We start from the raw sequence: 274,178 nt of genomic DNA on the forward strand, positions 1-274,178 counted from the left end.
AAAATAACTTTAGGCTACTTAGAGAAAGTAGAGGAAGTGGGCACTTCCTACACTGGACATTGGATATTCCTGAGACAGGTTGCAAAAAGGCCAGGGGAGGAGGCCATCATCATCCTCTTCTCTGCTAGTGACAAAGACCAAAGGGAAGAGTTAGGTGTACTCCATTCTTCTCCACACCACCCCAGCCTAGGGGAATTCAATATGATCACAACAACAGTGCAACTGCATTTTTTTTTTATCCTGTCCCCATCCTCTATTAAAGGAATTTCAACCTCCTCCAAAGGTCCCTATCTGCCTCCTGCAGAACTATTTCCAAGTGTTCTAGGAGATAACTTGAACTCAGATTTCTTCCTTCTGTATAACACCTTATAGAGAAATGCTAATGAGGTCTCTGACCCTAAAGAAGCCAGGACACCTCAACTACACACTGTATCTTGCAGAGCCTTTGCTACCCACCTTGCTGCTTTTGAACTGCCCACACTGGCATTTGCTGGGGCTACTATTCTGTAGTTCTCAGAACTGGAGAGAAACAGTACCCACTTGGTCTCTATGCTATAGAACTAAACCACATGGCTTCTCAGTAAATATTGACCTACATCAAGCTGACGGTCTTGATTCTTGCTGCTCTAAGTGTGAGTTCTTTCCATAAAGGCTGCTTGTTCTTCCTAACACACAGGAAACTAGGGATCATCTCTTTGGTTCTTCATGAAAGCCCAACTATATACTCAAGTTAGGTGAACACAAACCGAGTCAAGCTGACTTCCATTCTACCAAGGGAATCCAGAACGAAAGCTTTGGGGTAGAGAATCTAAACTGATATGACAGAGAGAGTTTTTTAGAAAACAAGTTTAAGCGGTGCCTGGGTGGCTCAGTTGGTTAAGTGTCTGCCTTCAGCTCAGGTCATGATCTCAGAATCCAAAGACAGAGCCCTGCATCAGGCTCCTTGCTCCACAAGAAGTCTGCTTCTCTCTCTCCCTCTGCCCCTCCTCCACCACTTGTATGCTTGTTCTCTCTCTCTCTCTCTATCTCTATCTCAAATAAATAAAATCTTTAAAGAAAAGAAAACATGTTCAAAATAAAGACAAAGAGAGCACTTCCAAAATGTCAAAGTAGGGACATCCAAAAATTTACTACTTCATAAAAGCAACAAGAACACTAGCAAAATTGGTCAAAATCAACTTTTTCAGGACTCTGGAAATTAACCAAAGACTTACAACAATCCAAGGAGCATTTATTACACACACACACACACACACACACACACACACACCCCTGACTCTCCTATCAACAGCAAGCTTTGTGGCATTCTAACTTTCTCTATTTCTACCACACTCTTCCAAGTGTATGGTAACTGAAAATCAGCAGCTCCACAACCATGGAAGTTATGAAGACAATCAGCATAGCAGCCACTAGTGAAAGAAATGAATTCCCAAAGAACTGTCACTATCTGACCTGTCTGGAAGTCCACTGGAAAAGTAGCATAAAGTTTTTCTTTATTTGTTCTGACTTGAGGCTCACTCAGCAAAAGTTTTATCTTTAACACCTTAAGAATAGAACAGGCAATTATTTAAAATTGCGGCCGCTTAAGTCAGTGGCACCAGTTGACATAAACAAGAGATTAGCTAAACAATTTGAAAGGAAAATCTAGGGTATGAGACATCCATAGAGGGCTTTATAACATTCAGGTATATTCCTGAAGATCAAGAAAGCCACATACAGGGATGCCTGGGTGGCTCAGCTGTTGAGTGTCTGCCTTTAGCTCAGGGCATGATCCCAGGGTCCAGGGATCAAGTCCCACATCAGGCTCCCTGCAAGGAGCCTGCTTCTCCCACTGCCTATGTCTCTACCTCTGTCTGTTTTTCATGACTAAAATAAACAAAAATCTTTATAAAAAGAAAAAAAAAGGCACATGCATAGGTAGGTCTGTGTGCCCACCAGAAAGACCTGAAAAGCCCTAATCTCTTGCAGGCTGCCTGACAGTTTTGCACAAGCAGGAAGTGAAGACTAAGGCAGAGCTGGAAACTAGTAAGGATTGAAAGCATTCTGTAATTAGTTTCCTACTGCTGCTATAACAAATTACCACAAGCCTCATGGCTTAAAACAAGATAAATATATTATCTAGTATTTCTGGATGTTAGAAGTTTCACATGGGTGTCACTGGGCTTAAATGAAATGTTGGCATGGCTTTGTTCTTTCTGGAAGTTCTGGGGGGAGAATCCATTGCCTTTCCTTTTCTATCTCCTAGAGGCTGCCCATATTCCTTGGCTCATGACCCCCTCATGATTCTGACTTGTCTCTGTGGTCACATTTTCTGTGATTCTCCTGCCTTCTTTTTCCCTTTTAAGAACCTTATGAGGTAACTATGAAAAGCTGCCTACCAATGAATTAGATAACCTGGATGAAACGAATATATTCATAGAAAACAGAAAATACCAAAACTGACTTCAGAAGAAAAGAATATGAATAAAACTCTAACAAGTTAAAGAGTCTGAGTTAGTAATTTAAAACTTTACATAAAGAATAAATCCCAGAACCAGGATGTTTCACTGGTGAATTCTACCAAACATTTAAAGAATGCCAAGCCTTCCCAAATCCTTCCCAAAAAATAATAATAATAAAAGAAAAGAAGGGAAATTTACCCATTTCATTCTATTACACTGATACTAAAATGAGACAAAGATATCACAAGAAAAGAAAACTACAGACCAATATTCTTTATGAATACAGATGCAAAAGCTTCAACTAAATACTTGTAAACCAGATCCAGAAACATAAAAAGCAATATACACTACGACCATGTCCAAGGATTCATTCTAAGAATGCAAGGTTGGTTTGACATGTGAAAATCAATCAACAGAATATACTATATATATAAAATAAAGGACAAAAATCACATAATAATTTCAACAAATGCAGAAAAGTTATTTGACAAAATCCAACACTCTATTTTATGATTTTAAAAAAAACATTCAATGAACTAAAATAGAAAAGAACTTCTTTAACTGGATCAGAGATTCTATTTTTTAAAAATCCACAGTTAAGATAGTATTTGAGGTGAGAACCTGAATACCTTCCCCCTAAAACCTGGAAAAGACAAAGATGCCCACTCTCACTCTCTTTAATAATTTCATTCAACATTTTTACCAAAGTTTCTGTCAAGGCAACTAGTCAAGGGAGGGGAGAGGCTTCCAGATTGTAAAGGACAAAGTGAAACTATCTCTATACACAAATGAATGATCTTAAAGATAGAAAATCCTAAGGAGTCTGCAAAATATTATTAGAGCTAGTAAACAATTCCAGTGACATTGTAGGATACAAGATCAATACACAAAAATCAATGACAGCAGCATCCCAAATAATAAAATGCTTAGGAATAAATTCAGCAAAAGAAGTACAAGACTTGTACACTGAAAACAGCAAAAATGGGTAACTGCTAATAGAAAAGGAGTTTCCTTTTGGGATTCTGAAAATGTTCTGGGAGGCACCTGGCTGGTTCAGTTCGTAGAGCATGTGACTCTTGATCTCAGGATTGTGAGTTCAAGTCCCACACTGGGTATAGAGATTACTTAAAAAAATAAAATCTTAAAAAAAAAATCTGGACTTAGCAGTAATGTTTGCACAACTTTTCTAATGTAAAAAGCACTGAATTGTACTTTTTAAAAGGAGAACTTATGGGCGGCCCAGGTGGCTCAGTGGTTTAGCGCTGCTTTCAGCCCAAGGCCTGATCCTGGATACCCGGGATCGAGTCCCACGTCGTCGGGCTCCCTGCGTGGAGCCTGCGTGGAGCCTGCTTCCTCCTCTGCCTGTGTCTCTGCTGCACTCTCTCTCTCTCTCTGTGTCTCTCTCATTAATAAATAAATAAAATCTTTAAAAATAAATAAATAAATAAATAAAAAGAGAACTTATGGTATGTGAATTATATCTCAGTAAACTTGTTTAAAAAATAAACCACTAAAAAAAATAAATAAATAAACCACTCTTTTTTTAAATAGGGGCAAAGAAAGCAGTACTCACTGTACTCACTCTATGTACATTAAGGAGCACGAAGTAGGTGACAAAGGACTTTTACATAAGAATAGCCTGGGTGTTTAATAAAATGCAGATTCCAAAGACAAGAGGTACAAAGAGAGACCATAATCTACATTTCAATAGATCATCAAGCATTTTTTTTATGCATACTGCTATTGCAGAGCAATTTATGTGTAGAGAATATAAATGCTAAAGACATAGTCTCTGCCCTCAGGAAAGTTATAAAACAATATTGGATAATGTGTCTCTAGTCCTGGGATGCCATGTCATTAGTTTTGGCCTCTAGAGTCACCAGGGGTAATTTAAGCAAAGATCAAGCCAGGAATTTCGACAATTTAATTATCCTCAAGATGCTCCACAAGAGAAGGCAGCCTAGCTCATAGGGTACATTACTGACCCAAACTTACTTAGGTCACAAGAAACCCTATCTCCCAGGACAATATTTTACACTCCTCTCTGAATTTTTGGACCCTCTACATCACTATAATTGTTGGGGGGAAAGGCTATTATCAAAAGAGCAGGATAATTCAAATACACCTAAAATTCAGAAATGACTATCTTCTGCAGTCCCGCTCTACCTTTTCTCTGTGTTTGGAATCTAGTGACCCTTAGCATGCACCCAAAACACTGAACATCTCATGAGGCTCCAAACACATGACATAGGTCCCCTCTTTAATACAGATTCAACGAGGGACGCCCGGGTGGCTCAGCAGTTTGGCACCGCCTTCAGCCCAGGGTGTGATCCTGGAGACCCGGGGTTGAGTCCCACGTCGGGCTCCCTGCGAGGAGCCTGCTTCTCCCTCTGCCTGTGTCTCTGCTCCTCTCTCTGTGTCTCTGATGAACAAATAAAATTTTAAAAAAATACAGATTCAATGAGGTAAACAATCTGTGAAGGGAAATTTGCAAGTCTCTAGCATCTATGTATCTGCTAGGATAAGGAATGTCTATATCCTACGTGTAATTGAGGTAAAAGTATGTATTCTAAGAAAGTGAGGCATACAGGCCATCTCCGAATGGCAGAGTTTAACAGATAAAGAGACATGGAGAATTATGGGGTTCCTTAATGCAAAATGACAAGAGGCTCATCAGATGACTAATTTTTAAAGACAAAGAACGAGAACTTCTTCCCAGAGGTTAAGGCCTCTTTAAGTGGTAAGCCCATCATATTGCCCCATTTACAAGAGATGTTTCCTTTGTTTCAATCTTCACAACAGATAAAACACAAGTATAATTACCAATTCATGGTACCAAATAAAAATGCTCCAAAAGTGCAAGATCTCTTCCAATCTGCAGGGCCAAGTCCACAATGGAGAAGGTGGCCTTGTAGTTAATAGGAGAGATGAATCATGTATCACAGGGAACAGTGCAATGACCACTAGATTTGGATTCTGAAGTCCTGAATTCTAACTCTATTTGCTGGCTTTACTGGGTATTTAACAGCTACATAAATTGCAAAATTCCCCCTAACAGTTCTGGGCCTCCTTTCCTCCTCCACAAAATAAGGATACTCTTTTAAGTTTAATCCAAGAATAACACGGTAGATGCTGTGGTGCACTGCCCTGATCTGCCCCCCTTCCCCATAAGATGGAAGTACTCCTTAGTTCCTTCAGCTGCTGAGACAGTTAGGCACTGACAGCTCACACTGAGTTTCCACTCCAGAGACTGTCCTAGGCTGAAGAGAGTTGCCCTTGCCCAAAGACACAGCTCTTAAATGGAAGATGGGGAGGGAACAACTTGCAGCTGATACGGAGAAACTGTATTCAAGTCCAAGTTCCTGCCCCGACTCCTTGCAACCTTCCAGAACCATCCCAGCTGCAGAGCTCCTTTCTCTACTCAGGCTTCCTTTCTTTCCTTCCCCAGTTAACTTCCTGCCTGCAAATCTCAGAGCTGATCCCTAGGAATCTGGCAAGTAAGGAGATATAAGTTTCCCCCATTATCCGGATCTGAAACCTTCCATTAAGCTGAAAAGGCTTGAAGCGAAGCAATTACGATTAATTTATATGAAAAGTTTCTGAGCATTCCCAACAAAATCATTAACCTCTCTTAGGCTTTTCTGATACCTTAGGACCCATCTTGCTAGCAGATGCACAACATAAATCAAGATAGAGCACAGCTGCTCCGAGACACAGCTCAGAGCTCTGGTGACTCAATGCTGAGATTCTAGGTGTGGTTCCCTGGGGAAGGAGCCTGGTGGTGCTGCTCTCGATCTTCCTCAGGGTGCATGCTGCCTCTGAAAGATCTCCTGCAGAACAAATGCTGAATACTATTCTTGCTTTTTGCCTTTTTTCATAAAAATGAAAATCTTCGGATTTCTTTTAGTAAGCAAAAAAACAGTGGTCTTTCATAAAACAGAAATGGCAGAAGGCAAACTTTCAAAAAACAGAGGTTACCTATAATGTTAACCAATTACACTTTGCAAACTGTGAAGTAGTTTTACATGGTAACTCAAATGTTTTACATGGTAACACCAGCCCATGGGTGCACTGGGGAGGAAGTCAGTAAGAAAACAGGTACAGTCCAGTCCACTCCCCCAAACGAAGGGGACCAACTCCCCATCTCTTTACCATCTCACACCAACACTTTCCTCTCTCTAACCACTGAGCTGAGCACACAAACTTCTCAGATGCATGCATCTGCTGCTCCAAGAGCAGTCCAGGCTACTGTAAGCACCTCTTCCTCCAGCTGCTGCCCAACTCCTGCTGTCCTTTGATTTACCAACACCTTATACTCCCTGCTCAGCCTCTGAAGCACTGTTCCTGCCAGCATCTCAGCAAGAAAAGACTCACAAGGCACCTACAGTGTATAGTCAACTCCACCCCCTCCCATGGCCCACAAAGTTCTTTTTTTAAGATTTTATTTATTTATTTATTCATGAGAGACAGAGAGAGAGAGAGACAGACAGAGAGACAGAGAGAGAGGCAGAGACACAGGCAGAGGGAGAAGCAGGGAGCCTGATGTGGGACTCGATCCTGGGACTCCAGGATCACGCCCTGGGCCAAAGGCAGGCGCTAAACTGCTAAGCCATCTAGGGATCCCCAGTTCTTTTAAGCTCCTTTCCTTCTCCCCAGTCCTTGGCAGAGAACTCTCCCAGAAAGCCAAGCTGCCTGGGTCTTGGGTGTAAACCTGTGGATTGTATGCATGGGGCTTTTCTTTTTTTTTCACTTTCCCAGGCCAAGCAGCAGACTTTGTCCTCTTCTCCCTCAGCCTTGAAAACAGTGGGGGCTTTCAAGGTTATCAATGATAACAACCTCTCCCCATTCCATAAATCTGCCTTCCCCATTCCCCTTTCATTAGCCACATTCCTCAAAGGATTCCAAGGACAAGTTCAACTCTGTTTTTCTGTTCCCTTTGGGTCTATGTGGTTCCCTTTAATGATGAGTGAGCTCTCAAGAAGTAGAAGCAGAGTGAATATTGTAGGAAAAAGAAACAGTACAGACAAAAATGAAGAAAGAAGGTGTGTGATTGGTCCTGCAGCCTGAAGGAGACTCATGCAAGGAAGTATTGGAAGGCAAGGCTGGAAAAGGACATGGTGGTCAGATTACTAAGAGAATTACAAGCCAATCCAAGGCATTGAGAAGACACATCACAGAACACCAATTTGCAAACTGATATCCCCCAAATTAATCTCAGGACACCCACTGTGGGAGTGGCAACAAGAGTATTTTATGGCCAGATAAGTATGGGAAATGGAAACCCCACAACCGACATCTGTTATTAAAGGCTCAAAGAAGCATATTAAAGGCTCAAAGAAGTTCCACGGTGAAAATTACCACCCTCACAGCTAATTTACTTACCCCAGTGCTTTCAAATCTATGAAGCCTTTATTGTGGCAATTACCACATTCTACAAGAACATGCTCTGGGAAACGTTGCTATAAGTTAGGGGTTAGTACCTGAAGATATTTGGAAAAGGAAATGACACAACTAAACCAATGCAGTTGGACAATCAAGTTGAAGTTCAGAATATATTGGAGAAAAGAAGGCAAAGAGAGATAAAGAGGTTTTGGCAAGAGTTGAGATAAAGATGTATATAGATCCAGACCATGGGACTGTGGTAAGAATGGAAGAGAAGAGTGAAAATTAATAGAAATTGTTGGCTGGAATTAGCAGAATTTAACTTTCAACCAAAGTTAGGAAAATTCTAAGGAAAGAAAGGAAATAAGTCTTGGACCCTGGTTTCCGGTCAAAAGAATAATTTCAAGACTGAGAGAAATAGGGACAGCAGAGGGAAAAGGTAATGGGTTTGATTTCAGATACATTTCATGTCCATGATATCCAGGACTTTGTTTCTCTTGTTCTATTATGAATTCCCACAGCCTGACACATGGTATTTTTTTTAAAGCTTTTATTTATTTATTCATGACAGCAGAGAGAGAGAGAAAGGCAGAGACACAGGCAGAGAGAGAAGCAGGCAGGCTCCATGCAGGGAGCCTGATGTGGGACTGGATCCCGGGTCTCCAGGATCACACCCCAGGCCGAAGGCGGCGCCAAACCATTGGGCCACCCGGGCTGCCTGACACATGGTAAATTCTCAATTAATGTGACTGAATAAGTGAAAAGGACCCCAATAAAAAATAATCATAAACTATGTAAGAAAAAACATGGGACTTCTGTAAAAGGGGCTGTAGATAAATCAAAACTGAGTCTTTGGTCTTAGCATATAATCTCATTCCAAATCCACACATAGAAGAAGTAAGTAGGGGTCCTAATATCTAGAAAAAGAAATTATGGAGAATGGAGTATCACTTTCGAAACACTGAGTTATATTTTAAAGAAGAGAAATGGGGAAATAGAATCGTCAAAGGACACAAAAATAGTAATCAGTAGGGCGTAGAAAAAGCTAAGATAGTGACTGAAATGATGTCAAAGAAAAAAGAAAAGAAACGACTACAGCAAAAACCCTACATGTAGGTGGGATTATAAAATATATTTTATATTCTTGTATTCTTAAAGGTTGTTATTTTTTAGGTGAAAAAGGCCCTCTACCTCAAGAAAGAAGAGGAGAAAAAGAGAGTTTAAAAATTGCATGCTTTAGGCTCACAGAAATCTATTGTCTGCCAGCATCAGACATGGTATTTACTTCAAACCATATTCAGTCATGTACAGTATTTCAAAACTGCCACCCAATAATTTAAAATGACAAGAAAAATAATATAATGCATGCATGCCTGATTTCTCCTTCTCCCATCCCACAATAAGGGTGAGAGGTCTAAAGGCTCTTGATTATTCTCCCACCAGAAGTAGCAAAGGCTTTGAAAATAGCAAAGTTGGATTTGATTTCTACTTGAATGTGTTTCCCTGGATGACCTGAAGCTCATTGTTTCATTCTCTGGGAAGGGAAGGAGAACATTATGGAACATTAGCATGGGGCAGGTGGATGGCCTGGTGGTGTTTCTGTTTTCCCCTCCATGGAGTCTCTTCTCTTTCAGGGACTTATGTGCAGGCACTAGCAGAGTACTATAACTAAATCTCAACTTGTCACTGATTAAGAACTTTCAGAAATGTCTTATAACAGGACCTTTCACAGTATGGACACAATCCACATTCTACCCAAGATTATTCCCTTTTCTTTCAAACTGTACTCCGCCAAGCACATGGACCTAGTCACAATTTTCTGATGGACTACACCTGTTCATGTCCTCTTGCCTGTGCACCTTCTGAATTCCCTCTGCTTGGAATTGCCTATACCTCCTCTGTAAGAGATTTTTAACATTCTTGGGGAAATCTTCTCTCCACCCATGGCCATGAAACGTATCAAAGAAGAGGTGAAGAAGAAGTCTAGGAGAAAGTGAGGCTGTTATCTATTTAAAATGCAGGGCTTATCCTTTATTTAAAAAATTAAAAATCAACCTAAAATAGTGATAATGTATGGCTGATAACATCACAAAAACAGAGACATCCAGATACTTAAGAATCTTCATGGAAATACACACCACCACCTATGAAGTATTCTTGTCCCTAAAAAAGAAAAAGAAAAATCAAACCTGCATCTAATCAAGACTTTAAAGCTAATACCTATTTATGGGAAGCATGGGCAACCACATCACAAAGATGTAATCAACAAAATCCAGGTTATGGGAAACTGTACACAGTGAATGATCATATTTTGTCAACAATGCAATTATGAGCAAAATCAAAAGAGATGTTGAGGAAGAGTTTTAGATTAAAGGAGACTTGAAAGAAATCTTAACCAATTGCCATGTATGTGCCTTATTTGGATTTTAATTCAAACTGTTTAAAAATACATGAAATATCAGAAATCTGTGAATATTTGTTGATATTATGCAACTGTTATTAATTTCTAAGGGGTAAATACTGGTGTTTGAAACACGTTTGGAAAAAAAAAGATCTCTTAGGGCCTCATCTGACTCAACCTCACCCTTATCTCAAAAGTGAGACCCCCACAATTTAGAGATATCAGTGTAGAACCTGAGAAGAAAGCAAAATGTTCTTGACCCCTAAAAACAAACATCACCATCTCAGTATAAGACAAATATTTGAAAAGGAATATAAATAGGTAGCCAAAAGATAGCGTTGGTGTTTTTTTTTCTGTTTCAGGGACTCCTTACTTGTGCCCCAGGACTTGAAGCCCAATAACAGGGCCCATTAAATAAAGACATCTCTATTTCACAGTCCTCTTCAAGGATTCTTTAAATCATGATTTATGAATATGGCAAAAAACTAGTTTAAAAAGATGAAACTCTTTCTTGTAATGAATTATTTATGAAGCATTTATTGATCACAATAAACTGATGAATTGGGTTTGCACTTAAGCTCATTTTCAATATCAGTTCTTAGATTTTAAAACATTACCTTTAATTATCAGAACAATGAAGACTCTCAAGAGAAGACAACCAGTACAAGCGCGGTTATCCTTTTTTTATCGCTTTATTTTATTCTATCTTGTTTTATTTAATTAGTTTATTTATTGAGAAAGAGAGAGATTGCACATGAGTGGGGTAGGGAGAGAGGGGGTGGAAAGAGAGAGAATCCTAAGCAGGCTCCACACCCAGCGCAGGGCCCAAGGTGGAGCTTGATTCCATGGAGATAATGACCTGAGCTGAAATTAAGAATTAGATGCTTAACCAAGCACCCCCAGGCACTCCTTTTTTTTTTTTTTTTTAATCATAAGTGTATTCTTTAATCCCCATCCACTATTACCTTCATCCTCCCCACCCATCTCCCCTCTGGTAACCATCAGTTTGTTCACTATAATTAAAGAGTCCATTCATTTATCAATCGACAATTGAACTGCTTCCATAGTTTGGCTATTGTAAACAATGCTAAAATAGAGTGCTTGTATCATTTTAAATTAGTGTTCTTGTATCTTTTTGGTAAATACCATGTAGAGTAATTCCTGGATTGTAGGGTAGTTCTATTTTTAATTTTTTGAGGAACTTCCATAATGTTTTCCATAATGGCTGAACCAACCAACAGTGTAAGGGAGTTCTTTTTTCTCCACATCCTTGCCAATACCTGTTGTTCCAAAGGATAATTTTCAAATATTAGAAACATGACTTTCAAGCCAATATAAAGTTAATGTATCAAAATTTGTATTCAATTTAGGGTGCTTGGATGGCTCAGTCAGTTAAATGTCAGCCTTCTGCTTGGGTCATAATCCCAAGGTCCTAGATCAAGCCCCACTTTGGGCTACCTGATCACCGAGGAGTCTGCTTCTCCCTCTCCCTTTTCCCCTCCCCCTGGCTCATGCACGCTCTCTCTCTCCCTCTCAAATAAATAAATAAAACCTTTTAAAAATTGTATTCAACTCATTTTTTTAAGGTTTCTTTAATCTATTTATAAGAGAGAGCATAAGCAGGGGGAGCAGTAGGCAGAGGGAGATAGAGAGGCAGGCTACCCACTGAGCAAGGAGCCCCATGTGGGGCTTGAATCCCAGGACCCCAAGATCATGATCTGAGAAGAAGGCAGATACTTAACCAACTGAGCCACTCAGGTGCCCCCAACTCATTTATTAAAGAAGAAACTAGTAGGGATTTGAAGAACAGATGTGTGTGTATGTTTATATTTACAGGCATTTAGGAATGCTGAAATAAATTTGCTAATAGATGCAAAACTGCTTATTATTACCTTGTAGTAAAATAAAATATAATATCTGGGGTCATGTTTTTTATAAAAGCAAACCAACAGTATCTCTAGTCATCAAAATTCATTTGTATCGCTATGGACAAGAATTACTTGCATTAATAATAGCGTTTTAACAAGTTAACTTCCTCCCTACAGTGATGTAAAATAGTCTAGTCAATAGAAAGGCAATCAAAGAAGCACACACCTATAAACCATATAGTCCTCCTAGGATCCACTAGACCATCATTTCTCAACCTTGGCACCATTGATAGTTGGGGCTAGATAATTATTTGTTGTGAGAGCCTGTTCTGTGCATTGTAGAATGTTTAACAGAATCTTGAGCCTCTACCCACTAGGTGCCAGTGGCACATGCCTCACACATTTCTGACACATCATCTGACATCTGACATCTGACACACATCAAAAATGTCTCCAGGTAGATCCTAAGAGTTCTAATCACAAGGAAACTTTTTTTCTGTATGTATGTGAGATGATCATCATTTCACAATATACGAAAGTGAAGTCATTGTGTTATATACCTTAAATTTGTACAGTGCTGATGTCAACTATATCTCAATAAAACTAAAATAAAAATGTCTCTAAGACACTGTCAAAATGAGAACCACTCCTCTAGACCATGCCCCAAACACCACAGAAAGGACATCTCCTGGTCCCCTTTGCACACTTTCACATCTTAAATAATGTTTCCTGACAAGCCAGAACCAATATTTCCCCCCACATCTTCTGCACCCATCCTGTACAATAGAAAAAACCCTCCGAACTGGGTAGAAGTAGAGTTTTTAGAGAAAGCCAGAAATATTCTGAACCTTGGCTCTTTTGAGTGAAGTTCCAGGGCTACACTGGGGGGAAGTACAGTGGAAACTCTTTTAAATAAATAAAAGGATTCAAGAGGAGACAGAACATGAGTGACGGCTCTCAGCTATAGTTCAGGAAAATAGCAAGCCACAGAGAAGTTCCCCGCCTATATAGTGAAGAGTAGAATAGCAGAGGGCTTACCTAAGCAAGGGAGAGTTAGAGACAATGCTTTGAATTTTATAAGACCTAGGAATTCAAAACCTAAGCAGGACCTAGTTTTTCATGAGAGAGATTGAGCCAGAAGGGCTGAACTAAAGCTAAAACAAGAGGAACCTCCCTCAGAAGGGTGCAGCACAGTTAGTCCTACAGGGGATTAGCTAGAACAAGCTCATGCCAGAAGACTGCTGGCTGAAGGGAGCTGAGGAGAGCTCAGCCAGGATCTATCTCAGCTCAGTACGCATTCAAAGGAATACCCCACATTGCCGGTGCTGAAGGCCCAGAGGAACAGGTCATAAGCTGGCATAAGACAGAGGGAGCACAAAGAAGCAACCCTTCTCTCTCCATCACTGTGCTCTGTATTCCATCATAGAGTGTAGCCTGAAGTCCACGGGGAAAGGTGAATAAAACCTAAAATGTCCTAACTGTGACTAGACCCAGTCTGAGGTGACTGAGAAATCACTGAATATGACAGAGGTTCCCGGAGGTTACTATATTGAATTTTATGCTATGCTCAGATTGGGAGTTTAGGGCCCCAAAATAAAATTTTATAGATTAATAAAGTTATATTTTTGCACACTCAAGTTGATGACTATAAAATATGTGCCAGTGCTGGGATTGGAAAGACCCTGGACTGTCCAGAAGCCTGAGCTTTTCCTACAGGTACACATGGAGCTTGCTGTGGAAAAATAAGAATGAACTAAAGAGAATGAACAACCACCAAAAGAAAAAATTCTCCAGGAGCTAGGAATTCAATCATCTGCAAAACTGCAGGAGACAATGGCCTATCCCCACTGCATGGTTGTGCACTTACTACAAAATGTCTGCAGCATAAATCTAAGTAACAGATGATTATTTTCATAGGATATTTTTGTTCTCATGCATTTTTGCCACCATATCACAAACAAATGAGTTACAGAAAACAGATATTCAATATTTCAATATATTGATTGAGTTGCAATCAGAAGAGTAAATCATTTATAAATTCAGTAACTGTTCATTGAGTGTCTTATGTGCTTGATACTGATCTAGGCATTGGGGACAGAAGAGTGACAAATGAACGAATAACCTGCTCTCCTGATGTTTATGCCCTAGAGAGAAAGACAGGCATAACTCTCCAAAAACCAAACAAATATGCGATGGGTACTACAAGAAAAATAAAGGAGGGTAGGGAGGCACAGGGAGTAACATGTGTTAGGTGAATATTCAGAGAAAGCTTCCCTGATAAACAAAGTCATGAATAAAATGAAGGAACAAATTACTGGCTAGCAGGAAAAGAATGTCCTAGACAGGGAATAATAGGTTTGCAAAACCAGAGGTGTGTGCTGGGACTGTTTGAAGAACAGCAAGGAAGCCACTGGGGAAGGAGCAAATGAGCAAGAGAAGAAGATGATAGGTAAGGACAGAAGGGAGGTGGGAACAAGGTTATGTTGGTTAAGGACTTTTGGCCCTGATTTTGATGATAAGAGAATCCACTGGAAAATTGTTGAAGAGAAGCATAAAATAATCTGTAGTACTACTGCATTGAAAATAGACTCTAAAAGTAACAAAATGGAAACAAGGAGACTACCTAGGAGGTTTTGCAAGAGATCAAGTGAAATTAGTAGGGTAACAATGAATTCCTAAGAAATTGTCACATTTAGGATACATTAGTAAGGTAGAGTCAGGGGGTCCCTGGGTGGCTCAGAGGTTTGGCATCTGCCTTCAGCCCAGGGCGTGATCCTGGAGACCCAAGATTGAGTCCCACGTTGGGCTCCCTGCATGGAGCCTGCTTCTCCCTCTGCCTGTGTCTCTGCCTCTCTCTCTCTCTCTCTCTCTGTGTGTCTCGTGAATAAATAAATTAAAAAAAAAGAAAGAAAGAAAGAAAGAAAGAAAGAAAGAAAGAAAGAAAGAAAGAAAGAAAGGTAGAGACAAACAGGAATTGCTGCTAGATTGAATATAAGACATGAAGGAAAGGGACAAGTTAAAAATAACTTCCAAAAAAAAAAAAAAACCTTCCAATTTCTTTTGGCCTAGAGTTACCATGCATTGAAGACTAGGGAATAAGCAGTTTGGTGGGAGAATTAATAATTTGGAAATGTTAAGTAGATGTTGGATATTCAAGTCTAGAATTCAGGAAAGAGGTTAGGGCTGAACATAATGTTTTTAGAAGTCATCAGCATATGGATGATATTTAAAGCCATATTTCTTTATGAGTTCCCCAAGAGTACTTTTGTCTTGAAGAACTTCCAAATTTATAAAAGAAAAAAAAATGTTGTCAATTTACAGCCTAAAATCCAAACTCCTAGAAAAGATTTTCTTTTTCATCTTTTACATCTCTCGAATAAGGGTCTCAGCTGCATAGGACAAAATTATTTCTATCATGATAAATGGTATTCCATCTAGGTTAGGTCAAAAACCTTAAAGTTTTAAAGCAAGAGACTGACATTTCCCTTCTTATTGCTTTGTTCTTTTGCATAATACATGTTGAAAATATGTATGCTCAGTTTTCTGTAGTGGACTTTACAAAAAGTGTCACAGATACAGTTATTAAAATCATTCAGTAAATATGTGCAACTGATTAATCATTGCCAGTTAATTGAATTATTAAAATAAATAGTAGGCAATAGATTAAAAATTCTTGTGTTCTTAACCAAGGCTGGTTGTTCAAGTCATGGAACCATTTTACAAAAATTTATTGTACTCTGAACTCCTATTCAGGATTTCTTGAAACAGAATATTTGCCAAATAATAAATAAAGGCAAAAGGGGCAATGTGATCTATGATTTTTATAGATAGCACACTGAAAATGAATTAAATGTGAAGCAGCAAGGAAATAGATTTTTGTGACTTTAGCTAGACAAGTGCAAAAAATTATATTAATATTGACATTTTTCATAATATCTATAAGTAATAATGATTTCACATATTTTCTCATGAGAATCAATGTGCAAAACATGTTAATTATAATTAATAGCATTATATAATTGCCTATGAGAACTATAAGAAAAACGTGAAGAACACTTTGCTGATATTGATAAACTTAGAATTGCTTTTCAACTTATGCCATACCTCTTTGAATTCAATGTTAACAATACTGAATTGACACCAGAGTTAGTGAATTTACTTAAGCAGAAAAAAAAATAAATAAATTAAAAAAATAAAATAAATAAATAAAAATTTACTTAAGCTGGATAGATGTAATTTTCAAATTCATATTTGGCTTCAAAGTCAAATTGGTGTTTTTAAAAAAGATGAACCCTGGGGTGCCTGGATGGCTCAGTAAGTTAAGTGTCTGCCTTCAGTTCAGGTCATGATCTCAGAGTCCTGGGATTGAGCCCGGCATTGGGCTCTCTGCTCAGTGAGAATCTGTTTCTCTCTCTACCTCTGCCGCCCACCTCCAATTCCTGTTCTCTCTCTCTTTCTCTCTCTCTCTCTCTCTAATAAATACATAAAAATCTTTAAAAAAAAAAAAAAAGATGAACCCATTTTAACAATGTGCATATAAGAGAACACTTTTCCAGTTTCAATTTAATTATTGGAAAACTTTTAAGTATTTTGGAAAAGCTTGGATATGTGAATCTGCTTTTCAGCTATGTATTTTATCAAATCTGAATGCAGATCAAGTATTCCCAATGAAAAGTCTGTAGTTAACATCCAAATTGAGATGTGCTCTAAATGTAAAATACATACCAGATGTCAAAGACTTGGTAGGAAAAATAGAATGTAAAATATTTTATTAATACTTTTTATATAGATCACATGTTGAAATTATAATGTTTTGGCTATACTGGATTAAATAAAATATATTATTAAAATTAATTTTACTTGTTTCTTTTTTTAATATGGTTATAGAAAATCTGAAATAACATATATGGCCTACATTTATTTCTGTGGGGCAGTACTAGTCTGAGATAACAGCAGCAGTGAGTATGCTTTCATATTGGAGGGTACAGGTAGGTCAGAGAGAATGCTGCTACGTAGCCAATATGTACTAGATGCAAAATGTCTAAATAGGGACACCTCCATTCTTTGGTATATTTTACACATGTTATATCAGAAGCATCTTTTTTTTTTAATCCAGTAAGATATTCATTTTCTGTTTAAGACTTTAAGCAGAAAGAGGTTCTTCCCACCCAAAAAGACCAAATTCACCTGCTGACATTAAACTCGACAAATGTGGCAGCGAGGTTGCAGATGACAAAGAACATTGATACCAAATACTCAGATTAAAGAGTCAGACAGCATATTCCCAAAACCTTACAGTAAAGCGGGCAACCAGCCTTTACAAAGCATTTCATAAAGCAATCAATGTACTTGAGATAGATTTAATATGTAGATATTATACCTTGAACAAGTACATGAGCAAAGATCAACTCTTATGAGTCCTGAAGCAGCCAGTCCAGCATAGATAGATAGTGATGAATCTGCAGAAAACATCCACAAAGCCAGAAAGTAAAAGAGGCTGCCCAGACCAGTTATTCTTCCTTCTAGGCACACTAAGTGCTGCAAGCACTGATTTTGTAAGAAAGAATTGTTAGCTAATATTAAAGCTTACTGTAAACTATTCATAGTTGGCGCTTATTTTATGCATGTATTATCTGTAAGGTAAAAAGTAAAGAGAACGAAGTCTCAATCAGTAACTTGCGTTCCTGAATTCGCAACTTAATTTTTTAAAAAAATTATTTATTCATGAAAGACACATAGAGAGAGAGGCAGAGACATAGGCAGAGGGAGAAGCAGGCTCCATGCAGGGAGCCCGATGTGGGACTCGATCCCAGGACTCCAGGATCACGCCCTGGGCCAAAGGCAGGCGCTAAACCAGAGCCACCCAGGCGTCCCTCGCAACTTATTTTTTTATTTTTTTATTTTTTTTACCATTTTTCACAAAATGGTAGGTTTTGTTTTTTTGTGTGTGTTTTGTTGGAGTTTTTTTGTCTTGTTTTGTTTTTTTGTTTGTTTATTGTTTTGTTTTAACCATGTTTCACAAAAACCTACTTTTATTTTTTTTTTTTTAAACCTACTTTAAACAATCCATCTAGGGACATTTACAGGAAGATTGAGGGACTGAGTGGACTTTTGCTGACTAGACACTGGTGCTGTATCAGGAACAAACGAAATGAACAGTCCCTGCTAAAGAATTCAGTCTGAGGCCTGCTTCCACCTGGACGGGCTACAGCTCGCCCTAATACCTTCACAAACCGGGAAAGAACCAACCTCCTTACCTCGACACCTGCACTGTAACTCCCTATCCTGAAGAATACATGGAAGAGATTACCTGGACGAGGCGCTGTGAGAAGAGCTCACGGAGAGAAGGTGAGCGCGGGCTGACCTGCGCGCTGGACCCCGACGTTCAGAGGCTCCTCACTTCCCCCGCCGCCTTGCAGGCACGGTCCGTCCCCACGCTCCAGGCCACTTCACGGGCTCAGCTCTTCAGAGAGCTGTACGGTGTTGCCACCGTTTGGACCGTACCCAACCGGACCCCGCTAAGGCCTCCCTACAGATCCCTAAGATCCTGCCAGGCAGGGTGGAATTCTCTGTGGTGACCGCGCCCACGACAAGCCCCCTTCCTCAGTTCCTTTGCGGGTTACACCCACCGCCTACCGTCCCTTCCTCGAGGCGCTCCTCGGCCGGCCGTCGGCCTACCGCGGCCGGGTTCACAGGTCGCCTGAGGAACTTCGGAGGGTGCGAAACCAATATGGACGCCGAGAGGGCAGCCCGGCCCATCTGCAGTTTCACTTTCGCAGTTTCATTAAGAGAGTGACCCCCCCCCCCCCCAAGGGGAGATGATCTTCCCAACGAATCAGCCGACTAACGGAACGTCACAGCGCCTGCGTCATTTACCTTACGTCATCTCAGCACGTGGACATTTTATCATATCCCATCATCCCCAGAAGGGTGAGCGCCATAGACTATTTTGAGACACCACGTTCTGTAACGCTTACTACAGTATGTTGTGATAATTGTTCGATGTTATTAGTAGTTATACTTATTACTATCTCATGTGCCTAATATATGCATTAAGTTGTGCCTTACGTATGCGTGCTTAGGAGAAAACATAGAATATACAGTGTTTGGAACTCTCTGTGGTTGCAGGCATCTGCTGGGGGTCTTGGAACGTATCCCTCGTGTTTAAGGGGGGAGTTACTGCGACTAATACCCTCAACAGGTTTGTTTGTTTTTTGTTTTTGTTTTTTTATTCAAGAGACACACAGAGAGAGAGAGAGGCAGAGAGGCAGGCAGAGGGAGAAGCAGGCTCCATGCAGGGAGCCCGACGTGGGATTCGATCCCAGGTCTCCAGGATCATGCCCTGAGCTGACGGCAGGTGCTAAACCGCTGGGCCACCCAGGCTGCCCCCTCAACAGGTTTTTAAAGAGAAATGACCTGTGAATGAAGTGCCAGCCTTGATGTTACTGCAGATGGATATTACTTTACCTCTCTGCAATTTCTTTTCTCATTTTTTAGAATGTGAATATAAACTTTTGGTTCTCAGGCAGAGGATCCTATCAGAATCCCCTAAGAAGTTTTTCTAAACAACACATTCCCATCTCTGGGGGATTCTTCTCTGCCAGGACTGAGGGAAGATTAGGGGTGGTCAGGAAAAAGGGATTTGTCGTATTGCTTTTGAGAATGACTCCACGCCGAGTCCCGTACACTGCTTGACTTTTGCATCCGGTCCCCAGCCAACTAAAACAATCTTTGATTCTATGACTCATTGAATCATGAAATGATCTAGTAGATACGGCATAATACAAGACATGTCTCACCCACTGAATTCTGTGACATTTGACTGCAAATAGCCTATTGAGAATAATGAAGTTCCTATGACTGAGCACTCCCACGACCCCTCTTCCAAAAAACTCAAGAAAAAAACAAATACAAAAACCCTTAACACCCTCCCTTTAATTTATTCAAATCAGTTTCACATGCAAACCGAGCCAAATTAGAAAATTAAACCTAGCAGACAGAAATGCACTAAACATTTGCAGAATAAGCACATGGAAAGTACAAAAATCAGTTTTTATTATGAGATTTGTAAAAGCAACTCGCTTCCAATTTGGAATCTTTTTCCTAATGAAATCATTTTTCTCATCCTCCCAGCTGTGCAGTCCCCACTGTTACAACTCCAGTTCCACAGAAGTCAGAGGGACAAATGAGCCGTTCTCACACCATACTGAATGGATATAGGGAATTTTGAATTTTAGTCAACCACAGAACATTGTGCATATGCTGTCTGTCTCCAATGTTTGGATGTCAGTTAGCTTATATGCCAGAGGAAATGATGAATGACAAATCAACCAATAAATGGTTTAAAGTGTTCCTTTATTGTACTTTGCATTTAAAGAGTTAAGTCCTGCTCTAAGATTATTTTGTTATGAGGATATATTTTGAGATTAAACCAACTGCTAGAAATTACATTCTAAATAATAATATGTGAAAGAGATTGCCTGAAAGGCTTTGCTAGGCTTCCTGAAAAGATGCCAGTTCATGAGCTATCTTAGAAAATTTTAGTTTGACAGTAAAATGATACATGAACACAACTGGAAGTAACACCTTTGTTCTCTTCCTGCAATAGATGTTTTAAAAATATTTCTCCATTTATATGCTTTTTGAAAAAATAATAAATTGTAATCGGAGGGTGAAATAGTTAAAACTTGAATTTAGAGTGCCATTAAGACAACAGAGCAAATGTCACTAAATTGTATGAATGGCTTGTCACTAGCACCTGCATTTCAGAAAGTAGCAAGTAGCACAGCTAACTACATATTTTTATAAATTCACCTATAATTGAATGTGAATGAAACAGAGGATAAAATCTATTGACAGTGTCATGTTTTATTTTCAAAGATATTTCAGTTCTGGCATATGTAGTTGATAGTGTTTATTATAAAGTTATGGAATTTTTTGCTTTATATTTATTTATTATACTAACTTTTAATATTTTATTGTTCAAAAATATGTATTTTTGAGAAAAACAAGAAAAAATGAGTTTGCAATCTTGCAAACTTTGCAAGATTGCTTTGCAATCTTGTTATCCAGAGATGGTTACTGTTAACACTTTCTGTGGACTCTAAGAGGATCTATGTGTACTTATTTATATCTACATGTGTGCATATGCATGTGTGCATTGAAAAGAAATTTTAAAACAGCATTTATTCAGAAAACTCACACATCTTTAGATGAATATAACAAGCCACCTTGGATCAAATTTTCCTTTTTCAGAAAAGAGTCACTTGACTAACCCTGCTTACACAAAAGTAAGGGTAGCAGGCACCTATTGCTTAAAGGAAAGATACAGCAAATTTTCTGGAGCCTGACGAAGTCTCACCTCTGTATCCCTTGAAATTTAGAGTCAGCATTTGTGGAAAAGGTGGACAAATTTGCATAAAGCTCTAGGAGCCTCCTGGGAGTAGAGAAAAGTGAGAGTGATAGTTTCCCTTGTGAAGTTCAATGTTAGTAGACTATTTGGGATGGTACTGACCATGCCCTGATGGTGCAAATGACCACAAAGGCTCCAAATGGAGCTCTCCAGGAAGTAAGAGAATTCTAGGGTAATCCATTATTTCAAAGAGAGGGCCTGAGGTTTATCAAAAGGGCCTACTCCAGCTGTATGACTGAGCCTTAAAGAGCCTTGAGACCCAATCTATTATGTGAGTACAATTAAACACAAAAGAGGCAACCTTGGGATTTTGAGCAGGAGCCCCATGTGAGGTATGTGGATATCTGAAGCAGCCAATAGATTGCTGCCTCACCACATCGGAGGACAGAGACACATGAGATAGTACCCCTAGAACAGTGTGACTTAGAAAGGGAACTCAATAAAGGATCAGAGGAGCATGGCAGGCAAAAAAAACAGGACCTGATCAATCAAAGCAATGGCTGCTGAAGACACCGCCCACCACCAAACTAGTCAGACTGTGCCCAGACCCTTCTAAACTGAATAAGCCTCTGAAGTTCTTAAACAATTTGGGGTATAATAGTCCTCAAGTAAGCCATGGGACTTTCTCCTAAAATAAAACTATGGAATCCCCAAAGATCCTTGAGGTGAAAGGGACATGACTATATTTGTAACCTACTCTGGCAAAGTGACTATACCAGTAACATGTAAAAATATATATGTGCTTTAAAACAGAGCAACATATGAAATAAAAATTCTTACAAGTTGCCGATTTTTTCTTAGGTTTATTATATATTGTTTCTAATATTCATTCATTCAATAAGTATTTTTGAGACACCTAATTGTGTGAGGCACTATGCATAATTATTTGGAAAGGCATTGCCTAGCTCTTGAAGATTTCGTAGTTTAATAGGCAAAAATCATAAATTACAACACTAGTTGGTAAGTACTATCATTGAGAAATAAAGCATCATGGAAAGCCAGATTAATAGGATATCAAGGTAGCTTTATTTCCTATTCCTCTAACCACTATCTAATCTTCCTTCTTTTCTTCTCTGAGTGGGCAGGGAAGCCACAGAAGGAAAGAAAGCCAAGTAGGATGTCCAGTATGTCAAATGGTCAAGTCAGATGAAGGTGATCACATCATTAGAAGGTCAGTGGTGAATTATTCAAAAAACATTTTTTAAAATACTGCAGTCTTTGCATTTCAGTGAGTTAGGATTCAAAATGAAAGTGCCTTTTGATAAAATTTGATAAAGAAATTTTACTAATCTTTTAGAGTATCATATAAATAGCTATTATTATTCCAATTCTGGGTCTCTGTCACCTTCCCTTTGGATTCAGAACAAAGAGAATAACCTACCCTCTGCTTTTTGGAAATAGCCTCTGTTTCTCAGGACAAAGGTAGGAATGGCCATGTCCCACTTAGAAGATCCCACTTCTCCCATCCTGTGCAGCGTTGGTCCCCTCCTCCCTGGTTTATATATGTCACATACATGAAGAGGGCTCTATCTATGGAGGTAAGGAGTTAAGAGAGCTCATTCATGAAAAAGACAAAGGGAAATTTTTTTCTGTAATTCATTTTTTAACCCACCTTTCTTCTTTCTGTCAGCAAACCACTCTAGACAGTCCTCTCTGGCTTCCCAGATTCAATATGGACTAGTGTACTGAGGATGAGGAAGAGAAAATAATTTGCAACGCTATTAATTCCATGCCTACAAAAGATTCCTTCTGCTTGTCTTCATTATTATCAGCCTCTTTTTTAAAGAGCATTACAGAAATTTACAAGTGGGAAGTTGAGCTTCAGGAACCTGACGCTTTACAAGCAGATGATACATTTTTTTAAATGTCACTGGACGGATACATTCACTCACCTAAATCTACCTAGTTGTAATGGCAGCTGCTCACTCAATTTCCCTTTAAAAACTCACAAATGCATATGGCAATAATTGTAGGTCCACTGGCAGCTGATCTGTTTTTACAACGTGAAGGAGTCACCATCTAAAACCTATAAACTGTCACAGTCTGTCTTCACTGCAAAGATGCAGCCATTATTTAAATTAGACTGTGAATGATTTTTTTTCCTCTGTGATGGCTTTTCAGATGGTGATATGTCATAGGCAAGCCACAGTAAACTGGCCTTAAGCATTCTCAACCCATTAGTCCTGCCTATAATTTGGTGCTTTCAGGAAAGCATACAAATGATATTTAAAAAAAAGATTTTGCCAGTGTTTATGCCTGCCAGAAAAAAAAAATCCAAGGAAATGTTTTTGACATAACACCTGAATATAAGCTGAGCATGACTGCTGCAGGTAGAAAAAAATAAATGCGCCTCATTTACTGCTGGCTATGATATATCTTTGGTGAGAAGTTGCTTTTCAAATCAATACAAAAGTAATCTCTCACATTTGTTTAGTGTTCAAGAGTTCATAAAGCCTTAAAGAGACACAATTTTATTTAATTTTCACAATAATGCTGTGCATTGGAAGAGCATGTGGTCTTATCATTATTTTCATTTTACATGTGAGGAAACCAAGACTTAGGAAATATTTGATGACTCACCCAAGGTTACAGCAGTTAGTAAATGACAGATCAATCTAAACCCAGGGCTTCTACCTCCAGAGCTCCTCCCCCCTAAAGCCTGCTTTAGTGTTTTCTTGCTTTAACATCTCTTTGCATAATGAATTCATTTTCAAGTGTCTCTAAAACATGAACAGTTAAGTTCAAGAGGCAGAATCTTAGTGCAGTGGTTCTCACACTTCTCAAACTGCAGGTTAGAATCACAGGGATCTTTAAAAAATTCTGATTCCTAAATTAAACCCCAGCACAAATAGATCAGAATATCTGGGGTTGGGATCAGATGTCAGTTTTGAGTTTTTTTTTTTTAATGTTCAAGAGATTAGAATGTGCAGCCAAATGTACTGTTTCCAGAAACCTCTGGGCTTTATAATCTCTTGAGAAGTTTGTCAAATAACAGGTAGCCCATCCTATGATGGAAAATGTGATTCATTATTAAACAAAGGGAGCACTCAAGTGTCCATAGTCCCTGACTTAAGATGGTTCAACTTATGAGTTTTCCACTTTACAATGGTGTAAAAGCAATACACATTCACTAGAAACCACACTTCCAATTTTGAATTTAGATCTTTTCCTGGGTTAGTAATAGGTGATGTGATCCTCTTTTGAGATGCTTGGCAGGGCCAGCAGCCCCTGCTCCCAGTCAGCCACATGATCACAAGGGCCAACAACCAATATGATTACAACCATTCTGTCCCCATATAGCCATTCTGTTTTTCAATTTCAGTACAGTATTCAATACATTACATGAGATATTCCACACTTACTTAAAAATAGACTTTGTGTTAGATGAAGTTGCCCAACTGTAGGTTAAAGTAAGTGATCTGAATATGTTTAAGGTAGGCTAAAGTATCAGGTAAGTAATGAGATTTGGTAGGTTAAGTGTATTAAATACATTTTTGACTCAGTATTTTCCACTTATGATGGATTTATCAGGATATAACCCCATCATGAGTCAAGGAAAATCTGTACCTGATGTTTTTTCAAAACTTCTCCAGTGATTCTGATGCATGCAAAGTTTGAGAACCATCATTTTTTAAAAAAGATTTTTATATATTTATTCATGAGAGACACAAAGAGAGAAACACAGGCAGAGGGAGAAGCAGGCTCCATGCAGGGAGCCTGAGTGGGACTGGATACCGGGTCTCCAGGATCACACCCTGGGCTGAAGGCTGCGCTAAACTGCTAAGCCACCCGGGCTGCCCTGAGAACGATCATTATAAGAGTTAGGGAGAGCAACTTTTGAATTAGAAGGACCCGGGTTACAATTGCACCCAAAAGCATAAGATACCTAGGAATAAACCTAACCAAAGAGGTAAAAGATCTATACCCTAAAAACTATAGAACACTTCTGAAAGAAATTGAGGAAGACACAAAGAGATGGAAAAATATTCCATGCTCATGGATTGGCAGAATTAATATTGTAAAAATGTCAATGTTACCCAGGGCAATTTACACGTTTAATGCAATCCCTATCAAAATACCATGGACTTTCTTCAGAGAGTTAGAACAAATTATTTTAAGATTTGTGTGGAATCAGAAAAGACCCTGAATAGCCAGGGGAATTTTCAAAAAGAAAACCATTGCTGGGGGCATCACAATGCCAGATTTCAGGTTGTACTACAAAGCTGTGGTCATCAAGACAGTGTGGTACTGGCACAAAAACAGACACATAGATCAATGGAACAGAATAGAGAACCCAGAAGTGGACCCTGAAATGTATGGTCATCTAATATTTGATAAAGGAGGAAAGACTATCCATTGGAAGAAAGACAGTCTCTTCAATAATGGTGCTGGGAAAATTGGACATCCACATGCAGAAGAATGAAACTGGACCACTCTCTTTCACCATACACAAAGATAAACTCAAAATGGATGAGAGATCTAAATGTGAGACAAGAGTCCATCAAAATCATAGAAGAGAACACAGGCAACACCCTTTTTGAACTTGGCCACAGTAACTTCTTGCAAGATACATCCACAAAGGCAAAAGAAACAAAAGCAAAAATGAACTATTGGGACTTCATCAAGATAAGAAGCTTTTGCACAGCAAAGGATACAGTCAACAAAACTCAAAGACAACCTACAGAATGGGAGAAGATATTTGCAAATGACATATCAGATAAAGGGCTAGTTTCCAAAATCTATAAAGAACTTATTAAACTCAACACCAAAGAAACAAACAATCCAATCATGAAATGGGCACAAGACATGAAGAGAAATCTCACAGAGGAAGACATGGACATGGCCAACATGCACATGAGAAAATGCTCCGCATCACTTGCCATCAGGGAAATACAAATCAAAACCACAATGAGATACCACCTCACACCAGTGAGAATGGGGAAAATTAACAAGGCAGGAAACAACAAATGTTGGAGAGGATGCAGAGAAAGGGTAACCCTCTTACACTGTTGGTGGGAATGTGAACTGGTGCAGCCACTCTGGAAAACTGTGTGGAGGTTCCTCAAAGAGTTAAAAATAGACCTGCCCTACGACCCAGCAATTGCACTGTTGGGGATTTACCCCAAAGATTCAGATGCAATGAAACGTCGGGACACCTGCACCCCGATGTTTCTAGCAGCAATGGCCACAATAGCCAAACTGTGGAAGGAGCCTCGGTGTCCATCGAAAGATGAATGGATAAAGAAGATGTGGTTTATGTATACAATGGAATATTACTCAGCAATTAGAAACGACAAATACCCACCATTTGCTTCAACGTGGATGGAACTGGAGGGTATTATGCTGAGTGAAATAAGTCAATCGGAGAAGGACAAACAGTGTATGTTCTCATTCATTTGGGGAATATAAATAATAGTGAAAGGGAATATAAAGGAAGGGAGAAGAAATGTTGGGAAATATCAGGAAGGGAGACAGAACATAAAGACTCCTAACTCGGGGAAACGAACTAGGGGTGGTGGAAGGGGAGGAGGGCGGGTGTTGGAGGGGAATGGGTGACGGGCACTGAGGCAGACACTTGACGGGATGAGCACTGGGTGTTTTTCTGTATGTTGGTAAATTGAACACCAATAAAAATTAATTTAAAAAAAAAAAAAAAGAAGGACCCGTGTTTGACAGCTGTGCCATTTACTGGGTATATGCCTCTAGACAAGTTAGTGAACTTCTCAAAGCTTAGTGTCCTCATATATAAGAGGAGATAATAGTAGTATTTATCTTTTACTATTGTCTTGATGATTAAATGATATAATGCAGAGGCTGTCAAAGTGTAGTCCCTGGACCAGCAGCATCACCCAGGATATTGTCAGAAAACACAAAAATTATCAGCCCCACCCATGCCTATTAAATCAGAGGTCTGAGAGCAGGGGCCTAGAAGTCTATAACAAAAAGCCCCCAGGTGATTGTTATGCAAGCTAAAGTTTTATCCTGATATAATGCTTATAAAGGGACTAACCCAGTGCCTAATGCATAGGAAGTGCTCAACAGGCATTAGGTATTATGTTATTATTATTGACATCATTGTTGTTATCCACATTTGTGCCAAAGACTTCAAAAGCATGGTAAAGTCGCCTCCAAAAGAACAGCTATAAATGAAGTCACAACTGGCCAGGAAGAACAGCTCCATGTCAAGGTTACTACTGAAATGGTCAGAACACATGGTCTTTGTCCTTGTGAACTGTTCACTATTCCTGTTGAATTGTCACCATCTGACCATATCATTTCCCTCTTTAAAAACCTATCAGTAGTTTTAATTGCCTATAGTGCAGTCTAAAATCTGGCTTTTCCTTCCTCACTAAACTGGTGTGAGTAACTCACTCACTCCCCATCTAGGTCCCTGATTTTTTTTCAGATTTTTGAATAAGCTGTGCTCTTATCTACCTCCTGATTCCTGATAATTGCCCTACCAAGAATCATCATATCTCTGGGAAAGAAAAAGATACAAATTAGTTGGAAACTAGTCCTTTAGTCAAAATAGGCCTACTAAGTTCCTACCACGTGCCCACTGGATCTTCAGTACTGTGCTGGACCCGTGTGAGTCAAAAAACAACCAAACAAACAAACCTTAGCCCCTAACTTAATAGCATCTAATGGGGGGAAAGAACAGACATTAAACAGATGTTTACAAATAATTAAAGGACTATATGTGTGCAAATTTTACAAAAGAGAAGTGCAAGATGTTAAGGGAAAACACGCTGGGATATATAGCAAGGTCTTTGGGGGCAAAAGATACTGCTGGGTTCAGAGAATGATTCCTGAAGAAATGATGTTTAATCTGAGATGGAAGGTGTATATAAACCAGGCAAAAGAAAGGAGCATAGGGTAGGATGTTGCAATCATCCCAGGTACCCGGAATACTAAAGTCTGAAAGTGAACAAGAAGATGGCATATTCAAAATTGTTTTGGCTAGGACAAGGTAGAGTTGATGAACACCTGTCTACCCTAGTATCTATTATCAACATTGGAATGAAGTATGGTGATTTAAACCAATATCAGCTTTATTCTGTGTTTATCTGAGAACCCAAGAAATAATTGTTAGGTCATATTGCTGAAACTTTGGGACAGTAACAAATGAATCAACCATGAATAGAAACCCAAACTCCTTGGAGTATTTTGAATTCAATTTGGATTCTAGATCTCATCAAAAATTAGGTAGAGTGGTAAAAAAAAAAATGTGATGAAAACTTAAAAGAAATTATATTATTTTTGCCTTAAGGAAAAAAGATGAAAAGCAATTTTATATCAGTCTTCTGTATTTGAAAGACTTTTATATATGAGAAGATGATCTGTTTTTCCTCATCTCCATTGAGAACAGAGAAAGGAAATGTGTTTAAACAGCAGTATTAAAAATATAGGTTTGATATAAAACAATTTCTTGACAATAAAAAGAATTAAGTTTTAGGATCTTACAAGGGAGACTTAAGTAGTTACCCTGAAGGCATTTCTAAATAAGCTAGATTCTCCTATATTGGGGATATTTTACCTGGAAGCAGAATGGTGAACTATGTAATTTCTTCAAGTAGCTTGCTGTCCTAGGAAGTCCCTTCCAGAGAAAGCAAAGGAATGCAAACAAATTGAAACAACAGTGGCATCTAGTGGAAGGTTCCGTAATAACACTCAATATACCAATCTATGATTGAATAAATCCCTATATACTTTTAAGTATTGAAACTAATTAATTTTTTTAAACCTAGATGCAAACCTGTTTCAAGATTATATTTTTCCATTCATGCCTCAGACACATACACTTAAGGGAAAAACAAACCCAAAACCATCAGGCCAACTGATGACTAAGCCCTCCAGAGAATTGGCAGATTATAAGTACTTCGATAGTCACAGTTTAAAAACTAAACCCAACAGAATTGGAACGTTTTAATTAAATTCTTAACAGCCACACTCCCAATGCATGTCTTGGATTTCCCAGATTTGAAGTACAAGTTTCTGTTTCTGGGATAAAGGGTATTGCGGATGCATAATCAGCAGAAAGCTAAAATGACTGACAGGCCCTATGGCTATCCTACTAGTCCCTTCCAGATGATCTCTCTCAGACCAGGTCTTTTGGGAAACATTCCACTGTTTTAGGTGATCTTCATCTTAGATCTAAAACCCTTGCTTTGTTGTTAGAAAAACTTAGGTTCTCAAGGTTGGGTTACATCCCCTCATTTGCTTCAAAACTGTCTTATTACATCTAGCATCATATGTATCCCACTATATTATATTGTTTCTTCTTGTCTGTATTCTCCATCAGGCTGTGTTGTCAGCACTTAGCACACTGGCTGAGATACAGTGTTTTTTAATGAACATCTTTTGAGTGAATAAAAGAAGTATCTTGCAATCACACCTCAACTGGATATGTATGCTGTTTATACAAATAAAAACATGCTTCTTCCCACTGACATGAAGAGAACAGATACAGCTAACACCCATAATGAAGAGGGGGGAAATGATTTATTCATCTCTTTGAAAAAAACAAAACAAAACAAGGCTAACCACATAGTTTCAACATGACTTGTACTATGTAGCAAAAGGAAAAACAAAAGAAAGAAAATGGCTGGTAAAAAATATTTACTTGGCTCATTAGTTGTATGATTTAAAAAAAAAAGCCAACTATGAGATGAAGAGGGATTATGGCAGTTAAAATGAAAGGCAAAACTAGAATTCTCTTTCTGTGTGCCTTACTTAATTTATCTGGAGCTTTGGAAAATCAATTACCCCAGAAATCATATAGCTAAATGGAGCCTCAGAGGTCTAGCTTAAACCCATCATTTGAAAGATAAAAAAATTCAGCTTTAATGAGTTTGGTCACTGGCCTCAGGTCAACAAACAATAAGTAGAGGAGTCAGAACTCAGTCAAGCTGGCCCACATGTTGACAAACCTGTGCTCCTAACCCTGGGGAGTATGGTCTCCTTGTCCACTCAGGGTTCCCATGAGGAACCATGGCAGGTTAAATGTTGTGTGTAATGTTACTTAATTTATTGTCTTTCAAACTCATTTGCCCATAGAATCTGTTTACCTTTTGGAAGCTTTAACATCCTCTAGGAATAAATTTTAGGGATTTCTGAGGTAGTCCAAGTATCCTGCTACAGGGCCATAACAACTGGATATCACAGATGCTACCAACAATTCATGTGGTTATCAATCAAAAGATGCAATAGATGAAGCCAGTTCTTCCATGTAACTTGCCATGGACACAGATAAGCTTGGGTTGGTGACAACCCAGCTCAATAAAATGCCTACAAAAAGCATGAGACTTTGCTCATGCTGTCTGAGTGTGCCTGTCACAGGAAAAGTTAACCTGCACAGTGAAAAAGTGCACAGCTGTCATCCCTTCAAACAGTCCTTCAAACAGAAGATTGGTACAGTCTCTCAGGAAGCAGTGTTTTGTTTGCGACAGGGAGTCTATCTTGAAAGCAAGGGATTGTGCTCTTAATAACCCTTTTGCCTACTTCCTCCAGGCTCAGGAAGAGCAGAGGAATAGAAAGATACAATTGCAAGCAAGTATGTTTTCCAAATTTGCACTAGTATTACATCTTGCAGTCCTTTCTTAGCAGTGTGTAAAATGCATTCTTTTGATATGTTGAATATGCGACAATTTATCCAAGGGCATACATGGTTGATAATAAGCTTACCTTCGGAGAAAAGGGAAGAAAATTAAGCATATTAACTCACTTAGGTCATTGATACATCCTTTCTTGACTTACTCTGTGACTTTAAATATAAGTACTATTAAATTGCCAATGAATGACCTCATTACATAAGCTTTAATGGATTTATTAAACAGTAAATGGTGATCTATCACTATAAGTACCAAATTTACCACAGAATTGCTAAATTAGAGAGGACTCAGAGTAATGTTGACTAGACAAAATAGAACATAAATATATCAGGAAAATTGAATATGCCCAAGGTAATAAAGGTCAATAAAGAATGCCCTCATTTATTTTATAAAGCCCTGTGGGACACGTCCCCTGATACGTTGGCTGTATGTTTAATATGATTCTTTCTGAACAATATTATGTTCTATTAAAAATAGCATTTGTGAATTTGCAAATTAATTCAATTTGAGAAAGGAAACAATTATCAGACCACATAAACTTACTTCACAAAAGAAGACTTGGGTCACCTGGGTGGCTCAAGTGGTTGAGCATCTGCCTTTGGCTCAGGTCATGATCCCGGAATCCTGGGATTGAGTCCTGCATTAGGCTCCCTGCAAGAAGCCTGCTTCTCCCTCTGCCTCTCTCTGTGTCTCTCATGAATAAATAAATAAATAAAAATCTAAAACAAAAAAAAAAAAGAAGAAGAAGATGACTTGAATATGAGCAACATTTTAGTATCTCTTAGAAAAAAATATTCTTCTCCTATGTTTGCAGAGGCAGCATTAAGAAAACCAATTCACCCAACAGGACATCTGTACATTCTAGGTGTATTTCCTTTTTTTTTTTTTTAGATTTTATTTATTAACAAGAAACAGAGAGAGAGTCAGAGACATAGGCAGAGGGAGAAGCAGGCTCCATGCAGGGAGCCTGATGTGGTACTCGATCCCAGAACTCTGGGATCACGCTCTGAGCCAAAGGCAACACTCAACTGCTGAGCCACTCAGTCATCCCTCTAGGTGTATTTCCATATAATCCAAAAAAAATCACCCAAAACATATCGTTTACTCTGCTAAGTTTGCTCTAGCTCAGGCCTTGAAAGCAACAATTTGATTTCTTCAGTAAATGAACCACAGATTCATTTCTCATGAGTGGGCTCACAAAAACCAAGCTCCATGGGAAGCCTGGGTGGCTCAGCAGTTGAGTGCCTGCCTCCGGCTCGGGTCATGATCCCGGAGTCCCGGGATCAAGTCCCACGTTGGGGTTCCCTGCATGGAGCCTGCTTCTCCCTCTGCCTATGTGTCTGCCTCTCTATCGGTGTCTCTGATGAATAAATAAAATATAAAAAGAAAAAAACACCAAGCTCCTGTGACTGATGTTTAAAATCAGGATCCCAAAGAGATATTTGTACACATATTACATTATTTGTCTAAACCAAAAGGTAGAAGCAAACCAAGTGTCTACTGATGGATGGATAAACAAAATCTGGTATATACATACAATACAATATAATTAAGCTTTAATTTAAAAAGGAAGGAAATTCTGACATGTACTACACCATGGATGATCCTTGATGACATTATGCTAAGCAAAATAAGCCAGTCACAAAAAGACATGTACAATGTGATCCCACACAGGTGAGGTAAAATTCATTCAGACCAAGAACAGAATGGTAGTTATCAGTGGTTGGGAGAAGGGAGGATTTAGGAGTTATTAATAGGCATGCATTGGGGTGTGGGGAGGACTCCTGGGTGGCTCAGTGTTTGAGCATCTGCCTTTGGTTCAGGGCGTGATCCCAAGTCCCGGAATCGAGTCGCAGGATCGAGTCCCACATTGGGCTCCCTGAAGGGAGCCTGTTTCTCCCTCTGCCTATGTCTCTGTGTCTTTCATGAATAAATAAATAAAATCTTTAAAAAAACAATATGCACAGAGGTTCAGGTTTGAAAAATGAAGAGTTCATGGATGGATGTTTGTGATGACAGTTACACAAGGTGAATATACTTAGTGCCACTGAACTTACACTTAAAATGATTAAGATGGTAAATTTTTTTTTTTAATTTTTTTTTTATTTATGATAGTCACACACACACACACACACACACAGAGAGAGAGAGAGAGAGAGAAGCAGAGACACAGGCAGAGGGAGAAGCAGGCTCCATGCACCAGGAGCCTGACGTGGGATTCGATCCTGGGTCTCCAGGATCGCGCCCTGGGCCAAAGGCAAGCGCTAAACCACTGCGCCACCCAGGGATCCCAAGATGGTAAATTTTATGTGTATTTTACCACAATTTTTAAAATTCAGAATTCCTGTCTTTAATTTATATAGAAAAACAGGAATGTCACAGGGACTTGAATATTTGCACTTTTATAACTAGCCTAGCCTCTATGACAGAAAAAAAACTAAATCATAAACAGAAGCCTACTTTAAAGGCATACATTAAAAAAAAAAGAAGAAGAACAAGGAGACAACGGCAGTACAGTGAATTGGATATTTGCAATGTCTGTCCAACACATGTGATACATCAATCTTATAACAAGGACAGACTTGTCAGAAGGGCCAGAGCATTTGGATTTTGGAGGCCAGGACTATCCAAAGACTATCCAAGACTAATTAATTTTCTTCTGAGTTACCTGTTCATTAGCTATGCCAGTATATTCAATTAGATCACAGCTGAAGCTCTCAGATCCTGGTGCTATTTTATCTAAAGCGACCTTACAGATGAGAATAAAGATTATTGATTTCTCTTCAAAGAATCTCATGTTTCCCTCTTTCTTTTTAAATGAAGTTTTAGGAGCTATCTCATTGGAATGCCCAGGTAATGACATTTATAGACCTTACCTATATGATAGTAAATGAAATGTTTAATTCAAGCCAAACTTTTTTTTTCTGCTTTATATTGTTCATATCCTGGAAGGTCAACACTGATTCTGTTCTTAGGAGCCACAGATTGTGATATGAAATATTGATGGAAGTTACCAAGGTATCTGAGACAAAATGTGGCTCAGGGAAAAGGGGACTTAAAAGAATATGGGGATTAAGTATGAGATTAAAATAAGAAAGAAAAAGAGAAGAGCATGTATGTTATAGAGTACAGGTATATAGAATAAAAAATATTATCGAATGATAGATAATCATCATTACCTATCATAAAGGTGTTGGGTGTGTCACCCAAAAGTCACTAAAACAACCTGTTGATAAAATAGCACTGAGTTTATTGCTTATCATAGTATGAGAGAACACTAACTCTATAGAGCTTTGGTTGTGTCTCAGAAGCTAAGTTTAAGGTGGATATTTCAATGTGGATATTTTTTAAAGATTTTATTTATTCATGAGAGATACACACAGAGAGAGGAGAGAGAGAGAGGCAGAGACACAGGCAGCGGGAGAAGCAGGCTCCATGCAGAAAGCCTGACATGGGACTCAATCCTGAGTCTCTAGGATCATGCCCTGGGCTAAAAGTGGCGCTAAACCGGTGAGCCACCTGGGCTGCCCTCAATGTGGAATTTGATTAAGGCTGCATAAAGATCGGGACACTCAAGTGGCTCAATCAGTTGACCGTCAGACTCTTGGTTTTCAGCTCAGATCATGATCTCCAGGTCCTGGGATCCAGCCCCGCATTGGGCTCTACAGCGTGGAGTCTGCTAGAGATTCCCTTTCTCACTTTCCTTCTGCCCCTCTCCCTACTCATGCTCTATAAATATGTATATATATAAATATATGCTCATATATATGTATATATAGTTTTATATATATAATCTTAAAAAAAGACTGGGTAAAGATCATGATATAACAGTTTAAGATTGGTGGAAGAAGGAAGGTGAAAATTTTGGGATGAGGGGTTCAAAGAGTGTTGAGGTATAAACTGTTGAAGTGTTTTGAATCTTTTGGAATTTCCTGTAATGAACAACAGTAAATTAAATTGTCCAGATAGGAGTCTTCCAGAATAGGAACATTAAATAGGAACATTAAGCCAATGAGGACAATGTTAATATGTTTACATTAACATGTAAAACCATGTTAATATAGACCATAAGATGAGATACATGGTCTTAGTTCTCAGTATATGTGTATGTATAAAATTTAGTATGTAATATATTTTATCAGCTCCTATACTACACAGCTCCAGGAGCACCATTCACATTACAGTCTTATAAATAACATTCCTGAATTATGCACTAGCTCCTTATGTGCATAGTACATATTGTATACAGTACAAATTGTATATAGTACATGGCATATAGTATTTATTTATGATGAAAGGTAAAAGCACTAGAATTCCTTCACAGTTTACAAAGTATCACTCCATACTTCCTGATTCTTTTTTCATTAAAACTGAATTTATCAGATAAGAACTGACTCAAGATAGTCAAGAGACATTTTTGAGGTCCCAACTTCTAGCAAAACACCTGACCCATACTAGGTCATCAAAAAACAAAATGCTAAATAAAATTACATCTACTTCTCAATTTACTTAAAGTCTATTAGTATGTTTTTTTTATTATAGTGTAATGATTAAGTTAGCTTTTAAAATTACATTTATGTAATCTCATCTGGGGAACCCTGAGATGTCTGTGAAGCTCAGCAATACCCACTCACATCTTCCCAGGTAACTAATGCTATGACACCACTCCCTGGGTGGTAGTGAGGGTGGTCAGTTTGTCTTACTACACAGACCTAAGGGTGTTCTGAGGGAGTAAACTCATTGGAATGCAGGAAGGAGCACTCCCAAGCTCTCCAGAAAGGGAGCAGGCTGTCCAAAACAAAAAGTTGCTTCAGGAAAAGATAGACTTAAATAATTTGACTAGAGGAAAGGACAAGATGGGGCCACAGGCAGGAGACAAAGATAGGTTATCAAGTACAGGATCATGGAAGGCCAAATGTGTCATCTTAAAAATTGGATAATCCTGGGAGGAAAGAAGAGCCTTTGAATGGTTTTAAGCTGAAGATAAATTTGGGTGAGATTTATATTTTAGGAAGGTCCCTCTGAGGTGAGGAGCAGTGCAGGTAAGAGAGGATAACCTATACTTGAGTAGGCACCCATTGGCATGCCCTCTGGTGCTGCTCACCCTGAAGTGGGGTTGGAAGCAAAACAAATCTGGCTCCGTAATGTGGAACCAAGAAAATGACATTGTACTCAACGGCATAGGTAGATGGGAGAATAGGCTTGTTGAGCAACTGGCATGTCTCTCCAGAAAGCCCCACTCATCATCTCTTCTATTGCTTTTTTTCCTATATCCCCAGCTGATTCCCTGTCTATCCTAGATCCTTCTCCTCTTTGACACCACCTTCTGCTTCCATTTCTAAATAAACAAAACAAAAACCAAGTAGTTCAATATCTGTGACTTAGGAGTTTATCCCCAGAAATGGAAATCATCTCAGTTTAACCCACCAGAGCAAGGAGATGAATAAAAGTAGTTGCAGTAGTGAAGGAGGGAAATGCACACATATTTTGCAGATAAAATTAGCAGGTTTCAGTAACTAACTCTGTCAAAGAGACAGAAGTCCACACTGACTTACTTTTCCAAGACCTCTACTCTAGATCAGGCTTTTGCTATTTTATTTTTGGGGGCTAGATTATTATGGAAATCACCAAACTGCAGTCTGCCATTTCCTAGTTTCTGTCCAATGTATAAATTGGGTTTAGATCAGAGCAAATCCAATTCTGTCTCTCTTCAGGTTACTGGACTTTACTGGCTCCTATTCTCTCTAGGTAGAGTCTAAATTCTTTCACAAGGTCTATTAAGATCTTCATGATTGAGTCCATGTTTGCCAGAAGACTCCTCTCCCACCTCTGTCCCATGGGAGCACTAACTGTACTTCAGGATTAAGAAATGAGTTGTGGTTTCAGAAATACACCATCCTCTCTCACTCATATCCTGTTTAACACAACCTACCCACTTTCTACTGGCTATTCCAGGTTCAGGTTAAGCATCACTTCTTCCAAACACTTTTGACACAAACTCCCAGGGCTACTAGTCCCTGCAGTCTAGGCTGAGTGACTGTTTCTCATCTGGATTACTTTATGTTCCTGTAATAGTATAAACCCTCTTGCTTCCTAATTATCCCCCTGTCTGTAGACTGGAAGCACATCCACCTCTGAGTACTCAGCATCTAGCTTGGCTTACGGAAACTATTTGTTGAATGAATAAATGAGAGTGGTGAGCCAAAACTCAGATCTAAAACTTCCCACCTTAAATCTAGTTAGTGCTTTCTCAATATATCTCAGCTGACTAAGAGTGAAACATTGTGGTAGCAGACCAAATACCTCACAAGACAGATTTCCTATTCTTAATCTAGCACAGTGAAAACAAATTGGTGAAATGGTCATAAAATGGTAAGTGAACATGGATATTAAAAGACCATACTATGTAACCCTACACTGACATTCAAAGTGTTTACCACCTGTAATGCAAAATATCTAAAACTTTTAGTCCTAAAATTAGCAAGAAGGTCCAGTATCCTTGTATTGGATTACAAACATAACTGAGAATATTCCAAACATATATGTGATATGTAAACACATTCACATCATATCCATCAATAAGTATTTTTAATTATTTGGAAGCTAACCCAGTTTTTAAAAAATTGTATTTTCATATCCTCTTTCTCTCCCTTGTTGTCTATGAGGAGGCATAGAAAACAAAAAGAGTAGAACACAAATATGTCAGTGTGGTTATCTTTTTCTTTTTGTATTCATTAGCAAGAGGCTCCATTGGGGGCAGCCCGGGTGGCTCAGCGGTTTAGTGCCCCCTTCAGCCCAGGGTGTGATCCTGAAGACCCGGGATCAAGTCCCACATCAGGCTCCCTGCATGGAGCCTGATTCTCCCTCTGCCTGTGTCTCTGCCTCTCTCTGTCTCTGTGTCTCTCATGAATAAATAAAATCTTTAAAAAAAAAAAAAAAAGAGGCTCCATTGGGAAAGAAGTTGAAAACTAGTAACTGACAACAGACTTTCATAAATATTTCTGTAAATTATCTTTGTTGTTCTGATTCTATTAAAAAGAATTATTACTGAACCAATTTTAAGTAATAGCTCAGCTCATGCAGATTTTGTAAAGAACTCTAACCAAGAGCATCTTCTTTCCTATTATAAACAAAAAACCAATAAGCCAAGGAAACTATAGCAATGTATTTATTGGAAATGAACTAGACATTACATTAATCAGATGTAACATTAATCAGAAGATGTAACAATGCATAAGCATAACTGGTGCAACACTTTAAAAAAATCACAAAAAAGAAAAAGAAAATTCATTTTCAGAAGAAATACTGTATCCAAGACAACTTAATCTCTGAACACCATAGTATAACTCATAATGCTGACTTTGAATATCCAGAATAAAATTTACTTGAAATTGAACCAAAAGGAAAAGGTTTCTTTTCCCAACTTAAAGATTCTTTGGCTACCACCTGTATATCACATACATAAGGTAATTTTCATCACCAGACAGTAATCAGATGATATTTATCATATTCCTCATAGAGAAAACCTCTCCTACAAATAGAGAAATTTGGGGGAATCCAAGAAACAAATTAGTTGGTAACCCCAACTTAACAGGAGGCCTAGAATCAGAATTTCCTAGAACTAGAAATATTAACTTTACTAATAAGACTTTATTTTCTTAAAAAAAAACTGCCTGGATTAGAGGGCATGCTGATTTGTAACTAGAATCATTACATTTATACTGAGTAATGGTGTAGAGGTGGAGGGTTCAGATGCTTATCATCTGCTCTTCAAGGCTTTCCCAAACCTTGAGAGCGATGCCCTTCTACTCTATAATACACTGTAGCTAGTGTATAAAAAACTCCCTCTGAAGAAAATTATCCCAAGTGATCCATCTGTGATAAGTACTGCAAAAAGCAGTGATGACAAATATTATTTGGAAAGGCAAAAATGCTGCATCAACTTTCAGAGGCACTATCATAGAATCATCTCTGAAATGGAGAACTGCTTGTGTACTTAGAAAATTACTTTCCTTCCATAATACCCAGCATGCATGAATATCCTCTGATAAGCTGTAGGCTGAGGAAGCTGGGAGTTCAAACAAAGAATTAGGTCTTAGAAGGGCTTGGAGCCACTTTCCACTTCTCTCCAATGGATTTCAACAGTTTACTCTTAAACATTACACAGTTCTCACAAACTTTCACATACAAGGAAAGAGGATTGAGAGCTTATTAGATTCTGTCAATTGGCCAAAAAAAAAAAAAAAAAGGTGTCTCAACACAGCATATTATCCTTAAAAAACCAATCATATTTTCCCTTTTATTTAAGGTAGAGAGAACTAAATTAGATCCCATAAGTGGAAAAATAACAAATCCTTGTCACCAACTATGGCACCAAGTAAAAGGGAGTCCACTCAAGATTGTAAGGAGTAATATAAACAAAAAAGTAGAAAATTGATCTAGACAATATAGGACCTAAATTAAATTGTGGAGGCCTGATATTTTAGCTTGAATAACAATGCTGGTCTAATTTGCTGGGAAATTAGCAACATTCTTTTTCATCATGAGCTGGGTGGGTAGACTCTGCTATGATGTCTTCTTTCTCCTTATGCACGTCCAAAGTAATGCCTAAACTGACTCAAAATGCATGTAGACACAACATGCTAGTTGGCACAAAGCACGCAGGGGAGGAAGGCCCCTACCTTCCTGAAAAACCCATAGGAGCATGATCAGCAGTCAGTCATTTCCTCAGATATACATAATGTCAGTAGATTTTAAGACAGATATACATAAAGTTACACAAATGTTTCTACCGCTCCACGATTGAGTGAAACATGCTGTTCTTTGGAGAAAAAAATACATTCATTTTTTTCAAGTATATTTTAATATATAAAGATGCTCTAGCTTTGTTTCACTACAAAGACAAAATGATTTCACATATGTCCAAGGAGAATTTCATTTTGACTTCCCTTTGGTGTGGATTTCATGAAGTTTTGATTTAAAAAATTACTCTAAATATACATCTACTCCTTTGATCTGAAAGCATGAACTCTTCACGTCCATTTTGTGTCTATGTACATAGTCAACAACAAAAAAACCACCAGTCTACATATATACAATGGCTTAGGAACAGCGTACTCTAATGGGAGCGAGGTCCACCCTCTAGGACTAGGGCTCAGCACCAAACTCCAGTGGTTCCGTCAGCTCCTGCGTCCAGCATTGGGCCAGCAGCATGCAGATGCTTCCCTTCTTCACCATTCTAAAAGCATGTTCTGCTGACATGGCGCTCCTTCAGTTATGGCTTGTTTCCTGCCTTAGCTTTGTTGTTAGGGTTGCAGTTGAGGTCTCTTAGCAGTGATTCGCAATTGGCGAGCGCATCAGCTGGCAGCAGCTTCCGGATTTGCTCCACTGTCTTTTGATAAGCCATTTTCTCTTGTTCCAGAGTCCGGATTAAAGACTTCATTTTGGTCTCTCTGGTCAAAAGGTTTTCCAGATTGGATTCCAAGGTCTGGATCTTAGCATGAGCTATCTGTTTGGGAGAAAGAAGAAAAATGCAAATTCCTCCAAATCAAAAATCTGAAGACCCTGGTTCCTCATCAGAACAGTTGCCAGACCTTACATATATTAAGGTATTGTATTATACCTTAATATTGTATTACATAACAAAATCATATTGTATTATATGATCATATTGTATTACATAACAAAATAGTATATGAATCAAATACTTTGAAATCCTCTGTGACGTGGAGTTTTTCCAATATCTCAAAAATATAACTGTAAGTACTGACAAAAGACATCTCATTTCACTGACTACAACAAAAATGCAATCTTAAATCAGCCTCCTGCAATGGTGGGGGCATCACCATATTCTCCTGGAGCGAGTGGCATCTGGCTGAAGGAGAAATGGGAGATTTCTGATGCTGCCCAGAGGTGCTAAAAGAAGCTTTCCACCCCCTGACGAGAAATATAGGGTTTTGTAAAAACACATAATTGGGATCCTATTGGTTTCAGTGGCTGTCAGGGGTTCCACATAACTTGGGAACCAAGACATGATGATGACACATTGAACTGTCAATGAAAAAATTTGTAACTATTAGTAAAAGTCATTATAATTAATATAAAGCAAATGCAAACCCACTTTCCCTAATAAGGAAGAGCTTATGTAAGATAACTGAAGGAAGTCAGTGTTCCTATCCTTGGGGAGCAATTACTCTAGAGATCCCTCCTTTCTAAGCCTTTCTCTCCTAGCCTCCTTGTCAGGGGACTCATCACATAGAAGCAGAGTTTTAGTGTTCTCTGCTTTGGGGACTGGTATCTTGTCAGGAAATGGGAGGTAACAGAAACTAAGGAGACATCAGGCTCTTAAGCTCTAACTCAGAACTCATCTCCCTCACCTCCTAGAAGGTTCCCCTTCCAAGCTCCCTTCCACTGATCACTCTTAAGCCCTGCCCTTCAGGGCCTGGATACACAGTACACAGCATACAAGTTGCAGGTGCAGAATATTAGCTTATAGTAACCTGCTTATTGCATTTGTAAATGTGCATTTATAAATAAATACATAGTATTTTATATTACCAAGTAATTGTAAACTTCTTGATGGCAGGGACTATGTGTTACATGATGTCATTCAATTCTCTCAAAATGCCTCCTTTTCTTTCTATCTCAGTGAGTTTTATTCTACACAGTTCTCATTGTTCCCAGATTTCTGCAAGTGATTTCCAGCTAGTCTCCATACCTTCTCTGCCATGCAAATCTGTATTCATCAAGGTTTCCAGATTGATCTTTCTACAGTACAACTCAAAAACTCTGAGAGATTTCTCTCTCAACAGGACCAAAGTCATGCTCTTCTGCTTGACACTGAAAGTTATCAACAGTTCTGCCTCCATCATATTTATCCCATATTTCCCCAACATAAATCTTCAACTGACCCCAAGCTTACTTTGTTGCCCTGCCCTATCTTCCTTATTTATACCAACCCCCCACTCATTTCTCCCACCAATCCTTCAGAGTCCATCTCAAGCTCCAGGTCTTCCAGAGCTTTCCCAATTTCCCATATTCAGTACCTCCTCCCTTGAACTTTAGCCAAATATGTCTAACACCCTATAGGTATTTAACCAGATTCTGCTTTGAATTGAAATTTAATATTTTGTAAATGTATATTTTCTTTCCCAAGTGATATTTAAGTTCATATGTGCATTTGTAGCCCCCAGAACACTTGCACACAGTCTGACACACAGACCCTCTGTCAGCAATGGTTCAATCCATGTCACATCTCTATCATTCCTTATAGAATTCTGTGCATGGAGAAGGCAGTCAAGTGCTTTTAAGATCAAATATTTATCTCTTTACCTGTAACTTTTCTAGGAGGTCCATGTTTTGTCTTTTCAGTTGACTATTGGCCCTCTCTAGCTTCTCCATAGGTTCACTATCCTCACAGGCATATGACGATTCCTGAAGCTCATCCTGCAGTACATGATATTCCACCTCATAGGCATGTAACTGTTTAGAAATATCCATCTCAAAAACCTGCCAGGAAGACACCATGGGTTAGTCTGGCCTTTAGAATGTATATCAAAATACAATTTGTGTATCTGGTGTGCTTCATATAGACTTCCAAATACTTACTAATGAGGAATAGTATGGCATATCAAGAGGAAGAATAACAGGTGTGACTGTCTATATAAGGACAAATAGATGATTTCTACACACTTGAAACATTCTCATAATGAATTCAAAACACTAGCATAAGTTAATATTCAAGAGTGTTTTGCAACCAAAATATACATAATCTGATAACTCTCGAAAAATGTAGCATGCCAGATAAATAACATTATAGTTACTGAGTAATTCTTATCTATGTTAGAGATAATCTTTGCTGATTAGCAAGCAAAATTGCATAGGTTATTTTCATAGTAAAGAAACCAAAAACACTGCTAATAATTTGTCAGTAGGGCAGAGAGGTCTTATGCTAAATATTTTCATCCATTTGCTAATCCATGTGGGCCTCTTAGGAGTAACAACACATTCTACCACACAGAAAATCTTCATAACTGCATAGCCTGAGTACTGTCCAGAGTTGTAGGGTTTCTTCAAGGATGCCTCTGCTCTCCCAAATTGCCACCAAGCAGGAAGACAGTTTGCTTATCAGTTGGTGTATAGGTAATGCCTCCTTAGTCTAAACTTGCAAGGGAAGGAGAGGCAACAGCTGCATTTAAGCAATGGTGTCTACACTAATACCATGGGGAGAAAAGAAACCGCAACAAACCGACTTATTTATCCTACTACTGTCAGAGGTACTCAAATTTTAGAATATAAATGAATTATCTAGACAAGGTGGACATCCCTCCCTCTCCAATAAGCATCACTTTTTCCCTGCCTAGTGGGAAACCATGGACACAATAGACTGTTACCCAACCATTAAAAATGATAGCATGGATCTATATTTATTGCATGAAAAAAATGTCCAATACTCCATGCATATTTTAATTAAAAAATCAGGTTACATAATAGCATGTATAGTATGATTTCACCTAAGATTTATATGTAAACAAAGAGAGATGTGTAAAGGTAGTTTAGCAGGTTTTCTTTTCTTTCTTGTTTTTTTTTTTACTTTTATTTTCTCCTTTGTGCTTTTATGCATTATTGGCATTTTTCATAGTGACCATATTCATAGTGACCATATTTTAAATAAAGTTCATCAAGGTCTCCTTTAATATCAGCAGTTCATTCCACTAAATCAACTCTTAACTGTTAGAAAAATCTCTCATATCAAGTTCAAATCTACCTGCCTATAAATTCTGTCCATTCATTCTAGCAATAATCTCTAAAGCCAAAAGATTCCCTCTTTAGTTTTAGAAGGTGAGGTGATCTGACTTCAAATCAGATTATCACTTCTCTAAAAGCAAATCTCTGATTGCTTGCCAGTCCAGAAAGATATTTCTGAAGAATTAATAAACAAGTACATATGTAAATAAAAGCTACATCTTTCGGCTTACAGAGTATTTTAACAAATAAAAACTGTCCACAGATATTTACAGAATCTGCTTACGACTTCGATTTTATAAAAAGAAACTTTTATAGGTCATAGAATAAGAGCTCATGTTATAGTGTGAATTACAGCATATAAAATGCTCCACCCTAATTGGTTAAATTTCCTCCTAAAAACAACATGAAAATGTAACAGGAACATCATTATTATTCTCATTTTGTAGGAGACAAAGTTGAGACTCAGAGAGCTTGAAACTTACCCACAGTCACACAGCTAGTAGGTAGCAAGGCACCAGAACAAGATGTCAAATTCCCTTTCTCTTGCTCTAAACTCTTTTATCTGTTATCCCAAGTGCCTCTAGGAAAGTGGTAAATTTTATCAATACTCTTAAAGCAGTCATCTATGAATCTTAAGCTTGTTCATGTCATCCAAGTAACATGAATATATATAACTACCACTTAACCTAGTCTCTATGAAGAGCCAGGGACTAGATATATGGTATACTAATTATTCTGTTTTCTTCCCATATCCATTCTCAGCCCTCATCTCTTCTGCTGGATTTGGGAGACAGACCCTTGTGACCTGCATCCCCCTTTCACAATTCCTTTCTTGCTAGCTCTGGTTGGGTATGGCCCAGAAGAGCACCCAGCAGATCAGAAAGAAAAGGAGAAAGAGGTTGGTCTTTCTTCCTTGATCCTATCCTGCCTGGTTCATCGCCAGCACAAAAACCTCCAGAAACCCCTCCTGCATATTTCTGGCACTCACTGGGCTTGGTAACACTATTAGATTTCCTCCCTCTGTTACTAGTTCCTGGATATCCACATTTGGTTCTCTTAACCATGCCCAAACCTCTACAAAATGGTACCTTTGTTTGAATCATTGAAGATAGACTGTTTGCTGCAAGGGCCCTTGATTGATATATGAAGTTTCCTCACTTAAGCCTCACAAAACCTCTCAGATCAGTATTGTCCTATTTGGGAGGTGAGAATACTAGGATTCAGAAGATTAAGGAGATATGTACAAGCCCACCAAATAATAAAAGAGTTAGAACATGATGCAAATCTCATACTGTCTAATTCCAAAGCCTAGGCTCTTGGCACGTGTACTCCTTATATATTTTAAAACAGAGTATCACAAAGGTAAGTGGATCTCATTTTTATTTATTTATTATGTCTTCCTAACTCTGTCGGCCCTGCCTTCAGTCTTATCATTGGTCTAAATTGAAAGATTCATCAAACACTCCTTATGTAGCACTGAACCACTTTTCATGTGTATAGCCATATAGACAATGTCACAAAGTAGAAATTCCACGATAATCTTATTTCCAACTAAAACGTATCTGATCAAATAAAAAAAATCTATCAAACAAAAATTAAGTTTTTATGCTAATGTATTTAATACATAATTAGTGGAGAAACTGCTAAATGATCTTATATCTTATTATTATCATTTTAATCATACCTGGGTAATAATTTTTTCCATTTCAGATGCATTCATATCAGGTAGTGTGGTTTTAAGAAATTCAACAATACTTTCAAAGTTTTCACATTCCATTATAAGTGTCTCCTGGCTGCTCAGCAGACTGAGTGCAACCTTAAATATAACTTCAGTTCCTTGAAGAAAAATAATATCTAAAGAAAGAGATACAATTTCATGATCAAAATTATGCACTCACTATTGTAAAAAGTGTACTCTGTGCTAATGGCTTTTTGTGTTTCTTGTGGTTGTTTTTAATTACTGCAGCGGAACCATGGAATATTCTGCAAAAGAATATGGTCAAAATTGCCTAGATTTAAAATAATAATAATAATATGACTGACACAAATAAACAGATGCTTAAGTATTTTTCTTACTTATTTGGGAATCTCAGATAAAGCCAGGGTAAAAAGAAAAAAGGTTAATTATATATATGTTTGTCTATGTATTTATATTTTTTAGTGGCAAATTTAACGGAGACTAGGTAATCCTACAGAGGCTTATTCAACTGATACTTAGATTTTTCTTCCCAAGGAAAATACAAAAACAAATCAACAGAATCAATTAGTACTATTTAAACTCTCATTACCGTAATAAAAAAGTAAATGAACCAGTTAATATGCAATTAAACCTATATCAGAGCAGGAAATTAAAAAGAAAAAACTTTAAAAGAAAAATCATAAGCAATATATAACCTAAATCAGAAGTAAAATAGAAAAAAAAGAAAAGCTACCCTGACTCTGACCTCCACTTCCTAAAGTACAAACAGGCAATAGTTTTGAAAGTACCAAATATTTCTACGTGAAAGGTTCAATCTTTGCCACTCTAGAATCAGTAATAAGCAACAAGGAGTCTTTAAAAAACAGGAAACTGTGACTTCTGCTCATCCATCTTTCCCTTACCCTTTACTAAATTCAAATAAAAGGACTGAGCAACTACTGTTCTTGATTTTGTTCTTTTGCTGAACTTTTTCTACAGACTATATTACACTAATACAGGGTTTAATTTTTTAAACCACACCCCCCAATAAGAAAGACATCAAACATCGTAATCTGTTATTTGTATCCATATTACATACATATTTTAAAAAACGAAGCTTCTCTAAACATTTTTTTTTCTTTGCTATATGATAGACTCTGATATTTTCATTGTATTCCATTCTAGCTCATTTTTTTCTAATGCTGGTAATGACCTACAATCGGGCCGATATTCACAACTTGACCAAAAGCTCCAATTTAGCAAAGGCACAGTTACTAATCTTGACTACATTCACCATGGATACCAGATAAGCAGGATGTAAAAACTGTGGGAGCCCTTTCTGACATCATGGAGGTCCTAAACATTTTTAAGAACAAACCTCTATTAAGAGGTGTTTTGTTTTATTTTTAAGATTTTACTTATTTCTTCATGAGAGATATAGAGAGAGATGCAAAGACATAGGCAGAAGGAGAAGAGGGCTCACTGTGGGAAGCCCGATGCGGAACTCGATCCCAGGACCCCGGGTTCACAACCTGAGCCAAAGGCAAACGCTCAACCACCTAAGTGCCTCAAGAGGTGTTTTAAAAAAATGTTTTTTAAATAATGGACTTAGATAAACCTAACCAAAAACTTATGAATAGACTTAAGGACCCCCAAAGAGTATATAAACCATGTCATCAGCTCTTTTTATTATTCCTGCTGCCTGCCACAGGAATGAAGCAAAACAGGAAATCAATAACTCAGGCCTTACTGCCAGTGCTCAGTGCTTTTTTCCTCTGAGCCACCCAGCCTTAGAGATTGGTGCCACCACTGCACTGGCATAGAAGGAGAGTCACTTAAGCAATAAAACAGGAATTTTGGTTATGCTGTCCTATCCTATCCTTCAGATGTCCTATCCTAGCCTATTAACAAAAGTCAGATTAAAAAGTCATTAGAATTCACATTGATATAGGTACTTCCATGGACTCAACCAGAGAACATATTTGTCTCTGTTCTGAATCAGTATTGAAAAACAAAAGAAAAACAAAAACACAAACTAAGCAAAGAAGGATGTGTATAAAAGTCTGGAAAATTATTCTGATCTTGGGGTATAAATGAAAATAAGAGCTCCATCACAGGGTCCAATTCTTCTTTCCTTTTTAATTTCAATTTCATTTAAGAGCAAATTACTCTCAGAATAGAGCCAGGCACATTTATTAATTTCCATTAGCAATATGCTATTCTGTGTAACATACAATAAAATAATTGGGATACCACATGGTGAGAGAATATTCCTTGGAATAAATGACATTGTTCCACTTGATCACAGGCATCTCTTACCAAAAACTCTGGCTACAAATCCTAATGGAAACTGAGAGGCAAACAATGTGAGGAACCAGGGGGCAGCATAAAGACTGGGGCTGATTTCATTTTCTTCAAGATGATTGTAGAGGTCTCTGTGATAGTCATGAAGGAGCCTGGACAGCTGGTACATTTGAATCTAAAGTTAATTTGGAGAAAAAAAAAACATTATGCATTTATCTGTGCATAAAATACACTAACTTTAAAAAAAAAATACACTAACTTTAATTTTATTACCCTAATATTTAATAACAAATTCACATTTATTTAATGCATGAAAGTAGTATTATCTTATTTTTAATATGTAAAAGTTGATATTAAAGTCCAAGTTCATTTAACTGAGGTCAGAAAGCAAGTCACCAAGAATCCATATAAGATGACTGAGCAAGTTTCTCTAGCATGTATTTTTTGGTATCACATATATACATGGAAATAGTCATTTTCCCTCATGTAGGCATTACTTGTGGAATTTAATCAGATTTGTCCTCGCCTAGGACTCTCATGGAAGGTCCATTCTAATTTCAGACCAATTCCAGAAAAGCCTCCCTTCAAAAGGATCTATCAAACTTAGTTCAGAAGCAAAGGTTGTCTCTACTTGCTGGGCCCAGCATCTGATTTATGATAGAGCTCTGGCTTAGAATTCACCAGGCAATCAGTGCTGCTGGAGACTCCTGGCTTAGAATGTGATGAAGCCAGAAGCTTGAGATAGGATTTCCAATATCTGAGGTATTCCAGCAGCATATTTTTTATGACAAAGAGGATTAAAGCAAAAAATATAGTCTATCTCTAGTATTAAAAGAAGAAATTATTTCATTTTGCTACTGCTTGATTATTGGTATTTCAAAAAAAAAGCATTACAAAGGCAGCATATAGCAGTAAATAATAAATTTGTGAATTGTGCTTTATTTTTTTTTCAAGATTTTATTTATCTATTCATGAGACCCAGAGAGAGAGAGAGAGAAAGAGAGTGAGAGAGAGAGAGAGAGAGAAGCAGAGACACAGGCAGAGGGAGAAGCAGGCAAAAGAAGAAGCATGCTCCATGCAGGGAGCCCGACACGGGATCCGACCCCGGGTCTCCAAGATTACGCCATGGGCCAAAGGTGGCGCTAACCTGAGCCACCCGTGAATTGTGCTTTAATTTAAATTTTTATCCACATATTAACATATTGAGTAGTGGTTCCTTGATCAGTTATATCAGTTTAATATTTTGGTATGAAATGTATATGATATTTTATTAAATCTAGCACAATTTCTTTCACTAGAAGATATCATCAAAATATCATCCTTAAATAGTTTGCTTTATAAAAATGCATGAAAATAACCAATTATATTGTGAATTCAACTGTTGTTTCCATAGCACAAAACTAAAAAAATCAAAGTACTATATATAAATATGGCAAATTATTTGTTTGATCTTTATCTGTAACACATATCTGTGGAAACTAAGTTCCACACATGCTGAAAAAAAAGGAAAGAAAGAAAGAAAGAAAGAAAGAAAGAAAGAAAGAAAGAAAGAAAGAAGAGAGCCACAAGAAGTCATAGCTATAAAACAAGAAGTTCAGCTATAGTCAAACATAAAAGTTTAAAAGAATGTGATTGTTATCTCAATTAGTCATGTTGGGAAAATCATATTTTTCCCTTAGGCCATTTACAATTTAGAAATTAAACATACTGGGCTATATCAACAGAGGAGTTAGTATTTTGGTAGCACAGAAATCAAAGAAATCTAGCAGAATAAAGAGAAGCATATTGTCAAAAGCATTCAGTTCTTATTCCATTATAATTGTGACAAAGAAGGCATACTGCAGTGTTTTATTTTTTTTTGAAAGAACCTTTTCCTTTTCTAAACTACATTCTTCTATCAAGGTAGGTTTACATTAAATTTCTTTTGAAAAAGGCAAACAAAAACACAATTTAATCTCCATCAAAGAAAACTTTAATAACAAAATGCCATCTGCTAAGAATAAATAAGTTTTCATTTCTACAGTCTAGATAATATAGCAAATCTTCTGTTGGAAGAAGCAGAACCAGAGCAGGGAGATGTAGAGAGAGATGAGAAGGGTAGAGAAGACAGGGAAAAGGGAAGAACAAAGACACAATGCTTTTACACTCAACACAACAACAGCAGCCACAGAACATAAGGAGACAAAGTTAAAAGAGACCTCAAACCTCATGTCACAGATAAAGGAACCTAGGCCAAGACCCAGCAGTGCCTGAGCTCACAACACCCAGGTGATCACAAATTCTATCAAGTGATCCAAACCCACTGCTGCTTCCACTTCTGAAAGTCATACTGATTGGATTGATTGGATAAAAAACACTTTCTGCTCCTGAAAGGGGAAAAGTGTTAAATCTCACTTTACAGAGCAAAAAGTTCTATCATCCTAGAATAAGGTCCCCAATCTTGCAGCCTCTACAAATGCTACCAAAGATAAAAAAAACTTCATTGTCATTATAGACATAAAATATTTCTTGGTAGATGCAAGCCATATAAATGTATAATCCAATTTACATGAATTTTTATGATATCAAATTGATGAATTTTTAAAATAGAAGATAACTGCATTTTTAAAGTGATAATTGCATCTATCTTTCTATTTATGGGCCCAAACAAACACAACTCACCGGTACTTTCCATTCTTTAAAAATTCTAATATTAGATATCAAACTTATTTCTGGTAATTAGAGATACTTAATTCCTTACAAGAACACCAATGCTTCCTATCCAACATGAGATATAAACTTTAGAAATAAAGTAAAAAAATAAAACCTTTTATTGTCTTTATTTGACTTGTGGAATGTTAACAGACCTATGGATAGGGATCAACTAGGAATCAAATCACTATATTTACATATCCTGGTGAAGACCATTATGAACTCACATCTGAAAACCCAAAGCTGAGAGAAAAGCTATCACCTATCTGTCACCTATCTCCCTAGCAAAAATTTCATCTTAAAGAAAAAAAATGGACCACTTCCTCTCCGCTGATCTTCTCAAGAAAATACCATTTACTGTAATATTCACAAGGTAAAAACCCAGTCCTTTTTTGTCTATAGATTGGCACCTAAAATATTAAGTGTAAAAACTGATCCTTGGGAACCAGGAAAAAGAGTATATTTAAAAAGCATTTTTAAAATAGTTCGCTTTCTATCTACAGCATAATATTATGACTAACTGGGCATCTTGCCTACCTCATTTCAAAGGAGGAGAACTCTGACATCCCTCTCTTTGAAGTATTCATTTATATTTTCACTACTAAAAGCTTTAAATTGGAGTGAGTGGCTGTTTGTCATATCATCTCTATAGATAAAATTTACACTGCTTATTAGGAACCAATACATTAAGAAAAGTGGGCTTTAAACTATAGAAGGGCGAAATGTATGTACACGGTGTCTAAAATAGGTTGAAAACCACAGTGGCAGGGAATACCTTGCTTAAAATGACTAAGACATATTTACAGTGTTTCTTCAGTATGTGCTAAGAAAAGCACACCGAATAGTGCCACTGACTTTGACACCTATTCCTCTAGAAGGGCCTGACATTATGATAAAGGCAGGAGACATGGTAAGTTCAAGAACTGTGACACAGCTCTCTGCCACTGATGCATTCACAGGAAAAGAAAAAGACATTATATTTTCAGATTAAAAATAAAGATCTAGTATTCTTTTCAATGGATAAGTTGAGGAAAAGAAGAGGACTCGATTCTTTCTCCATCTCCACTTGCTTACTTAGGGGAAGGAGACTTGAGTACCCACCCACTACCTTTCTAGAATTGCTGATTTATTACCTTCAGGAACTTCGACGGTTTTTCTGCATTTGGATGTCGTACACTTACAGGTTTAGCCAAAGTGCAAATCCCACACTAAGATCGTGAACTTAAAACACACTTCTACATTTATACAAATTCCAAGACCAGTGGGTCCAAATTTTGTTAAATCTTTAATGTTGAAGAGGGCTACTGCTACAATTTCTGGTCAGAGCTTTCCGTGTGCCTCACCTGTAATGACATCATGTCAGGTCTGTACTGCTTGCGGAAGCCCTGGTCGTACATGAGGAATTTCAGCATTTCAAAGGCTTGCTCTTCGCTCATGTGCAGAAGCAGGACTCCAGCCACAAAGCTGATCCCTTGACAGTAACCCACTTCTTTGTCCAGCAATGAGTAGGCTTTCAAGAGGTTGAAGAGTGAGAGCTGTCCTGCCCCAAGCTGTGCTGAAAAATAAGGATGAGTAGGAAATGTCCTTCCTGCAGAGGATGAGAAAAGAAATATTTTTGAGATACCCTGATGCTTGGGAGACAAAAGTGAAATTGCAATGCAGTGATTTCCAGGAATAAACAAACATTCTTTTCTGAACCAGTGAGAGTTGCTTGGATTACCCATCTAAGAGTCTCTCTAGCAAGCCCCAAATTCATACACATATGAAAGGGAAGCAAATATTTGATGCTAACAAGCACTTCTTTCTAGGAAATAACAAGAACATCAAAATTCACAAACAAATTAAGGACTCCTTCAGGAGAGATCCCAGGAAAATAGAATATAAAATCTATTCTGGCTATAAATCAAGATAAATTTTAAGTTCACATAAAGACCAGGGTGCCAAGGTGGCTCAGTAGGTTAAGTGTTCTGATGTTGATTTCGGCTCAGGTCATGATCTCAGGGTCATGAGATCGAGCCCTGTGCTGGGCTCTGTTCTAGGTGTAGAGCCTGCTTAAGATTCTCTCTCTCTCTCTCCCTCTGCACATATGCCCCCCCACCTCATTCATGCTCAATCTCTCTCTCCAAAAAAAAAAAAAAAAAAAAAAAGACCACCCTCTGACTGAAATCAGAATTCTATAAAAATATATCATATTACTTAAAAGGAAATCTTAGTAGTCCCTAAGCAGATTTTGTCCTGCTTTTCCTGGAGGGACTTTTTGAGGTTGTTTTGTTTTACATTCAGTCTATCTTTCAGGAAATATTTCTTTTTCCAAATATCCTTTGTTCTCTTAAACCACCACTATGAGCCACATAGACCTCTTTTCTTTATTCAGTATATACAAAAAGGACAAGTAAACAAAGAGTCAAGCTGATTTCACATAAAATCCCCCCTAAAATTCACTTCTGAATATAAAAATTACTATAGAGACAGCCCAGCAAGCAAACAAAATCAGTTCTGGATCACTGACAAGCCGGTACTAAACACCGAAACAAACCCATCTTCATCACCCAAGCTGTGTACACTTGCATGGGGCTTTCCTTATGCCACAGAAATGAAGAGGGTATCAGCTTCCTTGCGAAATGACTATTCATGTCAGTGAGAATGCCAGATCTTTAAATATTTTCCACCACACATGCTTAAAAGTGATCTTGTTTTTTGTTGTTTTACCCCCCAGGAACTGATAAGATTAATTCTGCAGAGCAAGGGGAAGATAGGAGAAATAACACACTGAGGAAACACAGAAAGCTACAAGGAAAGTTAAATGAACAATTTTTTAAATTATTATTTTACTTCATTACTTAAAATTTTTGCTAAAGAAAACTACAAATGTACCCTCTATCTAAGACATTAATTCTAGCTCCAGTTTCTCTTGCCCAGCCTTCCCTTATAATCTAATCTCATCATCTCCTTCTCTTTATTAGGACATCTTGATTAGCCCTAAATGAACCATCCTAATTTCTCATCTGGTCATCAGCTTCTAGTCAGGGAACCACAGATCTGTAGGCATCCATAGGGATTGCCTCTTTCAAGGTTTTCATTTAAATGAGAGGATTGAGACTCAGAAGCAAAGTAATTTGCCTAAAACCACAGTTTAGTGGTAGAGTCAGATAAGAACTGAAGTCTCTTCTCTGTAAAATTCCCCTTTTCAGAAAATATTGACTCAAAAAAATATTACTGAGCTGGGTCCTTTCCCAACAAAACCTGTTTATCATCCAAAGGGAACAGAGATCAAAACCAACCAGGTTTTCACCAGTGATTTTTATATGCCCTAGTAAAAGGTGACCCCAAGTATAAGGTAATCCCTTATTTTCCCAAATGGCTCACATAACATATCTGGCCACTTTAAATATATCACCCTCTAGGAATACAGATGAAATAGTCAAATGCCAACATACAATATTTAATCCATCTGTTACGTATTTTTAAATAATAAGATATATTAAAATATGTTAAATTAGAGAAAAATTAGAGACAATGTAATTTAAAAACTATACCATTTTTCCTTTCCATTAATTATTTGAAATTCAGCATTTAAAAAGATAGCTTTATGATGATGTCACTGGAAACAAGTACCCATTCATATAATATTAGGACAGCTCATTTTTCTTTCACCCTATAGGGATATATTCATGATTCCACAGCATAACCACTTATTGTTTTCCTTTTAAAGTGAGAGTCAAAGGCTTGTTTAAATTTCTGGTGCCCCTTTTAACCTATATTCTAACATATTTTAAAACCAATGTTGATTGAGAAAATAAATGTCTATCTCAAATGAAAGTCACTTGTTCAAAATACAGGAATTGAGAGTACCTGATAATATGACCTTTATAGTGATTCAAATATAATACCCCTTTGGGGGGACAAGTTTAGGGATGAACACTTCATTCTGTATTCAGACACTTATGGTAACTTTAACCAAATATAAGGCCAACTTGCCCTCAAGAAAGGGCAAAGTCAGCAGCTCTGCATAATTCAATAAATCTCCTTTAGCAACACCAAAACAAAAAACAACAAAGAAAACTAAGAAACAAAAATTGCAAAATTCCCCCAAAAAAACTCAACAAAGCAACCTACTGTCTACTTTTGTACAATAATCAATATAACAAAAACATACCCAAATCCACAAGAATTGCATGCTGCTGAGCAGTGAGCTGCTTTAAAAGTTCTTTATACGATATGTCAGGAGGTTGTTGTTTATTGGGCAATCTGTGCCTTAAACGATACTGTAAGGCTAGGAACTGCCAAATTTCTCCTCGCCGACTTTTGGGAACACCTGCAAAGATAAAAAAGCAAAGTCTCGAACTCTGGAATGAAGCTGCTAAATTGTAGCTGAGGAACTATGTAATGCTTGAAAACAGGCAGCTATACTGTCCTGCGTTGCCACACTCTGATTACACAGTATGATGTACTGACAGAAGTATATTTTGATAAGTTTAATCCTGTATCTGCTGATGTCTTGCAAAAGAAAACACTCAAATAACAATAATAAAGGCAGTGTTAACAGCATCAGGCAACACTGATTCGACGGGCACCCAATACAACATTCACTGAGGGTATCTTACTACTCAGCATTGTACCGGTGCTCAGAAAACCACGCAGTGAGATAGGCAATTAGTATTATCCCCACTTTGCAGATGGCCAAGCTGAGGCAGAAAGAAGCGAGCAACTTGCCCAAGTTTAGGAGTGGAAATTCAGAATTAGAACTCCCCGAGTCTGGCTTCAGAGGCTAAATTCTAAAATCATGAAATGTATCACAGCTTATTCCTACCTTTTCTTTGGTTTGAAGCTAATAACAAATGCCAATACTTGTAATTTCTAAATACTTGACATCAACAGGGAACTTTGTAAAAGAGAATAAAATAGCATTTTATAGGGTCAAAAAAGAATGAAATAATAAGAATGGTCAGTACAACATGAAGGCATAACTGGAGTGCTCTAGAACATCCTCTGGGAAGACAATATCCAGCATGTATAATGAAATGTTAACTCCCATTACGCTTGAGAACTTGAGAACCAAAGGGTATCATCAGCATTTCAAAGTATGCCAAAACCTTGTTTTGATTTTGTTTTTTCTTTTATTTATTAGAGAGAGAAAGAGCACACAGGAGTGGGAGGGGCAGAGGCAGAGGGAGAGAGAGAATCTCAAGCAGACTCCGTGCTGAGCCGAGAGTCCAATGTAGGACTCAATCTCATGACCCCAAGATCATGAACTGAGCTGAACCCAAAAGGTGAACGCTCAACTCACTGAGTCACCCAGGCACCTTCCCAAAACTTTGTTTTTTAAGTCAAAGAGTATGAAGCACTGGGAGGGACAGAACACAATTCTGTACAGTGCGGGTGTCCTACCTCACAAAGTATTTTCAATTCATATAAACTGCACAGGGAATAGGTTTCTGAGTTCCCAGCTGATTAAGGAAGGTTTCATGGCACTAATCTTTTTGAACTTCAGCACCATTATTTGCATAAACCAAAAGTATTATTGTCCAAAAGGTACAACTCAGGCTCACTGACATAATATATAAGGTCCTCCACAATATACCTCCAAACTGCCTTCTTCAGGACATTACCTCCCATCCTACACCATACGCTAAGTAAAAGAAGCCTACGGTTATTTTCACCTTCTGCAAGAAGGCAACTCACTTCAGCTAAACAAGTATTTGTTGAACATCTAACATGTAGCAAAATATAGAGAATGGTACTGAGGATACTTCATTCCTGGTAGATGAATAAATCCATTCTCAGGAATTAGTCTCATTCATTTGTTCATCCATCCATGTGCCTGTTTGTTCTTTTTTAAATTTTTATTTATTTATTTATTCATGAGAGACACAGAGAGAGGAGAGAGAGGGAGAGAAGCAGAGACACAGGCAGAGGGAGAAGCAGGCTCCATGCAGGGAGCCTGACGTGGGACTGGATCCCAGGTCTCCAGGATCAGGCCCTGGGCTGAAGGTGGCGCTAAACCGCTGAGCCACCCAGGCTGCCCCATGTAGCCATTTAGTAAATAATTTGCACAAAATGCTTCTTAGGTGCTAGGTATGTGGGGTGGGGTGAGAAAAACATTAAACAAATATATACATAAATACAAAATTACAAATTATGATAAGCACAGTTAAAGGGAAAGAATTGTGAGAAAAATAATAGCGGGAAATGAATTTGTTTTAGTGGAAGAAAGGAAAGGGCATGCTATTACTGAAGAAATGGTATTTGAATTGAGAGCGAAAAGATAACAGAATTCTCCAGGCTGGGAGTGTGGGCAGCAATCCCTCAGGAAGAAGAAAGTTTGAGTGCCCTTGTAGGCAAGGAATGGGGAGAGAAAGTAAGAGTGGGGGGTGGGGGTGGAAATAAAGGAATGATGGGAAATGGGGAGCAAGTAGAGAGGTAGGGAAGAAGGAATGCAAGGAGAACTGGAGCATTCCATGCAGGAAACAATCTGGGACATACACTGGACCCCAGAGTAGTTCAGCCACTCTGGAGCACATGATACAACAAGCTGAGCCTGCCTGAGATTCTCCCCCTCTGACCCTCCTACCGCTCATGCATGTGCTCTCTCTCAAATAAATAAAAATTTTTTTAAAAAAGTTTAAAATGGAAAGATGAGCACCTCTAAAAAATCTTTAAAAGTCATACCAACAAATAGTGTGATCAACCATTCACACACATTCTATTAACGACTACTGTGTCCCAAATAATGCAGTCAATAAGAATCTTTAGGACTTCCATATCTTCAAGGAAAAAAAAAACAATATATTAGGCTTGTAAATGTAGCATCTTACAAAATTAATCTCAACTTCATTTAAACTATGTAACAGTTTCATACATTACACATAAGCTTTTAAAACAAAATCCATTATCAGATTTCTTTGGCTATTTTAGGATTTTTATTTTATACTCAGTTTAAGCAGGCCACGGAGATTCACATTTTAATATCTGGATCACAGAAATGCACCTCAAATACATGCTAGTTTTAATGTTAAATTTAAGATGTTTAAATATCAGTCATTTTACATGGCAGAGCAACAATGTAGTTTTATTTATTTATTTATTTTTTTTATGATAGTCACAGAGAAAGGGAGAGAGGCAGAGACACAGGCAGAGGGAGAAGCAGGCTCCATGCACCGGGAGCCCGACGTGGGACTCAATCCCGGGTCTCCAGGATCGCGCCCTGGGCCAAAGGCAGGCGCCAAACCACTGCGCCACCCAGGGATCCCAACAATGTAGTTTTAATAGCTAAATGAAAGCATTTTTTTCCAAAATAAAGGAACGTACAGATAGAAGGAAAACCCTGATTAATAAAAATATTAATCTGTTTATGTATACATTTGTGTAGGTAAACATATATATACATATAAATATACACATATTTATATAAACATTTCTGACCAAATGATGGAAATGAGTCAAGTCTGTAAGTCTAAATTATTTTTATGGATATGATCCAAGACCTGTACCAATGCATTCACTCGTTCCTTGGTAATCAACGTAGAGCTAAGAACAGCAGGTTGAAAAAGACAGGAAAATCTATAGAAAAAGTGTCTGCTAACTCCTCAGGGGCAGTCTCTCCATTAGCACTTTTTTCCCAATTGAGTCACTGACTGTAGTCAAAGCAAATTACTTCCATTTTTATACGCAAAGCACATAAGCCTGAGCTACACAATCAAAACATCTCTAAACTTTTTTTTTTTTTAGAAAATATTATTACATGGGCACCTGAGTGGCTCAGTTGGTTAAGCATCTGCCTTCAACTCAGGTCATGATCCCAGGGTCCAGGGATCGAGCCCCACAGTGGGGCTGAGCAGGGAGCCTGCTTCTCCCTCTCCCTCTGCCCCTCCGCCCTGCTCGTGCTCTTGCTTGTGCACACACACTCTCTTAAATGAATAAAAAATCTTAAAAAAAAAAAAAAGATGATTATGATGATCCACCTGAAACTAACGTAACACTGTGGATCAATTATACTCAAATAAAAAAAAATATCCAGAATACCTTCTTTAAGAGAAATATGAATATCTTCCATGTCACATCTGATTTTGGCTCTGCAGTTCAACAACTTCTTATCCCAGGTTATTAAGACTTCCTTCTGACATACACCAACTTCTTCATAGTCCAGTTTAACTTTTCTGGACTGGAGTTCATCTCTGCTTGCTAAGAAAAACAAAAGAATTTATGTAAAACCAGTGAGTTCTTAAAACACTCCATTTTTAACATTTTGCTGTATTTGTAAAAATAAATCATACTGAATGAATTTTAGGAATCCACCAATAACATCTATTCAAAAAGTAAACTTAAAAAAATTGAAGATACATGAAAGGTTTCCAAACTTTGAGTAATTTCATGTAAAAAAAAATATTACGAATGACTTCCCAAGGAGGGTTTACTCCATATCTTACAGATGGGAACTCTGCTAGGCATTTTACAAACCATGTTTGATAGGCTATACACTAAATTTTTTTTTGACAAATGTAATAGCCTCAGAAGCAAAAACTTGCATCATTTTCAACACCATTAGTATTTTATATATGACATATAGAAGAAAACAATACCTCGTGCTAACCTTAATTAGAGAAATATTTGACCATGATGACCTGATCAATTTTTATAACTATTTTCAGAGTTACTGATACTGCCTTTAAAAATGCTAAGCCATGTGTCCCTGTGTTTATTTTTAATAATCTTAAAGAGGAAAATTCATTTTGCTGAAATTAACACTACCACCATTTTAAAAAATAGTACAGAATTCTCTCTCATTTGATGGTCTAAAATATAAGCCTAGAGCTCATTTTTAAAAAGGCCTATAAAAGCCAACTACTATCTTAATGTGTTCTTTATCTTCAGTAATTTATTCCAAAAGGGAAAACAAAAAACATTTAGCTATTTTTCCTTTTATTAGGATCACATTGAACAGGACTTTCTCAGATCAATGTGTATTCATTCAAGCTCACAGTGTTCAACCCCTTACCTTCTGCAACACAAATCTGTCATGCATCCAAAGTCCTCGACAGCACAAAAACAACAGCAGAAGGAGTATTACCCTTTACTTAGTGTGTCTGAAACCATTTCAAAGAATTTAAGTATCTTATAATACAGCTATTGAAGTAAGGCACCAAAAGTTTCTACTTAAAAGTCCAGACATAATCAAAACCAAGTTTCACTACAGAAATACTCCTCCCAGATACCACTAGATGGCTTTCTAGCAGAGTTTAGCTTTGCTTCTCAATATATGCTTTATATTTCTCTATGATAATCATATTTTTTAAAGAAGTGGGTTCATTAAAGCTAATGATTAATATAACCCTATATCTAACTTTACTAATGATTTTTGTTTACAATGAACAAAGCACATTTCCTTTTCTCCCCTCTGCAACCTTCTCTAGATCATTATTCATTTAAAATAATATTCAAGACCTATGTACCAGCCACAGGCCCTGAGAACAAAATGCTGAGTAAGAGCAGTCAACATCTGTCCTCACCTGGTTAACTAGGCAAAAAATTAGAAACCATCAATAAGTGATTATCCATTGACTAGCATTTTAATAAGTTCAACTATTTTTGTCTTTGTTAGTTAAGTAATGAAATATAGACTAATAAAGGTTTCTAATCATATCTGCTAAACGTCACCTCTTGTCTTATCTTGAATATGAATGCAGTTCCTCTCAAAATCTATGTATGCTCGAGTGAGCATACCATTTATCACGTCTAACTTTTAAAATCTCTATCAATAGCAATTCATTTGGTTTTTAATTTGAAAGAAAAGAAGATTAATTTCCTAGGGCTATTAAAAACCTCATATACTTTCCATTCCGCCAATAAAACAATAATAAAGAAAATACACTGTTCCCCCTGCAAACTAAATATTGTTCAATTTAAAAACCAAACTGAATATTAGGTGTGGTAAGAGGAATCCTAAGATAGGTGATGAACACAGAAATGTGAATGCCTGTACTGAAAAAGCTTTTTGTAGACAACACAATAAAAGCAAGCCAGAGAAAAACCTAGATTGTACATTTTCCAATAATCTTGTAAGTCAAAGGACCTACTTAAGCCGAATCTTTCATTTTACAAATGTGAAAAACAAGCCCCTTTTAGGTAAAGTGAATTGCTAAATATAATAACATTAATACATTTTTTGAGTTTTGGTATCATCTGCACATCTCCTTCTGCGTGGTTCATAGTGGGATAAATATCATTCTTTCAAAGTTGGGGAACACATTCTAAAGGATTTGGTATTTACAAACTAAGCAATAAAGCACAGAAATGGCACAGTACATAGAGTAAATTATCCAATTACAAATTTAATGATTTGAATATGATTTTTTAAATAGAAAATGTATAAAGCAACAATGGAAAAAAATAGGAACTTTGATTTGATAACAGGTAATTAGATAGTTGAACTGGGTACAAAACAGAATTTATTTGAAATAGGCACATTTCTCCTATTATGAATACAATTAGCCTAAAAGTTGAAAATCAATTTAAAAAGAAGAGAATGTGTTTTTTCATGTTTAAGGGTTTTTCTCCTAAGTAATGCACAATAATATTAAACTTTCAGCCATATCAAATACATTGACTCCACACTACCTACACATCCTGTATTACCCAACTATACTCTAAAGGTATCTGAAGTTTTATCTATTAAACAAAAAGGCAAATATTTTAAGCTGAAAATTCCCATGTCATAGCAACCTCACAAAATAAAACTAAGCAATTATAACCAGTAAAATCCTAGGAGAAGTGTATTTACATTCTGAGAATGAGTGTGGAGGAGCCTGGGGGTGGTTTTAGCCTAAGCCCTTCAATTCTAGGATCTTATCATTTAGCCCTGTTTGAATGGCTAACCTTCAAGTTTCTGGTTTTCTTTCTCCATTCGAAGCAACAAGATTTGTTGGTGTATGGCTTTTCTCCACAAACTCCTTAGTTCTTCTGCTTTCTTTCTTTCCTCGGACTTCTCTGGGTCATCTTCCCCAGACATGAATATAACCAGCGGTTCCTCCTCCATGGTTGGAGCAAGAGGGGACAATGGCAACAGCTCGCTCCTGTCCAGTCCATCTGCAGAGAAGAAAACAGTGAGAGGCATTCCTGAGTAGTAACCCCGACTACGGGAAGCTTTGTCTAGAATTGGTGTTCTCTCATCCCATCTTCCACCTTTAAAGCTTTTCACAAAGCCACTTTCCCAGTAACTGCATTTCTGGAACTAACGATTTAAGTAAATTCACTAAGCTAAATTCCCCTGCCAGATTTCCCTCTCTCAGTGAAATGAAAGCACATGTAATTTCGCCACTTCTTCTTTCTGCACAAAGTGACCTATAAGATAGGTGCTCTCAAGTGAAATGGCATTCCCCAGAGCCCAACACTTCTGCAATTTATCTTTGTACATTCACCGATTGTGCAAAGCAAAAAGATTACATGAGCAGGTAAGAGTGATGTCCTAAAGGTCTCCATCTACCAACAGAAACCGGCAAGAGAAGAGCAGCTGAACAACACTGGGCATGTCTTGGCTCGGCACCTCTGCTTGCTCCTGCAATGTTCTCTTACCCAATTCCTGGACCCCACGCTCTCCCTCTGTTCCAGGACATCTTTTGCACTCCTGCCAATTATTTTCCTATTAACAAACATGATTGTGTCTCTTAAAACATTTCTATGGTTGCTTATATCTAAAAGCACAAAGTCTAAACTACTGCAAATAGCATACAGATGGACTTAGACTCTGGCCTCCTGGAACCTTTCTGGCCTCTGGTTCTACCTCCCACTCTCTGCTCCCATCATGCCGAATTTCTCATAATTCTCTGACCTCCAAAGTTCTCTCCAATGATGTCAGGCCTTTGCTAGTTCCTCTTTCTGAAACATGCTTCACCCAGCAATGAGTGTAAATATAATATGTCCAACATTTCTGTGAAGCTTTCTCTGGCCACCCTAGGCAGAGTTAATTTTTTTCTCCAGGAATGTCAGTTGTTTTATTGTTTTATTGTTTTTTTGTTTTTTTCCCTTACGGACTTCTGCCCTTACTCTTATTATTTATCTCCTTAATAAATAATTTTTTAAAAATTGTACTCTGTAGTTCCTTTTCTAGCTTCTTGCATACTTAGTATATTTGAGTCTTGTCTTTCCTGATTTTAGAAATGCCCTCTAAATATCGCTCAATGTTGATGTGTAAGGCACTGAACATCATATTTTCTTCCTTCTAGTTTCTAGTAGTTTTGTTTCCAAATATGTGAAATATTTTAGTTGTCTTCTCATTCTTGATTCCTTTCTTTTTTCACTGTTATCAGAGAATATAGTACGAATCTTTATGATTGTTTTACTAAATTAAATTGCCTTTGTAGCCAAATGCCTAATTAACTTTAAGGAATGTTCCATGTGTGCTAAAAATGAATGAACTTAATCCTATGGGGGCAAGGTTCTATATAAATATCAGATCAAGCTTGGTGAATTGTATTTCTCAAATATTGTCTATATTTACCTTCTCTGTATTTAATTTTCAGAGATGAGTATGTTAAAAATATTCCACGAGAGCTACTGATTCATTTCTCCCTAACATTCTATGAAATCTACTTTCTAGCTTTCAAGGCTATCTAATTATGCATGCTCTCATCATTTTTATTATTATCATTTTTATTATTATTTTAAATATGCATGCTCTCATCTCATCTTTGTTTATTGTTATATTTACTTTGCCCTTTTGGATGCCTTTGTTTTAATTTCTAAAAGGTCTAATGTCTTTTGATTGACATTTGCCTAGTGTATCTGTATCCATTTCTCTATCATTGAACATTTCTATGTCACTTTTATATGTGACTCTTGTAAAAGTATAGGTTACTTTTCTAATAAAAAAAATCTATGCTTTTCTAGCACTATCATAGTGCTCAGTTTGGGAAACTCACTCATTCACTCGCTCATGCAACAAGCATTTACTGAATGTCTAATTATGTTCTCATGATAACTGAGAAGTTAACCACTGTATCAGATATGGAAACAGAAGTTATTTCTCTACTCTAATCACTTAAATCTCTTTGTACCCAAAGCATTGCATTCCTTTCTTTAGTTTATGATACTGGGAAGGAGTAATTCTTTAGCATGTACCATACAGACCCTGCTGCATTGCTGAGGGAGATTTGTTCATGGGAGAAGCAACCCTGAGGAAAATACGCTGTCGCCAAGAGATTCGACGAGGGGTGACAGGGGTTCCTCCAGCGTTTAGGGACTCATTGCTGCAAGTAGATGAGGTCCTTTTTCTCCCCTCTCCATCACTGTGGAAAGCAAAAAAATACATAACTTGTAAGGAGAACTACATGACATGGTTCTTCACAATGATATGGTGCACAAGCCATTCACAAGTTCTGCCATTGGCAAGCACAAGCCTCAGGCAACATGGCGTAATGGGTCCCTAGCCACACTAGTCGCCCAGGCCACCAAATCCTAGGGAAAAATGCAATCCAAGCTACAGCTCATCATGAACAGCTCACCTGTTTCTACTCATTCCATAGAAGCCAACCATTTCAAGTCCTAACCTGAGGAACTGAAGGATATATACAGAGGAGCAAAGGTTGCTTAAGTAATTAACTCATGATTTGCTAAAAAATTTAAAAGTATATTCTAAACATGTAAATATTCCATAGATGGCTCATAAAGAGCTTTCCTTATACTGTTACAGAATAAGCTGAGAAAGATAGCTTCTCACTGCCTGTGGCTGTTAAGATCTGTCCACAAATTGTTAGCCACCAATATCTGGGTCATGGCAGAAAGTAACCTGAAAATCCTTGGGATTATGATCAGGTAATATATTAAGGAAAAAAACTGTGGTCAATAAGATTGGCTAGGTTCAGATAAAATGTATGCAACATTTCTTTACAGCAGGACTTCACAGAGACAGTATTATGCTGGTATGTATTATGACTCTCAAAGAATGAAGTAAATTTCAAAAATTTAAATAAGTGAACTTATTTAAATCATTTGACCCCATAATTTGGGGGGAGTTTCAGGTGTAACATCTTTCTACATTACTGCTTTATGAAACAAACATGTTGGAAATGCTGGTCTGTTTTAAAAATTTCTTTTCCGGGAAGCCTGGGTGGCTCAGTGGTTTAGTGCCACCTTCAGCCCAGGGTGTGATCCTGGAATCTTGGGAATGAGTTCCACATCGGACTCCCTGCATGGAGCCTGCTTCTCCCTCTACCTCTGCCTCTGCATCTCTCTCTCTCTCTGTGTGTGTGTGTGTCTCTCATGAATGAATGAATGAATGAATGAATGAATGAATAAATAGAAATAGAAATAAAAATAAAAATTTCGTTTCCTAGGAAAGAACATTCTAAGTTATGCTACACCTTTCTGCAGTAAAAGGTCATTATGCCTCAAACTTACTTCTGACACCAATTATGTTAACAGCTGGAACTCCATGCAATAATTGTGACTGCTAGTAGTGGTAATATTAAGTTTCAAAGCCTCTGAGCTTTCCTGAGAAAATGATAAAGATAACAATATTTACAGGTGGTGATACCACCAAGTAAAAATACAGGACTTTTGATGGAGTTAAGAAGAGTCAGTACTTAAGTCAGGAGAGGAATGCAGCACCTGCCTGTCATGGTTTTATTCATTTTACATACTCATAGACATCAGGTAGTCCAGTTATCTCTAATCCTGATCTTCCTGGAAGCATTGCTTCTGGATCAGCTAAACTAATGTTACGAAGCTGCTGCACAGGGATGCCCGGGTGGCTCAGTGGTTAAGCATCTGCCTTCAGCTCAGGTCATGATCCCAGGGTCCTGGGATGGAGTACTGTATCAGGCTCCCTGCAGGGAGCCTGCTTCTCCTGCCTGTGTCTCTGTCTCTCTCTCTGTGTCTCTCATGAATAAATAAATAAAATCTTTTTTTAAAAAGCTGCTGTACAGTTAGCAAGTGTCATAATATGATACTTCAGAAAGTAGCTGATAAATACATCTCAATAAAGTCAAACCCCTTTGTTATGTATCCTAGATAAAATTATAGCCCCAATATGTGTCCATGCTTCAAAACTCCCTATAATACTGAATAAATTCATTCATCTTTACTTTCACTTTGGAAAGAATTAACTCAAGTATTTCCCTTTTGGAAACTGTGATTCAAGCGTTCTATAAATAATAGTCATATCCCGATAAACACTCTTGAAGTACTCTGTATCTTCATTTTTGTAACACTATCTTACCAGCAGTTAGTTGCTAAATGCGCAGTATTCATGGATGTATGTCTAGCTCCTGGTATAGTTACTGGCAAATAATAGTAAGCACTTAGCAAATATCCACTGAATAAATTAATATTGTAAAACCACATGAAACATTAACTCAGAGGGCTAAGTAAAATGGACAGAAAAAATCATATTGGCTAGACTAACATGCCAGGAATAAATAAAAGAATACCTTTTAAGAACCCTGTGTTGGTAGCATGATGTTTAAGTCTTTCTGGCTTAAAGTTCTAACAGCTCTGTTTTCCAAAAGTACAGACTGAGCTGTGGATGGCACTGGTAGGTACTGACAATGACAGCAGTGTTAATAAACAACTTAAGGCATCTTTTTCCAATTAAGTATTATTCTTGTCTTCTATAAGGGCATCTAAATTTATAATTTAAGGCTAGAAAGCTTAATGAAAGACTTCTGTAAATGTACCTATTTCAGTATGCCTCTTGGGGTAAACATTCCATAATTCCTCTTGACTTTTTTTTAGCAGCCCTAACAAACAAACCAGAGTAAACTAAACCAAAGGATTCTGAAACTTTTATAATTTAATGATGGAATTAAAACATCTTGTAAAAATCACCTTCCAATTAACTAAAAATACAACTGAAAGGACTCCTATCATTATTGTCTCTAAAATATGTGCTTTTGGGGGGAAAGGGTATAAAACAGGACCATAAAGTACCCTCACATTAGCCTGTTACATATTTGAAAGTCTCATAACATCTAAAATTTTATATCCTATAATCTAAATAAATTGCCAATGGACACATTTTCTTCCTATGTCAGGAATTTAAGTCAGAATTTACAAGCCAAAAAGTAATAGGCAAAATATAAGATAATAATACACTGAAAAGAACTTAATATAACAGACCATTGATCCTTCATCTTGCACTAAAACAGGGTATCCTGAAAAAGCAGGTTGGTGGCTGAGATAAGGCAAAAGCTGCCCTGCTTCATTTAGTTAGAGAAGTCATGTATGCAGAAGTCAGAGTCCAGATAAGGGTTTCACAGTCAATACATATAAAGCAACTTACCACAGCTTACCTTTTGATTTACATTTGGTCAGCAATCTGACTTTCCTAAGGTGGTGATGCCACTGTCCTAGGCATTTTACAAGTATGAACTCATTTTATCGTCACAAAAACGTTATGGGGTAGGTGTTATTTCTATTCACATTTTTTTTTAATTTTTATTTATTTATGTATTATAGTCACAGAGAGAGAGAGAGAGAGGCAGAGACACAGGCAGAGGGAGAAGCAGGCGCCATGCACCGGGAGCCCGATGTGGGACTCGATCCTGGGTCTCCAGGACCGCGCCCTGGGCCAAAGGCAGGCGCTAAACCGCTGCGCCACCCAGGGATCCCCTATTCACATTTTTAATGAGAAAACGGAGATCTAGGTAACTTGTCCACAGTTCCACTGATAGTAAATGGGGAGCCAGGATTCAAACTCAGGCACTCCAGAATCCAGACACGTAGGCACGGCAGTTCATCATGCCGATGTAAATACTCTGCTTTAGTTCAGACAAAGCACTAATTGGACTGTAAAACTAAAGCTGTTAGGAACCTGAGTACCTTGTGTGTTTCTGGTGAAAAAAAATCAGTCTCTAACTAGCATTAAGTCTTTCAGTCAGTATTCCTTTTTCCATTTTTTTTAAATAGATAAAGTCATATGTTTCAGCAGAGAAATAACTTCAAAGTATTAGGTGTTTGTTCATTTATGTAAATGTCTCATGTCTTTTTTGTTTCTGAAATAACTCCATTCCAAAATCAAATACTTTTTTTAAATAACAGGATCAAATACAAAACACACTATAATATGGTGGACTATACATATTTGGTGTATTCATTATCTTTACATTTTTTTAAATGACAAGACAAATAATAACCATTTTTTTCATATAGTCTTTTTCCCTCCTACTTTTGCATTTTGGAACATCAACATGCGCATCATTAAACTGCTTCCCAAGAGACATATTCGGGAATAGTATTTTGTGCCAGAATTACCTCTATTGAAAATTTATGACATTAAAAATGAACAACTAGGAAGGAAATACAATGTAGAGAATTCCCACATATTTTTGTATTGGTGTATTCTATATGTATTTCCTATTACTGGTCTTATCATTCTTCCAATTAAGAACCACAATAGGAAAAGAGTCAATGAGAGCTTTATAAGGGGAGGAAATACCCTCTCTTACGTGTTATCACCCCATAGGCTGGGAGGCATTTCCAAGACCTTCTGGACAAAGCATGCATCCAAAGCTATGAATATGATATAAACCCTCCCACACAGCTTTAAGATAATTTTTTGATACATCTTGGCCAAGCCATTGGAACCTTCACCACATCAACTATTAAATTAACATTATACTTCTTGTGTTAATGCAGAATTTTTAATACATACTGGTCTGCTTTCATAACAATTAATTTGCTGGATAGTCTATTAATTAAGGTGTCTTGGTGACCAGTCACAGGGACTCAACTTTAAGGTTGCAATCATATTTTATTCCCTCCACCCCTGCCCTACCCCTGGAGGCAACACAGATACACTCTCCCCAAAGCTGAACTCCTAGGCCAGGACCGGTTTTACAGAAGTGTTGTTCTGCTGAGCAGCCCCCCATCCTCCAACCCCTCCAACCCATCTAGAACTACTAGCATCATAAAGTCCAAACAAGTGACTAACACCGACTAAAGCTATATCTAAATCACAACCTTTTACAACTCAAGATAGAAACAAGACTTGATTACTGTGATAGCAACCATGTGACAGAAACCTGAAAAAACTTTCTCTTTGTAAATGCCTCAAGAAAACCTTATGGAACAACATAGTGATCAAACTTTAGCTTTTTCCACAGGCTTGCTAGTACAATTTAACTCATAATCCCATCAGGTACACTAATAGTTTATCTAAGTCCTGGCTTTCAACTGGGAATAATTCTATCATTCTATGGAAAATCTTTACAAATTAAATAAAATTGACATTGAACTATTGTAGTGGAAGGCAATATATAGAATCTGAACTGTGAATCATAGATCAATCAGTGGCACAATGTGTTAAAAAAAAAAAAGAATGAGAAAAACAAAGTGTTTTATTTCCTAAACTCTACAATGAATGGCAAATTTTTAAAAGATCAAGTTCTTTGCATTGGAATTTACACTATCTCTGAACAGCTAGCTCATTTGCTTACTCACATCCTTAAAACCTGAAATGAAGAAAATAATATCAAGCAAGATCTAAAACATCCCTGGGGCTCAATCTAACCATATGTGAAGTAAGGAATTATAGGCCAAATGATCTCTGAGGTAATAAACAGACTTAATTCTAAGCCTGTAGTAGAATCTAGAAGGACATACAGTAAAACTAACATTTCAATTAGGCTTTTAAAAGTAGGTAAGAAGTATTATTTAAAGATCTTACACCCAAACATTAAAAAGTATCAGTCAGTTACAAGTCTCAAAAGAAAGTCACTTTTTATCTTATCAGTGTGGCCAAAATGATTTTCTTTTTTCTCCTTCTTTAATATGTGTTTTCATTCCAGCTAGAAAGAAAGCTAAATGTTAATGGCTCCAAATAGGAAGATGGGTAAGTCTGTTTTTCACTGGATTCCTGATATAAGCTAAGTATAGAACTAGAACAAAGCAAAGAATAATCATTTTCAGTTAAGTTGTTCAGCCATGATTTTGGATGTTTACCAAAAAGCATGTGGGTCAAGAGGAAGAGATGTCATTACAGATGTGGTCAGACTTCCATAATAAGGAAGTAGGTGTTTTCCTTTGTCCAGACCAGTGGGAAGTCTGGCAGGCCTCAGCAGTATCTTAAAGTAACCAACACGTCAAGAATTAAGGTGTACAGAAATAGACTAACAATCTGCTTTGGGTGAAAACCAGATTAGATTTTATGAGTATGTTTCTTTTAGGATGCTCATTTCTGCACCTTCTTGGGATTTGAAATAAACTCCTTATATATACATATGTACCTCTAATGAGCAAATTCATGTCTATTAATTCAAAATTAAAATTGGGCTTTGATTAAAGGCCACAGCACAGTACTAGGGAATTGTCAACATGGAATAGAGTAGAAACAGGATTTCTGTTTGCAATCAACATTTTATATGATCATTTGTGATCTTTGATTATACCAGGCATCACATTTCCCCTACTATATAATCATCATAGCATTGGAACATTGGCATGCATTCAGGAGACAGCCAAAACTGCTTTTTTAAAACTGAGAATATTTGGTTGGTAGAATTTATGAATTTTTATAAGAACATATTTAGACCTCTAATCACCTTGATTCTGAAGCAGTGTCCTGTCTAGTACAACAGGAAAAGAAGGAATGACATTAGCACACAGTGAGAGATATATGACAAAATCAGGATTTAGAATCAGAATAAAAAGGCATATCCATTAGTCATCAATAAAGCATAGATAAAGTCATTTCAATATGAACCATGAGCTATGTATGATAGTACCATTTTTATTAGTGAACACAAGAGAACTACATAGAATCAAACTGTAGCATAAAGTACTTCATCAGAAAAAATCTTATTTTCTCACTGAAAAGTCTTATAAGTGAATAGAAGTAATGACTATCATTTTACTTTTAACCAATGAACTTCAATATAAATGTTTTTTCAGTTATAGGCTTAAAAACTGAGAAGCAATTATAAGGAGTGACAAAGATTCCTGTTGATAGAAAGGATATATTTGATAAATGAATGTTATATAAATATACTATATCATCACAATTATAATTTAGCTACTAAACAATGAAAAAACATTAAATTTTTAAAATTTAATTCAAAGGCAAAACAAAACTATGCTAATTCCTTTTCCTTTATCATTTTAATGCTGCACAGATAAATCTACTAATCAATAAACCATGATATTAAAACTCTTTTGGCTCCTTTTTCTCAGCCTGCTTAAAAACAGTAACCCAATATGTTTTTATAATTCAGAATAGAGATCCTAGAAAAGGATGCCTAATCTGAGTTTAAAAATTCAAATTAATAGGTTTGTTTAAAAAGTAGTATATGTTAGCCTATATTCTAACCTACTCTATACCTTATTTGACTATGCATATTTAAAGATACAACTAATAAGATATGAGGTACTCAAGTGAAAAGAAAAGTGTAATTTAGAGTATTCTGAATTTCCTCCCCTAGTTCCAGATATTACAGTAATTGTGTCTGCATAATGTCCTCTCTGAAAGCAGTGATGACACATGCAGATACAGAAATCCCTGGGTTAAAACCACACCTGCGAATATCCTCATTCTTAGGAAATATATATTAAAGTATTCAGAGTGAAAAAAAAAAAGTATTCAGAGTAAAGAGACATGATATATGCAACCTATTCACAAATGGCTTAGAATAAGATATATGTATGCATATATGAATGCATATTCATATGTAAATGGACAGAGGGAATGATTTAAAAATATAGCAATTTCTAAAAGTTGATGAATCTGGATAAAGGGCTTGCAGCTCTCCATAATATTTTTAAGGTTTTCTATAAATCTGAAATTATTTCAAATACAAATTGAAAAAACACCCCCTCCAAGACTATAACTAGTAAATTTCTAAGTGACTTACTAGTTGAAATAAATCTATTAAGAGTGAATTTTGTCCAACAATTTTACTACTGTGGACAGAGTCTTCAATAATGCATAGATATGCACAACTAATAATATTAAGATTTAATTTCTTTAGTAATCTCTCTACCTAACATGAAGGTTGAACTTACAACCCCAAGATCAAGAATCACACACTCTACAAAAAAAAAAAAAAAAAGAGAGAGAGAGAGAGAGAGAGAGAATCACATGCTCTACCGACTGAGCCAGCCAGATGCCCCAGCAGTACTCTTTTAATAACCAAAAACTAGGGATTCCTGGGTGTCTCAGTTAAACCTCTGAGTCTTGATTTTGGCTCAGGACATGATCTCATGGTCATGATATCAAGACCCATGTCAGACTATGTGGTGGGCATAGAGCCTGCTTTAGGATTCTCTATCCCTCTCCCTCTGCCCCTCCTACTACTCATGATCTCTCTCTCTCTCTCTAAATAAAGACAATAATAAAATTAAAAAATGACTTAAAACTAGAAACAATCCATATGTCCACTGGCAAAAGAATATATAAATTGTAACATTAAGAGGAATACTATACAGCAATAAAAATTAATGAATTGAAGTGCACATAAAAATGAGAAGGAATCTTACAAACTCATGTGCAGTGAAATAACCCAAAACAAAAGAATATATGCTGTATCATTCCATTTATATGAAGTTCAAAACTAGGCAAATAGTGAACTATGGTATTAAGGTCAGGAGAAGGGGAAGTCATTGGGTGGGAAAAGGAGAGGAACTGTGGAAGTGCTGATAGCATTCCATTTATTGACAGAGCTGTGACATAGGGGTATTCACTCTGTGATAATCCATTGTCCACTGTATGCTCATGATCAGTGCACTTTTCTGTGAAATATTTTCTATGAGAATAAAAATTTTAAGTCTCTTTTTGGCCTACTGATTCTACGCTTGTCATATTATTAAAAAAAAGGTATGCAGAAATTACAGAAAAATGTACAAAGGCTCTCTGATTTTTAGATTTTCTCAGAGCCAAGAAAATATTACAAAGTACAGAAAACAGGATTATTTTAATACAAATTTAATACAAAACTTTTTGTATTTCAATACAAATTTAAAAGTTCTCCACATATTTAAATATATGACTTCAAGTAAGATAGTTACAAAATGTGGAAATTTTCAATGCAGAACTAACATACACTTGCCTCTGACTTCAATATCCTACTATTAGAATGAGGTACAAAGGACTAAGAAACTATGAATAAGAATACTGCACACACTTAAGTAAAACTATTAAAGATGAATATGTAATACCCTATACTACAAATAATCTATAAATAATCTTTAAAAAAAGTCACTGTTTTGGGATTCTACATCCTATTCACAGTTAACCTTTCACCTTCTCAATGGCTCTTCCTAATTGTCACTTCTGGGAATGCTTCTATTTCCAGAAGAAAACTGGGATTGTCCAGATGCTCACTTTCACTAATGTAAGAGTAAGAAACTGCCAATGTGTTTCATTGAAATGCTGCATTCCTAATAATAGATAGTACTATAGAGATAAGGCAAACTGGTGTCTTTATAGAGGTACATTCTTGGTTCTCTCAATTCATGACATATTCTGTATATAATATATTGCTTTTGTAGCTGATTTTTAACTCTTCTCTCACAACGTTGTCTTTGAAAAACCCTTATATATTTTTTAATATTTATTTTTTTTACATAATCCCTACAACCCAACGTGGGGCTCAAACTCACGACCCCAAGATTTAAGAGTCGCATGCTCTAGTGACTGAGTCAGCCAGGCGCACCCTTGAAAGACCCCTTAAAATCAGTTCATCACTAAATTTCTTCACTAGAAACTCAATGGACGTTCAGATTCAAATTGTTTTCAGTCCAATCAATATTAACTATCTTTCTTGGAGTAAAAACAGAGTAGCCCCGGTGGCTTAGTGGTTTAGTGCTGCCTTCAGCCCAGGGTGTGATCCTGGATACCCAGGATTGAGTCCCAACGTCAGGCTCCCTGTGTGGAGCCTGCTTCTCCCTCTGCCTGTGTCTCTGCCTCTCTCTCTCTCTCTCTCTCTCTCTCTCTCTCTATCTCTCATAAATAAATAGAATCTTAAAAAAAAAACAGTTGGCACACATAGACAAAAGATACTCAGAGGTAATTCAAGGATCATTATACTTAAACTAGTTACTGAAGGTTACCCATTCAAATGGGATTTTCCAAGTCTGAAAGAAATGAGGCCAAAGAATATCTAAGAAAATCCTAGTGGCACACAGGCTATTTGATAACAGGTATTCCTCTCCTTGACTGCAAGAATTGCCACATATCAAATGACTAGAACCAACCCAATTGTTTATCAGCAAGAGAGTGGATAAACTGTGGTGTATTAAATAGAATACTATACAGCAAAAAAAAAAAAAAAAAAAAGGAAAAGAATGAATCCAGCTACATATAAAAACCAGAATGAGGGACCCTGGGTGGCTCAGTGGTTTAGCACCTGCCTTTGGCCTAGGGCGCGATCCTGGAGTCCTGGGATCAAGTCCCATGTCAGGCTTCCTGCATGAAGCCTGCTTCTCCCTTTGCCTGTGTCTCTGCCTCTCTCTCTCTCTCTCTCTCTGTCTTGCATGAATAATAAATAAATAAAATCTTAAAAAAAAAACTGGAATGAATATCACAAACTTCTAAGCCAGCAACAATCAATGGTTCTAAAAGAATTCCCAACTTAACTCACCACTTTCCAAAGGCTGTCAATATTTCACTAATCATGTGAATAATCAGTAAGATTTCATAACTTTAAATTTTTTTAAAAAGGCAACTCCCCCAAAAAACACTATATTTAATTTTGTGTGGCTAAAAGTGCAAAGAAGAAAATTTTAAAGGCTATATATATTTTTTTAATACTGGGAATGAAATAAAATCAAGTATCTACAAGATTCAAGAAATCTTCATGCTTCCTGAAAGTTGACATCAACATGATTCTATACCCATTATGTAATCATACTGAGTTTCAGAAAAGACAGAATATGTCATTGAAAAATCAAAGAATTGCCTAGGAAATATTCTATATACTTTAAAAACTAAAGATATATTGCATCCATCACTTTAGTACAGCTGTTTAAATCAGTTGCTTTTGGATTCCATATCATATGTCCAGAGAGGCTAAGAAAAAAAAGCATGATTGGGGGAGATTTGTTTAGTAGGTGTTAGCACCAGGTCATGTTGCAAACAATACAAAGCTCAGACTCTGGAGCATACGGCAAAGAATCACACAAATAGTATAAAAAGATGTAATTCATAAAATAAAACAATCATGTTATTAAAAGCTTTGAAACACTGGTTTTAAAAGTTTTCTTGATAAAATTCATTGAAATTGAAACTGATATATTAGAAATAGATTAGAACAAGCACAGCATTCGAATGCATAAATTTCACTCCAAAATTCATCAGCCACTTTTTAGTAACATATCAGTATATCACTGCAGAAAATTTTGCTTTGCAAACAGAGGACACTGATCTCACCTGATTTCATTTTCATACTGTGGGGACAGTCTACCTGAATTCTGGTAAAAGCTTTTCAGGAAAGAGGGGGCAGTGAAGGAAGGGGCAGAGAAGGAAGTGTGTAGACTTGGAAGGCTGGAGGAAGAGTTACTCTCCTTGTGCATGCGCCGACCTGATGGAAGAATGCTGAGTACAGAAAACACAGCAAATTTGTCTTAATTTAGATTTCTGCAAAATCTTCATTCACTATGAAAAAGCATATAAACAGGTTCTTGCTATTAATTTAAGCTTTCCTTTCAAAGCTCAGGGCTGGATCTTCTATGGAAAAAGGGGAGCATGCAGTTGTCTGTTTCAATGACCATAACCTGGCTCACTCTTCACAAACTGAACTCACCTATGCACATGTCCAACCAGAGGTGTTTGTCTCTAAAACATTCCTCATGACTTTAGAACAAAAGGTGTTTGTTTTTACATGCAAAAGATACTTCAAGGGAAAAAAAGTAGGAAAGCAGAAATAATCACAGGAAACACCTTCTTGCAACAGATTATCAGTAGTTCAAAGACTTAGCTATTTTAAAGATATAAACCCTTCTAAAAATTTAGGGACAACTTGTTTGGTTGTTGGAAGCCATCATAATATCTCTGGCTTAACAAACATTAATGCCTATGTTCTCTCCTGCAGCCTGTGACATTGTGTCCACAGTTTTATCTGAATCCCTGAACCTCCTCCATTGCTCTTTTTAGAAGATTCTTCTCCTAGCAAGTTTTCACAATAGCACAAATAGCATCTTTTCATATTGAAAAGAATTATTTGAGCATCTACATTATAAGAAGTAAGGAGGAATAGAGAAATCATTTATAATGTCTTATGTTTTAAATTCTTGATAATTTTTCCTGGAAGAAAACAGACTTATTGCCTTGTGTAAATATAACTGAAGTGGTCATTAAAAAACAAAAGTGATATAAACACGAATACTTAATCTTTTTTAGAAGAGAAAATCTGAGAAAAATTAATTCTGTTAATCTCTTTTATTTTCATATATCCAAAATATCTATCTTATTTTTAAGTGTCAAATCAGTCAAAACACAACACTGAAGATAAAACAGTAATCTTAAAAGAAATGCTGGCAAATTTGATAACAACTAATATAAAATTAATCTTCCCAGGAGTTCTGGGTTTTTCTCCACTGGGATCACTTATCAGACTCTGCTTCCTGGATCAAACTCACAGGTGAAGAAGAGAAACAAAATTAACTCTAGGATATAAATTCTGATATGTGCTACACAGAAAGAAGTAAAACCATTCTGCAGTTCCAGGTTTACCCCCTTTGTTGTTTGTACCTTACCAAATGCCAAACCATTTTGTTGAATTATTTTTTAAATACCATATAAGATAATTTCTAATGGACACTTCCATCAATTATGATATGTGTATCCTTCTTTACAGACTTCATTCTAGATAAAATTTTTAATTATTCCCATTTTTGGTTTTAATTTATTATGAAGTATAGCCAAATTTTATCTCAGGTATGAAGGTAACTAAGGTGATTTTTTTTTTTAACCCTTGTATTTTATTACAGGCTAACAGGAAGTTCTACTGCTATGTACGTTATTTTCAAATTTGCTATCTCGGTTTCATTTGAGCCATCATCAAGAAGACACTGAGTAACATGTTGTCACCAAGTTTTTCAGACAAAACAATTGCATAGTATCTTGTTTTCTCCATTTTTCTGGGGAAAAGAAAATGTCTTCATCCAAAATGCCTTAACTCTTCTCTTGGGATGGACTTTAAAACTTGCCTTGTCTCTTTTAGTTAACTAAGGTTTTTACCATTCATTTTATCTTTCTGGTTTTTCTAAAAACAAAATGTTGGCAGCATGAAGTCACAATAAATCTTGACTCAGTACTGATCAAAATAGGTGACAGGAGAATTTTACTTCACTATCCAAAAAGAGGTTTGGACTCACCTGCACTGTTCGCTGGAGCTCTGCCTCAGAAGAGGAGAGCGAACAGCATGAGCTCTCCCATCCTGTAAATTCAGCTTTCTCTTTGTGCTTGAAGGTGGGTGGCTGAACGTGTGTGCCCGTCTTCGAAACTGTGGGGAGTCAGAATCCTCTTCAGGGAATGTCTGCCAAGCTGAGGACAGTGGGGAGGCTGGAGGTGTCCCTGGTGGAGAGTCTCCTGGTGAATAGTCCTGAAAAGGAAGTACAAGTTAAGGTCTTTCTTTCCTACATGGATCCTGGCAGACCTGCTTCAACACACAGCTCAAAAGTGACAGGGTGCCTCTTCTTCCTCCTGAGTCATGACAAAACTTTTTTATTTTTTTCACTCAATCCATGCTGAAGGCTAATCAGTATCACCACAACCCATTTCTTCTGATAAGCAGCTGTAACACAGCATCCGTAAAGATAGGCAGAAAGTGAAAAGAATGATAAGAAAAGGTATTCTTTCCCCTAACATTTTGTGGTAAAATGCTATAGCTACTGTACTTTTCTCATTGTTGCCAGAAAGATGAAAAGGCATCATGAGCACCAGGAGGGTGGGGTCTGTGTTTACATATCTACTGATTTCCGTGACATATCGGCTGCATGCTTCCTGTACTGTCAAAACATATCACAATGCTCAAGTGTCCAAGTTTCATGGCAAAGCCTTCAGGAAAATAAAATAAAAGCCTGTTAAGTATCTTCTTTCACTGTGGATGTTTCTATCCAATGACACGTTCCCTGAGGTAAAAATTTTTTATAAGACATGAAAAACAGGAAATGAATGAAAAGTGAGCTATGCTGGAATGCCTCTCATATTGCATGGGGAGACATCATAAATCTTTCAATTTAGACAGGTATGCTGTTTATACTTTCCAAAACAGGCACCACTGTAGAAATGTTTAGCTTGATAAACATGGAACATGGGGTTAGGGTTAAGAGACTCATAGCGAGACTATGTCCTCAATTCTATCGACACAAAGTTCAGTTAAAAACATTTTAGTATTTTCCATTAAAAAAAAATTGGTTGCATAAACCTCAGGTTACAAATTGCATGATACAGGAAGCAGGAAATCAAACCTACTAACAACTATCTGTGAGATAAAGAGGAGCCTAATGCTACAGTTAAAGTGGAAAAAAAAAAAGAGAGAGAGAAATGGGGGGGGGGAGTAACAAGGTGACAGAACAAAACATAAAAAGACCACTGTACAAGTGCTGCAATTACACGACTTATTTTTCTGTGGCTTTGGGTCAACAATTGCCCAAATACCATCCTCCCAAGCATCCCTATCTCCAAACAGTAAAAAACCTGATAGAGGACAAGTCACCGGGAACTCTCCCAACACAAAAAGGGGATGGCTGAACAGAGTAGCAACATGATACTATCCACAGCCTTCTTATTTCAAATGGTAGTATTTTTTCTTTATTTAAACATTAATCCAATATTTTAAATTTAATTTTAATAATAATTAATATCTGTTAAAAGTCACAAAGGACTCAGAACAAAATAACGAAGTGATATTAACATATCAATGTTGGCTTTTGCCAAATTGCAATTAGTAGTAAAAATGGGAACTCAGATGGGATACCTTCTCTGAAGCAAGACTGTTGGACCGTTCAAAGCTGTCCATACTCCCAAGCCGACCTCTCATTCTGTTAGCTCCCTGAAAGAAGAGAATAAAATTCAGTTGTTCATATGATTTAAATTTTTGCTTTAAAACTGTAAAGGGCAGTTGCTTCTTTATGTTAACGTTAAATTGGTCCTTTGGTGGCTTGCTCAAACTTGTTGGCAGTATCCCAGCCATGCCTGCATGATAATAGAACTATGCATAAGCTACCTACCCTGCTTCTAAATCAATTGTTAGATAAATAGATACTCAGACCAAGCTTCTCGAAGTGACTCTCGTTTCAAGGTTAAACATTCTTCATCCATAAGATTGGGAGAACCCCATAAGACCAGGGAACACCCCATTCACTTTATGTCTCATACAGACAAACACAACCATGGAATCCAAAACACACAAACTGCAACAGTTATAAAGAAAATGATTTAATACATCCAACCATCACATAACCTAGATTGCAAACATCATAGTTCACATTATAGGATTATAACAAACAGATTTCTAAAAATTGTGTTGTAAAATGTATAGACTTAGCTTCATTCATTCTTCCATAATACAAACTACATCTAGAAAGCATTTCTCAAAAAAAAAAAAAAAAAAGAAAGAAAGAAAGAAAGCATTTCTCTCTAGAAGACTATACATCAGTCTGCTTTAATACTGGCTCTTATTTTTCTTTTCATGACTGTTTGTTATGAATTTCATGGATGATCTAAGAAAGAACTGAAACTTCAATCATCTAACCTATTCCATATTCTACTGTTATTACAACTCCCATCCTGTACAATCTATTTTTCATGTATTCAACAAGTGCCTTAGCAATCACTAATTTATTACAAAAGTCACCAACAGAACTTGGTGTGGTCAAACATCACATAATCCATCAACTACATTTTTTTTTCTTTTTCTTTGAGCTACTCATTGTAGAAACCCGTCTTTCTGTCCTGTTCTAGACAGGTTGCAATTTAGACTTGCCCAGTATTTCCCTTTATTATCAACCTAGACATTTCCTTTAGTACTACCCTATGTTGAAATTTGTGTCTTTGATCCCATATCTTCCTCTTTTTTAGTTTACTTCCTCATTTTGGTGGAGTACACACACCAGGTGCCTTCTGAGAAAGGGAGATTGAGGTATTTTCTCTTTCTGTAATTCCTACCACTTGGCTTTTGGATCTTCAGACTGATCCCTTAAGTTTTTACCTTGTCCTCCTATTTTCCATTTTTTTGTCATTTTGCTTTACTTTCTGGAAGAGATTTTCAACTAGTTTCCCAGACTTTTGTTGAATTTTTCTTTTTATGTCTACTGCCAGAAAGTTGTAATGGTTCTTTCTTGTTCACCCAACTGACTGTTGATTCAATTGTTCACTCCAATGACTCTTATTCTCTCTCAACTGTTTTATTTTTTTTTTTTAAGATTTTACTTATTTAACAGAGAGAGAGAGAGAGAGAGAGCACAAGCAGGGGCAGTGGAAAGGGAGAGGGAGATGCAGACTCCCCGCTGAGCAGGAAACCCAATGCAGGGCTCAATCCCAGGACCCTGGGATCATGACCTGAGCTGAAGGCAGCCACACAGATGCCCCTCAATTGACTGTTTTATATTTACGATATCCCACATCTAGTTTTATAGAAGCAATCTTTATTTTTATCTATGTATATTAATATATCTATGTATATTAATTATAATTTTCTCTTTCTGGTGGTACCCTAAATAACTATGTCAACAGTAAAATTAATAGCTGCTTCAAATATTGAGTTCCTACTGTATGCTATATACCATGTTAAGCATTTTATAATGCATTAACTCATTTAATCCACACAAAAATTCTATGAGGTAGGTAAATTTACTTAGCTCAGCTTTATAAGTAAAGAGGCTAAAGTTCTGATAGATTATATTGCCAAAGTTTGCACAGTTAGTTAGAAGACAGGGCAGCAATGTGAACCCAGGACATTGAATTTAACAGTGAAGCTCCTGAGCTGGTACCCACTGTTATCTCCTAGAAATAGGGCTTTGTGAAAAGTGGAATTGCTAATAAAACTAAGTAGCTGATGCTGGTAATTTTGCAAATGTCCTAGAACCTAATAAAGATTCTTTCAGTTCTTCAGTTCGATGTATAGCAGGAAATACTTCCAGTAAGAAACTATATTTGTGGCTGATAAGTGATTCAGTTCATGTGTATGGCCATGAGGAAAATATTGTAATGACCGGGTTGCTTTTTCCCATTTTCTTAGCTGCTACTTCCACGCCAACCTGCCTGCTTATCTTACAACAGGTTATTTGGTCACAATCAAGAAACTAGTCGGTCGGCTATCAAATCATTTCCGTTATTAGAAATGCATCTAAATCACACATTTTACTCACAGAAGTGTTTTATCCATATGTTTTTATGTGTCTGTGTGAGTGTGCACAAAAAGAAACAAACTTGCTTTAAAATTGTACTCTATTATGGTCATTAACTCACATATTTCAACAAGGAAGGACAATGGATAGTAAGTACTCTGAGGGAAGCATGAGATGAGGGCTGTTCGCCAATGATGCATACTTTATACTAGCAAGTATTCCTCTTTTGGAAATATTAATTAATATTTTCCTTTTGGAAAACTCTGACTTTAGAAAGAGCAAGACAAACAACTAGAACATAAGACTCTTTTCACCTTTGAGCAGACAGCTTTTTCAGTTTAACTATATGATGATTTGGTAATACATGTGTCAAGCCTTTTCCCTTGGACCTACTTTTTAATTGTTAATGAGCTGAGCTTCTAAGCATTTTAAAAACAGATCCTATTTCATAAACAACTATAGTCAGTTAAATAAGCCGTCTTGACATTTAAAACTGGCAGCAATTATGAGTCAAACTCTATGACTAGAGTGTCAATTTTCCACTATATAACTCAGAAAGAAAGAGATAAACTAATCAGTTTTAGAAGTACACAAAACTCCTTTTCTTTGTAACCTTTAACACAACACGAGTAGCTGCCAACCTTCCCCTTAAGTCCATTCTGTTGCATATGATGCAAGCAAGATCTTGTTAGGTCACATAATTTATGGCGCTTGGCAGCACCGCAGGGCATGCAAGCTCCAGTATCTGCCTTGACCAAAATAGATGAGCTGTGCCCTTGCTGAAAGAGTCATCGCAGCCACTCAAGGCTACACGAGCGGCACTTCAAAGCCAGCAATGCAAGTACTGTACAGAATGCCAAGGTACTAAATGGGGAGAAGGAGAGTAACAGCCTAAGCCCCCTATGGTCATTTTGTAGAGGACAGAGGTTTCAGAGCTTACCACTGTTTGTGCCATGTGGGATATTTTCCTAACAGACTGACAGTTCATCCTCATCGTAATGTGAGGTAAACTCACTATCGGTGTGCACATTTCACAAATGGGAAAACTAGCTTCAAAAAGGTAAATAATTTGTTCAAGATCATAAATAGGAGATCTATTACGGACAGGTCTTGAATTCTGGTCCCCCAACCACTTACTTAAATGGCCTTTCTACTAAATTCTCACTAAGTACTATGGAAGAGAAGGGAAGGATGGAGGGGAAGGGGGAAGGAAAGAGTGAGAAAGAAAGGAAGGAGAGAGAAAGAAGGAACACAAGTAATTTATAAATACTAAAGAAAAAAAAGGACAGGAAAATTTTATGAAATGTGGCATTAACATACTTCTGATAAATCTCCTAGATTTCTCTTTTCCTATATTCTGTCTTCTGCTGATAATAGTATTCAGAGCTGATGATGCTTCCTACAAGGCTTTGTTAGAGTAAGAAGAATTTCAAACCATTAAGAGAAATACCTATTTTGAGTTCTGGGGAAAAAAAAAAAAAAGAACACCTCTATTCAAAGGTTCTGCTCTAATGCTCTACTGTACTTAACTTTCTTGACCCTGATATTTCTGAAGACAGCAGGCTAGTTATTTTGTAGACTGTACCTCAAAGTGGGTTTGTGGATGCTACCTCAGGATTCAATTCAGGGACTTCCCCTTTGGCAAGAATACCACAGAAGTTCTGTATTCTCTGTTATCAAGTGGCACAAGATTTCAATTTGTCCCATTGCTGAAGATGTCTTATTTGATCACCTGATTGAGGTGGTATCTGTCAGCCTTCTCCATTGTAAAGGTACTACTTTCCTTTTTGTAATTAATAAGTATTAATTAAGTCCAGTAAATATCCCGATCATGATCAAACTTTCAAGATATTCATTCATTTTTCATATCAGAGTAGTTTCATCAACTCCTATTTAAATGATAGGTGATAATCCTTTACCATCATTTATCTTGTTTACATTGCCTCGGATGTCAACAATGGAAGCCCTTCAAGGTCTATATGACATACCGTCATCTTTCTCTGCTTCTCTGAGCACGCCCTTACTATCTAGAGCATCAACACGCTCCGAGCTTATACTGTACTTTCCCCTACAGTCTTGGAATCAGTCATTTCTCCCAGGATCCTGGTTCCTTCTTGTGGAATGATATACAGAAACCAAAATCTGGATGCTTGGTGTCATTCAACCAAGCTTAATTTATTCTCTGGTATTTGCAGAAAAGCTGTTCCCAGCTCTTATCAGTGGACAGAGCCAGGGACCATATGCACATTTACACACACACACACATTTTAATATATATACTTAAAAATAAATTTAAATATATTAAAAATAAATTCAAAAGTATGTAATCAGGATTTCATACTGTTACCTCTGAGTTGAATCCAACAACAAAGGATTTTATTATAATTTCTTCCCTCTTCATATTTGTAATTCCCTTTTCCCAAATCCTTAATACAATTACATATTTGACCAGTCCCCTGTGTGTAAAAGTCTCCACAACTGTCACCTCACAGACACTCTTCATCCTACTCAGGTTCCAACATCTCACATTGGGGCTGCCATCCACACAAACAACACCATCCTCACCCTGCTCAAGGATTCTAACTCCTTGTAAGAGGCACCTTGAATGCCTTCTCCCCTCCACTCACTGTGGTTTTGACATCCTATGCTGACGCACCCCTCTGCAGGACTGACCTCCTTGCTGGCTCAAGCTCTGACTTCCTGAACTAGGTTGCCCTCCTAAACGGATCCCCTCCTCATCACAGTCTAGATTTCCCCACACACAGTACCTCATTAAGTTCTGTCTCCCTGCTCTGAGCCACTGTGGGTCCCCCACCTCCAGCTCTAAGACATCTACCTTGCCTGGTCTCATCTAACAGCTTTATGAGTGAATTATTCAGGAAGAGAAAAATGGAAGGAAAGAGAAATCATCTTGATTCTAAAATAAAATACCCAATAAAATAAATGGAATACATCAATTCCTATTAATTTATACTATTTCCAGAGTTCCCTGACAGCTCCTAATAATAGCAAAATGAAAGCTACTTTATGTGGCAAACAATAATAAGTTCTTATAATATTGGGGTATCAATATTCTATTTCCCCTTTCTTATACATATATCTCTACTACTAAATCTCTTGCTTAAACTTAGATACGAGGCACCAGAATAAATCATGAGGTTACTTTAAATAAGCTACCTAATTAAAGTTATCTTAGTAGTTTATTGTTGGGTTTTAAAAGAAATTTTCTGTGAGCCAGTTAAGAGTGAAGTAGAGTAGTTAGCAAACACAGATGTTAATATCTAATTAAGAGTCTCAGTTTAATCTTACCCTTGAGAAGATATTTTCCAGGGAGCTAGTTAAGGATCTCTTAGCTTTATTTTTCAGAATGTCAAGTTTGAACCTTCCACTGCTTGTTGCATTTTCCGGGATTGTACTATTTGAAATAGTCTATACAAAGAAAAACAGATAAATTTTAGTTTGGAAACACTCAAGGTTAAATGAGGCTTTAAAAATGGGCTTGACTAAGCCATTAAAAAGCACAAGAATTCTTTTGTAGCTCTATTAAGGAGTAATAATTTAGGTTCCACACTGTGAGCATAGAGATTATAAGGACAGGGGTTTATTTTTTAATATTATAAGTAATAAAAAACACAGAAGTTCCTTTCTTTCTGCCTTTCCTTTCTGCTAATATATTCCTGCTGCATTTAACAAAAATTAAACTCAAGATGTCAATTTTTACTGCTATTTTGATTAACAACTATAACCATCCATCTCCAAGCTGCATATTTTTGTCCAAATTACCAAGGAAAACACAGAAAATAAGCTTCAAAGAACAAAGCATCCTCCAGTAAAACTGAAACCTGCTAAACCTCTGTGATAGTCCCATTTTCATGTGTGAGTCATATATCTTTCAGACCAACAAGTACTCATTGATAGTACTAAACTGTATGAGAATCTATAGTATGTATAACATATTAGGTTCTCTCTCTTTCCTCCTATTGTATTAAAAAGCTACTATGTGTATCAATACATGGTTGGTAGTGCTAGAAAATTTCCAAGAGAGAAAATTTATTATCTGTTTGAGAAGGGAATATATTCACATTAAACAGTAACACAAAACAACATGTATCAAAAAATCTGTAAGCCTAAAACTTGGCTGTGGGTCTCAGAAGTAAAAAGGTTGGTTGTGGGTCTCAGAGGTGAGGAATAAAAAATAGGCAAGATTCCACAGGCATAAAAAATGGGGGTGGAGGGGATCCCTGGGTGGCTCAGTGGTTTGGCGCCTGCCTTTGGCCCAGGACGCGATCCTGGAGTCCCAGGATCGAGTCCCGCGTCGGGCTCCCGGCATGGAGCCTGCTTCTCCCTCCTCCTGTGTCTCTGCCTCTCTCTCTCTCCATGTCTATCATGAATAAATAAATAAATAAATAAATAAATAAATAAATAAATAAATAAATCTTTAAAAAAAATGGGGGTGGAGACAGTCTCAGCACTGGGGATGACGTTAGCAAAATAATAAAGACCAATGTTCATGGGAAAGGGAGTAAGTGCAGGTGTGGGACTAAAAGAAAAGTAGTGGATGGTTAACTTGGAAAGTGAGGCTGGAGATGAAACTCTGAAAAGGATGAATCACTGATCAGAATTTATAAGCAGAGGGGTGTCACTGTGAAAGTAATGTTTGGGGGAAGATTTATCTGAAAGGAGTATTCAAAAATCACCTGAAGGATAGGGAAATCAGAAGCTGAGGGACCAGACCAGATAATCAGTACAGTCCATACAGAAGGTAATCAGAGGTCCACATAAGAATTGGTTCCATGGGGCCATCTAAGACGTTACTGATAAAAAGAAATATGACCTCATCAAGAAAGGAAAAAAAGCAATGAATATGGATATGGGCTGGACTGGGCTCAGCTGTGGATAAAGGATGGGGAGGACATTCTTCTCAGGCTTTCAGGCAAAGAACATGACTAAAATAGGGAAATTGTATTGGTACTTAGCACAATGCTTACAGTGCTTGACACAGTAGCTGCTCAGTAAATATCAGATGAATAAATGAAAGGAAGAAAGGAAGCAGGGAGGGAGGGAGGGAAAATCCTACTACTAGAAGGAAAGAAAACTATCTCCCCTAAAACTTCATTCCCACTCCCTCCTCCCAAAAATTTCTTCCTCTTAAATTCTTGAATTCTTCCCTCTATTCTTACTCTGCACTCTAGCTCTAAAGCAAAGATATACCTACTTTTGGGCTCACTGCGCATTCTTTTAAGAAGCCACATTTTTGCCTATTCTATGGGTCCATTTATCTGTTTGCATTTCCCTTTCCAATATTTGAGCTCTTCCCTGGAGGATTCATTCATTTCTTTTCTGTTCACCATTGTCACACAGCTTGGCTCACAGGAGGTTCTCTAGAAGAGCATGTTCAATGAATACAATTCAGGAATCACTAATAAAGTGTTATGTAACTTGTTCCTGATTTTGTGTTATTGAGAAGTAACTATGTCATCATCTCCTTACAGGGCTGTTGCTGGTGTCTTGCTTTATCTATATGCAGCTGGAAACATGTTCTCAATCATAGACACAAAAATATCAGACCTTCCTTTGCAGCTAAAATGGCTGTTTCCAAAATACTACTGCTTTTTTGAGTGTCTGCTGTTTACCGTTCAAGGTTGTGTAAACTTGTAATGAAATAAAATGTACATATGAATCTGAAATAAAATGGAACAATATCACCAAAAAAAAAGTTCATTCCAAATCATGAGCATGTTATTACTGTTTTTATACCAAAAACCCATTTTTTTTCACATTTGAAAACTCAATGCTAAAACCCAATGCTAAAACCTCCTATAAAACTAAGATGCTGAAAAATAAGTGATAGAACTTTAACCCTAAAGGTGAGAACACACAGAAAAGAAACTTCTTTCACATCTTCTGTGATATTCTCACTAAATATATAAACAAAACAAAATTAGGTCAAGGCAAAAAAAAACATCTTCTCACCGATGGGCCTTCTCCAATGTGAATGTGTGTCCTCTGCTTGGCTTCACACAGCTGCCTCAAATGTAAAATCACAAGCTCATTCTCCTCCTGGTCACTGACTGGCTTCATTTTCTGTCCAACAGTCAAACCAAGAACACAGTATACAACACAGCTTCTCTCATTTTATTGTATTCCCACTTGGTTTTATGCGTCTGGCAGACAGACATAAAAAAAGCTAAGTGTTTCACTGCTCTTAGGAGCAAGAGTAACAGTGGTATTCTAGTTAACTATCATATATAGTACAAAAGGATATATATCTTTAACTTCAGAGAGAGGAGTGGGAAAAAAACTTATAAAATAGGATCCAATTCTCATTTCTTATATCTTATTTGTGAGAACTATAAATCATGTTACCTGAACTCGCTCAAAGATGTCTGCTTGCTCATTATCTGTCAGTGATGAGAGATGCCTCTGTATTACCAGCTTGGCTCTCGGTGGGTAGAGACCTGTGGAAAATGATGGGAATAAGTATTAAAGAGAGTGTAGCTGCAGAGATCAAAATGCATATATCATGTTACAGCTTGTCCCTCTGTCAGCAGGCTCTGAAGTTAAATCTTCTCAAGGAGATGTGTCCCTGCCTATAACAAACCTTGGAACGCTACCACAAAATGATTAAAGCCAGAGGGAACCCTTACCAAAACCAACGGCCCCCCTATCGGTTATCTTGAAGTCAGAATTATTAACCAGAAGTTTCTAAAAGATGCCAATCAGCAGCATAACCAGGTACCATTCAGTATTCAAACAAGCATAGACACCGTAGAAACTCATAGGTGAATACTAGCAATCGGCCAAAATCTCTAAGCTTAAAACATGACCTAATACTAATTTACTATTAATAATATCAAAAGACAGAACCACAGTATAAACAGGAATCTCTCTTCCTCATGTAGGTCCTGTTCCATGGTAACAAAATTTGAAAAAATAGCAATAGTACTTAGTGACATAATTAGCGTCATTATTCGACCACAAAATTGTTTACCTCTTTATATCCTGTCATCTTTATATCTATCAAGGTCTTACACATAATTTATATCAAGTCCTTGGGCAAAAAATTTTCCATGAAAATACTTCTGGCTTTATAAAAATTTTTATTTTTATTTTTATTTTTTAAAATTTATTTATTTATGATAGTCACAGAGAGAGAAAGGGGGGGGGGGGGCAGCGACACAGGCAGAGGAAGAAGCAGGCTCCATGCACCGGGAGCCCGATGTGGGATTCGATCCCGGGTCTCCAGGATCGCGCCCTGGGCCAAAGGCAGGCGCCAAACCGCTGCACCACCCAAGGATCCCTATAAAAATTTTTAAAAGCAAAAAGTTATTTTCTTCTAAGATAACACTGTGTGTATGTATTTGCTTTATATTTTTTACCCAAGCAATATAAATTCTATATATTTTTTAATATGAGAATATTATAGATAGAGCTAAATTGGCCTTTGATAGATACTAGAATCAGTGAGCAAAGGCAAAGGAGACAGATTTGTATAGATTCAAAGTATCTTCCCTAAAATATGTGTTGGCTCCAGGGGGAAGAGTAGTAATTTTATAATGGGAAATTGCTGAGACCACCTTGACCAGGTGATAAGGCCAGCATGATCAGTAATACACTCCTCAACACCATGAGCCCCATGACAGGATTCACTGAGAAGAAGGCTGCACCATTTCTATAGTGCTCTTGCTGGGGAGGGGTGCCCTTAGGCCAAATGTGAGAAAACATCACACAGGCTGAACCGATGGACATCCAGCAAAGTAACAGAGATGCTCATGGGGGGATGTCAAGGTCATGGAAGACAACGAAAGACTTAGGGGGAGCTACAGACTGCAGGAGACCAGGGTAAAGTAACAATTACACACAAGCTGGAATCCTGCCTAGGACCCTGAAACAATAAAGGACGTGAATGAAACAACTGATGAAGATCAAATGAAATGTTTAGTTTGGATAATAATGGTGCGCCAATATTAATCCTATTCTGAACACTGCACTGGACTATATATAGCCCAGTGAGATGTTAACAACTGGGGAGGATGGGGGATGAACATTTGGAAACTCTCTGCAACTTTCCTGTAAATCTAAAAGTAGAACATATTCAAAGTTCGTTAAAAATGAAATACAGGGGGTACCACCTGGGTGGCTCAAGTGCCTGCCTTCAGCTCAGGTCATGATCCCAGGGTCCTGGGATCAAGTCCTGCATCAATCTCCATGCTTGGCGGGGAACCTGCTTCTCCATCTCCCTCTGCCTGCCATCCCCCCTGCTTCTGCTCTCTTTTTCTATCAAATAAATAAAAATCTTTAAAAAATTAAACATAAGATATTATTCATTTTTTCCAGATATACCAAAGTGTATGTATTATTCAGCAAATTATCATTTCACTCAATTATATAATTTTAAGATGTATCCAAATTAATACACAGTTGAAATCAATTCCTATTAATTATTCCATTGTAGGAACATACTTCAGTTATGTTATTGAGACACATCTGGGTTGTTTACAATTTTCCCTTATTTTAAAACAATACAACCTTAAAAATGGCACCTTGTAAACCTACATTAAGAATTTCTGGGGCATCTGGGTGACTCAGTGGTTGAGCGTCTGCCTTTGGCTCAGACCATGATCCCAGAGTCCCGGGATCGAATCCTGCATCAGGCTCCCCATGAGGAGCCTGCTTCTCCCTCTGCCTATGTGTCTGCCTCTCTCTGTGTGTCTCTCCTGAATAAATAAATAAAATCTTAAAAATTAAGAGTTTCTCTTATCATGACAGGGAACTGGTGGGTAATTGTAGGTTAATGAATTTCTATCAACCATCCCTCAAAATGGTGATACCAATTTACACAACAGCCTCACATAAATATATCAATATCCCCACAATTTCATCAAGTTAATATGATGACTATCATATTATTGGTTTCATTTTCATGTCTCTGACATCTAGTGAGTTTGAGAATATTCTCATTTTTATTACTGGACCTTTTAATTTCCTTTTCATATGAGTGTTTTTTAATATGGATTGTGACATTTCCTACTGGTGGTTTTATCTTTCTCTTTCAAACAATAAGAGTTCTAATAAATCCTGATTACCAATCTGCTATCTCCTCATTTAACTTCCAAGGAAATAGTTATGTAAAAAATATAAATTCTTATGAGGTCAAATCTGTCAATGTCTTCTTTTAACAGTTTTTGCATTTTTGTATCTTAATAAAGGCTTCCTTGTTTATGGACATAACAATATTCTTATATTAGTAACTTTAATATTTTGCTTACAGTGAGGGGCTTGATACATCTGGAGTACATTTTGAGTAGGATAAGTGGGAAGAATATTTCTCTCTTTGGATAGCAAACTGACCCACACTGATTCCTGAGCAATTCAGCATTTCCTCCACAGACTTTTAATGTTCTCTTTACTGTACACCAAAGAATGTTCCATTTTTGTAAAGGTACAAATGTGAAAATCATGTGCATTCTGTAAATCAGAAATTTTAAAATCTGAATATTACATTTAAATAGTCCTAGTTCACACAGTTGAAAGGATATTCAATAACACTGCTGTTCATCAATTTTGCCCTGTGCCTATGATCCTGCTGTCTACTGAACAGAAATCACAATTTGCATTTACAATGAGGAGATCATTCTCTGCTGTGTCCTGGCACTTGCACTCTCCCCATCTATCATAACACCTATCATGCTAAATTGCCTTAACCAGCTCATATGCCTGTCTTCCCCTCTAGACGGTAAGCTTCTGAAGGCATAATCCACATCTCAATCATTCGTCTTCCCAGTGACTAGCACACTGCTTGGCACAAAACAGATGCTTAACAAGTGTTTACTGAATTGTGTTTCTTCTCTTGTGAAGTAGTTTTCAACCTTTTTTGTTAATAATAGATAATGAGAAAGGGAATGTGAGTCACAGAGTCACCTCTTCCTCATCCCCCTCCTCCCTCCTCAGAACACTTTTTTAAAAACTTGCTTTATGATATCATATCCATTATCTCCGTCATTTTCAAATACTCCTCAAAAGCCTCACGAGGCTCATCCCAGTTCTATACTTTTAGGGAAAAGGAACACATCATCAAGTGAGAGGAGAATACAAAGAGACTTAAACAGCTGACATTCTGGGATGCTTTTGCCTCTCTTCACCCATTCGACAAATATTTGGTCAGTTCCCACCAAGTACAGAGCAGTCTGAAGAACTGTGGGAAATACAACTCCCTTGAGTCTGCCTTCAAAAAAAATAAATTAAAAATTAAAAAGAGAAATAAAGAGGAGGGAAAAAGCCAAGTGCCTCAGAGACACTGAGAACACAAATGTGACCAGACCTGAGAAATGATTCTTCAAGCTCTGGTTTCACCTGGAAACAAAGACCCATTCACTGACAGTAATGACTTTCTCACTTCCCAGATGCCAAAGCAAACTCCTCCTCCGCCCTCACCAAGTTCTACTGTACCTTCAATCCTTTCACAGAGCTTATGCAAAGAGTGCATAGGGCAGGCCTCGCACAGCTTAATCTGGGTCTTGGCACTCTGCAGGGCAGCTGCAGTGCTGAAGGCCTGTTTCAGAGTCAGCATTACCTCATCAACCTACAAGAAGAAATAAAACTTAGGTCTCTAATAAATGTTTGCCTTCACACAGTAAGACATTAAAAGCCCAACAGAAATATGGAGACTTTGCCGACACTAACTAAATAATAAATAATGGAATTTGATGACTACAGAGCTAGTAGAGAGAAAATATGAAGTGTAAAGTTAAACCTTCACTTATACTATCATTGAAAGCTAGATAAAGTAAGACCATTTTCATGTGTCTAACACTGATTACTTGAATGCTATTTTTAGATCCCTCTGAGTGCTACACGGCCACTGACAGTTTAACTGACAATCAGATCTTTGTTTCATTAAGTAGTATATCATATTTCTTTGGAAGTTCTGTGTGCAATATATAGAAAGCAACAAAATAGGTTTCATGTTTACTTTTGGTAATAGGTATCCTATTGACTTTATCCTTCTGGATCATTTTTAGAGTAAAAATAAAGCATGGGTTTCAGCAAAGTCCTGGGAAAGGAGTTCAATTGAAATAATGTTGAGGGAAGTCTGTGAAGGTTACCGGTCTTCCCTCTACATCTGCTCATTTATTATCATTTTGCTTCTGATTTGTGACAATAAGCTGTGACATCATATTGTGGAGCACTTAGGTCTCACCATTAGGTCAGCAGTTTGAAAATTACCATGTGGTTTCTCCCTAGTCTTTCCAATGACTCAAATCAAGAAGTGTGAATCTAGCAGTCTCATTTCCTGGTTGCTTCTTTGGGGTCAACTATCAGCTCATCCTCCTGCACTGCTAAACTGACTTCAGGCCATGTCTCTGTGATGAAATCATCAATGTAAATTGTGGTTTTCCCAGACACTGGAGAACTGAGATCAAAGTCTCAAACCGCCATAGAGAGCTGTGGATGACCCAGGGCCTCACTCAAGCTAGCTTTGATAGTGAATACCACTTTTTAAAGGCTTTGCTTTCCCCCTTTCAGCCTGCTTTAAGAATAAGCTATTATTTAAAGGATTTAATCTAGTGCTCGCTTCGGCCGCACATGTACTAAAAGGATTTAATCTACTTCTGCATTTGAGTGTATAAAGAACCTGAAATGAAACTTTATTCTTCTAATATTACTATAAGGAGAGATCAAACACTAAGCAGCAGCCAGTCATTAATTCAGTAATGTTTTAGTGTGTTACCAAGTTTTTAAAAGGCTTATGAATAATTTCACATTGTACCATAAATAAAAATGAGTTATTCATAGTCTGTTCTTTTTACTATAATTAAAAAATAAAGATTTCTAGTTCTTGAAAATAAAAGTACAAGTCTAATTTTAATGCCTCTGCAGCTTTATTTCATTTGCCTTGTTATGTACGTATTCAAAAACAATTTCAATTACTTATGCGCATGTTTATTTCTATTTTCTTGTTTCTCATTTGTTAAAGGCACTAAAAGGGTGAGTTATCTGCTTAGCTTTCATATGGTTTCATTATTTGATTTTAGTAATATTATCTTATAAAGACCTCCAATGGAAATATTGAATTTTCATGTTTTCCTCTCTATTTCTAGATGAAACAAGAGGCCATTTCAATGGTATCTAATATGTGGCTACTAATTTCTTCCAGACACAAATATTATTAAAATATTTATTTGACTTCTAAAATTATAAATGTTTTGTGCAAACAGAAGAAGAGTTTTCTTAGCATTGCCATCAGGCAAAATTAAATTTCCAGTGAAAAGTATGAGGTGGGACAAGGAAAGCCAACTTCTAATATTAAGGTGAAAATCCATAATGAAGATAATGCTCATAAACATTTATGCACCAAATTTAGGTATTTTATGGCACTTAGGAATAAGTCTATCAATCACACAATATGTAAGGACTTCACAGGATTACCTAGTTTAATTCCCAGGAAAATGTAAACTATTAAACCCTACACGAATTCTGGGTCTTGGGAGCCTGAGTCTTTTTTCCTTTCCTTTTTTTTTTTTTTTTCACACCTTTCCTGATACTATTGTCTGCATCTGTGGGGTTTTACTTTTTGTCTATCAGTAGCAATTTCCATTTTTTCCCCATATCTTTTGAAACAATTGTGGAGAGTGTAATAATTTTGTTTTCCACAAATCTCAAGGGTTGGTTAAACAAGATGAAGCCAACCACCTACAGCTATTTTACAAAGGAAGGAAGGAAGGCATACTGAGCATCTAAACTTGGAGTGTAACTCCCCAGGACCCTTGGACACACTACACTGTTTATCAATTCACAGCAACTATTACAAAGACAAAAAAGAAAATGCTGGTTATGTATTCTTTTTGCTCAGAGAAGATAAGTCAGCATGTGTAGTTTTGTAGTACTTTGTCTTACACAAAGTAAGATGTTGACATCTTACAAGATGATGACAACTGCCATGCCACCTCAATCATAACACTGCTTAGACTATAATATTTAATTAACTGTTCTTGTTTTGTTCTATATGTCATCTGCTTGAACCATATTCTTTTATACAGGAAATCATATCTAATTTTTCTTCTAGCTTGCAATTCTGATGCCCCACTATTCAGTTAAGATGCTTACTGAAAAAAAAACTAGAATCAACAAGTTTTTTTTTTTTTTAGTATTTTACTTATTTATTCATGAGAGATACAGAGAGAGAGAGAGAGAGAGAGAGAGAGAGAGAGGCAGAGACATTGGCAAAGCAAGAAGCAGGCTCCCCACAAGGAGCCCAATGTAGGACTAGATCCCAGACCCCGGGATCATACCCTGAGCTGAAGGCAGACACCCAACTGCTGAGCGTCCCTAGAATCAAGAAGTTTTAAAAGATTCTAGCAAAATCCTGTTATTCCTAAAAGTGTCAAAATGGATATTCTGATATAGCTTCGATGTAAAAAGAAGACATTCTCAGCCACACTGGGCTGTTGCCTTAGTCACAGAGCTTCTTAAGGTGGAAAATACAGCACATTTCCAGAACTTCTACTTTGACTCTGTTTCACAAAGTTATTCTACATGTACGGGGGGTGGGGGAAGAAACCCAACCTACAAACAAAACAAAACCTCTAAGAGGTTGAGAATAAGAAACTTTTATGTAGGGGTATCTGAGTGGCTCAGTGATTAAGCATCTGCCTTTGGCTCAGGTTATGGTCCTGGGGTCCCGGGATCAAGTCCTACATCAGGCTCCCTACAGGGAGCCTGCTTCACCCTCTGTCTATGTCTCTGCCTCTGTGTCTTTCATGAATAAATAAATAAAATCTTAAAAATAAAAAAAGGTTTTATGTGATCTTCCTCTTAGTGCAGGTTATACAGTAATGAAATAAACCAGCACCTAGACAATGATTGCCTTAAGTTAAGAGTATTGCACTCACTCACTCAAAATACACACTTAAGAAACAGTGGGGGGCAGGGATATGACAAGAATAAGAATGGTCCTGACCCTGTGGGATTAGTAATCTAGTGAACTGGAATGCTATGTAAATAAGAGTGGGATTGATAGGAACTTTTGGAGACTTATGAACAATATGGGGCAAGAGCACTGACAACAAAGCAACTAAAAGAAGTCAATTCCCACCAAAAAGAAAAAGTCATCCAAAAAGGCTTCACCAGGATGTATACAAAAACAAAATAGAAAAGAAGAAGGAGATTCAAGTCACAGTAAAGCAAGGGCAGACCTGCCTCACATCCAAAGAGACAGGAGAAAACAGAATGTGAAAACACGGCATAATCTCCTTTGTTTTGCAGCAGGGCAGACCATGAAACCCAATGGCCACCTTCTCTGACTAACAATGTAAAAGTGTGAGCCCTGGCTTTGGCCTCCTCTGACACAGCAGACCCCTCACTCTGTACAACCAACAGTGATCTCAGAACTTTAGCTGTACTTATGTGAGCCCCAGCCACTCATATAAATCCTTGATCCCATGTGTCCCCTGCATGAACCATTTGCTGCTTCAGTAGCAAACCAAACGAAAGCTACATCACACCAATCATCACACCAGCCTCTGCTTTCTGGCCCAGAGACCAGCTAAAGAAATGGGACAGCCTGTGGGAGGACACAGTCATGAAAAGGAGAGGCATTCTGGTGGGGACCAGAGAAGGTGGACGGTCCTTCTGCCATGCCAGACAACCTAGACTTTGTCTCTTAACAAGGAGGCATTAACTGGTTCCTGGAAATTTTGTGAGAAACATCATATGGCTTTAGCATGATGACAGATTAAGCTAGTGGCAGGGAGACTAGTTAGGACACTAGTGTGATAGTCTAAGCAAGGAAGGTGAATGCCCAGAATCAGGCAGAGAGGGGAAAGAATGAGAAATGGATAAGAAACCTTTCTATCTTTATGTTAACAGGATTTGGCAAATAACTGGATATATAGAAGGTGAAGGAGAATGTGTTATGATTTCTAAACTGGGAAGCTGGGGAAATGGAGATGCCAAAATAAAACATGGAATAAAGAACAGGTTTTGGAAAGGTAGAAGAATCAGGGATCCAGAATGTGGAAGAACCACATTAGCGAGGAAGAGGGAAGAAAGAACCTCCTTAGCGAGGAAGAGGGAAGAAAGAAGAAGGGAGTGAGGGGTGAGCAGGCAGCAGGGCAGCAGATTCTCCGGACATTATTTTCTTCCTATGTTTTACTTGGTTGGCACTTTCCAGTGATGCACTGCTGCTTCTCTTTGGCTTTCTCTCTCTCCCTGCAGGTGCTCATCTGCTCTCAGGCCTTCAACTACCATTTACATAATGGCAACTCTCAAATTCCTATCTTGAATCCTGAACTGTGCCTGTTATACCATGGTCACCTGGATCTCAACATGTGGATTTATCCTAGGTATGGTTAATTATCTAGCATGAGAATGAAATGCAAATGGAACTCTCTTGAGTAAGAAACTGTTAGTGATGGGAGTGCTATAATCCCCAGAAAAACAAATTGAAGTCCAGAGGGTCCCAGGCAGAAAGTGCTTTTGTTCATTTTAATGAACATTTCTTCATTATTCCTATACCTCATTTCATCTCATTTCTTCATTATTCCTATACCTCAGTATTCCTTCCACACGTGGACTATGGAAGGCCAGAGTTGAGCAGAAATGACAGCAACATGCACCAAAGAAGTGAGAAGAATGCTGCCTGGCTTGTTGTCTATGTCTAAGTGGTGTGTGTTTCCCCAGGAGAAATGCTTACAGGAGGGTTATATGTCTAAGAAGATATTTTTCTTCAAGCTATGGTGATAGACCTAAGGGTTTGTGTTAAAATGGTTAGGAGACATATTACAAGTGGAAGAAAAAGTAAAAAATTTTAAGGAAAAATATCAAAATATGTTTTGTCATTCACATGCTTTTCTAAATTTGCCTTAAATTTTTCTTTAACTCCAACTGCTGCCATAAAGGGGCAGGTGGAGGGAGTGGAGGAAGGGTGTTTGAAAGAAGAATCAACTTTCACATTCCAAAGAGAGAAAATGAAAGCAAAAACAAGACCATTAAAAAATAAAGTTTTTAAAAAATGAGAACAGTGGCTAATGAAATAAAGAAAGAAAACAAAATCTTTCTCTGCTCTACTGATGTAAACATTACCTCCTCTGAGATGTTATAATAATTCAGAGAATAAGAGATCAGTAATCTTCCTTATTATCTGACATGAGCAATGGAAAAAATAACAGCTCTTCTCCTATCATTAGTCTTTTCCTACCTTTTAAAAATAGTCCTGATAACATGACTGGATTTATTAAACTCAAGAAAGTATCTGGGTTTAAAAATTACCATGACAAAAAAATAAAAAATAATAAAAATTACCATGACAATTTGTTTTTGTTTTTCTACTGCTGCTTTAATGAACAGAAATCTGTTTCTAGATGCCCTCTTCTTTTTCCACTGGTGGCAGTTCTGTGAGGCTTGGGTTCATAAGAGACAAGTCTCTTGTCAGCCGGATGTGTGGGCAGGAGCATGCAGACAAGACTCATACCACTTACCAGAGATTCGCTGGCACACTGGAACACATAACAGATATAAAGGCTCAGTCCAGGCTCTGGTGACTCCCGACAGATAAAGCCAAAATGATCCACATGCTTTATACCCTACAAGGGGAAAAGAAGTGCAGTCTTTACTAATTAACACTATGAAAATTGGCATGAGTTCTATGCTTTCACACTTCCATGAATTTGTCTTTCTCAGCCCAGTGATAGGGGACATAATGGCATAGGAAATGTATGCAGTGATCTTTTGACACATAAAATAAAGCGAAAGAGGAATTCACATTGTTTTGTTTCAGACACTCTTACACACTGTGACTCTGGGCCACAGGAAAAAAAAAAAAAAGATGATGACATGATTCATTGTCTCCTGTAATAAAATTACTACTTAGTATTTGCAAGTAATGGAGTTTTCAATTTATTAATCTTCTTAGAACAAGCAGTCCGATGGTTTATCATAAACTGCATTCTTGTCTATATGAAGCTAAGAATCAGAAAAACTACAACTAACCATGCTTTAATTAAATGGCATGCAATTCCCTAAAGTATGCATTCAACATACTAGAGTCTCTGTCCATATACAGACATGTAAGGAGCCACAGCTGTAAGAAAACCAATACAATGGAGATATTACTGCGGGTGTCAACTATCCAAATTTACAAACCACTATACTTCCCAAACCCGCACAAAATAAGCTTAGCTATACTTAATAAAATATTCTGAATCATTTGTGAACTTCAGCCAGGCTGAATACATACATAGCAATTAGTACGCAGCACCTTGTTATTTTAATAGCAAACACAATACTTTAGAAAGCGGGGTAGACAAGAAATGTACAGTTGTCCTGAAGTAACCTAAATCCCAGTGAAAAGAAAGTAGGCTTTGGATTCTGACAGATTTGTGCTTCATTCTTAGTTCAACCCACCTGCAGGGTATGAGACATTGTGCTAGGCTTCTAGTAACAATCTCTGAGGCTCCATTTCTCATTAGAAAAGAGTAGTAATGGCACCTATCTCAGCAATTTTTGAAATGTACAGCTAAGAATTCCCTATTATAGTTACTGGCACATAACTTTGATAAATGGTAACCACTTTTCTGGCAGTATTCAATGGATATGCATCCACTGAATGGTATCAATCCAATGGATACGAATAAAGGAAATCCATTTCAACCAAAAGAAAAAAGTAAGGAGGGGTGAGGTTACCATTCATGAGCTGGAAGTTAGCTCCATCTGGTACAACTCCTTAGTGACAACAAAATATCTTTCACTAGCTTATAGTACTAAATGGGAAAAATTTATAGGACCTCACTAACTCAGGAGGGAGTCTTTGAGCAGTGGCAATGTTTCCAGGAAAGAAAACCACTCCCTATTCCTCAAACTTGCCATGGACACAGTCCTATAGATTTTGTGGAAAGAACTGTTTGTAGGGGGTCTGTTGCTGAATTTGACCGCAGTCTATCAGTTCAAGTCTGTGGAAAGAAGTAATAAGAGCAGGGCTATTCAGTGAGGAGCAGAGGTTAACTAAACAATTATTCTGATCAAAGGCCTTTCCACAAATGTGTAAGTCTTTTTCTGAACCAGAAGGTTGGGATATAAAGCTTGCTTTTTCTTTTTATTTCAATTTTTATTTAAATTCTGGTTAAAATAAATGGTAAAATTGGTTTCAGGTGTAGAATTCAGTGATTCATCACTTACATACAACACCCAGTGCTCATCACAAGTGCCTTCCTTAATACCCCTCACCCATTTAGCCAAGCCCCCACTACCCACCTCCCCTTCCAGCAGCACTCAGTTTGTTCTCTATTATTAAGAGTCTCTTATGGTTTGCTTCTCTGTGTCTTTCTTCCCCCTTCTCCTATGTTCATCTGTATTGTTTCTTAAATTCTACATATGAGTGAAATCATACAGTATTTGTGTTTCTTTGATTCACTTATTTCGCTTAGCAAAATACACTCTAGCTCCATCCACATCATTGCAAATGGCCAGATTTCATTCTTTTTTATGGCTGAGTAATATTCCAGTGTGTGTGTGTGTGTGTGTGTGTGTGCGTGTGCGTGCACACTCGCGCACACCACACCTTCTTTATCCATTCATCAGCCAATGGACATTTGGGTTCTTTCCATAATTTGGCTACTGTTGATAATGCTGCTATAAACATTGGAGTGCATGTGCCCTTTCACACCTGTACTTTTGTACCCTTTGGGTAAATACCTAGAAGTGCAACTGCTGGTGATAGGTAGCTCTATTTTTAACTTTTGAGGATCCTCCATACTGTTTTCCAGAGTGGCTGTACCAGTTTGCATTTGTACCAACAGTGCAAGAGGTTCCCCTTTCTCCACATCTTCACTTTATTTTTTATTTTTATTTTTTTAGATTTTATTTATTCATTCATGAGAGACACAGAGAGAGAGGCAGAGACATAAGCAGAAGGAGAAACAGGCTCCCCATGAGGAGCCCAACTGGGATTTGCTCCTATGACTCCAGGATCATGCCCCGAGCCGAAGGCAGATGCTCAACCACTGAGCCACCCAGGTGTCCTCCCACATCCTCACTTTTAAAAAAGAGAGGACAGGGGGATCTCTGGGTGGCTCAGCGGTTTGGCACCTGCCTTTGGCCCAGGGCGCGATCCTGGAGTCCCGGGATCAAGTCCCACGTCGGGCTCCCGGCATGGAGCCTGCTTCTCCCTCCTCCTGTGTCTCTGCCTCTTTCTCTCTCTCTGTGTGTGTCTATCATAAATAAAAATAAATAAATAAATCTTTTTTTTAAAAAAAAAAAGAGGGGACAAAGCAAAAATCATTTTTGAACCAGTTTTATATATTTGGTTTGGTTGGTTCTTTTTTCCCCCTCTATTTTCCCCTCCTCTGGATGTTCGATGAGCATTGCTGTTTTCTTACTGGGAAATTTGAGGAATGTGTGGGTGAGAGGCACAAGTTTTTAGGATAACTCTTTCGTTCTGAGCAGCAGGAACTACACTGGACAGTACATCACTTTATCCTCTGTACTTGCCACAAAGTCCCATATGCAGAAATGTTCATTCAACATTTACTGAACATCTAAGTACTAAGCTCTATCTTAACATTTTATTCTGATGCCCTACAGAATGAGACACCATGAAATAAGACACCTGCCCTCACAAAACTGATCCTGCAGGGACTCCCCAGTAAACAGGTAATTACACAAAGACTTAATAACTACTTCTTCAGTTCAAGTGAATATAATCTTTCTACACAATTTTTGGTATTTTAAACCAGAATTTAGAAAATTGCCATTTTTCATTCCTATAATTAGACACTGCTGCTCTCTCAGTTATTTCAGTAGGAATTTTTTATCTTCATGCCATTATTTTAGGTCACCAGTAACAAAACATTAAAATATTAGAAGTGTGGGACACCTGGGTGGCTCAGCAGTTGAGCGTCAGCCTTCAGTTCAGGTCATGATCCTGGGCTCCAGGATCGAGTCCTGCATCGAGCTCCTTGAGGGGAGCCTGCTTCTTCCTCTGCCTATGTCTCTGACTCTCTTTATGTGTCTCTCATGAATAAATAAAATCTTTAAATGAATAAGTAAATAAAATATTAGAAGTGAAACAGCACTAGCGGAGCCCAAGGCAAATACTTAACAAGAGGTAAAAAGTTTATCATTTTTGAAAGGCAGAACATCTGAATATTAAACCCACAGCTACACTAATTCTGAAATTTAAAATAAATAGGTAGTCTTGATTTTTCAACATTAAAATACAAAAGAGGGCCTTGGCAAGACCTGAGTCCCTAGAGGTGCATCTAAGTCATCCTGCTGGGAAAGAAGTTAACTCCTCTCTATTCCAGAGACCTCCACAGATGTATCTTTGCATTCTTCACCTTCCTATATTTAGATCTAGATACTCTCTCTACTCCAGTATCTTCGAAAATTGTTTCTATGTTTACAATACATTTAGGTGGCTTCAACTTTGGGATAGACATCCTAAATTATTACTGTGGGACTTAGGACACTGGTTTATGCCTCTATGGCCTTGTACACACGTTTAGCTGTATCAGTTATTTCAAAGGGTTCAAATACAATTTATGATTTAAAAATAAACAAAAGGACAAAAATACACCAAAACTTTCTTTTCAAACTTTGGCCTTTACATGAAAAGAAGTGGAAAGTGCTAGTTCTCCTTTTACTATCTACTACGATAATATGACTCAATGACACCCACAAGTCACACTGCCCAAGACACTGAAAAACACTAGCTGTGAAGGTATTTTCAAAAGAACTCACCACCACAAAAATTCCACCTGAGGATGAAATTTGATAAAGTGACATTATGAGGAGAAAGGGGTGATAAAAATGAGAACCAACTATTATGATACAGAGGGACGTGGACAGGATTTTGTTTTTAGTAGAGACACAAACACAGGAGCACTCTTATTTAAGACAAATCCACTTAAAAATTAAAATTAAAAAAAAAACAGTAAAATTTGAGTTTAAGTCTAGTTGTTTTGTGGTTAATTTAAAAACAAGATTTAAGTTGGTTTTGCCAAATATATTACATACTTTAATACGTACCTGAGAACAAGAAGAGATATCTTTAAAATTCTTCTCAAGCACAACTGATTTAGTGTCTGGACTGATAAGGTTAATCTCAAACCGTCCAACCTTAAAAATCAAAACATGCCAGTTAATTTCAACTCACAAGGACCCAACATCTTACTTTACAATGACATATGTAACTAGTGATACAGATTCAATTGTTATATATATGCCTCAACATCCAATCAGTACTTCAACTCCAAATATCAGCTCCCTCAACATATTTCCTCCTTTTGTCTAAAAATCATGAAAATTAAGTTGGTCTTAATTTACAAGATACAGGAAACCATTTTTTTCATTAAAAATGATTGTCTTTTTAAAATCATGCAACCCTTCTTCACTTCATGATTTCTAAAAACACGAATTATTTAACCATGATTTATAATCATACAAATCATATGATCATTTTGTTGACCAAGTGGTCAACAAAAAGATAATATCTGTAGCTGAGCAGATTAGTTAAAATGTATGAAAATCACCAACCAAAGAAATTAACATCAATAACTGTGGCTAAGAAAATGAATAAATCTGATAGTCCCAAAAAGAGAGGAAGCTCAGTCAACATATCACCCAAAAAAAGACTGTGGATACTTTCATTACATGCCTAGAGTTATCAAAAGCAAAACAGGACAAAACAAAAGAACTCATGAACTTCTGATAAGCAAGTATTACACACTGGGACTGTTTACCAAGGTACGCTGTGGAATTTCCTACTCAAGGGAGAAGAGTTGCTCATTTTTTTTTTTCAAGAAAACTCACATCTTACAAGCTTAACCTTGTCAAGAGGACTTAACCTCTCCAGGGCATTGTTTTGACTCAAGTTCTTTTAGGTGGAACTTGACATTTTCTATATCCTGTAGAAATTCAAAAACTACCTTCTAATTAAGGTGTATCTTTTACACCCATAATACAGCTTGCACATTATTTTAGCAACGAATCCAGGAAGTTGTCAGACCCACTCTCCTTTTTTGTGTAACATCATCTGAAAATACATCTGTGGGTCTCTAGGCTTTTCCTTCTCTAAGGAAAACTTCCCCCTTCGCCTCCATGCCTATCACACTTGCCCAAATTCACATCTTTAAATCCTCTGTAAGACACAACATCTATTTAAGAATCAACCTAAGGCAAATGCTGGTGATATGAAGGGTAATCTGTTGAATTGCTTCTTCCTCGTCTCTCCGTGCCCTGCCCCCTCACTTCCTAAAATCCATATTCCACGTGGCCTCTGAGCCCTACTCTACTTTCCTCTGCTGCTCTGTCCACCTGCTTTCCCTGCTTGCAGGATGGAGCGGAAGCTGAGTGGACCACTGCAGAGTGCGGAATGGGGCGGGGCCAGCTGCCCCCCCCCCCCCCCGCGCGCGCTGAGGCCCCGCCCCGCCAGCGCCCCGCCTGGCAGCACCTGGAACAGCATCGTCCTGTTCTTCTCCGAATCCGAGGGCTGCACGTGACTCGGGGCGCTGGCGTGTCTCCTTCGCGGCTGCGGTTTCTGGCTGTTCTCGTGAACTTTCCTTTGCAAGACTCCAGTCACGCTGCTGCACCGAGACCGGAACTCCTGCTGTTCATCAAGGCCCGAATCTTCCAGGATGCGCTCGGGGAAGCCCCCCCGAGAGCTGGGCGGCCCCGGCAGGCTGGCCGCGGCTGCCGAGGCAGGCTGGGCGTCGGGGAGGCCGTCCCCTTCCTCGGGCAGGATGTCGGCGGCCGCGCCCGGCGCCGGGGCCTCGAAGACCGCGGGGTCGGCGCCCGCCTCCGGGCCGCGCTGCTCGCCCTGCAGCCTCAGGCGCTGCTGCTCGTGCAGGCTGAACTGCTCCATGCAGTCGTCGATGAGGCTCGACGGCGCCTTCTTGTGGGTCACCGTCACCTTCCCGCAGTACAGGACCTCGAACTTCTGGGAGTTGTAAAAGGCATCCTCGTTGTCTTTGCTGGCTTTGGCATCCTCTTTCATGGCAGCTTTAGATAACTGCCTTATGCTGCTGATGACATCGGGAACCTGGAAAGGAATTTAAAATCCGCGTTTCAGTTGAATATTTAGGGACAATTTAGGTTTACCCAGAATTGTTCCTATCACATGCAATGCATTCTCGTCCTAAATGGTAACACATAAAAAGTAATAGTCGGACCCTGTATAGGATAACGGGTAAAATTAAATTACACTGTCAGACACAAATAAAGGTAAAATAGAAAATTTAATGTATTATACCTTCCCATTTTTTTTAAGTCAAGTTGTTTATACTATTTCCCATCATCAGCTTTAACTTTTTTTTTTTAAAGATTTTATTTATTTATGCATGAGAGACATAGGGAGAGAGAGAGAGAGAGGCAGAGACTCAGGCAGAGGGAGAAGCAGGCTCCATGCAGGGAGCCCGATGTGGGACTCGATCCCGGGTCTCCTGGGCTGAAGGCGGCACTAAACCGCCGAGCCACAGGGCTGCTCTACTTTCCCATTTTAAATGCATTGGCTTCCCAAAAACAAAACTGTGAGACCAAACAGGCCACTGCCAACTTTTAATTTTTTTTTTAAATTTATTTATGATAGTCACACACAGAGAGAGAGAGAGAGAGGCAGAGACACAGGCAGAGGGAGAAGCAGGCTCCATGCACCGGGAGCCCGACGTGGGATTCGATCCCGGGTCTCCAGGATCGCGCCCTGGGCCAAAGGCAGGCGCTAAACCGCTACGTCACCCAGGGATCCCCACTGCCAACTTTTAATAAATCATAATATATCCTTTAAGTATTATGAACGGTCAGAGGTTTAAAAAGTAACATTGAAAAAAGTACACACTTACACATATTAACTGGACATGAAAAAAAATAAATGCAAAAAATAAATAAAAGTTATTAGAAGTCTCAGCTGAAAGAAACCAAAGTTTCAACAATGAGGATAAAATAAACTTTCTGGGTGAAGAGATTAAGATTCAGACACTCATCAATATTAGCCATCAGAAAAATGCAAATTAAAACCACAGTAAGATAACATTACACACACCTATTAGAATGGCTAACATCAAAAAGACAAAGTGCCTGCTGGGATGTGGAGCAACTGGAACTCTCATACATTGTATGCAGAGATGTAAAATGGCAAAACTGCTTTAGAAAATCTTTTGGGAGTTTCTCAGGAGGTAAACATAGACCTATCTCAGGACCCAGTAATCCCACTCCTAGAGATTTGCTAACAGCCCTGAAAATATGCCCACACAAAAGCTTGTCCACAAATATTCATAGAAGCCTTAGTCCCAACCAATCGTGATGTTCATCACGTGAACACTCACTAACCATCAGGGAAATGTAAATCAAAACCAGAATGAGATATATCATCTTACCAAGTGATTATCATCAAAAAAGACCAAAGATAAGCACTGGCAATGATGTGGAGAAAGGGAATCTCCACGTTGTTTTAGTGGGAACATAAACTGAGGCAGTTAAAATGGCAAACAGTATGGGGATTCCTCAAGATAAAAACAGAACCATCATATGATCCAGTAATTCTACTTCTGGGTATATAACCAAAGGAAACAAAATAACTTTCTCAAAGAATATATCTGTACCCCCATATTCACTACAACATTATTAACAATAGCCAAGACATACAAACCACCTCAGGGTCTATCTATAATGAATAAATATAATATACAGATATAAATATAAGTGTATAAATGGAATATTATTTAGCCATAAAATAGGAATCCTGCCATTTGCAACAACACAAATGGACCTCAAGAGCATCATGCTAATTGAAATAAGCTAGACAGAGAAATAGAAATACTGGGTGATCTCAATTATATGTGCCTTTTTTTAAAACTGAACTCATAGATAAGGAAAATAGATTGGTGGTTGCCAGGGGCAAAGGAGGTGATGGAGGTGCTGGAATAGTCAAAAGGTACAAACTTCTAGTTACAAGGTAAGTTCTGGGATATCACATACAGCATGGTGATTATTACTAGTAATACTACATTATATAATTGAAAGTTGCTAATCAAGTAGATCTTAAAAGCTCTACTTCTAAGAAAAGAAAAAATAAACCTGCAACTATGTGAGGTGAATGATGCTATACTGATTATGGCAATCATTTCCCAATATATACATGTATCAAATCATTATATTATCCGCCTTGACCTAATACAACCTTGTATGTCAATTAAATCTCAATAAAACTGAAAAAAACAAAAGCAAACAGATAAAATGTGGTACAGTCATATAACAGAATACAAATCATCATCTCTTACTTGTTTACCCACTAATCTTTTAACCGGTGTCCGTCCCTTGCCTCCTTCAATCTACCCTCAAAAGCCAGAGGATCCTTTTTAAACTGAAGTTAGAATCCTTCTGAAACAAATGCCATGTTACTCACCTGTAAATCCTCCAAGCTGTCCATTTTATTAAGAATAAAAGACAAGATCCTTACAATGCCCTAAGGGCCCATGCCATCTGCATATGACATATGTATATTAAATATGCCCTGTGGCTACATGTCTTCCATGACCTTAATCAACCTATAGTTTCAGCTTTTCATCTTAACCGCATTCACTATGACCTTACTCCTAAACTCCCTCTCACACAATTGAAGCCAAACAGACCTTTTAGCTATTCCCAGAACATGCCCCCTCCCCACTCCTCCCTCAAGAGCTCTGAGCTCCATGCTCCTCTCCCAGTTCACTGCATGGCTCACTCCCTCATTTCATTAAATCAATGCTCTAATGCCACCCTGTGAGAAAGCACAGCCCCCCCACCCCAAAACATACACATACACTGACACAGCCAACAATCCCTGGGTTTTTTTCCCCCTACTTCTCTCTTATCTCTTATCTCTTACTTATCTCTTTTAACATCCTGTATAATTTATTTGCCAGAATGCAGACCCTAGGAGGGCAGTGATTTCTGTCTTTTCTGTTTTGTTTTTTTTTTTCCCTCATATCCCAGAACCTAAAATGCTTTCTGGTACAAAGTACATGCTTATGTTGGCCAAAGGGGAAAAAAAAAAAAAGAAAAGAAGAAGAAGGAGGAGGAGGAGGAGGAAGAGGAGGAGGGGGAGGAAACTGGGGGGAGGGTAGTTTTTATCTTTGGAAAAGAAGATTATTTTATATTCAGGGTTGTTTTACATTTAGACACATATCTTCAAATCTTCTAGCACCAATTCTGAAACCAGAACTTCTCTTTGACGTAATTATTTGGGATACAATGCCAGAACACTCACAGTTCAAAATCATAAGGATTTCAGCTTGCTGGTCAAATACTTCCTATGAAAGAATAAAGTCCAAATGCTATAGTTTCAATGACTACCCTGAACACCTGACCTGACTCAGGAAAGAAGTCAGGTGTTTTGTACTAACACATGACCAGCAACCTTAACCCTCTGTCATTTTCTTTTTGCCTTAGTATCTTTCCAGGGCCAAAGCTAAGGAGAGTGAGCTAGATATTCAACCCTACAAAAAGCAAAATGATTCTAGCAGCCGCTAGGCAAAACTTTAAGATAGTTGGATGCTTTCTTCCTTGTTAACCATATTTCAGGAAATACTTTTCATCTAATTTTGCAAGCCAAGTGCTCATAAATTTCCAAAATGTCTTTGTAAAGTACAGAAGAAATATTATCTGTAAGAATTTTTTTGGACCTGCAGGATTTTGATCTTGCTACAAATATGTAAACTATTTTTAGATTTATATTCTACGATTGAGACTACAAATAAAGTTAATTCAAACTAAGGTGCCTCAATTCTTCTGTATTACACATTTATACCCTTTCTCTTCCATTAAATTGAGAGCTCTCATATGTGAAGAACTGATTAGGGGCTGAATTTCTATAGTCTTATTGACACTTCTTTGCAACCACAGGCAAAGGCTCAGAACCTAAATGTAATTCAGTTAATGACCCAGTTTATATAAGCAAAGCTTATCATCTTGACTAAACTGAATTGGAACTTCATCTTCCCATAATCTGAGTTCTTGACTGTGCCATAATACTCTCCCCCTCAGGTCATGACCAACAACAGCTTTCAATGACCGGGATGCAGAGGCTCCACCTGACCTATCAACAGCCAGCTCTGTTTTTGCTTATCATTACACAGAAAACACACATTAAACATTGTACAGCCCCTGCCAACACACTCAGAGCCCACACCAGGAGAGAGACACTGATAAAGGTCAGTAAAATGTCCATAGTGGGAAAATGACTTATTAGAGAAATATGAAAACCTATGAGGCATTTAATGTGAAGGGTCAGTCAGAAGCAGCACAAGAGAAATAAACAGCCCAGTCCTTGCATATACTCCTGATATTTTGGGGAAACAACATTCTCTTCTAGGACAGCATTTACTGATATATTTATAAGTACATTTTTATGTTTTTGAATGACTTTAATTCTTCATATGTATCCTATCTTTCAACATCTCTTTTTTCCCCCGTCTACTATTGTACTGTAAACTCTTAACAGGAAGACTAAGTGGTGGTGATTTTGTTCTTTCTAGAGCTCTTCCATGTGACTGCTAGGAAAAGTATTCCATGCTCAGAAGAAACTGAGTAACTACTGTCAGGAAACTGAAGTATAAATAGTAGTGAACAACTTCCTAGAATCCTGATAAAAGTTCTCTAGGATTTATATAGGTTTAGTAAATTCCTTTTGCTAACTCGAGATCTGGCACTCCCAAAAATAGAAAGCCATAACTTTTCACACTGCTTAGTGCTCACTCAAGTGGGAAGTGAACGTACATGTCAAGAAATGTCTCCAGTGCCATAGAGCACCTCAAACTACATGCTCCAGGTGCATAATCTAGTTACTCATACTCTAGCTATGAATAGTTCCATTGCTCAGAATCTGACTATGTCATATGGAACCTGATGAGGATTTAATGACAACTAAAGGCAAGGTTTTTATTCTGTAGCATGTAATCTTTAACACAAAACAACAATAATGAAAAAGACTCTACACAACAGGGCCTGAGAGATTTGTATTCTATCCCCAGCTCTGCCAAGAATTTGTGCTATTCTGCATCCTAGTGTTTCCTCACCAGTGAAAGAGGGCAGGGGGGCTAGATAGATAGTCAATAAGACCTCGTCCAGATCCACATTTCTGTGAGCTTATTTTTGCACCAATGTCAATACAGGAGCAAGGAGATGAAAATTTACTCTACTGTTAAACCAGAAATAGCATAAGTAATTGAAATTATTCATTTTCATTAACACACAATAGTCAATTCAACAAACAATAAATCAACAGGGCTTTTTTCAAATGTCTCATAATATTAAGAAAAAGCACAGTGCCACCTTAAGCCAGTAAGTTGTTGTTACACCTTCAGTGACCTCACAAAAGAATTTAGATTCAAATATCAAAAATCAGACAACAGCAATTCCTCATTCTAGAGGGGGAAAAAATTGCCACTAGATCCCTGGATGTCATGCTGTGGTTTCTCATTAATTATCATAATTAGTTATCACACTCCAAGAAATCCAGGGGTATTTTAAGAATTACACTCTACTGGACTTCAAAAGAAAACAAATTCTAAAAGAACCACAATGGATGTTTAAAGGTCTAAGCAAACACTGGAGAAAAACCTGAATTGTAAAAAGCACTAGGGAAAGATACCTTTGGTCAGGAAGCAGGTTGAAAGTCGTTCTCCAAGAGCACTAAATATGCCAACCTGATGCAGTCCTCAATAATTAGCCTTTTGTCACTCTTAAGAAGTTCTTTTCCTTTTTAAATAAGCCAGCAGTAATCCCGCTGTATTTGTTAACGTCCACGTTATCACTATGCAGCCAATTATAAAAGTTCCCAGGAATAACCGTTATTGCTTCAAAAGTAAAGTATTTCCTGTCTCTGCAATCAGGAAACACACTGATTGTTCAGGACTAAAGAGCAGAAGTTTTAGCTCTCTTTAGAAAGAAACATTTTAAGTTTGATAACCATTGTCTTTTTTTATGCTGCTTAAATAATCACAAGTGTCTAAGGCTTATTAACTATGAAGTCAAGAAAAGATTATAGTATGAAGTCTTTTCCACACAAAAAAAGTGAACAGATGAACTTCAGTAAATGTTTAAAAATGGATACAAATATGAATATGAAAATAAGCTTAAAACATGAAGCAAAAACAATAACTGGATAAATTCTTTTACAATTGGTATGAGCTTAACTGCTTGATTCATTATTAATCATTTTATAATAATTCTAGTAGGCACAGAAAAATTTAGACAAGTACAAAAATGAGAGGGAAAGTATTATTTAAAGTTAAGAAAAAATACTAGCAAGCATTTCAAGTAAACTGAAAAAGCTACCTGATGAGAAGAATTAACAATTTAAACTAGTCTCAGTTCAAGAGAGACAATATGAAAAGAAATACATTTGCTTTGAAAGTAATACATGCCTTTAGGAGGAGGGCAGACTTCCCTTCTAAGTATGTTTTACTTAAACTAATAAGGGGCACCTGGCTGGCTCAGTGGGAAGGACATGCCACTCTTGACCTCAGAGTCATGAGTTCAAGGCCGAAATTGGATGTAGACATTACTCAAATAAATAAAAATTTAGAGGATCCCTGGGTGGCTCAATGGTTTAGCGCCTGCCTTGGGCCCAGGGTGTGATGCGGATTGAGTCCCGCATCAGGCTCCCTTACATGCAGCCCGCTTCTCCCTCTGCCTGTGTCTCTGCCCCTCTCTCTCTCTCTCTCTCTCTCTCTCTCTCTCGCTCTTTCTCTCTCTCTCTGTCTTTCATGAATAAATAAATAAAATCTTTTAAAAAATTTTTAAAAGATCACTCTTCATTTTGAAAAAAAAAACATTTTGGTCATTTAATGTTATAATTTCTATTTGGCTTTCAAAATCTCCTCTTCAGTGAAAAGTAATCAGAAGGTATGTCTGAGCCATGAAATCCTTCACTTATGTTAAAGAAATGCTACCCATTACCTGATGGCACAGAAGGTTTTTCCAGCCCCCAGTTATCTGGAAGCACAGTCTATGTTGTCATTTTTAAAGTGATGCTGCCTGATAATCTCAATAAGAACAGTGATTTAAAAAAAAAAAAATTAAAAAAAAAAAGAACAGTGATTTTTAAAAACAATCTTAACTTTTAACTGAAAGTACTGCAGATAATTCTTTGTATCTGGTTAAAAATATAAATAATAATTTATATTTTAAGGGAAATTTTGCACAGTAAAAAGAGGTCTGATTATCACTAGGTCTAGATTCAGAATCACTAAAGTAATGCAGAATTTTGAAATCACATCATTTTCACACTAAAGGTGCCCTAATGAAATCACCAATCCCCACTATCTTGTTTTATAGATATGAAAACAAACTTCACATCAAAAGTTACACCAATGAAGAAAAACAGGATGAGATTACAGAATAGAGACTATTTAGAGCCAAAGAAAGCAGAGTATCTCCTGACTTAACCCTACAGTCATCCCAGTTGGTTTCTGAGCCACACAGGCTTGAGACTCAAGACAGTTTCCTCTCAGACCAGACTTTACTCTTTAGATATTTTCAGCCACTTTACTCCAAACTCATTTCTGGCTCAGCTCCTCTTTAACTGAGGTTTCTTGGTAGCTTCTAGTTAGCTTAAGCATCAGAGACGGAAGTTTTTAAAGCCCTTTTGCTAAATTCTCCCCTTCCATTCTGTCTCACTGCTCCTGTCCCTGAATACTGTTGCTGGAAGATAGGACTTGTGCATTTATGACTGTTTCAAATTTACAAGTGTTCTCAATAGTTGAGTTTGGTGCTGGAGAGAAATGGCATGACAAGACAAAAGATGGGGTAGGGGATAAGAATTTAGATGGCGAAGGACCAACAAGAGCAGTTCTTTTCAAATTCCTTTTCGAGGGACGTCTGGGTGACTCAGTGGTTGAGCATTTGCCTTTGGCTCAGGTCATAATCCCCGGATCCTGGGATCGAGTCCTGCATCAGGCTCCCCACGAGGAGCCTGCTTCTCCCTCTGCCTATGTCTTTGTCTCTATGTCTCTCATGAATAAATAAATAAAATCTTAAAAAAAAATTCCCTTTCTGGGTGTTATTCTGTATGTTGGCAAATTGAACACCAATAAAAAATAAATTTATTATTAAAAAAAATTCCCTTTCAAAAAGGTAAAATCATTATTATAAAAAGTGGATTTGTCCCTAGTGTGGTATATTAGAAAAGTATATGACGTGATGTGAGAGGCCTGAGTTGACAGCCCCATTCCAGTATCTATTATTATCTGTGGTAAAGACACTGCACATTTTTCCCAGGCTCTAGTTTTTCATTCATCAAATAGGAATCACACTGTTAATTTCAGAGACAAGGTGAGAAAATTAAATTGTGTAAATGTGCCTGACGCAGTGTTGGAACAGTGAAAACATTCTATAATGTTTAATTAAATCTACAGTGTAAGCAGGATTTATACTGTAAAGAGACGGAGGAAGTGAGGAGCCGCTGACAAAATATATCTATACTGCCTTCATAAAAATTAAATTGCAGTGCGGGGTGGGGGGGTATAATAAATAAGTAAAATATAAAGGATTCTAGATAGTAAAATTGCCAAGGAGAAAAATGGTGCAGCGAAGGGGGATAAAAAATTTGGAGGGGGTGGCATAATAGCTGCAATTTTAGAGAAAGAACTCTCATGGAATATTTGAATAAAAACCTAAAGTCAGCAAGGAGGTGAGCCATACAGATATTTAGGGGAGGAACATTCCAGGCAGACAGGACACCAAGAACAAAGGCCCTGAAGCAGAAACTTGCCTGGCGTATTCAGGGACCAGAGAGGAGCCAGTGTGGCTGGATGTGAGGGAGATTATCAAAGAGGCCGCTGTGGGGACCAGGAGGCATGTCAATCACACAGGGCCCTGGAAGGACTTTGGCTTTTACTCTTGGTGAGAGACAATGCCCCTGTAGGGTGCTGAGTTAGATACTTAAAGGCCCCCATTGCCTGTTGTGTGAAGAAGAGATGGCAAGGGTAAGGAGCAGGAGCCACTGCCCCCAACCAGGGGGAGCTAACAGGGGCTCACAGAGGAGTTACAGCAAGGAAGCTGTGAGAAACTGAAGGTTTCTGAATATAATTTTAAAGACACAGTCAAGATGACCTGCTGATGGATCTAATGTGGCATGCAAGAGAAGGAAAGGAGGCACGGATGAACTTAGTGGGTTTTGGCCAGAGGAACCAGAAAAATAGAGCGGCGGTAAAATAGGCTGTGAGGAGGGGAGGCTTCAGAGAGCAGGGGCTTAGTTTTAGACACATTAATTCTGAGAAGCTTATAGGCATCTAAGGGGAGATATATACATGAATATATATGTCTAGAGCTCAGGGAAGAGGAGAAAGCACAGAAAGAAAAATTGGAAGGCATTAATATATGGATGGTATTCAAAGCCTTGAGATGAGTTTATAGGAGAGTAGGTATGATGACAGAGAGAGGCATAGAGAGCCAGGCAAAGAGAATGTCTTTAAAGACAAAGCCCTGAGGCACCCATGTTTACAGTCCAGGAAATGCAGAAATGTGAGTAAAGGAAAATACAAGACCCAGGGACAAAACAAGGTGAATATGATATTCTGAAGCCAAGTAAGAAAGGTTTCCAAGAAGGAAGGATGGAGTAAGCAACATGAGAGGACAAGGTGACTTTGACAATAAAAGTGTTAGTGGGGACTTAGAGCAAAGTCCTTAAAGGAGTAGGCTCCAAAGAAAATTCTGGGAACAATATCCAAAACAAGAGGTCCAGGAAGCCTATTAGGGTGGCAGCTGTAGGTACAAGTGAATCAAAAGAGGCTTCTCTCCTAGATGTAAGAAATGACAGCCTTAATAGAAAATATCCAATGGTAAAGGGGAAATTGATGATCTGAAGGAAGAAGGCAGTATTGCTGGAAATATTCTTAAGTAGGCAAAAGGAAGCAGCATCTAGGGCACACTGGAAGAGTCTGAACTGACCCACGGACATGGACAGTTAACCTGAAAGGGAAAGGCAAAATATAAAAATACAGATGCAGGAAGATGGAATGGAGGGCATAGAGAATTTCTCCTCTAACTCCTTTAATTTCCTAAGTAAAATAAAAAAAAAATGACCATCAGCTGAGGTGAGGATGGGCAAGAAGATAAACACAGTATGGAACACTGAACGATGCAATTCAAAGCTGACTATAGGCAAAATTGTGAGGTGAAATGATCTTTAGACCTCTTAAGCTACCCTTTTTTATGCTCTGACGATGTTGAATGTGACCCCTAAAACCCCTCATGGGAAAATGTGCATTTTAATCTAAGGTTGAACTTGAGAACACATGGACCACGTGAAATTCAGGAATGAGCCAGCAATTAGGAGAGATTTTGTGCCCTAAATGAAATCATGTAGGTAACCTGCTTTTTCTGCCTAGGATGAGATTCGAAGCTATCCTATATAAGTAATATTTATATAAGAATACATTTTGGGGTGGGGGCGCCTGGTTGGCTCAATCAGTTAAGTGTCTGCCTTCATCTCAGGTCATGATCCCAGGATCCAGGGATGGTGCCTCACTGCACTGTCCAGCTCCATGCTCAGTGGGGAGTCTGCTTCTCCCTCTCCCTCTGCTGCTCCTCCCCACTTCCCAAGTACATGTGTGGGCTCTCTCTTTCTCATTCTCCCTCTCAAATAAATAAATAAATAAAATCTTAAAAAAAAAAAGAAGACGTTTTGGAAAAAGTTTGCATACATTTAAGCAAAAAAGAAATACAATTCTCTACCTTACCAAATAAGAGGTACACAGTTGGGTTATAAAGTATTTGTATTGCTTATAAAAAATAATTCCATATTTCTTTTATTGGATATGGATATTTATATAAATATTACCAAAAAGATAAAATAAGCAAAGTCATTAACACAAGAAAGTTAAGTTGGTCTTCTATTTCTTGGGATCCCTGGGTGGCGCTGCGGTTTGGCGCCTGCCTTTGGCCCAGGGCGCGATCCTGGACGACCCGGGATCGAGTCCCATGATGGGCTCCCGGTGCATGGAGCCTGATTCTCCTTCTGCCTGTGTCTCTGCCTCTCTGTGTGTGTGTGTGACTATCATTAAAAAAAAAAAAAATACATTTGGTGGTCTTCTATTTCTTAACTGTAATAACATAGAATAGGGGCATCTGAGAAGCACCCCTGAAATGAAGTTATTTATTTTTTTAAGCTGGCACTATGAGACCCACAGTTTCAAATGCGGCATAGCCCTTTACTGAACCACAGATCACTTTCAATGTGAGATCAACCTATTACCTGCTTATTCAACTGGATGTCTTCTAGTCATCAAATTAGTCCTATTACTTACTACATGCTCACATTTTTTTAAGTATACAGTTCAAAACTGATAAACCTCTAGCCAGCCTATCTAAAAAAAAGAGAGGACACAAATTATTATCAGATATAAAAGAAGGGACATCACTACAGAGCCCATGGAAATTAAAAGGATAATAAAAGAATATTATGCATCACCTCTATCTCAAACATTTGATATCTTAAATAGGCCAAATCTGGACAAGACTCATACGAGAAGAAATAGTGTTCTAAGTAGATTTATTTCTATTAAAGAAATTATATCAATGATTAATAATTTTCCAAACCACTGATCTTCAAGCCCTGATAGGCTCACTGGCGAATTCTATAAAACATTTAGGAAAGAAATTATACCAATTCTGTACAATCTCTTTCAGAGGGAAGAAACAGAGAAAATTCTTCTAGCATTAACCTAATACCAAAACTAGACAAAGATGTTACAAGAAAAAAAGAACTATAGACCAATATATCTCATGAACATAGATGTAAAAATTCTTTTTTTTTTTTTAATTTTTATTTATTTATGATAGGAACACAGTGAGAGAGAGAGGCAGAGACACAGGCAGAGGGAGAAGCAGGCTCCATGCACCAGGAGCCTGACGTGGGATTCGATCCCGGATCTCCAGGATCGCGCCCTGGCCAAAGGCAGGCGCCAAACCGCTGCGCCACCCAGGGATCCCAGATGTAAAAATTCTTAACGAAATACTAGCAAATGAAATCCAAAAATGTATAAAAATATTTATACACCAAGACCATACGGGATTTGCCTAAAGTATGCAAGACTAGTTCAACATTTGAAAATCAATTAATGCAATCCATCATATCAACCAACTAAAAAAGGAAAATCACCTGATCATATTAACAGATGCAGAAAAGGCACCTGACAAAATCCAACACCTATTCGTTATAAAAAAAACTCTCAGCAAACTAGCAACAGAGGAAACTTTCTCACTTGATAAAGTTTTTTCTACAAAAAAACTAAAGCTAACATCATAGATAATGGTGAGTATCTCAAAACATTCCTACTAAGATCAAGTATAAGGCAAGGATCTCCCCCCCTCACCATTCCTCTTTTTAATGTCATACTCGAAGTCCTTGCCAATGCAATAGGCAAGAAAAAGAAACAAAAGGTATAAATTTGGGGCAGGAAGAAATAAAACTGTCCTTGACCTCAGTCGACATAACTGTCAATGTAGAAAATCTGAAAGAATCAGAGACAGAACAAAGTAAAACAACAATAAAAAAAAACCTCACTCTCCCAGAATAAGTAATTACAGCAAAGTTACAGGATATAAGGTTAATATACAAAAGTCATTTGCTTTCTTATAAGCTAGGAATGAAGAAGGGAATTTGAAATTAAAAGCAAAATACTATCTTTATTAGCACCCTCCAAATTAAACACTTAGGTATAAATCTAACAAGATATGTGTAAAGTTTATATGAGAAAAACTACAAAACTCTGATGAATCTAATGAAAGAAAAACTAAATAAATGGGGAGATAGTCCAAGTTTATGATTAGGAAGACTCAATATTGTCCAAAGGTCAGTTCTGCCCAACTTGATCTATAGATTCAATTCAATTCCAATCAAAATCCTAGAAACTTATTTTATGGATAAACTGATTCTAAAGTTTATATGGAGAAGCAAACTCAGAGTAGCCAAGACAATACTGAAACAGAGCAAAGTTGGAAGATCGACACTATCCAACTTCAAGACTTACTATATAACTACAGTAATAAAGGCAGTGTGGTGTTAGTGAAAGAACAGACAAGTAGATCAATGGGACAGAATAGACAGCCTAGAAATAAACCCACATAAATACAGTTAGCTGATCTCTGACAAAGTAATAAAGACAATACAATAGGGCAAAGATGGTCTCTTTAACAAGTGGTACTGAATGACCAGACATGCAAAAAAAAAAAAAATTCCTCTAGACACAGAGTACACTCTTCACAAACTCAATTATTAACTCAAAATGGATTACAGACCTATATGCAAAATGCAAACACATAAAACTCCAAGAAGATAGCATAAGAGAATATTTAGGTGACCTTGGGTATAGTGATACCCTCTTAGTACACGAAAGGCATGATCCATGAAATAAATAATAAATAAGCTAGACTTTACTAAAATTAAAAATTCTATTCTACAAAAAAAAAATTCTATTATACAGAAGACATTATCAAGAGAGCTATAGACTGAGACAAAATATTTGCCAAAGACACTTCGGCTAAAGGACTATCACCCAAAATATACAAAGAACTCTTAAAACGTAACTACAAGAAACAAACAACCTCATTAAAAAATTGGTCAAAGACTTTAACAGACACCTTGCACCAAAAAAGATAAATAGATGGTTAATAAGGATATAGAAAGATATTCCACATATATCACTAAGGAAATGCAAATTAAACAACAGTGAGATAGGACTACATAGCTATTAGAATGGCCGAAATCTGGAACACTATCAACATCAAATGCTGGTGAGAATGTGGAGGCAAAAGAAAGTCTCACATACTGATGATAAGAATGCAAAATGGTACATAGCCACTTTGGAAGAGTTTGGTGATTTTTTTTTTTTTACAAAACTAAAAATACTGGTTTCTTAGAAAACTAAACATACCCTTATCCTACAATGTAGCAATCACTCTCCTTAGTATTTACTCAAAGGAATTGAAAACACCTGTTCACACAAAAACCCGCACATAGATATTTATAGAAGCTTTATTCATAATCGAACTTGGAAGCAACCAAGATGTCCTTCAGGACGTGAATGGATAAAATGTTGTACATCCAGACAATGGAATATTACTCATTGCCAGAAAGAAATGAGCTATTAAGACATGAGAAGACAGGGAGGAATCTTAAATAGATACTAATAAGTGAAAGAAACCAATTTGAAAAGGCTTGTGCTGTATGATTCCAACTATATGACATTCGGGAAAAGGTAAAAAACTATGGAAACAATAAAAAGGGTGAGGGGGAGAGGGAAGGATTACTTGGCACAGAGGATATTTTAGGGCACTGAAAATACTCTGTATGGTATGATAATGATGGATATGTCATTATAAATTTGCTCAAATCCAAAGAATGTACCACAGCAAAATGAACCCTAAAATCAACTATTTACTGTGAGTGATCACAATGTGTCAATGAAGGTTCATCTTTGGTAACAAACACAATTCTCATGAATCATGCTGATAATGAGGGTAGCTATACACGTAAGGGAGCAAGGGTATCTAAGGGAGAATCTCTGTTCTTTCCTCTCAATTTTATTGTGAACCTCAAATTGCTTAAAAAAATTAAGTCTTCTAAAAAAATAATAGTTCAATACCATTTGTATTTGCTCTAAGAAACACTAGAGGGAGCTTTCCTACGTGAACTAGTTTAACTAAAGGCGGGGGGAATTAAGCATTTTCTAATACTGAAAAAAAATGAATGCCACTGTTTGTAAATTATTACTACTGCTCCCATTCTGACTTATAAAATTAAACACTGGCAAGTAATTTTTCTTACCGGCAAGTAAATTAACTGATATTTTAACTCATTAGTTTGGCAATAAATTTAATAAGCCTTCAAATAAAGTTAGACTAAAAAACTTGGAATACATCAAAATCAGCACTTGATAATCTTGATTCTCTTAGATATTTTCAAACAGGACCCAATAAACTTGGTAAGAAAGATCACTCTCAGTCCTTTATCATGATACACGAAAGTACAAAGCCATCTAAACAAAATGCTAAAACCGGACACTTATCAAGTAGTTTCGGACATTTCATAGTCTGAACTAATAAGAGGAGGACTTTTTGAGCAAAGCTTAATTGGGAAATAGAATGGGCCTGGGGAAAAGAGCGAAGGGAGCAAAAGCTAAACCCAGAGAGACCTGGACATAACAAACTCTGGCTAAGATCAGTAGATAAAGCTGTAATATTTTCAGGAAGGGAAAACTAAAAACCACCATGCCTTTCTCAGAAGCCTATTTTTGTCCTGGCCTTCTGTCTGACTTCAGATATTTACACCACCACAACAGAATTTTTCGCCTTGCAAATGAAAATAATACGACATTCTTGAACTTTTTTTCAGAGTCATCAGTTATCTATACACATTAACTACTAAATGGGCATATGTCTCCCTTCTTCAAAGAAGAAAAGTCCTAACTGCTGGCTACTCCAGAATAAAAAGGAAAAGACATATTCACTTCTTTCCAATATTAGGCTGGAAAAAAGGGCAATAGTAAGCAACCAGAAGCCTAATCTCTGACCTGGATTAGCACTTCCATGGGTGAAAGAAAGGTACTGTCTCCACTGCTCATGCTGGAGCTCTATACTGCACTATCTCCAACCCCAGAGTAGAATTAAACTCCTGCCAACAACGTAAGTCATTACAGAGTATGCCTGATACAGCTGTTCCTAGTAGAATGAAAAATTCGTGTGTATAATAATATCTTACAGTACAACTTGCATTTCTTGCCCTCATTCTTTCTTCTTATTGGTGACTATGGTGAACATCACCTAGAAAAGTTTCTGCTCAGAAAATATTTTTTTCAGAGCTGATACTAGCTTTTCAAAGGTATTCTTCTTTCTTCATTAAATATCAAAGACCCCCTCCACACCCCCATCCCATGTGCCTTGTGTGGACTGGGAAAATGATACCAAAGGAGAGCTTAAAATGATTTAGGTGACTCAATCCCATTTTTGACCAATTACAGAAACAATAGGATGTTTGAGCCTTGAGAGTCCTAAAGAAAAATATCCCTTCTATGACCCTCATAGGCATTTGATACTGAAACCAGATTAATAAATATAGTACTTCCAAAGCAATAAACCTCTACCTTTGAAGTCTCTAAAATGTCACCATGTTGCCTGAAAGCCACCTGGAAGAGTACCCCGTCATAACTAGGTCTTTGTCCTAAAATGTGCCCTGTAGGCAGAAATCTCCTATCCCTATCAACACAACTCAATTGCATGACACCATTACCTTTCAATTAATTGATCTTCCATGATTTTGTTATGATTTCAAGTAAACTTTGGTAACACAGTGTATCAAATCTCCCCCACCTCCCACCAAAAAAAAAGTATTTTTACTTATTGAATTTCGTGTATGTCAAACATTACACTGTCAAATTTTAATTCCTTGAAGAAAACTCTCATTTTAGAACTTTATATAGAATAAGTGACACTGAAATATTTTTCATGATTTAATAGGCTTAATTTTCTAATACTCAAAATGCTTCCTTCTCTCTATTAAATGAAATCATGATTACAGCAATGCTTCACTACTGACATTACAATCAACATAACTGAAGATAAAAGAAATTCAGGAAATCTGTTCAGTGGCTACTAAATAATTTGCCTGTATAGTATGATAATATGGCCAGAATTTATTTTCACAAAAATTCCAAAAGAAATCTGAGCTGTGTCTTTCCAAAATTCACAACTTCAAAGTCAGAAAGCAAATTTAGTATATATGCTGCTGAAGAAAGCACCAAAAGGCAAATTTAAAGCAAACTAGTAGTCTTTGTTTTTTTTCATACATGGACTACTTTCAAGAAAGAATAAGATGACTCTCACCATAAATTATTTATGAATGGCTTATCAGAATTAGGCACTGTTTTATGTAAATAGCACCAACCTGAATTTAGAACAAAGAGTTCTAGAGGATGCCGGCAATTCTTGTACCCTTCTCTCCATCCCCCACAAAGTAGATCACAATGAAGGGCATGTAATCTAAGCTGGACCAGTGACAGATACTGGCACAGGTATGTGACCCAAGACAGATCAATCTGAGTCACTCCTCAATATTTTTCAAACAGAAGACAAGACCATTTTCAATCTCATTTTCAATCTGCATTTTCAAGGTATTGAGGAAGTTGGTCTGGTACTACAAGGGACCATATATATATATATATATATCCTTTTGATGGAGAAGGCCAGTCTAGAGTAACACAAAATGAAACATAGAGGAAAAGAGAATTAAAACCAAGAGATGAAGAGAAAGAGTTCCATGGGGTCAGGTTTCTGGTTGTAGACCTCGAAAGTTTGGCTAACGAGCTCTGGGTCGCCTCCAATTCTAGGAGTCACTCAGGATCTTTTCATATGGGTAGTGGTTTTCACCCTCTCCCCAAGAGTCCTACTAGTATGAATGCCTATGTGGATTGATAGGATTGGATTCATCTACTATGATGAAACCCATAACAACAACTGGTTACACAAAACAGTTTATTTGCCTCTCACATTAAAGTCCAGGGCACAGTACTAGGCTTGTTTTGGTACTTCATCATGTTACTAAATATCAAAGATGCAGGTTCCTTCTTTCTTCTTGTTCTGAATTTGGGGGGCCTGTACCACATGGTCCAAAATAGTGGCAAATGAATTCCAGGTAGCAAGACATGAAGAAAGAATGAATAAGGAGAAAAAGAAAGCAAGGGGTATGGCCCCTACAAAACACACACACACACACACACACACACACACACACGAACATTTTCTTTAAAAAGTCACCACACAAAAATCCTACTTGCATCCCAGTGGTCAAAAATAGAGGAATTGCTAGCAACAAGAGAGGATAAGAAGTGTAGTCCTGACTCTGAATGTCTATGTACCAAGAGTAGAATTTTGTTACTAAGGGAGAACAGGAACAACCTACATTCCTGCCACAATTGTCAATGATCCATCAGAGAAAAGGCATCAGAGCTCTTCAACAAAGAAAAACTAGGGATAGATATGTCAGAGTATTTAAATCATGTAATCACTCTGAAAAGAAAGGGCTCATGTCACAGCTACAGAAATATGTCCTTAATAAAGATAAGACTGATCTCATTGTTCCAAAATTTTCCCAAATTGAAGCCAAAAACTTTCTTATCAATCCTCAAAGACAGTTGAGACTATAATTTCTTACTCAAAGATAATAAAGCACTCTATGATAATAGTACCACTAAGCTGCATCTACAGTCATTACTGAAATTTATAAGTATTTTTTCTAAATAGAGTCATGTTAGTCTGGTGGTCGTTATGTAAACTTTTATGTGTCTATAAAGACAGCAGTGGGAGAACAATCCTCAACCACCTAAAACCAATTTAAAACTGTGATAGGTTCCTGCGTATATTATTCTGGTGAAATCACAAAATCACAAAATGAGACCAATTAATAAATACAATTAATATAAATTAAATTCTTCATTATGTTTCATCTTGGAAAATATAGTCAATTCATTCTAGTATGACAAACACAGGGAGCAGTAGCCTTTTAAACCATCATTTATCTCATTACAAGAATTTACTGACCAAGTGGGAGTTACTGTGTTGCCTGTAACTTTCCATCTTTTGGAGTATGTAGTATATAGATGTCTGACTTCATAAGCAGTCTACAGTAGGTGTAATATAAACATTTGTGACTGATTTAAAGTGTGAAAATTATACCTTCCATGTAACACAGTAGGGTCCTATGTTCTTAGCCAGCTGTAAATATCAAAAACTACTCCCAGAGTGGAGTAGAGAACCTTCAACTTCAAACAGAGTGAGGTCACTCAATGTCAAATATGCCCCACATTGTCTCTGGGAAATACATCACTTAGGAGAGCTGAAGCCCTACAAGAATAACTGCTATGGTCATCATACTTTGTTCTCCAACACCACAGAAGAAGGGGTCTCTACAAGTGCTGCTATACCTACAAAAGCATTCTTTTCAATCATTTAGAACTATCTAGTCCAATTGGTTATCTCCTAGTCACAAGTGGCTACTGGGTACTTGAGATGAGCCTAATATGACCAAGATAAGAATTTTAAATTTTTAAGCAATTTTAATTAATTTACATGCAAATTTTAAAACAGATTCCTTATTCAGGTACAAGAAAATTTTAAAGTATGATAGGAACAAATTGTGTATGTCAATCTTCTTTTCCAACTGTTAAGTTTAATGAACTCTAAATATAGATCCAGTATTTCCAGTGCAAATTTAGCTTCTGAACTGAGATGAGTTAGAAATGTAACACACCTAGTGAATTTCAAGGACTTACTACCAAAATGTAATATATATCATTAAATTTTTTTTATTTTAGTTACATGTCCAAATTATATTTTGGACATGATGGGTTAAATAAAGTACACTAGAATTAATTTAACCTGTTTCTTTTTTGCTTCTTTTAATATGGTTACTAGAAGGTTTTAATTTATATTTATGGCTTACATTATATTTCAACTAAACAGCATTGCTTTAGAATTCTATTCTTTATGTATCTTTCAAGGTCAAGTTAAATGAAATGAACTCTATGCAAGTCCTATCCTGAATTCCTCAGGTAGAAATGATTTCCCTCTGACCCACAGCACACAGTAAGCACTAAATAAATATTTATTCAATGAACAATGTGTTAGCATCGTTTCTATCTTCATGGTACCTACTACATTCTGACTTGTATACAATCCATCTTCTTGCCTTGTGTCTCCTATAAGATTCTAAATTCCTTGCCTAGTACGCTTTCTCATCTCATTGTGTATTTAGTGGGCACACAGTCTGTCAGCTTCCCTGAACTATTCTTTCTCATCTACTGCTCTCCATAATTTAAACCATTTCTAAACATGTCACCAGTGAACTAACATACTCCTTTCTGGACAGCCCTGCAACATTGCATCAAATCAACCTGACAGTAACTTTCCAGAGTCTCAAATACTCGACTTCAATTTGGCAAAATGAAAAGATGAAGAAAAAAATAGTAACAAAAACAAAAGCAGAAACAAAACCCATTGCAAAAGATGCAAATATAGGCCCAAAGATTTGAAAATTTGATTATAATAAAAGATTTCTTTATACAGATAGCAGTTAAATGGTTTTCTTATGATTCATCTACAAGCTTCTAGGTTGACTCAGAAAAAAGAATCTAAGAAAGAGTATTCCTTCAATATTTGTGAAGTAAATGAACAAAAATAATGTTTAAATTTAAGAACAAAAAATTCCAGTATGTTTAAAAGAATCTATGGAAAAATCTTTTGAAACTTCTTTGCCTTTATTAAATACTCCTAAAAATTTTGATGACCTATAAATAATGGATAAACACATATGCTCTCTTTTAGCCTAATGAATAGAATGTAAAGAACATAAATAAAAAATCACTAATAAATCCTCCATGCAAACTGCCTCTCAAGTATGTCAGCAGGTGATAAGAGGTCCTGAGAGAACAAGGAGCAAGGGAGAAGAATAAAGCCACACTGCTCTTCAGCCTGGGAGCCCTTTTGCCCTCAGTTCCCCCTGACTAACACAATTTCCCCTCAGAAAAACTTCCCTCCCTCACCCTTTCCAAGTGGTGCTTGACCCCAGAGCCCAATAGCAGCAACACACCCCTCCAAATCATCCATAGCACTTAGCACTTCCCCCCAGAAGAACAATTAACATGCTATAGTTAGCCCCCCCAAATCTCTCCCCACAGCTGCTTCTCACACCTTTTTTCTCTATCCCCAACAGGAGGCTTATCACATATGGCTCACATTCAATATATGTTTGCAAAATGAATGAACAAATGGATAAGCAAACAAATAATAAAAGAGAAAGTGGTAATTCTGCTCACCTTTCTAAATCAGAATACTACACAAGTTCTTGCCTGAACTCAGTGTTTTCACTTGGGAAAACAGTACTAACCAAATTATGAAGGCCACCTGAAAAGCAGGTGCCCACTCCAAAACAAAAGGTGCTGGGATCCCTGGGTGGCGCAGTGGTTTGGCGCTTGCCTTTGGCCCAGGGCGCGATCCTGGAGACCCGGGATCGAATCCCACATCAGGCTCCCGGTGCATGGAGCCTGCTTCTCCCTCTGCCTATGTCTCTGCCTCTCTCTCTCTCTCTCTGTGACTATCATAAATAAATAAAAATTAAAAAAAAAAAAGGTGCTATGAGTCTTTGCATGACTATTGCTAATTTAAATACATGAACAATTTGGGATCCCTGGGTGGCCCAGCGGTTTGGCGCCTGCCTTTGGCCCAGGGCACGATCCTGGAGACCCGGGATCGAATCCCACGTCGGGCTCCCGATGCATGGAGCCTGCTTCCCCCTCTGCCTGTGTCTCTGCCTCTCTCTCTCTCTCTCTCTCTGTGTGTGACTGTCATAAATAAATTTAAAAAAAAAATACATGAACAATTTGTAACTGAATATTCGGGTAAGTTAGCTTTTTATAAATAATATTTGCTATGGATTTACATTGTACACTTTCTGGTTAAAAATAGCTAACATTTATCAAGTACTTGTTATATGCCAGGAACTTTTCTAAATGCTTTATATATTTTATCCTCTTTAATCCTCAGGACCATCCTTGGAGATAATTCTATTATTATCCTCATTTTACTGATAAGAAACTGCCCTAGATTCTGCAGATTTACTTAACCCACTCACTAAATCATCTTAACTGAATCAAGAAAGTGAAGATGACAATTTTCAATATTGAGAGAAGGAGGACATCAAAGACTGATTATACTAAAAACTAGATAGCAAAATTGTCACATCTGTGATAGCCTGGCTTGTGATTAACTGCATATATCATAAGGCCACTATGGCCTGCTATGATCTTCAACAATTTACACTATTTTTATAAACATCACTGTAATTCCATCTCCCAAGGCTTATTCATAAATACCAGGCAGAAAACAAAAGGATTAGTAAAGTTGTTCATGTATGGCTGCATTATCAAATGTCTAATATCAGTATCTACTCAGTCCTTTTTTAACAAGTAGGACTGAATTACCACATTAAAGCATTTGGCACTAAATTTAAATAATAAATCATAACTATCATTTGGCATCTCTAAAAAGAATGTACTATAAGAAAAGTTTTAAAGAACACATTATATGCTACTTATATAGTCTCATGTTATAAAAAAAACAATGCTGTAAAATAATAATATATGGATTTTACATAGCATTGTTTTCTTTATAAAAGCTATAAAAGAATAAAGTCATAAAGACAAGTACAAATAAGAAAATACTCATGCAGAGATTACCACTACTGAAATTTTAGTGAACACCGCTAAACATCTCATATGCATATGTAGTTGGTATAGATATAAAATTTTTTTAATTTTGTTTTTAACTGTGAACTCTTCGTCAGGTGAAAGATATAGTGACCACTAGTAGAATTTGGCGCCACTACATTGATTCATAGTAAGGCATGAATGGTTTTATCTACCACCACTTCTGTACCAGCTGTGTAAATGTCAACATAGTACATAGTGAGAAGAACATACAACATCTTCACGTTATGAAGAAAATAGTTTGGTGACCCACTGAAAGTATGTCAAGGAGCCCCACAGTTCTGCAAGCACAGTTAAGAACTGTGATAATAGAGTATTCCACTATGCCCACAGTAATAAAGTATTTAGCACTGACCTAATCTCCACTCAATTGTCTACTAAATTTATGGATATGTAGATCATAATCAAAATATAATGCCTTCCAAAATTGTTCAGACAGGCTCCAATATCTGCTCTCCAATTTGCTGGCTGAATAACCTTATTCAAATGTATAATTCTCTACAAATGTAGGTTTCTTTCATGTATAGAATGGTTTAATGACACCTATTCAAGTGATTGTAAGGATTAGAGAGTACATATGCTTGGTGCATAATAAGTGCTCACCAAATGGTAGCCATTGTTGCTTACCATCTATTCTGGATTCAAATATTTTGGCTTTTTTTTTTTTTATTGACAGACAGACTGCAATATGGCAGACTCTTCTCCTACTTAAAATAGGGCAGTGATATGCTTATTTGAATTCTATCTTTATGACAACTAGAACCATATGATATATTGCCAGGAATATCCCCCCCACACACACACAGCCTGGACCTGCTTCTGTCAGTTATCTACCCTGCAGCCAAAATGAATTTTACAAAACCTTGAAAGGAGATTTAGAAAAAAAAGACAGAAACATTAATCACAGTATTTACATTTCATATTAAAGTCACAACCCCATCTCTTTCCTATATACTTTTATTAATTTCAGAGACTACTATTAGGGGTTTTCTCTTTTTTGCTTCTTCAAAAAAAGCACAGTCTATAACATACTAGTTCGTAGAAAAGCTTAGTTTTACTATTGTATTTCCAGAGTTTGTTTTCAGTTTTTATTTATCATAGCTATCTAATTTATTTTTGAGTTTTAAAATTTAAATTTTAGTTGATGGTTTTAATTTCTTTAATATTGTAGATGATGAGACACCCTTAAGCAAACTAAATAAATACTGTAGAATAAAAAAAAGCAAGTAGACTAAATCATTCCAAAATTTTGAGAAATCATTTAATCAATTCAGCATGTATTATAATTTATAAACCCAATTTTAAAACTCCAATCAATTATGTTATAGTCTGATTAGTTACTGAACACCAATTCTAGGCATCAAGACAATTGAGATAGTCAGATGGAGATAAGGGACAGCAGGAAATGTGGGCAGAAAAGGTCTGAAACTTAACAAATTAAAACAGAAGACTGCGGAAAATTATCAGCATATCAGGAACCCGAAGTCCCAGAAGTCACAGAAGGAATAAATCTAGAACATGAGTAATTAAGCCAAAAAGTTAAAATGAATATGTCCAAGCAGAGATTAAATGGAAAGTCAAGTGTCAATGGTCAGAAGGTTCAGTATCCAGGAGATGAGAAACAAGTCTATATCCAGAGAGATCAGAATGTGGAATTGATTGAGACAAGGCTTTCTCTCACTAACACAGCACCAGGGATCCACAATGTTTATAAGATGCTACCCATCTGACACCAGGAGACTCTTTCCCTGCCACCTTCAGCAATCTGCATTCACCTTTGGGATTTCCATCTCATTTACCAATGTCCCAGAGTTAAAATGCAATCAGTGAACATGAACTAGAATCTAACTCTAACATGATACCTTACCAACAGTAATCCCTCAAAGCTTGGAGTGAAAGCTTAAGGATGCTGCATGTGAACTTCAAAGAGATTAGCTAAGGCCACCCTCTCCCAACACACACACACACACACCTTGAACTTCAAGACGCCATTGCCTCTTACTTAAGGACTTCTCAGACACTGCTCAAACACTTGCCTCTTGCCATTGACCTCCACTCTACTCTGTTTGTCTCCATTATGTTCAACTTAACCACCTTTTTACTATAACGATATTTTCTTAGCTTTTAATATTATCTAATAAATATTAGATAGGATTTATTGTGTACAAGGCCCTGTTCCAAACATTTTACAAGTATGAATTGATGGATCTTCTTTGCTGTACTAGATCTACCAGATAATTACTACCCACTATTGGCCACTTGGCTTGCTATACACAGGCTATGTCTACAAAAAGCAGACTTCCAGTGCAACAACACAGCAGACTGGGGTAACCCAGACCTGTCCCAGTCCTTACTCCCAAAGCTATCCATGTGTATGATGAGAAAAGGTTGGCAAGCTGTGTTGTCAGCAGTGGTTTGATGATTTGGGGTGGGGGGGGGGGTGGCAGCAGGTGTTATTAATGTTTAAATCTGAAAAATGTCTTGGAAACATTAAGTCAAATATTAGAATAAACCTTTTGATACAAAGAGGGAACAGATTGGGGCAGCCCGGTGGCTCAGTGGTTTAGCGCCGCCTTCAGCCCAGGGCCTGATCCTGGAGACCAGGGATCGAGTCCTACATCAGGCTCCCTGCATGGAGCCTGCTTCTCCCTCTGCCTATCTCTCTCTCTCTCTTTCTCTCTCTCTGTCTCTCATGAATAAATAAATAAAATCTTAAAAAAAAAAAAAAAGAGGGAACAGATTGGCGGAGAAATTTATAGGTTATATGTTCTTGGGTAAAGTCTTTAAATGGCATAAATAAGAGTCTACTTGCCTAGAAGATGAGTTAGTTTACTGAATGAAAGGGAAACAATAGGAATGGAACCATATATAATTAATTTCATTTAACAAACATTTATTGAGCAATTATACGTGCAGAACCCTTGTTCAATTTGGCAGTAGGGGGAAAAAACACTGCCTTCAAAAAGCTCACAGCCAGTATAGAAGTTACCAAGTATACTATCATTTACAGTCAGAGTGTAGTTACTAAATACAGAGTTTGTCTGTAGAAGTGTGTGAATTAAAAAATAAGTTCATCAAATTTTAATATGCTTTCTGAAAAGAATACTGCCATTCCTTTAAGTGTTAAAGTAGTTTTGTGAGGCAAGTTTAAGGACAAAAGTAGAAGTTCCCTGAATTCAAAGAAATTGGAACCCTGCAGGTGCATGTACTGGTCTGTATCTACTCAGCAGTGAGTTAGAGCTGAAAAGGATACATCTACTGCTACTCCTTCCCATGGTCTCCTCACCACAAAGGCTCTTAACTGGAGTATCTCAAGAGGAATGATGTGTAAAAAGCTGACTTCAAACTAAAAAACCCTTTTCACATATTTTTTTTAAGTAAGTGATGAAGTTTACAGGTCACAATAAGAAATACATCCTTCCAACATTTAAGTATCTGTATACTAGCAAAGACCATTTATAAAGATTTCTTGTATCACTTGATAGGTTACTATATATAGCAAACCCATAAACAGTTTATGAAGTTTACAACTCACTAGAGAAAAAAATGACACACTGGTATGTACTGTGGCTCCAGAATTAGTTAATTTTTGTATTTTTCCATTTTAATTGGTTGGTTTATATAAGCCTCCTCATTTATATACAGGATCAGGTTGTTTTTGCAACCAACTGACTGGACTTCCCGACAGAGCACCTCGTTGGTCTCATGATCTGCTATTAATGTGGTTCCTGCTTCCAAGCAATGTTTTCCACAGGGTTATTTCACATGCTTCTAATTTATGTAAAAGGTGAATGCTTAATCCAGTCTCCTTCATTAAAAATTACCAGTGTCAAATCTCACACCTTCAGAGGTGTAGGAAAAAACTCAGTAAAGCCTCACAGACAATTTCATTCATTATACTAAAATAATAAAGCACCTTTTTCTTCCAGGCATGACTGCAGTTAATGGAGTTTATAGCTCAACCTTTTATTATCTCAACAGCTGCTTCAAAGGGGGGATGATAGAACTGACTTAAGAGCACCACTGCTCTTATTGACTATGTTTCAAAAAGATAAAGCTCAAGTTCACCTGCACATACAAACCTTCCTGAAACAAGAGTTTTAGCAATCTGACCATATCTCACCAGGAAAAAAGCAAAGAGAATCTTGAACAAAAACTAAATGAGGATACTCCAAACATTTTTTGTGGGGTTTTTTTTTCCTAGAAGAGGATTACCTATTTCTTTCACAAGAATTATTTCCAGTTAGGGAAAATCTCAAAAGTTTGGCATCCAATGTAATTACCAATACATAAACGCAGTTAACTAATGTCTGATTGCAATTTCTACAACTCAAAATTATGGATACCAAAAAGAAAAAATTAAACAATAATCATGGAACAGACAAAAGGGGGATCATGACATAGATTTTGGGCAGGGACCAAAAAAAAAAAAAAAAAACAAGTAATCACATTCCTTACATGCATTTATGATGTAATTAGGAGACAATGCTCTGAGTACTTAGGTATTTCTTTTCCTACAATGTTTAAAAAAAATTGTGGTCACAGAATAGACACGTTTTCAGAGAAGAAAAGATTCAGAAGATTTACCCATATAAGGATTTTGGAGAAGTTATTTAAAGATATACTTGAGCAAAACAAGAGTAAAATAAGAAGCAGGAAGTCATAAGATGGAGGAAACAGTGAATCCACCCTGGAGGGCTGTGCCACAGACAACAGCGCCACGGGTCCCAGCTGAAATAGATAAACAGGCTCGACCTGAAGGATTTCTAGAAAACCAAAGGGCTTCAAGATTAGTTAGTATGCCTAAGATATAAAAGGAATTTAAGGATAGAATTAAAGCAGAAAAGGTTGAAAGAAAGAAAGAAAGAAAGAAAGAAAGAAAGAAAGAAAGAAAGAAAGAAAGAAAACAAAACAAAACAAAACATTGGTCACATTTTAAAATCAACCTATGAGCATGGAATTAATTACAGACACTTCACAATGTAATGATCAATTTTAACTTTTTTTTTTTTAAAGTAGAGGAAGTGGAAGTAGAAGAAAAGTGGTAAAGCCAAAGGTGTCAGAGCAGACATAAAAATGTGAAGAGATGCTGCCAACTGCTGACAGAAAATGGTGACAACATAGAAGACATGAATATGGTAACAGATCATACATGGGAAGGCGTGAGGACAGGGAGAGTAAGGCAGTACGTCTTCGGCAGGGCCAGTTTCTTTTCCTTTTGCTTTCTTTATTTTTGTTTTCTCTTGTTTTGGACTTGATCTCTTTGAAATTTAGAGTTGCTTTATTTGAAACATGCCTGTAAGTCAACGATGATCTTTCCCGGAAAACTTGATCCAATGAATAGTAGCATAATCTACCAGGTACCCAAACCAGAAACACCCAGGAATTATCCAGTGCAGTGGATTTGAGAGTGCCTCAAATTCATAGTCATTCTTTCATTGGGAGGGGAAAGCTATTTGCCTCCTTTCAATCCAGGCTTGCCCTTTGACACACAGAATGCAACTGGTGCAGCACCCCGGGATGTCTGAACTCAGGCCCAAAGAAGAAGGCCTGGCTTCATCTGCTTTCACTCTGTGTAAGAAGCCAGACAGCTATGAGACACCATGCTATGAGGAAGCCCAAGCCAGCCACATGAAGACACCATGTGGAGGGCAGATAAGCTGTCCTCACCAAAGAGAACCCAAACTGCAGGATAGTGAGTAGATACATGTTGTTATTTGAAGCCACTAAGTTTGAGAGTGGTTCATTATGCAATGAGCAATACCACATCAATATCTGGAATGGAGTGGTGCCGAAGCAAAAATCTTAAATATGTGACATTGGCTTTGGGAGTGGGCATTGGAGAGTGGCATCAAGCAAACTGCTAACAGGAGCTAGGACAGTGAGATAATTGCTGTTGAAAGGTGGAAAAAAGAGGGCAGGAGTTGTGTATCAACAAAATGCAGTGAAACGTGTTTGCAGTAAAGTGTACAGTGGAGGGAGTATCTAATGAACTTGTAGGTTAAGTTGAAGAGATTCCAGGAAAAAAGTTAGAAGTACAACTGGCTTTTTTTAGCTGCCTGTAATAAACTATGGGGAAACAAGATAAACCTAGAAGAAACTGTTTGGTTTTCAAGCAGAAATTAGAGGAAATTTAAAGAACCTAGGACTTCACAGATCCAACAGTAAAACTGCTTCTCATCTGCAATCTTCCTCAGCAAAAGACTCTCAAAGTGAAAAACAGCCTCATAATCTCTGGGCAAAGACCTGAATAGGAGTCTGCCAGTATATATGGCCTCAGGATATATATCAAGAAAGTAAGACCTCTTTTTTTTAAAACCCCAAAGATCTGAGGGCCTGCCTCCTAGACTCTCTCAGCTAGGCAAAGGGCCTTCTGAGATCTTAAGGTGCTATCCCAGGCCAACCTAACAGCCAGTCTGACATAGAGAAGGGCCAATTCATCGCAAAGATATTTCTAGGTGTGACTTTTGTCCAACAGAGCAGGATATAATTTGATATACAGGAAACCCTTAAAAATTTTGGAAGCTGTATCAGCTTGGACTAAAATGAAATGAAACAGTCCAAAATGCAAAGAGCCCTCTGGGCCCCCCAACTACTCTAGCCAGGAAGCAGGCTGAAAAACCTATCTACATCATATTAGAGAGAAGGATGACAAAGAGGGTGGAGCCGAGAATTACAGAAAACCATTCCCAGTGAGAACGGGCCCTATCCAGAGTACACTCTCTGCCCCCCAGGACAGGAGGAACTGATTGGACTTCAGAATTGCTGTAGACCACATTCTGAAACCTAGATGCATATACGGTGCCACGAATTAAGCTTGGATCAGTCACTTTGAACATGCTTCGATTTCCTTTCCATACAACATTAGTGTTATGCAAGAACTAGATAATGTCTTGATCTCTCATTCACCTTTAATAGGCTATAATTCTCAAAATGCTTCTTAAAAATTAGGCAGAAAAGAAGGAAAATATATTTCAAAGGAAAAGTTGCCCACACCAACCTTCTCCCTGGCCCCAGCCTGATCCTCATGCTTGCTGACAGCAGTCTCCACATCACCCCGCCTCTTCTGGTCACAATCTGCCCCCTTTCTTCCTCACAGGTGGCATTACCTTCACAAATTCCAAGCTTCCTTCCCGTGATGGCTCCCAGGATGGTGGGGGTGAGCAGTGTGGGGCAGGATACCTGCCGTGGTTTGTATTCATGAGCTATTTATGAGTCAGGGACTTCACAGACAAGGACAAACTCTCTAATATTTTCAATCAGTATAGAATCCTAAATGGCTTCTGCATCAGGCAGCTTTTTTCAGTAGCTAAAAGTGTGATTAGAAAGAACACAGTACTTCACCTTCAAAGGTACAATCAATTCTTTTCCATCAAGAATTACATAGAAAATTTAAACATACAATACTCTGGCAATGAGAAATTCTTGTCTTATCAATAATTAAACAGAATTTACAGATTAATAAACATTTTCTCACCCATGGAATGCAACAGGGTTATCTTCCAGATAATGAAGGTTTATTTATTTATATTTTTGGTTTGGACTTGAAGTTTTTTTAGCTACTGAGAAATAAAACGAACAAGTTCAAACTAGCTTTAGAATGTGTCTATCAAATTGGAAGCCATAAGAAAGAGTACACTGTAATCTCCATGAAGACAGACACTTTTTAAGTCCCGGAGACTAGAATATCTGTCAAATTAGTAGAATTAATAAGAAGCAAACATTAAGCCCTGAAGCATTACTCATATCATGAAAACCTGTGGACTTTTGCTCAAATGAACACTTCAAAGAAAACTTCTGATTAGCGTCTCTTAAAACATGGAGATCTTGAACTGCTCCTTCTCCATCTATTACAAGCTATTTAAATGAGACTATGTGTACTCTGTAGGATGTGGAATTGTCAGCCAAGGATGTCCCAAAGTCAAGCTTATACACAGCTTGCATTCCAGCAGAATCATTCTTATTTACAGATTGGAGAGAAGGAGTTAAATAATTTTACTAATGAACAATTTTTTTAAATTTATTTATTCTTAGAGATGCAGATTGAGAGAGAGAGAGAGAGAGGCAGAGACACAGGCAGAGGGAGAAGCAGGCTCCATGCCAGAAGCCTGATGTGGGACTCGATCCCGGGTCTCCAGGATCACGCCCCGGGCTGCAGGCGGGGCTAAACTGCTGCTCCACCGGGACTGCCCACTAATGAACAATTTTAAACATTTTTCTATCAAAATAAACAAGATGTACTACAGAATAAATTAAAATCTGCAATCATTCTTAATATACAACAGAGGCTCCAAAGTAATTTAGAGCTTGTGGTAGACTGCAAAAATGTCAATCCCATTCTCTCCAGGTGTACATCTTCATTTTTCTCTCCCTTAAGCTTTGTTGAAAAATTCAAAAGAAATGAATAGAACATTTCACAGAACATTTCACTATTCTTTCCCTACAAGAACCAACCATTTATATAATGATTGCAGTATAATTGCAGAATAATTCCATTCTCAGGCAAGAGCTTCAAGGAAAACATACTATTTAAAGTTGAACTTTCTGATTACACTCCCCATTTAAAAGGCCATTTGCTTACCTGACTCCACATATTTCATTTGGAACATAAAAGTTCCTTTTTATTTTTTTTATTTTTAACTTTTTAAAATATTTTATTTAGTTAGTTATGAGAGACATAGAGAGAGGCAGAGGCGTAGGCAGAGGGAGAAGCAGGCTCCCCGCAAGACTTGATCCCAGGATCCCAACCTGAGCCAAGGGCAGACACTCAACCATTGAGCCACCCAGGTGCCCCAAAACTTCCTTTTTAAAAACTACTTTCCATGTGATCTTCCACCCTCACTACATACACACACACACACACACACACACACACACACACACAAACACACAGAGGTATCATGATCTGGGATGAAAAGATTGCTAATAAATTATTCAGTATATGCATTTTAATTCAGGTAAGCACAGAATAAAAGGAAAAATTTACAAAGAACGTAAAAGTGAGAGAGATACAGAAGACTTTTTTATTAAAATAGAGTTGACACACAATGTTACATTAGTTTCAGGTGTACAACATAGTGACTGGACAATTCTGTACACTACACTATGCTCAACACCATTTATGTGTAGTTACCATCTGTCACTACACAATGCTGTATTATTGAGTAGATTCCCCATGCTGTACTTCTCATCCCCATCCCCATGACTTATTTATTTATATTTGGAAGTTTGTACCTTTTAATCCCCATATACTGCATAAGCACCCAAGGGGAAAATGGAACTCAGAGTTATACACACAAAGCATGTGAATTTCTGTCACTGACCAAAGTAAGAGGAAGCTGTGAAGCATGCCAGCCATCAGGCCCTGGGGGAATGAGGTCCACAGTCTGGTTCACAGTATGTGTGGCATTTGTAGTCATGGGGAAAGGACACACAGCCCCCATGCTCCAGGGCCCTTCTATTAAGGTCTTTTCCAAGCATGCAGGTCCCAAAATAAACCAAAGCAGGAGACTGAGCTGCCTTTCACCCATGGGTGATGACCCAGTCCTGGTACATGGCCAGGTATCACAGATCCAAGGTCAATGCACTTTTAATTCCACCTCTTCACCACAGGAGCCTTACATTCTTATTCATTTTACTTTGCAGAGAAAAGTTTGGGGTTCTTCCATTGGGGAGAAAGCATTAAAATAATTTTTGGTTCTAATTTCATAGAAGTAATAAAAATCATTCGTTAACAACTAGTTTCTCATTACTAAAGAAAATATTATCATAAGCTCAATTATGTTGTTTAAACTACACTGTAAATACTTCTTTGTTTTTCTGCATATTGTCATAGGGTTACAAAACTAATTTTGATCTCGTAGACAGATTAATGAATACAGGCAAGAAATATAATTTTGTTAAACACTCCAACATTTCCACAATCCGCATGCTGCTCCAAAAAAATTAACACATATACAAAGAAAGTGATGTACTACTTGCTATTATTTGTTTCTTTTCCAATTTTATTGAGGTATATTTGAAATATATTATTATATTAGTTTTAGGTTTACAATATGATAATCTGATTACCTACTATTATTTCTGTATTTCTTTTGATACAAATTTTAATTACATTAAATTTTATTATAAATTATTTTTCCTTTTTCTATTGTCAATACAGCATTATTATAAAAGAGTATATATTAAATCCAATATCTCATCTCTTCTTACGTTTATTATAAAGGTTTAGTGTTTACTACTTAAAGAACTCAAGCAAGCAGACAGCATTAACAGATTCCAGTGGGACAAAGAATGTAATTCTTAAATAATTCTTATGATAATTCTTAAAAAAAGTAATAAAGACAAGTTAGAAGTGTTTAAGTTAAAAAAAAATTAAACACAAATTATATCAAGAAGATGTCAACTTTGGAAAAGATTATAAAACAAAAGATTATACAGATAGAAAAGGTCCAGTGAAAACAGGCATCTAAATATAAAAAATAGTGACAGGGAATAAAGGGGAAAGGATTAAAAATGAGTGGGAAATATCAGAAAGGGAGACAGAACATGAGAGACTCCTAACTCTGGGAAACGAACTAGGGGAGGGGGAAGGGGAGGTGGGTGGGGGGTGGGGGCCACTGGGTGACGGGGCACTGAGGGGGGCACTTGATGGGACGAGCACTAGGTGTTATCCTAGATGTTGACAAATTGAACACCAATAAAAAATAAATTTACAAAAAAAAACAGGCATCTATAGATACTGGTGGTATGACTGTAAATTAGAATAGGCTTTCAGTAAAACAATTGGGCAAAATGCTTAATATCTTCATACAACTTAATCAGTAAGTTTACTTTTAGGAAACTATTCCCCCCTATACTACAACAAAATAAATATAGAAATATACTTCTTAAAATTATTATTATTGAAAATAAATTTTTTAAAAATTCTTTTTGAATTTATTTTTTAAGTCCCTTCCCTTTTATAGAAAGAGAGAGGGGAGGAGAAAGAATACCAAGCAGGCTCCACACCCAGTGCAGAGCCCAACATGGGGCTTAACGCTATAACCCCAAGATCACAACCTGAGCCAAAAGTTAGACACTTAACCAATGGAGCCACTCAGGTGCCCCTAAAAATCCCTTTAAAACAGAGATACAACTAAATGATATAGCTATTCATCAGAGCATTATCAATTATTAGAAACAATTTATATATGTGTATGTCAGAGAATATATATATATATATTATTCATGAAACTCTTTCATACATGAAAAGAAATAGTTTCATGAATTATACAGCATATTCATTCTGACAAGTAGTAAATAATCCCTAATTTTTAAAATATTTGATTTATTTATTCATGAGAGATAGAGAGAAAGAGAGGCAGAGACTTAGGCAGAGGAAGAAGCAGGCTCCATGCAGGGAGCCCAATATGGGACTATATCCCAGGATTCCAGGATCATGCCCTGAGCCAGAAGACAGATGCTTAACTGCTGAGCCACCCAGGCATTCCAATCACTAATTTTTTAAAAATTAAAAAGTAAGAAGAAAACAGTAAGAAAAAAGTAAGAAACAGAACACAGAACTGTATACATAGTATTATTACAACACTTCAACATTTTTTATTTTTGGATAGTTTTAGATTTACCAAAAAGATGTGAAGATAATATACAGAGTTTCTATATAACCCAAACCAGTTTCTCCTACTGTTAACATCTTTCTTTGGTATGGTACATCAATTAGTGAACCCATATTGATATATTATTTTTAACTAAAGTTTGTGCCTTATTCAGATGTTCTGAACTTTTCCCAAATGTCCTTTTTTGTTACAGGGTCTCATCTGGGATGCCACATTACACTTAGCCATCTTGTCTCCTTAAGCTACCCCAGGCTATGACAATTTCTCAGATTTCCCTTGTTATTGATGGCCTTGACAATTCTGAGGCATACTGGTCAGGCATTTTGTAGAATGTTCCATAACTGGGACTTTTCTAATGCTTTTCTCATGATTACACTAGAATGATAGGTTTGGGGGAGGAAGATCACAGAAGTAAAGTGCTATTTCTAACAGTTCATTTAATAGAAAGCATGGAAAAAAGAAATAAAATGTTAATAATTAACTCAGGTAATAAGAGCCTATGGATGATTTTTCTTCTTCTCCACAATTTTTTAAATCACCTTTTAAAATATGTCACTAAAACCATTTTCTTACTGTACAAGGAAAACACCTAAAAATAAACCATGTAGTTAAAAATGGAACAATAGTAGAAATATGTCCATCTGCTGCCCTGCCTCCCATGCTCAGAAACAGAGTGGCTACACTTGTCTACCAGCTGCTGTTTCTCCTCCAGGTCACCAGCAGCGTGCAATTGGCTTGACAGCTGTTGAATGACTTCTAGGTACTGGCACATCTATTTAGGCTGGAGCTAGAGCAGGGGGAAATATTTGGGGAGGGCTGTCATTCTCCCTGACATCTTTCTTACATATAGGCCAACATTTAATACCTTTATGGATACAAAAGGGAGAATTCAGCTCATTAAATTCTCATTTAGATGAAGGAAAGACCATGGACTATTAGGTGAAACAATAAAGCTGCAGAACAGCATAAACAGTATGATGTAATTTTTACAAAAAGATACAATACATGCATCTCCAATAAGTCATATGTATGTATTTTTTTAAGTCTAGAAAGTATGCACTGGTCTATAATTTCCTGAGGGGAAGGAGAATCAAAAGGGAAGTTGTTTTTTGTGGGTTTTTTCTTTTACTTTTTATACACTCGCAGTATATAAACTGTACCATAAGCATCTTTTATTATTATAAGACTTTTAAAGTATAGAAAAACTTTAATCCAAAGATTCTCCTCTTTAAAGAGTTAAATTAACCACTCTATACAAAAGAAGGCACAGTTCCAAAGGGTAAACCAAAACAAGGAAGTTTCAATAAATTTCAAGTATGACACACCAAGATTACAATTCTTCATCTATTTTTTAAAAACATATTTGTGTTGTTCCTTTTTTAAGCTGAAATCAAGTATTGCTGCCTATATGCCTTATACCTCTCTCTCTCCCTCACTATCATTTTGAGAAGGATGTTCATGACAAGCACTAACATCAGGGAGATAGGTTTCTCAGGCATAAATGAATTAGTTCACTCAGGCCTTTCAAACAGCTGCAGTGTCTAAAAGCATCCAACCATGAGGGCAATATGCCTACATGCTCCTTTGCTTTTTGACAAGCTGTCTTGAATACAAATCTTCAAGAGAAACTGTTAAGAAAACCATCAAAGAGTCCAAGCCAGAAATGTAACACCAATCATTTTCACAGAGGCTCAGAGAGTGAATATCGTGTTCCTTAAAATTTTATTCACAACCCTTTCTTATTTCCAAGATGATGGCTGGGCATCAGCTGGATTTGCAAGCTGCCAAAGGTATTCAAATTTCTATACAGCTTAACTTCTTTGACTTAAAGCACTGCAGGCCTTTGTTCAAATACAAATAAATATGCTGACAGAGTATTTTATCCCCTTGTCTTTCATTTTTGTCTCAGCACAATTTTATGAAACTAAATGTAGCAAAAAAAAAAAAGAGTACCAAGGAAATTAAACACTGGAGGGTAAGTGTTGACGAGGATAAGAGGATCAGGAAGGATTCAGCACACTGCAGTGGCTGGCCCAAGGCAACTCAGAAGCAATTTCAGAATACAGGGCCTTGAGGGAAGTCGTTTTTGTAAGATATATAGTTCTATTTACTAACTTTTTTATGGTTCCTGGAAGAGTAGAATAAACGAAAGTGATTTATGAGAGAAACAAGAAAGCTCAGGAAAGATCGGACAGTTTTCTCCGTATCAGACTGGAAGGTCCGCATGGCAAGATAGTATCTCATGAGATAGGATGCATTTGCCCATAAGAAGGGTTTACGGCAGTTTAGGGTCGGAAAAAGAATCTAAGGCCGTGGACTTCTGGGTGTATGACCTATGAGTCAATAATGGGTCTAGCACATGCTCAGGTACATGCAGAATCAAAGAAACCTAGATCATCAATTTCCTAAGGAAATCGAACATGAGAGTTATGAATCATTTCACATTTCACAAGTTCTTGATAAACTGAGCCAGGTAAAATAACTGAATAGCTGACCAAAGCTTCAGAAGTATTCCTGATCTACAAGTGCAAGAAGATTTGAAAACTATTCATCCAGGCCTCTTGGATGTCAATGCTGGTAGGTACATACTAGCTCTAAATTCCAGTTCACTCTCCTTCATCTCTCTGCACTTCTGTTTATTCAACCAATGTTCATCTGGGTGTTATTTGATGCCAGGGCCTATGCTTAGTGCTGGATTTAGTAAGATTAATAAGCCATGGGCTCTTCTTTTAAAGATATTAACATCTCTGAGAGGATATCCTGTTTTTGCAAGACTAATGCCTTTCAAATCTCTTCCTCAAATTGTCTGAAAGACTACACTTCTGGATACTACAAAACTGGCAGCAGTGATGGAAGCACAGTTTTTTAATCTTCCTAAATCTTCCCATAAAAACAGAACAATGGATTAAAAAACCAAAATTCATGGACAACATCCACAACAAAATGAGGTGAGAAAGCAACCTCTTGAATCCCAAAATGCTTGTTTGATTTGTACCAACTTGTTTGGTACAAATCACATAGAGCTACAAGACATGCATGGTCTCTGTATCACTGGGGAAAGAAAAGGAAAGCAATGGGATGAGTAAGGAGCCTGAGAACCAGAGTAGCCAACGTACTCCCTAGAGCCTGGCTGGCCACTCTGAGAAAAGCAGCTGACATTAGTAGGTTTCTGTTACCCCAAAAGCAGGTAAGTGAGAGGGGCCCACTGCAAAGTCTAAAGGAAACTACTCCCCCAGGGCTCACATTCAAGATAGGAACTCAATCTTATAAAAAACTGCTGTCCATAAAAATTAAACTTAAGCAAGATAGGAAAAGAAAATAGAAGGTCAGATAAAAGAGAAATAGGGAACCCGGCAGAAAATCTTGGAAAATAAGCCAGTGCATTTTCTAACAGCTTTATGACTATATAACTTACATAAATTCACTTTTTTAAAGGTGTACAATTCACTAGTTTTTAGTATATTTCCAAAGTCGTGCAACATCACCATTATCCAATTTGGGAACATTTCCAATACCCCCCAAAAAAACTTTGTACCTACCTATTACCAGTCATACCTCCATATCTCCATCTCCTTCAGCCTCAGGAACCACTAATCTATTTTCTGTCCATATATTTTAGACTATGGTGAACATGTTTACACAAATGATGTTCTATAACATGTGGTCTTTTGTGACCGACTTCTTTCATGTTGCACTTTTTGAGGTTCATCTATGTTGCAAGATACATTAATAATTCCTAAACTCCATTATTGTTATTACTATTATTATTTGCCAAATAAGATTCCATTGCATGGATATACCACTTTTTTAACTGTTCATCACCTGATGGACTCTCAGGTTGTTTCTACTTTACTGGCAATTATGAATAATGCTGCTATGACATTCATGCGCAAGTTTTGTACGCAGTATGTTTTCATTTCTCTCAGGAGTGGAACTGTTGGGTGATATGATAAACTCTATGTTTAACCTTTGAGGAATTCCCAACTGTTTTCCATAGTGGCTGCACCATTTTACACTCCCACTAACAGTGCATGAGAGTTCCAATTAGTCTCCTTCTTTATCAACACTTGTTATTGTCTGTCTTTTTGATTATAGATGTTCTCTGGTAGGTGTCAGATAATATCTCATGGTTTTGATATGTATTTCTTTAATGGCAAATGATATTGAACATTTCTAATATGCTTACCGGCCATTTGCATGTCGTTTGGGAAAAATGTCACTCTATTTGTGCATTTTTTAATTGGATGATCGGTCTTTATTTATTATTGAGTTATAAAAAGTCTTTAGATACTCAGATTATGAGTGTCTTTAAATATATGATTTACAGGAGCTCCTGGCTGGCTCAGTCAGTGGAGTATGCGTCTCGATCTCAGGCTTGTGAGTTCGAGCCCCATGTTGGTTGTAGAAATTAATTAAAAAATAAAATAAAAACTTTAAATATAATTCACAAATATTTTCTCTCCATCTGTAAGTCATCCCTTCACCTTTTCTTTTTTTTTATCCCTTCACTTTCTTGATGGTAAAAGTACACAAGGTTTTTAATTTTGATGAAGTCCAACTTAATCAACCTTCCTGTTTGACACTTGTATTTTGAGGGTCAGGGTCATATATAAAATCCACTGACTAAGCCATTTAAGATCTGCTCCCAAGTTTTCTTCTAAGAATTTATAGTTTTAACTCTTACATTTAGATCTATGGATCACTTTAAGTTAATGCTGGGGAATGGTGTGAAACAGGGTGCAAATTCATCCTTCTGCACATGGATATACAGTTTTCTGAGCACCATTTATTAGAAAGATAATCATTTCCCCACTAAATTTTTTTGGCATCCTATTCAAAAAGTCATTTCACCATAAATGTAGGGATTTGGTTTTTTTTTTTTTTTCAATTTTATGTATTTATTTATTTAAGATTTTATTTATTCATGAAAGACACAGAGAGAGAGAGTAGGGGTTTGTTTCTTGACTCAGAATTTGTTCCATGGATCTATAGGTCTATCTTTATGTGAGTACCACACTGTCTTATTTACTGCAGTTTTGTAATAAATCTTGAAACTGGTAAGTATGAGTCTTCCAACTTTGCATTTTTCAAGATTGCTTTCTGTCTCTTGCCTTTCCACATGAATTTTAGGATCAGCTTGTCAATTTCTGCAAAAAAGTCAGGTAGGATTCTGATAAGAATTGAATCTGTAGATCACCTTGAGGATATTATAACAATATTAATACTTCCATGAATATGAATGGCTTGCCATTTCTTAGGACTTTTTTATTGTTATTCTACGACATCTTGTAGTTTTCAGTGTACATGCCTTATACGTCTCTCATTGAGTTTATGCCTAATTATTCTAGTCTTTTTGATGCTATTGGAAATGCAATTGTTTTCTTAACATCATTTTTGGCTTGTTTATTGCAGATAGAAATTTTAGGTCTTAGTCATTTCACTCAGGGCAAAGCCAACACACACACACACACACACACACACAAATATATTAAAACGTCTGTTTTTTCAGAAAGAGCTAGAGCTGTTATCTGTCTTAACCTCTAGAAAACATTTTTTTTGAAAGTTATACTTTGAGTACATAAATGTGTGTGCATATAATTATATATATGTATAATTATACATGCTAGGAATGTATATGCAAAATACATATACATTTTTTAATGCTAGGAATGTACATGCATAATCTTACCATTGTTCATATCGCAGTGATGACTAATTTGGGGAATTATTTTCCCTCTTTGCTCAATTTGTTTTTAATTTTTTTCTGTAATAAACATGTATAATTTCATTCCCAATTTTAAATGTTTTATTCATTTTTAAACAGTATGTTTTCACTTCTGTCCAGGAAGTTCATCAACTACCTCAATTTAAGGCTAGGAACATAAAGGCTGAGTTCACAATTATGGGGTTATTCCAATTTAGGAGTCTTAGCAAATCCTGATTCTTTTCCAATGTGGATTTATTAAAAAATACTCATTAAGGGTTTTTTCCCCCTTTCAAATACTGTAGCTGATAGGTAATTTAAAGTAGTCAGGCCCCCCTAGAATTTTCACAAGTTAGTTTAGTTCACTCCAGTCTGAAGTATGCAGTTTGATTCAATCATCTTTGATGAAGTTTCGTAGAAAACAAACAAAATCCTACATATAATTTTAAAAGTTCTGCTGCCTACAAAGACCCTCAAAGAGATCATGAATACTCTCTGCCATCTCAGCTTCTCTTTAGACATTTATGCAACCTCAATTAATAAATTTTGCAAACCCTTTTCCAGAGAGCTATAAAAGTTCCTTCTAATCTTAGGACGTTAAATACTAGCGTTGATTTATACTTGTCCTGCTCTATCATACTTGGAGGAAATGAATCCAGTGGAAAACTTAAATGTTCTGATCTACTTCACAGAAGTTATAAAGAACTTACTCAGCTTCAGGATTTTTAAATTTGTTCACCAAATCCATGCTCATTTATTCTATCCTGATTTGCCACAGACCTGAAACCCCGTTGCCTACTTTGTACAAAGAGAATAACAATCCTTTTAGAATACTGTTGTGAGGTTTAATAAGCTAATATATAAAATGTTCTTAACACAGTGCATGCTCATAACAATAACTCAGTAAATGGTAGCTCCAATGAGTAATATTTAATACATGTTAAAGCTTTTCTATATCATGCCTCTGTCCCCCTTTCAAACTAAAAGCTCCTAAGCTTTTGATCTGTCCTTTTCCATGGCCTACCTAAACCACATACACCATGATGTGTATAGTAGCCCAGGTGTGATCACATCTCAGTATTACATGATAGGACAATGTGTCTTTTGTCTTTCTCCTTCTCCTCAGCTGATCCTTAAACACCGCAACCCATAACCCTAGTGAATTATGCACCAAATAAACTAAGAGCCAATGAAGACTAGAGATCAAAACTATAAATAAACTCCACACATGCTATTTGTCTAAGAAGACGGGTCATGGCACACTGCACAGAAAAATGCCCCTACATGATGTGCAGATCTATATTTAGTTACCAAAAAATTAAACACATGCCTGTTTGTTTGTTTTTCAGAGATAACACACAGAAATGAACAGTGAAAATAACTACCTTAGAAATACTGGAGGGAAAAAAAAAGAAATACTGAAAGAGGAAATTCACAACCTACATTCTAAGCATAGATATAAAATATTTTAACCAATTTCAAAAGCCAGACATTTCACACTGGACAATGAATCCAAGTGGCAAAAGCTATATCAAGCTATAAAGATAAAGAAGCCAAAAGTACCCTAATACTGTGCCACATACTTTATAACAAGTGATTTAAATTGTCTACTCCACAACTGTTCCTTTGCTTTATTGAACCTAAAAGGCAAGCATATGGCAAACACAAGTCGAATTCTAATGCAGATCATTAGAATGAAATGAAATACATAATACCATTCTTTCCACCTTTACAAGCCTGCTTCTCTCCCTCTGCCTTGTGTCTCTGCCTCTCTCTCTCTGTCGTATTGTCTGTCTCTCCACTTATTGAGCCAAGTGACCACAGAATGCTTAATAAGTTTATTTAATCCTATAAATTTTCAGAAGTATAAGAATGAACCAGTCAGTTTTCCTGGAGAATATACTCAGTTTTTTATGCGAGAGAAGGAGGATTCTAGGCCTAGGCCAATAGACAATCCCAACTGAGTTCTGAATAATGCCACAAAAATATCTGACTTTATTAAACAAAGACTAGTAGAAAGCCTCTGTAGAAAATCTCAATAAGGGGGATCCCTGGGTGGCGCAGCGGTTTAGCGCCTGCCTTTAGCCCAGGGCGCGATCCTGGAGACCCGGGATCGAATCCCATGTCGGGCTCCCGGTGCATGGAGCCCGCTTCTCCCTCTGCCTGTGTCTCTGCCTCTCTCTCTCTCTCTGTGACTATCATAATTAAAAAAAAAAAATTAAAAAGAAAATCTCAATAAGGGACACATATCTTTTTCTACATATAGAAATCCAGGGGCATAGCAGAAGAAGAGTTTTCAATAAAGGTGAACAAAAAAGTGAATTGCCTACAAAGTCAGACTGAGAAGTCCAGACCACAATCTATAAGAACTAGGAACTACCCACTGAAAGCATTTTAGTAGGTTGAAATGATGAAGTCCCTTGGTAACATTAATCTGATCATGAGCTAGATCAACTAAACTCTGTGTGTGTGTGTGTATGTCCACGCCCACAGGCAGAATATAGGGAGGGGAGGGTGTTGTTGTGACAGCATGGTCTCTGTGGGTGTGGAAGTGTGTTGTGTGTGTCTTAGGAAAGAGAAAATAGAAGTCAGACCAGTTAGGGTGCTATGTCAATAATGTAGATATGAGGTGATCCAACGTTGAACTAACAACTCAGAGGTGGAAAGGAAGAAACACATACAGAGGCCATTCAACATAAACAATGTAAAGATTATATGAATACAGGGATGGAAAGAAGATCGAAGGCCAAGTGTGAAACCTGAGGTAGGTCACTGAATGATTACCATAATTTGAAAAGAGGATGTCAAAAAAAAAATGAAAAGAGGATGTCAGGAGAAACAATCATGACTTTAAAAGATGAGCTGGTTTTAAAGATTTCATTCATTCATTCATCCATTCATTCATTCAGTTTTGAAGGTTGGGAAGAGCAGCAGAGGGAGAAGGATAAGAAGACTCCACACTTTGGGTGGAGGTTGATGCAGAGCTGGATCTCACGACCTGAGATCATGATCTGAGCCGATATCAAGAGTCAGGTGCTTAGCCTACTGAACCACCCAGAGGCCCCTAGAAGATGAACTGGTTTTACACATACCTAGTCTGGAGTTGTATAAGACATTGAATCACCAGCACTGGGAGCAGGTGTGATGTAAAGAGTCCCAGGAACTACAGTACTAAGAATGGCTGACACTCAAAAAAGTATTTAATAGATGATATTTCCATTACAAATGATTAAGCTGCCTGCAAAAACAAGTTTATCAAGCCATTTTTGCATAGGTATACCATTTGAGAGTACAGCTGACCCTTGAAAAACACAGATTTGAAGGGCGTTGGGTCCATTTGTACCCCAATTTTTTATAGGACAGTACTGCAAACATGTTTTTCATTCCTGAGGGTTTTCTTAACAACATTTTCTTTTCTCTAGCTTACTTTATGGTAGGAATACAGTATACAAGAAACATAACATACAAAATATGTGTTAATTGACTTTTTATGTTATTGGTAAGGCTTCTGGTTAACAATAGGCTGCCAATAAAGATTTGGGGAAGTCAAAAATCACATGTGGATTTTTAAACGTGTGAGCGTCAGTGTTCCTAACCCCCATATTGTACACAGGTCAAGTATACTTCTAACCTCATCATTATTTACTTTAATGCTTTACACTATACTTGTGAATATATAAATATTAAATAAGAGATTACCAACTGTGACTCTGGCAAACAGTGCTAAAGTATATACCACATTATTAACACAAAATCTATTCTGTTGCTTGAATTTAGGTAGGACGTTTGGCTTTTCAAGTATTTTTCATACATTAACTTTTTCTTTTCAATTATTCTGTGAGGAAGACCGCACACTTTGTCTGGATCAAGAATATAAAAGCTAGGCTGTGCTGGAAGCAAAATTTCTCAGATTAAAAAATTTTACTTGGTCACCTCCTGATACTTTATGGTTTTATACAAAACCACCTGAATCAAAAATAATCTTAACTTTTAATCCCTGTTACTTCTGGCAATAACAGGAAGCACTCCACCATGGAATAAAGATGTTAACTCACATAAATATCAAGTCCCTCCTGAACGATTTTAAAGAAAAGCTTAACTGCTTTGTGACATTCCAAGGTCAAAGGGCTTAGTGATAGGATTCTGTGGGAATTTTGCCATATACTTTGATTTATAACTGAAATTAGGAAGCATATCACTTGTAGAATGCAAATTCATGAAGAACTTTAACAAATACTACAAAACCTTGATCCAGACATTAAAATGGCCATTCATTGGAATAAATAGTGTGGCATGGTTTCCTTTACTATCCCATACTAACATTTACAGATTAAAAAGTAATCACCAGTTCATTAGCAGTGACAAATACGCCATGCTAAAGTAAAATTTTAACAATAGAGGAGTCTGGACATGAAGTATGTTGAAACTCTCTATAATATCTCTGTCACTTTTCTGTAAATCTATAATTAAAAGGCTTCTTTAAAAAAAAGTAGTCACTGTACTTTTTTTTTTTTTACTTTTTAAAGATCGCATTTTGCTTAATCTCATAAGCAAATCTCAATACATATGTATCAAACAAATGGATGTTTAGCTCTGTATGATTCCCAGAGATGACTAAGAAATCAGCTCTCTCAAGTTGCCACGCTCCCACACACAAAGAGCTCAATGTCTAGGAGAAAAGAAATAAGAGTCAGGATACTGAAAGAGCAATACACAAAAATCATAATGCAACTTTTTTCCCCTTCTCAAGCACCCCTATAAATCCTTTCCACTGGTCTAAATCTTCCTTGGGCCCTGGATTAAATCTAAGGTAGGCCCCACAGTAGAGTGTCAGGTGTTGGATAATAAAAAGTCCCTAAAATAGTCTCAGTTCAGGCATTAAATACCCAGTTCATGTAAAAACCAAACTCCGGACTTGATTTAAAACTAGAGCATTGCCCTCCTCAGGTCTGCTGCCTCTCACTTGGCGAGCAGATCTCCCTAGCCCCCTACCGGCTGGTGAGCAGTTGCTTCTGACCCCATTGTGAAGGTAAAGGGGCAGAGAATGTTATAAATGTCCTGAGAGTATCTGCATTGGTTTGCTGTGCAGATGCTCAAAAGCTGCCTGTTCCACCCATGGGTGGGACCCCTGCTCCATCCTTGACAACCATGAATGCACCTTCTCTCAATGGTCATCTATAAATTCCTCTGGCCCACTGTCAGTAGAGAAGGGGTTACTTCCCATCCACTGTATATTCTCTGCCACTAGCTGCATCATACAGCTTCTTCCCCTTTAGTTCTCTGGCATAACTGACACATGGTCCCCTCTGTTCCTCAAGCTCCAGGATACAAACATCAGGCTCTCCTTGCCACCCTATTGCTGAGATGGGGCTCACAACACACTAGCCACATAACCTCCCTCTAATTTCCAGATCTCCTACCAACCTGGCCAGCCTCATTGACAGGCTGAAGGTGGATGTTGAGCTGGGATTCCCAAACCTGTGTTCCATACTGTCACCCTCAGCAAGCCCTGTTTTGGAAGTACAGCTCTGGACCATAAGAGTAATGGGCACATAGGAACTCAAACTGAGTTCCCATTTTATCATCCTGTTGAAACTAAGACACTAGAGAGAAATTAAGAGCTATAAAAACAAAAACACTCCATGGTTTCCAAACAAGATGGCTGATACTAGCTTAGGGAACCGAGAAAGACTTGACCAAAGGCCTGACTTTGAGGACTAGACCTTAAACTCATGGAGAATAGGAGTAGGTGTAGAGGAGTCAGAAGACAGGGTGCATCCAATGAAAGATATGGCCTCCTCTGAGGCGTAATTGTGACTTTTTTTTCCAGAAAGGTAAGAATTAATATATGGAAAAATATTTTAGCTGATGGTATTTATTCTTATTCCAGTGATTCATATGTTACTAGCCTTTGTAAATAAATACCCCAGAAGGCTGCTTGGTTTGTTCACCTTTTAGTTCCAACTCTGACTGACAAATAAGCTTAGGAATCATATCCAGGCTCAAATCTTGCCAACTACTAGTTATGTGACCTTGAATAAATTACATAATCTCTTGTCAACCATCTGTCAATATGATAATAATATTAACAACACCATAGGGTGGATGCCAAAATTAAATAGGCATATGTGTGAATCACCATCCCATGTATTTGGGATATACATAAGATTATACAGGATATAATCAATTGCTTTGCTAATATTGCCTACTGTGTTTTGTTATTGTTATTATTACCATCATTATTGTTAAATATACTAAAAATTACATATTCCTTCTGGAATCATAAAATGTTAGACCTGGCAAGGACTAACTTGAAAATAATAACTTAATCTAATTTCTAATTTTAAAAATCCAATAAAAAATAAATAAAAATAAATGTTTGCTCGCTTTTTGTCACTGTTAATACTGAGCACAAGACACAATGTTGAAAATACCATAATTTTATCCTTACAGTCTATTGGGAAGTCAAAATCTGAAAAAAAAAAATTGTGAAAAAAGTAGCTTAAATGAGAATATAGACGGAAGGCCAATTACTATTCTTAATCTCATCATTTGCTCGAAAGCCAATAGATTTGGGAGCAAGTGGTATCTGAGATGGGCCACAAAGAACAAGTAGGAATTTACCAGGTGAACAAGGGGAGAGAGAACTGAATCCCTAGCAAAGGAAAACTCAGAAGCAATGAAAGACATGTGTTTAGCTATTAGGCCAAAATTCTTGTTAATTAATCCAAGAAATGACCCTTTTCTGTTTCAAAGAAATCTATATTTTTTAAATATAGTACATGCATGGTTGCCAGAAGCGGGGGTAGGGAGGTGGGCAAAATGGATGAAGGTGGTCAAAAGGTAAAAACTTCCAGTTATAAAATAAATAACTTATGAGATGTAAAGTACAGCATGGCAACCATAGCTAATAATAATGTATTGCATATCTGAAAGTTGCCAAGAGAGCAAATCTTAAAGGTTCCAACTAAAGAGAAAAATGATTTATATATAGTGCTGGATGCTAACCAGATTTATTGTGGTGATCATTTCATAATACATACAAATATCCTATCATGTTGTACATCTGAAACTAATATAATGCTATACATCAATTATACTTCAACAAAAATAAATAGAATACTTGCTATCTAAATAGATATTTACTGACTCTTTCAAGCTATGTTAAAGTGAAAAATATAGGGACCATGATTACTTGACTATTTCAAGCACTGTTAATGTGAAAAATGCAAGGAACACAAATACATAGTACTACATCAAAATTACTAAAAATTTGTCTCTGAAGGGTCAGCCTGGATTAACACTTCCTTTCAAAAGCTCATCCTTCCTCCATTTTTCAACTCCCAGATGTTCTAAAAATTCCAAGTGCTGTATTCAAATCCTTTTCTTTATGGACTCCCTATCCTTACACACCCCCATATTAAAACACGCATTTACCCTGTTTCTATCACAGCAGCAGATCTGGTAGAGCCATAGGTGGCTGGAAGTCTGGGGCAAGATAAGAGCAGCCACTTACTTGTGGAGTCATTTGGGTGGCATAATTCCAAAAAGCCTGGAGTTCCCTGACCTGAAAACTTGTTTCTGAGAGCTGCTCATTTTCTTTCCCTGTGTCTCTCTCTGACCCTCTCTCCCATGCATGAACAGATATTGCAACTGTAAATAACTCAAGGCACTTTTATGTGAATCCAAGTTTGAATATGACCTTTACTTCGGAAGCCCCTTTCCTATGCAATTAACTTTACAATTCCCTCAGATAATTGCTTAAGAAAGTTTTGCTAGAGCTAAGTCAAGTTCTGTCGCAATCTAAGAAGTGATTTTAAGCAATCATCTGACCTCTTCACAGTTCTGCCCTCTTCCCATTCCAATGCTGTCACTAATACCAAAAAAAAAAAAAAAAAAAAAAAACTGTTGGAAGTTTTGTGCAACATTCTTACACCCTATTCCTTGGATACTTCCTAAAAATGTACTTATCTAGTTCAGATCACAGATTTTACTGCCTTTTTAGTGTTCGTAGTCTCTTGCCAGCTACCAACCAAAAGAAGGCAAGTATCTTAGTTCAGATTAAGCATACCTCCAAGTTATATGGGAAAAGATACTAAAAATAATACTGAGGAAAGATACACTTCCAAATATTTTAATAGGTGTATTTCTTATATTACAATAGGAAATGAATGATCGTAAAAGGGTTTATAAACAATTTACAGTCTTCCAAGGGATGAGGCTGACACAGGTATCATATTTGAATTTGGTCTCCTAGCCAAGACCACCTTTTATGTTAAAGTACATTTGGGACTCACAAATTTCATTAAATGCAAAAATCTTTACTGAGTATTTACCATGTGCATGATAATGCTACATGCTATAGGGAATATAAAAAAATAAATGAAATTATATACTGTCTCTCAAGAGTAATAAGATACATACAAATAATCACATATCAAATATGATAAGCACTAAAAGAATATTATGCCACTGGCAGAAATTTCTGGAAGAATGAGAAGACCTCATAGCAGGAAAAGCATCTAAGCTAGATTTTAAAGGAAGAGCAGGATTTCACTGGGCAAAACAGGAAAGAAAACTGCATTAACAAATAGGAAGAAAGAGGAGAGGAAAGAATGTATTTGAAGAATGACAAGTAACACATTTTGGCAGAGACAGAATAGGCCAGAGAAGGTCAAGGGGTTTGGATCTGGAAATTCTTCAGGAAGGGGTGGGAAGAGCAGTGGAAACCAGAATGGAGAAGAGAATTCTCTTGTGTGAGAGACACTTGACCCCAGAGAAGTTCCAGTGAATGAGGCTGTCATTCTTTACCAGCTGTAGCTAGCTTTCTAATTATGTGGCCTTCACAAGTTCAGAGAGTAGAAGTGATCAAATATATGGGTTGATTTATACACATAATTCATAAATATGGAGTCAGAACAAGTTTTAGATTTTTAAAGGTTTTAATTTCTTTTAGAGTATCACTTTAGTAAGTACTTGACAAGATCTACCTGCACATCCTTCCCTCAATAGTTTGAAACTACCTGGGTCTCAAGTGGGGATTTGGTGAGGCAAACAAGCAGGAAATTTGCATGTCCTGAAAGCAACCTGAAACGCAGATACCTCTATTTTCAAGAAGTTAAGCAGGAATCATAATCAGATTGCTGTTAAAGCTTCTTGGAATAAAATCAGAAGTAACAAAGATTTTCAAATAACCCCACACAACTAAACCTTGTGAGATCGATGTGAATTCTACCCAATAATAATTTAACAAATTACACCTGATAGAGTTGAGTATGCAAGATGCCATGGGAGGCAGGAAGACAATAGTCCAAAAAAACATAAAAGCAGGAAATTGTTCAGAAGAATAAGGGAACAGATTCTACAGAAGAAATATAGCATAAGTAAGAGTTGAATGAAGACTCCAGAAAATGGACCTTGAGTGAATACAACATGCAAGGAAGTTATGAAAATTAGTAATGATTTTAGCAGATTTACACCTGGTTATCAAGAGCCCAATCTTATACATTTCCAAAGTCAACATATAAAAACATCTCTCTTCATTCAAAATCTAGATGTTTACTTAACAGAAACCATACCCATGTATACAAAACAGAGCACTAATAAAATCCTGGGACTCTTTGCCATTTGATTTCCAAGTTTCTTTCAGAGAAGTGACAGAGTGGGAGAACAACTGGATGGCACTCCCACACTCAGGTATTTGAGCTGCTTCTGCAAATCTCTGGTGACACAAATGGTGTCTCAGAACAGTTAAAATAGATGATCCAATTTTTTCACAAAGCCTCTTCTGACGTGTTTGGCCAGCCACATATCTCTCCATACTCAGGAACACTTCTGTAGTTGGTTTGGCCTCTCTTACCCTATTTCCAATCTCTCTGTGTAATCTTATTTCCCAACTGGTTCACAAAAATCTTTGAGGACAGAAGTTGGGTCACACTCACCTCTGCAACCTATAAGGGCCTAGTATAGAGTTCTTAGGAATTTCTTATTGAATTGGAAGCCCTGTTACTAAATTTTTCTTTGGAGTATATTTATGCATGCTTTCCTGTTACAAAATGTCCTGTAACAAGGACTCCAGAATAATTATTTTTGCTAAGAACAATGACACTTCAAAGGAACGCTAGTGGTAACTCTACTGGTTGGGTGTACAGTCTTGCAAGAAAAACATGATATGAATCAGTATATCATAGACCAGTCAAAGAGAATTTCTCTAATAAACCTTATTTTCAATAAAAGAATTTTGGGCTTAAACATGCATCTCATTTCCTTCAATATTAAAAACAAGGGAGTACTTTGAAAGTGACAACTGTCTCAGCAAAAGACAACCATATTCTAATTCTATAAAAGATATTTGTTTTTTCTAATGTTAATTATTAAAGCTTAGCATAATTACTGACATATGGATGAATCAATCATGTTCTTTGTTCTTCCATTTATCCAATGTTCTACTAAGGTATTCTCTTCCCCCCCATAGGTACATGGGGTGAAAGATTGTGCACTAACATGCATACACAGGGAACTAAATGCTGTTTTCAATGTCACCCATTGTAATCTACATGGACCTGATACCTAGACATTAATGTTCCTGCTTCATATTGTGAAATACTGTGCAAAGATGAGTACATGTGTCCCCTGACCTGATGGAGTTCCTTGGGATACAGTCTGAAAAAGTCTTAAGAAAAAAAAAAAATCAAAATAATTCCAGCCTGAACTTGGAAGACCACTGCTTCTGTGATAGCCACACGATGACATTAGAGTATCCAGTATCCTTTCTTTCTCATAACCAAGATGAGACATTGTAACAAATAATTCTAGATATGATCTCATCTATCTCCAATTTACGATACTCTTTGATAAGCACATTGTCTTTTTGTTAAGCAAAGATTCATTTATCACTTCAAATGGAAAATTAATTATTTTACTATCAGAAAAAAATCTTGAGAATTCCTACTATATGTTTTTCACTATCAAGGAAAATTCTTTTAAAAATTCAATCTTTTAGAACATTTAAATCCATCTTTTTAAAAAGTGCTATATTTCGATTACACATGTATTGAATCACCTTTCACACTGGGCCAGAAAGACTGTGCAAAGAACTATGTTAAAAGTAACATGAGGGACGCCTGGGTGGCTCAGCGGCTGAGCGTCTGTCTTTTGGCCATGGGCGTGATCCCAGAATTCCCAGATGGAGTCCCACATCAGGCTCCTTACCTGGAGCCTGCTTCTCCCTCTATGTCTCACCTTCTCTCTCTCTCTCTCTGTGTCTCTCATGAATAAATAAATAAAATCTTAAAAAAAAAAATAAAATAAAATAAATAAAATCTTAAAAAAAAAAGGTAACATCAATGCAGTGTGTCTCCTAATAAAAATAGTAACAAGCAAAAATTACTTTTTCTAATAAAATGGGGACTGGAGAACCCTCATTGTATTTCTAAATGTCACAGAATATTTAGCAGATCTTTACTCTGATCATTTGTTTATACATGCAAAATAGAGAATCCAATCAAGTATTCAAATACTTTTGGATTTTAAAATTGATTTTTGCCATAGTTTTCCATTAGTTTGTATGTCTAGCCACCATCTGTTTACCAATTCTCTGTTAATTTACCTTACAGCTTTTATTCAACTTAAACTTTAAAAGAATCAGGCCAATTTTAAAACTGCATTATTAATTAGTAAGGCTAAATGATCCAGTTGACAAAGAAAACATACCATAATGGGATTATACAAGAGCTGATCTTGGTAGTGGGGTTGGGCGAACATTTCAAAAAGAAACAAAACATCAGCCCAAAGTAATCATAAACTCAGTCTAAATAAAAAGCTGGTATTTACCCTCTGTCAATTGCTATGGCTTTATTGTCATACACCCACATCAATGTTGAATTTATATGAATATTTACATATTTGTTTATCTCTGTTTAAACTAATTGGTGGGGGGAGGGGCAAGATGGCGGAAGAGCAGGGTCCCCAGGTCACCTGTCCTCAACAAATTACCTAGAAAACCTTCAAATCATCCTGAAAATCTACGAATTCGGCCTGAGATTTAAAGAGAGACCAGCTGGAACGCTACAGTGAGAAGAGTTCGCGCTTCTATCAGGTAGGAAGACGGGGGAAAAGAAATAAAGACACAAAAGACCTCCAAGGGGGAGGGGCCCCGAGGAGCCGGGCTGAGGCCGGGGCGAGTGTCCCCAGGACAGGAGAGCCCCGTCCCGGAGGAGCAGGAGCTGCACCGACCTTCCCGGGGGAAAGGCCTCCCGGGGAATTGGAGCAGGATCCCCAGAAAGGCGGGGATGCCCTCGGGCTCCCGGGGACAGTAACAGAGGAACTGCGCCCCGGGAGATGCGCCGAGCTCCCTAAGGGCTGCAGCGCTCGGCGGGACCCGGAGCAGCTCGGAGGGGCTCGGGCGGCGGCTCCGCGGAGGGGGCTGCGCGGCTCCGGGAACAACTCAGCGGCGGCGGCTCCGGCGGAGGAAGAAGCTCCGCGGAGGGGGCGGCGCGGCTCCGGGAACAGCTCGGCGGCGGCGGCTCGGGCGGAGGAAGAAGCTCCGCGGAGGGGGCGGCGCGGCTCCGGGAACAGCTCGGAGGGGCTCGGGCGGCGGCTCCGCGGAGGGGGCTGCGCGGCTCCGGGAACAGCTCGGAGGGGCTCGGGCGGCGGCTCCGCGGAGGGGGCTGCACCGCCAGGAGCGCGAATCCAACAGCGCAGGCCCCGGAGCACAGGGCGCCGGGACACAGCCCAGGATCCGGCCTCCCCCAGGGACAGTCAGAGGCCGGGAGGGCCCAGGACAGCAAGGACGCTCCTGCCCCGAGCTGAGCAGATCAGCGGCCCCGCCCGGGAGCCCCCAGGCCCTGCAGACGGAGAGCCCCGGAGCTACTACGGGAGCTGACTTCAGGGTCCCAGAGCTGCCCCCGCCACTGTGGCTTCCTCCCGGGGCCTCACGGGGTGAACACCCCCCACTGAGCCCTGCACCAGGCAGGGGCAGAGCAGCTCCCCGAAGTGCTAACACCTGAGAATCAGCACAGCAGGCCCCTCCCCCAGAAGACCAGCGACACGGACCAGTTCCAAGGGAAGTCAAGGGACTTAAAGTATACAGAATCGGAAGATACTCCCCCCGTGCTTTTTTTTTTTTTAATTTTTTTGTTTTTGTTTTTGTTTTTTGTGCTTTTTTTCTTTCTTTCTTCTTGATTTCTGATTGCTTCCCCACCCCACCCCCCCTTTTCTTTTCTTTTTTCTCCTTTCTTTTTCTTTTTCTTCTCTTTTTCCCCTTTTTTTCTTCTTTCTCTTTCTTCTTTTTCTCTTTTCTTTCCTTCTCTCTCTTTTTCTCCTTTTCCCAACACAACTTGTTTTTGGCCACTCTGCAATGAGCAAAATGACTAGAAGGAAAACCTCACCTCAAAAAAAAAGAATCAGAAACAGCCCTCTCTCCCACAGAGTTACAAAATATGGATTACAATTCAATGTCAGAAAGCCAATTCAGAAGCACTATTATACAGCTACTGGTGGCTCTAGAAAAAACCATAAAGCACTCAAGAGACTTCATGACTGCAGAATTGAGATCCAATCAGGCAGAAATTAAAAATCAATTAAATGAGATGCAATCCAAGCTAGAAGTCCTAACGACGAGGCTTAACGAGGTGGAAGAACGAGTGAGTGACATAGAAGACAAGTTGATGGCAAAGAGGGAAACGGAGGAAAAAAGAGACAGGCAATTAAAAGACCATGAGGATAGATTAAGGGAAATAAATGACAGCCTGAGGAAGAAAAACCTATGTTTAATTGGGGTTCCCGAGGGCGCCGAAAGGGACAGAGGGCCAGAATATGTATTTGAACAAATCCTAGCTGAAAACTTTCCTAATCTGGGAAAGGAAACAGGCATTCAGATCCAGGAAATAGAGAGATCTCCCCCTAAAATCAACAAAACCGTTCAACACCTCGACATTTAATAGTGAAGCTTGCAAATTCCAAAGCTAAGGAGAAGATAGATCCTTAAAGCAGCAAGAGAAAAAAAGTCCCTGACTTTTATGGGGAGGAATATTAGGGTAACAGCAGACCTCTCCACAGAGACCTGGCAGGCCAGAAAGGGCTGGCAGGATGTATTCAGGGTCCTAAATGAAAAGAACATGCAACCAAGAATACTCTATCCAGCAAGGCTCTCATTCAAAATGGAAGGAGAGATAAAGAGCTTCCAAGACAGGCAGGAACTGAAAGAATATGTAACCTCCAAACCAGCTCTGCAAGAAATTTTAAGGGGGACTCTTAAAATTCCCCTTTAAGAAGAAGTTCAGTGGAACAATCCACAAAAACAAGGGCTGAATAGATATGATGACACTAAACTCATATCTGTCAATAGTAACTCTGAACAAGAACGGGCTTAATGACCCCATCAAAAGGCACAGGGTTTCAGACTGGATAAAAAAGCAGGACCCATCTATTTGCTGTCTACAAGAGACTCATTTTAGACAGAAGGACACCTACAACCTGAAAATAAAAGGTTGGAGAACCATTTACCATTCAAATGGTCCTCAAAAGAAAGCAGGGGTTGCCATCCTTATATCAGATAAATTAAAATTTACCCCGAAGACAATAGTGAGAGATGAAGAGGGACACTATCTCATACTCAAAGGATCTATCCAACAAGAGGACTTAACAATCCTCAATATATATGCCCCGAATGTGGGAGCTGCCAAATATTTAAACCAATTAATAACCAAACTGAAGAAGTACTTTGATAATAATACACTTATACTTGGTGACTTCAATCTAGCTCTCTCTATACTAGATAGGTCTTCTAAGCACAACATATCCAAAGAAACGAGAGCTTTAAATGATACACTGGACCAGATGGATTTCACAGATATCTACAGAACTTTACATCCAAATTCAACTGAATACACATTCTTCTCAAGTGCACATGGAACTTTCTCCAGAATAGACCACATACTGGGTCACAAATCGGGTCTGAACCGATACCAAAAGATCGGGATAGTCCTCTGTATATTCTCAGACCATAATGCCTTGAAATTAGAACTTAATCACAACAAGAAGTTTGGAAGGACCACAAACACGTGGAGGTTAAGGACCATCCTGCTAAAAGATGGTCAACCAGGAAATTAAGGAAGAATTAAAAAGATTCATGGAAACTAATGAGAATGAAGATACAACCATTCAAAATCTTTGGGATGCAGCAAAAGCAGTCCTGAGGGGGAAATACATCGCAATACAAGCATCCATTCAAAAACTGGAAAGAACTCAAATTCAAAAGCTCACCTTACACATAAAGGAACTAGAGAAAAAGCAACAAATAGACCCCACCCCCAGCAGAAGAAGACAGTTAATTAAAATTCGAGCAGAACTCAATGATATCGAGACCAAAAGAACTGTGGAACAGATCAACAGAACCAGGAGTTGGTTCTTTGAAAGAATTAATAAGATAGATAAACCATTAGCCAACCTTATTAAAAAGAAGAGAGAGAAGACTCAAATTAATAAAATCATGAATGAGAAAGGAGAGATCACTACTAACACCAAGGAAATACAAACGATTTTAAAAACATATTATGAACAGCTGTACGCCAATAAATTAGGAAATCTAGAAGAAATGGACGCATTCCTGGAAAGCCACAAACTACCAAAACTGGAGCAGGAAGAAATAGAAAACCTGAACAGGCCAATAACCAGGGAGGAAATTGAAGCAGTCATCAAAAACCTCCCAAGACACAAGAGTCCAGGGCCAGATGGCTTCCCAGGGGAATTCTATCAAACGTTTAAAGAAGAAATCATACCTATTCTACTAAAGCTGTTTGGAAAGATAGAAAGAGATGGAGTACTTCCAAATTCATTCTATGAGGCCAGCATCACCTTAATTCCGAAATCAGACAAAGACCCCACCAAAAAGGAGAATTACAGACCAATATCCCTGATGAACATGGATGCAAAAATTCTCAACAAGATACTAGCCAATAGGATCCAACAACACACTAAGAAAATTATTCACCATGACCAAGTAGGATTTATCCCCGGGACACAAGGCTGGTTCAACACTTGTAAAACCATCAATGTGATTCATCATATCAGCAAGAGAAAAACCAAGAACCCTATGATACTCTCATTAGATGCAGAGAAAGCTTTTGACAAAATACAGCATCCATTCCTGATCAAAACCCTTCAGAGTGTTGGGATAGAGGGAACTTTCCTCGACATCTTAAAAGCCATTTACGAAAAGCCCATAGCAAATATCATTCTCAATGGGGAAGCACTGGGAGCCTTTCCCCTAAGATCAGGAACAAGACAGGGATGTCCACTCTCACCACTGCTGTTCAACATAGTTCTGGAAGTCCTCGCCTCAGCAATCAGACAACAAAAAGACATTAAAGGCATTCAAATTGGCAAAGAAGAAGTCAAACTCTCCCTCTTCGCCGATGACATGATACTCTACATAGAAAACCCAAAGGCCTCCATCCCAAGATTGCTAGAACTCATACAGCAATTTGGTAGCGTGGCAGGATACAAAATCAATGCCCAGAAATCAATGGCATTTCTATACACTAACAATGAGACTGAAGAAAGAGAAATTAAGGAGTCAATCCCATTTACAATTGCACCCAAAAGCATAAGATACCTAGGAATAAACCTAACCAAAGAGGTAAAAGATCTATACCCTAAAAACTATAGAACACTTCTGAAAGAAACTGAGGAAGACACAAAGAGATGGAAAAATATTCCATGCTCATGGATTGGCAGAATTAAGATTGTAAAAATGTCAATGTTACACCCAGGGCAATTTACACGTTTAACGCAATCCCTATCAAAATGCCATGGACTTTCTTCAGAGAGTTAGAACAAATTATTTTAAGATTTGTGTGGAATCATAAAAGACCCTGAATAGCCAGGGGAATTTTAAAAAAGAAAACCATAGCTGGGGGCATCACAATGCCAGATTTCAGGTTGTACTACAGAGCTGTGGTCATCAAAACAGTGTGGTACTGGCACAAAAACAGACACATAGATCAATGGAACAGAATAGAGAACCCAGAAGGGGACCCTGAAATGTATGGTCATCTAATATTCGATAAAGGAGGAAAGACTATCCATTGGAAGAAAGATAGTCTCTTCAATAAATGGTGCTGGGAAAATTGGACATCCACATGCAGAAGAATGAAACTGGACCACTCTCTTTCACCATACACAAAGATAAACTCAAAATGGATGAGAGATCTAAATGTGAGACAAGAGCCCATCAAAATCATAGAAGAGAACACAGGCAACACCCTTTTTGAACTCGGCCACACTAACTTCTTGCAAGATACATCCACAAAGGCAAAAGAAACAAAAGCAAAAATGAACTATTGGGACTTCATCAAGATAAGAAGCTTTTGCACAGCAAAGGATACAGTCAACAAAACTAAAAGACAACCTACAGAATGGGAGAAGATATTTGCAAATGACATATCAGATAAAGGGCTAGTTTCCAAAATCTATAAAGAACTTATTAAACTCAACACCAAAGAAACAAACAATCCAATCATGAAATGGGCCAAAGACATGAAGAGAAATCTCACAGAGGAAGACATGGACATGGCCAACATGCACATGAGAAAATGCTCTGCATCACTTGCCATCAGGGAAATACAAATCAAAACCACAATGAGATACCACCTCACACCAGTGAGAATGGGGAAAATTAACAAGGCAGGAAACAACAAATGTTGGAGAGGATGCGGAGAAAAGGGAACCCTCTTACACTGTTGGTGGGAATGTGAACTGGTGCAGCCACTCTGGAAAACTGTGTGGAGGTTCCTCAAAGAGTTAAAAATAGACCTGCCCTATGACCCAGCAATTGCACTGTTGGGGATTTACCCCAAAGATTCAGATGCAATGACACGTCGGGACACCTGCACCCCGATGTTTCTAGCAGCAATGGCCACAATAGCCAAACTGTGGAAGGAGCCTCGGTGTCCATCGAAAGATGAATGGATAAAGAAGCTGTGGTTTATGTATACAATGGAATATTACTCAGCAATTAGAAACGACAAATACCCACCATTTGCTTCAATGTGGATGGAACTGGAGGGTATTATGCTGAGTGAAATAAGTCAATCGGAGAAGGACAAACAGTGTAGTTTCTCATTCATTTGGGGAATATAAATAATAGTGAAAGGGAATATAAAGGAAGGGAAAAGAAATGTTGGGAAATATTAGGAAGGGAGACAGAACATAAAGACTCCTAACTCGGGGAAACGAACTAGGGGTGGTAGAAGGAGAGGAGGGCGGGTGTTGGAGGGGAATGGGTGACGGGCACTGAGGTGGACACTTGACGGGATGAGCACTGGGTGTTTTTCTATATGTTGGTAAATTGAACACCAATAAAAATTAATTAAAAAAAAATAAAAATAATGAGTAAGTTTTAGGGAAATACCTCAGTGAATTTCTACGTATTTCCAAAAGAAATAATAACATGTGCAGGCTTCCCCCTCTCTCTGAAAGTAGAACGTTCCTATAAAAGCTTTCATCAGTCAAAACGGTGTACAGCGAAGAAGCAATTACCATCAATTTAATTATTAGGAAAAAGTATTTGAGCGCTCCCAGACCAAATAATTAATCTCTCTTAGGTTTTCCTGATACCGTGGGACACATCTTGCAAGTGGATGCACGCAACAGATCACGATAAAGCACAGATGTTCACAGACACAAATCAAAGGTGTAGCATCTTGATGCTGATTGCAGAGTGTGGTTTTCCGGGATGGGGCCTGGTGGAATCACTTGCAGCTCAGGGTGTGTGCTGCCTCTGTCAGGGCTTGCTGCAAGACAAGGGTCAACACTATTTTCACTTTTTGCCTTTTTCCATGAAAACAAAAATCCTCTTTGGCTTTCTTTCAGTTGGCAAAACAGATGCCAATGTAGGTCTCTCATAAAAGCAAAGTGGTACAATGAGAACCTTCAAAAAGTGATCGATACTTCATATTTCCCCCCATTATTACATTAGTAAAAATACAAAAAAGTGCTGTTCAACAAGAGACGGCTTGTTAGCAGTAATACCTTGCTATCGAAGTTACAATGGAATGAATAGAGAGTTTTCTCCTAATATTGAAGGAGAGGATAGGCAGTAAAGCTATAAAAGGCAAGGAGAAGATTGAGTAACCAAGGTGGAGACAGAACAAATCCAAGCAGGTGAACACATCAATCAATTCCAGACATTAATTACTCTACTGATTCAAAGTACTAAAGGCTGAGCAAGGAAGTGTTCTCGGTGAGACTATACAGTAACTACATAGCTATTGTTTCTGTTTAGTCTCCATTTGAAGGCCATTCTAGTATAACTCCTTTTAGGGGAGATGCCTTCTCTGCCCTATTCTTATACCACGCGTTAGTTTTATGGTTGAAGTCATGCTGCAAGGAAACAGTCATTTAATAAATTTTAAAACTTTTTATTATATCATTCTTAAGTGCTTTTTAAAAAATCATTTTTGATAATGCTTAAGTCAAATAATGTTTTCAAAACCATTATTGTGAGTGATTCCTATTATTTAATGAATTCACAGGAAGCATGCAGACAGCTAATAACTGGGAGGCGGTTAAACTTTTCATTATAAATGGCCAGTGTAATCCTGTGATTCTAGACATATTAGGATAAATGCCTAAATACAATAACCCTTTTCTTATTCACTTCCAATTTAAACCCATTTCTTGGCAACACTGGTATGAGATTCTAGGAACCACTCTCAGCTTCTTACCTGGTAAGGCAAACACGCACACAGGCTTGGAAGCAATCTTGAACAACCCAATGTCTGGTGATAAACAAAAAGGCTTTTGTTGTCTAAAAACTACAGGAAAGGAAAACATCCTTAAATTAAAAATATTTAAACAAAAGTAAAAAGAGTGATGGGGTGCCTGGGTGGCCCCCTGCTCAGTTGGGAGTCTGCTTCTCCCTCTGCCTCTGCCCACACCCCGTGCTCATGCTGTGTCTCTCAAATATATAAATAAAATCTTAAAAAAAAAATTGAAAGAGTGAATATCTACAGAGCACTGACTCATAAGTGTTATGTGTATCAACATTATCAAAAACAACTTCAGAGCAGCTGATCAATCTCATACTACCTTGGAGCTAGAGGTTGGCTACTCTATATTTAGACCTCAGTCCCACGTTCACCCTAATTATTCACACACATTGTTTTCCTTCACAACCTTTATAGGATCAATCCTTGTAAGGGTTGGGTGGGACCACTGGTCTCCCTTATCTTTGCATCTGCCACAGTATTTACAACAATTCTTTATTCACTCTTTAAGTGAAAAATATACGCTTCTATTCTCTTTTGTTCTGTGTTGCTCAGGGAGCAAAAATAAAATGCTAAACTATTTTTCCCATTATAATTAATTGTGTGAACTATTATTAATCAATTTCTGTACACTGTGGGAAATACTGCTCTACACTTTAACAGGAAAAGGGCTAAAATAAAGAATAGACTGTAAGTGTATGAGCCATAAAAATAAAGTCAGGAGGGGCAACCTGGATGGCTCAGTTGGTTAAGCGTCCAACTCCTGATTTTGGATCAGGTCATTATCTCAGGGTCGGGAGATCAAACCTCGGAGTGAGCTCCACACTGGGCGTGGAGCCTGCTGAAGATCCAATCTCTCTCCTGCTCTCTATGATTCCCCTCCCTCCCTCCCTCTCTAAAAAAAGTAAAAGTTTTAAATTAAATTTAAAAATTAAAGTCATGAAACAAGTATTTAATACTTGGTATGAAATAATAGAAGACTTAGTTTTTATACCTTGTACAAAAACTTACAGGAGATACAAAAATGTAGTCTTTACAAATGAAGTGCTTCAGTACTGTGGGATTTGTTTGCTTATTATGGCTTGGGAGGGGTTTTGGGGGAGGACAGCAACAAAGTAAGCAAAGCTGGCACATTACAGTATACATGCTTCAACTCAAGAGACACATCTCAAACATCTATCTGCTTCATACCATTCAATACTAAGCCCTGATGTTAACTACCAAATCAAACTTTCAAGGGAAAAAAAATCTGAAAATTTCATAGAAAACGGTCATGTTTTGCATACCCCTCCAGTACATTTCTACCCCATCCTTCCTTTTTTTAATCATATATAAAATCATTAAGTATAGGGAAAACTGGCATACTGTTTGCTGATCTGAATCTATATTGGACTTTTCTAGAAAAATAAGGAATTAATGTAAAATGGTTTCCTTTAGCTCTTGTGAATAAAAACAATATTTCTATAAGCTAAATCTTTCCAAGTATAGCATCGAGGGACTAAACACAACAGAAATGAAAACATAATGGGCAAATAAAGAACAGTTTTCCTCCAAAGTGGATGCTGATGACATCATCCCCAAGACTAGCTGATTCGTCCATTTTGAAATGGAACCACATGCGTCTGAGGCAGTATTACAAAAGTCTTTGCCTTCTTGGACAAAGCTTGCCACAAACATCTTCAGGGAGGTTGAGGGAGGGGTATATAGGTAAATAGGTAAATGGGGGTTGTCACTGAGACTCCCATCATCCCACACTTCCTATGGCTCCCACACTTCCAACCATTGCAGCTTTGGTCTTTAGTGGCTAACTTCCAGAGAAGTAATGATGAGGGGACCCCCAATGCCTACGAGCCACACATCCTTGAGATAATAATAAGTTAACTATGGAAACTGCCACCTGCTAAGTGACCCAACATCACAATACCACATGTCCAGATTATCATTACAGAGAACCACAAGTGGTGACAATTCTAGCTTTGAATGAGAAGTTTTCGTTTTTTATTTTTAAGCATGAGTGAGAAATTAAAACCATCACATTATGTTTTTTATATCATAAAACTACCTGCCAGAAAAAGAATGAAGCCTGTAACAGACACCAGGCCCCATTAATAGTGTATAGGTATCAAGAAATATCACAATAGCAATTTGCCCAAACTTAGCATTTTATGCTTGTGCATGTGTGGATGCATACTTAGATACAGGCATGTTTGTATAAATGCATTCAGACATAGAAGGAAACAATGCAAACAGACATAAGACATTTACTCATATTAGAAGTCATGTCCAGGGGATCCCTGGGTGGTGCAACGGTTTGGCGCCTGCCTTTGGCCCAGGGCGCGATCCCGGAGACCCGGGATCGAATCCCACATGGGCTCCCGGTGCATGGAGCCTGCTTCTCCCTCTGCCTGTGTCTCTGCCTCTCTCTCTCTCTGTGTGACTATTGTAAATAAATAAATAAAAAAAAATTAAACAAAAAAAAGAAGTCATGTCCATTACCAATAATCATGGATTTAAAAAAGCAGATATGCATGCATCTTTGTATTCTTTATCATTTACCATCATACAGAATGAAAGACAAATACCAACTATTTGCTATCCAAATCTGTTCAGTTTCTGGGTCTGGATTAAGTACATTTAGAAAACTAGGGATACTTACATTCCAGACTGCTGAAAAAAGACCCATCAACTTCAAATACAAGGCTCTCCATTGGAAGGCTCCCTCCTGCTACCAGCTTTAAATTTCCTGTCTTGTTTTTCTCATCTTATGAAAAATAGGCTCTACTTCACTGTGCCAGAGAATTTAGGCTGGCTTCTATAAACTGTACATAAAAGATAAAATATAATATGTATTATTCTGTTTAATGGCCAATGCTCATTTTCCAATCCCATTTTTCATTTTAATAAAAAAAGCATAGCATGCAGAATCATGCTATATCAGAAGCTATAATAATGCAAAAACAAAGCAAACAGAAGTTTGGGACAATTTTGATTCAGTATTACTTTTGTTTAAATTATTTGTCTGGTCATAAATAAAACCTCAACTCTCAAAACTGAGGTATTATATGACTTTTGCAAGAGGGCCCACTAACCATAAATTTGATGTTCACAGTTGTGAATTTTAATTACTGTAATAGTAATCTAAGCGTATTTTGAGCAACCTGAAATATTTTGTTGTATATCTTCTAGGGGAACTATTTCATAACTGAAAAGGATGATCTCAAGAGAAGATTATCATATCAAAATAAAAAACATGAGCCTAAAGAAAATATTAAATAGATTGGAGGAATTATCAGATAAAAAAAACTAAGTGCTTTTTAAGGGGATCAATAAATGAATGAATAAATTTCAGAGGGAGCTCTTTTAAAATGGAACAATGTGATTCTGCACCTATAGGGAAGTGCCAGATGCCACACCAGAACTCTGCCATCCTGCATCAACAGCTTCTGACCATTCTCTCTTGGCCACTGCTCTCATTAAGCAACAGTCTTAAAAGCTAGATCAGTGTGGAGGGACACAAAACCAGAGGGACACATTTTCACTCGAACCCCAAGACTGACAGTACCATCAACATGGCCTTCTAAAACTCCAATACGAAATTGGTTATACCGCCCTTTTATTTTTTTTTAAGATTTCTTTATTTATTTGAGAGAGAGAATACAAGTTGGGGGAGAGCAGAGGAAGAGGAGGAGAGAGAATCTCCAGCAGACTCCCCACTGAGCATGGAGCCCTACAGAGAGCTTGATCCCCAAACCCCAAGATCATAATCTGAGCCAAAATCAAGAGTCTGACACTCAACTAACCCAGCCGCCCAGGTGCCCCTGTACTGCCCTTTTAATCAAACATCAATAAATCAAGTTGTCAATGTTTATGGAAACTGGTTGTCTAAAGAAGTCCTCTACTGCAATTTATCTTTAATATTTGCAATTATATCTAATATTGTTTAATATCTTCTATAAAATTAATAGTTTCCATCACAAAGGGAACATCACTGACTGAAAACAATAAAAGAATCCTGTGTTACAATCCTAATTCTGTCAGTAAAGCTACTATACGAGCTTCAACATGATACTTAATACTCTGCTCTATCAAAAGTTTATTTTCATATCTGTAAAACACAGATAAAAACATTTGTCATGACTACTTACCCAGACAGTTGTGAGGTTCAAATGACATGATTTATTCAAATGATATGATTTATGCTTTAAAAATCATATCCAAATATATTAGCTACTACTTTCTTTTCCTTCTGGATTTAGAGCAGACTAAGACAGATTGTCAAATAGAAATACTCTAATTTTAATGATGACTCAGTAAATACTAAATTATTATCCCATGCCCATCCCTAAGGAAAATCACAGAAGAGTAGAGCAAATAGATTCAGAAATACTACATTCCTGAAGGATGCATAAAGTCAGTAAAGTATATTGATGAAAAAATTTTTAACATTTTACGTTGTGGGATCCCTGGGTGGCGCAGAGGTTTAGTGCCTGCCTTTGGCCCAGGGCGCGATCCTGGAGACCCGGGATCGAATCCCACATCGGGCTCCCGGTGCATGGAGCCTGCTTCTCTCTCTGCCTATGTCTCTGCCTCTCTCTCTCTCTCTCTGTGTGACTATCATAAATAAATTTAAAAAAAAATTTTTTTAATCTTAAAAAAAAAACATTTTACGTTGTATGTTTTAAGTTATTTATCATGAATATTTCATATCCATGACATCTTTATTCTTGATGATCTTTTCTTTCAGGAAACATCACAAACAAAATGAAATGTGTATTGATGTCTTATACACCTTTCTAAACTAAGTCTGTGTGAAAACAAACATGGAGAAGATGAAACAAACTTCCCTCTACATAATCTCTATCACCAAAAGCAAATCTAATTTTCATCTAGTCATAAGGAAGAGTCCAGTTCCACAGTCCAGCCCAGTTCCTAATATGAAACAGAACTTCTGGGGTATGTTTTTAAAACAGAGTGATCCAGGCCTGACATAATAGCCCTTTTAGGATCTTCTGGTTTGACCTTACCCATCTAAGGCTTCAGGGCTTGACAAGTGTGATATTATTTTCCAGGACCTCCATGCCAAGGCATTCATATCTCTATCAGATAAGAGAATCACACAATTTTTCTTCCAAAAAATCATTGGTAAAATAAAATAAAATAAAATAAAATAAAATAAAATAAAATAAAATAAAATAAAATAAATAAAATAAAAGGTATTCATTTAAATGGTCCCAAAAGAGGTGTCTGGGTGGCTCAATCAGTTGACCATGTGACTCTTGGTTTTGGCTCAGTTCATGATCTCGGGGTTGTGAGATCAACCCCATGTCAGGCTCCACAGTCAGCGGGCAGTCTGCTTGAGATTTTCTCTTTCTTCTTCACTTTTTGTCCCTCCCCCACTCTCTCGTTCTTTCTCTGTCAAATAAATCTTTAAAAAAAAATTTTTTTTTAATGATCCCAAAATGCTTTACAAATTTATCTGCAGAAAGTGACACTAAAAAGAAAAAGGAGGGATACCTGGGGGGGCTCAGTCAGTTAAGCATCTGACTTTGGCTCAGATCATGATCTTGAGGTCCCAGGATCGAGCCCCATGTGTGGCTCCTCTCTCAATGGGGAGTCTGCTTGTCCCTCTGTCCCTCTCCCCATTTGTGCACTCTCTCTCTCTCAAGTGAATAAATAAAAGCTTTAAAAAAGAAGAAAAGAAAAAAGAAAACACCTGAGGCAAATCAGAAAAGAAAAAACAAAAACAAAACTCAAGATACTTGCTATAGTCTGACTGGTATTTGTGCCCACCCACCCCAAAAACTCGTATGTTGAAACCTATTCCCTCAAATGTGCTGGCATCAAAAGGTGGGACTTTTGGGAGATGATTAGGTCTTGAGGGTGCAACCTTCAGGAATGGAATTAGTACCCTAAGAGTCTCCCAAGACCCCTCACCCCTCAGACCAAGTGAGGCTGCCTAGGAACCAGAAAGCTGGTCCTCTTCAGACAAATAATCTACCTGCCCCTTGATCTCAGACTTCCCAGCCTCCAGACTGTGAGGAAAAAATTTCAGTTGTTTATAAGCCACCTACTCAATGATATTTTTGTTATAGCAACTGGAACAGATTCAGACAACACAGAAATGCAAAGAGGAATTCAGAAAAACTTAATCTGAGAACCCACAGGACTTCAGAGCAAACAGTAGTTCCAGAGTAGAGAGTTTAGATTAATTTTGTAATCTATATAATAAAGTATTCCAAAATATATCCATATGAAAAAGGAGGAAAACTAGAGTTAGTCCACTATGAGGAAGATTGGATAAAAGTATTTCATGCTTTTTTTTTTTAGATTTTTTTAAAAATTAGAGACAGAGAGAATAGGAGAGGGGCAAAGGGAGAGGGAGAGAAAGAATCTCGAGTGGAATCCCCAGTGAGGGAGGAGCCCTATGCAGGGCTTGATCTCACAACCCTGAGATCACAACCTGAGCTGAAATCAAGAGGTGGATGCTCAACCAACTGAGCCACCAAGGTGCCCCTAAAAGTATTTCACTCTTAATCTCTAAACAACTGGGCAGAACAATGTGTTTGTTTACTATAGCAAGCACCCCAGTGAACATGATAAAAAAAATTATGACAAACACATATGACAGCTGAGAATCCAAGTTTTTATAAAAATATAGTGTCCACAGCTCTCTCTCCCCATTGAATTAGTCTATAATTGGAAATTACAAAATTTACTCTGTAATCTGGATAAAGAGATGACAAAAATTACACTTAAAGTTTAAAGATGCTCCCTTCTCACTGCAAAACATACATGGTTTTAAAGACTGACAACTGTCTACTCTGAAAAAGGAAGTGCATTTAGTATTGTTTCACTGTTTAAAACTCAGTAAGTAGGATTTTCTGAATTCTAAATTAAATAGGCCACTCTTGGGCAGCCTGGGTGGCTCAGCGGTTTAGCACCACCTTTGGTCCAGGGCATGATCCCAGAGACCTGGGATCGAGTCCCACATCGGGCTCCCTGCATGGAGCCTGCTTCTCCTTCTGCCTGTGTCTTTGCCTCTCTCTCTCTCTCTCTCTCTCTCTCTCTCTCCTCTGTCTCTATGAATAAATAAATAAAATCTAAATAAATAAATAAATAAATAAATAAATAAATAAATAAATAACAAGCAAGCCACTCTTCAAAACAGTTTACACTGCTTCCTCACTGTGCCCCCTCCAAGCACAGATTCTAAAAATCTCTTTTCTTTCAAATAGTCCCATCTTCTTTCCAGACATAACCAAAGGGACACCACCAAAATCTAGGATGCTAAAAGAGAAATTGTATTAATTAGGAAAGAGGTCATTACAAGGGCTTCTCTTGTTAAGAGTTGTTGCTTTACACCAGCTTAGTACTCCCACTCATCAGGAGACAGATGGAGAAATCATAACTTACCAAATGTTTATTATATGTGCAGATGGCTGTTTCTGTTTTGATTCTTCCATTCTTTTAGTTCCCATTTGATCTGTATGGATATGAACACTTGCTCCCCCCAGGCTTTTTCCTGTGCAGTGAGGGCTCTTCTGGCATAGCACCCCCCTCCTTCACCACTCTCCCACCTTTGATATAGGCCCCATGGCTCCATCCTGGCTCTGTTTGCTCATGCTTGCTTTCCCACATGATTCCACACAGACCTGCCACCATAACTGGAAAATCCTTGCCGATTCTCATTCAATGATAAGGTGAACCAAAGCTTTGTGGGTTAAAATGAACTGGACTCAAACTCAGCTCCCGAGGGAACCAGAGCAAACGAACACCCACAGCAAGCTTAAATGAAGCTATTTCTGGAGGTGTCCCACAGAGACTAAAAGGGAAACGAGGCTGTAATGGGCTTTATAACAGCTTTTCTAAATGTTCTAAACTATCAATTATAGAAGATGATCTAGAAACTATAAGTGATAGAATTTGCTAATTGATTTGTAGAGGCTAGTAATAATATATACCAATTATTATGAGCAACTGTTAGCTTTGTTTCTGTACAATTTTCAGTCTTAAGAACTCTGAGGAAACAGATGTCATAACTCTACAAGCATATGGGTGGTAGGATTATAGCAAAATTTTTGTACATTTTCTCAATTTTCTAAATGATCTTCATTACTCTAAAGACCAGAGTTAGGCAACAAGTATAATGATGAAAATAAATAAAAGGAATTTTATACTTCATTCTTGTTACCAAATATCTTTATTAAGGAACTATTTGCATATAGTTAGAGGAGGCAAATCCTTGCCTTGTCATTCAGAAATTAAATAAGCAATTATTGTGTGTCTACAATGTACCTGAGTCTGTACTCATTCTAAAGGTTCTATCTTTATTCCAGAAACAAAATATAGTAAAAGACAGAAGACATAGGTTTGTGCACATAGAAATTTCAAAAGAATGTGTTAAGTGTCAAGAAAACAGTACTGAGGGACACCTGGGTGGCTCAGCGGTTGAGCGTCTGCCTTCAGCCCAGGGCTCCTGGAGTCCCGGGATCGAGTCCCGCGTCAGGCTCCCTGCATGGAGCCTGCTTCTCCCTCTGCCTGTGTCTCTGCCTCTCTCTGTGTGTCTCTCATGAATAAATAAATAAAATCTTAAAAAAAAAAAAAAAAGGACCAGTACTGAGAGGAACTAGGAAAAGCAAAAGGCAACTCAGTTGAGGCTAATGGTTCAGAATAGAACTTTAAGAACCGAATTTGCTTGAACTGAGCATAAGCCTACAGGATGAATAAAATTTAGTCAAATGAAGTGGGAGAGAGGATTCCAAACAAACCACTATTTTCTGGTGAAAAGTGGCAGAAACCCAACTCACACTAGCTCAAGCAAATAAAGACAATTCCTTTTTTGTGTGTAACCAGAAAGAGCCACAGCAAAACTAGTTTTACCAATAGGTGGAACCAGGGACTCTTCACCATTTCCCTCCCCATGGGTTGGCTTCATTCTCTCTTGGCTACAGAAGCATCCTCCCAGCTTTGTCATAGAAGAGGATAGGCTCATATGTGAAATATCCAAAGAAGGGCTTTGCCTGGTCTGGCCCACCCCGTAACAAATACTGTGGCCAAGGTGTAAATGGTGCCAACTGCCCAGAAGGGTCTACTGCTTCAGTGACCAGGAGGGACTAGGATGGAGCTTCACTAAAACCACAAGGTCTGAAGCACTGGTTTCCCATAGCTTACTGTGGCCCCAAACAGACCAAACAGTAATGCCATGACACCACAGGAATGTCAACAATCATGGAGAGAAATGAAACTTCTTGGGCAAGGCTGAGAAAAGTATGAGGAATGATAACCAGGACTCTGCTGGCACTATGTGGGAAGCTAAAGTTTGGCTGGGAAGTGTGGACATTTATAGTCTCTTTTAGATAAAAATTAAAATGGCACAGAGCAAGCAATTCAGAATGTGTACTTAATACTTAAACAGAATAACTATTTACAGGTCAGAAAGCAGAAAAGGGTAACTAATTCTTAAGTCTGATATACTGCCTATATCCTTCTGACCTTACCATGTGGTAAAGTACTATCATCTTCATTTTATGTTTGAGGAAACAGATTCAACACTTAAACAGCCTATAGAGGACACACACACACAGCAAGAAGTGGAGTCAGTAGTAAAAACATCACCTGTCTTACTACCATAGTGCATAGTAGTAAAAACCACACTTGTCTTACCATAGCGCATAGTGCATGGAGTCAGGAGTAAAAACCACGCCTGTTTGCATGCTGCCCTCATGAAGATGAGCACAAATAACTGAAAAAAATACAACACACTTACACTTAATTGCCTCACACCTCACGTGCCACTGCATGCCATTCAATAAATACTGAACACCTTCTATGTGTGAGTTGCCTTCACTGCCGTGCACAGTGACCTACTTTTTACCACCCATTCACTTCATCCATCTCAGGTGCCAGTGGCATTCCTTAGCCCTTATACTCTTTGAGGGAACACGGGAAGCTACTCCTATCCACTTATCCAAAACAGTCTCTGAACCATACTGCCCTACTAGGTAGTATTTCAGGTATTCATGGAAGTGGGATTTTTGAAAGAACTTATAGATTCTTTACACAATCTATTTCCACTTCTGCCCTAATATTTCACACAAAGCATGAAAATGCACACAGTATAAGTCATAAAGTAAGAACAACTGGGATGCCTGGGTGGCTCAGTTGGTTAAGCAACCGACCCCTGGTTCCAGCTCAGGTCATGATCTCTGGGTCATGAGATCCAGCCCAAGTGTTGTGCTCCATGCTCAGTGGGGAGTCTCCTTGAGTTCCTCTTCCTCTCCTTTACCCTCCGCCCCTCCCCGCCCCTCCCCCCTGCTCACAAACATACATGTACATTCTCTCTCTCTCTCTCAAGTAAATAAATAAATCTTTAAAAAAAGATCTACTTTCTCTTATTAGGAAATGAAAATACAAAATTATTTTCTCTTGTACAAACATTAAAGTATATAAAATAAAGGCAACAAATGTTCTTTAATCTAGTCACAAATTATCTGCAGAAGAGCCAGATCTTTCCTAATATAGTTGATTCATTGAAGAAAAATCAGTCAATTGAGAGACATCCTAGAGAGTAACTGCCCTCTTTGAAAAGTAATTGGTATTCTTTAAAAAAGTCAACGTAATAAAATAATGATCAAGTAACTATTCCAAACTGAAGGAGACTAGAGACACTAGATAGGGATCCTGGACCTATGAAAGGTATTATGGATATCACTGACAAAATCTGAATGTGATCTGTGGATTAAATGGTAATAACAGAGCGATGCTAATTTCTTGTTTCAATGATAGCACTGTCATTATATAATATTGTCTTTGCTTTTAGGAAAAACACTCTTAAGTATTAATGGGGTAGTGGGGCATCACAGATGCAGTGTACCCTGAAATCATTTCAAAAACTCATAAAAATATGTTAAAGATATATGGAGAGAATTATAAGGCAAATTTTGCAAAAAAAAAAAATCTGTGCAAAGGGAATATGAGAATTCTTTGTAATGCTCCTTCAGTGTTTCTGTAAGTCTGAAATTATTTCAAAATAAATAATATAAAATAAAAATTTTAAATCTACTTCAGTTGACTACAATATACCCACCCATTCCTTGAGTCCAGTAGGAAAATTATTCTCTTGGAGTAAATTCCTTGAAGTAATACTGTCACTACAGATAATTAAATATGTGGAGCTGTCACTAGCTCCTCCACAAAACACACCATACAACTTTTCAGACTGGATCCAGTCTGTATCAGCTACATCAGTAGCTGATGTCTTAAAAAGTCTGGCAGTTCTCCAGTGGATAACAGACTTTCTGAGAACAGCTAACGCACTAGCAACAGCTAATTCCTCTATAAAACTGAGCAGGCTGTTAAGTGTCCTGACCTTCTCAGTGAGAAGTTGCTGTTATTTGCCGTGAAGTATTTGAAAATGATTTAACTCTTTCTGGTTGCTGGTAAAGGGCTGCCTAAAGAGTAGGGTTGTGCTCAAAATTTTTAATAAACTCGTTTTTAAAAGTTCTTTCTAAAAAATTTTTAGAGAAAATGCACCTGCAATTATTGTAATTTGGGGGAAATGCTGTAAGCCTGGCAGATAGTCAAGAAGCTAAAGAAAATTTGCAGATTCTACCATTACTCCCCTGTCAGTATCCCAAGGTCATAAACTTCTTTGTTTTTTAAGATTTTATTTATTCATGAGAGACCGGGGCGGGGGGGGGGGGGGGGGGGGACAGAGACATAAGCAGAGGGAGAAGGCTCCATGCAGGGAGCCCGATGTGGGACTCGATCCCAGGACCTCAGGGATCACATGCTGGGCTGTAGGCAGATGTTCAACCACTGAGCCACCCAGTGTCCCAGGTCATAAACTTTTTTTGTGTCCCTCTGCTCTCTTCAAAAATCAAAATTATAGTAAGTTGCTCTTTCAAAAGACAAATTTCATCCTTTGAATTTTCAAAGACACTTTCCTCGTGAAGTTGTTCTATTAATTAGATTTTTCTAGGACCTACTGGGAACTTTTTAACTGACAAAGAATAAAGCAAATGAGCATCTCTTAATCTGACCGATTTTTTAAAAAATCCAAATAATTCATTTGAGTAATGTTTATGTTCAGTTTTTTTAGAAACATTTCATTAACTATGCCTTTGAATATTAACTCTTCCTAAAATACCCACTTAACAAAAGCCCATTCAATTGTAAATGCCTACAGAAGGAAAAATGAAAGCACTCCATCCTGGATATACAAAAGAAGCAAATCCAATCAAAGTCCTCCAAAGTACCTGTCACTTTAGGAAGCACAGGCAACAAACTAGTAGCTGAATTCTATAACAGTAGATCTAAAGGCAAAAACACTCACGGCCATTGCTGAAGATTTAAGTTACAAACAGCAAAACATTATTAAAAAGTTTTTTAAAGATTTTATTTATTTACTTGAGACAGAGAGAGAGAACAAATAGGGGGGAAGGGCAGAGGGAGAGGGAGAAGCAGGCTCCTTGCTGAGCAGGGAGCCCAATGTGGGGTTCAATCCCAGGACTCTGAGACCATGACCTGAGCAGAAGGCAGACACTTAACCAACTGAGCTACCCAGGCACCTGGAAAATTTTATAATACCAAGATTTTCATTCAGAAACATAGTGTCTCTTCATCTATTCTTTGTAGCAATTTAATGTCACCTTCACCTGCTACAGATAAAGAGTGGCTAACTCAATTGCCTTACACTCATATTTTAAAAAATGCGAAAATAGTTTCCTACCTCTACAGTAAAAAAGACCTATAATAGTAGAAGAAAGTATTTATGGTTTAAGGTAATTTAAGTGAAGAGTTACTTTTTTTTTTTTTTTTACAAAATCTTTAATACTTTACTGTATAGTATTATGTGTACCACATTATTTTTAGAGCAAAAGCTTTGGTTGCAGCTGAAGATAAGCTCACGTAACATGACTAATGATGCCTTTCTCTGAAAGTTCTATAAATATGTTTGCCGTAGAGAAAATCTCCAAAAAAACTGCCTTGTTCCTTATCCAAGAGGTATTTCCAGTTTTTTTGATGGAAACTTTAAGTAAAATTTGCCTCATCTAAACATCTTTATGCTGAACTTTATATATAAATTTTAGCTCTTACAGTATTTATGCTGCTTTTTATTCATTTAAGGTCAAGTATTGTGATAAAACTATTTTTTATTTTCAACAGTTCATACTTAATACTTTGCCATCAGCCTAAATATGTTACTTAAAACTCTGGAAGCCTAATATGCTTGATCTTTCAACCTTGTATTCTTTCTCCAATTAAAATCATAAGGCTCGCTCAAAAGGATTCTATTAATTATACAAAATAATAAGGTTGTTTGGTATGGAGAGTATTTAATAAAAATTATAAACTACTGACTATATGTAAATCTTGGTACAAATAGATAAATACTTCATTTGTGGTTGCTTAGAACACATTCCTTATCTATTCTTCTTCCTGTCAACTACCATATTTGCTTTGCTCACTGTGTAGGAAAACAATTAAGTTTTTAAGAGTTTAATCAATGTGGTAGGGTGAATAATGCCCCCTCTCAAAGATGTCCATATCCTAATCCTTAACACCTTACAGGGCAAAGGTAATTTTGCCCATGTGATTAAATTAAGGATCTTGAGATGCAGAGATTATCCTGGATTATCCCAGTAGGATCCCAATGTAATCACAAGGGTCCTTATAAGGGAAAGAGAAAGGTAAAGGAGTCAGAGGAGGAGATAAAGGCCTGAAACAGATATCAGAGTGATGCAATTGCTGGAAAGGAGCCACAAGCCAAGGAATGTGTGCAGCCTCCAGAAGCTGAAAAAAGCAAGGAACACCTTGCTAGCCTTCCCTAGAGCCTACAGAAGTAAAGCAGAGCTGCCAATATGCTGACTTTATTCCCATAATACCTATTTCCCAGACTTCTGACTTCCAGAAGTGTCAGATAATAAATTTGACTTGTTTTAAGCCACTAAATTTGTGGCGATTTGTTACAACAGCAGTCAGAAACTAACACAGTGCATTTATATTAATCATTAGTATAAGTTGTGTCAGTATGAAAATAAATTGATATATACATAATATTCAAAACTCCTTCATAAATGGTATACTAGGAATGCTTGGGTGGCTCAGCGGCTGAGAGTCTGCCTACGGTTCACGGTGTAATCCCCTGGTCCAGGAATCGAGTTCCGCATCCAGCTCCTGCAGAAAGCCTGCTTCTCCCTCTGCCTACATCTCTGCCTTTCTCTCTCTGGCTCTCATGAATAAATAAATAAAATCTTTGAAAGAAATGGTATACTAAATGTTAAATTTCACATGACTTTAAAGTGTTTCTTATACTAAAGAATTCTTGTATAATGAGCATAATAATTATGCAGGATGGTGCACAGTTATTAGACAAGCATTTTTTATATACTATATGTCAGACACTGGTATTTAAAAAATGAATATGAATATATCAAGGCAGAAATCCTCATCTTCTAGTAGTTCCAAAGAGTCATATAAGTGAAGAGTATTTGGTAAAGGCTTGAATTGAGAACAAAGAGAAGATCATTTCAATTGTGGGAGGAAGATAAAAAGTGAAATGGCTAAATCTTCAAGGGGGAATAGGCCCCTTGGAGAAGTCTGAGGCTAAGCTGAGCCAGGTCACATCATGAATCAAGCAGTAAGCGACGCACAAAACTGGACTTCATCTCTCAAATAACGAGAAACCAGATGGAGGCTTTAGGTAGTAGAGTGATTGACACAATTAAATCTTAGAAGAAAAAAACACTGTGATGTGAAGGACATGAAGACTAACTGAAGAAAGAAATACATATTGAAGACTGACTCGATGTTTATATGCCACCACATTTTAGTATTACTTCACAAACATTCAGTGATCATTTACTTTCCATCAGGCAGGTGCTTTGCTTAATGCGAGGTGATAAAAAAGAGAGTAAGATATGATTACTGTCTTTGAGATACAGAAAATTTGAGCTTTGCATATGTAAATACTACACAAAATGTGTAAAATGAAAGCAGCTATCTCTACTTTAGGGTACTCATCTAGAAACCACATTTTCAAGAGTAGGAATAAAATCCATAGCACAAAAACTCACAAATTAACATGAAAAAATCATTGTTATGTGGGTAATTTTCAAAAATGCAATCTAATTGATCTCAAAAATAAAAACTGAGGATATTGCACTTACAAAAAAAATTGAACAGCTCCTACCTCCCACAAGTACCTTTAAAGCATTATATATATATATATATATATATATATATATATATATATACACACACACATATATACACACATATATACACACATACATAAAAGCATTATATATACATAATCTCTGTAAGGAGATTAAAACTATAATTTATTTGCCATAGCCCAGGAAGGTCTACGTACCACATACACAGAAGGCATACAACGCCTACTTTTTTGGAAAAGTAGGTAGTCATGACAATTTGAACTAATTTAAAATTGCAAGTTTTAAAAAAATAAAAATAAGTAAAATTGCATATTTTAACAAGATCAGTTAAATTGAGAAACAGAGTGACAACTCTGTAGCCTGCCCCAATCCAGCCAATAAAAACCAATTATGAATTCTTCCCCAGTGCACTTTCTCCACTGAATTATAGCAGCCATCACTATTGAAACTAATATTAGGGTTTGATTGTACACATGTCTATTTCACGCATAAGAAAACTAAACTCTCCTCCACATCTTTGTACCTAATGGTATGGTGTAGCTGTAGTCAATACTGACTATAAGCTCAATCAATGTGTTGAAGAAAATTGAGCTAAATGTACTTAATAATGATTAGTCATAAGTTCTGTTTTAGGTCGAATCAAATAATGATTTCAGAAAATATCTGAATAACTTATAAACATCATTCTATATTCTACTTATGTACTTTTTTCTTACTTCCTCAATTATATAATTAATAACCTCAAAACAAAAATATCAGGTCTCAAAAAGGAGTAAGTGGTATTTATTTTTTAGCAAATGTCATTTTACATTTAATCTCCTAAAAACTTCAGTTTCTTCACTGGTGAAACAGGGCTAATAATAAAACTTGTCCACAGAATCATCTTAGAGCTGAATAAAATAAAATGTCCTGTAAAGAATCTAGCACATAATCAGTGTTGGAAAAATAATAGTCATTCTATGGACGCCTGGGTGGCTCAACGGCTGAACATCTGCCTTCCGCTCACGGTGTGATCTCGGGATCTGGGATAGAGTCCCACATCGGCTCCTTTCGGGGACCCTGATTCTCCCTCTGCCTGTGTCTTTGCCTCTCTCTCTCTCTCTCTCATGAATAAATAAATAAAATCTTTAAAGAAAATAGCCATTGTAGTTGTTATAACTAATGTTATTATTAAGATCCTAATGATCAACAGTAATACATACACCAAAGCTAGAGTATCTCTAAACATAATACAAATGTAAAATCACTTACAATTGATTCTGGAGTATAATCTAAAACCAAGATTTAAATATGAGTGTGACCAATATGGGGAAAAAAATCAGAAAAGATACTGAAAAGTCACAGAAAACAAACAAAAGAAACAAAAACAAAAAAAGTACAGGCTCTCTATCTTGCACAGGCTAAGAACTCTTCTCTGGATCCTGGTCTATGCTAAAAATAGCATCACCATTCAACCTGATAAAAAGGACCATTGCCAATAAACTGCTACATATATCATTGCCCTGTTTATTTTATGAAGTTTATCATAGCTCCTCTGGGCTTATGTGAGTAATTAGCTACTTGAGTTTAGAGGCCCCTAGTTGGATGCAGGCAGATGGAAAAGTGAATACAAACAGTAGCCAGGGTTTGTCACTGACAAATAACTGTGTAATTGCTTTGTTCCCTCTTGAATTTAAACATGAAGAAATTAAAAAGCAAGATTTGTCATAGCCTTTCTAAAGTTTACTAAAAGAACACAAAAATTAAAATTATATACACAAAGGCGGCTAGATCTGCAGATACCTGGTTTCTAACCAGACAATGTTTAAGATTTCTATATGAATATATGAATCTATCAAGTATTTCCATATTTTGGTGATAATCATGGGAAAGTTTTAAACACAGCATTAAACAAAACAATAACAAAATTATATGTGAATCACAGCAGCACCAGGAGGATTCATGCCACCTTCCCTTTCTCTATATCTGTAATTCTCAATAAAAGGAACTGAAGAATGTTCATTGGAATCCCCAAAGAAGCTTTTTCCTCCATCCTGCAAAAAACAAGATACTCCATCCGCTCTTCCATACCTGAGAGCACCATTTTGTATCTGCCAGGGAGCCCTGTATCTGCTTAGAATCACAGCCATCAGCAATTATAGAGACCAGGAAAAATGAGGCTGAAAGTATGACATGTCTTCACCTGCCTCTCTAACCACTTCAGACTACCAACAACTTTGAAATCCAAGTAATGGAAATTAGAACATAGAGACATGACAACGAGGTACCTTTCATACTTTGCTTAAAGGATTTACTAAGCAAAAAGCAAAAGACCTGAGAAAGACTGTAGCTACTAGAGTAACTGAGAACAAAGGCTCAGTAACCACTGATAGTAGACATTCCCAAATGTTCAAGAAAATATATTTAGTTGTTGGGGGTAAGGTGAGAGACTACATCTGTATAAATCAAATGATGCTCTTCAGTTAAAAAAAAAAAACTCCTGTGATCATCAATTTAGATAAGCAAACAGTAACGTTGAATAGAAAAAAGTGAGGCAACAGTTTAATCATTTCACACTGTAGATAAGAAATCAATGTTTGTTCTTGTCTTAGGTCTTTGTTTTACTGAACACCTTGATGAAACTTGTAATGTGGGTTTAAATCAGGTATGGTATATTCCTGAACTTTTCTATGAGACACCCTAGGACTTATAAAACAACTCAAAAGAAAAAGAATAAATAAAATAAAATACCTCTGGCTCTAGGGTTGATCATTTATCCCTATAATCTGGATAACTGTTTATAAACCCAATTTCAACTTTTGTGTTGGGGGTTGTATTAATACATTAATATGTAACATAAATTAATTATGATTTACAAATTTTCACTTCTCTATATTTCAAGATTGGAAGGATATGATATCACTGACTACCATTTAGTGATTGCTTACCATAAATCAGGCAATCTTCATATGCAATCTCATTTCACCTTCATAAAATTTCTCTGAATAGATATAATCATTCTCTATTTTCCAAACAACATCCTAAAAGAAGTCACTAGAGCGCCTGGGTGGCTCAGTCAATTGAGTGGCTGACTCTTGATTTCGGCTCAGGTCAATCTCAGGATCCTGGAATGGAGTCCCACATCAGGCTCCACACTCAATGACGAGGAGTCTCCTTGAGGATTCTCTCTCCCCCTCGTCCCCCCCCCCAAAATAAATAAATAAATCTTAAAGAAGTCACTTGCCCAAGGTCATAAACACTTAACCAATGGAAGAGCTAAGTGTTGGCACCAGGGCTCTGTGAACATCAAAGTCCACGCTTTTTCCTGGTGCCATATTGAAACTAGTATATTCTACTAATATTATACAGACATCAAGGAACATAATGACACAGATAATCGTCATTTCTCGACTTTACATCTTTTTAGGATTTGTAAGAATCTACAGGTGGATATTGCAGATCTCTGTATTTCATACAGCATATAGAACAATGCATGGCACTGTTCTTGAAAATGCTCAGCTTGTTCTTGAATAATTTCTGCAAATGTGTAGAACAAAATGCTTCTTTGTCTACATGACCCACTGGACTTCTTGCGGAGATGTGAATATGAACTAGCCATGGACCTTGTGCATATTATTTTCTCATTTACCAAAAGGCATAATAATGTCTATTGTTCTATTTTCCTCAGAAACCATTGTGAGTATCCAATGAGAACATATATTCAAAATGCTTTCTCAAGTGAAGTATTAGAAACTGGTTTCCCTGTGACTCTTGATCTCATAGTTGTAAGTTTGAGTCCCACAGCAGGTGTAGGAATTACTTAAAAATTAAAAAAAAAATCTTAGAAAAAATTAAAAACAGAAACTGCTTTCTAATTTTTGTGAAAGCTTCTATAAACATAAATACTGAAATCAGTCACTCACATGGTCCATCACCTAGAGTAACATTTAGTAATGGTAATATAATCTCATCTAATTTGTGATCCATGACAGGTACAAAAGCAAGGGAAAAAATGTAAATTTAAAAAATTTTTAAAGTTAAACTTATAATTTACCAGATGATAACAAAATTTTTCAAGGCTGAATGGAATTTAACACTATTTCCCAGAAAGTGTGAAGAGATAAAAAGTTGTGGAAGACTACTGCCTTTTTACCATCATATTTATAATCTATTTCCATAAGCCTCATTCAAAGCCTAAAACTTTTTGTTGTTAAAAAATTATTTCAAATAATTCTGTTAGTTGCTTTGAAGACCACTTCTGTAGACTCTCCTTCATATCATCACTGTCCTTAACCAAATCTAAGATGCTATAGATTATAAGAGACATCCAGACTGCAGAGATTTATTAAAAAATGAGGTGAAAATATGCATTTTAGGATTAATGAAATATAGTTAAATTGAAAACCTTTGTCTTTATTTTTGGATATCCCAAACACTAGAGGGCACCCAATTCAGCAGCACTACAACTCTACCTGTGCGTTCTATACACCTCTGAATGTCCCTAGTTTAAAAAAAATCAGAAATAAACTTTGTATTTTTTATAATCAGATTAGGTTGCTGTAACAATCTTTGGAAAAATACATTATATTGATTGCACTGATCTTTATTGTTACAAAAATAAATAATCCTTTATAATATCAGAACCAGTTGGTTGGGCTTTGAAAGATCTTTTTCTATATTCAAATTGTTTTTGGTCCAGGTCTTATTATGTAACATTGAGAAAATCATCACACTTAGGTGATTGTTGTTTCATCTAGGAAGAGAGAGGATTAGGGTAGGTTATTTTGAAAATTCTTTCTAAATATAAAATTTTGGTTTTTTTTTTTTAAGATTTTATTTATTCATGAGAGCACAGAGAGAGGCAGAGACACAGGCAGAGAGAGAAGCAGGATCCATGCAGGGAGCCCAATGTGGAACTTGATCCTGGGACCCCAGGATCATGCCCTGAGCCAAATGCAGACGCTCACCCACTGAGCCACAAAGGCATCCCTAAAATTCTGTTTCTATGTCACTGTTCTTAAATTGTTTCTCACATGTAATCTTTATTCCTCAAGGAGACAATTAATTCCCTAATGATGATTAACTTAAATAACTTTCTCGGGGAGCCAGGGTGGCTCAGCGGTTTAGCACCTGCCTTCAGACCAGGGCCTGATCCTAGAGCCCCAGGATCAAGTCTCACATCAGGCTCCCTGCATGGAGCCTGCTTCTCCCTCTGCCTGTGTCTCTGCCTCTCTCTCTCTCTCTCTCTCTCTCTCTCTCTCTCTCTCGTCTCTCATGAATAAATAAATATAATCTTTAAAAAAATAAAATATAAATAAATAAATAGATAGATAAATAAATAAATAAATAAATAAATAAATATCTCTAGGGTGTACATGTACACACACACACACACACACACACACACACACACACACACCAAGTGCCTGGTATAATCCTGGGCTATAGCCCTGACTGCCAAGCACTTGCCTTTTCTTTTCCTACTACCTGCTCTGCCACCTGGGATCTTGTCCTGTTGGGACATGGAAGTGCATATGCACCTTCCCTGCCCATGCAGAATTTTCTAGAACTCTTGATCAGAACGACAGTGGTGAGACAACAAATGCAAACATCTAGTGCTAGCCCCTGATTTCTCCTCTTCTAGGTCTTTTGACAATAAAAGTGTTGAGAATACTGGATATTCACATGCAAAAGAATGAATCGGACCCCTATTTACACCACTCAAAAAAATTAGCTCAAAATGGATTAAAGACTTAAATGTAAGACTTGAAACTATAAAACTCCTAGAATAAAACATACGGAGAAAGCTCCCTGACATTGGTCTTGACAAGGATTATTTGGATATAACATTGAAAACATAGGCAATAAAAGCAAAAATAAACAACTGGCACCACATCAAACAAAAAAGCTTGAAGACAGCCAAGGAACAATCAACAAAATTAAAAGGCAACCTACAGAATGGGAGAAAATTTTTGCAAACCATATATTTGATAAGGGATTAATATCTAACGTATATAAGGAACTCAGACAACTCAAGAAAAAAAATGATCTTAGTAAAAAATGGGCAGAGAATGTGAATAGACATTTTCCCAAAGAAGACATACGAGGACCCAAAGATAAAGTGCTCAATATTAGTAATCAACAGGGAAATGCATATCAAAACCACATGAGAGATCACCTCATACCTGTCAGAATGGCTATTATCAAAAAGACAAGAGATGACAAATGTTGACAAAGATGTGGAAAAACAGGAACCCTTTTACACTGTTAGTAGGCATGTAAGTTGTTACAGCTATTATGGAAAACAGTATGGAGGTTCCTCAAAAATTGAAAACAGAACTACCAAATGATTCAGCAATCCTACTTCTTGGTATACATCCAAAGGAAATGAAATCAGTATCTCAAAGAGAGGCTGCACTTCCATGTTCATTACAGCATTTTTCTCAATAGCCAAGATACAGAAGCAATGTAAGTGTCCATCGACAGATGAAAAAAGAGAATGTGATACATACATACACAATGAAATGCTATTCAGCCACAAAACAGAAAGAAATCCTGTCATTGGCAACAACATGGATGTTGCATGGAGGGCATTATGCTAAGTGAAATAAGCCAGACAGAGAAGACCAATACTTCGTGGTATTTATACATGGATCTGGAGGGAAAGAAAAGAAAGAAAAGAAAGAAAGAAGAGAAAGAAGAGAAAGAAAGAAAGAAAGAAAGAAAGAAAGAAAGAAAGAAAGAAAGAAGAGAGAAAAGAAAAGAAAAGAAAAGAAAAAGAAAAGAAAAGAAAAGAAAAAAGAGAAAAGTTGAACTCATAGAAAAAGAGCATAGAATGGTAGCTACCAGGGGAGTAAAGGAAATAGGGAGATGTTGATTTATAAGTTTTGAAGATTTACTATACAGCTGAGCCACCCAGGTGTATACAACTATTGTTAGTAACATTGAATTGTGTACTTGAACTTTGTGAAAGAGTAGATCTTAAGCATTCTCACCACACACACACACAAAATTAACTATGTAAGGTGACTAATGTATTAATTAACTTGACTGAGGTATTATTCATTCCACAATGCATGCATATATTTATTAAATCACCACACTGTATACTTCAAATATATACAACTTTATTTGTCAACTATACTTCAATAAATCTGGAAAAAATAAAAGCTAGGAAATACATTTTCACATAAAGTAAATAAATCTAACATTGAATCTGATTTGAAAGAAAGAAATCTGTGTCCCAGGTCATTCATCCACTTATTCAATACACTTTTCTTATGCATTTACTCCATGCCAAGCCCTGTACTAGGTGGTATGAACACAACAATGACTAAAATAGTGCCTGAAGAGAATATTCACATACTCTCAAAGTATCATTCCATAGCTCTTTATTAATTACAAAGGAGAGAAATTACCTTGAGATGGAAAGATCTGGCAATACACCTTAACCTACTTCTCAAATACAGCATTACCAAAAACAGAACAAATGACATACATGCTTCTTGATATGACAAAATGGGAAGAATATAATCTCCCCTAGATAACATTTCTTGCCATAATGTTTAACTTGAATCTAATAGGAAATATAATCAAACAAAACCAGACTGTGTGGCACTGTATAAGAAAAGGACCTGTACTCTTCAGAACTATCAGCATTAAAAAAGAGAGAGAGAGAACTATCAGCATTATGAAAGATACACTGCATGCCAACCAAATGTGCCTTGACTGATAAAAGACTTGTTCCTTGACTGAATCCCAGATTGGGGAAAAAAGAAAAATAGTTACAAAGGGTATCTCTGGGAAAACTGGGAAAATCAGAAGGTAGATTCTACCAGATTACTGTATCAATGTTCAATGTCTTGGCTGTAATAATAGTAGCCTGGTTATGGAATGAGTGGAAATGTCCTTATTTTTATTTTTTTAAAGATTTATGTATTAATTTGAGAGAGACAGAGAGAGAGCACCTGTGCGTGAGAACCAGGGGAGAAGGAAAAAAACATCCTCAAGCAGATTGCTCACTGCGCCCAGAGCCAAAGTAGGCCTCGATCTCACAGCCCTAAAATCATGACTTGCGCTGAAATCAAGAGTCAGATGCATAACAAACTGAGCTACTCAAGTGCCCCAAAAATGTCCTTATTTTTAAGAGATATGTTCTCAATATCATGTCTATAACTCACTTTCAAATAGTTCAGGGGTGCCAGGATGGCTCAGTGGCTTGAGTGTCAGACTCTCAATTTCTGCTCTGGTCATCGTGTCAGGTTGTGAGCTCAAGCATGTGTTAGGCTCCACACTTAACATGGAGTCTGCTTGAGATTCTCCCTCTCTCCCTCTCCTTCTGCCTTCCATCACTCCCTCTCTCTCTCTCTCTCTCTCTCTCTCTCAAATAAATAAATAATAAATAATCTTTAAAAGAACAAGAACAGATAGTTCAGCATTTAGCAAAGGAGATAATACAAATACCCCAAATGTTAACAACGATTGAATCTACATGAAGGGAATACCATGTCCATAGTACTATGGACATTTTATAGTCTTAAAATTATGTGAAAAAAAATTATCTGAAATAAAGTTTGGGATAAAAAATATACGAACCATGCCCACCAGCTTACGGTCTGATTTCACTATGTCATCATGATCTTTGGTTTCCACCTCTATGAAAATAAAGTAACAATAATAATCCCTTTTTTATATTATATTGGGGGAAAAAGTGTGAATGATTACACCTAGAGTTTACAAATATGCAATGAAACTGGAACTCCCTCAAACTGCTAGTTTCACCATAAATTAGCGAAAGCTTTAGGAAAATCAACTTGAGAGCAAATATACTGAACCAACAAAATCTACTTTAATTCTTCCGTACTTCCACCATTGATGATAAATTTACCAAATCTAAATAACAAAATGTTTGCCTATAAATGTCCCCCAATTATTTGGATATTATACCAAGTCCACTGACTAAATAAGCAATTTCTGTAACCATGTACAACAGTTATGTATCTTTGTATACAGTAAGGCTTAAAATTTGTATCACCTACAACTCATTTCATAAGCACATAATAAAGATTTTGGCCTTCAAACTCTATTTTACTATTAACTGCAAAACATACCCCAGGCCCAACCAACCAGGCTCCCACTCCTTGGGACCTGATGACAAAGGTCTTCTTAAGGACTTCCTGCCTCACATTCTGTCTCTTTCTCGTTAAAAAAATTATCTGAACTAATTTGAGATCAAGCAAGTAGGCGTCAAATATTTGTGGTTTTGCTATATCTAAAATTCCTATCATTGCCTCACAGAATAATATTGTGCCTTTAGCTTTTATCAGAGGTTATTACAGAAAGAGCCATATTAAAAATGTTCCAGTACCAAGTGTAAAACTGCAGTCACTCAATGTGACATCAAGTCTCAAATGAGAAATTTCATTTAGAACTAAGTTGTAAGAAAAAATGTTTCCTCTGAGGAGCTAGTATTCTCTGCCTTTAGATTCCTTATCAGATGTACTTTCCTGCTCGGTTGCTGGGAAGCCTAAGAGTCAACCCTGACATTAAGTAAAAATGACATTAATACTTGTAGATTACAAAATAGTTTCATTCTCCTTTCCCTGTTCTAATCTTTCATTTCTATTTCATTAATTGACTTTATTAGAAGCTACTTCCAAGCTCTTTTTAGAAAGAAGCCTGTATAAATATATTTAGTAGATAAAGTATAACACAATGATGAAAATTTTGAACCAGACAGAAGTGATGGCTGCACAACATTATGAATGTACTAAATGCTACTGAATTCTACATTTTATCTAAAATAGTTACTGTCTGGGCCCCCTGGGTAGCTCAGTCAGTTGACGGTCTGACTCTTAATTTCAGCTCAGGTCATAATCTCAGGGTCCTGAGGTAGAGCCCTGCATCAGGCTCCTAGCTCAGCAAGGAGTCTACTATAGTTTCTTTCTTCCTCTGCCCCTTCCCATGTTTGCTCGCTCTCCATCTCTCTCTCAAATCTTTAAAAAAAAAAAAAAAGTTAGGGACGCCTGGGTGGCTCAGCGGTTTAGTGCCTGGCTTTGGCTCAGGGTGTGATCCTAAAGTCCCCAAATTGAGTCAAGATTGAGTCCCGCATCAGGCTCCCTGCACGGAGCCTGCTTCCCCTTTGCCTGTGTCTCTGCCTCTCTCTGTCTCTCTCTCTCTCTTTCATGAATAAATAAATAAAATATTTTTTAAATAGTTAACTTCATATTCTACAATTTTTTCCTCCATAACAGAGAAAGTAGCATATTCCCAATAAGTAGCATATGTTTAACAGCCAAATAATCCTATCACATTCTTCCCATTTTCACTGTGGTGTGTGGATAGACACCCAATCTGTTCTCTGCCATCTGTATTGTTTCCCCCTTGTTTCTCTATGTTCTAGTATTATTTTCAACTGCTCACTTTATGTTAAAAATCCTAAATATAAAAAAAAAATCCTAAATATTCTCTTAGGCCAGCAGTTTCTAAACTAGCCTGGTTTTTGACTCAAGAGAACTTTTTTTTTCAAAAGACATCTTTCATAGACTCCCAGTATATAAATTGAACAAAACCAGCTGCTCTGCTTGCAGACTTTGAGTGAGAGGTCTCAGATCTCCAGACACTACTGGAGTAGTGTTCCCCGGGGTTCCCCTCAGATCTCCCCAGCACACCAACAGGCCACACAGAAAGCTGGAAACAGACACTTTTACAAAGAGAAAAAAAGACTTTCATATGCCATTTCTAGATAGCCACAATTAAAATGTTATCTTATCTTCTGTGATCCAGATAATTACTTCCCTCCTCCACTTCACTCACATATGAGGGATTAAAGTGTTTTAAGATAGAGATTAATCTCCACCAGTCTCTATGGTGAAAATTAGTTGTGGCTTTTTGTAACAACTTTTATGAAATAGTTATGCAATAAAACGTGGGTTAATATTTCATCATAAAAATTGACAAGTTCTTAGAAAACCATGAAATAAAAATGATTTTTCCACAAACCACTTACTCATTTTTATTGGTTTTATTATGACAGTTAATAAAATTTCAAATTCTGTTTTCCCCATTTTTAGTTGGTGTCTTAATTCAGCTTCATCAACCAGTATTACAAATTCATCATCCTTTCCATTTGTAATTTCCTAGGGGGTGGGGAAACCATGTGACACATACGTGTCTGTTAAATAAGTATCAAAGATGCTATTAAAAGGCTTAATACCAAGAAGCTTGACACTCCTTTCTGAAATTTAAAGTAAATAAATAGGAAAAGGCAGTACTAAAATGTGATACACACATATTTTCAGGAATGCTACTATTACATTAAATGAAGTGTAACTCTAGAAAAATGAAAATTCTGACAGTACATAATAATGATGGAACACAATGCAAAAGAAATGAAGGGCAACTCTGCCCATAATGATGTAAGCTGAGTGGAAATTAATACAGGTATAATGAACCCATAAAATGACAATTATGAAAGTACTGATATGGTAAATTTTTAAAAATTAGCAAAATTTCAAGGACATTATTTTCAAGTGTATTAAAACTCTTATTGACTTGCACAAGTTTTATTCTTAGGTCCAATGTAGCTACAAATCAGTCACAGTAAACAACATCTAAATTATTTAAATCTAATGATATATTGCTTTATAAATAGTGTAAATAAGATTTCTAGGTGGGATGTTTTGCTTCCAAGTATCCCCAAGCATTCAGAAGCACACTTAGGAGTTAAGCTGGTTACAAGGTTTTCTTAGCTGTTCAAATACAAATTCCCTAAGGATCTCTCTCTAACAAGCAATACATTTCATATATAATCACCTTTAGTTTCGATATAAAAATTAAGTTATACAATTAAAACTTAAATTTTGATTTTTTACCAATTCATATTTTCTTCTCCAAATATTGTGAAATAATTGAGTCCCATTTAGATATATTTAAACAAAATTATTCAATTTTCTTAAAACAATATTTATTATAAGAATAGTAAATCATATGTTCCCACTGGGGAGAAAAATATTTTCTACTTTAAAATATTCTCATTTAATAATGTTGAATAAGAAAAATTATTTGTGGATCCAGATGCCTAAAACTGTCAACAACAAATAAAGCAAAAGTAAAAATAAAGGACTATTTTTTGAAATACCACTATTTCTAACAATGCATCATGGAATAAATCTCAACTGTAATTTTTTTAAAAAGTATATAGTCTACCTTTCTTAAACATACCTTAAACCATCTACTCATATCTACTGACAATTGTTTAACAAGAGTCTTTTCAGGTTAAAAAAAAAAAAGACTGAGACAAATATTAGCACAGATGTTTTATTTTGAATTTACAAGACTTCCTCTAAGTGTATAAAACTATTACTCACGTGGCATTAAAAACTGCATGCAAAAGCTGCTTCCAACTAACTTTTAACTCAAAGATTTTAAGTAAAAGATAGTATCACTTCCAAAATTAAACACAGATTCTATCTTCAACTTCTACAAAAAACATATAGGAGCTGCTAGACTTCAGTAAGCACTAGGCAACTTCAAATTGGCAGACTGCTTTAGAAAAGAATTTACAGGGTGGAATTTGGCGTGTTAGGACAAGGCTAACTCCAGATACAGAGAAGCAAGACCAAACAAGAGCCTGTAAGTCCCCAGTCCCTCTTCTCCGGATTTATATTGATCTGCAATAAAGGTATATATACATTGGAAAGGTTTTCAAATATCACCTTCTACAGTTATCAGGTTCCTCTAATTCCATAATATTATTTTGATTATGAAAGTCAGGCACTCTAGGAAAAATGTAAACACGAACATATGTTTTCTCTGATTAGATATACAACTATTCTTTTATCTACTTCTGATTCTTCTCAGAAAATATGAATCAATAAAAAAATCCGAATTTAAGTTTTAATTGTGTGATTTAGAAAAGTTAAAGAAAATAGAGACCGTTTCTATGTAACTCATTAAAAAGACCAAAATACTCTAGTTTTCCCTCCTTCAGTAAGAACTGCAGAAGCTTTCTTAATCAACCACCTCTTAAATGAGTTGATGAATTAACCCTCACTCTCCACTGCCTCTGTGAGACATGCATGTCCCAGGTGTCTGCAGTCTGCTGGCCCTAACTGCTAGGGGCACCACTCTCCATACAGAAAGCTTATCTATCCCCTACTGGAATCCTATGCTTATTAGTCTACTGAGTTGCCCAAGTCCTCTTAGTACTTACTACATAACTAATGTAATAACATTCATGTAAAATGAATATAATGTAAGTTGATACAATATGTATTTCCAAATGAAAAAAAAAAAAAAAAGATGTAGGTCTTATAAGACTAAGGCAAGGCACTGAAACAAAAAACTTGTCAAGACAGACAAAACAGCCATACAGGAAAATGAGAAAAATGTTGTAAAATGTAGGATGACTTTATATTCAAACCAATTCACAAGTATCTTTTTATTCTGACTCCACATTAAAGAAACCTTTAAAAAGTATGATTTTAGTGGAAAGACTCCACTCTCTCTAACATACCATCTATAAACAAAGGTCCTCGACCTGGACCTACCTCAAAAAACTAGTAAATGGTTGGCTTAAAATATTTAATAAATGGGTCCTCTCTGATACTCTGCTTTAAGCAAAATATTAACCCCCCCAACTGTCCATCCCAACTTGTTAAATAAAATTAATATATATGTATTAACATTATGTAATATTATAGTAGTCAGTATTATTATAATATGTTATTATTGTACTTATTAATATTAATATAATATATATTATCAGCCTGCTACTCATATGAGCTTTTCTTAGACTATCCAATTTAAGCCAACTACATTATAAATATATCAACCTACAAATCATTAGTAAAAAAAAAAGGGGGGGGGGGTTTAATGGGCAAAAGACTTGAACCATGCACTTCAAAAGAGAATATCCAAATAGCCAGTTAGGTTACATGAAAAGGTGCTTTATACATCATTATTCAGCTTGGAAATGCAAATTCAAACCTCCAAGAGATAACACTCCCACAGAAATGGCTAAAATGAAAAAACTGACATCATCAGGCACTAGGAAGGAAGCAGACGTATTAGAAAGATCATCCATAGCTGGTGTGGTCTGACAATCTAGAAACCTGTTTGGCAGTATCTGCTAAAACCAAACTCTATCTTACGATCCAACACTTCCATTCCTAGGAATACACACATGATACATGGTGGCCTATGTTATCCAAAAAAACATCTACAAAAATATCCACAGATGCTTTAATCATAATACCTCCAAACTGGACACAATACACAGCTATCCATAGTAAAATGGATAACTAAATTGTAGTATACATACTGCTGCAATAAAAAAAAAAAGGACAAACCTCTGCCCTATGCAACAAGAATTATCTCCAGGATGTAATGCTGAACAAAAGAAGACAGACACAGGAGTACATACTGTATGCTTCTATTTATATAAAGTTTAGGCACAAACAAAACTCATCTATGGAGACAGAAATCACAATAATTATTTCTGGAGGGGGAATAAGTATCTACTAGAAGAGGACACAAGACACCATCCTGAGTGTTAGAAATGTTCTCCATCTTGGGGCGCCTGGCTGGCTCTGTTCAAAGAACATAGGACTCTTGATCTCGGGGTCATGAGTTCAAGCCCCACATTGGCTGGGTGTAGAGATGACTACAAAAACAAGCTTAAAAAAATGTTCTACATCTTAAAATGGCTGGTGGTCTTGTGTGGTAGATATTATACTTTAAGACTTAGTTTAAAAAAAGACTTAGTTAATAAACTATTTATTAATTAATACAGACAGAAATACCTAGTTTATAAATAACCATGTTTTCTCAACCTTGATACTACTGATAATTGTTTGTGGAAAGTTGTTCTGTGCACTACAGAATATTTAGCATTATCAGGGCACCTCGTTGGCTCAGTCGGTTAAGCATCCTACTCTTGATTCTGGCTCAGGTCGTGATCTTGGGGGTCCTGCATTGTATTCTGTCCTCAGCAAAGAGTCGGCTTAAGGAGTCTCTCTTTGCCTCTCCCCCCTGCATGAGTACTCTCTTTCTCTCTCCCACTCTAAAATAAATAAACAAATCTTAAAAAAAAAAAAAAGAATATTTTGCCGGTATATGGACTCTTTACCCACTAGATGCTTGTAATACCCACAGCACCAGTATGGCAGCCCAAAAAGTCTCCAAATAATGCCGAATTTCCCCTGGAGATAAAATCCACAACCCATACCATTTGAGAACTAAGGGTTAAATTCCTGGTCTAACAAGAATACAGTAAACACTGCGCATGACTTCTCAAAGTCTGAATCAGAATATAATCAGACCATGACTTAGAAATTAAATACTAGTATCCTTGACCTACAAGGATAGAAGGATTTAGAAGTCTTTCATTTGACACAAGCAATACTTATCCAAGTTGCCTGATCATAAGAAATACCTGGGATGTTTACAAACATAATTCCCAGTTGCTTTCTATAGAAATTCAGTAGGTCTGGGGTGAAGTCTAGAAATATATTTTGTCTAACAAGCACCTGAGGGGATTTGTATAAGCATGTAAGTCTGAGAACAGCGCTCTAACTAAGACCACTAAATTTAATGTATACACCTTAGGTAGAAAATCTTTTGGCTATATCGATGACAAAAACCCTCAATGCTTCCATAAAGCATAACAAACAAGGCCTTCTTTTTTTCTCATGCTTACAAAAGGATACAATAAGATAAAAATATACATAAGTGGAGACACTGAAGATAGGGACTATCTAATATTTCGAGAAAGAAGGTCAAGCAAGTAAGTGACTGTGGACTCCTCTAAGAGCTTATGAGACTGACACCATCTCCGGATTGTATGACCTTGCCTTTCAAACCTAGAAGTACAAAGAGAAAGCAGGACATCAATTTAAACTGGAATCTTGTTTCCCATAAACCTTTCAGCCATTTTTTTAGTTCAACAATCTCCCTACCGACCTCCATCACTACCCTATCTCCTGTCACAATCTGTCCCTACTGCAATTCCCCACTTTCTACAAGTCCTCATAATTACCAGCTTACCCACTCAGCACACCTGCCCTTGCCAGCAGGTCCCCAGGTTGGTCACACTCAGTGATCACTCCAGACCCGGCAGGAAGCAAATCAGTTTTGTTTTGTTTTCAACCAGCCTAGGGTAAGCACTGCCTTAGCTTCAAGGTCATCTTCATTTCCCTAGTTCTCTGCATTCTGCTCTCAAATACAAACCTCTCTGCCTTTCTTTCCTGTCCCCCCAACACTGATCTGATACCAGTTCATTCCCAATTTCCTTTTGGCTAAGCTGATACCTGATTCCTTATCTTTATCTTCTCCAAATACATTTTTGGTTGTTTGGCTTCTCTTTCTATGGTTCCTTCATAAAAGTGTGTGTTTATGCCTGACCACTACAATGTAATGACAGCAACTTAATAATAATAAATAAATCACTACCATGTGCTCCCTTTGTTTGCATTATCTCACTTCTTTTTCATAATCCTGTGAGATAGGTACTAACATTATCCCTACTTTATAGAAGAGAGGAAGAGACTTAGATTAAGTAATTTGCAAATTCTCCCAATTCCAGTTAGTCTCTATAGTCTGGCACAAGTCTTTTTCTTGCTTTTCCTCCTCCAAAACACATGCATATACTCTACCCCACTTCCTTTCTATATAAATACAGCATTTTTTACCCAGTTCTCTTCTGAGGACCTAAATCCTTTCTCTGCATTCTTTGTCTTAAAACAGTCGTAGAACCATTCCCCGCCTTTAATTATTTAACATTTTCCCTGTATGTCTTTTCTCTTCCAACTGCAGTATAAAGCTCTTTAAGGTCCAGGTCAAATGTCACACTTCTTATATCCCTGGACACATGGTACAGACCCACTCAGGAAGAAAACACTCCAAAAGAATCAACAACAACAAATATATATTCTATATATGTGTGTGTATGAAATTATTTCAACAAAACACATAATGAATGCTCCATACATATCATTGTGCTAGATGCTCAAGATACAAAAATGCCTCTGTCTCTACTTTCAATGAGCATACAAACCAGTGGAGAGAGGCTTGAAAATAAACAATAAGAATACTAAAGAACTGCTGTAATAAAGTTATAAATAAGTATGGGAGTGTAGCAGAAAACTCCACTTTCAAATAGGGGGTGGGGATTTTATAGAAAAGGAAGTGACATGGGGTGCCTGGGTGGCTCAGTTGGTAGCATCTGCCTTGGGCTCAGGTCATGATTTCGGGGTCCTGAGATCCAGCTCCCTGCTCAGTGGGGAGTCGGCTTCTCCCTCTCCGTCTGCCCCTCCCTGCTACTCATGTGTGCTCCCTCTCTCTCTCTCTCTCTCTCTCTCTGCTCTCTCTCTCTCCCTCAAATAAATAAAATCTAAGAAGAATAAAGGAAGGAAAAAGGAAAAGAAGGTGACTTTTGAGGAGTGTATGTAAAGATCAGGACACCACATTCCCAGGATGCTGGATAAAAGGACATTCCCAACAAAAAGACCAGGTATGTGAATGTAAAGATGTGAAATGCCAAGTGAGCATGACAAATGATGGCCAAGTTCAGAGAAGCCTGGAAGACAAAAGTGGGATGGAGGAAGGGACATTGGGTAGAACTGTAGCCATGTTAAAAAGTTTGGGTAGAGCCAAATTCACCCCTTCAGTGACCAGTCTTAGAGACTGGACACTAGCACTATGCAATATTAAGCTGCACCGATTCATAATGTTTCCATGAATAGTCAACATGGTTTTTCATCATCATCTTCAATACCACAATAATTATTTAAGCCACTAGCTTACAAGTATGCATCTAATATTGTGCTGGATATTTGGGAGACAAGTATGTGTCCCACAGGAAATAAGCCGCAAAGCAATCAGGAGCTCATATTCAGTTTACCACATTTTTTTTAATGTTTTATTTATTTAATCATGAGAGACACTGAGAGAAAGAGGCAGAGACATAGGCAGAGGGAGGAGCAGGCTCCCTGCGGGAAACCCAATGCAGGACTTGATCCCAGGTCCCCAGAATCATGACCTGAGCTGAAGGCAGATGCTCAACCACTGAGCCACCCAGGCGCCCAGTTTACCACTTTTTAAAACTTATTTTCACGCTTCATAGAATCTACAATACATAATGGCATAAAGAAATTTGAGTAATGGCTTAAAAGAAGAAAGATTTAAAGACTGTTTTTTACCATACTCCAGAAAGGGCTCCAAGTGAAGGACTGAGGATTTCAATTACCATAAGCTCTCAAGCTCCTATTTCCATATATAATGGAGCTATAAATTTCTTTAATACTATAGCTTCCAAAATTACTAGGTGGTATAAACTGACAGCTCTACCAAGATGTTCTTTCAAAGTGGCATTACCTTTCTGAGCAATTCAGAAATCACCATGAAGTCTTTTTTTTTTCTTAATTAACTTGGCTAAATCCATAAATGCTACGTTCTTCATAGAAATTTTAGAATGGGGATCCCTGGGTGGCACAGCAGTTTGGCGCCTGCCTTTGGCCCGGGGCGCGATCCTGGAGACCCAGGATCGAATCCCACGTCGGGCTCCCGGTGCATGGAGCCTGCTTCTCCCTCTGCCTGTGTCTCTGCCTCTCTCTCTCTGTGTGTGACTATCATGAATAAATAAATAAAATCTTTAAAAAAAAAAAAAAAGAAATTTTAGAATGACAGAAAAACCATTAAAATGTCCTAATCACTAAGTTCTTTATCTCCTACATACAAGTGGATGTATTGATTTTTAAAAGTCAACAGATTAAGAGTGACGCTTCATTAAAGAACAAAAACCTACAAAAAAAAACCCTTAAGTGTTAATTATGTCATTTTTCTTTAAATTCTAGCACCAGGCCCCGAAGCTTCCACATTCCTGGACACGAAGTGCACATGTCATGTCAGGGAATATGAAGCACCGCACAAATGCCTGGCCAACAGCCTCCCCTCATAATTAATGCAAGCACATGCAACTGCTACTATTTACCTGTTTCTGTAGAAATGACTTAAACCTCTTTCTCCCCAGCTGCTAACTTGCTAATCTTACACTTGACTGACCTCAACCAATATTTGTTAATGGCCATGGTGGAGCTGATAACAATGATGGTACCAAGGAAATTCAAATACTCTGACAACTGCAAGATAGTCATGGCTTCCACCGTATAACACTTAACCAAAAATCATCCGCTACAAATCCTACACTGACACCATTATATTTTTTCTCAGATGAACTAATTTTTAAATATAAAATCCACTTCAATTATGGACAGCAAACTGAATCAAAGGAACAAATGCAAATGTGGCCAGTGTTCTAAAGCATAATATGATACCTAAGATAACTACCCAAGTATGTATTACCTCAAAATTTAAGTTAAGCAAAGAGAAGAACTGTATTTAACCTTGCTTTATTTCTGGGGATGTCAAATCCGAAACCTATCTCTTACTAAGTAGAAGAGTTAATAGGTTGCCTCCTTCCAGGACTAAATGTTTTCCGTCCCCCACTCATAAAGCTATGAAGGCAGAGATTAGGGGAGGGGGGAACATGAGATGAAGCAAAGCTAAATTTCCCTCAAAATGCCTGAAGCATCATTTTCCAGAGCTGAGAGCATCATTACCACCTAGGGCCAATTGCCTGGCTGCCAATGCAACCACAAATGACCATAAATAAAGCCTTAATTATATTAATTAGAGCAATTGCTTCCTGCTGAGCATCTCATTATTCGGGGGCCCTGTCTCAGACTTGGAGCCAGTTCCTCCTTGGCTCACCCAATCCCAGATATCTCACTTCCCCATTGCTTTTAACACTGCTCCTAATTATGCTTCAGTGTGTCCTTGACCCATTTCTTCTCCAAGACCCCTCTCACTATCTGACAACAGATGTCTACTACTATTATCTAGCTTTGACAGAGCAGGGGTAGTAATGTCCACGCAACGACTCTAGAACATGATCTATGACTAGAGGCTGGTCTACCACCCGATTTCTTATGGAACTTACCCAGCTACTGATATGTAAAGTGAAATTTTAACAGCTGTTCAAGTAACAAATATTCTAATAACCATTAAACACGTAAATATTGTGTAAACTATTAAGACACTCTCAATATTGCCAATACGCCTTCAATCACGGACAGAGTGTGACTATCACTGTAGAAAGAAAACATATAACAGTGTGACCAGAGGTAGTGTCATGATGGCAGCTGAGGAGTTTTAACAACACTGTGGGGTGTCCTGAGCTTAAGTTAACTGACATTGGTTCCTGGAATTGTAATCAAAAGCCTGGCAGGGGAAGAGGCCCAGCATCCCTGATAGCAGTGGTTTCCCAAATTAGCTACATGCAAGTGCCAAGCTGGGTACAACCTGCTTACCGGTTCTTAAACAGATCCCTACATCTCACCCTAGAGATTCTGATTCACCATATCTAGGGAAAGGCCCAAGAATCTAGTAGACATGTATACTTCTCTTAAGCTCTGCAGGACATTCTTATGTCCAATCAGGTTGAAAAACACCGAAGTAGCACCCTCCCCACTCCTGCTGAGTCTAGTTTCACTGGCCCCGATGTTGGTGAAAATGGTTAGCAATGCTTTGGAAATCATAATTACTGATGGAAGGATGTCATTTCTCTCAGGTATCTTTAGTCAGAAAAAGTGTGCAAATCACTGCTGAGATCCAGCCCTCTCATTTTACAAATGAGCACTCTTGATTTTACTCCTGAAACCTATTTCTTCTCCACTCCTCCTACCAGCTTTCCTCACATCTATAAATGGTATCAAACCCACTCATAAGGAAAGAAAGAATGAAAGAACAAAAGAAAGAAAGAAAGAAAGAAAGAAAGAAAGAAAGAAAGAAAGAAAGAAAGAAAGAAAACTTGGTAATCATCCTTAATTGTAATGTCCACAAGGGGCCTTCCCTGACTCATCTCTTGCTTTTGGCTATTTGTAGCAAAAAGCCCAACTCAACTCACATAAACTGAAAAAGTCTGCAGGCAGGTGCTAATCAGGCTTGTTCCTATCAGAGTTCAGATGCAGTTTTCCAGTCCTCTACAGACTACCCAGCTCATTTTCATCATCACTCTCATGGTGAAATAACATAACAGTTTCAAATGGGTTTTTTTGCGGGGGGGGGGGGGGGAATAGAATTTTTTTAAGATTTTTATTTATTTATTCATAGAGACAGAGACAGAGAGAGAGAGAGAGGCAGAGACACAGGCAGAGGGAGAAGCAGCTCCATGCAGGGAGCCCGACATGGGACTCGATCCCGGGTCTCCAGGATCACACCCTGGGCTGCAGGCAGCGCTAAACCGCTGCGCCACTAGGGCTGCCCAGTTTCAGGTTTTAAATCTATACACAACAGCCAAAGAGAAAACTTTCTTAGGAGCCCCAAGCAAATTTCTTTCCTCTTGCATTGCACAAACTGATACATTCCCTGGGACCACTGGAGCTCCATGTACAAACTCATCGACTGGCTTGGGCCTGGATTTCTGGACAAATCAATGGCATTTCCCACATTGGGGCTGGTGCTGGGGCCAGCTTTCCTGTATGTAGCACTTGGACTGACTGGCAGAAGGAGAGAGAGCTAGAAAAACATAAGATGTTATTAAGAGAGCTAGAGAATCTACCTACTACATGACCCAATCTAGAGTAAGTTTTCTCCTCTTATTCTCTCAACAGCACCATATTTCTTTACTTCACAGCATTCTTTACAATTTGATATTGGATACTTGTGGATATGTTGATAACATTTACACAGTAGTTAGTACATGATGCTGTTCTAAATGCTTTGAATGGATTCACTTCATCCTTACCACAACGCTATCATTCTCGTATTATAGATGAGGAGTTCAAGGTACAGAGAGGTGTAAGAACTTGCCCAGGACTATGGAGCCCACTCACGGTGAAGCCTTGGGTCCCAGCAATCAGACTATAGAACCCAGGCATTTAGCAATTACATTACACAGTTCTTTTTACTTAGTTCTGCCTCAATTCTCCACAAAACTATACGATCCATGAAGCAGGGAATGTATCCGTTTAACAAACCACTCCATATCTGTAATACCAGGCACACAGGAAACATTCAATGCACCTAATAACTGAACAAATGAATAGACAGTTGAAAGAATGAGTGAATGCATGAATGAATGGATGAGCAAAGGAACAACCAGAAAAACCATGATCCATATTAACATTGTTCATATTATATGATTACTTATGGAAGAGTGGGATCTAGAGCTTCAACTTCCTGTGTCAGGTCTGGCTTCTGTAGCTGAAGGCCTGTTATCTCTGTTCCATTTGGTCACACCTGCATAGTCAATAATAAATGGTCTTTTCTCCTTTGCAAATGAAAATTCAAGCAGGAGTCAGTCACTTCTTTTGAAACAGATTATACATGAACATGTTCAAAAGAGAGAATGATAGAAGAATGGGATTTTCCTGCAATTACCCTAATTGCAGTAGACAAATAAACATTTTGTTCATTGCAAATAAGACTCAAAACTTAAAATATGGGACACCTGGGTGGCTCAGCAATTGAGCAGCTGCCTCAGCTCAAGTCGTGATCCCAGGTTCCGGGATCGCGTCCTGCATCGGGTTCACTGCAGGGGACCTGCTTCTCCCTCTGCCTATGTCTCTGCCTCTCTCTCTCTCTCTCTCTCTCATGAAGAAATAAATAAGTCTTTTTTAAAAAAACTGAAAATATGTACAAAGCCCTTTGCAGTATCAGGTACTGAGGAAATTTAACAAACATTTTTTAAATCAACAATTTTTAGTAAACTCATAGGTTTAAAGTCTCCACCTGATTCATGGCAATCTAAGTATACATAAAGTGTTGCTGTTAATTCTCTTTCATGGTGGCAGCACGACTTTTAAATATGAATCATCTGGAAAATGTAAGCAGCTAAGAAAAAATTACAGGGCATACATATGTCAGTTCCCACCATCAAAGTCCAGAATTAATTCTGCTCTCCCAAGAGGAATCATAGCAAAATCACAGCAAACAAGGTTTCCAGAGAAACTATTAATTGGTATAATCACATGCACACAAAAGCTGTCAACCTGACTGGTTCCTAGGTAAATGGGGTAATGTATTATGACTCAAATCCAGTACTAACAAATATCCATTCCCATTCCCAGTGTGTACAGTACAGCTTCTCCCTCTACAGAAGTGACTTGCCAGTTTGTTCTCCAATTCAAGAGAAAAGAAAACCACCTCCATAAATGGGCAAACATGTTAGGAAACTATGTATGTTTATCTTTTGCCTTAATAAGCAGCTATATTTACTGTTTCAAATAATGTACAATTAGCATGTCTATGTCTTCAAATGGGCATACTAATGGAAAGCAGGTTTCTTTTTATTTTTTTAAGATTTAATTTATTTATTCATGAGAGACATAGAGAGGCAGAAGGAGAAGCAGGCTCCCTGCAGGGAGCCTGATCTGGGACTCATCGTTGGACCCAGGATCATGCCCTGAGATGAACGCAGACACTCAACCACTAAGATGCTCTGGAAAGCAGGTTTTAAAGATCAATTTAAGCATTAATAAAGGACAAGGACAAACTCTTGAGAAACTCATTTAGAAAACACACTGCCTCACCAAAGGAGCAAAATGGAATCTCCTACCCCATGCAAGTCACCAAAAGTTGAAAAAAATCTGGAGGTAAGTAATGCTCAAAGACATACCTAAAGATAATGAAGGAGTAAGGAGGAAATACCCCCTCTGAGGAAGAGGCAAGTCCTATATTTATAAAAGCAAATGACTGTGGCACTTTTTACTTTTTCTTGGAAAAATACAGCCATCTTTCCTTGTGTTGTTTTCTTTAAAGTGCAACCTACAGGAACACTGCAGAACATGGATACCATCATACTGGTAGCCTGGCTCATACCAAATGGTCACTGAAAACTATCATCAATCTAGTTAATTGTTCTTATTAGAAACATTACATAAAATGAATACAAGGACATAATTACTCTGTCACAAGGACACGCTCTTTAAGCAAATAAAGAAATCCAGAATATAATCCTACATCTTATTATCGGTCAATAGTTTATTATAAACATGGGTCATGGTTTTGTCCTTTCTCACCCCTGGCCACACCCTGGTGATCTCCTTTCCAGCCCTATCTTTCCCTTTTTGATTAAAAGTTTTGAATACCTATTAGGCCTTCCCTGCCCTTTCTAGGATAAGGCTTAAAACCCAGGGCCTTAGGAATTGGTTAATTTAGGTTTGGGAATATAAACTTACAGAAGCCATCCAAAGCATTGTGTAATTAAATAGTTTTCCCAATGAGATCATACTTCCATTGAGAAGCTTAAATAACTGAACCGTACTGAAACTGAAGAATAATCCAATTATTGCAAGCATATATTCATAATACCACTCTTGCTGATCATCTTCCAGATGCCCAAATGCTTGACTCATGTGCAACGAAAAGACCATGGAGACACTTGTTCTCATGTTGGCAGCTTCAGTATACTTCCCGTGGTTTGATGGGGAAAAAACAGTCCATCTTAAACTAGTCTAGAAATTAAACTAAAGTGACACAATTTACTTATGTTTTTTTAAAAAACGCCTTCATTATAATGCCACTTAATATTATAAGCAGTATGATGTCTCTAAAATATAGACATTCAAACAAAAAATAAAACTGCAAATGATACAATTAACCCTTGTTAAAGTTAACAATTAAAGGTAACCAATATGAGAACATATACACACACATCCCTGCAAACAGACTTTAAACTCTTGGGAGTAGATTTAAATTCCTGGAGGGCAGGTACTGATTCTTTTTTATATATATATATAAATATAAAAAACAGTAAAAGGGAATAAAGGGGAAAGGAGAAAAATGAGTGGGAAATATCAGAAAGGGAGACAGAACATGAGAGACTCCTAACTCTGGGAAACGAACTAGGGGTGGTGGAAGGGGAGGTGGGTGGGGGGTGGGGATGACTGGGTGGCGGGCACTGAGGGGGGCACTGGATGAGATGAGCACTGGGTGTTATTCCAAATGTTGGCAAATTGAACACCAATAAAAAATAAATTTATAAAAAAATTCCTGGAGGGCAGGTACTGATTCTTAATTTCAATCTGTCAGAATGAATCTCTACTACAGAACTAGGTCCCAGGCATACAGCCATGAGCAGACAAGAAGAGCTCTCTCCCTAAGAAGCTTACATTCTAGATGGTGACGTACCCCCAGAAAGTGTTTTTAAAAATTAATCTTAGGGGCACCTACTAGGCTCAGTGGGTAGAGTGTGCGACTCTTGATCTCAGGGTCGTGAGTTCAAGCCCACATTGGGCGTGGAGCTTCCTTTAAAAATAATAATAATTTTAAATGTGTTAGTGTCAAAAGGAAAACAAATAAATGGTTGAGAGAGAAGTGAAAAACTGGGATACCTATCTACTTTAGATAGTCACTGGAGGCCAATCTGAGTAAAGGACATTTGTGACTTAGGCAAAGAACTGAGATCTGAAAAGAAAAAAAAAAAAAACACGCTAATCTAGAAAAATGGGGACCATACAGGCAAAGGCTTTGAACTGACTCAGGAAATAGGCTTCTTTAAGGACACCTCAACTGTATAGCAGGAGCTGGTGAGCAGTAATCTAAGCTGGAAAGACTGATCGAAATGAAATATACGTGAGCACCTGGTGGCTCAGTGGTTAAGCATCTGCCTTCGGCTCAGGGCGCGATCCTGGGGTCCCGGGACTGAGTCCCGCATCTGCCTATGTCTCTGCCTCTCTCTCTCTCTCCCATGAATAAATAAATAAAATCTAAGAAAAAAAAAAAAGAAATGAAATGTATGTATTATTCTGAGTGCAAAGGAAACCCCATCTGGTTTGTGTTTCACAAGCACCACTCCCGAGGCTCCATGAAGAAGTGTCAGACAAGAGGGCAAGAGCTGAGCAGGGAAAACAGCTGAGAGAACAGTCCCAGCACGACATCACAGCAGTTACATGTATGGTGGCTGTAGTGGTGGAGTAATGTGACATGTTAAAACTAAGTTTTGGAGGCTGAATCAACACAATGTCCCTCCAGAACTGCAACTGGATAGTGAAAAGTAGGACTCACATATAAACCCTTTGCTTACCAGCATCAGCAACTACATAGTCAAGTAAGCCTTTTAGAAACTGAAAAAAGCTGGAGTTCAGAGTAAAGAGTTGGGCTATCTCAATAAATGTAGGGGCCATCAAAAAAATTTACAATTTAGAAAATGCATGGGGTTTGGAATCCCAGATCTGCTGCTTGCTAGCTTGTGTCCTTAGGAAAATTACAGATTTTGTTTTCTCACCTATAAAATGGAGACAAAAAAAAAAAAAAAAAACTATTTCAAAAGTATTGTCTAGAGCAGAAGTCCGCAAACTGCGAAGGGCCAAATAATAAAGATCTTAAGCTTGGTGGCCATGGAGTATCTGTCCAAAGTACTCAATCCTGCCATTATAGAAAGCAGCCACAGACAATACATAAATAAATGAGTGCAGCTGTGTTAAAATAAAACTGTATTTCAAAAATAAAGGCCATAGTTTGCCAACCCCCGGTCTAGAGCAGTAGTTGTCAAGGGTAATCCTGGACCAACAATATCAGCAGCACCTGGAACTTGTCACAAACACAAATTCTGGACCTCACCCAAGACTTACCAAATCAGAAACTCTAGGGGTGGGGTCCAGCGATCGGTTATCATCACAAACCTCCCAGGTGATACATGCTTAAAGTTTGAGACCTCATGATCAAGAAAATAAATACAGAATGGTTAGAGCTATTATTATTATTACTATTATTACTGTTACTAACCTAGCTCCTAGAAGTTTAGAATATAATTCCCAAAGACATAACCAAATGCTGGATAATTATGGTAGATCAAGAAAAAGAAAGAAAGCAAACTGTTAAAAATATAAGGTGGACTTAGGTAAGAATACTTGAGAAATTAAAAATTATTTTTTAGGCTCTTTATTCTGAAGAACTCCAATATTTTCTTATATATTAATTAAGACAGATTTTATTTAGTCTTGTTCACAATCCTCTTGTCAAAGTAAATAATACAATTTCAAATATATATCCCCAATCTGACTTCTATGAGAAACAAACGTATAATGCCAATTAACTCCCAGATCCCTAAAAGCATATTATTCTCTGTTGCGAATATTCTAGTCTCTATCCTTACAACTAACACAACTGTACTTACACGAACACAGAATAAACAAATTTATCAAATGCCATTTATTATTTCAACCAAATAATCTGACCTCTGGAAAAGTTTTAGAATCAATGGGGAAGTTAAAATATAAAGGGCAATGTCAAAAAATAGCATATAATATCCATTTTCATATTGCTTTTAATACTAGCATTAGAAACCAGAGATCTGCCTATTGAAAATGCCTCAAAATAAATAAAAAGAATTACAGATGAGTGATGCCTAGCTCGCTCAGTTGGTAGACCATGGGACTCTTGATCTTAGGGTTGTGAGTGTGAGCCCCACATTAGGTGTCGATTACTAAAAAAAAATAATAATAAACTTAAAAAAAAAGAATTATGGATGAACATAGAGGGACCATCCCCACTATTACCACTAGGCTATGCCCATGTCATCAGGCCTTTGCAAAATTCCATATGAAAACTAAAATAAAATCAATACACAATCGTTAATAGCCTAGGAAGAAGCCAACAGGAAATGGCAAGGACTAAATACAGAAGAGGCAAGACTAGCTTCCAGAACCAGAAAACAATTCAATCAAGCAAACAGTGCATAATATTTAAAGAGCTAGGCAACAGGCACTGGCTCATCTTCAGAGTGAACAGCAGGATCGAGGAAGTCCAGCACAGAGTAATGAGGTATCCCAACAGGCACAGAGCATGCTACTGGAGACCTAATGGGAAGAAATATTTAGAAAACCAAGCAGGAAGGCCATCAGCATAATATTAGGTAAACTCAGGAAAATCTCCCAGGCTGCCCAGCTAATGAGAATGAAGTGCCTGAAACCAGGGCAAGAGGTTAATTGAAAAAGTTAGGAGCCATCTAGGGCCTGAAAACAAATTTGCTTCTTGGTTTGTAAAAGCCCTAGGTCATAAATGTATCTGTCCAAATTGTATAACCTACTGAAAATGTTTATGAGGATACAACGGTGAGATGCAAAAGAATGCCTAATTTTGTTAAACTGGAAGTACAGTTTGACTTAGAAACTAAAATTGATAAACTCCTCAAAAGTTATTTAATATTGATAGTAAAAAGTCCCATGGTTCTAACTGTGAGAATTTTAGAAATTCATGTAAAAACTCACAACCGTTTCAGAGTGGAAACTATTGCACTATTAAGGGAAGCCACAAAGTAAAAGAACTGGAGCAGCAAATTTAGGCTACTATATTTAGCCGGGAAAATCCCATTACTTGGAGATCCTCTTTCCAAACCAACCTCTTAACAAGATATAAAACTTGGAAGGGATCAGTAACTTAAAAAATAGTAACTCCCATATCCTTTTGGTGGGGCTGCAGAAACCCATGTTAAGATGATCTGAAATTAAACTGGCCAAAATTTTAATCCCACATTTTTTTCACTTTCTATCAAATGATTATAGATTACCAGGGATACATTAAATAACACCTGAAAATTTAAACCCAGAGTTTTCCAAACTTATGGGTTGCTCAGTATCTTTTCAAAGGTAACTTGGGACTTACATTATTATTTCATTGTTAGTTTATTTAAATATGTTCAAAAAACCTAGATAAAAATTTCATATGCTTATAGCTCTAGTTTTTAAACAACTCTGAAGCCAAAATCAATTTACAAAATACCCACATACACAAGTATAAAATCAGTAACATGTATATTAACAACCTAAATTCAATGTGATAAAAGATGTTATTTTTCAAAACAACAGGACTAATGGCACAGCACAAGGTTAGCATGCCAGTGTTACTATGGACTTTGTGATTTTTTTCTAAACCACTTTTCTCTACTGGAACTCCTGCAAAATCATACATTTGCCCATCAAGTCACTAGGCTTTATTTGACTTTAAATTTTACATATTCTTGGGGCGCCTGGTTGGCTCAGTCCGTTAAGCATCTGCCTTTAGATCAGAGGAATCAATCCTGGATCCTGGAGTCCGGCTCCCTGCTCAGTACCACTTCTCCCTCTGCCCTTCCCTGCCTCTCTCTTCTCTCCTCTCTCTCTCAAATAAATAAATAAAATCTTTTTTAAAATCTATATATTCTTTTCTCTTTAACCTAAGGTAATTATGATAGCACAACTTGCTTGATTGCATATGTTTTATAATGATGCAAGTGCATTATTTTTATATCTTATAATTTTATACTTTATACTACATAATTGAATACTTTCATATTATAATAGATACAGTTTAATAGTTCATATTTTATACCTTCTTATAGAGTGTTTATATACTTTATGATTCTATAAAATATATTCAAATGTGTAGTTGTACCTGTTTTTAAATACATATCTTAACAACTATATTATTTTCTAAACTTATTCTAAATTTTTATTCTAAACTGTACTTACAGAAGTTACAAAGAGGCTGCCACAGTTTACTTCCCCACTTTCCTAAGGACACTACGTAAAAGATATACCAGTTCTGGGCACCTGGGTGGTTCAGTAGGTTAAGCGTCTGCCTTTGGCTCAGGTGATGATCCCAGGGTCCTGAGATCAAGCCACACATGGGGCTCCCTGCTTAGCGGGGAGTCTGCTTCTGCCTCTGCTCCTCCCTTCTGCTCGTGTTCTCTCTCTGGCATGCTCTTTCTCTCAAATAAAATCTTAAAAAATATATATATATATCAGAGTTCAACTTCTCTAGGCTAACAAATCATGTACACCTTTTACTTCCCATTAAAACAAAAAAACATATTAGCATAACTATAACCAAGCAGGCACTGAGCATTAATTATTATTTTATAAATTTAACAAGCATATTTAACTGTGGATATTTTTAATATAAAAGTGGGGGAAAAGTAGACAAATACTGCATGATCTCACATATGGAACCTAAAAAGTCAAACTGATAAATGCAGAGAGTAGAATAGTGGTTGCCAGAGGCTGGGGGATGGCAGAAATGGAAAGATGTTGGTCAAGGGTATGAACTTTCAGTTATGCAGGATGAATAAGTTCTGAAGGTCTAATGTACAGACTATAGTTCATAATATTACATTATATACCTGAAATTTGCTAAAAGTAGGTTTTAAATTTTCTCACCACACACACGCAAAAGATAACCATATGAGGTGATGGATACACTAATCAGCTTGATTGTGGTAATCATTTCATTTGACCTATATATTGAAACATCACACTGTTCCTTTAAATATATATTTTTATTTTTAAATTATACTTAAATAAAGCTGGAAAACAAAATAACACTACTATATTAAAAAAAGAGGGGGAAAAGTGATTGTAGAAAAGTTTATAACACTAACAGCTAAAAGCTCATTTTTCAACAACTGCATCCTACAAAAGACAAGAAAACAAGCTTTATTTTTTTTCTTAAAAGATTTTATTTGACAGAGAGAGAGAGCGAGCACAAGCTAGAGGAGAGGCATGAAGAAGGAGAAGCAGGCTCCCTGCAGAGCAGGGAGCTCGATGTGAGGCTCAATCCCTGGACCCCGGGATCATGACTTGAGCCGAAAGGCAGAAGCTTAACCAACTGAGCCACCCAGGTGCCCCAGAAAACAGACTTTAGAATCTGTCTGCCTGGACTGGAAACTGCTTCTACTATTACAAATAGTGTGTCCTTAGGGTAACAATGTAACCTTTCTATACCTCGGTTTTCTCATCTATAAAACAGGAGGAATACTGGTACATACTTGGCACAGTTACTATAAAGATAAAATGTGATAACCTAGGAAAAGCACTAACGGCAGTACCATCACCCAGCAAAAGCTCAATAAACATTTGCTTTGAAGGAAATGCATGGAAAAGCTACTCAGATAGACATACTATGGTGTATAGTATCACATTATAACCTTAAAATTAACAAGCCATTGACATCCTTCCTTAGTTGATGCTTCCACATAAATTATTAATATGTCATGTTGACCATATTTCCTGCTCAGTAATTCTGAATATACTACTAAATTAAATTATAACTGATCTGTCCCTCATTTTACAAGGGGCTACATCTAAGTAGCTACATATCATCTTGGTTCAGACATGCCAACATAGCCCAAATGAAATGAAATAGCCTGAGTGGCTTAGCTGGGTAAGTGTCTGCCTTTGGCTCAGGGTCATGATCCCAGGGTGCTGGGATCAAGCCCTGTAGAGGGCTTCCTGCTCAGTGGGGAGTCTGCTTGTCCTTCTGTCTTTCCCCTGCTTATGTGTGCTCACTTTCTCTCTCAAATAAATAAAACAGCCATCTAGATGATTTTAACAAAACAAATACCTGGGACTGAAGAAAAAAAATGAGCAAACATTGTTTGCAATAATGATTCAGAGTGGCCATCATCTTATTCCCCAAATTGTCAACTATTTCTTTTAGCCTGATTTTTTTTTTAAGATTTTATTTCTTTAGATTGAGAGAAAGTGTGACCAGAGGGAGGGGCAGAGGGAGAGGGAGAGAGAGAATCCCAAGCAGTCCCCATGCTGGGCACAGAGCCCTGTGCAGGGCTCAATCCCCAGCCCCTGAGAGACCCTTGCCTGATTTTCTTAACAGCCAGTATATATCAAACATGCTAAATGCTGTTATTTCTCTGGATATGAATATATAAATTTTTAATTTTTACAAAATCTTATCATAATTTAACACTGGGACATACTCTGAAAAAAAATATTTATTCCGGCAGCCCAGGTGGCTCAGCCATTTAGCACTGCCTTCAGCCCAGGGTGTGATCCTGGAGACCCAGGATTGAGTCCCACATCGGGCTCCCTGCATAGAGCCTACTTCTCCCTCTGCCTCTCTCTCTCTCTCTCTCTCTCTCTCTCTCTCTGTGTGTGTGTGTGTTCTCATGAATAAATAAATAAAATCTTAAAAAAAAAAAAAAAGAAAGAAAGAAAGTGGGGGGGAGAAGGAGTCTGTTGTGTGTTTTAACAAGCCTTTACAGGTAATTCTGATGCTACTCAAGTTTGAGAACCAGATACTGAACAGTTTCAATCTTCATTATAACTAACACTCCCTCACAACTGGGAGGCTCTGGCCACACATTTTTTACCTTTCCCCCAGATATCAAGGTCAAGATTCTACCACAGAGTGGAGCGGGGACAAATCAACCTCCAAATCAAATGAGGATGGGGGGGGGGGGGGGGGGGGGCAGTAGGCAGAGAACACAAAAGTGACTACAGCAAACAGGAAGTTAGAGATCTACCTGTCTAGAATGGCATATACTACTCAGAAAGCAGAGATAAAAATGTCAAAACTTCCATATTTCTATTTCTCTAGTTTTCTGACTAGCATATGCCCATCAACAGTGAGTAAGAACTTCTGAGAATGACCTTTTGAAAATTATCAACAGAATTGAAAATTGGTTATCTGAAAAAAGCTCAGAAAATACTAGTTTAAGAGGAGAGAAAAAAACTAAAAATTTAGAGAACTCAGAGCTCAAATATCCTGATGTCAAATTCATTCTTAAGAATTTTAAGAACAGGGGATCCCTGGGTGGCTCAGTGATTTAGTGCTTGCCATTGGCTCAGGGCGTGATCCTGGAGTCCCAGGATTGAGTCCCACATTGGGCTCCCTGCATGGAGCCTGCTTCTCCCTCTGCCTGTGTCTCTGCCTCTCTCTCTGTGTGTCTCTCATGAATAAATAAATAAATAAAATCTTTTTTTTAAAAAAAAGGATTTTAAGAACACAATTTGTAAAATCTCTTTGAAATTACATTCTTGCAAGCTTCAAGAAATATATAAACAAAATCAACAAAAATTATAGCAATCATGTTTTTGTTTCTTAAATGATTGCTCATTCTATAATCTTGAAATATAATTTTCATGCAGTCTCATGCAAATGATAATTAACACCTTTAATCTCTAACAATATTTATAAACACTAACAACTTTTTTTCATAAGGTAAAACAGACATGAGATAATTTCTGCTTTTTAATTGGGAAATTGAGATAATGCTATATAGTCTCTTTCTGAAAGTAGATGAAGATCAAAATTCTAAGAATATCAGTGACCTACCCTAGATCTTAGATAGAGGATCTATTCTTGGTTCCTCAACCAGTTTTAAGTCTATAATTCAATTTATGCCAGTGGGATTTTTTTAAATTATGTACAGTTAAGTACTTTTACTAATTCAAAAATGCAAGTTCGGCTGAAATGTGCTAAGGCTGACATTCCTTCTGTGCAGGACCACACAGGCTTGAATAAATGGGAAACAATCTGCACAGGTATATATTTGATCTGGAACAGGTTCGTTTGCGCCTGATCCCCACCTTTCTTTGCCCCTGGGAGAAATAGCTCTTCATTAGGCCATTCTGGCTGAGTGCTCCTTCAGACCCACAAGGTTAGGTTGACTCTGACCCCCCCACCCAGGAGTGGGGGAGCCAGAGGGCACATTACTATGGCAACTCCCCACAACAGTCCCAAGCTATTAATTAGCACAGCACTCCCATCTCAGAGGTCACATGTAAATCCAGCCCCCAAAAGATATGAGCAGATAATTCTGCAAAACCTTATCATTTCATATATGGAAACTATAATATCCATCTCAGTGGCTGGGCATGAACACAAATTTTGCCATTTAGCTGAGGTCACTGTATATCCTGGTTTGACCTACGCAGTCCAGGTTTATACTTGTCGTGTCTGTGTAACTATTAGTTGTGCCCCTGTTCTCAATAAAAGTCACCCTAGATTAGGGGCACCTAGGTGGCTCAGTCAGTTAAGTGTCAGACTCTTGATTTTGGCTCAGGTGGTGATCTCAGAGTTGTGGAATCCAGCCCTGAGTTGAGCTCCCCGCTCAGATGGAAGGCTGCTTAAGATTCTCTCTCTTTCCCTCTGCCCCTCCCCTCACTCATTCTCTCTTTCTCTCTCTCAAGTAAATAAATCTTTAAAAAAAAAAAAAAAAAAACACCCTAGGCTAAACAATGAATTATATGGCCATCCTACAGAAAGCCCTGTTTCAGGAAAGGGACAAGCATAAGAGAGAAACCAGAGGCAAATTTATTTACAGATGTTTGCAGGCCTACTGCTCTATGCTACCTTCCATACTTTGTTCAGTGACCAGAGACTCTTTTAACAATGATCTTAAAGTCCAACTAAATAATTCTCTCCTTCAAATTTAGAACTCAGGGGTAAAGCAAACAGTAGGTCTTTTCTCTTCTTATTTCAAAGGTGCCAAGAACCATCCAGACCCTACTCTATAGGTTTCTATAGGCTACTCACACCCCTAGATGGTAACAATGTGAGAAATCCATACTTTTAACAACTTCAGCTATACAATTATCACTTCTGAGAATATAACTTACAAATTCTTCCCCCCAAATGGCCCTAACTCTCCCTACCATGACGGCCCTGTCAAATGAATCCAGATGCTCAAACGGAAAAGTGGCGAAAAGCACAGTGTCTGATGACTGCACTTGTCCATTCAACAAATATTTATGAAAAACAAAGTGGTAGCCCTTAAATCTCTGAACGCCAAACCTCAGATGTGTTTTGTTTCGTCCAGACAGGAATCTTAAATGTTTAAAATGTTTGCTAATACTTTAAAACATGAAGTCATACATAAAAATCCAGACTTCCACTCTTGGGAAATCAGAAGCTCTGGCAACACCATGCTTGTATCTTGTTAATGCAATTTGCAACTGGCGCTGAAGAACTCCCTGGAGAAATGACCAACACGCCATGGTCCTCAGTCCTCACTTAACCTCAACCTCTCTCAACAAAATCCCAAGCATTTGAGTTTGCAACTCTGATATACGGCTGGAGATAATCCTTAATGGAACAACATCTGGCCTTTCAAATTAAGGATCCTCTACCAGGGATTCTCTGTTCAGAGTAAACTGGAATCCACATCTTTAGATCAAAGACTCAACTGGGAAATGGCAATAAACAGGAAGAGTTAGGTTTTTTCTCTTTTATCAAAAGGACATATGGTTGCCACTGTTCCTACAGGATCAAAAGGGAGAAATGAGCTTAAGCATGTTATTATTCATAAAATAACATCATACTCAGCCTCAAACACCTAAATATATAATTAAGGTTTAAAAAGAGGGGGCATATTTTTAATTGATCCCCTAACAATGTATATGAAACTGTCAAGAATTCAACAGCCACTGTCAAGAAAGTGCCATGACCCATAAACAAACTTTAACCCTGAATGAAATTAGCAATGATGTGTCACATATCAGATCTGAAGACAATAACATAAACTTTAACATAAACTACCCAAAATCATAAAACATTCCTTACAGTCCCATAAAAATGCAATTTCTTATCTTCCTACTGATAGAACCAAAAAATCTCAATAAAAATAGTGATAACTGGGCAGCCCCGGTGGCGCAGCGGTTTGGCGCCGCCTGCAGCCTGGGGTGTGATCCTGGGGACCCGGGATCCAGGCCCACATTGGGCTCCCTGCAGGGAGCCTGCTTCTCCCTCTGCCTGTGTCTCTGCCTCTCTCCGTGTGTGCCTATGAATAAGTAAATAAAATCTTAAAAAAAAAAAAAATAGTGATAACTTTCAGATGAAAAGAACATGCTGCACTCCCATTTCAACAGAGGTGAAAGCTAAAAACAACCTTCACAAAGTGAATTTTATATTCATTACAGTTGGAATGTTGAGATAATTTTTAAAAAGGTATTTTAACATACATCTAACATTGGTGATATAAGTTAAAATTGCTCTCTTCATACTGGGAGTTCTGGATGTTCAGATATTAAACTAGCTTATAAAATAACTGATGAAATCTAAGACGATTTTCTTCAATTCAGCTACAGGCCTTTTGTGAAAAACCGGACAGTCTTTCAATCACAGACACTAACGAATTTTTTTTTTAAAGCCTCATTTTATATCTTTCTCCTTTGACTATTATTAATTGCTCAGCTACCAAAGGAACTGCCGCATTTTGCAACTGAGACTGTATATTTAGACCGTTATTATTTTTGTGAGGAATCTAAAGTACTTCGCAAACATCAAAGAACTATTCTTTAGGATCGCATTTGGGGGTGGGGAGGGCTGATCGCGTAGTAAAAACTCTTTACACTTTTATGTTAAAACCAGTTTTCAAAGCCACAATCACTGTCACAAAGTTTTGTTTAGAGTCCTCTGGCCATTAGAGAAAGGGGCGTGCCTCTCCTCAAGGAAGTAAAAGCGCAAAGTTTGGTAACAGACACCTCAACTTTAATGCTTCTTTAAAAAAAAAAATTTAATGCTTCTGATATATTGTAATATTGGAGAACGATCAGAAAATAGATTCGGGCCTCCTTTAGGACACTGCTTTTTTAAATCACCCAGGCTGGTATTGCTTCTGTCTCCATCCAGTCTTTAAAAAACTGCGCGCACACAGAGTTTTCCTTCCACTCAACATCTAAACGCAGATTCCTGCTGTTGACAATCTGACATCCTCGTCGGCTGTTTCCCCTAAACCCCGCTGCCAAATAGCCTCACAAGCCCCCAACCCGCGGCTGCTGCTAACTGAGGCTCGACGCTCCCGCAGGGTGAAGACGCGGGAGGCGACCCAGCGCGGGACGGAGGGCGAGCGCAGACCCCGGGACCGGCCCTCCCGCGGCCGCCCCCGCGCGCAGGACGCCGACCCGGGCCCAGGCCGGGCTCCCTCCGCGGGCACGCCCCGCCCGCCGCGTCCTCCGGGGGCGCACGCCCCGCTCCCCGCTCCCCGCCCCGCCCCGTCCCTCCGGCGCCCCGGGGGGTCTGCGCCCGCGGGTCCTCGGCGCGGGAGGGAGGGCGCTCGAGCGCGCCACGTGGAGGGCGCGCGGGGCGGACCGCGGCGGGGCCAGCCTGCCCTCCAGCCCCGCGGCTCCCCCCGCCCCCGCCCCCCCCGTCTTGCCTGGTTGGGGTCCGTGGCGCGGAAGACGTGGCAGGCCGTCTGCGACTCGGGGTCGTCGGGCTGCGCCTTGATCAGGTAGGCAAAGTAGGTGAGGTCGTGGCTGTTGTGCACGAAGCGCGAGATGTGCTGCGCCTTGTGCTCGAAGATGAACACGGCCGGGCCCGGCTGCGCCCCCGCGGCCCCCGCGCCCCCCGCGCCCCCCGCGCCCCCCGCGGCCCCCACGCCCGGCGCGGGCACGCAGCGCAGGAAGGGCGCGCTGAGCACCAGGAGCACCTCGCGGGCGGCCGGCGCCCCGCACCCGCCCGCCTCGGGCTTCTGGGCGCGCCGGCGGATCTCAGCCATGAGCCAGGGCAGCATGGGCAGCGTGGTCCTGCGGTCCAGGCACGACCCCCCCACGTACCACAGCCGGAACCGCTTGTCGCCCGGCCTCGCGGGGCCCGGCTGCGCGGGGGCGCCCGGCTCGGGCTCCAGAGGGTGCGGGAACGGCTGGTCCTGCGCGCAGCTGGGGGGCTCCATTCCGCGCGCCTCCCCGGGCCGGACCCCGACCCCACCCGCCGCGGGGACCGAGCACGCCTCGGCGCTTCAGCGGCCCTGCCCCATGCGGCACTTGCCCCGGGGCGGCTCCCCCGCGGGCGCCCCGCAGCCGGACTGGCGCGGGACGGCGGGCTACGCCGTCATCCTGCTCCGCGGGGCTAGCGCCCGGGCCGCGCCGCCGCCTCGCTCCCTGGCTCCCTCCCTGGCTCCCTTGCTCCCTCCCTCGCCCCCTGCCCGCGCCCCGGGCCGCGCGCCGCCTGCTCGGGCGCTGCAGAGCCGCTGTGGCCGCCGCGCTCGGCCGGGGCAGGCGGGGAGGGGGCGGGGCGGGGCGGGGCGGGGCGGGGAGCGGGCCGTGGGCGGGCGCGGAGGCTCGGGGCGGGGCTGACTCCTGCCCGGGTGACCGGCTGTCACCTGGAAGGCCGGGGCCGCGGGCCTCGGCGCGCTCGGTCCTCGGGGAGGGCCCGCGCTCTGTTCCCCTGGAGACTGGCGACACCGAAACGGGCCCCCCCCCGCTGTCGCCGCGCCCGGCTCGCCGCGCCGCCCCCCCCCCCCCCCGCTCCTTCCTCCCTTCCAGCCTGCTGCTACCCCGCCTCCCGTCCCGCGGGCGCAGAGCGTCGCCTGCAGAAGCTTTTCTGCGAAGTCGCCTCCCCGCCCCGTCCTCCGGCCTCGGCCCCAGCCCGCCCCTGGGGCACCGGGCCCGCCGGGGCGCGGCCACTGCCCGGATGCGCGCGGACCCCGCCGGCCCCGGTGCTGCTCTGCTGCCCCCTGCAGAGGGGCCCCTCTCCGGCGGGCTTTGGGATTTCTTTTTTTGTGAAACAGTATTTGCGTGCTTTCGGTTCTTTCTGAAGTCTGCACGATATCTGAATCTTACTTCCAAATTAATGCCCAAAAGAAGAATCCCATTTCATCCATTTGATCTACCCAGTTCAGACGTAGTGTAGAGGCTTCTCATTCTTGTAAGACGTAGTAAAAACAGACTTCCGAAGAACCGGGAAGACGTTTTACGGAAAATTTGATCATTCTAACTTTTTTTTTTTTTTTTTTTTTTGGATTCATGAGAGACAGAGAGAGAGAGAGAGAGGCAGAGACACAGGCAGAGGGAGAAGCAGGTTCCCTGCAGGGAGCCGGATCACGCCTTGGGCCGAAGGCAGGCGCCCAAACCGCTGAGCCACCCAGGGATTCCCCCTCATTCTAACTTTAAAACAGAAAGAGAAGTATTCTTTTTTTCACTTTAGCAAATCAGATCCTCGTTCTTTTTGCTTCTACTGGATTATGATGAAGAATTCCATAAGTAAACAAAATAAATGGAAAACACACTGAAAGTTCCCAGTTTTCCCCAAAGTACTTACAGGAAGAATGAAAACCCAGAACCCAAAAGGTTTCTTACCGTTTTTAATGGTATGCTCACTTTCTGTAAAGTCCTGAACTATTTTTTTTTATCCTCGTTATGTAAAAGAACTATGACAAAAAAAATAAAATAAAATAAAATAAAAAAATAAAAGAACTATGACCAGTTGCCATTATTCCTATGCTGCATTTTTGGGGTGCATCCTGATGGTTCTCCTATAAATAAGCATATAAGTTCCAAGATAGAGACCTTGTTGATTGTTTAGGTTTAGTCATTTGGTTTAACCACTCTACCACTTCTTTGTGCAAAATAGACCCGTGTCTTCAAGAAGCAAAGTTCTTGGAATGTAGACTGAAACCAGAGTTACCAGTAAGGTTCTAGACTTATTTTGGCAGTGAAGTAACTTGGGTCAGGTCTTAAGTAAAAGCATTTAATTGCCAGTGGTCTCTCCTCCAGCCCATTCTTCCCCTCCAGTGGTCATCATGGAAACCTGTCCATATGGGGGTTGCTCCTGATCAAAGCCGAGAATGCTGAGCCAACACGGGGACCCCAAGAATCTCCTGGGCCCACAGCACACTTCTTAAGAGTGAAAAATAAACGCTTTGGTTCTCTTAAGCAACTGAGATTATGGAGTTGTTTGCTACACTGTTGTTAATCTAGTCTGTCCTGTCCAATAAAATTATTATACTGTAGTATATATCTTCTATAACTTGTTTTGTTATCATTTATATATTTGGATTTATTACATGCATGAACTAGATAGTAAGTTCTTACCACCATTGTGGCACCTGTAGGACCCTACAGAATTATATGCACAGTCCATTATATATTTGATCACTGGATTTCTAAAAAGGTAAGAGGACAAGACACGATTTTTAAATGTTTGGTAAAAATTATAAGAACATGCAAGTCAATGATGTTTACTAAATGGTGGGGCAGGAAATCAACCTCTGACCCTCAACCCTTCCATTCTCAACTCCACCTTGCCTCCCCCCCCCAAAAAAAAGGGGGGGGAATATGTTCAGAAAAACATTTCCAATAATCTGCAAGACATATCTCCTGAATAGCCTTGGAGGTACCACCATCTATGATACCTAACAGTGAACTCTTACTTTAAACAAAAAAATAATTATCTTCTAACATCCCAGTCTAAATCAGTGGTGTCAGGGTTAATTAGAAGTGATAACATCTGGTCAAATCCTAGTGAAAAATTCATACCGCATGAGAAATGTAAGGGCCTGAGCTAGTGTGGTGGCTTAAGCCTGGAAAGGTTTGTTAGCAATCTCTTAGTTTCTTTGCTGCCAAGCACTTTGTGCTCTCTCTATCCCTCTGACTCCCTTTTTCTCTTCATTCTGTGCCACTGCCCAATATCTACTTTTTCTCCCTGCTTAAAAATCTCTAAATGACACATTTTCTGAAGCTCAAAACACAAATCTTGCTAGTCTTATATCTGTGGCTCCTGTCTCCCCTACTCCCACATCCACATAGCCTCTCTATCCACTACCACATAGGCGCTCACTCTCTATGAGGCTTCATAGGCACCCTCCTCTCCCAACGGCTCTTCCTATCACTCCCCAGCTCTGGTGAAATTCTCCTGCCACCAATCCTTCATGACTTGAATACCTATTTATTGTTCAAGACCCAACTCAACAGTCCCTCTTCTGTGAAGATGTTTCTCACCGCCCCAGTTAGTGGCCCTCTCCTCTTTGTTCTTTTTTAATGCATTCCACTATTATAGCTCTTAATGCATTCTTTGTAATTATCAGGTGATTTATCTGTGTGCCCCCCCCTCCCCACCAAGAGGGCATTTTGAGAGAGGCGTTATTTTTTTGTTATTGTTCCATATTTTCCTTCAGCCAAGTGGCTGACATATGATAGGTTATTAATAAATGTTGAATGAGGGACTCAGGGGTGGCTCAGCAGTTGAGTGAGTGCCTTTGGCTCAGGGACATGATCCCAGGTATGGGATTGAATCCCGCATCCGGCTCTCTGGGAGGAGCCTGCTTCTCCCTCTGTGTATGTCTTTGCCTCTCTCTGCCTGTCTCATGAATAAATAAATAAAATCTTTAAAAATAAATAAATAAAATTTAAAAATAAATGAATGAATGAAAGAATTGAATAAATAGCAAATTAGAATTGAAGAAACCAAAGACTTAAAAAAGAGAGCTTGAATACGTAGAGCTGATACACCAAATGATTTAATTAGCTATTTCATAAACATACTAAATATACCTACCAGCTAACTATACAGTACTGGAAAATTAAAGGATGCCTCCCAACAATGGCAGTGGAGATCTGAGTAGAGTTGACAAAGACAGCACAAGCATTTATGACTGAATAAAATTTTGAGATGATAATAGGGTTTTTCCTCTATTGTTCCTTTGTTCCCTCTGACCTTCCCTCAGCCAGGACAGCCAGGGCACTGCATCTTCTCTGCTCCAGGGGAAGGATGACACAGCAAAATACAGATAACAAAAGAGTCCATTCTTAGCCTTGAGGTCTCAGAAGCTAAAGACCTGACAAAGGCAAAAAAGATTTAGAGTATGTGCTTGGAGTCAGTTTGTCCTGCTCTAGATACTTTAAAAAAAAGTTTTCCCCAACTTGGGAGATGAAGAAAGAATAAATAAGAGGTAACTACTAGAGAACCAAAATATAATATTATGACTTTCAAACCAGTAGAATATTTGTCCAACCAAATATTGTCAGCAAAGGAAAGGGAACAAGAAGAAAAATAAAAGGAAACCAAATTAAAGTATGATAAATAGAAAATTTAAAATAGTATAGCTGAAGCAACTTCAAAATAGTAACTATAATGACTGCAAATTAGTTAGTCTAACCCACCAAAAGATAACTAAGTATAATCAATCTATAAATTTGATGAATAGAAAACCCAAAATTTTTTCACAGAGTACCTGTGAAAGAAACAAAAATTGAAAATGCACTGTGTCACACAAGAAGCCCATAAATTCCAAAGAATTGCTAATCATATAGATCATGTCTTCTGATTATTATTCATGGTAAATTTTTTAAAAATACAGATTTAAAAATCATATCTGAAGAGTAAAAACATAATATTTAATAATCCTGATTTTAAAAAATTATAAAAGAAAATGTTAATACATGGAATTCTTTTTTTAAGATTTTATTTATTTATTTGAGAGAGAGAGAGAGCAAGAACGAGAGAGGGAGCATGGGTAAGGGGAGAGGCAAAGGGAGAAGGAGAAGGAGAAGCAGACTCCCCCTGAGCAAGGAGTCCAACATGGGGCTCAATCCCAGGACCCTGCGATCATGACATGAGTGGAAGACAGATTCTTAACTGATTAAGCGGGCCAGGTACCTCTTAATACATGGAATTAAATGATAAAAGTAATTTATGTCAAAACTTGTCAAATACAAGTAAATGTATTGATTAAAATAAATAACAATAAAGTCAAAATTTTTAAAAAATGAATGAAAGTAAATGACTAAAAATTCAACTTAAAAAATAGAGAAAATGGGATCCCTGGATGGCTCAGCAGTTTAGCGCCTGCCTTTGGCCCAGGGCACGACCCTGGAGTCCCAGGATCGAGTCCCACGTCAGGCTCCCGGCATGGAGCCTGCTTCTCCCTCCTCCTGTGTCTCTGCCTGCCTCTCTCTCTCTCTCTCTCTCTCTAGGTCTATCATAAATAAATAAATCTTTAAAAAAAATTTTTTTAAAATAGAGAAAATGTCATAGAGAATCCCAAAGAAATAATGAGAGAAAATAACTGAGATAAGTTTAGAAATTAGGAAAATAAAAAATGGAAAAACAACGGAAAGGAATAGCAAACAATAGTCTCTTCATGTCTTTGATCATCTATAGTCTTCCTGAAAGATTTGATTCTCTTATCTGTTGCCTTTTTTTTTTTTTCTTAACCAGGGTCAAATTATATTTAAGATGTCTTGACAAAAATTTAGGTAGTTATTCATTTACATCAGCCCACATCCCAAATACAGGCCTTATTTATTAATCCTCTTAATAAATATATGGATGGCAGGAATTATAAAAGTGCCATTTTTTAAAAATTAGGAAAATGAAGCACAAAATAAGTAGGTGATGAGAGTACTGTTATAGAAAATGAATGGATTGAATAGCAACTGATTGCTAATCCAATGCAGAGCTTTGCAAACAGAAGGTGATTAATAAATGTCTGGTGATCGAATGGATTTACAGCTTTTTCAAATACCAGAGAACAGAATCAGTTAGTTTCAGAAGTTAAAAATTTCTACAGAGGAAACAGATTTTTCTTCTAACATAAGGCTGAGATAATTTTACAATACCTATTTTTGTCTGACTATATAATTCAGAAGTGCCTCAAGTGGTCTAAAACGCTCTGTTGTCAAAATCTAGTTGAAGGGTGAAAGGAAACAGGATTAAAATGAACATTTATTTCATGCATGCTCTCAAGTCAAACAACTCCACCTCAACAAAGCATATAAAATCAGCACAAGTTGTGAAATACTATATATTTGAGTGACGACATTAGTATAGTGAGATGAGATATTTTCCCTACTAAACACTCTTTTATCATTGAATAAAATTTCACATTTATACTCTTCAAAATTATGTAGATTTACATTGGTATTATTGACTATTTTCTCTGAAATTTTTCACCACTGAAAACATATTGACACTACAATAAAACTGTCCCCCTATAAGGAGACTTCTTATTTATTTACCATCTCTAATGGGCCCTGAGAAGCTTTAAAAGGAATCTATTTTCAGCCTGTCATAGATTAACTAGTTCATATTTTCCTTGATGATTTTTTTAAAAGATTTTATTTATTTATTCATAGAGAGAGAGGCAGAGACACAGGGAGAGGGAGAAGCAGGCTCCATGCAGGGAGCCCGATGTGGGACTTGATCCCGGGTCCCCAGGATCACACCCCAGGCTGCAGGCGGTGCCAAACCACCGCACCACCAGGGCTGCCCCCTTGCTGATTTTAAAATGCAACATTTCAAGTTTCTAATATAATAGAGATTAAAATGAAAAAATATACAAGTAGTATTTTTTAAGGTTTCATTCATGAGAGACAGAGAGAGAGAGAGGCAGAGACATAGGCAGGGGGAGAAGCAGGCTTCTCAAGGGGAGCCTGATGTGGGGACTCTAGGTCCACGCCCTGAGTTGAAGGCAGAGGCTCAGTCGCTGAGCCACCGAGGCATCCCTACAAGTAGTATTTTTAAAACCCATAATTGTTTGGAATAAATAGCATATGTAGATGGTAGAAAATTCAAAAAGTTACAAAAAATAGGGACACCTAGGTGGCTCAGTCAGTTAAATGTCCAACTCTTGATTTTGGCTTAGGTAATGATCTCAGGGTCCTGAGATCAAGCCCCTATGGGCCTCTGCGCTCAACAGGGAGTCTAGTTGAAGATTCTCTCTCCCTCGGCCTCTCCCCTTGCACTCTCTCTCTCTCTCTTAAAAAAATAAATAAATAAAGTTATAAAAAATATAAATACAACAAAATACAAGCCTTCCTTCCACTCCTTTCCCCAGAAACCCATTTTATTTCTGGAAGGAAACATTTTTATAAGTTTCTTAAGTATGGATTTAAAATAAGATAATAATAACCACCATTTGTTGAGTACTTATTCTGCGCAAAGGGTCCTCACAACAGTTGTGGGATAAGTAGTACTTTTTTTTTTTCTTTTTAAAAGGAGATATATGCTATTTTTGATGCGGCCTCTTCTCTAGGATTAGCTATGGAGAATCTATTCTGCCAGTCTTGGGCTGTTCTCTGGGTTATTTACACTGATGCAAGTGTTATCTAGGTTTATCTGTGGAACAAGGAAAGCCTGGAAATCTTTGGGTTGGTTCTACCAAGTTAACCAACTTGGGAGCTAGGATTGAATTTGGAGCCCCAGCAGGCCATTTCCTACTGGTTAAAAAAAAGTGAAGGAATAAACTTTCACTCATTGATTAAAAAAAAAAAAAAAACAGAAGAATTGTCTTTTCTCACATAACATCCTATGATTGCCTCTTGCTCTAAGAACCTTTAGCCTTTTCTCTATAACTTTTTTGTGATGTTTATCTTACTATGCATTGAGGATTATTGCTGTTTACCACTATCTGATCCTCTCTGCATCCTGACACGTGGGAAGATAGCTCTTCTCTGCCCCCTTAAATTAAGCATGCTCATCAGACTACTTTTGGCACTGAAGTGACTTGGGTAGATGTTACTGAGATGTTAGAGCCTGCCAATCTGGAATATAAACAATCTCTTATTTATAGTTTCTTTTTTAGAAGATTTTATTTATTTATTCATGACAGACACACAGAGAAAGAGACAGAGAGAGAGAGAGAAAGAGAGAGAGGCAGAGACACAGGCAGAGGGAGAAGCAGGCTCCACACAGGGAGCCTGACGTGGGACTCGATCCTGGGTCTCCAGGATCACGCCCTGGACCGAAGGTGGCGCCCAACAGCTGAGCCACTTGGGCTGCCCTTATTTCAGTTTCTTAGGCAAATAAGGTTCTCAAATTAAGATATGGCCTAAGGATAAAGGTCAAATCAAAGGTATGGCTGTAAGACACTTTTTTAAAGCTTCTAAGGAATTTAAATTGGTGCTTTCTCAGCTAAACAAAATGGTATCTTGAAAGCATGAAAATGTCATCCCACAGAAGCCTAGTACCAAAGTAGCAGTAAGCCAGTCTAAAAGGACAAAACTGTTTTGAAAATAGTTGTGACTTTGGCTTCTAGAGCATGGATTGGGCTTTGATCTGAAATATAGAAAGCCACCAGAGTTCTTAAGGGAATTGTATTAGCAAAAGTATTGCCAGGCTCCATAAGGCACCATGACTTTTCAGATTGTAAAGAAGTTTCTGGACTCCTAAATTTACACAGACAGGAACAGTCTGAGAAGTTTAAAGGGCATGTGGGGAGATGCAATGTAATTGGACTTTTGGAATTTTATGTAACTGTGGGATTCAGAGCAGAGAAATCAGAGGAGTTGAACATAACAGTTCTGAATCTTAGGAGAGAGCTATGAGCTATATATATAAGTCTGAGAGTTGTTAGCACATAGTAAAAATACAAAAGTACAAATGCCAGCTTTCAGCCTTGGTTAATATATAGGTGAAATCTTATGGGTGGCTCAGGGGTTTAGCGCCGCATTCAGCCCAGGGCGTGATCCTGGAGACCCGGGATCAAGTCCCACGTGGGGCTCCCTGCATAGAGCCTGCTTTTTCCTCTGCCTGTGTCTCTGCCTCTCTCTCTCTCTGTCTCCCACGAATAAATAAATAAAATATTTTTAAAAATTTGAGGACCCCATGTCACATTATTCAATTAGAAACCTTAATAAAGACAAAATTGTTGACACAAGCACTTTTGAAAATGCAAGACATTGGGCTAGTTTTACAACATTGTCATATCAATCAGTTTCCTGGAAAGAAAAAAAAAATCACCCTAAATGACTTCAAACTGAGACTTGAATGAAAGGAGTAACAAAGGTATGGAAAAATATGATGAGGATCATATGAGAATATCAAGGCTTGAGAGAGTTGTAATAATGGGAAACCATTATTACACCTAGGACCAAAAAGTCAAGAGTAAAAAACTGTTAACAGAACCTCCTGGGAGGCAAAATCCAGCAGAACCTTTAGTTCAGGAGGGATACAGCTACTGCCAGAGATATGGCACTGAGCAGGAAAGAGGCAGAGAAGAGACCTTGCTGTCCTCCTGGGTTACATCTCCTGCTGGTGTATCTCCAAATGGACAAGCCAAACGAGCATAGGTGATATAGTTCTCAAAGGACAATATTCCAGGGCATAAGGCAAAGGAGAGAAGGGCAGACAATGCACCTAGATAAGTAAATGGAGAATAACAAGCACAAGTGTTAAGGTGAAGGAGAAGATTTAATAATACTTATGCATCACATATTATAAACCCACAAAGAATATGTAGCACTAGTCAGGTGGGAAGAAGGCCATGTTCAATTTATATATACAGGTTCTGTCCCCTATAAATATGAATCACTGGACAGTTTGCTGAAAAGGACAAAAGGAACCTTTTTTTTGTGGTAGTCTACTTTTTAATTATAAAAGGATTACCATAGTCATCTTCTTTGGAATGTGACATTAACTCAAGGCAATAGATACATAGATAAATAGATAAAGTTTGTTTTCACTGTTATGATAATGTATCTTTGCACTATATCAATATTGAGTGAAACTTCATTGTTGCAACAATTGACTGTTCAGATTTACATTGTAAAATATACCCAGCATTGTGATGACTAAGATACTACTATACAGCCAATAACTTTCTTTTCTCACTCCACTGGTATTTAATTGACATGAAATAGATTGTTAATCAAGATTCATTAACAGATTTATTTTGGCCTTCTCCTTATAGATTTGTCTAAGCAAAACAGTCTTTGAGATTCCAGCAGCTTCATGTCAACACAATGTCAGGTATCCTTACATGATGTGGATAATAATTTATAGTCTTAGAGCCTGATGATATCAGCCATAATGTGCTGACAAAAGAAGGAAAGAGTTCCCAGGAAACCCTGAGGAATAGCAACACTTAAGGGAAATACAGACAAAAAGGTAGCCTGCAAAAAGACTGAGAACGATGAACCAGACATATAGGGAGAATGTGGTATCATAGAAGCCCTGTGAAGGAGAAGTGGTTCGCATTTTTAAAAACTGCACACAGATAAAACACAGTGAGAAATTAAGTGCTTCCATACAGTTTAGCCATGAGCTGGTTATTGACGAGCACAGTAAAAGCACTTCTGCTGAGAGCCATAAGACCAGAAACTAGAAATCTGTGGGTTGCAGAGTGAATGAGATAGGCAGACATGAAAACAATACAGACAATGTTTTAGAGACGTTTGGCTTTGAAGAGAAGAAAGACAGGCTAGTATCTGAAGAAGGAGGTGTGGTGAAAGGTTTTCTTTTGGTTTGGGTTTTGTTTTGTTTTTTTTCCAGTTGTTTTTGGCTTTGTTGGTTTTTCACTGGGAGAGAACATTGAGCATTAGTTAATTGCTTTTGGGAAAGAGACAATGGAGTGAAAATAGTTGAATCTACAAAAGAGAAAATGGATGGAGCATTGTGTCTGTTACAAAGTAGGTGCTCAGTAAGTGTTTATTAAATAAATAAATAAATTCCTTGACCTGACAGGAAGGTGTTTAATCCAGAAAACAGATGAAGGAATTATCTATAGACAAGAGGTAGGATATCTCTTCCATCAAAAAAGTAAGGAAGAGGAAATAGATGTGGATATAGGTCTTTTGGTAGATGTCGTATGAAGAGTTAGAGAAATTGCCATCAGATGACTTCTGTTTTCTCAGTGAAGTGAAAGATGGAATCATCCGAAGGAAATAAAAGTATATTGGAATCATTGAAAAGAATGAAAAAAGGTTGATAAAATAGTTTCGTGTTCTGAAAAGAAGCTTCAAAGGAAAGCCAGTTGAAGCAACTGCCAGCATCTGCAATATGTGTTGTGGCTCGTGAAAGGGATTGCCCCGCATATATTCCCCATGCTGGGCCTCAGTATTGAATCAGATCATCTGACACCTTTACCTGTTCCTCCCTCACTGTAAACTCTAGACCATGACCTTCAGTATTTGTTCTCTCCTTTATTTTCCTGGCTGTGCTCCACCAGATTTGAAACATGATGGCTCCTGGGAGTGCACAGCCTTTGATGGTTCTGCCTCCCTACCTGGACAATGTTTCATCATTCTACTTTGAGGACATTTCTTATAGCTCATTACATTTCTGACACCTGCCTCCCCAGATACCCAACCATCAAGGCATCCCCTTTTCTTCAAAGGAGCAAACTGAGCATCAGATATAAAAAGTGGGGTACCTACTTCCTTGTCTTCATAGTCCCTTACCACAGAACTTGAGCCATCACTGGGCAGAGAACCAAGGGCCACAGAAGCCCGCCCTTGGGCACTTGGGTGGCTCAGTGGTTGAGCATCTGACTGTGGCTCAGGTCATGATCTCAGGGTCCTGGGATTGAGTACCACATCAGGCTCCCTGCAGGGAACCTGCTTCTCCCTCTGCCTATGTTTCTGCCTCTCTCTGTGTCTCTTATGAATAAATAAATAAAATCTTAAAAAAAAAAAAAAAAACCTGCCCTCAAACCCCTGCTAGAGACTCCCAAGGGCTTAAACCCTCCTCTCTTCCATGAGCCTGACAATGGAAAAGACTTACCCCTCTGACAGGAGATCCTGCTTCAAAATCTACAGCACCATAGCCTTAGCCTGCGGCATCAACAAGGAAACCCTATCAGGATGTAACATAGAAAACCTAGTACTCCTCTGAAAAACAAAATAGTCATAAGACGAGTGGTTATGTTACACAATCAGAGGAACTGCCAAATCTGTATAAAGATAAATATGACAACCCAACATGAAAATTGAACAGAAGATTGAATAAACTATATGTTGATTTGTTATTACTTAACCAATAAACAACATGTATATAATGCATTATTTTTTTACAAACTCTAGGAAATTTTAAATCAGTTCTCAAAATTTAGTTTCAGAGAACTTGACCAAATAGCAGATTCTCTAGCAGTGAGATGACTTAAGAGAAAACACTGAAAAGGTGGACTAGTAAATTTATTTTTAAGTAAATGGGTCGAGGGAGGGGATGAAAGAAAGAAAGAAACAAACAAAAAGATGGCTGAGGGGTTAAAAACACTGAAAACTGGTGGGACTGCTTTTGGATTAGTTACTAAATTTTTTCATTGGTTTGCTCAAATGTGTGTGCAATTAAGTCTCAGACAAGATAGTATTTTTTTTTATGGTTATGGCTACAACTCTAGAGAAGAATTATTAATTTCTGCTTTAGATTACTAAACTCTGTACATACCTTTTATTAAAATTCCACTGTTTCTCAGCTACCCATTATGATAATCTCTGTTTTAAAGTAATTCTCCTTTGTTAAGTGACTCATTGCTTTCCTTAAAAAAAAAAAACAAAAAAACAGGCAGATCTCTGAAAGAGATCTATTTCTTCTTTTTTTTCTTCTTGTTACTTTGCAAAAACAACAGAAGGATTCCTGGAATGAAGGAAAATCTATCTTCTTGGACCTCCCCCATTATAAAAGTGTGGGAAAACTTATTTCATTTTCAAAACAAGCAATAAAAAAGGATTGTGGCCAAATTTCCTGCAAAATTATTGTAAGAAGAAAAGGAATAAGAGGCAGAATAAAATACCCACACACTATGATGAAAACACTTCAGAAAGACACGCCAACAAATTGGGAAACTGTAAAATCTAATATTTCAAAATAAGCTAAACAATTTTTTTTTAAAGTGTAGAAGCCATTAAAAAACCCACACAAATTAGGTTTAGAAAAAATCAAAAGCTGCAAAACAAGAATCTGGGGGTTTATTTTATTTATTTATTTTTAAGATTTATCTCTATTTTTAGAGAAAGAGTGGGAGTGCAGCCGAGGGAGAGGGAGAGAATGAATCCTTAGGCAGACACCCCACTAAGCGCGGAGGTGGTTGCTGGGTTCAGTCCCATGACCCTGACATCATGACCCCAGGATGAAGTTAGGAGTCAGATGCTTAACTGACTGAACCACCCAGGCACCCCAGAATCTAGGGTTTTAAAACAAGGATGCCAAGAGCTTTTCGAAGTTTCTTTCATCTGGCCCTTCAAAGATCCACTTGAGCCCACTCTTAGGCTAGCTTCTCCTTTGCCATGGCCCTCAGGAATGTGGACAGACAATAGCGAATTAACCACATGATAGCTTTCGTTGAACAAGAAGACAATGAGAAAGCAGAAGGAAAAGAGGCAAAGGCAAAGGAAATACAAAACATGAGGAAGGTTATCTTGTGCAAACAAAAGACGGACTGTGACAGAATATGAAAGGAAAAAAATGCAGATTGTGTAGTAGAAGGAAATTGAAATTTTCAACTTGAATTGAGCAAATTTAAAGTCTTCTGAGGAACATCTGGGTGGCTCCGCAATTTGGCGCCTGCCTTCAGCCCAGGGCCTGATCCTGGAGACCCAGGATGGAGTCCCACGGCAGGCTCCTTGCATGGAGCCTGCTTCTCCCTCTGCTCGTGTCTCTGCCTCTCTCTCTCTCTCTCTCTCTCTCTCTGTGTGTGTGTGTGTGTGTGTGTGTGTCTCATGAATAAATAAATAAGCTCTTTAAAAAAATAAAAAAAATAAGTCTTCTGAGCCAGAAATGACCTTATTACAGACCTAACAGAAGGAAAACAAATGCTCAACAAGGTGGTAAAAGGTACAACCAGGCACTGAAAGCTGGAGACACTGATCCTCAAGGATTTATACCAGTTGCAATAGCTCCTAATGACTTCATTGCAGGAATCAGGACTTCCTTCTAGTAAAGGTTGAAAGGCAAAAAAAATGATGCCTATCAACAGAATTGCCACCAAAAAGATAGTGAGATCTCAACTGATCAAGAGGCCTAGCTGCCTGGGTAAATAGCTGGCAGTGTTGAAATCCATTATGGAGGTCACAAAATAAAGGTTTCCAATACCCTGAAAAGCCAGCTGGATCTCATATTTAGGAATGACGCCAGAAGTATGGTGAGGCTTCCTTGATATGAATAGCAATGAAGTTTTTGGATTAAGCCTGTGGGAGGTGGAGCTTTTTCCACTGCATATGACTACATTATGAAAGCATCTGATGGTTGAAAAAACAAGATTTTCTATGTCACCCCCTTTTTGTTCTGGTATAGTTCTGTATTTATCAGTGGAATACCTCTCCCATAGAGATTGCCTTTGTTCTAATCATTAACACAGGGAGAAATATGCACTTGAACAAACAGGACCATGTCTCCAATTCAACTCTCAGTGGTTTTGAGCATGAAGTAGAGGGGATCACATAATGGTTCTACAACTCACCCAGTCATCTGCCCTTTTCTCTAGCTGCAGAGATCTAATTTAGAGAGTTTTTATTTATTTTATTTTATTTATTTATTCATGAGAGATACAGAAAGAGAGAGGCAGAGAGAGAAGCAGGCTCCATGCAGGGAGCCCAATGTGGAACTCGATCCCGGGACTCCAGGATCACACCCTGGGCTGAAGGCAGGCACTTAACCGCTGAGCCACCTGGGCGTCCCTAATTTAGAGAGTTTTAAGTGAGACAGGGCAGTGACTGGACTCGAGTCCTCTTCATCCTGACCACAAAATGCAGCGTTCCTTGATAGGTGAAACCTTATGCCTCTTGGGTGGCATGTCCTGCAGGAGTGCAGAAACAAGATGCTTACCAAAGAAGGGACTCCACTTCTAAGACTGGCAAAGACCCAACCAAGCCAGTCTGCACCAAGGTGGAGTCCAGCACTGACCTTTCACTGACTTGTTCCCTCATTATGATACTAAAAATCACACCCAGGGAGGGGATTTCACATGCTAATGAGACAGGACGACCCATGATGAAACATGTTCTGTCCACTGAAATTGTGTGCCCAACTTCCTGTATCTCGCTCTCCCTATAGGCTTAAGATATCACTCCTTTCCCACCTCAGTCTCTTAAAATTTTTCCCTAGCCTTTGTTCCGGAGAGCCAGCATAAAGAACCCTTTCCTTTGTTCTGTCTTCCTTGTGCTCAAGCATAAGCGCTAATAAAAGCCTTGCCTGGAACTTCCAGCTTAGCCACTAGTAAATTTCTATTGTTTAAAGAGCCCAAGGACCCTGAGTGTGTAACATAAGCACCTGTAAGTCTCTGCTCTTTTGATTTAATATGCGTGTGGCAAGCAGTCCTTATAGCAGTACTAGCTTCTGTTATTTGGGCCTAGTGGTTGTTCTCATGTGTAAATGTGCTCTACTTAGTAAAACAAAAGGTTTATGAAGGGAAAAAAATGAAAGAACTCAGGACATAACTTAAAATTTTTAAGGAATTATAAGCAAGAAGAACGACAAAAGCATAAAAAGCAACAAATAATGTCTTAGCAGAAATAGAAGTTTAAGAGGAGGAAAATGTTAAAAATCAAATGAAAAAGGAGGTAAAAAGGATTTGAGAGAAAGTAACAGATAAAAAAGACAAGTTCCCATATATGTATGCCAGAAGTACCCAAGGGAGAGAACCAGAGCAATAGAACAAAACAGAATAATCCAAGAAAATTTTCCTGAAGGGGAAAAAAACAAAACAAAACAAGACAAAACAAAACAAAACAAAACAAAGAACCTTGAAAATATACTGAAAAGCATACCTGAAAAGACTGACACCAAAATGGCCAACATCAAGAATTATTTTAGTAAAACTAATGAATTTTAAAGAAAACTGTAAACATTCCATTTGTATCAAGGCAATCAACAACAACACCCAATCACTTATAAAAGAAAGGATGTCAATTGCCAGATCTTTCTACCTCAACGCTTTATGGGTTGAAGATAATAGAGTGACATATTTAACACATTTAAGGCAAGCAAATGTGACCTAAGGGTTTTATACATGTAAACTTATGTTCAAGAATGAAGATGATAGGCCACCTGGGTGGCTCAGTCTTTTAAGGGTTTGCCTTCAGCTGAGGTCATAATCCCAAGGTCCTGGATTGAGTCTTGCATCAATCTCCTTGGCAAGGAGTCAGGCTTCTCTCTACTCCTCCCCTCTGCTTGTGCTCTCTCTCTTTCATGCTCTCTCTCTCTTTCTCAAATAAGTAAAATCTTAAAAAAGAAAAAAGAATAAAGACCATAGGCAAGCAGTTATAAACATTCATGAACAAAAGAAATATTGTTTCCATGCCCCCTTCTAAGATACCTACTAGAGAATGAGCTTCCAAAACCAAAATGACTGGATAGACTTCAACATCAACATCAGGACTGGCGATACATCCTGACCTAGGGAACTAAGACTAAATAATGGATATAAAGGAGAGAGCATAATATGTTATTGGTCACATTCTCTAATAAAGTAGAGAATACAATTATCAAGCATTGGAGGAGTAGGTGTGAAATGGGGAGAACATATGAAAAATAGAACAAACTAGCTGATTACCTTATAGTTATTACCTGGAATTAAGAGGCTATTACTTCACATCAGACGCTGGGAGAGAGAAAAAGAGGGAAGAAGAGGTAGTCGGCCATTTTCAATTATTTCTCATAGTAAAGAAAAATAGAAAAGTAGTGAGGGTATGGTATGAAGTATATAAGCAGCCATCCAAGCAAAAATGCAAGTTTTACCAGTAAAAGAAATGCTGAGGGAAAGAGAGAAGTAGGGAGTGAGTGGGTGAAGGAGAGAGGAAACAAAGGTTATTTATATAAAACATTTACTACGTGTCTATTAATATAATATAAAGACAATATGATGGTATGGAAGTACTAGCCAGAGCAGTTACACGAGAAAAAGAAATAAAAGGCATTGGAAAAATAAGTAAATAAAAAAATAAAAGGCATCGTAACTGGAAAGAAAGAAGTAAAACTATCACTATTTACAGATGACGTGATATTATATACAGAAAATCCTAAAGACTCCATCAAAAAACTGTTACAATAAAAAAATTCAGTAAATTTGCAGGATACAAAAGTAATATGCAAAACTTTGTTGTGTTTTTATGCACTAATAATGAACTATCGGAAACAGAAATTAAGAAAACAATTGCATTTGCAGTTGCATCAAAATGAATCAAATACCTAGAAATAAACGTAACCAAGGAGGTAATAGATTTATACAGTGAAAACTGTAAGACATTAATGAAAAAAGTTGAAGACAACACAGATATATGGGAAGATATTCCATGCTCATTGATTAGAATAATTAATATTATTAAAATTATATGCTAATCAAAGTAATTTATAGATTCAATGCAATGTTTTATCAAAATTCCAATGGCATTTTTCACAGAAATAGGACAAAATTAGGTGTGGAAACACAAAAGACCCCGAATAGTCAAAACAATCTCGAGAAAGAACAAAGTTGAAGGCATCATGCTCTCTGATTTCAAACTACACCATAAAGCTATAGTAATCAAAATAGTATGGCATTAGCATAAAAACAGAGACATAGATCAATGGAACAGAATAGGGAGCCCAGAAATATACTCATGCATATATGTTCATTTAATATACAACACAAGCAAGAATATATAATGGGGAAAGGAAAGTCTCAGATAAATGGTATTGGGAAAACTGTACAGTCACATTCAAAAGAATAAAACTGAACCAGTATCTTACGCCATACACAAAAATGAACTCATCATGGATTAAAGAATTGAGCATAAGGCCTGAAACCATAAACCTAATACTTCTGGAAGAAAAAATAAATGGTAAGCCTCTGCAGTTACATTCTTGATAATAACAGTTCTTAAATGACACATCATAAATATTTCTGTGCCCTTTCCCTTGGCACAGAAATGTGAAACACAGTAAGACATGTAAGTGCTTGCCTTTAATCAATGTCCTTCATATGCTGAAATAGTAACTAGCCAAAGATTAATAGCTACTTTCTCCTAATGCACTTGTAATTCAAAAGAACAGAACTCAAAATCAAGTTAATCAAGCTATGCAATCCATTATATTCAGTATTTCTTTGTGCTATGAAATGTCAGTTAAATCCATAGCTAGAATATCCCTCTTATCAAATAAAGGCCCTAATAAAATCAGCATTTATGCTTGGGAATGATACATGATCCCCAAATGATAATCGTACAATTCCATTTAAACAATTTCACATATAAGAAGTTTTTTATTCAAATTTGAAAACATATATTTAAATTCTGAAGCTTCTTGATCAGTGAATTCTTAGTTTCATAGAGTGTATAGGCTAAATTTACATTAACATCATTCATCACATGAGATTTAATAGAAATTAATACCAATGAACTGGCACTAATACAGGTAGGTTATTTCTTTAAACAATATATAAAAAGCTGTATACTAAGTTATCTCCAGAACTTTTATTATTTATTTTTATTTTATTTTATTTTACTTTATTTAAAGACACATTTATTCAGCGTCATGATCAGAGTATTACATTTAGCAATCACAGCATGAGTGCAAAAAAAAAAAAAAATCTACATTAAAACCCTTTGTTGGAATGCCTTACACTTTCCACAGAACAAAACTAAAATAACCTGTTATACAATTAGTTAGAAATATAGTCCTCGAGTTTTTTGCCCATACACATGAGTATTGTCTGAAACATGTCTTCTTTGCAGCAGCTAGGCCCTGCCACCACTGTGCTTGGCTGAGTTCATAAATCTGTTGTAACCTGTAGCTTCTCTGGCTCTCCTCTCCTGCTAAGCTTTGTTTCCTGGCGGTAATGAAAACCTTCTGCCACTGACATAGTTGCTGCTGCTGCTGCCGCCATAGCCACCTTGGTTTTGAGGTTTGGCAAAGTATTGGCCTCCACCACCATGGGGGCCAGAGCTTCTGCCTCCAAAATTTCCTCCTTTTATGGGTCCAAAATTTGAGGATTGATTGCTGTAATTGCCAAAATCGTTATAGCTTCCGCCACTTCCGGAGCTGCTTCCATCATTACCAAATCCGTTACAGCCATCCCCACTGCTACCATATCCACCAGCACCTCGACTGCCACCGAAGCCACCTCAACCACTGAAGTTCCCTCCAAGACCAAAGTTGTCCTTCCCACCAAAACCACCTCCACGACCAGCACCAAAGTTTCCAGAACCACTTCGGCCTCTTTGGCTGGACGAAGCACTAGCCATCTCTTGCTTCAATAGGGCTTTCCTTACTTCACAGTTGTGGCCATTCACAGTATGGGATTTTCGAATGACAATCTTGTCTACAGAGTCATGGTCATCAAATGTCACAAAAGCAAAACCTCTCTTTTTGCCACTGCCTCGGTCAGTCATGATCTTAATCACTTCAATTTTCCTATACTGTTCAAAATAATCTCTTAGATGATGTTCTTCAGTGTCTTCTTTAATGCCACCAACAAAAATCTTTTTCACAGTTAAGTGGGCACTAGGTCTTTGAGAATCTTCTCGTGAGACAGCCCTCTTTGGTTCCACGACACTTCCATCCACCTTGTGTGGCCTTGCATTCATGACTGCATCCAATCCTCCACGGTGGCATACGTGACAAACCCAGAGCCTTTGGAGCGCTTGGCATTGGGGTCTCTCATTACCACACACTCTGTAAGCATCCCCCATTGCTCAAAATGGCTCCTCAGACTCTCATTGGTTGTTTCGAAGCTCAAACCTCCGATGAAGAGCTTCTGCAGCTGCTCAGGCTCTTTGGGAGACTCTGACTTAGACCTGATGGTGGTGGGAGAGGAGACTTTAACGATGCCTACTCGGCGGCATCCAGGGGCCTCTCCAGAACTTTTAAATAAGTTTAATTATCTGGGGGCAGAAAAAGTTAACATAGCAGTCCTGACTTAAAAAGTTTAAGTCCTGGCGGGGGGGGGGGGGGGGGGGGGGTGCCTGGGTGGTTCAGCTAGTTAAGCATCTGCCTTCAGCTCAGGTCATGATCTTGAGGCCTAATTGAGCTCAGTGTCTGGCTCCCTGCCCCGCAAGAACTCTGCTTCTCTCTCTCCCTCTGCTCCTCCTCACCACTTCTGGTCTCTCTCTCTCTCTCTCTCTCTCTGTGTGTGTGTGTGTGTGTGTGTGTGTGTGTGTGTGTGTCTCATGAATAAATAAATAAAATCTGTAAAAAAAAATTAAAAAAAAAATCATTTGAGAGAGAGAGAGGCAGAGACACAGGCAGAGGGAGAAGTAGGCTCCATGCAGGGAACCCAAAGCCGTACTTGATCCCAGGTCTCCAGGATCAAGCCCTGGGCCGAAGGCAGGCACTAAACCACTGAGCCACCCAGGGATCCCCTATTTTTTTTTTTTTTTAAGTTAAAGTCCACCCTTTGCTGGCATCTGGGAACATGGATTTCAGGAAGGTTCCATTGTTAACTGGTATAAGGGGCTCACAGTATCTGAACTGTACAAACAATATAATTTCTGCAAGCCCCTGTTTTTCTTCTAAAAATCTGAAATTTGGGTATGTGCCAGGCAGAGGGTGCCTATATAATCAGGTCCCAGTGAAAATCTTGGGTGTTCAGTCTCTAATGAGCGTCCCTGGTTGGCAACATTCCCCACAATTTGTCACAGTTTGTTTAAGGAATTAAACACATCTTGTGTGACTCCACCGGAAGAGGAATCTTCGAAGTTTACTTACATCTGATTTACCTGGGACTTATCCCCATGTACCTTTTCTCTTTGCTGGTTATGCTCTTTATCCTTTCACGATAATAAATCATAACCATGCATATGACTACATGCTGAGTCTTGTGAGTTCTCCTAATGAATTCCCAAAACTCCGAGCAGTCTTGAGGACTCCCAACAGAGTCCCCTAATCTACTTTTACAAGAATTACTTAATTTGAAGATTAGTTGTTTGCCCCTTAAGATAGGAAATGACTTCTAAATGCATTAGTAATGAAAATTTAGGTATTCCCTAAGCATTGTCAATCAAATCTACACCAATTGATTTTAACTGTAACCTATGATTTTGGTTACAGTGGTGTGACCAATGTTACAAAGTGTTGGTAGGAAATTATCTTTTAGCTGTTGTCAAAATGTTATTTTTTTTAAAGATTTATTTATTTATTTATTTATTTATTTATTTATTTATTTATGATAGACATAGAGAGAGAGAGAGGCAGAGACACAGGAGGAGGGAGAAGCAGACTCCATGCCTGGAGCCCCATGTGGGACTCGATCCCTGGACTCCAGGATCGCGCCCTGGGCCAATCGCAGGCGCCAAACCACTGAGCCACCCAGGGATCCCCTGTCAGGATGTTATATAAGATGACATCTGACTCATTGTAGAGTGCCCTCTGTATTAGGTAGGACCCCTGGGCAAAATTCGGATCTCTTTTGACTAAATTAAGCTTATTTTAAACTATATGTTTTGCTTTTATATTACAGGGACTCTAATGACTGGTTGGGGGCTTGGATTTTTTTTTTAAACTTTAAAAAACTAATAGTCAAATTGCAACCCAAACCAGTGTACAAGATGATATCCTATACAAGTTTCTCTGCACACTAAGCTCATTTTAGTGATGGTTTGTTTTGTTTTGTGTTTTTTAGAGAGAGAGAGAGAATGTGTGCACAACCGTGGGGGAGGGGCAGAGGAAGGGAAAGCCAGAGAATCTCAAGTAGTCTTCATGCCCAACTTGGAGCTCAACACAGAGCTCAGTTTCATGACCCTGAGATCATGACCTGAGACGAAATCAGAAGTCAGATGTTAACTGACTAAGCCACCCAGGTGACCCTATGGTTATTTTTAATGTGTCCTAACTTCCTCAGTATTTTTCTCTTATTGTTTTTATTTTTGCCAGACATTTCAAAAATTTTCAGATGAGCCATGTGGTTAGGAACTTTTCAGATAAGCCATACAAGAATGAAGAAAAGGAGTACTAAATCAATAATACATCCAAAGGATAGTGGAAAAAAAAAAAAAAGCAAGCAGTTAATACTGGGAAATGAGAACCAAAGACTGAAAATTTTAAGTGCGTAAGCACTTTAAAATCAAGACAGCATGTTGGAAGTTCCAATTCCTTTAAATAAATGTGACTATTTTGCCTTCTTTCCTCATAAATTTTATACTTAGGTTAATTTGTCTCAGTAGCAGAATATATGAAAACACTTGGATTTTGCTTGATGACTTCAAGGGCAATCTATTCCCCTTTGGAATGTAAAAGTTCATTAATACATTTTCCAACTTAAGGATAAGTTTTCTTTTTTTCCAAAAGTTTACATTTAAGAGCTAGTGTTTAAAATACATTTTCCCACAGAAATGTTATTACAAATGGTGGTTAATACCCAGGCCATCCCAGTGAACTCATTAAACTCATAAAAACCAAAAGTAGATATTTGCAATGAAAACAGTGTAAAACTGCTATATGGAAAAAAAAAAAAAAAACCTTGCATTTTAAATTCCAAAGTTAAATTTAAACATGCAGTTTAAGTGTATTCTAATCAAATCCACTATCCACAGCGTTTAAGCCAGGGCTTCATTTTGGGCCTCTTCAAATATAACCTTAAACACTACAGGTAGAGAAGGGAAGAGTGGAAGGTTTTGAAATTGGGTGAGTGGGACATGGGGAGACAGTCTATGCACAGTCTAAGAAAGTAAGTACATTGTATTTACCCACACTGGGATGGAGGTGGTTTCTACTCTGATTTCTGGGAGTACAATGAAGCTGGTACAGGATCGAAGTTCCACAGGATGGAAAAAGGGATGGAAAGGTGATTTTGGCTTCTCAGAATCCTAGAATCATTAATGTGCTACTATCCAGTGCGTGGGTAATAGGGCATATCTCTGGCAGCTCATAAGCATGAATGACCAGCTGGCTAATTCTTGAAGCAGGTGGGTTCTGAGTACACAGGTGAGCAGCAATAGGCAGTGGACCCGGGTCCCTCATAGCAGTCAGTGTGCTACCTGGCAGAGGAGAAAGATACAAACCTATGGGTTAAAAAACAAAAAAACAAAAAAACAAAAAAACAAACCTATGGGTTTACATAGGAGACTTGTGGAAATGCTGACGGTGTGAAGAAGACATAAATTTCCAACATGGAAGAACAGAAGAGGAAACAAAGGTATAAGATGTGTTTCTTGCAGCAGTGCCAGCCAAAATGTTAGACCCAACTGGGCTCTCCACTGCTAAAGTATGGCTAGGCCTACATTTGATGTATTTCAGGTTTGTCTGTCCTGGTTTGGGGAAGCACTTCACAAATAATCCTGCTTCTAAACACTACATATTTAGGGGATCCCTGGGTGGCTTAGCGGTTTGGCGCCTGCCTTTGGCCCAGGGTGCGATCCTGGGGTCCTGGGATTGAGTCCCGCGTCGGGCTCCCAGCATGGAGCCTGCTTCTCCCTCCTCCTGTGTCTGTGCCTCTTTCTCTCTCTGTGTGTGTCTATCATAAATAAAAATAAATAAATAAATCTTTAAAAAAATAAACACTACATATTTATTAATTTAAAATTAATAAGAAAATACTATACCATAAAAAGAACCATAGGAACTTTTCAAAAGCATACTTAAATATTTTACAAAATTGTACATTCTCAGGTACTTTTTTAAAAACCACACATATCATGAATCATGGACTTCAAAAAAAAAATTTTTTTAACCTGCTCTCTTCCTCCCCTTCTCCAGACACCCTCTCCACTAGTAACTTACAAGCTAGTAGTCATCCTTCCACACTCTTGTAATTTTCCGTTAAGTATTCAAATATATATGAATGCATTTTTACTCATTTTATTGAGACATAAAAATGATAATATCTGAAAGGCAAATCTTAGGAGGCATATGATGTGTTACAGCATAGATAGACAAAATTTGACCATTTGTTTATTAACAGTTGTTCACTTTCATTTTGCACTTTTGCCACTGGAAATGCTGTAAAACTCCTCATTCATATATATATATATATCTTGTTATTCAAATTTATATTCACTTGTGTCATGACAAAGACTCCCAATATTTCACCAGCTCACCACAATAAAGTTTGCTTCTAGTTTGCACCACTGTCTAATGCAAGTTAGGCTATTACTGCAAGATGTCTGCCCTAAAAGTGATTCAGGGATCTACCTTATGCTTTTGTTATTTCCAGTCCTTCATTTCCAGCAGCAAGGACGTGAGTGAGCTTGAAAGATGAGGGGGATTATTTTTAACGATATTTTATTTGAGTGTATTTGATACACAGTATCACATTAGTTTCCAATGTATAACATAGTGATTTGACAAATCTATATGTTATGCTGTGCTCCCAAGTGCAGCTATCATCTGTCACCTACAGTATCATTGGCTTTATTCCCTGTGCTGTGCCTTTTATTCCTGTGACTTATTCATTCTATAACCGGAAGCCTGTATCTTCTATGCCCCTTCACCCATTCTGCCCATCCCCCAACTCTGCTTCCCTCTGGCAATTGTTTCCTGTTTACCGACTTGTTTATTCATTTATGTTTTTGAGATTCCACATATGAATGAAATCATATTTTTTAAGATTTTATTTATTTATCTATGAGACACACACACACACACACACACACACACACACACACAGAGAGAGGCAGAGACACAGGCAGAGGGAGAAGCAGGCTCCAACCAGGGAGCCCGACGTGGGCCCCGATCCCGGGACTCCAGAATCTTGCCTTGAGCAGAGGGCAGGCGCTAAACCGCTGAGCCACCCAGGGATCCCCTGAAATCATATTTCTTTCTTAGTCTGATTTATTTCACGAAGCATAATATCCTCTAGGTCTACCCATGTTGTCACAAATGACACAATCTCCTTTCTTATGGCTGCATAATATTTATGTGTGTGTGTGTATGTGTGTACTCACACCACATCTTTAACCATTCATCTGCTGATGGATAAGGCTTTCCATACCTCGACTATTGTAAATGTTGTAATAGAAATAGGGGTATCTATGTCATCGAATTAGTGTTTTCATTTTCTTTGGGTAAATACCCAGGAGTAGAATTACTGGATCAGGTGGTGTTCCTATTTTAAATTTTTTGAGGAATTTCTGCACTATTTTCCACAGTGGCTGTCGCAATTTGCATTCACACCAACAGCACATGAGGCTTCCTTTTTCTCCCCATCTTTGTTACTTTTTTTTAAATAAAGATTTATTTAGTCATGAGAGACAGAGAGAGAGAGAGACAGAGACACAGGCAGAAGGAGAAGCAGGCTCCACGCAGGGAGCCCAACATGAGATTCGATCCCGGGTCCTCAGGATCACGCCCCGGGCTGAAGGTGGCGCTAAACCACTGAGCCACCCAGGCTGCCCCCCATCTTCCTTACTTGTTATTTCTCGTCTTTTTGGTTTTAGCCCAACTGACAGGTGTAAGGTGATACTTCATTGTGATTTTTATTTGCTTTTTTCTGATGATTAGTGATTTTCAGCATATTCTCATATGTCTCTTGGCCAGAAGATGAGAATTTATGACGAAAACTGGATGTGGCTTAGGATGCTTCTGCCCAGATTCCATTGGCTACAACCCAACCATGAAGTCCTTACGCAACTGCAAGGGAGGCTGGAAAATGCAGTCTTCCTGTAGGCCCAAACAGAGGAAATGGATAATATCCAACCAATTTTGCCAAGTATCTTTACATCCTGGTAACTTTATTTCAAAGGATTTATTTCTGGACTGACATTTCTGGACTATGAAATTTGAATATTGTGTGAGATCACTTGCATAAGGACCATAATAATTCCTATTCCTGTCAGCAGAGTAAGAATACTTAGCACCATTCTTGTTTTTCTAAATCTCCCCTCTGTAAGTGCTAGAAGACTAGAACTAAATTGACCAGATTCTTTTGTCAACTGGGTCCTGGTTTAACTTCTACCAATAAGAGGCATTCTCACTGTGAAATCAGGAAGGGCAAAGAAAGCAAGCAGCCTTTATTTCGTTACACACGTAATGATGGCAGGTCGTGTCAATCACAGGCAGTGGCTTCCAGGTGATGTCCGGCGTTGTGCAGAGATTACTGGCAGTGGTTTTCCCTGAAATTCCTGCATCCCTGGATTTCTAAAAGTCAGCCATGATTTCTACTGACTTTTTCCTTTAGATAGTTTAGTGAGCATCTCATTTCTTATATAAAATCTCTTCCTGGGATTTCCTTTAGATAGTTTAGTGAGCATCTCATTTCTTATATAAAATCTCTTCCTGGAATCCCTGGGTGGCGCAGCAGTTTAGCGCCTGCCTTTGGCCCAGGGCGCGACCCTGGAGACCGGGGATAGAGTCCCACGTCCGGCTCCCGGTGCATGGCGCCTGCTTCTCCCTCTGCCTATGTCTCTCTCTCTCTCTGTGTGTGTGTGACTATCATAAATAAATAAAAATTTAAAAAAATAAAATAAAATCTCTTCCTACTTGAAATATTTAAGGCATTTTTTTCTCCAGACCAAGAACTTACACATCAGCTTAGCATTTGTTTTTGGTCTTTAATAGCCCATATTTTTCCACATATAACTTTTTAATTCTTTATTTCAAATATATGTATGTTGTATGTTATAGCTATGGAGCTGCTATCTGCCCAAGACTTGACATAAATATTCTGTAAAACTTCTAATTTTTATATTTTAAAGTCATTAATCCATCTGGAATTAGCTTTTGTATATGTTGTGAGTACTAGTATAATTTATTAAATACATTTTGCCACCTAACTGAAATACTATACATGTCCCAAATGGCTGGATCTATTTCTAGGCTACGCTGTCTATTCCAATGACCTATTTGTTTATTCCTAAGCAATGCCATAGAGCGTTATTTGCTGTGGCTTTATAAGATATTTTAATAATTGGTTTATAAATTTAAATTCAGTGGAAATCATCTAACACAATAATTTGTGCTACCAGCTTAACTTAGTTCTATACAGAACTCAAAATAAAACTTACTGTTCTATCTCTATTCATGTATTTGAACTTCCTACAAATGTTAATAACAGAAATAACTAAATGCTTGGCTAATATAAGGCAGCAATGGTCAGTCCTAACCTGATCCAAATGCTTGAGAAGGAGCAGGTTGTCTTCTCACTGACCACTGTTATCCTAAATGAATGCTAGAAAACCGAATTGGTAATGTTATTGTAATCATATGCTACTTTTAAAATTCATATATAGTTTATATATAGGACTCCATAGGAGATTTTGTTTATAAAATGGGTACAATTATTTTAGTGTTCAAATTATTGGTCTAATATATAAACTTGTGCTGCCTTCAGTATCAATCATTCAACTGTCTGCTTCTTTTACTGAGATAAAATTTACATAACAGAGTTCCCCCTTTAGAGTGTTCAATTTGGTAGTTTTTAGTATATTCACAAAGTTTTACATTGATCACCATTATCTATTCCTCTTTGGGTTTTTATTATTAAAAAATGGGTAAGCAAAAGTACAATTTTCATTCAATAAATATCATTTGATCCTTATACAGTTTTGTTACAGAAAGTGAAGTCCATGATTTTAGAATGATGGTAGTAATTTATCAACCAAGTAATCAATTTTCACACGGTTTCAATAACTGCAGCAATTTCCTTGAACTGTCTGTAGAAATTCTGGAGATAAAAAGGAAAAAGAATATTAACTTAGCTTTTACAGAATATATAAGTAGTTCTCTTACTTATACCTGACCACTAAAGACCATATGACATGTTAAATTTGCATGTTGATGTTTATATCACTATTATTATTTGAAAGTTATAAAAAACAAACAGGTGCAATTTGGTACCAAAAGCACAAATACTATTGTAGCATTGGATAATTAGTTCATAACTAAAATTTTTAAAAGCACAAAAGAAAGTTATTTTTTGAGATCATACCAGGTAGATTAAATATCCAAAACGTAGGCAATGAAGATAAAAACAAAAATGACAGTTTTGGGGGGGGTGCCTGGCTGGCTTAGCCAGTAGAGCATGCAACTCTTTTTTTAGATTTTATTTATTTATTTTAGAGAGCAGATGGAGGGGCAGAGAAGGCAGAGGGACAAGCAGACTCCATTCTGAGCGTGGAACCGACACAGGGCTCAATCTCACAACCCTGAGATCATGACCTGAGCAGAAAACAAAAGTGCAGTTCTTTAAAAAGATTTAAAAAAAAAAAAAAAAAAAAAAAAAGGGACACCTGGGTGGCTCATTGGTTGAGCATCTGCCTTGGGCTCAAGTCATGATCCCTGGGTCCTGGGATGAAGTACAGCATCAGGCTCCCCACAGAGAGCCTGCCTCTCCCTCTGCCTCTCTTTTGTCACTCATGAATAGATAAAATCTTAAAAAAAAAAAAAAAAAGGAAATAAAGTTCAGTTTCCAGGCTTCAAAGCATTTTAAATCTAGTGAAAGACTGTATATCAGGGTGAGTCAGCTGTCTTCTTTAAGATACAGGTTTAGTTACAATAAGAAAGACCTGGGTTGCCTGCGTGGCTCAGTGGTTGAGTGTCTGTCTGCCATTGGCTCAGGGCATGATCCCAGGGTCCCAGGATTGAGTCTTGCACCAGGCTTCCTCCATGGAGCCTGCTTCTCCCTCTAGCTATGTCTCTGTCTCTCTCTGTGTCTTTCATGAATAAATAAAATCTTAAAAAAAAAAAATAAGAAAGACCCACACTGACAATGGCTTATATGGTAGAAGCATATTTCCTTTTCATTTAAAAAGTAAGCTGGGGGCAGCCCAGATGGCCTAGCGGTTGAGTGCTGCTTTTGGCCCAAGGCGTGATCCTGGAGACCTGGAATCAAATCCCACAGAGTCCCACATGCCCGCAGGCATGGAGCCTGCTTCTCCCTCTGCCTGTGTCTCTGCCATTCTCTCTCTCTCTGTGCGTCTCTTATGAATAAATAAATAAAATCTTAAAAAAAAAATAAGCTGGTATGGTTGTTCTCCTATAAAAGTCATCTATTTTTCCATCTCCCAAATTTCCAAAAGAAGGAGCAAACAAATTCTGTTTTCCTTTCTTCTCTACCTGCCAGGAAGCTAGGAGGCAAATTTGAAACTTAACCTCAGCAATTAGGATACCCTCTAATGATTTACATATTTGCATTTTCCTTCTTATTTCGTCTTAGTTCTCTATTTTGCTACTTAAGAGTATATATATTTTAATTTATATGTAAATTCATTATGGAAGGAAGCCAGATGTAACTATTATTAATGGTCAAAATTTCTGCTACAAAAAAGACATAAATTGAAAGCTCAAAAAATGTTCCTATGCTCTCAATGCTGCAATGTGACTAACAGGCTCTGGATTGGTTAAAAGCCATGTAAAAAACCTTCTTTTAAGAGATTTGTCCGATTTGTGATTCTTTTCCTAGAGGGAAAATTCTTAGAGGTGGAATCAGAGATCATGAATGCTATCAGAAAAATAAGAAATAGGCCAAGATTGTGAATTATATAAAGGAATGGATGAATATATATATATATATATATATACACATTTTTAAAAATTATTTGGTCCTTATATTCAGTTGAAGGCTACTCACATATCGTAATATACTATACTTCCTTTTAGCCAATTCTTAATTCTTTCCAGGACGCTAATTAGCATTAATAATGTTGACCACGGGTTTTTGTTCAAAAGCAGCGATATCTATTTTAAAGAAATAAAAAACCCTTAAAATATAATTTATAAAACAGAACTACCATATGGATCCTGAAACCTCACTTCGGGGTATATATCTAAAGGAAATAAAATCACTACCTCAAAGAGGTAACTTCATTCCAATGTTCTTTGAGCATTATTCAGAGTAGCTAAAGTATGGAAACAACTAACTGTGTGCTGACACATGAATGCATTAAAAAATGTGGTGTGTGTGTGTGTATAATAGAACACTATACACCCTTAGAAAGAAATTCTTCTATTTTTGACAACATGAATGAACTTGGAGGATATTTTTAAAAATATTTTATTTATTCATGAGAGACACAGAGAGGCAGAGACATAGGCAGAGGGGAAGCAGGCTCCCTGCAGGGAGCCTGATGCAGGACTGGATCATGACCTGAGCTGAAGATAGGCGCTCAACCACTGAGCCACCCAGGCTTCCTGAACTTGGAGGATATTATGCTAAATGAAATAAGCCAGACACAGATAAATACTGCATGATCTCACTTATTTCTGGGATCTAAAAAAGTAGAACTCATAATAACAAGAGAGTAGGCAGTGTTACCAGGGCTGGGGAGTAAGAGCAATGACGAGATATTGGTCAAAGGTACAAACTTTCGGTTATAAGATGTAGAAGTTCTGCAGACCTAATGTGTAGTATGGTGACTTTAGTTAATAATAATGTATTGTGTACTTGAAATTTGCTAAGAGAGTAGATCTCAAGTGTTTTCCCCACACAGTCACATAAGAGAGCCGTATAAGGTGGTGGATATGTTAATTCGCTTGACTGTGGTAATCGCTTCACAATGCATACATAATACCAAAACATCACATCATATACCTTAGATACATATAATTTTTATTTGACAACTATACTTCAATAAAGCTAGGGGAAGAGTGTAATTTGTAAAAGAAGAAATCAAAAGCATCCTAAAAGGTATGAGAGGCTTTTCTTAAAAGGGAAGCCTAGGATCAATATATTTTTAGTTTTACAAAGAAGTCTCATTATATTTCTATTGCATTCACTTGGTTGTTTGTTGTTGTTGTTGTTGTTTAGAGTACTTTACTTTTCTTAGAGTACTAACTATTGTGAGAATTCTTAACTATTCACTCACCAAACCAATCAAACAAACAAAAACAAAACTCTAAGGCCAGTTAAAGTAGTTAATGCTAAAACATTTCCTTGAAGGTACCTTTAAAAGAATATCTAATTTTTCACTCATCCCCTTTTTTTCTTCCTTGCTTACAGAAAACAGGTAGAAATAATAATATGAATAAGACTACCCTACATATAAACTACTGAGTTACTCAAATCTCTAATAAAACAATCATCAAGTAGTAGGTACTCTGATCAGCATTTTATAAAACATTTCCAGTCAGAAAATGCAAGGTTGACACTGTTCAAAGACAAGATTCATTTAGCTTATCATTCTTCAATATGAAGCCTAAAAATAATAAAACAGTTAAATGCAAAGTAAATATCCTGCCAGAGAAGATGAAAATTTCCTAAGTATATTCACAGAAGTGTACTGTGAGAGTGATCAAATATGACAGTACACTAACTTAGCATTATATTGAAAATATTGAAATTTATCAAATTCCCCCCCAAAAAATTCAGAACTTTTGTATGTACTAATAAATGTAAAGCACAACAACTATAAATAAAAACAGCTAAAACTTTCCCTTAAGAAAGATTTTATAAATGTTTAAGTAGCAACTACAGAACAATAAACTACAACTTGAATGAGTGAAATCACAAACCTGAAATTGTGGAATTGTCATTTCAAAGCACTTGTTCTTTACTTGGCCTGAATGATCTGCCACTTTGAGCAACACTGCAACGTAAGGATACTTAAGAGATCTGCAACTGTCGGAGCTCACAGCCATACCCAGTTTCCACTGAAAATCTACAAGCTGTAATGAAATATTACAGAACAATACATTGGTAATAACATTGCCATGGATGCAGATATTTACTCAATTTTACTGCTCTCACATTGAACTTTTAGTTTCAATGCTGGTCATAGTAAAAGAAAATATCTTCATTTTAATATTGCTAGGGGAACAATAATCAGAGGAAAATGGAGAGGCAATATGGGATATAAACAGAGTTGGACAACAACACTGTCATAATTACAATAGTAAAACACACACGCACACACACACACCTTCACCAGATGTATAATGGAAGTAGAAGGAAGATGTGGTTTTCCCTTCATTTTGCTCCTACATTTAATGGGACTACAAGTGCTCTGTAGCCTCTCTCACCTCACTCACCTGAAAGTCCTAAAGTGGAAGATGAGTTACATACAATCTTCATATGTGACTGGGACCCAAACGGGAACCGTTCCAGTTTCCTTTCTCACCATGGTCCTCGACCTGAAGCCTTATACTAGCATAAGCACTAGGTGTTAGGTGGTTTTAGGTTTCATTACTGTTGATGATGAACACCTGTCAGGTGATGCGCTATGTAGTTTACATATATTAAATGCCTCATTGAATCATCAACATTATAGGCTATTATTCCCATTTTGCAAATGACAAAACTGAATTTCAGAGAGCTTAGATAATGTGTGCAAGGTCACACATTTCTGTGATCAGAACTGAAACCATAGTCTGTTTGACTCCAAACATTACATCCTTATTGATAATTGGCTGCCTTAATACTTTTAATCTAATTTCTATCAATGACTGCACAGTGTTGCTGGGGCATAAAACAGGATTGGATAAATGTAGCTCTTAATACTGACTAAAACATAAGTTGGTGAGTGGAGGAATTTTGTTTTTTTTTCAAAGCTTAGACAAGTAAATGGTACACAGCAGCCACTCATGAAAAATACTTGTTGGTTAATACTTTTTGCTACCAAATTAATGCTGATAGGGCAAAAAGCTTTGTTTATTAATAAATCTGTTTTTAAAATAAAATTTGGATAAAATAAAATGAAATAAAATCAGATTTGGGATCTTTTATAAACAAGACTTATTTATATACTACCTACAAGATGTGCTCTAGAGGTAAGAAGGCAAACAGACTAAAAATGAAGGGATGGAAAAAGATATTCCATGAAATGGAAACCAAAGAAAGCTGGGATAGCTACAGGTAATATCAGACAAAATAGACTTTAAAACAAAGACTATAATAAGAAACAAAAAAGCAAATTACATAATGAAAAAGGGGTGAATCCACCAAGAAGATACAATGTGTAAATATTTATGCACCCAACATAGGAGCACCTAAATAAACAAAGCAAATATTAACAGACCTAGAGGAAGAAACAGCGTACAATAATAGTAGACTTTAAATACTCCTCTTGAATCAATGGATAGAACATTCAGACAGAAAATCAATAAGGAAACATCAGCTCTAAACAACACGTTAGAACAGATGGACTTAACGGATAGTTACAGAACATTCCATCCAAAAGCAATAGAATACACATCTTCTCAAGTGCACATGGAACATTTGCCAAGACAAAAAAAGTCTTCATTTAAGAGGACTGAAATCCTATCAAGCATCCTCTCTGACCACGATAGTATGAAACTAGACATTAATTACAAGAAAAAAAAAAAACTAGAAAATTCACAAATATGTGAATACATAACAACATCAATGGGTCAAAAAAGAAACCAAGAGAAATTTAAAAAGTGTCTTGAGACCAAGAAAAATGAAAGTGTAATATACCAAAATTTATGGGATGCAGCAAAAACAGTTCTCAGATGTAAGTTCACAGTGATAAATGCCTACCTCATGAAACTAGAAAAGTCTCAACTAAACAAGCCAACTGTAAAACTCCAAAAAATAGAAGGGTGCCTGAGTGGCTCAGTCAGTCAAGCACCTGACTCTTGATTTTTGGCTTAGGTGATCTCAGGGTTGAGAGATTGAACCCCATGTTCAGCTCAGGCACTGGGCATCAAACCTGCTTAAGATTCTCTTGTTTCCTCTCCCTGTGCCCTTTCCTCCCCGCTAAAAAAAAAAAAGAAAAGAAAAGAGAAGAAAAGGAAAAGAGAAAATGAAGCCCAAAGTTAGCAGAAGGAAATAAAGATTAGAACAGAAATAAATAGACACTGAAAAGACAATAGAAAATATCACTAAAACTAAAAACTGATGCTTTGAAAAGATTAAAAAAATTAAGACTTTGGCTAGATTCACCAAGAAAAAAGAGGAAAATAAAATCCAAAGTGGGAGAGGAGACATTACAACTGATACCATGTTAATATATAGGATCTTAAGAGACTACAATGAATAATTACATACCAATAAATTGAACAACCTAGAAGAAATGGATACATTCCTAGAAATATACAAACCACCAAGACTGAATCATGATGAAACAGAAAACCCGAACAGACCTACTACTAGCAAGGAAAGAAACTGAATCAGTAATAAAAGATGTTCCCACAAAAAAAAAAGTCAATAGACCAGATGGCTTCACTGATGAATTCTACCAAACATTCAAACAGGAATTAATACCAGTACTTCTCAGACTCTGCAAAACAAAAAACAAAGAAACAGGGAAAACTCTTCTTTTATGAGACCAACATTATCCCGATACCAAAACCAGACAAGGATGCCACAGGAACAGTAAAGTACAGGCCTATATCCCTGATAAACATAAATATAAAAATCCTCAACAAAAGATTAGCAAACTAAATTTAATAATACATTAATAGGATCATACACCATGCTCAAGTCAGTTATTCCAGGGATATAAGGATTGTTCAACATCTGTAAATCAATGTGATAAACATTTTAAAAATGAAAGATAAAAATCATATAATCATCAATAGATACAGAAAAAAGTATTCGACAAAATTCAATACCAATTCATGATATTAAAAAAAAAAACACCTCTCAACAAAGCAGGCATAAAGGGAACATATTTTAACATAAAGGCCACATATGACAAGCCTACAGCTAACATTATATTCAATGGTAAAAAGTTAAAAGGTTTTCTTTTCAGATCAGGGACATGACAACGATGTCCACTTGAACCAATTTTATTCGACACAGAACTGGAAATACTAGTCAGAGCAATTAAGCAATAAAAAGAAATAAAAGGCAAGATCCCAGGACCCTGCTCAATGGGGAGTCTGCTTTTCCCCCTCCCCCTTTTCCTCCTGCCCCTCTCCCTGGCTCGTGCTCTCTCTCTCTCAAATAAATAAATAAAATCTTAAAAAGAGATGGAAACAATAATAAACGGAAAGATATCCTGTGCTCAAGGATTGGAAGAATTAATGTTGTTAAAATATTGTCCATACTACTCAAAGCGATCTACAGATTCAATGCAATCCCAATTAAAATTCCAATGATATTTTTCACAGAATGGAAAAAACTCTAAAATAAGTATGAAACCACAGAAGACCCCCAAAATAGCCAAAGCAAATTCTGGGAAAGAACAAAGCTGGGGACATCATGCTCTCTGGTTTCAAACTATAATACAAAGCTATAGTAATTTTTAAAATATAGCACTGGCATGAAAACAGACACATAGATTAATGAAACATAATAGAAAGCCCAAAAATAAAACCATGCCTACATGGTCAATTAATTTATGACAAGGGAGTCAAGAATGTACAGTGGTAAAAGGACAATATCTTGGGCACCTGGGTGGCTCAGTGGTTGAGCATCTACCTTTGGCTCAGGTCGTGATCCCAGGGTGCTGAGATCGAGTCCTGCATCAGGCTCCCCGCGTGGAGCCTGCTTCTCCCTCTGTCTATGTCTCTGCCTCTTTCTGTCTCTTATGAATAAATATATATATATATTTAAAAGGATAGTATCTTCAATAAATAATGTTCGGAAAACTGAACAGCCACATGCAAAGGAAGGAAACTTGACCACTCTCTTATGCCACACACAAAAATTTACTCAAAATGGATGAAGGGCTTGAAAATGAGACCTGAAACCATAAAACTCCTAGAACAAAATGAGACAGGAAGCTCCTGGAGAATAGAAATCATGGTGATAATTTTTTAAATCTGACACCAAAAGCAAAAGCAACCAAAGCAAAAGTAAACAAGTGGGACTACATTAAACTGAGCTTCTGCACAGCAAAGTAGCTATATTCATAATCGCCTAAACTGAAACCACCCAAATGTTCATCAGTTATAAGATACGTGAAATATGTACAACGAACTACAGCTACAATTTAACATCAAAATGTCGAAAAGAAACAAGTCAAAAGTTATGTGATTACATTCACTTAAACTTAAGAAACAGGAAATACAGTATTGTTTAAGGCTGCATACACAGGTGGGAAAATTATATAGAGAGGCAAGAATGCAATTATCACAAAAGTATCATTACCTGTATGGAGGAGAAAAGAGAGAGGTTTGATTGGGAAAGGGCCTGTGGTGGGCTTCTGAGGTACTGGTGATGCTCCATGTCTTGAATTTGATTGTGGTTACAAAGATGCTCACTTTAAAATCACTCATTAAACTGTTCATGGTAATGCACTTTTTTGGCATATGTTACCTTGTAGATATCAGGCGGGGGGAGTGAGTATCAGTGAATACAAACCTTTCTGGTTGAAAGGAAAAATTTATTGTAGGCTACTGTGATCAAAGGAATGCTTTACAGAAGGCATAAACTTTCAGCTCAGTTTTGAAGATTAAACAGAACGGAAATTGAAAGGAAAATGTGTCTTCTTTATATATTCCATAACTACACACCTAACAAAGAATAAATGCTTGATAAATATTAAGCTGAACCAACTAGAGATGGAGATAGTCAATATTTGGTATAAGAGAGCATTTAACTGCCTTAAAGTGGATGGCTCCTGTAAGGAAGTATGGAAGATAAAGCTGAAAAAAAGAGGTGAAGAAGCCAATAATTCCTTTCAAATTGTGAGTTTTCAGAGGTTTTCAGAGTATTCTCATATACTTTATCTTATGGAAAATATATTACATCATTTAAATTTCTCCTTTATGCAGGACTCACTGAATTTTTTTCAGTAAAGATATGAAAGTATTGATTAAAATATATTCATCTGGGACACCTGGGTGGCTCAGCAGTTGAGTGTTTGCCTTTGGCCCAGGGTGTGATCCTGGAGGCCCCAGGATCGAGTCCCACATCGGGCTCCATGCATGGAGCCTGCTTCTCTGCCTGTCTCTGCCTCTCCTCTCTCTCTGTGTCTCTCATGAATAAATAAATAAAATCGTAAAAAAAATTAATATATAAATAATATTCATCTGGTGGTAGGAGAATACAATAATCCAGGTGTGAGGTTTTTAAGTGCCTGAACTAAAGTGGTAATAAGTACGATTAAGCTGATCCTCAAAGAATGAATGAGTAGGCCCTGGTGTTTTTCATAACAATTATGGGAGAGATCAAAGACAACTATGAAAATATGAGTACAGATGACTGGGAGAATGTTGATACCATATTACCAATCAGACTTTATATATTTTAAGGCTAAAGGTATTATCAAGTGGTGACAGAGGATATTTAAATAGGAATGTTCAATAAGTGGCTAAAAATCCAAGAACAGAATCTAAGGGAGTTTGTAATTAGAGATATATTTTTTATATTATATCAATAGCGATTTCCAAAAATTTAATTTAGGGCACTTCTTAAACTTACTCAGTCTGCACAATTTCTTGATGCTTTACTGTCTACATGAAAATGGTAGAGAAAATCATTACTTGATTCTCAGTCTGAAATAAAACTCTAGATTATTTAGAACATTTCAAACAGAAAATCGATTAAGGAACACAATGTTGGAATCTGATGGCAAATTACAATGGTGAAACTGTCAGGTGAGGAAATAGGGAGAGCTACCAACCAGACACTCAATGTACAAAATGTGTACACATAAGGAAAAGAAAGCTGGGATTCAGTTCATGTTTCTAAAACTGAATATTTAAATGCAGTTTAAGGGATGCCTGGGTGGCTTGGCAGTTAAGCATCTGCCTTCAGCTCAGGGCATGATTCTGGGGTTCTGGGATTGAATCCCTGAATCAGGCCTGCTTCTCCCTTTGCCTATGTCTCTGCCTTTGTGTGTGTGTGTCTCTCATAAATAAATAAATAACATTTTAGTATTTTTTATTTTTTATTTTTAATATTTTGGGATCCCCAATAACATTAAAAAAAAAAAAAGAAAAACCAGAACAGCACACTTATCATTATGGAGGACATTTAGAATGAAATATTGCCTCAAAACTTTTTTTTTCAAGATTTTATTCATTTGGGGGATCCCTGGGTGGCTCAGCGGTTTAGCGCCTGCCTTTGGCCCAGGGCGTGATCCTGAGACTCCAGGATCGAGTCCCACGTCAGGCTCCCGGCATGGAGCCTGCTTCTCCCTCTGCCTGTGTCTCTGCCTCTCTCTCTCTATCATGAATAAATAAATATAATCTTAAAAAAAAAAAAGATTTGGGATCCCTGGGTGGCGCAGCGGTTTGGCGCCTGCCTTTGGCCCAGGGCGCGATCCTGGAGACCCGGGATCGAATCCCACGTCAGGCTCCCGGTGCATGGAGCCTGCTTCTCCCTCTGCCTGTGTCTCTGCCTCTCTCTCTCTCTCTCTCTCTGTATGACTATCATAAATAAATACAAATTAAAAAAAAAACAATTAAAAAAAAAAGATTTTATTCATTTGAAAGAGAACATAAGCAGGGAGGAGGGGCAGAAGGAGAGGGAGAAGCAGGCTCCATGCCAAGCAAGGAGCCCAACTTGAGGCTCGATCCCAGGACCCCAGGATCAATGACCTAAGCCGAAAGCAGACACTTAACTGACTGAGCTAACCAGGTGCTGCATCCTCAAAACTCTTGTAGAATTAAGAAAATAATTTTTAAAAGGGGAATCATTTTACAAAGGGGAAAAAAAACTAGTAGTGAAAAAATAGAAAAACATTTCAAAATAAAATGAATATAAAGAAGAAAAATAATCTCAAAACAAATATAGATTAAAAGGTAAACAAATTAGCTGTACTCAGTCACACTAAAAATTGGTCTGAGCGCGCCTGGGTGGCTCAGTCAGTTGAGTGTCCGACTTCCACTCAGGTCATGATCTCAAGGGTCCTGGGATCCCCACCCCAGGTCCAGCTCCTCACTCAGTGGGGAATCTGTTTCTCCCTAACCCTCTGCTCCTCCTCTCACCTCAGCATGCACACTCTCTCTCAAATAAATAAAATCTTTTTAAAAAATTGATATGGTAGCTGTAGTTATTAGTAACAGAAAACATCATATAAAAACTGTCTATAAAGAAAAATACTGATAAAGACCATTTCAGTTTAAATTTAGTTTTTATTTTTTTCAAAATACAACATATAGTATTAGAAAGACAATCATCCACAACTCCATCCTAAAAACTATTTTCTTATTTCTAGCCTTCATATGTAATTTTTATAGCTAGTCATAAAATATACACTTTTATGTTCTCTCCTTTTTCAGTGAAAGTTTGCCAATGGAAGGAATGTTAAGTATTCTGCACACCTTACTCTCTCTCAAAAGTACGATGAGGAAAAGACTGACCAAATAACTCATCCAAAGATACAAAACTAGTATAGCTGATATTCCAACCCTAATCCATCTGATTTCATATTCTACACAGTACACAGTTTTTATTACTACATTACTATTTGGAATTAAGTTCTAGTAGGTCAAGAAACTAAATAGGTCTAGAATGGCATGAGAATGTTTATCATTTTCTACATGCTAGACCGAAGCTGTCTAATACAGTAGCCATTACCCAAATGTGACTATTTAAATCAACAAAATAAAAAATTTCACTTCCAGGACGCCTGGGTGGCTCAGTGGTTGAGCGTCTGCCTCTGGCTCAAGTCCGGGTGGAGTCCCACATCAGGCTTCCTGCATGGAGCCTGCTTCTCCCTCTGCTTGTGTCTCTGCCTCTCTCCCTCTGTGTCTCTCATGAATAAATAAATAAAATCTTAAAAAATTTTTTTCACTTCCTTAGTTGGGCTAGTCACATATTAAGTGCTCACAGTCACATCTAGCTAGTGTGGACAGTGCCAATACAGAACATTTCCACCATCACAAAAGTTCTATTGAAGAGTGCTATGCTACACTCTATGTTTATATGTAGAACTTGATTAGGGCATGAGTTATTAGCAAATTTCTACTTGAGAGTTCATATTACCCTAGTGCAAGTATACAACATTTGCTAAGTCATTAGCCTTCCTCTTCTCGTTTACTAGTACCTTTATCCATACTCTGCTTTTTAATTTTCTCAATAGCACTCATTATTATCTGAAATTATGTTTATTATGTTATTATCAGTCAGGTAATAAATAACCTGACTCCCCAAGGAAATTCATACTTTGTAGGAGCAAGGGCATTATCCATCTAGTTTATTACTCAATCTAGTACAACAATATTTGGTACAAAGTGAATGTCTAAACAAGTATTTGTTGAACTAAAAAGTTTGGAATTTCTGGAGCATGTGGTAACTGGTCTCCAAAGATAGCTTCCAATACAGTTAGTGTCATCCCTCCCTGTACATAGATGTCACTTCTTAAGCTCCATTAAGTGGAGCTTATTTTCTTTCCCTCTGCACCAATCTGAGCTGTCCCTGTGATTGCTTTGATGAGCAGAATATGGCAAAAGAGACTTTCGGGAATCTTTGAGCCTAGGCCTTAATAGAACTGGCAGTGTCTGCCTCCTTCTTCATGGAATACTGGCTCTTGGGGACTCTCTCTCTCTCTCTTGAAACCCAGCTACCCTAGGGTGAACAGCCATGTAGGGAGAATCAAGTCACTCTAATTATCAGCTCTAGCTGACTCTTAGTCAAAGTCATCACTAGCCACGTGAATGAGCCCTTTGGGTTTCCAGCTCAATTAGGCTCCTAGATGACAGGTAGTAGAAACTATCATCTAGCTAACCCGAGGTAACCCACAAGAGTCCTGAAAGGTCATTAAACTGAAGTTATTAAGTTTTGGATAGTTTATTATATACAGCACCCAGCTGAAAATAACTTTGTCAATAAACTTAATATATGACATCAAAAATGTATTCTCACAATTATTTAATCGGAAATATGTTAGTTTCTAGAAATTTTAGCAAAAACAACTAAAAGCTATTTCAGATTTAATTAGTGTAACCTCTTACCTCTTAGAGATGCTAATACCACCAGTAAAAATAATACAGAAAAATAAAGCCATTCCCATTAAACATATTCATACTAATAAATTCATAGTACATAAGCCCTCCAACTCCACACATATATCATCTTCCCTCAAAAATGCTTTTCTACTGATGACCATTTCCCTAGTGACACAGGTCTGTTGGTCAACTTTGACTTTTCTCAAAATGCGTTAAGAATTGGTAGGCCACTCAAGATTTTATTTCAGCCAATGCTGATATTTATTCCCTTCTTCCCAATCTCCTCGCTACTGACCTACAAATAGTTGTTTTTTTTTTTTTTCAATCTTGCCTTAGATTTTACTGCAGCCTCCTATTTTGTTTCTTGCCTATAGTCTCTGTTGGCTCCAATATAGACTATAGTCTCTAAATACTATTTATATATTAACCAAATCTAGTATCACAGGTCAAGATTTAAAATCTACTGTCTCATGAGGTAGTTACCAACCCAGCACTTGAGTTATCTTCCAGCACAGTCCTTGTTTTCCCATTCGTCATCAAACAGGACTGCATCCCTTCTTTATATTCTCATGTATTTCCGCCCATGCTGCTCATTCCTCTTGCAATATAATTCTCAAACATCTAACTCCTCTCTAATTCTATCTGCTTTGTGAAGTCTTTCCTGGTTTCCTTAAACTTTCTATGAACATTCATGTCATTTCATACACCCTTATCAGCTAGAACATTCTGCCTTGTATAGGAGTCATCTGTGGACCTGTCTCCCATCCCCATATCCACTAGATGTCAACTCCTTGTGTGCAGTTTGTACAACCAACACAATACACAGAATTACAAAAGCAGTCATACATTTATGAACCACTATATAAAATGTAAAAAGTTTAAGTCACTATGTTTCATATACGAGAAGAGGGAAAAGGGCAGTAGATGTTGCATGTCAACAGAACATCTTACTTTTGATTTATACCATAAAACTGGCAACAAGGAAAGCCATAAAAGATGGCAGCAGTAGGAATAATCATTCACCTGTGATGAAGTGTTCTAATTAGACATCTAGAAGAAATCATAAACTACTTCAAAACAATGACTGTAAGTATCAGAAGGTGTAATAATGGATAATCTGAGACCTCTGGTGCTGGGTAACACAGCATTATGATTTGTTAATTAACAGGCTCAAATTCTAAAATCAGACCAACCTGAGTTTGAATCTCAGCTCTTCTACCTTCTAACCATGTGGCTTTGGACACGTTACTATGTCTCTAGGCTCCAATATTCAGTAAGCATTTACGAAAGAATACTATGTTCTAGGCACTGGAGATATAAAAAAGAAGAAAACAAAGTTCCTGACCTCAGGACGTTACTTCTAGTGGGGAAGGCAAGATAATAAACAAATACAAAAAAGTGTAAAAAAAAAAAAAAAATGATGGGTAAAGAGATAGAGTGACCAGGAGGGCTGTTTAGGCAGAATCTGAGAGAGACTTCTTTGAGGAGTAGCTTCTGAGTAGAAAGGGGGCCATAGTCAGTAAGACTTTTTTCTAGTGTGACAGGAATCACTTCAAGACTTTGAGCAGGACAAAGACCTGGTCTAACTAAGACTGCAGAAGACTCATCCAAATTGCTGGATAGGGCATGAAGTTTTAAAAGGAAAGCAACAAGACCCAATTGGGTGCCTACTGCAAAGCAATCTAGACAAGAAGATGGAGGTTTGCATTTAGGTGGTAGCAAGGCAAGGTGAATTTAGAGTATATTTTAAATGTGGAGAGAACAGTATGCTGATGGATAGTATACAGGGTCGTGTACTCTCACTGGAGGTATGGTCCCAATTAACATGGCTAATTCATACATTGGTGAAAAATATTTAAAGAAAGAGAGGTGTTACAGCTTAAGCCTAAATATTACTTTTATCTAGTGCATTTTATTTTTAAATGTTTTATTTATTTATTCATGAGCAACACAGAGAGAGAGGCAGAGGCATAGGCAGAGGGAGAAGCAGGTTCCCCACAAAAAGCCCGATGTGGGACTTGATTCAGGACTCAATCCTAGACCTGGGATCATGCCCTGAGCTGAAGGCAGACACTCAACTGCTGAGCCACCAAGGCATCCCTATCTGGTGCATTTTAAAAAGCATATACTACAAACATAAATGACTAATATTTGGGTAATGGATTTTTTTCCCTCAATAACATCCTTGAATAATCTTTTTTTTTCTAGCAGCACATTTAAAACTGCATCATGAGCTATGAATAAAAATGTTCAATTTAGGAGTTTCTGGAGGTAAAAATCATGAAAATGTGAGAGCATTTCCGACCACCCCTCCAATGACCAGGTCCTTGAGATTTTAATTCTCAGACTTTGTCCACAGATCCACTAGCATTTTATTGATAAAGTTTAGGTTTTCCTAGCATGGCACTAGTTTCCACAGATTTCTATTCTGGCAAGTTGTAATGCTCTATATTCAGCTGTCTCTCCGATTTGGGGGTGGCAGTTTGCCTTACTTCTCTGATGGATCCAAGAGTTGTTAATTCTTCAGTTTGTTAAGCTTTTTACTTGTTCTTCTATATTCCAAGCTCCTTACATGCCACACTAGAAACTGGACGTCTAGCACTCATTATAATTTTCTTCATAAAGGCCTTAAATATCTTTTGTTAGATTGACTGCAAGGCACTTTTATACTTTATGTTGTAAATGATGTCTTTATTTATTTTTTAAATGGTGTCTTAAAAAAAAAAACAGGTGTCTTTTATAAAAATATTTTTCAGCTTGTTTGAATTAAACAATTGAATCATCCTGCTAAAGTCTCATACGTATTTTAATGTTTGTAAATTATCTTGGGTTTTTGTTTTTGTTTTTTGTCTTGCCTTCTTCTCTGTAAACAATCATAGCCAGATAAGGGGGCTTAATCAGCCAGATTAATCTTTCTGAGTTCCCCCTACTTCCCAAGTATCCACAAAAGCAACAGCAGTTGGGAGACAGATGACAGAGAGCAGTCATTGGAACATCTCTCTGCCATTGTACTCCCATTATTTCTTATCTCAGCCCTTTCTTAAGATTTTGTTTGGGCCTGGGAAACTCTTGACCTAAAATGCTCTAGTTTTCATACTCTTCTCCTGGGAAATGTATTATTAACCTGTTTCTCTAATAGTAAGTTATTACCTCATGCAGGACAAGAACACTTAAAACAAAAAGGCATAAGACATACTTAAAAATTCAAATTCTTTTTTTTCTGGCATAAAAAAAAATGCAGACACGAAAGGTTAAAGAGGTATACTTTCCATCTTCAAAATAACTTTCTTAAAGACTAAGAAAATGCGGGGGATCCCTGGGTGGCGCAGCGGTTTAGCGCCTGCCTTTGGCCCAGGGCGCGATCCTGGAGTCCCGGGATCGAGTCCCACGTTGGGCTCCCTGCATGGAGCCTGCTTCTCCCTCTGCCTGTGTCTCTGTCTCTCGCTCTCTCTATGTCTATCATAAATAATAAATAAATATTTTAAAAAAAGACTAAGAAAATGTTTGCAGTGCTATCTTTGAGATTTTAACAACTTCCCTTTCTATAACACATTCTAAAATACTGTGTACCTAGCTTTGAATAAGCGGTCATCAAGAGCAAGAATGGCTCTGTACTCTTTGGGCTGGAGTGGGTGCAGGAGGTTAAATTAAAGGGCAATGGGGGGATCCCTGGGTGGCGCAGCGGTTTGGCGCCTGCCTTTGGCCCAGGGCGCGATCCTGGAGGCCCGGGATCGAATCCCGCGTCAGGCTCCCGGTGCATGGAGCCTGCTTCTCCCTCTGCCTGTATCTCTGCCTCTCTCTCTCTCTCTCTCTCTGTGTGACTATCATAAATAAATAAAAAAATTAAAAAAAAAAAAAAAAAGGGCAATGGGGATCCCTGGGTGGCTCAGCGGTTTAGCGCCTGCCTTCGGCCCAGGGCCTGATCCTGGAGTCCCGGGATCGAGTCCCGCGTCGGGCTCCCTGCATGGAGCCTGCTTCTCCCTCTGCCTGTGTCTTTGCCTCTCTCTCTGTGTCTCTCATGAATAAATGAATAAAATCTTTAAAAAAAATAAATAAAGGGCAGCAGCTACCGTGTCAGGTGCATAGTGGAAGGAGCAATGCAGGAATGCAGGGTGGCAGGATGAAGGTCACAGACTCGCACACACGGGCCTTGGAGGAGGGGACTGCTGGGGAAGGCTCACAGTGGTGGCACTGTCCCGGCAGCCAGGGGCAGGAGGCGGGCCAGGTGCTACCGCCCGCCCCTCGCCCCACAGAAGACGGAGGAAGGCGGGGCGGCCATTCACTCACCTGGTTGGTGACCTGAAATGAAGGTAGAAAACACAATTTAGGGAAAGATCTCTCCAGCTCCAGAGCCCCGCAGCCCCGACTCCTCTCAGGTCAGGACTCACCTCGGACTTGGCGTCCAGTCGCGGCTCGCTGCACCCCTCCATGCCAAGGCTCCGGGGCTCGGACCACCGGTGGATCAGCTGGACCCTCGCCCCGACGCCGACACTTCCGCTTCCGCCTCCCTCCCCGCCCGGCCTGGCGCACGCAGCGGAAGTGGGGGGAGCGGAAACAAACATATCTGCGTAACTCCCCCTTAGTGCCAATTAAACATCAGCTTCCAGGAGGTACTCGGCAACAGGGAAATTTCTGTGCGGGGAAGGCCCGAAGATTTTGGAGATTCTTTGGGAAGGGAATGACATATTAACGTCAGGATGCCTTAATTCCCCTTTGGACCCGTAGACGTGGACTCTCCCGGTCTGCCCCGCCCCCTCCCTCCACACCCCGACCCCCCGCCCGCCAGCGCTTTCTGCGCACGCGCGAAGTGAAGGCAGCTGGAGTAATTGAGCTCCACCAAGTTGTTGTTTTTTTTTTTTTTTTAATTTTTTTTTTTTATTTGTTTATGATAGAGAGAGAGAGAGAGAGAGGCAGAGACACAGGCAGAGGGAGAAGCAGGCTCCATGCACCGGGAGCCCGACGTGGGATTCGATCCCGGGTCTCCAGGATCGCGCCCTGGGCCAAAGGCAGGCGCGAAACCGGAGCCCGACGTGGGATTCGATCCCGGGTCTCCAGGATCGCGCCCTGGGCCAAAGGCAGGCGCCAAACCGCTGCGCCACCCAGGGATTCCCCCCCACTCCAGCAAGTTTTAAAACAGCTGGGCGACCGCGCCCCTTTCGCCCTAGCAGTCGTTGGGAACGGGCAAGGAGATGTCGATGGAAACTATAGTTACAGATTTGCTTTTGTCACTCGGATTTCCTCCTCTAGCCTCGGTGCCGCTAGGGCGGGAATGCTTGCATCACGCTGCCACGGTCACTCCAGCGCTCGACCTGACTACAGCGACACCTTCTCAGCCGGTCTTCCTTCTTTTCTTTTACTCATCTCATGTTCATTCTTGCACAGTATCTAAAGCGATTTTACTTTTCTCCCCACCTTTTTTTTTTTTTTTTTTTTTTTTTAGATTTTATCCATTTATTTGGCAGAGAGAGAGCGTGCACAAGCAGCGGGGACGGGGAGAGAGAGGAGCGGACTCTGCGGAGCAGGGAGCAGGATGTGGGGCTCCATCCTAGGACCCTGGGATCATGAGCCCAAGGCCGAGACTTAACCAACCGAGCCAATCAGGCGCCCTCTCAGCAACTTTATAGTTTGAAAAACTTGAAATTTGGGGGAGAAAATTTGCAAAAGTAGTTCGTTGAACATCCATGTACCCTTCATCCACATACACCAACTTAACATTTTACCCATTTGCTTTACCTCTAGTTACACACACTGTGAAGGATGGCACTTCATCTCTAAATACTTGAGCACAGGGGCACCTGGGTGGCTCAGTGGTTGACTGTCTCCCTGCAGGCACCCTGCTTGTCCCTCTGCCTATGTCTCTGCCTATGTCTTTCTGTGTGTCTCTCATGAATAAATAAATAAAATATTCAAAATTAAAAATTGAAAAACACTTGAGCATATAGCACCTAACAACAAGTAATTCGCAATTAGGAATCACAATATTACTACCACTACAGTCAGAAACTTTAACATTGACAAAAATACCATGATCTAACATGTGGGTCAAACTAAAATTTCCTTAATGGTCTCAGCAATATTCTTTAAAACTGTTTCCTACCATACTCACTCCCAGAATCTAATCAAGAACTACACGTTGAATTTAATTATCAAGTCTGCTAAATATCCTCAAATCTAGAATTGCATTGGTGAAGTGTTTTGGGGACTGCATTAGTTCATCACTGGAGGCTCTGGGGGAGGGTCTGTTTTTCAGTTGTTACCAGGACTCAGTTCTGTGCAAGTCCCACTTCCTTGCTGACTTTTGAATGGGAGTTTAGTGTCTAGAAGACATCAACATTCCTTGGTTTGTGGCCCTTTTCCTCCATCTTAAAAGCCATTAATCGCAGGTCAAGTCTTCCTCACACTTTGAATCACTCTGACCTCCTCTTCTGCAGCATCTCTTCTCTATCATCTTCTTTCACCAATCTCTGACTCCAAGCTTGAGAAAGTCTGTTATTAAGGTCTCAAATGATTATATTGAGCATACTCAGATAATCCAGGATAATCTCTACATCTTAAGGTCATAATCTTAATTATACCTGCAAAATCATTTCAGAGAAGTACACAGAGTAGTGCTTGATTGAATAACCGCTGGACAAGACTCTTGGGGGGAGGAGCATCTTTAAAATTCTGCCTACTGCAAACAATGTAATAGGATTATTGGAGAATTACATTAGTTAATGTATGTAAAACTCCTAGAATCTGTGCCAAAAAGCCACTGACTCAAAAAAAAAAAAAAAAAAAAAAAGGGATCCCTGGGTGGTGCAGCGGTTTAGCGCCTGCCTTTGGCCCAGGGCGCCATCCTGGAGACCCGGGATCGAATCCCACGTCGGGCTCCCGGTGCATGGAACCTGCTTCTCCCTCTGCCTGTGTCTCTGCCTCTCTCTCTCTCTCTCTCTCTCTCTCTCTGTGACTATCATAAATAAATAAAAATTAAAAAAAAAACAAAAACAAAAAGCCACTGACTCAAGGTTATTGGACATGATTAAAATTACTAATTGGCTTGGGAATATATTCTCTGAATCCAGTGATTTCTTTCCTATGAAAGAAAGTCTGGAAAGATAGAACACTGTGGTGCATCCCACTGGTAAGCATCTCAATTCCATTTATCAGGGAATGTTTCTTTGAAGCTTTTGGTTGCCATCAGATTATGCTGCATAGTGGGATTATATTCCATGGAGGGCTGCATACACACGCACACACACCCCTTAATTACATAAAAATGTTTCCAAAAGGTGAAAAGATCTTATAATTTAAGATCAGAACTTATGCAAGCCTTAGACCTGGAAAACACAGATTTTTTGAACAGAGTCAAAAAATGCTAACATTAAAGATGTATAGGCATTACTTCTGTTTTATTTTTATATATATATTTTTAAGATTATTTATTTATTTATTTATTTATTTATGAGAGACAGAGAGAGAGGCAGAGACACAGGCAGAGGGAGAAGCAGGCTCCATGCAGGGAGCCTGATGTGGGACTTGATCCCGGGTCTCCAGGATCACACCCTGGGCTGAAGGCAGCGCTAAACCACTGAGCCACCTGGGCTGCCCAATTTATGTATTTTTTGTGATTACATGTTAGCAGGACATATAAATAAGAAAACATTTGTTTTTTTAAACAAACAAACTAGCACTGACAGATGTATAGGAAGATGTCCAGGAAGCTATGGTATGAACTCTGACCTCACAAGAGTTACAGTGTAATGGAGAAAACAAAACTGACACACATAAAGCAAGTAATACTTAAATCTAAGCTTTTATTTTAGGGCTCTTCTGTGCCAAGTAATATTAACCCAGTTCAAACTGGCTTAAGGAAAATAGCAAAATCACCATCTCATAGGGGTGGCCTCTGAAATATAGGGGTGGAACCAACCACAGCAATCTCGAATCTACAGAATTGTGAGATTTGAGTAGCAAAAGGGCCCAATCTCTGTTTCTCAACTGTGGTCTGACGTTCAGCTTCTCAGTTAGCTTATTTTCTTGCGTTTCTCCATATGTTAGAGAAGATGGTATTGGTCCATAGATATATGACCACTAGTATTGCTGGGGTCATAGCCTATAGTTCATGATCCAAAGGGAAAGAGGAAGCTGCTCTTCCATATCAATTCTTTTTTTTTTTTTTTTTAAATAAAGGTTTTATTTATTTATTTCGTTTGAGAGAGAAAGAGAGAGCCCACACGCAGCACTCACATGCATGAGCTGGAAGGGGGAGGTGCAAAGGGAGAGGGAAAGGAGGGGGAAAGAATCTCCAGCACACATGCTGGGCTTGATCTAATGACCCTGAAATCATGACCTAAGCCAAAACCAAGAGTCAGAAATTTAACTGACTGAGCCACCCAGGCACCCCTTCCATCTCCATTCTTAAAGAAGGACACTGATATGCCTGTTTGGGTCATATGTGCACCTCTTAGACCAATGCTGGGTCTAGTACTATTTTTCCCTCTGCCCTCTATTGTGGCCGTGAGAGGTAGAACTGTGTAATTCCAGCAACAAAAGGAATAAGAAGACATACCCTGTAGGAGACAGAGGTGAGGATGATACAAAAAACTTAGATAAAAAAAATACTGAAGGAACAAAAACAATAGATATCCACTACATACATTTGCTAACACTATGCTATACTATGCTATATAATCAGAGGATGTGGTAGTTAGAATGATGGCCCCCCAAAGGTGTGTAAAAGATAAACTAAGGCCTACTAAAATTTTAAGAGTTTATTTGAACAAAAAATTGATCCGATTGGCAGTGCCAAACCAGAAATGGTTAGCAACATTTCACTGACAGGAGCTCAGGAAGAGATTTCATAGTGAAATGGTAGAAGCAAAGTAAGGAAGATATTGATTAGCTATGGTTTAAGCCAAGTTGGCTCTTTGTAAATTGGTTGTCTCTAGTGTTTTGACCTTGTATCCTTGAGGCATTTACAGGCATAGATTTTGGTTTGCTTACAAAGGCCACTACAGCATTAGAGTCGTCTCAGTCTAATGGCTTCTTTGTTTAATTAATTTAACAAATATTTACTTCCTAAACCCCAGAATCTATGAAGATAGTATGTTACATAGCAAGGAAAGATTAAATTTACAGATGGAATGAAGTCTGCTAATCCTAGAATCTTAAAATAAGAAGATGTTCTTGGATTACTGAGGTTGGCCCTATGTAATCACAAGGGTCCTTATATATGGAAGATGGTAACAGAAGAGTTAGAGTCACAGGGAAAATGTCAGTGGTGGAGGACAAGAACCAAGGAAGGCAGGCAGCTTCTAGAAGCTGGAAAAAAAAAAAAAAACGAACATGGGTTCTCTCAGACAAGAGTATAGCCCTGCTAAAACCTTTATTTTAGTCCAGTAAGAGCCAATTTGGGCTTCTGACCTTCAGATTATAAGATAACAAATTTATGTTGTCTTTAAGCCACAAACTTTGTGGTAATGTGTTCTGGCAGCAGTAGGAAACTATGACAGTGCTGGAAGCTTAAGAGTCACATAGACCTGAATCTAAATCTGTCTTCCACCACTCAGCCGTGTGACTTCAGGAAAGGTGGCTCTCCTCAACAACAGCTTTCTAATCTGTAATAATGAGGCTATTCATTTATGACTTACAAGGACTGTTTTTTTCTTTTTAAGGTTTTTATTTATTTATTCAGGAGAGACACAGAAAGAGAGGCAGAGACATAGGCAGAGGGAGAAGTAGGCTGCCCACCAGAAGCCCAATGTGGGACTTGATCCTGGACCCTGGGATCACGGCCTGAGCTGAAGGCAGACCCTCAACCATTGAGCAACCCAAGTGCCCCCACTTACAAGGTTTTTAATTAATTAATTAATTAATTAATTAGTTTATTTTTACAAGGGTTTTATTAAAGGTTAAATGAGATCACATAACATAAGGTACATAGCAAAGTTCCTAACATGGTTAAGTACTCAATAAATACTGGTTCCTATTATAATCATAGTCAATCCTCTAAAGAAGCCCGTAAGTGATCTTTATCATACACTGTTTCCATTTTAAAGATGAGAAAACTAAAGTTCAAAGGGTGCCTGGGTGGCTCAGTTGGTTGAGCATTTAACTCTTGATTTCACCTCAGGTCATATCTCGGGGTCACAAGATAGAATCCATTGGGCTCTGCATTTAGTGAGGAGTCCACTTAGGATTCTCCCTCTCCTTCTGCCCCTCTCCCCCCTCCAACTTGCTCTCTCTTTCTCAAGTGAATAAATATTTAAAATGAAAAAAAAAAAAAGAAAACTAAAGTTCAAGAATGTTCAGCAACATCACCTAACTAATAGGGAAAACTTCAAACTTTGGTTTTAATTTACCAGTGTGCAATTTAATTGTAGAGAACTCCAGAAGGATTCAGAGCTCCCAGAGTACGTACTGAAATCCTTCTTAGCTGTCTTGCGCTAACTGAATGTTCTACTTGTACTCCAGGTTGTTCAAGAATACGAGTGATTATGTGTGTGTTTGTCTGTGTGTTGTGGTGCAGGGCTGGGGGTGGTGGGCGATAGTAGTAGTAATCGAGGAGAAATATAAGCAAAGATGCAGAACTGGGAATAAACCATAATCACTGATCCTGGACTCATTGAACATTTTAGAGCTTAAAGCATATTACACAAATCCTTAGTCTTTGTGCCAAACCTGGTCTACCCACATATTTAAAACCAAACCAAACAAAATGAACTATATCAAAAACTGAGTAAGAATATGTTTAGGTAAGGGGGATCCCTGGGTGGCGCAGCGGTTTGGCGCCTGCCTTTGGCCTAGGGCGCGATCCTGGAGACCCGGGATTGAATCCCACGTTGGGCTCCCGGTGCATGGAGCCTGCTTCTCCCTCTGCCTGTGTGTCTCTGCCTCTCTCTCTCTCTCTGTGTGACTATCATAGATAAATTTTTTTAAAAAAGAATATGTTTAGGTAAGTTTTACATGTTACAGTGTGTCACTGTCCCCACATTCTTTTCATTTCATCTGGCCAATTCACACATTTATCTGAAACCTGCAAGACAGAGGTTTCAACTTTTGGCTGAAAAGGACTTCACAGAATCTCTTATTTAAAATGAGACCTAAGTAGGTTAAATGCCTGGCTTATAGAAACATAGCTAGGTTATGGTGGTCATGACTTCTGATCCAACGGGGAAAATTATTAAGCCATCCCACAGGCAGATGAGGACAAATTATGTAAGGTTTGGATATGTTCTTTTATTTATTTATTTTTAAGATTTTTATTTATTTATTTGAGAGAGAGAACCAGAGAGAGCGAGAAGGCGAGAATGCGAGAAAGAGTGAGAGCGAGAGTGAGAGAGAGCACGAAAGAGTGTATGGGGATGAGGAGAGGAGGGGGAGAAGGTTGCAAAGGGAGAGGGAGAAGCAGACTGCAGGCTGAGGAGGGAGCCTGACCCAGGGTTCGATCCCAGGACCCTGGTATCATGATCTCAGCCAAGGCAGATGCCCAATGGACTGAGCCATCCAGGCACTCTGGAATTTTTTTTAAAGGTTTTATTTATTTAATTGATAGAGTACAACTAGGGGGAGAGGCTCTCTCCCTAGGAGAGAAGGAAAGGGTAAGGGAGAAGGCAACTCTCAGCTGTGCAGGGAGCCCAAGACATGGAGCTCGATTCCAGGTCCCTGGGATCATGAAGGCAGGCTTTCAGCTTGTCTTCTTACCCTACGCTGATGATAAACTCAAGGTGCCCTTTACTGAAAAAGTCACGGCAAACCCAGAGCAGATAGACAAGATGAAGGCTATTGTTCAGAAGCTCCGATTCAATTACAGAAGTGACAGCTTTGAGAACCCAGTGCTGCAGCAACACTTCAGGAACCTGGAGGTGCTGCCTTTGGATTTGATGGAACCCCAGCAGGCGGAGGATCTGACACTGCCTAAGATTGAAGCAATAGATAAAAGACTGGGCTCCTTGGTGAATGAGTTTAAGGAGCTTGTCTACCCACCAGATTACAGTCCTGAAGGAAAAGCTCCCAAGCGGAGACAAGATGATGAAGGTCTTGGAAGCAAAAGGCCCAAGATGGAGTTATCTGAAGAGGAGCTGAGGGCCCATGTCAACAAGGGCACGCTGGGTAAGCTCACTGTGCCCATGCTGAAGGAAGCCTGCAGGGTGTGTGGGCTGAAAGGCGGGTTGAAGAAGCAGGAGCTGCTGGACATACTCACTAAGCACTTCCAGAAGAACTGACCAGCCAGCCAGCCACCCTTCTGCACTACAGCCAGGCTGCCTAGTTTTGTTCTCATCAAGTTAAAATATGTTTCTCCTGAACCAGGAAGAGTCTGCCTGATAAAAGCCAAGGACCTTACACTTATGGACCTTACATTTTTAGTGGAGACTTTCTGTTGCCATGGAGACCGCATAGTCCTCCCACTTTGCTGTGCTTTACTGTCTGAATAAAGATCCCTAACTTTCTACTATATAAAAAAAAAAAAAAAAGGCTGAAGGCAGTCACTTAACCAACTGAACCACCCAGACACCCTGAATATGTTCTTAAGTATTTCAAAACACCTGTGTTTTGGGATGGGGCTTTGGCAATGCAATGCAGGCTTAAGGCAGATGATGACAGAATATATACACATATAGTAGGAAGAAAGGGACATATTCCTATTAAGATAAATAATACAGAATAGTAAGGACACATGGTGGTAAACCATGAAGGAGTTACAGGTGTATAGAGAAATTGATCCCCATAGCTCTAGGAAAAACTGGGTGGGTCTGAGCCTGGAAGATTCCCTGAGCTAGTTAACACTGTGATGATTGTCCGGTGTTATACAAGTACTGCATAACAATAGCTACTATTGTTAGATTCTTATTTTTTCACATTTAACATCTCAGCAATTGCAATGCACATTGCATCAGATGGTTTCTTACAGTGAACAGGTAGCCAGGCAGTAGTTGTGACTCCGTTGTTTTTTCAACTGTATGCATTAACTTGGTCATAGCTGCTCAACAGGTCTATTGAGTTATGGGTATTGTTGGCTGTATACTTACTATGTTTAACTGCCACATAAAATATCTTTAAAAAGATTATGGTTTGATTTGGCATAACAAAAAGTTACTAGGTATGGAAATATAACAATGGGTGTAAACTTGCATCAGTAAGGCAAACGTGGCTTATTGAAGTAATGACCAAAATTCCATGTTTTCTTACAAAACAACCAAATAATTTACAGTTCATAAAAAAGGTAGATAGCTTGAGTAGATAAAACAAAAAGGTAGCTTATTCCAGTTCAAGGTTGGATAGATCGCCAAATCCCTCAATATAAGAAATTTATGAGGATGAGAGAGCAGGTTTCGAGACACAAGTCCTTTTGTTAAGACATCAAACATCACTTTGTCAGTGATGTTGAATTTTCATCAGTGGCTGAGAAAATGAAACTATGAGTTTAGTCAAGTAGGAAATGGCGACAAACCTTGATATTCTTTGACAATCATCAAAATCAATCTATTGGAGTCAAAGTTAATAAATGGGCATGGATTATATTATATTGTATATTTGTATGTATCATGTGGGGAAAAGGTTGGCAAGCACTGGAATAGATAATAAATGCTCCAGAAGTTTTAAAAGAATTTTAGGACAGAGCCAAGATGAAAGGATGTGAATTTATAGCCAATAACAACTTGAAAAATGTCCAAACTCATTGATGATCAATGAAAATAAAATGAGATATCCTGACATCTACTAAGTTTTAGGATTTTTCTCTCTTATAGTCTCTCCTCTCAAACTGCTCACTTACCTCCTTTTTGTTTATACCCTCCTTCTCATCATTTCTCTCTTCTTCTTCCTTTCCTTCCTTCTCCAACCCTCCTCATATTTTTCACTCAGGAAGAGAGGTGTAGTAATGATCTGCTGTTTCTTGTCCTCCTACTGGCTGTCCTTGGGTCTCAGTCTCCAATCTAACTGGTTCACCAATGGTGTGAAATTTTTCTGAATAGACAGTGGAGAGGCATTCTGGCACCTACTCTTGCAACAGTACTATTTTTCCCCCCCAACAATACTTTTTTAGTTTCCTCTAATCCCCAGCTTATCTTCTGAGTACCCTTCCCTGGCTAGTCAGCATCTTCTCTGCTCTTGCCTCTTTCCTGCTTTGAAAAGAACCCTAAATCTAGCTGCAGGAAATCTAGCTGACATCCCATTCTGCTACTTTGTGAAACCTTGGGAAACAACTTACACTCCTCAAGCCCTCTTTACCGTGTTTGTAACTTGGCAACATTCCTATCTCACCTGCCTGCTTGACAGACTGTGGTGAGCATCCAATGGTGCTCTATTAAGAGTAAAGTTTCTATTCAGAGTAAAGCCTGAATCAAGTCCAAACATATATTACTGTTTCACTGCTAAAATGACATCTCACTTAATTAACATAGTTAAGCAGTTCATTAACAAATTAAAGTTGCATTGCCATATACATTTTTTAAATTTCTAGAGGTAAAACTTCACATTTTTATTTGACTTTTAAAATTTAGGGCAAGTGTATCAAATACCTGGCTATTCCTTTCAATTTGATTATTCAAAGTTTTGGCAGGTATAGCAATCAGATGTTGCTATGTAGCCGTAGAGTCTCAGTTGGTCTCAGTTGGTCTCAGATAGTCGGTCCCCACCCCCAGGTCCCCATTGGCTGGCAGCCAGGCATGCCCCTCATGGCTGTGCCCCTCATGGCGAGGCATGCTCCATTGCGTGTGGGGACCTGGGTGGGTGCAGAGAGATCCTCATCTGGGGAAACTGGGTATAGCCAGAAAAGGGGCCACCCCCTCACTCATCACACAATGCACATTGGTGGGGAACCTGGTGCTAAACCATTCATAGACCTCCTGCTTCTGGGTGGGGGTATCGTATGTAGCAGAACAGCTATCATTGGGACCTATTGAAAGTCAGCCCTTGACACAAGGGTTTGTGTTTTTTATTTAAAAAAAAAAAAAGAAAAGAGGGCACCTGTTTGGCTCAGTGGTTGAGCGTCTGCCTTTGGCTCAGGTTGTGATCCGGGAGTCTTGGGATTGAGTTCTGCATCCAGCTCCCCACAGGGAGCCTGCTTCTCCCTCTGCCTATATCTCTGCCTCTCTCTCTGTGCCTCTTGTGAATAAATAAATAAAATATTAAAAAATATATAAATAAAGATCTTTTAAAAAGAAAAGAAAGATGTTGCTTTGTAAAAACAAACTAACGACCCCCCTCCCCAACACACACAAATTCCAATGTCATACTACAAGGAAACACTTACTTAGCTTACAATTCTCAGGGGTTAACAATGGGTTGGCCAGTCTAGCCTGGACTCAGTGAGGTGGTTCTGTTGTGCTCCAAGTGTCTTACTGTGTTCCTGGGACCAGCAGGCTAGCCCAAGCACATTCTTCTCAAGGCAATGGTAGAAGTGCTAGACAGCAAGCAGAAACACAAGCTTATTAAGGCTTAGAGTTGGAACAGGCACACCATTATTTCTGCCCTACCCTATTGACCAAAAGTTTCATGGCTGAGCTCAGTGTCAAGAAGTGGGGGAAATATTCTCATTATTTGTGGTAGTTATAGTCTATAAAGTCACCATGAATAATAAATACAGAACCATTGCTCCCAGGGAAAATATAGGTTGGTTCCCGTGAGTCTCTGATCACATTTTCATCAATACACAACCTTGCATAATGTGCTTCTGTTTAGAGACACCTCATTTATTATATATTGTTGAATCATTAACATTAAACTTCTGGCCAACAATACCATAACTCATGCCTGAAGGAACTTATCTAACACATGTATTTTATTTGTAAGTTACATCACAGCCTTCTTGTGTTTGCACAACATCTGCACAATGCTTGGGGCCATGTGTACACTGAAATCATCAACAAAAAGTGTAAAAATGCAAAAGACTGTGGCACTAAATAGATTGCAAAAAGGATACTTGCTTCTAGTATGAGACTCGAAACAAGAAGGCAGAATGTTGCCTGCTTGACCTCTGCTAGGAACTCAAGTGTTTCTGTCACTGCAGATGTCTGCAAATGACTGCAGGAGTGACGTGAGTATTAATTTGGGGGTTACAAATAATGTTAGCAAGTAGGCAAATTCAAACTGCAGAATCCATGAAAAATGAGGATCAACACGCTTTGCCCCTTAGTGGGGAAAAAACCTTCAAAGTAATATGGCAAAAGAGGTAGATGAAGGGAGGATTAAAAAAACTGGGGGGCAGCCCGGGTGGCTCAGCGGTTTAGCGTCGCCTTCAGTCCAGGGCCTGATCCTAGAGACTCAGGATCGAGTCCCACGTCAGCTTCCTGCATGGAGCCTGCTTCTCCCTCTGCCGGTGTCTCTGCCTCTCTCTCTCTCTCTCTCCTTCTCTCTCTCTCTCTCTCTCTCTCTGTGTCTCTCATGAATAAATAAATAAAATCTTAAAAAAAAAACTGGGGCCAATAAAACAGAGTCTTGAGCTCCATCTCAGACTTATTGAATCAAAATCTATATTTCAGATTCCCCAGGTGTTTGTATGCACATTCAAGTTTGAAAAGTACTGCCTTCAATATGATGATGGATACATTCATGCCAGAGTGTGGAAGTTAAACCCTAGAAAGATTAGGGACCTACTACAGAATATTTTTATGAGTCTAAGTTTGGGGGCATATTGGGACAGCCTCTCTAAGGTGAAGAAAAACTTACTTCATCTTGCAATTCCTATTAATAGGGAAGAAGCAGAGTACTTGGGCCTCTTTGGCTTTTCCAGAGCAGCATATGCCACACTTGAAAATATAGCTGCAACACATTTATTGGGCAACATGGATGGCTGCCAATTTGAGTGAGTCCCTGAGCAAGCCAGTGCTCAGTAAGTCCATGCTGAAATACAAGCTGCTTGTATTTGCATAGATCCAATGGTACTAGAGGAGTCCATGGTGAGTAAGGATGCTGTGTGGAGCCTTAGGTCCCTAACAAGAGAATCATGGTGCAGAACCTCAGTGTTCTGAAGCAAGGCCATTCACTGATAGCAGGCCATTTGAAAAGCAGCCCCTGGCATGCCACTGAAAGCCTGGCCATACAACTCAAGCATTATGCAACACATCTGCTTATCCTAAGTTGGACATTTCAGATTTACCAAATCACTTTTTGGGTGGGTATGACAGCAATCTATCAGATAGATAAGGAGAAAGAGGAGTCAGAGGATTGGAAATTCTTTGGAGGTCAAAGAACAGTGGCCAAAAGAACATGAATGGGCCAGTTGGAAGTTCCTCAAGGCAAACTCAGCATAATAGATAGGTATTAAGGAAGGCACATGATGGGATGAGCACTACGTATTATACACAACTGATAATTATTGAACACCACATCTGAAACTAATGATGTACTATATGTTGGCTAGTTGAATTTAAATTAAAATTTTTTTTTAAATTATCTTTTTCTCACTTCTAAATGTTCTTCTCCTTGAATGCCCCCTCCTGGGTGCAGAGTAGTAATATGTACTCAACCCCGGGTCAAATCTCTGGAGTTATGATTGACAATTACTGCTCATCAAAGGGATACCTCCCTAAAAGTTTCTCTTTAATCTGTGCCTACTTCTCCATCACCATGGTTATTGTTTTAATTCTCTCATCATCTCATTCTTACAAATATCCTACATTACTGACAAATTATGTTTCAGCATAATTGATGATTCTATTCATTCCTCAAGCATTTATGGAGAATCTACTATGTAGCGAACACTGGATTAGGCTTTAGGGAAAAAAAATGTAAAGAATTAAAAAAGATACTCCCACAGGCCTCCTGAAATTTACAGTCTGGTGGAGAAGAGATAGGAAAATCTTGCTTAAGGGGCACCTGGGTGGCTCAGTGGTTGAGCGTCTGCCTTTGGCTCAGGTGGTGATGCCAGGGTCCTGGAATCCAGTCCTGCATCAGTCTCCCTGTAGGGAGCCCTGCTTCTCCCTCTGCCTTTGTCTCTGTCTCTCTCTCTGTGTCTCTCATGAATAAATAAAATCTAAAAAAAAAAAAGAAAAGAAAAG

The 274,178-nt window shown here is 38.0% G+C and overlaps 2 protein-coding genes, 1 long non-coding RNA gene and 1 pseudogene across 11 annotated transcripts; 1 reads left to right on the top strand and 3 right to left on the bottom strand.

Moving 5' to 3' along the window:
• Positions 1-38,267: 38,267 nt before the first annotated feature.
• Positions 38,268-216,024, bottom strand: TBC1D4 (TBC1 domain family member 4). 9 transcript variants are annotated; one of them, XM_072760702.1, is made up of 21 exons: positions 215,276-216,024; positions 103,256-103,843; positions 101,833-101,922; positions 97,287-97,391; positions 91,258-91,390; positions 87,175-87,266; positions 86,782-86,892; positions 84,118-84,237; positions 78,438-78,512; positions 76,834-77,060; positions 74,888-75,052; positions 70,068-70,091; positions 63,658-63,815; positions 61,408-61,617; positions 58,558-58,716; positions 54,692-54,850; positions 51,879-52,123; positions 47,860-48,019; positions 45,547-45,716; positions 42,447-42,623; positions 38,268-40,623 (listed from the first exon to the last, which is right to left on the bottom strand). In XM_072760702.1, the coding sequence occupies exons 1-21, from the start codon at positions 215,789-215,791 to the stop codon at positions 40,390-40,392; spliced, it is 3,918 nt and encodes a 1,305-aa protein (XP_072616803.1). In that variant the 5' UTR covers positions 215,792-216,024; the 3' UTR covers positions 38,268-40,389. The 9 variants fall into 9 exon arrangements, with proteins under 9 accessions (XP_072616803.1, XP_072616802.1, XP_072616810.1 ...); XM_072760701.1 differs by having other exon boundaries at positions 63,649-63,815; XM_072760709.1 differs by lacking the exon at positions 215,276-216,024 and adding an exon at positions 204,978-204,998 and having other exon boundaries at positions 63,649-63,815.
• On the top strand, positions 215,238-217,708 carry LOC140599299 (uncharacterized). The gene is made up of 3 exons (XR_012002009.1): positions 215,238-215,350; positions 217,471-217,526; positions 217,614-217,708. It is a non-coding gene; the product is annotated as an uncharacterized lncRNA (long non-coding RNA).
• A 15,434-nt stretch (positions 217,709-233,142) lies between these two features.
• LOC112934292 (heterogeneous nuclear ribonucleoprotein A1-like) lies at positions 233,143-235,405 on the bottom strand (annotated as a pseudogene).
• A 7,504-nt stretch (positions 235,406-242,909) lies between these two features.
• On the bottom strand, positions 242,910-247,041 carry COMMD6 (COMM domain containing 6). Its single transcript, XM_072760700.1, has 2 exons — positions 246,907-247,041; positions 242,910-243,121 (listed from the first exon to the last, which is right to left on the bottom strand). The coding sequence occupies exons 1-2, from the start codon at positions 247,030-247,032 to the stop codon at positions 243,071-243,073; spliced, it is 177 nt and encodes a 58-aa protein (XP_072616801.1). The 5' UTR covers positions 247,033-247,041; the 3' UTR covers positions 242,910-243,070.
• Between the last annotated feature and the right edge of the window lie 27,137 nt (positions 247,042-274,178).

The sequence above is a fragment of the Vulpes vulpes genome, chromosome 6, assembly GCF_048418805.1.
Source record: "Vulpes vulpes isolate BD-2025 chromosome 6, VulVul3, whole genome shotgun sequence".
NCBI classification, from domain to species: domain Eukaryota; kingdom Metazoa; phylum Chordata; class Mammalia; order Carnivora; family Canidae; genus Vulpes; species Vulpes vulpes.

Excerpts from the sequence above, each read along its gene's own strand:
- COMMD6 (XM_072760700.1), bottom strand. The coding sequence starts at position 247,032 with ATGGCTGTGAGCTCCGACAGTTGCAGATCTCTTAAGTATCCTTACGTT. Across the intron at positions 243,122-246,906 it reads TGACAATTCCACAATTTCAG|AATTTCTACAGACAGTTCAA; the intron begins GTTTGTGATTTC and ends TTTTATCTCCAG.
- TBC1D4 (XM_072760701.1), bottom strand. The coding sequence starts at position 215,791 with ATGGAGCCCCCCAGCTGCGCGCAGGACCAGCCGTTCCCGCACCCTCTG. Across the intron at positions 91,391-97,286 it reads AGTGTGCCAGCGAATCTCTG|GTTGATGAGGTAATGCTGAC; the intron begins GTAAGTGGTATG and ends TTCTTCTTGTAG. Across the intron at positions 54,851-58,557 it reads TCATATTTCTCTTAAAGAAG|GTGTTCCCAAAAGTCGGCGA; the intron begins GTATTCTGGATA and ends TTATCTTTGCAG.